General features: G+C 50.1%; 14 protein-coding genes and 1 long non-coding RNA gene across 35 annotated transcripts; 9 read left to right on the forward strand and 6 right to left on the reverse strand.

Moving 5' to 3' along the window:
• Positions 1–1,139: 1,139 nt before the first annotated feature.
• LOC107076475 (deleted in malignant brain tumors 1 protein-like) lies at positions 1,140–17,842 on the forward strand. The gene is made up of 15 exons (XM_069191663.1): positions 1,140–1,485; positions 2,988–3,299; positions 4,070–4,384; positions 5,265–5,582; positions 6,233–6,553; positions 8,524–8,838; positions 9,099–9,401; positions 10,664–10,978; positions 11,080–11,148; positions 11,410–11,718; positions 11,890–12,012; positions 12,979–13,077; positions 13,707–13,778; positions 14,517–14,603; positions 15,312–17,842. The coding sequence occupies exons 1-15, from the start codon at positions 1,419–1,421 to the stop codon at positions 15,443–15,445; spliced, it is 3,159 nt and encodes a 1,052-aa protein (XP_069047764.1). The 5' UTR covers positions 1,140–1,418; the 3' UTR covers positions 15,446–17,842.
• Positions 17,843–20,074: 2,232 nt separating this feature from the next.
• Positions 20,075–39,444, forward strand: LOC102686555 (scavenger receptor cysteine-rich type 1 protein M130-like). The gene is made up of 14 exons (XM_069191664.1): positions 20,075–20,176; positions 24,170–24,481; positions 25,398–25,712; positions 27,785–28,152; positions 28,342–28,717; positions 30,026–30,340; positions 31,458–31,760; positions 32,616–32,684; positions 33,394–33,705; positions 33,902–34,033; positions 34,518–34,616; positions 36,172–36,234; positions 37,276–37,344; positions 37,802–39,444. The coding sequence occupies exons 1-14, from the start codon at positions 20,110–20,112 to the stop codon at positions 37,918–37,920; spliced, it is 2,919 nt and encodes a 972-aa protein (XP_069047765.1). The 5' UTR covers positions 20,075–20,109; the 3' UTR covers positions 37,921–39,444.
• A 1,560-nt stretch (positions 39,445–41,004) lies between these two features.
• On the reverse strand, positions 41,005–43,374 carry LOC138239424 (uncharacterized). Of its 2 annotated transcripts, none has more exons than XR_011189904.1 (3): positions 43,306–43,374; positions 42,382–42,600; positions 41,005–41,877 (listed from the first exon to the last, which is right to left on the reverse strand). It is a non-coding gene; the product is annotated as an uncharacterized lncRNA (long non-coding RNA). The 2 variants fall into 2 exon arrangements; XR_011189903.1 differs by lacking the exon at positions 43,306–43,374 and adding an exon at positions 42,936–43,276.
• On the forward strand, positions 42,404–49,582 carry LOC138239423 (uncharacterized). 2 transcript variants are annotated; one of them, XM_069191286.1, is made up of 4 exons: positions 42,404–42,617; positions 44,754–44,857; positions 45,958–46,051; positions 47,899–49,582. In XM_069191286.1, exons 1-4 carry the CDS (start codon positions 42,404–42,406, stop codon positions 49,428–49,430), a joined length of 1,944 nt encoding a protein of 647 aa, XP_069047387.1. In that variant the 3' UTR covers positions 49,431–49,582. The 2 variants fall into 2 exon arrangements, with proteins under 2 accessions (XP_069047387.1, XP_069047388.1); XM_069191287.1 differs by having other exon boundaries at positions 45,958–46,045.
• Positions 49,583–58,859: 9,277 nt separating this feature from the next.
• Positions 58,860–63,725, forward strand: LOC102686763 (macrophage-expressed gene 1 protein). The gene is made up of 2 exons (XM_006634135.3): positions 58,860–59,659; positions 61,105–63,725. The coding sequence occupies exons 1-2, from the start codon at positions 59,189–59,191 to the stop codon at positions 62,815–62,817; spliced, it is 2,184 nt and encodes a 727-aa protein (XP_006634198.2). The 5' UTR covers positions 58,860–59,188; the 3' UTR covers positions 62,818–63,725.
• Positions 63,726–69,317: 5,592 nt separating this feature from the next.
• crybb1l2 (crystallin, beta B1, like 2) lies at positions 69,318–73,896 on the reverse strand. The gene is made up of 6 exons (XM_006634109.3): positions 73,813–73,896; positions 72,800–72,903; positions 71,703–71,821; positions 71,094–71,226; positions 70,526–70,668; positions 69,318–70,004 (listed from the first exon to the last, which is right to left on the reverse strand). The coding sequence occupies exons 2-6, from the start codon at positions 72,896–72,898 to the stop codon at positions 69,833–69,835; spliced, it is 666 nt and encodes a 221-aa protein (XP_006634172.1). The 5' UTR covers positions 72,899–72,903; positions 73,813–73,896; the 3' UTR covers positions 69,318–69,832.
• A 2,933-nt stretch (positions 73,897–76,829) lies between these two features.
• On the forward strand, positions 76,830–81,399 carry cryba1l2 (crystallin, beta A1, like 2). 2 transcript variants are annotated; one of them, XM_015353916.2, is made up of 6 exons: positions 76,830–76,930; positions 78,826–78,885; positions 79,081–79,199; positions 80,273–80,414; positions 80,551–80,693; positions 80,846–81,399. In XM_015353916.2, exons 2-6 carry the CDS (start codon positions 78,832–78,834, stop codon positions 80,991–80,993), a joined length of 606 nt encoding a protein of 201 aa, XP_015209402.1. In that variant the 5' UTR covers positions 76,830–76,930; positions 78,826–78,831; the 3' UTR covers positions 80,994–81,399. The 2 variants fall into 2 exon arrangements, with proteins under 2 accessions (XP_015209402.1, XP_015209403.1); XM_015353917.2 differs by having other exon boundaries at positions 76,873–76,926.
• A 1,442-nt stretch (positions 81,400–82,841) lies between these two features.
• Positions 82,842–98,609, reverse strand: unc93b1 (unc-93 homolog B1, TLR signaling regulator). Of its 3 annotated transcripts, XM_069191290.1 has the most exons (14): positions 98,362–98,609; positions 95,352–95,890; positions 95,143–95,272; positions 94,250–94,391; positions 93,709–93,916; positions 93,436–93,597; positions 92,155–92,284; positions 91,912–92,005; positions 91,144–91,268; positions 90,529–90,711; positions 87,701–87,974; positions 85,550–85,668; positions 84,931–85,053; positions 82,842–84,369 (listed from the first exon to the last, which is right to left on the reverse strand). In XM_069191290.1, exons 3-14 carry the CDS (start codon positions 95,251–95,253, stop codon positions 84,148–84,150), a joined length of 1,893 nt encoding a protein of 630 aa, XP_069047391.1. In that variant the 5' UTR covers positions 95,254–95,272; positions 95,352–95,890; positions 98,362–98,609; the 3' UTR covers positions 82,842–84,147. The 3 variants fall into 3 exon arrangements, with proteins under 3 accessions (XP_069047391.1, XP_069047390.1, XP_069047392.1); XM_069191289.1 differs by lacking the exon at positions 95,352–95,890 and having other exon boundaries at positions 98,362–98,608; XM_069191291.1 differs by lacking the exon at positions 95,352–95,890 and having other exon boundaries at positions 93,709–93,862; positions 98,362–98,606.
• A 2,577-nt stretch (positions 98,610–101,186) lies between these two features.
• timm10 (translocase of inner mitochondrial membrane 10 homolog (yeast)) lies at positions 101,187–102,867 on the reverse strand. The gene is made up of 2 exons (XM_006634138.3): positions 102,668–102,867; positions 101,187–101,805 (listed from the first exon to the last, which is right to left on the reverse strand). Exons 1-2 carry the CDS (start codon positions 102,736–102,738, stop codon positions 101,601–101,603), a joined length of 276 nt encoding a protein of 91 aa, XP_006634201.1. The 5' UTR covers positions 102,739–102,867; the 3' UTR covers positions 101,187–101,600.
• An 858-nt stretch (positions 102,868–103,725) lies between these two features.
• Positions 103,726–117,726, reverse strand: LOC107078172 (uncharacterized). 2 transcript variants are annotated; one of them, XM_015353922.2, is made up of 6 exons: positions 117,495–117,726; positions 113,885–113,996; positions 110,992–112,754; positions 108,902–109,247; positions 105,384–108,647; positions 103,726–104,082 (listed from the first exon to the last, which is right to left on the reverse strand). In XM_015353922.2, the coding sequence occupies exons 2-5, from the start codon at positions 113,985–113,987 to the stop codon at positions 105,424–105,426; spliced, it is 5,436 nt and encodes a 1,811-aa protein (XP_015209408.2). In that variant the 5' UTR covers positions 113,988–113,996; positions 117,495–117,726; the 3' UTR covers positions 103,726–104,082; positions 105,384–105,423. The 2 variants fall into 2 exon arrangements, with proteins under 2 accessions (XP_015209408.2, XP_015209404.2); XM_015353918.2 differs by lacking the exon at positions 103,726–104,082 and having other exon boundaries at positions 104,101–108,647.
• Positions 117,727–127,622: 9,896 nt separating this feature from the next.
• Positions 127,623–165,285, forward strand: ctnnd1 (catenin (cadherin-associated protein), delta 1). 12 transcript variants are annotated; one of them, XM_069191294.1, is made up of 23 exons: positions 128,184–128,638; positions 128,837–128,963; positions 141,091–141,199; positions 144,313–144,482; positions 147,369–147,440; positions 147,597–147,725; positions 147,867–148,192; positions 148,868–149,134; positions 149,504–149,753; positions 152,181–152,403; positions 152,829–153,021; positions 153,154–153,271; positions 153,408–153,567; positions 154,276–154,293; positions 154,605–154,673; positions 155,018–155,145; positions 155,430–155,580; positions 157,674–157,866; positions 158,899–159,092; positions 159,354–159,407; positions 159,504–159,586; positions 160,085–160,181; positions 161,573–165,285. In XM_069191294.1, the coding sequence occupies exons 1-22, from the start codon at positions 128,601–128,603 to the stop codon at positions 160,145–160,147; spliced, it is 3,135 nt and encodes a 1,044-aa protein (XP_069047395.1). In that variant the 5' UTR covers positions 128,184–128,600; the 3' UTR covers positions 160,148–160,181; positions 161,573–165,285. The 12 variants fall into 12 exon arrangements, with proteins under 12 accessions (XP_069047399.1, XP_069047398.1, XP_069047400.1 ...); XM_069191292.1 differs by having other exon boundaries at positions 160,085–160,142; XM_069191298.1 differs by lacking the exons at positions 128,184–128,638; positions 141,091–141,199 and adding an exon at positions 127,623–127,734 and having other exon boundaries at positions 128,837–128,968; positions 160,085–160,142.
• Positions 165,286–168,321: 3,036 nt separating this feature from the next.
• cabp2a (calcium binding protein 2a) lies at positions 168,322–195,089 on the reverse strand. Of its 3 annotated transcripts, none has more exons than XM_069191304.1 (7): positions 194,246–195,089; positions 190,476–190,748; positions 173,119–173,149; positions 172,456–172,590; positions 169,660–169,769; positions 169,177–169,324; positions 168,322–169,081 (listed from the first exon to the last, which is right to left on the reverse strand). In XM_069191304.1, the coding sequence occupies exons 1-7, from the start codon at positions 194,342–194,344 to the stop codon at positions 169,056–169,058; spliced, it is 822 nt and encodes a 273-aa protein (XP_069047405.1). In that variant the 5' UTR covers positions 194,345–195,089; the 3' UTR covers positions 168,322–169,055. The 3 variants fall into 3 exon arrangements, with proteins under 3 accessions (XP_069047405.1, XP_069047406.1, XP_069047407.1); XM_069191305.1 differs by lacking the exons at positions 190,476–190,748; positions 194,246–195,089 and adding exons at positions 177,024–177,254; positions 180,400–180,917; XM_069191306.1 differs by lacking the exons at positions 190,476–190,748; positions 194,246–195,089 and adding an exon at positions 180,400–180,905.
• A 15,215-nt stretch (positions 195,090–210,304) lies between these two features.
• LOC138239425 (macrophage mannose receptor 1-like) lies at positions 210,305–222,683 on the forward strand. Its single transcript, XM_069191308.1, has 8 exons — positions 210,305–210,777; positions 214,380–214,427; positions 215,634–215,972; positions 216,941–217,279; positions 218,183–218,491; positions 219,191–219,541; positions 220,363–220,710; positions 222,155–222,683. The coding sequence occupies exons 1-8, from the start codon at positions 210,669–210,671 to the stop codon at positions 222,157–222,159; spliced, it is 1,848 nt and encodes a 615-aa protein (XP_069047409.1). The 5' UTR covers positions 210,305–210,668; the 3' UTR covers positions 222,160–222,683.
• Positions 222,684–246,045: 23,362 nt separating this feature from the next.
• Positions 246,046–265,226, forward strand: slc43a3a (solute carrier family 43 member 3a). Of its 2 annotated transcripts, XM_069191309.1 has the most exons (13): positions 246,046–246,325; positions 247,080–247,264; positions 250,462–250,594; positions 256,842–256,888; positions 257,596–257,672; positions 258,384–258,476; positions 259,113–259,252; positions 260,385–260,509; positions 261,002–261,148; positions 261,298–261,411; positions 261,885–262,071; positions 263,412–263,535; positions 263,994–265,226. In XM_069191309.1, the coding sequence occupies exons 2-13, from the start codon at positions 247,084–247,086 to the stop codon at positions 264,102–264,104; spliced, it is 1,479 nt and encodes a 492-aa protein (XP_069047410.1). In that variant the 5' UTR covers positions 246,046–246,325; positions 247,080–247,083; the 3' UTR covers positions 264,105–265,226. The 2 variants fall into 2 exon arrangements, with proteins under 2 accessions (XP_069047410.1, XP_069047411.1); XM_069191310.1 differs by lacking the exon at positions 246,046–246,325 and having other exon boundaries at positions 246,886–247,264.
• Positions 265,227–270,774: 5,548 nt separating this feature from the next.
• On the forward strand, positions 270,775–282,497 carry aldh3b1 (aldehyde dehydrogenase 3 family, member B1). The gene is made up of 10 exons (XM_069191311.1): positions 270,775–271,000; positions 276,222–276,390; positions 276,875–276,985; positions 278,018–278,138; positions 278,686–278,771; positions 279,020–279,101; positions 279,747–280,139; positions 280,960–281,126; positions 281,692–281,791; positions 282,080–282,497. The coding sequence occupies exons 2-10, from the start codon at positions 276,229–276,231 to the stop codon at positions 282,277–282,279; spliced, it is 1,422 nt and encodes a 473-aa protein (XP_069047412.1). The 5' UTR covers positions 270,775–271,000; positions 276,222–276,228; the 3' UTR covers positions 282,280–282,497.
• The last annotated feature ends 592 nt before the right edge of the window (positions 282,498–283,089 follow it).

Below are 283,089 nucleotides of genomic sequence, written 5' to 3' on the forward strand. Positions count from 1 at the left end.
ACAGGCCCTGGGGGGACAAATTTAGTCTAATTATGTGTTAATAGAACTTTTCCTGCACAATACAAATGATGTTCCAGTCTTATATATTGTGGTCTCTGTTATCTAGTTTCATTGCTCAACTGGTGACTACTGAGGCCAGATGGCTTGAGCTTCACCTAAAGCAGGGGTCCCCAGTCCCAGTCCTGGAGGGGGCGCTGTGTCTACAGCAGGGTGTCCAGTCCTGGTCCTGGAGGGGGCGCTGTGTCTACAGCAGGGTGTCCAGTCCCAGTCCTGGAGGGGGCGCTGCGTCTACAGCAGGGTGTCCAGTCCTGGAGGGGGCGCTGTGTCTACAGGGTTTCTAGGTCTTGCTAAAACAGGTGCAGCTGCCGGCCTGGGTAGATTTGAAACTAGTAGAATTAAGTTAAGAGTTGTGTCAGGTCACCGTGAACCCAGCTTGACTGAACACCTGCAGACACAGCAGCTCCTCCAGTACCAGGACAGAAATGAACATAAACACTTGAGTGGAATTAAATAGCTTTCTTTATTCAGTATCACTCAATGGTGGCACAGATCATAGGGCCTGATGCCTTATAAAGCCTCTGTTGGCGATAATTCACAGAAGGGAAGATGAATTACATTAAGGGAGGGTAAAAATTATTTAGAAAAGAGAAAAATTAAATAGCAGAGGCTAAAATGAATTAGCAGAGTTAAACTAACTCCATAACATGGGCAGCAGCAACAGACTGACAATGGACTTGAAAGACAGACTTTCAGGATTTTCTTCTTCTTGGATATATATGCCTAGTGTTTTAACATATCCTGATGGGGACAAACCCCCATGTGCATATGGGAAACAGCAGATATGTGATTCCTTGCAAATTATTTCAACCGAGAGCTGAAGAGGGAATTTCTATGACAAACTACGTGTGGTCCCCAAAATGATTAGTTCGTTAAGATAAGATAAAACTGGATTGATCCCGAAGGGAAATTGAGGAAAATGTGCCGGCTGTGTAATAAAAACTATGCAGCCAGGTGCCGTGAGGTTTGGTTACCTGCTTGCCTGTGATTCTCTGCTTGCCTCTATGCCTGCCCTGTCTGTGAAATGAAGAGCTGTGTGACCTGATCCTTGCTCACTCTCTCTCTCTCCTGCAGCGCAGGGCTCGTCACTGCTGGGAGGGGTCTACCTGGGAGCAGGCTGTGTGTCTTTGATATATATGGACAAACGTGACACAGTCCGATGTGATTTGCCATCTGCCCTATTTGAAGGTTTCCTGCTGGCAGGCTGAAAAAGGCAAGGCAGAGTGTGATTGGTGATGGATGGGGGCCATGATATAGCTAAGAGGCTGGGAAGTGAGAGTCTCAGCTCAGTTGCCCTGTGGGCTCGGGTGTGAAGTCTGGGGTCTCGGCTGCAGTCAGGGGAGGGCTGGTCCGTCCTGACGATGATGGAGAGCCGCCTGTTCGTCTTCGTCTTCGCTCTCGCTGTCCTGGCGCTGCCCACCTCAGCCGGTAAGTACCATAGTCTTCCTCCTCTCCAGGCACAAAGGGACTTGGAGGGCAGAGGGTCAGGCGTGAGCTCAGGTGATTCATCTGCAATCTTTCCTGTCACTCGCTGGCGTGAGCCTGGGCTCACTGGACTTCTAAACACCATCACTGATTAATCGGTATTGTGTGATAAACCATTTTACTGGAAGAAACTAGTGAGAATTGTAGTTGTAGAAGAAGGACCCTTCTTTACCTACTGCTGTAGAGGTAAATATAAACGGGGTGAATCAGAGAAATATTCAGTGTTTCATGAGCAGCGCTGGTGTGCTGGGGCTCTAGCAGAGCATTAGGAGAGGGGCATCCTGCTCAAAGAGCTCTCTGAATTCCCAGGCAGGCTGTCCAGATTGTCTCTGCATTAGGATTTGTTGGGGCTCCGGCAGCTGGGTTCAGGAACAACCAAGTGTGATCACAGCAGTGTTCAAGAACAACCAAGTGTGAACACAGCAGTGTTCAAGAACAACCAAGTGTGATCACAGCAGTGTTCTGGAATAGCAAGATGTGCTCACAGAAGTGTTCAGGACCAGTCTGGAGTGCTTACAGCAGTGTCCAGGACCAGATGGATGTGCTTAGAGAAGTGTTTAGGAGCTTGTTCACAGGGGTGTGCTCACAGCAGTGTTCAGCGGCAGCAGAGGTGAGCTCACAGCAGTGTTCAGGAGATGGGGAGTTGTACTCACAGAAGTGTTCAGGAGCAGGGGGGGTGTACCCACAGCAGTGTTCAATGTTCAGGAGCAGTGGGGGTGTGCTCACAGCAGTGTTCAGGAGTAGTGGGGATGAGCTCACAGCAGTGTTCAGTGTTCAGGAGCAGCGGGGGTGTGCTCACAGCAGTGTTCAGCAGCAGCAGGGGTGAGCTTACAGCAGTATTCAGTGTTCAGACACAGCAGGGTGTGCTCACAGCAGTGGTTGGGAGCAGCGGGGGTGAGCTCACAGCAGTGTTCAGTGTTCAGGAGCAGCGGGGGTGTGCTCACAGCAGTGTTCAGTATACAGGCACAGCAGGGTGTACTAACAGCAGTGTTCAGGAGCAGTGGGGGTGTGCTCACAGCAGTGTTCAGCGTACAGGCACTGCAGGGTGTGCTTACAGCAGTGTTCAGGAGCAGCTGGGGTGTGCTCTTAGCAAAGGGAGTAAATAGACACCACAACCCTTCTTTTAATACTCCATCTAGCCACTCCAACAGTAATGCCTGAGCTCAGACAGGACTGCTGATAATAGCACTGACAGAGTTCCTGGCATTCATTAACTGCTAACAACCAAATGAGCAGGACGATCTGAAGGGCCAGCTCTCGTTTGTGACCTGCCTTGTGTCTTTGCGATCAACAGCTGAGAAAATTCAAGACCCACTGGCGATTGTGCCCGTTCAAATGTTTTCTGGCGAAAAGCATAGGCCCAGTGGAAAAAAAAAAGTTCTGAGCAATTCCATGTCGAACAGCGCTGGTGGTGAAAGAAACTCCCTCTCGCCCCTGTCCCCCAGGCCGTGACGTGAGGCTGGTGGGTGGTGCCCACGCCTGTGAGGGCAGGGTGGAGGTCCTGCACGCGGGACAGTGGGGGACAGTGTGTGACGATGGTTGGGAGCTGAACAACGCCGCCGTGGTGTGCAGGCAGCTGGGCTGCGGATCCGCCGTGTCGGCACCAGGGGGCGCCCGTTTCGGACCGGGGTCTGGACCGGTGTGGCTGGACGGGGTGTCCTGCGAGGGGACGGAGGTCACACTGAGCCGCTGTGTTTCAGAGGGATGGAGTAACATGAACTGCGATCACAGTGAAGATGCTGGAGTGATCTGTTCAGGTAGGGGATCGATGGCGGTCTCTCGAATCTCGTGTGGATCCAGTCCGCAATTTTACAAATTGAAAAAAACAATACATCAGTCTTTATTTGAATATCTGATATTTATGATGAAAATACTGGAAAAGCTTGATCTCTGAATTGATAGCAGAGCAGCAGTATCCTATGAAGTCGACCTTCTATACTATTTAATGTTGTCTTTAATTTATTTAGCTGATGTGTTTGTCCAAAGCAGCTTCCATTTGTATCTGCGAACACAATCGTATCTGGAGCGATCTTTCTCAGGCGTACACGAGCTGTGCCTCTCCTGGGATTTGAACCTCCCACCTCCTGAGTTCTGAGCCCATAGCCCTGGCAGCCCTTCCACAGTGGTGCTTTTCCAGCTCAGCTAAATATTAACCCTAAATAAATGTTTTGGATCAACCTCTGGAATCGATTCTCATCCACACTGTTGCAAGGTGGTTCTGTTTTTAGCCCAGTGGCATCTGATGGCATAAATGTAATCACTCAAGCTTTAAAAATCTCACATTTAAACTCAAGCTCAAAAAACTATCTTACTAGCAATAGCACAAAAGTTCAGAGCCCTAGGGCAGTTTCTACTCTTCGAGAATAAGGTGAAAGATCAAAAATTGCTTTGCTGGACAGTGACTGATGGATTTCTCCAGCATCGGGGAAGTTTCGTCCTAGTTACAGCTTCTCTCTTAGTTTGTACTCTGCCTCTTGACGTGCTGGTTGTTTTCCTAACCTGACCTTCTGCCCGACTGTCATTCCAGCTGAACAAGGAGTGCGTTTAGCGAGTGGAATCCATCTCTGCTTCGGGAGGGTGGAAGTCCTGTCTGAGCAGACCTGGGGCACTGTGTGCGAGACAGACCTGGACTGGCCGGGCGCAGAGGTCATCTGCCGGCAGGAGAGCTGTGGCCGCGCTAAAGAGGTCCTCGGGGGGGCCTATTTCGGAGAGGGGTGGGGCCTAATCCGGGCCGAAGTGAGGCGCTGCCGCGGTGACGAGACCCACCTGTCGTTCTGCCCGTTGTCCACCAGGGGGAACCAGAGCTGCACGCACAGAAGTGATGTGAGCGTGCTCTGTACAGGTGAGGCTCGGAATTCGCTCTGAAGCCTGTAACAGTCTTCTACATTACCGTGGTGCAGCGCTTGCCCAGGCATTTAAACTAACTTGCCTCTTAATTTACATCAGGGACTTCCTCGAACAGTTGAATGAAACAAAAAAACTCTTCACAGTGTATCCAGTTGTACAAATACAAAAAATAATAATCCGCTGGTACCCTCTTTTCTGACCACCCCATCATCTCATATCGCCGACCACCTAATCTGCGTGACCTTCTTGCTCACAGCTCCCTTGACCACCCTCAGCAGCCATCCACACCAGGCACTTTCCCCTGCAACAGAGCTCGCTGTATCACCTGCAAGTACACAGCCACCACTACACTCATTCAAGGCCCCTCAGGACAATTCCGGATCACCCAGATGGCATCTTGTACCTCCAGCAACCTTATTTACTGTATCTCTTGCAGTAAATGCCCGGCCATCTAGATTGGTGAGACAGGAAGGAGACTGGGAGACAGTTTCAGAGAACATGTTGGGGCTCATGTGAAGATCAAAGATCTCTCCAAGCTCATAGTTTCCCATTTCACCTCTGACGGCCATGATCACACTGATCTCTCCACCTGCGTTCTCACCAAGGGGTTTCTCAACTCCTATTGCAGAAAGACATCCCAACCAAAGTGACCCTGAAACTAGGATCACACCTTCCCCCTTCTCTGAGCGACAGACTCGTTTCCTTCTAATCCTCTCCCCTGTCCAAAACGTTGTGTTTCTTTTCTTCTCTTTCCAGCAGGGAATAAACCTTTGCTTGTTCCTCTGCCAACAGTAGCTGTTGCTCTTGTGCTCTTGCCGTACTGGAGGTGAAGTGTTGAGACCGGGCTGCCGAGAGCTGTGGTCCCTGTCTTTCAGGCTACACGGGGCTCAGGCTGGTGGGCGGCCCGGACCCCTGCTCTGGCCGCGTGGAGCTGCAGTGGCGGGGCGAAGAGTGGGCGGGCGTCTGCGGCCGCCACTGGGACCTGAGAGACGCCAGCGTCCTGTGCCGGCAGCTGGACTGCGGGGTCGCGGTGGCGGCTGCCGGACCGGGAGCGCTCGGCGTGGGGTCCGGCGCGGCGTGGAGAGATCACTTCGACTGCGAGGGCAGCGAGGATCGCTTGATGGCGTGCCGGGGGTTCGCCCTGGGGCAGGGAGAGTGCCCGCCCGGCGCCCGCGCGGAGGTCACCTGCTCCGGTGAGTGCGGTGGAGGAGGGGGGGTGAGGGGGGTTGCGCGGGTCCGCGGCAGTGGCCGACATCACCCCCCCCCCTCCGAGCTTCTACAGTGCGGAACAGCTCCTGGGCTCTCGGCGCGGTGGACTTGTTTAGGGGTCGAATACCAGCAGTGCCAGGGAGAGCTGCATGTAAACAACGATGTTGCGTCTGGAACACGCCTCTCTCTTCTAAGGCAGAGCCCGGGTTCTCTCAGCCTTAGCCAGGGTTCAAAAACCTGAGACGCTCGGGTCTGCTTTATCCTCGGCACTGAAATGACATCGCAGTCAAATAAAAACATATTCTCTTAATGTCAATATTAATATTTTTCTTTTGGATTATTATTATTATTCCTTACACTCATACAGTGCTTTTCTGGACATTCCACTCTAAGTGACGTGCAGCTGATGGATGATCCCTCTTTTCCTGAGGGAGGGTGACATCATTGGTGCCGAGCCCTGTACGTGCTGTACTGATACCGCGTGTTTCTCAGGCTTCTCTGACCGTGGCTGCTCTTCGACGCTGTCTAACACATCATTCCTCCTTACCTGTCAGCAGTAGAATCAGAACAGCAAGGGGCAGCTGTATTGTCAAGCCCCCGAGAGTTATCGGTTCCTCCGCCCTGCTGTCCTCAGGGTCGTCGTTCCCGTTGCGGGACGTCCGGCTGTCGGCGGGAGCCAGCCGCTGTGAGGGCCGGGTGGAGGTGCACCACGGCGGGACCTGGGGGAGGGTCGTCCAGGACTCCTGGGGCCCCGGAGAGGCCTCTGTGGTGTGCAGGCAGCTGGGCTGCGGCGCCGCCGTGGACGTCTTCGGCTCCTCTCAGTACGGGACAGGCGAGGGCAGCGTGTGTCTGACCGGCATCCGGTGCTCCGGGGGAGAGTCTCACCTGGGGAACTGCAGCTCCCCGCGGGCGCAGCGCTGCAGGACCGAGAGCAGCGTCGCCGTGGTGTGCTCACGTGAGTCTTTCCTGAGCACAGACTTTATTTAATGTTAAATTCAATGGTCTAATTGAATCGGAAGAAGTCTAATTCAACAGACGTGCCCAAAGTTGAAGAATCAGCCACTAGAGGCCGCCAAAAGCACCTTTTATCCCTGTAAATAGACTCACTGGGTGCCAAATATTGAATTTTTAGATTACTGGTGATGGGTGGAGAAGTGCATATTCTCACTTGGAATTTAATTTGTGTGTGTTTGGTATATAAAGGGCTTGCACGGTGCTTTGGAGCTGGGATTTTGTAGAAGAAGCAGATTGATGCGGTTTGCTCAAGCGAGTTGAGTTGTCACAGAAGCAGAAGACGGAAGCAATCCTAAGGACTGGACGCACGCAGTACAGTCTCTCTCCATCACTTACACCAAAAAACACTTCCAAAAGGGCGGCCCTTTCCAGAACTGGCCAAAAAAACAAAGACACTCAGGCCGGGATTTTCTTCCATGCTGTCTCAGCCCGTACTTTCCGTGACGTACAGTACTTCCTCCGCACAGTCCGGTGTCGTATCCGATTCAGTATCGACAGGAAATCTGATCCCACTCCGAAATGAGGGCGTTCCGCAAAACTTTCCACGATAGAGACGGGGGCTGAGTGTGTGTTTGTGCTTTTGCTTATTACAACAGGGTTGAAAGGAGCCCGTTGTTTGTGCGCTGATATCAGTCGCCTGGTGTATTTTATGCATTTGCAAGGAATAAGAGTTATGTAAACCTTTTACCACCACCACTTGAATGCAGATTGAAGTCATGTTTGAACAAGACAGGGAGACCGAAAGAAAGAACACAGAGTTCTGTATGTATCCCTTGTCCTCATGGATTACATAGTGATGGATGTGAGGTCAGCATCTAGCTACTGTCGTCATTTGCAGTTCTCTGGATTTGAAAGTGAGCAGCAACAATGGGTGAGGTGTTTGCTGAGCTGTAGTGGTTCTGAGATACACTGAGACACATTGATCAAATGGATTCATCTGATTTTTCTGAAGTAATTAAATCCTTGGTAAATCATCAAGAGTCTTGATCAGTGAGAAACCAAGAAGAGGCAGACGCAGGAGGGACACATGGAAAGAGAAGGGAGAGAGAGGACAAGGAAGTGCATGCCTTGCAAGAGGACCTTGTTCGCTAAGTACTGGAACCTTTTTTTAAGAGAGCTTGCTGTTCTGTTATTTAACAGGAAACTTGATTTCCCGTTTAAAGAATCCCAAGGTTAAAAACATTCTCTCCTGGATAGTGATGCAATTATAGACCATGGAACCAGATTCTGATTCATTTTGAAGTATCTGGATTTGTAGGAAGAGAGATTCAACTCTAGGTCACATTCTATTTCATTTAGAAGGCAGGTCTGTCTCTCCTGTTGGCCTGTTTAGGCGTTATGTAGGAATATTTTTTAATACTGGTTAGCAGTTTGGGTTTTTCTGTGTATTCAGGATGTAGGCCTCTGAGATGCCTGTTTATAAACAGAGTAAGTTGTATGTGTTATGTAGTTTGTGTTATTGTTAATAAATATTTGTTTATCCCAATTTGCCAAATGTATTAATCTTTCGCCAGAGCTTTGTCAGAGAATGAAAAACTCGGGTGCTTCTAACTACACCAATTTCTGTGGTATATTCCTGGCATTTTTCTGAAATTTGAGGGATCTGATTATTTCATTATTGATTATTCCACTTTCTGTTTTTTTAACCCCCATATTTGTGACAATATAAACATTAATCAACTTAAATCATTTTATACATGGATGGTGAGAAAAATCATTTGTGGAATGTGGAACATGCGTGGAACAACCCGAGAGTGGAAGAGATATCAGCAGCTCATGTGCATTTCAGAGGGGGATACAGATTTCCAGGGATTACTGAACTGGACAGGACACTGGTTCTCTTCCTGCTGCCACATAGAGGAAGCACACAACTCTTTCTGAAGTGTAATCGCTGGCTCTGTCTGCGCCCAGACCACAGGGCCCTGCGGCTGGCCGGGGGACCAGACGGCTGTGCCGGGAGGCTGGAGGTCTATCACCGCGGCTCCTGGGGGACGGTCTGCGATGACTCCTGGGGCCCGGCGGACTCCCAGGTGGTGTGCAGGCAGCTCCAGTGCGGGACGGCCCTCGGGGACCGGGCGCAGACCTCCTTCGGACCGGGGACCGGACAGATCTGGCTGGACGAGGTGGGCTGCGCGGGGAACGAGTCGTCTCTGTGGGAGTGTCCCTCGGCGGGCTGGGGACAGCACGACTGCGGACACAAGGAGGACGTGGCGGTCGTGTGCTCAGGTACCGAAACCTTAACTTAATCAAACTGCCGCTGTGCAGGTCTGTCCAGGGCGCGGTCACTCTGGTATGTGATTGTCAGGTACTGAGCGAACGATGAACATTATATGACTATATGACACGCCATTGAGTCCACATCTCAGAATGCCACGTCCGGTGATGTCAATGACTTTGAGAGAAACCGGCCTGGAGAAAATGGGAGGTGTAAAATGTCAGAGCGGGAGCTGTGTTTCTTCAGAAGGGCTGTCCTCTTGTGTTGGCAGAGCACAAGCAGCTGAGGCTGTCCGGGGGCTGCTCGGGGCAGGTGGAGCTTTTCTACAACGGCAGCTGGGGCAGCGTCTGTAGCAACAACATGACCGACCTCGCGGCCGCCGTGATCTGCCACCAGCTGGGGTGCGGAGACGGCGCGGGAGTCGGAGAGACGGCGTCCAGGCTGACCGGCGCCCCCCGGTGGCTGGACGACATTCAGTGTCGCCGGCAGGACTCCGCCCTGTGGCAGTGCCCGTCGTCGCCGTGGGGCCAGACCGCCTGCCGGGATAACGAGGTGGCTGAGATCACGTGCTCAGGTACTCGGCTCGTACTCCTGGACCGCTATGCTCGGCTGGTCCAGCCCCTCCTGTAGTCTGAAGTCTGAGTTCTGCTGGTTCTGTGGAATGTGGAGCAACATGTGCAGCAGTGTGACATGTGTCTTTTTTCTGTTGGATCTGTGATACGAAGTTAAGTGCCCCTCAGTATCCTTGTCCCCTCTTCCTGAATCGTGAGCTGTTCTGTTACCCATCACCCACCTTTATTATGATGCAAAACTGGTTCTCACAGCTGATTGGCTACACACCATGGCCACAGCCAATTAACTGCACCGATGAAGTCACAGTCAAGGGGCGAATTACTTTGCTGAGCTTTGTCTAGTAATTGGTTATAATATTTGAAGAAATAAGGTCTCCTCTCCAGCAGGATGGGTTTCATCACAGCCTGGCCGTAAATACTAAAGCTGCAAATTGTTTGAAATAGGTGTACATATATTCTTGTTAGATGTATCTGTAAGATGATGTGACTTTATTTTGAAGAAAAAAGGAAAGATTTTATTTGAACCTTGTTTAGGAGAGCTTGCCGTTCTGTTATTTTAGGGAACTGATTTTCTTTGCAAAGAATCCCCAGGTTGAAACATTTTCTTCCAGTTAATGTTGCCTTATTTGAATGGGAAATTAAATTCACTTGCTTTGGGGGATCCAGATTTTCATGAAGTGGGATTTAGCCCTGGGTTGGATTCTCTCTTATTGAGGAGGCAGGTTGATCTCTCTTGTTGGCCCATGTAGCTGTTATGTAGGATTTGTGAATACTGGGTAGCTGTCTGGCTGATTAAGACAGTCCTCAGTACCTTGTATGTTGTATCAGTAACTTGTATGTTGCGTTGTGTGTTACTTTGTGTTATTGTCATTGTTAATAAATATTGGTTTGTACCTGATTTATTACTCTTACACCAGAGGAACGAAGAGCTCAGGTGCCTCTAACTATGCCGAGACCTAGGGTATACTCTTGGCATTTGGGGTTTGTGATTATTTAATTATTGATTAGCCCACTCTGTATTTTGCTGGTTTCTTAACCTCCATATTTGTAACAATGTAAATCATTTTATACATAGATGGTGAGAAAAATCATGCATCCCCGAGCATGGAAGAGAGATTTTAGCAGCACATGTGCATTTCAGAGGGTGATACAGATTTCCAAAGGCTACTGAACTGGGCAGGACACTGGTTCTCTTCCTGCTGCCACATAGAGGAAGCACACAACTCTTTGTGAAGTTGTGATCGCTGGCTCTGTCTGCTCCCAGACCACAGGGCCCTGCGGCTGGCCGGGGGACCAGACGGCTGTGCCGGGAGGCTGGAGGTCTATCACCGCGGCTCCTGGGGGACGGTCTGCGATGACTCCTGGGGCCCGGCGGACTCCCAGGTGGTGTGCAGGCAGCTTCAGTGCGGGACGGCCCTCGGGGACCGGGCGCCGGCCTCCTTCGGACCGGGGACCGGACAGATCTGGCTGGACGAGGTGGGCTGCGCGGGGAACGAGTCGTCTCTGTGGGAGTGTCCCTCGGCGGGCTGGGGACAGCACGACTGCGGACACAAGGAGGACGTGGCAGTCGTGTGCTCAGGTACCCGAAACCACAAAGTGATCAAACTGCTGCTGCAGTTTTGAAATAGACACATATCCTCATGAGATGTAGCTGCAAGATGACATGGGTTTTCTTTAAAGGTGAAAGCAAAGATGTACCAAGATACAATACCTCACTGCCGGGAAACCAGACTCATGAACGCAACCCAGGTGAGTCCACTGAGCACTGTGTACATGCACTGCCCTATGTGAGATTCAAGATTATTTAGATATAAGAACATAAGAAGGCTTACATACAAGAAGAGGCCATTTGGATCTGCTAGCTTGTTTGATAGACAGTAGTTTACTTAAGTGAGGATCTCATCCAGCTAGCCAGGATATCGGCTTCAACAACATGGCCGGGCTTCTTGTTCCACACCCCTACCACCCTTTGTGTACAGAAGAGCCTCAGACTCTTTATTCGCCTTCCAGAGCTGGCGCTGCGCCTGGTGGGACCCAGTCACTGCTCTGGCCGGGTGGAGGTGCGGTTCGAGGGCTCCTGGGGGACGGTGTGTGACGACTCCTGGGACCTGCAGGACGCCCAGGTGGTCTGCAGACAGCTGGGCTGCGGGGCGGCCGTGAGGGCCGTGGGCAACGGCTCGTTCGGCAGGGGACACGGCGCCATCTGGCTGGACGAGGTGAAGTGCGCGGGCGATGAGCGCCACCTGTGGGACTGCCGCCGCTCTCCCCTGGGACAGGGCAACTGCGCACAGAAGGAGGACGCTGGGGTCGTCTGTACAGGTGAGCGGGGAGCGGGTGAGACGAAAGATGGCTCAAATCCAGTCCTGAAAGGCCCGAAGGTCTCTGGTTCTCTTTCCACTTGAGGCCTCAATTAGCTAATTTGACAAACAGCCTTTCCTTTTCCTTGAGACCCAGCGCCTCTGTTTATACCATGTCTTCCTGCCCACCCAGAGGTGCTGCCAGGGGGCGGCCTGTCCATGCCGCTGGCGGCGCTCCTGCCGCTGGGCCTGCTGCTCCTCGGCGCGCTCCTCGCCTTGGCCTGGCAGACGCAGCAGAACCGGCAGCTGAGGACAGGTCAGGCGGGGTCTCCTTCCGCCCGCGGGCAGATCTCGCACACACACAGACCTGCACATGCATTCACACACTTACATGTACTCACACGTGCACTCAGACATACACAGATTCACTCACACCCATGTGCACAAACTCATACACATGTATGCACACTCAAACTCAAACTTGCATACGCATGTGCTTAGCCTCGCTCTCGCACATGCACTCGTACGTGCACTCGCACTTTCACACTTACACGGTCACACGCACACGCACACGCACTCGCACTCGCTAGGTACACAGACTTGCATTTTCCGCATGCACTCACACACACACTGGCACTCGCACATGCTCGCTCACACGCATAGGCACACATGTACGCACACACACGCACACACATGCATGCACACCACGACTGTAGAAGTAAAGTGGGGGAGACTGTATCTCAATGTCCATGATTGATAACAACTCCCTTTGACTGCTACCAAACCCAACCACACCTATCACCATGCAAGGGCTTTTTGTACCCAACACACCACTGATTAAACCCATGTGAGAATGTGCACTTCACCCCTGGTACCAGTCATCTAATCCAGTGGCCCACAACTCTGCAGCTCTTCATTCCAGCTCAGTTTAACGATCTAATTGAGAAGAAATCAATTCATAGTATAATATTAATGCTTTTCCATCTGTTGGTGTTTTAAAGAGACCTAGAAAACCTTCTGGATTCTGCCCCCACAGGGACAGGAGTCATGCACTTCGTTTAGCTCCCACTGAGATTACATGCTCTTCAATAAAAGCCCTTTGGCGCCTCTAGTGGCACGCCAGCACATCTGCAACCACTTCATAGGCCTGCCTGCCACGGATCCAGTTAGCCCGCCAGCATGTCGCGCACAATCCAGAGAGGGACAGGACTGAGGAAGGACCGGCCAGTTGTTGCTGTACAGTTCAGACAGGAGGGCTGAACTGTTTCCCTTCCCCTCTCAGTTGTAGCCCGGAGAGAGATCGCTCTGTGGCAGGATGCCGTCTATGAGGAGCTGGACCACAAGCTGTACACGGTGAAAGCATTCGGACCCCCCCGCAGAGGTGAGGAGAGAGAGCGTCTCGGAAACTACCCCGGGCCTCCACCCGCGGCTCACGGCAGGGCAGAACTAGCAGCCACGCAGCCCGTTTGATTGTTTATAGATAATTGATAACAGGGTCTCATCCAGCTGTGTCGTGAAAGAAGCCAGGGTAACGGCCTCAAGAACATGGGCTGGCAGCTTGTTCAACACTCCCACCTCTCTCTGTGTAAAGACATGCTTCCTGTCCTGACTGGAGAATCTCAGCCAGCTATGTCTTTTAAGAAACCAGGGTTTAACGCCATGACTGCGGAGCTTGCTTCTCACTCTCACAACCCTGTACGTAAAGACGTGACCCCGGTTCCCGCTTTTAAATGCACTTCTGTGAGGTCTGCACTTGTGTGGGCTACAAAGTAGTTCCAGCTTGTAACTTCCACCTGGTTAGGTATGTCTGGTTACATAACTTCAGTGAAAGGCTTATGTTTTAAAGGTAAAGGTACTAATCTTTCATGAACTTGTAAAGTATTTTTGTTCTTTTGGAGCAAAAACAAAAGCTTTTTGCAGAACCTTGCAAATGTCTTAGAAACTCTCACCTAACACTCACTCCTCATGTTGAGTCATTGCCTGAGGTCTGGCCTGCTTTCCTGCTCACAGGGAGACTCCTGTTTGAAGAGCCGCCCTCCGACTATAATGATGTGGAGATCAGGGAGGGGCACCCCAACCCAGGTAGGGCTTCTGGTCCTCAGTTATCCCACAGTGCACCACACCAGCCCTCGCTCTACCCCAGGTAGGGCTTCTGGAGTCAGCAGAGGTCACTGGTCCTCAGCTATCCCACAGTGCACCACACCAGCACTTGCTCTACCCCAGGTAGGGCTTCTGGAGTCAGCAGAGGTCACTGGTCCTCAGCTATCCCACAGTGCACCACACCAGCACTCGCTCTACCCCAGGTAGGGCTTCTGGAGTCAGCAGAGGTCACTGGTCCTCAGGTATCCCACAGTGCAACAAACCAGCGCTCGCTCTACCCCAGGTAAATTAATTTCAAGATTTAATTTATTACTTTGCATAGTTACTAAACACATCTGACAATACAGCACAGCACCATAACTGCTGACTTCAAATTCAAAATTAATTTTCCTTCAAATTAACTGCTTGTTAACTTAAACCCTCACCCCATTTGTCAAGGGTGCTGGGAGGCTTTTCTTGTCCTCCTGAGACCTGACAGAAGCTGGTGACGTCATTCTGTAAGAACCGTTAGTTGGACTAACATTGGGGCTGTAACAGCAGCCAGACAGCCCTGCGATTGCAATTCTGAGACTGATGAGCAGCTCATAACAATGATCATTTCTGACCTCTGTCCCTACAGTATATGACTATCTGGTAGATGGAGAAATCTTCCCCTGTGTTATGAAAGACTATTCAAGGGCCCAGCAGGTTAATCATTCTGCATCTCGCTGTGTGGTTTAGGTAAGGCAACACCCCTCCTGAAGGAAGAGGCTCCAAATGACTATGATGACGTTTTCCCTTCCAGCCAGGGTCCAGATGTGGTGTCAGGTGAGACATTCCCAGCTAGAATTCCGGCAGATCCGTATGTGATCAGGCGTGACTGCCCTGCTCTGCCACTCACAGGGAGACTATATTGATCCGGTGCTCCTGTAGTGCCTGAGGTCTTAAAAGGCAGCACAGTGGTTGCTATCACAGCCACTGTCCACTACATTGATACAAATTAGGGTCTGTCAAAAAAATCGGGAGTGGGACATAAAATATTTTAAATAAATGAATGGTAAAAAATGATTTGGGATTTTTAAATGTATTTTATATCTTAGTCCAGCCATGTTGTTGAAGCCGATACCCTGGCTTCCATCAAGACACAGCTGGATGAGATCCTCCATTTAGGATAGGAGACTTCTTTACACAAAGGGTGGTGGGAGTGTGGAACAGGTTTGCCAGCCGTGTTGTTGAAGTCGTTATCTTGGCTTCTTTCAGGAAAGGGCTGGATCTGGGATCTAGGCATCACTTAGCTACTAATTACCAAAGTGGGCTGGATGGGCTCTCACGTGTAACTGTTCTTGAGCCATTAAATGTTCAAGCATGAACTCTTAGGGTTGGGTTTCCAAATGCTTTAAATCAATAGTCTACATGTTCTGTGTTCTGTACGTCTTCACACATGATCTGTAATTGTAGCTGGAAACTCTGACACTGTCACGTAAAGCAGTTATTGTACGTCTGTGCCCGAAATCAGAGCATGTGTATGTCCAGCAGGCACTGGCCTCACTGCCCCTGGCGTGGAGAGTGTCCGGACCGCAATGCTGTGGGACGAAGACATTCCGGCTCTTGACAGGACGGACTACGACGACGTCGGGGTGCAGGCCTCTGCCAGGGGCCGAGCGCCGTGAGAAACAGTCAGATACCTTCAAGCGTTCATGACGGGATTCCATCTAATCTGCTTTGCTATCCTGTGCGCACGCTTGCGTTGTCATGTCCTGCAGCCCGAGAAGCTTGATCCCACCCACGAGCGCATCTCAAGTATCAGCTCTTAGCAGTCATGGCAGAATTGCTATTATCTGTTTCTATATTCTAAACCCTGATGCTTTCCGGGAAGATTTGGAAGGTCTTGGCTCTCAAGCTGGCCTCAGGGAGACTCGCTCTGGAAAGTATGATCTCCCTTTTGTCACTCGTTCTTTTTTTAACCTCATGAAAACACGAACAGCTCCTTGCCCAAAGCTGTGCAGAGCAAAGTTTGAATGTTTGAAATGATCAGATATGTAAGAAAGATATCGCCCTGTCCACAGTAGACCCCCTGGGGGCAAAATCATGTTTCTCCCTCAAAATCTTTCAGATATTTCAACTAGGGAAGGGAGAATTCTTGTCAAAATCGACACTTGAGGAATGCAACACTCTTGTACACATTACATTATGACTCAGCGAATGTTTTTACATATAATTACAGGATGCAATACACTTAAACATACTGCTGGAGCTCAGATCCCCTTATTACAGGCTGCCAAACAGTGGTAGCGAAACCTCTGAGGGGACCAGATATAGGTGTTCAAATTCCCCATAGGAAAAGGCAAAGTTAGCCCAGTGAAATCAGTGAGACAGGAACCAGAAGACAGAATGTAAACTGCATGAAAGTGCATTTTAAATTTTTTTTTCAGCTGGATAAGATCTTCAGGTCAATTAACAACCTATCAAATGAACTAGATGGGCTGAACGGTTTACACCATTCAGTTGCACTTTTAAGCATATGTGGTTGCACCTCGTAGCTGGGCAATTTGTTATTTTCCATAAAGAATCTAAAAGACATGCCAGAATGTCTTCATTGAAATGTGGCTAAAACGTGAAGAAGATCTTTTGATCTTGGCCATCTGTTTTTCTGACGCAGTCAGCATTCTTGTACAGCAGGGTCTGAGATCACTGTTCCTAACGTTCCTAAGGTTGAGCTCTCACGAAGGTTTTGCTGTAAGGGAGAGCTCTTGACCTAGGTGTGATTGTACAAGGACACTACTGCCTAATACTAATACCTGGAAGGGCAGAATGTTTTTAATGCAGAATGTATCACATTGTATGTGTGAAAAAGAAAGAGGGGATGTAGATACAAAATAATAAGTCCTCTTCTCAGATTAAAGGAGGAGTGAGAGGGGTCTAATGGTGCTGATTACACTCAAACGTCTTTCTCAGACTAGGAAAAATCCCCCAAAAAAGAGATATTTAACATTTGAAATACAATTGGATATCCTTCAGATTCCTAGAAACATAATGGAGCTGTTTATTTATTTTTTAAATCAGCATTGCCATCAAAACAGCCTGTCGCTGGTTTAGTCTGGTCTAGGTTCATTTTCTTTTACACAGATTCATATCCTGATGTTTGAGTCCCTGTACCTCTGTTAGACTGACGCTTTTATTCCACACTGGGAAGGGTGGTAGGGCTCCACTTCTGAAAAGGAAAAATGACCAATATCAAAATCAGGGATCCCCAACCCTGGTCCTTATTCTTCTAAGTCACCCTAAATCACCTATTTATAGATCAGGAAGAGTTATTTCAGAAATTGATCAATAAAGTAATGTTTTGATGAAGGGAACACTGGTCCTTGAGACCTGAAGGATATTCTGATTTTTGTTCCAGATGATGTGTAAGCGAACTTCATTTAACCCCCCGGTAAAATTGTTGCAGATAATTAAACGCCATCTGTAAAACTGTAAAAGGGTTTGTTGTAAACTGATATAAAGCATCCATCACAAGTTTAATGTTGTTCTGATTCTAAACAGAACCCTTTACTCAGATGAATATTGTCAAATTGAAGTCACTTTGCGTCTGTGAAAGCAAACGATTTTATTGTCTACATTGAGAACGGTAATAGGTTTCCAGTTCTGGTAAAGAATTACAGATTTAGGAGTTACAGTGATTTACAGATTTAGGAGTTACAGATTTAGGAGTTACAGTGATAGGAACATTGGAGAGCTCCTGACTCCGGGTATATCGTGTCACAAGAAAATACATAATATATAGTCATCTCAGAGAATGACACAAAATTCAATTTCCTCTTGCTTTGCCTTATGGAACAGCTTTGATAATCCAATAACAAGGGGATCTATATTCATGTGTGATACATTTGCCACACTATCTGTAAACAATTTGTGACCAATTGATTGATTTCAGACAAGCACAGACACGTGTAAAAGATCTATGTGTGTCCTGAATGTACTCTGTCAGCTCGTGCATATTTTTAATTTTTAATTTTACTTGCAATTTTGCTGTTCTCCAAATAACACAATAAAATATGCTCATTGCATTCACTCTGTTGTACTCCCTTCACTTTTTGGCAAATAAGAGGAAAATAGAAATGATGAGGCACTGTTCTTAGTAAGGAAAAATATCAGAAAAATGATTTATGCAGTACCATTCAGAACTCTAAAACCTCCTACACAGACAAGTGAGAAAATACAGATACAGTACTTCACTTTAATCCCCAGATTCACTCAGCTTTTTCTATCCCTGAACAGATAACTATTTCCTCTTTGGCAGTATATTACAGATATGATGAGTGGATTATATACATCAATGGAGGGGACATGCATGTGAAATCCATCAGTTTCGCTACAAACACCCTTGTGCAGGCAGGTCGAATGTCAGTGCCAGACCACAGAGAGCAAGAATAAGATACTAACAGGAAGACAGTGCAGGTGTGAAACTTGACTGTTACCTCAGGAGCTGCAATTAGTTGCTAGTGCCTTCAGTGTCTGTGGGCATCCAGGTTCAGAGACCCTGCTCACAGCGAGGCACAAGAGCTGCCTTTAAAGCATGGAAACAAAGCCCTTAAAAACCTAGACTGAGTTTGAAGACAAACTCTCCTTTCTGAACCCGAGAGAATGAGTGCAATCATGTAAATAACCAGGCTAAGGCGAACAAGACCAATGGGCATCACAATCACACAACTCCAGTCCTCAAGGGTCACTGTCCAGCAGGTTTTAATCTCTGGTTTCTTAAGAACAAGGAAAGGCTGCAATTTTTCCCAATAAGCAGTTAAGGAGAATCCAGTTAGGTCATTAAAGGTTAGGGTGAAAGGAAAACCAAAAAACCTCCTAGCTCCCCAGGATTATGACTTCCCTGCAGGAAACCATAACAAAAGGTAACGAGGGTGCTAGGATATAGCATACAAATTGAAATCAAGGAATATTTGAATTGCATAATGCACTAGTAAAGTCTACTTTATACAATGCCACATTATTGCCACATTATACAAAATAATTTAATACTATGCAAGCAGTCCAGATGAGAGAAACCATATACATTACTGAATATACAGAACTGAGTCTCTTCAGTCTGAAGGGAGTGTCCTACACTGACAGGCTGAAGGAACTGAGTCTCTTTAGTTACAAGAGTGTGCCCTACACGTGCAACAGGCAGAAGGAACTGAATATTTGAACAGAGATAAATAAGAGAGGACCTGATACAAGTATTCGAGTTGACCCAGTGGATTTCTTTGAAATGAACATCCAACCATTTTCTAAACTTGTGTGTGTGGGGGGGTGGGGGGTGGAGTCTAACGTGGCAAGAAATGGGTGCAAGCTGGTGATGACTCTGGACAGGATGCCAGTGCATCACAGGTACAGGCACCCACTCACACTAGAGCCAATTTTACAAGACAGCTAAGCTATCAGTGTGTCATTGGACTGTGAGAAGAAACCTTAGAACACTGAAAGGCCATCCCAGGACCTGAGCCCAAGACCCCAGCGCTGTGAGGCAACAACACTAACCACTGTGCCGGTAAGTACCACCGGTACCACCCTCTGAATGAACAATGAAACACAAAACAAACTTTGTTTGGAACAAGTCACCCAACCATGTAGCTGAAACCGATCTTTACACATTTTCAGAAAAACAGCTGGATGAGATAAGCATTTGTTAACTACGATTTGGTAATTAGCTACTAAGTACTCAACTGGCTAGCTGGGCTGAATGGCCTCCCGTCATTTGTGAGCTGTCCTACAGTATGTTCTTAAAATCTGAGTATCTCTGAGACCTGCTGAAGCATGGGTTCAATATTTTGATTCATTTATTTTGTGTTATGGGATACACATATTTTATTTGCAAACTTTCTAAGGATTTTTTTATTTTAAAAAAATTAAATCTATTGAACCAGAAAGTTCAGGTCTGAAGCTTGTAGATGCCTCCGGTCCTTTCTTTAATTTTACAGATCGCAGCACGTCAGTGAAATAAAGATTTTCTTTCTGTTCTGTGTCTTCCGTATCGAGCGGGCTGTCTCTGCAGGGCGGACCCTGCAGGTGGAGGGAGGTGTCCTGAGAGGAAGCCATGATGCCGTTGCCGATATATATGGAGAAAATGGAAACGGGCCCGTTTGATTTGTCGGCGTGCTTGTCTGGGGGTTTCCTGCAGACGATCCGAAAAGGCAAGGCTGGGTGTGATTGGTGATGGATGGGAGAGGGCTGTGCTATAGTGGGGTCCTGGGCGCAGAGTCTCAGCTCAGTTGCCCCGTGGGCTCGGGTGTGAAGTCAGGGGTCTCGGCTGCAGTCAGGGGAGGGCTGGTCCGTCCTGACCATGATGGAGAGCCGCCTGTTCGTCTTCGTCTTCGCTCTCGCTGTCCTGGCGCTGCCCACCTCAGCCGGTAAGTACCATAGTCTTCCTCCTCTCCAGGCACTTAGGGACTTGGAGATACTTTATTAAATAATATATATAGTTGTAATATCGTCGCTCTGTTCTGCCACGAAGCTTGTCCTCACTCGTCATAATTACAATGCTGCCCTCATTCTCCACTTCTGCAAGGTCACAATATGTGCTACTTGAAGACATCCTTTCTTTTCAAATTATAAAAAATTCATAGGGTTTCCTCATCTTGGGTCTAGTAGGATAAGGACAACACCAATCAAGGAGAGGTTATGAACTCAGAGTCAGGCACCGAGACGTGTGCAGATGGGCTTTTGTAAGAAAATTGTAAGGTTTCCAGCAAATATTTGTACCCCAGATTTTATATACTGTATATTGCTGGGAATAGGGGTGCATTTTGTTCACAAAATAATTTAGAGACATGTGGGATACCTGCACTTGTGAGTTCATGCACAATAAACACACAAACAGTACAGGGGTTCTGGGAATATAAGAGTTGTGTTGGTTGATTTGGGAATTTTTAATGAAGTTAATTGACAGGGGAGGCGAGTGTTGTTAATTTATTAATTGCTGATGAATTATGAATTCTCCTGAACCCAGACTGGAAATGTAGCAGTGCTCTCTCACGTTCGGTGGCAGCTCTTGAAGCCTTTTAAGAATATTTCCCCATGAAACTACGAATTTCAGATATTGGATTGTCACTCAAAACGAGCCAAAAAGTATTAAAATGTTTTGGAATCTGCAGGAGTTCCAGCTGCTTGTGAGAAGATGTATACAGTTATCCCATTAGTCCCTGCTCATAGAAAAAACTGTGAAATTCAGATTTGTGACTTAAAATCACTACAGTAGCTGTTTGGAGTTTATTTTTTGCCATTAATGTGTTTTTTAGGTCATACAGATGTCAGGATTTTAGTGTTTTTGTGAGAGAAGTTTAATTTGTGGGCAAGATTTTATTTTTTAACCATTAATGTTTATGGACATTTTATGACTGAAATTAAAAATGGATTTCAATGTCAATTAAAGCCTTTAATTCATGTGATGTGGTGTGATAACAAAAAATTCCTACATTTAAAAAAGTAAATAATTATACAAATTAAACCATTTAAACATTAAGAAGAAATAATTACAACAAAATAATAATGTAGAGTGCTTGACCCGTTATAAATATACTCATTATTTCCCATTATGAATTACTCCAGTTATTGTGCTTTCAAGTACAAAAATCACTGTTTAATTTGATTTAATTAACTGATTAAAATGTATTTTGGTCTAAAGTATTGCCACGGTCCAGTAAAATACAGTAGTGAGGGCTATAAACAGTACTATTAGATATATATATCTAATATTATATATTATATATTACTGTGCTTTGCCTACTGTAATATAAAATAAAAATAAAAATAAAGTTTCTTCTTCTTCTTCTTCTTCTTCTTCTTCTTCTTCTTCTTCTTCTTCTTCTTCTTATTATTATTATTATTATTATTATTATTATTATTATTATTATTATTATTATATATTACAGTAGGCAAAGCACAGCTGGAGCTCTTCAGTAGTGAAACTACCCCAGCCGCAGTTTAAAACTAATTGCAGGTCACTTCTTGGGTAGCTTTTACAATTTTCACAAGAAGGATGTTTATAAAGGGCACTGTTGTTAGCATTGCTGCCTCACAGCACTAGGGAGCCAGGTTCAATTCTTGGGGTGTTTCTGCACGTGGAGTTTGCATGTTCTCTCCATGATCGTGTGGGAAATTGGCCCCGGTGTCTGTCTGTCTGTCTGTCTGTCTGTCTGTCTGTCTGCCATGCAGAGTGTACCCTGCCTTGTGCCTGTTGCTTGCTGGGATAAGTTCCTGCTCCCCTGCCAGCCTGTATTAGACAAAGCGACTAGAAAATGGATGGATATATCTAAACAGTACATTTTTCAGTTGACAATTCACTGGTGCACATTCAGGTGTCCGTTGTCTGCAGAAATAATGAATTATAGCAAATACTGTATGTGAAGATTGAATATATGAAGATATTCAGTTATTGGTCTGTAGCAAATTCTTAAATATTAATTTCAAGTACAGGGCTGGTACAATTCTAGTTCATGGCTCTATCAAATGAAATAGCAATCAGTAGCCCTCCAGGACTCCAGAGGAACAGTGACCTGCGCTTGATATATGATCTATTTAAGATTAAGGATGTTAAATATTAGCCCAGAGAACCCCTGGTCCCTGTCCTGGAGAAGGCGCTGTGTCTCCAGCAGGGTGTCCAGTACCAGCAGGGCTGAAGATTCCCGCTCTAACTCTACAGTCCCAGTCTAGGGCTGAAGATTCCCGCTCTAACTCTACAGTCCCAGTCTAGGGCTGAAGATTCCCGCTCTAACTCTACAGTCCCAGTCTAGGGCTGAAGATTCCCGCTCTAACTCTACAGTCCCAGTCTAGGGCTGAAGATTCCCACTCTAACTCTACAGTCCCAGTCTAGGGCTGAAGATACCCGCTCTAACTCTACAGTCCCAGTCTAGGGCTGAAGATACCAGCTCTAACTCTACAGTCCCAGTCTAGGGCTGAAGATTCCCGCTCTAACTCTACAGTCCCAGTCTAGGGCTGAAGATTCCCACTCTAACTCTACAGTCCCAGTCTAGGGCTGAAGATACCCGCTCTAACTCTACAGTCCCAGTCTCTGTGTTGAAAAGCATCTTTTCTACTAATAGCCACTTTGACAGAGCGCAGGCTGTCTGTTTTCCCACCACCAGCGCAGAGATGCTAAACCACATTCATGTGGCTGCTCTGCAAGCCTCCGTGCTGAAGAACAGCTGTGCTGTCACTGCGCCAGCCCCTCTAACGCAGCCTCTGGGCTGACAGCTCCAGCCCCACCAATACTGCACAAAGCCCAGGGCTGAAGACCGGCAGGGCTGCACCGCAGGCTGCTGGCTCACAGACACAGCCACAGGGATTTAGACTGCAGTCCCAGGGCTTCCTCCACACACCTCTGCTGCTCTCTCGGCTGCATTGGACAGGACCCCTATGGCAGAGCTGTGTTATACAAAGTTCCAGTCAATAATAATAATTAATAATAATGGCTTACACTTATATAGCGCTTTTCTGGACACTCCACTCAAAGCGCTTTACAGGTAATGGGGACTCCCCTCCACCACCACCAAGGTGCAGCATCCACCTGTAAATAAATAAATGATTTATTAAATGTATTTATTTATTATTTATTTAATAAATTTATTAAATTAATGTCCAATAAATAAATTATAGTTTAATAATAACTAATTCCTTAGACTTATATCACTTATACACTTACTCTTTCCTGGACACTCCACTCAAAGCGCTTTGCAGGTAATGGGGATCCCCTCCACCACCACCAGTGTGCAGCCCCGCCTGGATGATGCATCAGTACACTCACCACACACCAGTTGTCAGTGGGGAGGAGAGCAGAGTGATGAAGCCAGTTCAGAGATGGGGATTATTAGGAGACCATGACTGGTAAAGACCAGGGGAAAATTTGGCCAGGATGCCAGGGTAACACGCCTAATCTTTTCAAGAATCACCTTGGGATTTTTAATGACCACAGGGAGTCAGGACCTCAGTTTTATGTCTCATCCAAAGGATGGCACCTTTTTACAGTGTAGTGTCCCTGTCACTATCCTGGGGCATTAGGACCCACACAGACCGCAGGGTGAGCGCCCCCTGCTGGCCCCACTAACACCTCTTCCAGCAGCAGCCTTAGCTTTCCCAGGAGTCTCCCCTCCAGGTACTGACCAGGCTCCCTCCTGCTGAGCTTCAGGGGCTGCCAGTGAGCTGCAGGGTGATATGGCAGCTTCCTGAGTTAATCTTTGACTTGTGTGGGGTGTGTCTGTGACCAGGGCCTAACGCCCCATGTGGCATCACAGTGTCCATCGGGGAACAATGGACTCAGACTGAGGTCAAGGCCCAACACTTCTCTCAGCACCCCAGGAGTGGTGCCCTGTGTGCAGTGACTCCCCCTCTCCTCCCTGTCCCCCCAGGCAGTGACGTGAGGCTGGTGGGCGGCACCAGCCCCTGTGCGGGGAGGGTGGAGGTCCTGCACGCGGGACAGTGGGTGACCGTGGACGGGGAGGGCTGGGACGCGAGCGCCTCGGCGGTGGTGTGCAGGCAGCTGGGCTGCGGACCGGCCATGACGGCGCCTGGCGGGGCGCACTCCGGGAAAGGATCGGGGAAGGTGTGGCCGAGACGAGCCTCCTGCACCGGGACAGAGGCGGCCCTGAGGGACTGCAGGTTGCAGGAGGTCAAGTACTTCGTCTACAATCACGAGGCTGACGCTGGAGTGCTCTGTTCAGGTAGGGGCAGTGAGACGCCTGCGGTGCTCTTCCATCCTGAATCGCCCGCTAAGTGAGCAGATTTCTCTTGTTCAGTGATTCAGCTCAGCTCCCAGAGGGCCTAGAGTCCTCTTTGTTTTCTCTCAAGCATGTTCTCAGTTACATCGTTAACTGTCTCATTACCTTTGTAATACTACTAACCGGGCTCAGGGGAGATTTACAGTTTACTGTATTTTTAATTAAAAATCCTTATATGTCTAATTTAAAAAAGAATTAGGTTAGTTGTTTCATTGACTGCTCAGTTTGGAAGATAAACCAGAAGATGTTGGCCCTCCAGGAGTGGGGTCTGAGACCCCTGATTTAAAGCATGTGATTCCAGTCCTGGAGGGGGCGCAGTGTCTACAGCAGGAGGTCCAGTCCTGGAGGGGGCGCTGCGTCTACAGCAGGGTGTCCAGTCCCAGTCCTGTAGGGGGCGCTGTGTCTACAGCAGGGTGTCCAGTCCTGGTCCTGGAGGGGGTACTGTGTCTACAGCAGGGTGTCCAGTCCTGCAGGGGGCACTGTTTCTAAAACAGGGTTGCTCTATTCCAGCATGTCTGTGGGTTTTCATTCCTACTAAAGAACCATCAACGACAGTAAAGGATACACACATTTGTTAATTTTTCTCATCTTTCAACAACGTGCCTGGGCAACCCAATGTAACAAACAGCCTCCTGTCCTGGCTGGAGGATCTCATCCAGCTGTGTTTTCAAAGAAGCCAGGGTATCAGCTTCAACAACATGACCGGTAGCTTTCCTGATGTCAGCCCTGCTGGCCAGACTGAGCCTGTGTCTTTAACACAAGCGTGGTGCAGCTGTCAGGTCCTATACTCTCGAAGCAGTCTCGGACGGGGTCAATCACTGTGCCCACCCATCTCCGCCCCCTCTGTCCGGCTGTGCAGATCACCTGGGCGTCAGGCTGCGAGGAGGCGGGGGGCGCTGCTCGGGGAGGGTGGAGATCCAGCGGGCGGAGACCTGGGGCACCGTGTGCGATGCTGACTTCGACTGGCCGGATGCAGAGGTGGTCTGCCGGCAGCTGGACTGTGGGATCCCCTCGGAGGTGCTGGGGGCAGCTCGTTTCGGCGGGGGGCAGGGCCGGGTCTGGGCGGAGGAGTTTCTGTGCCAGGGAGATGAAGCCCTGCTCTACTCCTGCCCGAAAGCAGCAACTCAGAGCCTGAACTGCAGCCATGAAAACGACGTGGGACTGGTGTGTTCTGGTAAGATGGGCATGTTTGGGGCTTTTTAGGAGGCAGGACTTCTTGTCAAAGGTGAAGTCAGCATGTGAAGTCCTTAGTTATAGAGGTAGCGACAACATTGTCCTTAGTCAACAGATGAAGTTGTGAAGGTGGCGACATCATTGTCCTTAGTCAACAGGTGAAGGTGGTGACATCATTGTCCTTAGTCAACAGGTGAAGTTGTAGAGATGGTGACATCATTGTCCTTAGTCAACAGGTGAAGTTGTAGAGATGGTGACATCATTGTCCTTAGTCAACAGGTGAAGGTGGTGACATCATTGTCCTTAGTCAACAGGTGAAGTTGTAGAGATGGTGACATCATTGTCCTTAGTCAACAGGTGAAGTTGTAGAGATGGTGACATCATTGTCCTTAGTCAACAGGTGAAGTTATAGAGGTGGTGACATCATTGCCTTAGTCAATTAGTTTCCATTTAGCTTATAAGTCCTTGATTTGGTAGTATTTTTCCCAAATATTCCTTCAGTGACACTGTTTTTTTCAGCCTAAATCTACCATTGGGTACCTATAAGTAATCTAAAGTAATATGTTGCTTGACATGCTTTGTTTCACACAAGAAGGTAACTCTGAGGGTTCTTTTCAATGCCTAACAGCAGGAAAAAGCTCTCTAGCAGTGCCTAAAGGTTTTAATAGCAATTGCAATGTTTTTATTGTTATTGCTTACAATATTTCTATGATTTATTTATTACATGCGAGAAATTTCATTCCAGGTCCAGTCTTCACAAAACATTATGTAGAATGTTTTCAAATTGATCAATTTGTCCCAAATTTCTATCAAAGCTAGTAGGCACCTAGGACAAGGTTCATCTGCTGAGTGGACACATTAAGAAATAAAATAAATTTGACCTCGCGCTCAAAGCCGAAGGAGTTAGCTTCAATTTAAGACCTGAACCAGGCTCCTGCTATGTTCTGCTGCAGAGATATAACAAAATGTTTAAGAGGAGGAAATTCCAGGCAGACAGCCAGGGTCTCCAGGCAGGGTCTCTAGCTGTAAAGAGGCCTGGTTTGAAAGCAAGCTTACAATGTTAACATAGTGAAAGCCTGGAGCTTACTTCTAGCCCTCCTTTCTTTCCATTTAAAAACAAATCAAAATCAAAAGAGAAAAAGGCTGTGCTTGGTTACATCATGCCAGAAAAAAGCCCAGCAAATCCAGGGAAAGCCCCAGCTCAAAATTCTGATTTTGCTGAATGTCAGCAAAGCAAATCATTTCAGAAAACCAAGATCTGTTGTGTCCATAAATCCTCAAGTTAGATTTCAAGAGCAATGTGATGTACCTGGGATTTTGATATTTGAAAAATTCCATGCAATCCCTTTTTCATACTACTAGAAAAAAAAAAACATATGGAAGTTGAATGAAAAGTTAAATAATTTCTGACAAGACCTTGCCAGGAATCTATTTTTAAAGATGAGAGCAAAAAAATAAGACATCAACAGTGTCACTTGAATACACAGATTAAACATTTTGTTTTCATGTTACTTAATTGATTAATTGGATGATTGACTCAATGTAACTCTTTGTGGGTTCCCTTGCTTTAAACTCAAAGTATCTGCAGGGACAACACAGTGAAATACAATGAACTACATGGACACAATAAGAGTAATACACAATAAATTATATATTTCTTGTTCTCTGGAAGGAACAAGCACTTGCATCACCCAGGAATTGACACCTGGACATTATTTCCATTGTAATTTCCCCAGCGACACAGAAATCTAATAACACAGGAACAGTTGCATTCGAGAGGAGACCATCTGTCCTGTCCAGTCTGTTCAGCATTTCCTTGATCCCAGGATCTCATCCGGGATGTGGTAATTAAGGGTGAAAATTCCTAATATCACTCCAAAATAAGGTGCATTTCAAGTATTACCTCACTCTCTCAACCCCCCCCCCCGGTTGAATACTGGCCTTGTGTCCAGGCCAAGCCGCTGTCTTCCCTATCAAGGTCTAAGCTCACTGGAACCTTGGGTTTTCTTAAGACATTCGGCACTGAATGTCCTTGACGTTGGAAACCTGGGATCTCCCTTGTCATTGGCACAGGGTACTCGGATTATCGGCTGGTGAACGGCAGCGACTCCTGTTCCGGCCGGGTGGAGCTGCAGCTGCGCGGCGACTGGGGCACAGTCTGCGATCGGCACTGGGGCCTGAGGGACGCCAGCGCCCTCTGCTGGCAGCTGCGCTGCGGGGCGGCCGTCGCGGCCCCGGGAGGAGCCAGCTTTGGAGCGGGCAGTGGCCCGGTGTGGAAAGACCACTTCAACTGCGACGGCAGCGAAGCCCACTTGAGCAAGTGCCCCGTCTTTTCCCTGGGGGAGGGCGCGTGCTCTCACGCCAACGACGCGGGAGCTGTGTGCTCTGGTGAGGAAGAGAACGCACGCGCTCTCCTGCGTAATCAGCAGCGCTGGCTCCGAGTTTGAATGCCCACAGGTGTTTTCTGCTTTGATCTCACCAACCACTCTGCAGGAAGTGTGGTGTTTATACTTAGGCAGGCAGAAGCGGGTGAGATTAGGGTCTGACCTCCTCCTGCACTTTGCTTTGATCTCCATTTACCATTCCGTTTCCCTCAAAGAGGTTTTGCCTTCTGTTGCCTGTCCCCTGAGGGCCGTCTCTCCTGGCACACTCACACAGTCAGGGTTGTGATCGTTGTCGCTGTAGGGTCGTCGTTCCCGGTGCAGGACGTCCGGCTGTCGGCGGGAGCGAGCCGCTGTGAGGGCCGGGTGGAGGTGCACCACGGCGGGACCTGGGGGAGGGTCGTCCAGGACTCCTGGGGCCCCGGAGAGGCCTCTGTGGTGTGCAGGCAGCTGGGCTGCGGCGCCGCCGTGGACGTCTTCGGCTCCTCTCAGTACGGGACAGGCGAGGGCAGCGTGTGTCTGACCGGCATCCGGTGCTCCGGGGGAGAGTCTCACCTGGGGAACTGCAGCTCCCCGCGGACGCAGCGCTGCAGGACCGAGAGCAGCGTCGCCGTGGTGTGCTCACGTGAGTCTTTCCTGAGCACAGACTTTATTTATCTAATTGAATAGGTCGAAGTCTAATTCAGTGGGCGTTCCCAAAGTTCAGTAATTTGGTAACCCTTTGCCCTGTATGAAAAGGGTTTCACAGTGTGGAAGACCTGCCTAAGAACTGACCGCAATAACAGTCCATTTTCCACTAGAGGGCACCAAAAGCTCCTTTTATTCCTATAAATAGACTCACTGGGTGTCAAGTATTTAATTACTGGATTACTGGTCATGAACAGAGAAGTGCACCATCTATTCTGTAAAAAAGCAGACTGAAAAAGCAGGAAGAACTAAAACAGCCTACACTTTCAAGTGTCTGTCAGTTGTGCCACTACAAAAGATGAACTACTTATATTCCTAGATAACATTAAGAAACTTGAATATCACATATAATGGAACAAGTAATAGGTTTATTCCATGCTGAAAAAAAGAAGAAAGAGAACACAACGTTTCGGCCGTGGAGCCTTCTTCAGGTGTGAGAGAGACACAGGGCAGTGGACTGTGACTGCCCTGTGTCTCTCTCACACCTGAAGAAGGCTCCACGGCCGAAACGTTGTGTTCTCTTTCTTCTTTTTTTCAGCATGGAATAAACCTATTACTTGTTCCTTTGCAGCCTACGCATGCTACCCACCTGAACTACTATCACATATAATGTATATTATAGTGTAATGAACCCTGAGAATTTTCACGAATTTAATGTTATTTACAGTATAACAAATAAATTATTACCTACTTGTAAATAAAGAACATTGAGAGGAGATGGTTTCAGTGTTTTCGTTATCCTCTAAGAGTGCGGCCTAGAAACCCTTCCTCTGTTCACTCTCCTAACTATAAGCCTCCAGTCTTCTGCTGCACTGTAGCGCACGAATGGAAGATATAGACGCATTCAGCAAACATGAGTGCTGACAGGAGGAGAGGAGTGTCAGGGGGTCACAGTTCGAGTTCTGGCTGACTAATGCCAGGCTACCCTCAGTGGCAGCCAGCCGATCGCAAACCACTACTTGGTGATGACGTGAGCCAGACTCAAACACACGATCATAAAGCTCATCAAGAATAAGATCATAATAAGGAAATAAATAATATGTACAGATCATAATAATAAAGATCATAAATACTCTTAATGAGAGTCTGTTAATGTCTTGTGTAAGGGTTACTTCTCCAGGTTAATTAACAAGTAATTTAGAAATGGAATGGATTATATTTCTGAGGTGTCTTTCCACAATACTGCTCATTAAAGAGCGATCTGCCCTGATCGGACCTGTACTGATGAAAGTGTCTCTGCGCCCAGACCACAGGGCCCTGCGGCTGGCCGGGGGACCAGACGGCTGTGCCGGGAGGCTGGAGGTCTATCACCGCGGCTCCTGGGGGACGGTCTGCGATGACTCCTGGGGCCCGGCGGACTCCCAGGTGGTGTGCAGGCAGCTCCAGTGCGGGACGGCCCTCGGGGACCGGGGGCCGGCCTCCTTCGGACCAGGGACCGGACAGATCTGGCTGGACGAGGTGGGCTGCACGGGGAACGAGTCGTCTCTGTGGGAGTGTCCCTCGGCGGGCTGGGGACAGCACGACTGCGGACACAAGGAGGACGTGGCGGTCGTGTGCTCAGGTAGGAGAACCAGAATGACTTCTTACGTCTCTCAGCTGCAGGTCCTGTAGAGTCCCACTTTATGGAGAAGCAGCCCACTGAGATAGGAAACGCTTTAGTTATTTTTTAGTGGATATTTGAAAATACAGTATATCCCACTGGTGAAGACAACTGCACCACTTGACTGTTCTAAACAACAGAAACCAAGAAAGCAGAAATCTATTTTCAAAATGTCTCCTACTTGGATAAATGTAATCACCAGAGGGGCCCATATCTAGAGGTTGCAAGAGATTCTATCTGAATCTTCAGATTCCTGCACACGGGGATTCACAAACCCAGGTCCACAAAAGGACTTCTTCTCACACTCCAGAAGCTCAGCGATTCCTTGCCTGAATTGAGTGAACTCTGTACTGACTTCTTTCTAGTTCTAAAATGCAAGAGGTTTTGTCTGTGACAGCTCAGATTAACAGGGTTCTTGTCCAGAGTAGTGTTCATCACAGCCAGTTCCGTACTGCCTGGTGAACTACAGTACATTTTCCTTCCTGCGTCAGAAAAGGCATCTGGAGTAAACCACACCTGTTAACTGTGTTGAAAAGAATACTGTACATCAAGGGCCTTGGAAGGCCAGTGTGTCTGCAGGTTTTCATTCAAGCTTGGACTTACCAGTCCTGAATTACCTGAATCCTCTTGTTGTTGGCTTAATTGGATCAGTTTACCAGCTTCTTCCAGCTCTTATACTGACCAGCCCTCCTGTTGTCTCCTGGGGACAGGGGACTCCTGGTGTACAGCACATCACAAATCCTGTAGTCTCGACCGAGACAGGGAGATACTGTAGGTGGAGCCCTGAGCTCCTAGGAAAATTGGCAAAAGCGACAATAGTTATTTTAGAACACAAGAATGGTTGGGGAGCACATACCTGAGGATCTCATCCAGCTGTTCCAGGGTATCGGCTTCAACAACACGGCTGGGCAGCTTGTTCCACACTCCCACCACCCTTTGTGTAAAGAGGTGCCTTTTGTTCTCAGACAGAAGTTGCTAGAGGTGGAGGTAGCAGTGGAGGCTGAGCCCTGGAGTTATCAGGTTGATGTCAGAGCGGGAGCTGTGTTTCTTCAGAAGGGCTGTCCTGTTGTGTTGGCAGAGCACAAGCAGCTGAGGCTGTCCGGGGGCTGCTCGGGGCAGGTGGAGCTTTTCTACAATGGCAGCTGGGGCAGCGTCTGCTTCAATGATATGACCGACCTCGCGGCCACCGTGATCTGCCACCAGCTGGGCTGCGGAGACGGTGCGGGAATCAGAGAGACAGCGTCCAGGCTCACGGACGTCCCCCGGTGGCTGGACAGAGTTCAGTGTGAGGTGCAGGATTTCTCTCTGTGGCAGTGCCGCTCCTCGCCCTGGGACCCTGACCACTGCTGGAGCACCGAAGTGGCTGAGGTCACCTGCTCAGGTAACAGTGTCTCTTTCTCTGTCTGGAACTTAAACCCGAAGAAGGTCCATGTTCGTGATTGTGATCCCTGAGTTATTTGTTGTGGTCCACGATGCCATGTTGTCACATCCCCTCACTGGGATGACTGAGCGCACTTAGCGCGGACTTCACAGGGCAAAGGTCACGGGAGCTGGGCGGGGCGATGAGACAGGAGCACTGTTCTGGGGCAAAGCAAATAGGAGAAAAGCTCTCAAATCAAGACAACCTATTGTACAGCCCTGCTCTTTCTGCTGCACCACTCTGTGTGTTGAGCTGTGTGTGAGGCCTCACTAGACTTGCAACGTCTCAGTCTAAACCTGAGCACCAAAAGAAATATACCTGTGCTTATACATGTTGGTTTCTGTAAAAACGTAGATGTTTTTCGTACATTTTCATGAATGGATAGTTAAGATGTATTAACAAGGGCGTATTTTACAAGGAATGCATTTCAGGTTTATTAGGTGCTTGATCAGCATTGTTAAATCATAGGTTAAATAATGAATTAGTGTCTTATTTTTAATAGCACTAAGAGTCTAATAGATACCCCTTCCCTTCAGGGAATATAGAATAGACAATTAATTAATCAACCTTACAGTATATTAAATGTTATGAAAAGGGAAAACTATTCTATTAATTTAACACTGTCAGACAACAGACCATTACAATATAAAACAATGATGACGGTTCATTATGTCTGAACAATTTTAAAAACTGCTATTATTAACCTCAATGTTTAAAGCTTATGAATGAATTGAATGTAGGTGAGACCGTGTAAAATACATGAAGGCTTACAGTAGATATGTTAAAAGTGTATTCATTTGTTTTTTCCCTGAAAAGGTAAAAAGGATGAAGTTCCTGGAAGTGATGCATCACCTCAAATGAACCAAACTAAGGAGCACTGTCCTGGTGAGTTCACTCTGTAACAGTCTAGCTTTAGTCAATTCAGTCAATCTGTAACAGTCAATTCTTCAGTAGAGCAACTGAGCTGAGGGGATTCAGGAGCATCAGTGTTCGTCTCTAGAGCAACTGAGCTGAGGGGATTCAGGAGCAACAGTGTTCGTCTCTAGCGCAACTGAGCTGAGGGGATTCAGGAGCAACAGTGTTCGTCTCTAGAGCAACTGACCTGAGGGGATTCAGTAGCAACAGTGTTCTTCTCTAGAGCAACTGAGCTGAGGGGATTCAGGAGCACCAGTGTTCTTCTCTACAGAAACTGAGCTGATGGGATTCAGGAGCAATAGTTTTTTTCTCTGGAGCAACTGAGCTGAAGGGATTCAGGAGCAACAGCTTTCTTCTCTAGGGCAACTGAGCTAAGGGGATTCTGGAGCGCCAGTGTTCTCAAGAGCAACTGAGCTGAGGAGATTCAGGAGCAACAGTGTTCTTCTCTAGGGCAACTGAGCTGAGGGGATTCAGGAGCACCAGTGTTCGTCTCTAGAGCAACTGAGCTGAGGAGATTCAGGAGCAACAGTGTTCTTCTCTAGAGCAACTGAGCTGAGGGGATACAGCACCTGTGTTATTCTCTAGTGCAACTGAGCTGAGGGGATTATTTTCTCCTCGATAGTGATTAGGCCTCATTATCTAGAGGTTCTTACCTGATAACCTCAACTTTCTCAACTAGGTCTGCGGCTGGTGGGACCCAGTAACTGCTCTGGACGGGTGGAGGTTCGGTTCGAGGGATCCTGGGGGACGGTGTGTGACGACTCCTGGGACCTGCAGGACGCCCAGGTGGTCTGCAGACAGCTGGGCTGCGGGGCGGCCGTGAGGGCCGTGGGCAACGGCTCGTTCGGCAGGGGACACGGCGCCATCTGGCTGGACGAGGTGAAGTGCGCGGGCGATGAGCGCCACCTGTGGGACTGCTGCCGCTCTCCCCCGGGACAGAGCGACTGCGCACACAAGGAGGACGCTGGGGTCGTCTGTACAGGACTGAAGGGTAAGTGACTCTCACCGAGATCCTGCTTAGTGAGGTCAGCTTCTGTGGATTCTCAGTCTTTGGCAGCTGCTGGACCAGATTTCTGTAGCTGATGCGTAACAGATTTCACTGCTCCTGTCCAGAATGCACTCTGGGGAAGGCACGCGGAGCAGGACATTGTGTCTCTTTGCTAGCATGTTGGCCTTCTGCTCACCAGGTGTCGCTGTGAGCACGCCGCAGGCCCAGTCCACAATCCCCATGGTTTCCTTCCTGGTGCTGGGGGCTCTGCTCTTCGTGGTGCTGGTCCTGTGCGCCGGGCAGGTGTACCAGAACCGGGGACTGCGGAGAGGTAGGGAAGGAAGTCCCAGTATGGAGACCGGGTCTCACCAGTATGCAGATTTCAGTATAGGCCTGACTCCAGCACAACTGGCCCCAAGCCTTTACTTAATCCCTGGGCTGAAGAGCTTCTGGGCGCAAACTCCCAGAGCCTTTCTTCTTCCTGTTGGGTGGGTTCTGCTGGGAACAGAGAGCTGGCAGCACCTGCAGTTGTGTTTCTTGGTTATTTGAATTTGGATTACAAAGCTTTCTGCGCTTTGGGAAGTTGAAAGGGCTTTGACTTGCTTAAAAATCAAGGGTAGCTGAGGGCAACGTGCCCTGCATGGTGTGCACTGTCATTTTAACACAGTGTAAGAAGCACAGCTCTGCTCTGCATGAAAACAGCAGCCCAGGAATTATTCATCGAGCATTACAGTCACCACAGAGAACTGTAGAAACCTCAGTCAAGGTAACAGCTCCTTGATGTAGCTGTGTGTTTCTGTGCTGCCTGCTTCCAGTCATCGCAGAGAGAGATTTGACTGGGTCTCCTGATGCCGTATATGAGGAACTTGACTACAAATTTGGCAGAGAGGAAGTCCACAGTGACTACAGGAGAGGTGAGTGGGACCAATTTTCGATTCCTCACACTGCAGGACAGGCAGAGACGCTGAGATCTGACTTTGCGGCAGGGACTGGCTTGTGAGGAAGCATAAGAGCTAAAAACAATGTTTTTTATTTTCAGCTTAGTTGTTCTTTTAGGCCGGTGGTGAAGTTTATTATTTTAGTTTAATTTCACATGTTCATCTAAGTGGAGAAATATTTTTGTCAGTTATTTCCTGGGAATGTAAGCAAATTTCTGCTGCACAAAATAGATCTAGATTTTAGAGAATTAGAAAATGTGACCATTAAAAACCTTTTAAATTGAAAAGAACTCACTTCTATCATTAGGGTACATGTCTGGTATAAAACATAAAATATAATATTGATTTTCAATCATCAGCATTCATGATTGATTATTTAAGGTTGATTCCCTTTATAACACAAACAGCTGTTTAGCTCTAACTTCATACAGTAATTATCCCACTGTACTCCTTAGATGTGGAAGATTTGTAGGTTATGGGTGTAGACCAGGCTTTCAAAGATCTTCACTGCATTATCAGTTTTTAAAGACCTGGAACTATATACTGGTGATCAGTTGTTGTTGGGTTAAATGAAGAAGGAATTTATATTCAAATCCGTAGTCCAAGGGTCCCCAGCTCTGGCCCTCCAGCACTGCTGTCCAGCAAGTTTTACAAGTCTAAATTTCCAGCGTCCTAAGAACAAGGGAAATTTAACTTGTCCAATTCAGCAATTGATGAATCCAATTAAAGTAATTAAAGTCTCAAAGTGGAAGAAAAAACATAATCTACCCCAGATGCCCCTAAAGGGATTTGTCTTGCACATCAAAAGCTCAGAAACATGTGACATAAGAGACAATAACACAATACAACAACAGTACAATACCATCATGCACAACAACATTCAACAGCATCGAACAATCAGGACTCTTCCAGTTTAATAAGATTAAAAACAGAACATTCGCTTATAAAGAGCCTTAAAAATATTTTTTTCATTGTTCATTATTCAACCATTCCTTGCCTTTGGGTGGAAAGGCAGTAGATGCTCTCTTAGTCTTTCTGCAGGGGATCTGCTACCTCCTCCCAGAGGGTAGAAGAGTATAGTCTAATACGAGTGGATGACAGGGGTCTTCTCTTCTTATTATGTGCAAGATTAATAATAGGTCTCTCCATTAGACATGCTATTGACTCCAAGGACAGTCCAGTCCTGATCACTTTGTTCAACTTATTTTTGGCGAGCTCAGACTTCAGAAAGGACTGGCGAGCAGACGAGCGGCACGTTGGCGCGGGGTTTAGCCCTGCTGCCCCCCCAGCCCTTGGGTCCCGGGTTCGAGACAAGTGTGAGAAGGCAGGGTTTTGTGTGTGTGTGTGTGTGTGTGTGTGTGTGTGTGTGTGTGTGTGTGAAGCATGGGCGGGCGAAATCCTGTCGAATCGCTGAGTCAGACATGCAGAATGACCGGAGTCGTGGGCTGAAGTTCTGGTAACGGCTTCAGCGCGCCACACACCCAGCACTTGACCGGAAAGGCAGAGTAGTAACCTGCTCCTCCCTCCGCAGGGAAATTCCTTCTGGATGAGCTGGCGTCAGGATACGATGAGGTGGGGGACAGCAACAGGGCAGGTAAGACATCAGAGGAGCGCAGGAATAGTTGAAGGCAGAATTGCATTGTGGGGGAAGCACCGCAAGAGTGACACAAGAGTGACACAAGAGTGACACAAGAGTGTGCTGAGGGATTTAGAGGACATGGGCATGGGCATGAGGACATGGGCACAAAAAGGACGCACTTCCTTCTTACACTGCTCATGCAGAACTCCAGTCCACTGGTAAAATCTGTGTCACACTTAAGAACAGGGGTCTTAAAGTCAGACTTGAGCATCGTGTCTCTTGTAATGTAATGAGAGCTTCATATGTGAGGAGTGCAGCATCTGAAGGCTCTGCCCCAGCAGAATTAAGTCAGTGTCCGTGAACAACCAACAGCTCAGTCTTTTCTGATCTGAGGACAGGATCAGAGGCTGTTAGAGGGTGGTAGGATCGAATCGAGATGGCAGATCTTGTCTGAACTACATTTCCCAGAAAGCAGTGCGGAATGACTGGTCGCCATCTGTCACCTGACCAGTTGGAGGAATACAATTGGTCAGAACACAGTTCAAAAACAGGAGGCAGAAGCTAGGAACACAGCAGAGTTTATCAGAGGGAGGAGAGAGCAAGGAAGTGGTCAATGGACACTTTTGTTGGGAGAGTTGATTTCGTTATTTGAGACAAAATTTGATTTGATGCCAGATAACGCTTAGCTGCCTGGTTATTGATGACGAGGACAATTGAAGAAGTTCAGCGAGAGCTGGAAGAGGGTTTGGGGATTGAGTTTAAGCTCTGTGTTTTACCTCGCAGCTGTGTCTGTTACCAAGACTTATCATTTAAAAGATACCCGCTACCACACTGCCCCTGCGGTGTCAGAATATACAGGTCTACAAACTACGAAACAACATAGTTTGAGTTGTATCACATGTATAGTCAATGGAGGGACTTGACGTTGGGAAAACCTGCCAACATTAGCAATAAAAAGGCAAGCTGTGATTCAGGTAGAATCTGTCAATAGTGCTTTGTATACAATAGTAGGTCTGAAGGGAGAAACTACATACTGACCTGCTCTCTTCTTTACAGACAGTTTCCATGCTGAGGAGCCCTTAGGGTATGATGATGTGGAGGACATTGAGAGCAGCCCCAGCCAAGGTAAGGGGATCCTGTGTACAGTGTACTCAGCAGGGCAAGTGCCCAGGAGAGTGGCTTTAGAGTTGGGGTGTCCATCCCCAGTCCCAGCCCAGCCCTTTTCTAAAGAATAGCAACGCCTGTAAGATATTGATCAATTCAGCCAGTCATGTATTCAGGTAGGAGAAGTCTAATCCTGAGGAGTTAAGGGGCACTAAGACTTTGGTCCTTTATGATCTCCTATTTGGTAAATCACCTGCTTAACCGATCACAGTGAAATTGTTCCAGGCCTTTAAAATTGGTGAGTTAATGGCGACCTGCACAATCTGCTGGATTGGAGCTCACCAGCCTCAGAGACCCAAATGCAATGAATCGCAGTCCTGCGTCTTCTGGATTTTGCTCTGGACAGGTTCTTAATCTTGGACTGATCGTTCAGTTTTCTATTCGAGGCCGTTTTTTAATATAAAATAATTGGTTTCAGCTGGTACAATGCCGGTTTCCCTGGCGGTCTCTCTGGCGGCTGGCCCTCCCCCGGCCGCGGCAGACTACGATGACGTCGGTGTCCCGGCCTGCAGGAGAGACCGGGACTGGAGAGACTGACGGCGCATGATCGGAGAATCCCACTGGGTTCTCGGGAATTGACCACTTGGCAGCTGGAAGCTTTCATTAAATCTGAAAACAGTGTTTGCACGGAGGGCGGTGCAGACTCTGCAGTTGCTGTTGTGCAGAAACAAGAAGAGGGAAGAGAAGCCAATGTCTCAGAATGTTTATACCAGTCATCTTCATTTAGCCGTTTTGTCTGTTTTTTCTTCCACGTTTCAGAACCATAAAGGTTTAAATTTGTGAAAGGACAGGTATTACAGCGAGCTTGCGCTGTTTCCATTTTTCCTGAGGATAATCCCTCTCGCTCCCAAGTACTCAGATGTGAACAGTGAGACAAGGTGCACAGGCCGTCATTTTTATCCACCTGTACTGCTCTGCTCCAACTCAACTTGCCCCGACCTGATCTGTCCCACCCCACCCGACTCTTTCCTGCCCTTTGTCCCCAGCTCCGCCCACCCTTTCCTGCCCTGTGCCGCCCTTCTGTGCCCAGCTCCGCCCACTCTTTCCTGTCCTTCTGTGCCCAGCTCCGCCCATCCTGCCCCGCCCTTCTGTGCCCAGCTCTGCCCACCCTTTCCTGCCCTGTGATGCCCCACCCCACCCTGTCCCGCCCTTCTGTGCCCAGCTCCGCCCACTCTTCCCTGTCCTTCTGCGCCCAGTTCTGCCCATCCTGTGCCGCCCTATCCCACCCTTCCGTATCTAGCTCCGCCCACTCTTTCTTGTCCTTCTGTACCCAGCTCCGCCCACTCTTTCCTGTCCTTCTGTGCCCAGCTCTGCCCACCCTTTCCTACCCTGTTCCACCCCATCCCACCCTTCTGTGCCCAGCTCTGCCCACCCTTTCCTGCCCTGCCCCAGTGCCTTTATCCTGGCCACCAGGACTACCTACATTTATAAAGGACTGATGGATTTGTGTGTGTGTGATTCACATGAACCTAGTGGTTAAAAGGACCTGCACTTCTGTGGAAGGCTGATGTATGGCAGATCAATGTATTGTCAGAATTCAAGGTCTTGATGACATGAAATCCCCAAGACTAAGAGCAGCCCAGATTCACGAAGTGGAGGACAAGCTGGGGGTTGAAAAAAAGCACTCTGCACACCTTAGCTTTAATGTGGGGGAGTAGGCTGTGGAGCAGCAGCAGAAATTGGTTGTTAGAAACTTAAAACCGTGAGACAGTGAGGCAGAAACAGGTGGGAGCATGTCAGCACATGGAGAGAACATCCGTCTGCTGCTTCAGACATATACTGAACAAATGCAGACCGACACTGTGAAACGAAGGACTGACACCCGATCGATCAATCACATGAGTTTAGCCCAGCTGCCTGATCTTCTCTGCAACTTCAGATCTACTGTTCCCTCGGGTGCATCTTGGGACACCGAATGTCAGGTTCCAGCCAGTACTGTCACCCCAGAGCTGGCCACTTTCTTTTTGTTCCATTGAATGTTTCCAGAAGGCTTTTCTGTATGTTTGGCATTTCTGAGTTTTGCTTTTTGATGAAGGGATTTCTTACGCTTTGTGCTTTACCAATTTCTTAATAAAGGTATTACAGTCTTGCACTGTGGTTTGCCGATATTCTGTTGCCTGTACAGCTGCCCTGAACGAAAACCATTGTTTGTAAAGCGCCTGACCAGCCAGGGAAATTAAGAAAAAATAATTAGCACCTACTGTATGTCCTTTGTCTACCGGGGTGCTTTATTCATTTAAACCAAGCTGATATGGGAGTTACTATTAAAGCCCATATTAACAAAGTGACACAGAGTGCCCAGGGCGTTTGCTCTGGTGATGTGGACAATCGTGCAGTGGAGTAGAACTCTCCAGCACCTGCCCACACTTCTGCACATTGTTGCAGGCTACTCCAGTCACACGCTCTTTCTCACAGAGGCTCCTAGGGGGGCTGGATACAGGAAACTGCAGCTGCGGTGTCCGGCAGGTCAGAGAACCCGAAGCTGCAGGCGGGGCTAGGTGGATCCCCATACAACAAGCCCGGACTTCCTGGTCATCTGCTCAGAGTGGAAAATGAGGGGAGTTGGGTCTGAGATCAAGTCCAATCACACATTCTCATCACATCACATTTCGGGTGTCCAGTCACACGCCCCATTCCCGGGTGGCATGGTGGCGCAGTGGCTTCATTCTGGACCAGGGGTGCTGTCTGTGTTGAGTCTGCATGTTCTCCCTGTGTTTGCATGGGTTTCCTCCCACAGTCCACAGCCAAGCTGGTGGGTTCATTAGGTTCTGGGAGAATTGGCCCTAGGGTGAGTGTGTGTGCCCTGCAGTGGACTGGCTTCCCATCCAGGGCGTGCCCTGCCTCGTGCCTGTGACTCCCCGAGGCCCGGAATTGGAAGAAGTGGTTAGAAAATAGATTCCAATAACAGTCTTAGATGCTTCCTTAACTTTTACAAGTATTAATCCCTTTTTGGTACTGTCGTGAAAAACAAACTCACTCTCAAAAGCTATTTGGAAGGACCAGGTCCAACCAGACTGACCTATGCTGTTCGGGGAAAGATGTTCACTGCTTTGCTTGCTGCATGACAGATATGTATCAGCAGAGAAACCAATAAAGACAGATGTAAATATTCCCACAGCGAGCGATCCTGGGGCCAATATAATTTATCCCCACATGGAATTTTTTAATTAATTTATGAAACTCTTGTTTGAGAAAGTGCATTTAAAACTGAGAAAAGGCGGCACTCCTTCATCTGCTCGCACAAAGAGTGGTAGGAGTGTGAAACAACCTGTCTCGCCATGTTGTTGAAGCTGATACACTGGGTTCTTTCAAGAAGCACCTGGATGAGATACTGGGATCAACCAGCAACTAGCTTAATAAGCTAGCTGGACCAACAGGCCTCATTTCAAATGCAAATTCCCTTATGTTCCTGTAGAAAATATGGAGGGCTTATTTTATATTTTATATAACACAGTAAATAAAAATACTGTCCTCCCACCCTGAGCTCTGGCTCTGCCACTGTGTGAAGTCAGCAACACTTCCGGTGCTGTCCTGCAACAAGTGAAGAGCCAGGAAATCCCTGCTTCTGATTTTCTGCTTAGCAGTTATCTGCACATCTCCCAGTTAACACCAGGTGGGTTATACTACTGTGTCTGCTGAAATATTTGTGCAAGGGGAAGACACAATTTTGCAGTTGAAACAGCATTTTACTTTTCCTTAAGTGTCTGTGAACTGCCAGTCATTTTTCCAGAGACAGTTCAATAGAAATGATGTGACAGGTCAGCAACGTGACAGCAGTACTACTACACAGAACATCGCAGCTCGGTGATCAGTAGCAGGTAATAATTAATAATAATTAATAATAATAATTTCTTACACTTATATAGCGCTTTTCTGGACACTCCACTCAAAGCGCTTTACAGGTAATGGGGACTCCCCTCCACCACCACCAATGTGCAGCATCCATGCTCTGTGGGAGCTCTGATACTCTGTATACTAATATTGCGTTGTGCAAAAACAGTAAAGTCCAAACCAGAGCGGTTCTGCAGTGTTAGTGGACTGAGATCATGTCCACTTAACCACCTGGACAGGACAGTCAGTCCATTTCAGTAATAGCCCCCCCAGCAGTGCTGGTCTCCACTTATAGCAGCTGGGGTAAAAGTACCTGAGCGCTGCACTGTCTGCACTGCAGCAGGGAGTCAAACCTCAACACTGTCAGCTACAATCTGGTCACCCCCCCCACACACACACACCCGCTCTGTGCTGCATGGGACGCCATGATGTTCAGGTTGTGTGTCGGGCAGTCGTTCCCCGCACAGCGCTCGACCAGCGGGCGCTCCCTGCTGGCGGCTGAGGAACACTAACGCCGGTCCTGTTGGCCTCTGTCTGGCGCAAGAAGACCCACCGGACTGATCCGGAGCCCCACTTCCCCGCCAGGGCGCCAGGCCCCCGGAGGAGGTGCAGGTGACCGTGCCGAGCCCGTTTCCCATCCTGGAAAGACACAGATGTGTCCCGCTGGACACGGACCTTTTAAGAAATTAATTCCATATCAGCACGCTTTATACGTACTACACTGCCCACGGTGGCGTGAATTTGACACGAATGGGCGTGTTTTCTTGGTTAGGTTTGGTACAGTCCCCCCCATTTGGGGGGGCGTTTTCCAGACATGACCGTTACACAGGCTGAGAGATATCAATCTATATTAAGTACCCGCGGACAACTACACAGCAGCAACGCGCTGGTCTGTTTGGCTGTTAACAAGAGTTCAGCACCGATGCATCTCGTTTAACGCCAGTGACTTTCAGACCACAAAACCAGCGACGAGAGCCGCCCGCCCGCTCGCCCGCGTTGGGCGCTTTTATTTTGAACACGTCCCCTGTACAGCTCAGCCCCGGGGAGCGAAACTGTGTTGCGAGTGTGGCGAGGGGTGAGGCTGTGTGCCAGGAGAGAAACACGCCAGCGCGTCAGCCGCCGGTGCCTCTCTGGCTGTTTGGCAGGGCGACACCGCCAGACACTTACCTCCTCGGCAGGGGGCGAAAAGATGTCCGGGCCCGGCTCGTCTTTCCCGGCACGGCTCGCTTCCGTCCTGGAGACCCTGGTGCGAGCAGCGCTGTGCGAAATCACGCAGCTGGTGGAGGACGAGCTGTCCCAGGCCAGGAGGGAGAACGACACGCTGAGGAAGAGGCTGCAGGTGTCGGCGGGCGAGCCGGCAGCACGGCGGGATCACGACACCGACACCTGGGGAGGAAGAGCCGGTAACTGACGAGGCGTTGTATAGCCTCTCTCTCTCTGCCCGAGGCTGCATTTTCATTAGCTGTCAGTAACTTTTATTTTATGTAGCAATTGGCTCCTCAAAGCGCTTTACAGGAAGAAAAAACACACGACGAGAGGAGACGGCAGGATTACATTTATTACGTTGAGGGTTTGGGGTACAGTGGGAAAGCAAAGGGGCAGATACATACACCAGGGTAAAAAAACTGGAATAATTCCGCGTTAGAACAGGCTTTCATCCCGGTCCTGTGTCCTGCTTGAGCTCTGCCTCTCCAATATAATAACTGATGCTTTTGACTGACCTGCTTGTTTGTTCAAACGTCTGTCGGACTTGCGTGTGCACACTGTCCCCCAAGTTTCACAGAGTCACGCAGCTTCCAGCGCGTTGACTCCAACAGCGTGAGCACACAGCTTCTTCTCAAACCTGCTGGCCTTGATTTCGGACAGACCCGCTCCCGATGGGAGCCGAGCGGTCGGTGGGAATGGGGCTGTGTTACGTCCTGCCTCGCTGAGCTGTTTCTCTTTCTGCAGAGCTCGGGTGAGGGCGGTTTGAATCTCCGGCGCAAACTGGGAGGAGACGCATGACTGACTGTACAGACCCCGTTCGAAGCGTTAGGAGCTGAAAGCGTGTTTAAAAAGATGCCCCTCGCAGGGGGTTGAAGTGTGGCTAACCTGTGATCACTGCGTCAGCTGGAGTAGAAATCTCCCAGAATCAGGGTTGGGGACACACTGGAATAAAACATAATTCCTGCCCTGCCGAGATCTGAAAAACAAATTACAACCCAGCTCTTGCCTGAACTCCCAATCCAGTCACCCCTGAACCTTTTAATACTGCAGACAACAGCAAACTCACAACTGGCAACCCACTAAAGCTAAGAAGGTCTGAGCCTGGTCAATAACTGGATGTGAGACCTCCTGGGAAAAACTAAGGTTGCTGCTGGAAGAGGTGTTAGTGGGGCCAGCAGGGGGCGCTCACCCTGCGGTCCATGTGGGTCCTAATGCCCCAGTATAGTGATGGGGACACTATACTGTAAACAGGCGCTGTCCTTCGGATGAGACGTAAAACCGAGGTCCTGACTCTCTGTGGTCATTAAAAATCCCAGGGCGTTTCTCAATAAGAGTAGGGGTGTAACATTGGCACCCTGGACAAATTTCCCATTGGCCCTTACCAATCATGGCCTCCTAATAATCCCCATCTATGAATTGGCTACATTACTCTGCTCTCCTCCCCACTGATAGCTGATGGGTGGGCTGCGCTATGGCTGCCATCGCATCATCCAGGCGGGGCTGCACATTGGTGGTGGTGGAGGGGAGTCCCCATTACCTGTAAAGCGCTTTGAGTGGAGTGTCCAGAAAAGTGCTATATAAGTGTAAGCAATTATTATTATTACTGGAACTGACGCAGCGAGATGTACTGTATAACCCCAAAAAGTCTCATTTTTGATGGACACATACATTCTCATCTGTCATAAGAGTGCTATACGCTCGTTTGCAAGCAGCGTGCAGACAGAACAAAGAAATGGCTCAGCTAAACCTAACCGCACATTTCCGTTGAAAGGGCTACGGCGAAATTAAAGAGGACCGCGAAAATGAGCTTGTTCGTGAAATCAATGAGTGTTGGTCACCGGTGTTCAGCAAGTCCAGTAACTGAGGCAGCCCACGCATAATGTCAGCAGAGCAGAGAAATCGAAACCCATACTTTAAAGCTTGATCACTTTTTATCAGTCATACTGAAACCTGATTTTTAACCAGAACAGTTTCTAATCACAGGGGATGTGTCTGTCTGGCTTGCAAAACATTAACTAACAAGTTAGCAGTAGAAGTGTTTTTCAGGCCTATGAGCAGTATATTTTAGCGTGAGGCTATATTTAAAGACAAACACAGCAGTGTGCGGAGAACCAGTTTTAATGTCTGTGACTGTTCACATGGGGGTCTGAACAAGCCACAGTCTGAAGTTCAGGTCCAACTTGTAGGGTCCAGAGGAGTTGGGTTGAGAAAGCTTCTCTGGTTGCACCATGGGGGGGTCGGCACCCTGCAGTTACCAGGGAAACGAGCGGCTCCGCCCCCCGGCTGCCCCCCTCCCGGTGCAGGTCCAGGTGTTAACTTTTGTCTGCCTGCAGTTCCCAAAGAGGAAGCATCTCTTGTGGTAGAGAGAGTCTTTGGCAAAGAATGGTGCAGCTGTCTGTGGAGACCTGGGGAGCCAACATCCAGGGACACTGAGGAGGTAATAATGATAACTTCTTGCATATATATAGTGTTTTTCATGCCAAAAGATCTTGAAGCACTTTATATACTGGAGGGGATTCTCTTCCTCTCTGACTGAAGTACAGCCCCAACTGGGAGACACACAGCCCCCTCCTGCACCGGTGGCCCACCTGGGAGACACACAGCCCCCTCCTGCACCGGTGGCCCACCTGGGAGACACACAGCCCCCTCCTGCACCGGTGGCCCACCTGGGAGACACACAGCCCCCTCCTGCACCAGCAGCCCCACCTGGGAGACACACAGCCCCCTCCTGCACCAGCAGCCCCACCTGGGAGACACACAGCCCCCTCCTGCACCAGCAGCCCCACCTGGGAGACACACAGCCCCCTCCTGCACCCGCGGCCCCACCTGGGAGACACACAGCCCCCTCCTGCACCAGCAGCCCCACCTGGGAGACACACAGCCCCCTCCTGCACCAGCAGCCCCACCTGGGAGACACACAGCCCCCTCCTGCACCCGCGGCCCCACCTGGGAGTGAAAATGGAAAATCTGCCTAAAGCAGATACATTATTGAAGCAGATGCATTTACAATAGGTTTTCTCAATGGAATCGATGGCTTTAGGCTCATATTCTGTGTAGAGAGGAACATTTTCAAATCTGATGACTGGAGAACTTCATAGACAGATTGCAGAATTGCTCAGTTAAAACCCCAGCTGGCGTTAGGGTTAACATTCCCACAGTACTTAGACATTTTTAACCTCATGGGTGTATTTGGGGGCTCAAGTGAAATTTAGGAAGAGTGATACTTTTCTCCCAACTTATTTTTTTGCAGACAGATTTGACGGCTTACACTTAATTGCACATTTCAGGAAATGTAATTCCAAAAGAGAGTCAAAGTGTTAAAAAAAACATACCTTTGGGCAATCTCTCTCAATTGTGTCGTGACAAGTGGAAGCAGAAGTGTTCACAGAGTGAGAATTGGATGGTTCTTGTAACCCTAACCCTAGGCTGGCCTGAAATACATGGTCATTTAGCGTAGTTTTTGTATCGGTATACACAGTATTCTATACGAGGTCTTTCTGTTGCAGTATACAGTTTAACAGAGTTCCACTGTTCCAGTTCAGCTCCGCGGAGGTCGAGAGACGGAGACTGGAGGAGAGCCTGGCCAGCTGTGTCCAGCCGAGAGGAGAGGTGTTCTCGGAGAACAGTACGAGTATGTCTTCTGGCCAGAACCACTTACAAGGAGCTGCACATGACCAATAGGGCAAAAAATCACCCACTGTATTCACACGGTTTCTGTTTCCAGTTTACACATCTTTATCGCATGTTCAGCCCCGGCTGACTCGTTTATCGTCTTGATCGTTCTGTTTCGAGAGCTGCAGATCTGGGCGCGCCTGCAGATCGGTTGCAGGAAAAGCGCGGAGCCTGACATCTGCCGCGGTTTCTGAGCTGCCTCAGCCGGCCCTCGCTGAGGCAGGAAATGCAAACCACACCTGCAGGGAGGGTTTGTCCTGTCGGGCTCGACACCCACCTGCAGAGCAAGCTCTGTCGACAGCAACACAGCAAATCCGAGTAGCCACAGCGCACATGTAAACACTGAAGGGGCTGTAGTGTAGTGTAGCGATCCAGTCTCCGCGAAAACTGACTCAGAGCTATAAGGAGACGGGCAAGCCTCTTCCAAGGCTTATTCAAGTTAAGAATAATAGTCCTTTCATTTTAATTTTTTAAACTGTAGCTTAAGCAGAGAGAACACCATCTGGCCCGTTGAGCTCATCTCATCTCAACCAGCCGTTTCTTGAAAGGTGTCGGAATCGGCTGCCTTGTCTCCTGCCTGGAGGAGCTCATCCAGCTGTGTCTTGACAAAACCAGGGTATCGGCTTCAAAAACCACGTGCCTCCTGTTCTCTGTTTTAATCACACTTCTACATGCTTTTCCACTGGTGTCAGGGAAATGCAACAGAGAGATTTAGAGAGAAGTATTCTCCTCTCCTCCTTTGTAACATGAGAGGGTGAAAAACGTGTCTGTTAGATATAAGCATTGGATACGAAAACCTTTTTGCTTCCGTTTAGAGGATATTAAGGTAGGGAAAGGCATTTCAGTCACTGTAAAATCCAGCGCATGTAGAGCCAACATGATACTCGAGTTCTTTTACAGATGATTAAACCTTGTGTACATGATGCTATTTGTTTCTAACATAAGTGGCTCCTAATGAGTGGAATGTTTAAATGTCTTTACTTTTGCTACAATGCAACATAATCTGTATCCGTCCTTCTAAACTACATTTGTCTTATCTACATATCTATCCACACGCTTCACATTCATTATAATTCAAACTACCGTAAACCGATTTTACGGTTTAAAGAGCTGTTTAGAATCTGAATCCCAGGTTAGTCATGTGCACTCCAGGACTCTAGGTGGCAGCAAAGTTTCACGCCTGACTCGCTTTTCAATATTAAAAGCGGAGCCCAGAGTGGCTGTGAATGTCGTGTCTGTCACAACGTGGCAGAGCAATTGTCAATGAGGGTTTTGTTTTTGCTAGGCAGATACTGGTTTCTTGAGATTTGAGGAAGAGCACCAGGGGCTGTGTTTCAGCTGTGCAAGCCTGCGCTGGAGTCTTGTCTGTCAGAACCTCAGTGAAGTAGGTCAAAGCAGCAGCAGCACAGAAAAGAGCAAATGGAAGGCTCCTTCTATTCTGAACGAGCCAGTGGCAATAGGTGCTGTTGTGTCTCTGGAAAAGAGGCTGCTGGTTATACAGATTTTTAAGAATCTTCACCGAGGTTCCACAAGGGTAAAATACGTGGAAGTGTATTTAAAAGGGACAACAAGAGGCACTTGTTTCTACAAAGGAGGGTAGGGGTGGGGAACAAACTGCCCAGCCATGTTGTTGAAGCTGATAACCGGGCTTCTTTCAAGACACAGCTGGATGAGATCCTCCACTCAGGACAGGGGGCACTTCTTTACACGGAGGTTCGGAGAGGCTGGAATAAGCTGTCCAGCTGAAAGGCCTCCCGTTTGTAACGGTTCTTTGTCTAAATGGCGCTGCCACCCTTGGGTGCCCAGGCCTTATTTTTCCAGGAGCTGCTGATGCCAGTTCTGCGTCTGAGGAGTGCAGCCTGACGGAGCAGCAGCACATTGAGGACAGCAGCTTTACTCCGTGGCTGGATACAGAGCCCACAGCCGTGGGGAGCAAGGAGGAGAGAGGAGCCACGCAGAGTGGACAGGAAGACCCTGAGCTGGATGCCAAAAGGCTCAGTCCCCCGCAGACTGCGCACAGGACAGAGGCGCTCGAGGGCCCAGCCCCAGGCCTGGACAGCAGCGCGGAGAAGTCCCTCCTGGAGCAACCGTGGAAGAAGGTGGCCTCAGAAACCCGGACCAGCATGCACTGCACCGGATGGCTCCCCGAGCAACGCTCCGAGCTGCGTCCGCTGCCCGCGAAGGAGGAAGAGGCAGGAAACACCACGCGGGTGTCCCTTTCGGGAAATCCTGACATCGGCTCGGGCTCGGGCTCCGTCGTCGTTAAGGAGGAGGTGATGGTTTCGGGCAGCGGAGACTGGGTAACCGCGCTGGAGCGTTCCCCAGCGGGACGACGTGACACGGACCCACAAGGCGGGGACGCCGGCTCCCTGCCCCGGGAGCTCGGGAGCATCCTGAGATCGTGCTCGGTCAGGCTGGAGAGGCTGTGCCTGCCGCGGGAGCGCGGACCCTCCGGGAGCGAGAGCGCGGCGCCGCCCCCTGCTGGCGGAAAGGGCTTGGCGCGGTTATCGCGACGGCGCGGGCAAGGGGACGCGCACCGCTGCAGGAGATGCGGGAGGAGCTTCAGCCAGCCGAGAAAACTCCGATCGCACCAGCAAACCCACAGGGGGGAGGGGCCGTACTCCTGCGCGGAGTGCGGGAAGCATTTCAGCCGGTCCATGTACCTCAAAAGACACCAGCTGACCCACACGGGCAAGAGGCCGCACCGCTGCGCCCAGTGCGGGAAGAGCTTTACCTTCTCGAGCGACCTGACCAAGCACCGACGCATCCACACCGGAGAGAAGCCGTTCCGCTGCTCCCAGTGCGGGAAGGGCTTCTGCCTGCCGGTAAATCTGAAGACGCACCTGAGGACGCACACGGGCGAGCGGCCCTACGCCTGCGCGCAGTGCGGGAAGAGCTTCGGGCAGGCGGTGAACCTGAAGATTCACCAGCGGGTGCACACGGGCGAGCGGCCCTACCGCTGCGCGCAGTGCGGGAAGAGCTTCACGCAGGCGGTGGGGCTGAAGCTCCACCAGCGGGTGCACACGGGCGAGCGGCCCCACCGCTGCGCGCAGTGCGGGAGCCGCTTCGGCAGCCCCGGCGTCCTCGCGCGCCACCGGCGGACCCACACGGGCGAGCGGCCGCACGGCTGCGCGCAGTGCGGGAAGAGCTTCGGCAGCTCGTGGAGCCTGAGGAAACACCACAGGATCCACACGGGAGAGCGGCCGCACTGCTGCCCCCACTGCGGCAAGAGCTTCTCTCGCAAAGACAACTTCACGGTGCACCTGCGCATTCACGCTGCCAGGAAATCGGAACGTCTCCTTTTCGTTAAAGAGCCTACCCGTCCGCACAATATCTGAAATAACGCCGCCTATTCCCGGAGGTACAGCAATAGTCCGAGAATCCGTCCGCTTTGAATCAGTATTTATCACGTCAAGAAGGCAGAAACGGCTTTTTCCCGATTAACCCGATCCACGGTAAAGACACCCATGAGGTCGGTGTAAGGGCCTGAAACGATAAATAGAATGGGTCACGCACAGAAGGAATCGGAATAAACTTTCTGAAGACAGATGGGAGAAAATCAGAAGGATTAATATTGTAACGCAACGGGGACTCAGGCGGGCGCCCTTGCCGCATTAGGTCGGTCCCCCACCGTCCGGGGCTCGAACCCGGGACTCCCATGTCACTCAGCAGGGACCCAGCCCGGTGAGCCGAAGAGCGATCTCTCTACGGCCCAGTGGCTGTAGTCCTGCTATCACAGGGAAGGGCGGTGACGTCACCTGCTCTGGTACGCCGGCTCTTACACAGTGCCTGTCGGCCGTAAGCGTTACAATATTATGTGAAGTATGAAGGTAGTAATTGTTCGATTCAATGACTACTTTAGAAAATGTAAATTAAAATGATCAATATGAAAAGAATAAAAGGATATTCTCGCTCCATGAAATATAAATATGATATAATATGTAAATCCAAATACATTTTTTCATGTGTGTTGATTGTATATTATTCTATATGTAAACACTTCTTCTTTTTGGGTAAGGGGTGGGGAGGTGAGGGGGTGAGGAGCGATCTTTTTTACTTGTGTGTGTGTATATTTCCTATTTTATAACTTTATTGTTTCTTATTTATATGATTAAATGCGGGGAAATATTGGATGGCAATAAAAAAAACAGAAAGATCTGGCTCCAGCTGGGTGAGGAGCACTGGGGAGATGGTGCACAGCAGAACAGGGGCAGGACAGAGAGGACCTGCTGCCCCAGCTGAATTAAAGGCGAACCGTTAGGAACAGTGTCCTGCGACTCCTGATGACCCAGGTAGGCAGGGTCCCTGTTTGTCGCGTCACCCGAAGGGCGGCTCCTGCTTACAGCGCAGTGTCCCCAGTCACCATGCCGGCCTGCGTCCGAACCGGGCTGATTTCACTCCCGGCGTTGGCCTCGGGCTGTGGCTGCTGGGCTTATTCGCCCCGGTGGGGGGGCGGGCTGGTGAGAGCAGTGGCTGGAAGAGGAGGAGCAGAGACTGCGAGGGATCTGGCAGGGCAGGAGATGGAGCAGCATCGCTCACCAGTTCACCTTCCTGGACCAGAGTGTGGGGCTGAGAACGGATAAATTCACGTGGATGTTTCTGGCCACGCACACACGTTTGTTGATCTGACGTGGAACCAACCTCACACAATGTATAGCAATCGTCCGAGAATCGCTTGTTGAAGCGAAACCAAGCTATGCTTCTCAGTGCCCTTTGGGACAGTATTATTGTGGTTTTAGGTAGCTTATTATTTTTATGTTTATGTTCTGCTTTACAAGCTTTCAGCATTATTTAGGGTTTGGTACTTGAACAGGTGAGCCCATCTCTGGTTCAAACGGGCCGCTTTCCAGATTTTTTTAGGTCTCTCCAAATCTCCAGCTTTTCAAGAACAAGGAGAGGCTTCGACTTGTCCAATTAAGCAATTAATAAACCCAAGCTGCCAATGAAGGGCTCAGTTGGAAGGAACGCCACAAAGCTGCTGCCCCCACCCCGTTCTAGAACATGTGAGTTCCACATGGGCATTTACAAAAGAAAGGTCACAGTTCATAGGTCGCAGGTTACAGGTCAGTGTGGCCGAGTCCCTGGCGTTTCTGGGGAGGCTGCTCCAGAAAGGCACACGGGAGCTGTGTTTGGTGGGCAGCGGCGTGGAGCAGGGGTTAGGGCGAGACAACCTTTGAGCGAAGATGACTGTTGTAGTAAAACATCCCGCTGTAAAAATAAAGTTAAGATGAACTTAAGCTGCTTTGTACAGAAGTAAAACAGCATTAGAAATTGGAGACTGAAGGGAAACCAGCCAGTCGGGATGAAAAATGGGAAACACTGTCGAGCAGGGGCCACTGCTCCTGGAGAGCCGCAGTCCAGCTGGTCACCTGTTTTTAAAGAGTGGGCTAACACCTGTAAGCAAGCGATCTGTTGAATGACAAGAAATCTAGTCCTTGAGGGCTGAAGGTGGTGCAGTGGTAACATTGCTGCTTCACAGTGCTGGGGCCCTTGGGTGCTACCTACGGCTTACCACGGCATCCATACGGTATCCACAACAACATACAAAATGAACAATTAACTTATCAAAATAAAATTAAAATGAACAGTTGGGCTATGAAGCCTTCTTCAAACACCTGAAGAGGCTCGGCTGATGAAGCTCTGTCTTGTTCTTCTTTCTGCTTTTCAGTGTGGAAATAAGCTCCACGTGTTCCTCTGACACAGCCCCCTGCCTGGACCCTTAAAGAGCTGCAGGTCCTTCAGCCCAGGACAGTCAGATGATCTGTCTGAGTCAAGAAGCCGAGCAGGCGCCCTGCGTCAGTGCCCTGGAGGATTCTGTAGACTTGTATGAGGTCCCTTCGTAGTTTCAGTTCATTTCATTTTTGTTCAGTTTCCCTTCATAAGAGGTTCACTTCCTGTCAGTGCAGGACTTTCCCTCAAGTCTCAGAATGTCTCGTGTTGCTATTTCCTGGACTGTTCCCAGACCAGCAGCACCACTTCTATAACATAGTGGCCAAGTATTTACATGTAGTTTAAATGAAGTCATTCTAGTTTATGATACATTTTAGTTACCTGCACTTGTGTTCTTTAATACATCACTGCATTTATATGTGGAAAACATGCCCCGTTCACCAGTCACATTTCACTGAAGAGCCCCAGGTTTAGGGTCCTTCGTTGTGGGGCTATGTGGACTTTCACTGGGTGATCCAGTTTCCTTCCAAAGTCCAAAGACTGGCTTTGCATCTGGGATGTATCCCGCCACGTGCTCACTGATCAAATATTAAGAACATACGAACACTTAGAAATGAGAAGAGGCCCATCTAGCTCATTGGTAGCAGCTGATGGATCCAAGTCTCCCTTCAAGCTGTTTCTTCTCCTGTCCTCAGTTTTAACTGCACTTACACCCAGTTTCCCCTGGTGCCCCACATGAGTCCATGGTTGAGCCAGAATCCATCATTATACATTTGTAAGAGAACTTGCCTTGATGGCTTTTTTGCTGCTCCTCCTAACTTGGGATGATTTGCCAACTTGACTAGTTGAGTCAAGTTTGGTATTCGGGAATCTAAATAATTGATACATTTAGGAAGTAGCAGTGGTCCTAATGTGGATCCCTGTGGTACTCCAGTTTCACATATGAAGCCCTCGTCTGAACGCATCACTGGCCTGGGGTGAGTGAGTGTGTGTGAATTTATCACCAGGAGTGAGGGAGGGGGGTGTAAATTCATCGCTTATCTGAGCGGTGGGACTTTCAAACTTTAGTAGCTACCTTTTTTTTTAAAGAGAAAGCATTTCTTCACTTCCATTTAGAGAAGTAAAGATCAATCAGATTTGAAAGCACACTTATCCCCCTCCCCTGCCTCCCCCATTCAAGCCCTGCTTATTGGTCTCAAACCACGTGGTTCAGTTTTCTCACCTTATTTTGTAGGTGGGCGTTATATTAACATATTTCCAGTAAACAGGTTTACCCCAGTCTCGAATGACTGATGAAAGAGTGGTGTTAAATCTATTTTAAAAATCCCTCATTTCCTTTGACACACATGGTTGATACACGTGGGGCCCTGGTGATTTACTGTATGTTGAGTGCTTACAGTACCTGTGTCACTACTGCCTCTTCTGGGTTAATATTTAATACAGGACACTGTGATGCGCCTGAGGTACAATGTCAGCAAACAGTTGAAATTAAACAGTAAAGGAAAATCAACCGTTAGTACTATATCTCCAAGACACTTTAATTCATCATGTACTGTTCTTTCACTGTTCCACCAGCAAAAGAACACTTGATCAGTTTTAGCCTCTGTTTCTGTAGTCATTTTTGTGTCTCTTGGCCAGTCGAATGTCCTGTTTACCAGTGCTCACAATTACACTCCCCTTCATGAACTGAATTTTTAAATCATTTTTAAAAAGAAAGTGTTTTCATTCTGTACTACTATTCTCTTAAAGATTAATAGTAAAGTTTTGGACTAGATGGGCTAGACAAGCTCAACAACTGAAATGTTGTCTTTTTCTCTCATCCACCTTTGTAAACTGCAGTGATTGGACAGATCCACTTTAAAAAGATCTCCAACTTGCAATCTCACAGAATATTTTAGAAGCTGTAGTAAATCACAATCTTTTAATTCTAAATTACATCTTTTTAGTTTTTGAAATGGATTTTCTATCATTGTATTAGTATGCAAAGAAGAAAATACAACAATTTAGGGGATCTATGCACTGCAAAATATTATAAAGACAACATCAAACTAATCAACAAAAGACAGAACATTACTAACGTAATGAACATTGAGGTCACTTACTGCAAAATAGTTAGTTCAGGTGGGTAGCAGCATCAGCATGCATAGGCTGCAAAGGAACAAGTAATAGTTTTATTCCATGCTGCAAAGAGAAGAAAAAAACACGTTTTGGCTGTGGAGGCTTCGCAGGAAGGCTCCTGTGGAAGAAGGCTCCACAGCCGAAACGTTTCTTTCTTCTCTTTTCAGCACAAAATAATGAGTTTATATGCAACATTATTTGTGTAAACCAGTTTTCCAAGGGTATTTTTAGATTTTGTTAAAGAATTTGAGTACAAGGTGAATTAATTTAGAACTTTTTCAAAGCACATAGATTTTTTAATCACTCTGCATGTATGTATGTAAACGTTTGGGTAACCTTTTACATGATACGAATTGTAATCTATATTTAATATAGAAATTGGCCCGCAGTTATCAATATATTTCTCATTTTTAGCTGTTTTAGGAATTCATGTAATAATATATTGTTTCATTGTGGTAGAAGCGGTATTATTAGATATGCAATCCAAAAACGTTTGCTATAAAAATGTCTTAAATACTTCTAAAGGAATCCATAAAATGCTACAGTTAATCCAACTGTGCCTGAAGCTAGGTCACGTCTTAAATGCCAGATCAAAGTCTTCAGTTGTTAATTCTGATCACACAAGCTTCTAAACTGTGAGGTTATTTTTGGTATATCTGTATCAGTTTTATTAAAGAGCATCTGAGACTGTGCTTGTGAAAACTCTGATGTATACCATTTTGAAATGAAATTAGAACTGTGACTTAAATCTCATAGTCTCGCCATCTATGGCCAATTCTTTGATGCTATTTTTTTCTGCCTATCACATTCTGCCTATCTATCTTAAAGAAGTAACTTTAATTTTTGTCCCCTTCCTCGATCCATTTTGCTCGATTTTACCCAAGCTCCTTTTGCTATTCTAGTGTCAATACCATCCAAATGCTTGAGACATTTACTTAGATTTGAGCTTATCACTTCATGATAGTTTAACTTTAATTGTATGAAGGTTTATAACAGTATGAATTACTATCCTTAACAAGAAGGATTTTCCTGTCTAATTTTAGCTAATTGTTCATTGTACTTTATTGAAAATGCACTAATCTTCCATTTCCGATACTTCAGTTTTTCTGTAAGAATATCAAAATCCATACTTTTACTATTATTTTCAACGAATAATTGAACTAATCAACTGTATAGGCCAACAATACCTATCATTATTTAGCAAGTCATTGTTCAACTTCCAATATTTCCTTCTGTACAAGATCCAAATTGAATTGGAGAGTTTGAAAGAAGCCAATACTCGATTTTTGATTTAAGGGTAGGATTAGGTTTAAACCAGGCGTGTTGTTTAGTACAGTATACAAGGTTACTATCCTCCAAATATGACCCCAAATCACTTACAATTAGTGTTTTCAGTGGAATATCATCCTTGAATGTGTCTCTTTCAAGGTATTCATCAAGACACACCTCCTATAATGAGATGTACATGTAATTGTCTGTTATTTCTTACAACTAATTTCTGTTTTGGATTACTGTGGCATTACTGAATTGTCAACAAAAAGATACTTATTTTTAACTGTTCACATTATGGACCTTTAAATACAAGAAGCAGAATCGTCAGACATTTCCCCAAATCAGAAAGGGGACGTTATATTTAAAAAAATATTTTTCTGAACTTTCATCTCACACTGGCATTTATAACCACTGGTTCAGCAGGGACTTTCAGTTCCCTTTTTTGGTCTGAAATGAGGAAGAAGACAATTTGTTCAATTCAAGATGACGTCGAGAGGGAAGCACCAAGAGCAAACAGCCGCTAATCCAAGAACCCAGACTCAATGCTCAGATACAAGAGGAAATGCGTTTTAGTCATGGGGTTTTCAACCACCAGCATTTAAATAAACACATCAACACCCTATGGTAACTTGACCCAGCCCCTGCAGGAGTCCTTAATCTTCCTGCTTTTTCTCTATTTCTGTAGATGCTTTACCGAAACTTCACCTAATGAGAACAACAGCCCAACAGTAAATAACCTCTCGTTGCTTTCACACACCATGCAAGAGCTAAGCACTTTTTTGCACCACAGTAAACACAACTCTTTATAAAGGACGCAGTACTCAGCTGAGTAAATCAGGTCACTCCAGACTGAAACATTTGGTCACAGCCAATACAAATTCCTCCCATGACTGCAAACCTCTTCTGCACGATTGTTCAACTGGCAATCAGCCCTTGCTCAGGTATTACAAAGGGTCACTTCAGAACTGCTGTGTGCAAGATAGGACCAAGTAAGAGGCCGAGGGCAAGGACAGGGAAGAGGGAGAGATACAGGGGCCCGTAGAGGAAGAATGGTTTGAATGCATGGTGTAGCTCAAAGGGGGATAATAATAATAATAATAATAATAATAATAATAATAATAATAATAAAAAAGTTTATTTTATATAGCGCCTTTAAAGGTGGCTTCTCAAAGCCCTTTACAGGATGACAATAACAATAAATAAGAAGACTACAACAATAATTAAGAAGATTTCACAAGATAGGACACAATTATAATTACAACAATACAACAATAACAATAGAGGAGACCGTGGAAGGTGGTATTAAGAAGAGCAGAGGGGTGAAGAATGGAACCAGTTGAGTAAAGGCTTTTCTGAAGAAGAAGGTTTTGAGTCTGGATTTGAAGGAGTTTAGAGAATGTGACTCTCTAATATCCTTGGGCAAAGAGTTCCAGAGCTTGGGGGCATAACAGGAGAAGGCTCTGTCGCCCTGTCGGGTACAGACAGCTGTCCTCTACATATTCGTGCAGATTCGTTCCGCACTTATCAACCTTGCTGATCTGGCAAGAGACCCATGGGGATGAAACAACTTTACAAGGTCCAGTTCCAGAGAAACAGGGAAAGAGTGAAGGAGACTTGGCTCCAGTATTTACAGGTAAGAGTTTGTCTCTTTTTGCAGTTTTTTGCAGTGTACAGTATATACAGTAGATTCTGCTTTTATAGTATCCATTTCCTGGAGAATAACAGAGAATGAGGCAAACGCAGGACCCCATACATTCATTCGTGTGGACGAAGCTGGCTTCACTCTTATATAGGTGAGGAGACGAGGGAGGAACACCAGTGGTCAGAGGGGTGCAGACACCAGCCCGTGTGCCGCCATCTACAGCACCTGCCACGGGCCCCCTAGGTCAGCAAGTGGGACAGCGTTGCTCTCCACCCCTGAAGGGACTGCAGCCAAACCGCAAACACCGATACAGTTTCTCCCTCCAGTCCCTCCTTGTCCCCAGTCCAGTTGAGGGACTCCTCTCTGCGTGTGGGTGGAAAGTCTATGAGCACCACTTGGGCAGTCTGCGTTGGAGAGGGACAGCCAGCCACATGGACGAGCCCTGCCAGGAGATATCTTCCTCGCTGCTTTGCCAGGCAGGAAACCGCCCAGCAATGCTGATGCTATGTGGGGCCTGATCAATAAGAGCCAATGGCCTGAATGTGGTCTGTACTGTACCAGTGAGGCCTCTTTTGAAACTGCTTTGACTTGACAGTGATTTGTTAATCACGTGCTGTATATACGGCGTCACAGACTTGTACAGGACAAAATGGCAAAGGGTGAAATGAAGCCTTTGGCTTCTGGATATTCGGGGTCTCGAGTGACAGTCATTTTGCATCAGTCATCTGTGGTCAAATCATTTTAGGGAAAAAGAATAAAGCCCATGCTGCGATAATGTTTGCTTGCGTTCTATGGTACAGTACATACTAGAATTATAGTAGCAACAGATGGCACAGACATGTGCAGTAGGAGAAGGTAAAGGATGCTGGGGTACTATTGATGGCTGTAGGTAGTGTTTACTAGGCCACTGTGTAATAATGACTGAAATTACATAACTTCATTACATAACAAGCTGCATGTTTTAATGGAGGAATGGCATTGGTCAGAGGGCCACTGTAAATGTGCCCTTGTTGATTTTCTGCCATGTACTTCCTGTTTTGAGAGTCCAAATGCTTTCTGCTAATGCAATGTGTCATTTTGCCCGGCGTGTTTTGGTTGGGGCTGCGTGTTGTTTCGAAGAAACAGAGTGAAGAAAGACTGTCTGCTGATATTGGAACGGTCTCCGTTCCCCAGCACTGACATTGGACAGTCTTATCCAGTTCAGTGCCCCCTGGAAAGAGAAGCAGAAACTGCATGTTTTTGTGCCTTCACTTATGATAGGGATAAAAAAGGAGCCTGCTTTACTTCAACACTCAACAAGCATCATGAAGTAGGTACCTGGCACACACACAGGTACAAAGACCTCACACCTTAAGAAGGCTAAACAGCTGAAACATTATCTCTCCTTTCTTCTCAGCATGGCATAAACCTTCATCTGTTCTTCTGAACTAGGTACTGCACGAGGATACTGAAAGGAAGAAGCTCCTAGTTCAGCACAGCAGGGGGAGGCACAGCTCCAGTTCTGGGGGGTCCCGAAAGTTTCTGTTTTTCTTTCCACCTTCGATTCCAATTACTTTTAACCAGGAATTGATTCATTGGACAAGTCAAAGCCTTTTCATGTTCTGGAGACGCTGGGGAATGGAGAAGAGACCCTTTAGACCTGCTGGACAGACCCCCATTGAGAACCAGGGTCGGCCTCCCATAATCAACCGCTCCCAATACTTGTCCTCACCCTCGTCACTGAATCCAGAAAGGAGCGTGGTGAAAGAGAATCAAGTCCAGCTCCACGCACTTGAATTCACTGTCGGGGTCATGAGATCTCATGCAGAGAACACTGCTCATGCCTTTGGACATGTTTCAACCCTGGCTGATAGTGGTATCAGTAAATAAGGGATATACTAACCAACAACAGGGTAGTTAATACCTGACAGGACACAGTCAATAAGTGCCGCACCCTGTACATTCCAATATCTGCTCATGGTTACTTCTGCAAATCACAATCAGTAACACACCCCCTCCCCCAACACACACACACACACACACACACACTTGCACCCCCAGCTGACCTCTGCACCACAGCTGGGCAGGTTTCAGCCCGATCACATGAAAGCAGTCCTTCCTCTTTCGAACTAAACCCCCGTCTACAAGCTCCGCGGGGACACACACTGACACACTCAGTCACAAAGGGGCGTATTGGAACCCGTTCAACCTCACAGACTGAACTGCAACTGGAACCAAGAGGCGGGTTTTTCGACAGCCGGAGCCAGAAAAGAGAAGCAGAAATCGAAAGACTTCGTGTGGATCCCTCACCAGCGCCGAGGTTTGAAAAGCCAAATCTTCCCCGATGCTCAGAAACTGAACTGTGGCCGGCCGACTTCCACCGATTTGTAAAGAAGAGGCGTCTTCACTAATAGTATGGCTCCAACGTTTCGCGCGTGGCTCCAGTCGGCGTTGACCCTGCTCGCGATGACCTTCCCCAGGTCCTGCAGCTCCCTGCCGGTTTCCCAGAGATCCGGCAGCGGTATCCAGGAGTGCAGGAAGACTCTGGCCATGCCGGTGCTGGAGGTCCTGCCAGGCGGCGGCTGGGACAACCTGCGCAACCTGGACATGGGCCGGGTGATGAACGTCAGCTACGCCCTGTGCCAGACCACCGAGGACGGCGCCTACCTCATCCCGGACGAGGTGTTCGTGGTGCCGCAGAAGGTCAGCAACGTGGAGACGCACTCGGAGCTCATCGAGAGCTGGCTGCAGCAGAGCAGCTCGGTGGCCCGCTCTATCAACGCCGACGTGTCGTTCCTGGGCGTGCTGAACGGCAAGTTCTCCGCCGAGAGCCAGAGGATGAAGACGCACCAGGTGCGCGAGAGCTCCGTCACCACCCGCGTGCAGGTGAGAGATTTATTACAAAGAGTTCTCTCCAACACTTCCCTCTAAGATCAGATCACTTTATTGGCCAATTTCTTGCATTTCGTGAATTTGTCTTTTCACAGACCCCCAGCTTGCTCTCCGTGAGACACACAGACAGGGAAAGAGAAGCTGGGGGTCAGAGCGCAGGGTCAGCCATTTATATGGCACCCCTGGAGCAGCTGGGGTTAAGGGTCTTGCTCAGGGGCCCACCGGAGTAGGATTCCTCTGCCGGCCGTGGGATTTGAACCAGCAACCTTCCAGCCACAGACACAGATCCTTAGCCAAAGAGCCACCTCTCTGCCCCCAAAACACTGGCATTTCCGAGCGACTGCGTACCTCATTACTCAGACGCATCAGCACTGACAGGAGACATCCAGCTGCATGACAGCCATGTGGCACAGTGGGCAGATATTGGGACTTGTAAGTGGGAGGTTGTGGGTTCGAATCCCAGCTGAGACACTGTTGTAGCCTGGAGTGACCTATTCCAGTCAGTAGGCATGCATACAACATGAATGGAAGTGAACGTAAGTTATGTGGATACAATCTAATAAAAAATAAATCTAATCTAATGTTAGGAAAAAGGATGTGCTTGGACAGCCTTAATGCAGAAGACAAAATAAAGGCACAAGTGACAAGTACGCTTTAGGATCAGTTCAAATATATTGTATTTGTATAATCTGCACGTAAGTATTATATAATTTAACTAGTAATGGTAGTTTCATTAGTATTATTTAACTAATAACTTTAGTTTAACTTATTTAATTAATAATGAATTAATCTAATAGAATTTTATCCAACATGTTTTTAATTAATGCAAGTTGAAATGATAATTAAACTCAAACCTAGGTTTAAAAATTTCGACACTGTTGAAGAGGAATTTCGACGAATCATACATGCCTTTAGGCTTCATATTCATTAGAGAATGTCATGGCCTACAGAGCTTCGTCAGCACGCATCGGCTGCAAAGGAGCACGTAAAGGTTTATTTCATGCTAAAAGGAAAAGAAAAGAGACAACGGGTCAGCTGGGCAGAACAGGCCCTGGAGAGACCCGGTCCAGTTGGTACAGGGGTCTCCAGCCCTGGCCCTAGAGAGACCCGGTCCAGTTGATACAGGGGTCTCCAGCCCTGGCCCTGGACAGACCCGGTCCAGTTGGTACAGGGCACTTCAAACTGTCAGTGGAAGACTTTCCCTTCAGCCCAGGGTTGTGTTTTGTGTCTCTTCTCCATTTCCAGAGTGGCAGTATCTCTTTCGCAATGTGGAGACCACAAGTGTGCACAATTTGGAAAATGCAGTCTTGCCACTGCGCCATCCGGTTGTAACACAACTCCCCCCTGAGTTTAATGAACCGCTTTTCACTCTGGGAGTGAACGTACTGTACGCCCTGGCCTTTCTCTTGCTCTCATCGCTCTCTCTCTCTCTCCGGCAGGTGCGCAACTTCATGTACAGCGTCAAGGCCCACCCGGGCTTCTCCTTCGACTCGCGCTTCAGGCAGCAGGCGGGCGAGATCGCCGAGGCCCTGGAGAACAACCAGACGCGCCGCGCGGCCTTCCTGGCCGAGATGCTGGTGCTGCAGTACGGCACGCACGTCCTGACGGCGGTGGACGCCGGCGCCAGCCTGGTGCAGGAGGACTACCTGCGCTCCTCCTTCCTGTCCAGCAGCCAGTCCGAGGGCTTCTCCTTCAGCGCCGCCGTGGGCCTCAACTTCTTCAACAAGGTCAACGTGGGCCTGCACGGGGGGGGGAAGGATACGGACTCGCTGACCAAGGCCTACCAGGGCAACGTCACCTACTCCGTGACCCAGAGCCATGGCGGGGCGCCCTTCTACCCCGGCATCACGCTCCAGAAGTGGCAGGAGAGCACCGCCAACAACCTGGTGGCCATCGACCGCTCCGGCCTCCCGCTGCACTCCGTCCTGAACCCCGCCACCCTCCCGGATCTGCCGGCGCCGTCCGTCCGCAAGCTGGCCCGCGCGGTGCGGGACGCCGTCAGGCGCTACTACACCGTCAACACCCACCCGGGCTGCGTCAAGCCCGACTCCCCGAACTTCAACTTCCAGGCCAACGTGGACGACGACTCCTGCGAGGGCCCCGCCACCAACCTCAGTTTCGGGGGGGTGTACCAGCGGTGCGCCCCGCTGAGCCCGGACGCGGGGCCGCTCTGCCGGGTCCTGGAGCAGAAGAACCCGCAGACGGGCTCCCTCGGGTGCCAGCAGCCCTACAGCCCCACGCTCCTGCGCTCGGAGGTGCGCGAGGAAAGCTACAGCCGCCTGGAGTGCCGCAGGGAGTGCCAACGCTGCTGGCTCATCCTCTCCTGCTGCAAGCAGGTCTGCGGCGACACCTACCGCGTGCGCCGGGCCCAGATCGACACCTACTGGTGCGCCACAGAAGGGCCCGCGCCCCCCCTCTCGGGCTTCCTCTTCGGGGGGCTGTACGGGCCCTCCCAGCAGAACCCCTTCACCAACTCCCAGGCCTGCCCCCCGGGCTTCCTCGCGCTCACCCTGCTGTCCGACGGCCTGAAGATCTGCCAGAGCGCCGACTACGAGGTGGGAGCCCGCTTCGCCGTGGACTTCGGGGGGCTGTTCAGCTGCGAGGCGGGCAACCCCCTGGCGGCGGGGCGCCCCCGCTGCCCGGCGGGCTTCAGCCAGCACGTGGCGGCCGTGAGCGACGGGTGCCAGGTGCTGTACTGCGTGCGCTCGGGGGTGTTCAACGGCGGCGAGCTCCTGCCCGTCCGCCTGCCCCCCTTCACCCGCCCGCCCCTGGCCGGCCTGGGCGCCACCAACACGGTGGCGGTGATGATGGAGGGCGAGAGGTCCTGGATCAGGGACGGCCAGAGCCGCCTGTGGAAGGTCGCCTCGCCCGGCCAGCTGCAGAAGATGGCGGAGGTGTTCGACGGGTCCCCGCGGGGCCTGTCGGGCGGGGAGACGTTCGGCGTGGTCCTGGGGGCGGCGGTGGCGCTGGCGCTGGCCGCCGGCGCGGTCGCGTACGGGCTGAAGCGGCGGCGCAGGTGGGGCAGGGGGTCGCAGCGGGGGTACGACCAGATTCCGAGCGAGCAGGCCCATGGGGCAGCAGGGCCCGCCGAGGTGGCGGAGACAGAGATGGAGGGGGGCGGCAGCGGATCCACTCAGCCCCTGTTGGCTTGAGGGTGTCTGAACGGGACTTCCCAAGCACTTCCTGCAAAACCCTGGTTGACGTTTTTCCCCCATTAATGAGTTTGCTACAGAGCGGAACGGTGGCGCAGTGCTTTGCAGCGCTGGGGTCCTGGGTTCAATTCCTGAGGTGCTGTCTGTGTGGAGTTTGTATCTTCCCCCTGCGTACACTATGGTTTCTTCCAATAGTCCCAAGACATACTTTTAGGTTGATTGGCGTCTGGGAAAATCGCCCCTGGAGTCAGTGTGCCCCATGATGGACTGGCGTCCCATCCAGGGTGCACCCTGCCTGATGCCTGCTGCTGATCAGGGTTAGGCTCCAGCTGCCCTGCAGAGCCTCTACTGGACCTAAACTGGTTTAGTAAAATGAATGGGGGGATGGAAGGACTTCGCTGCGTCCCCCAACAGCAGAGAAAAGAAGTGCTCGGCGTTGATCTGACCAAACTGTGTTTTTGTACTGCACGGTAACATTCATTAGGATATACAAACAATTGCATGATATTAAATGCCAGATGTCTTCTATGCTACACATTTCGAAAGATTGGGAACACATGGGGAGTTTCTGATCCACTGAGCAAAGGACGCGCTCCCGTAGGACTCGATCCCTTCACCGATAACCCTCGGGGTCATGGGAACACAACCCGAGCTAGGTATATGCATAATGTTGAATATAAAAAAAATTTGATGATTTAAAAAAAATAATCTTATAGCTTATAGCTTTTAATAGCTTTTGTTTATGGTATCCTTAAGGGGTCGTCACTGATGAGAACGTGTACTCACTTGTCTTCTGTAATCGTATAATTCATTCTTCACTGTCTCTGAGCTCTTTTCTATCGTAATGATTACTAATAGTCTAACCATTATTAAATTTGGTGGCATTAAAATACCAGTTGGCAATAGCACCTTCTGTGTTCTTTGGATAGCTTTCTTCAGGCAGTTTAAATTCCACTGCAGGAAGATAAGTATCGCCTACTCACAATACTGAAAACATGCACACGATACAATAATAAAACAAATTAATAAGCTTTAACTCTGGGCTTTTCAGGGGTGGGATGACCGGAGAGTAACTTTAATGATGTTCCCGTGGAAAAGCCAGCGCTTTAATGATTAGAACACATTTAATGCACAGAAAAGATTACAAGTCTGATTCTGATTTTCTGAGAGAAAAGGAAACAATATCGGGCCTTTTCGATTGAGACAATGGGACTGGAACTCACAATGCCCATGGCACTATCCTGCATTCATAACGCAAGATCCTCTGTTACAGTACCTTATAAAAATAAAACAATCACGTAAATCACAGCACACGCAATTTCACTTATAGCGAGACGTTCCTTCTTCACAGCTAATGCGGTTTCAACCTATTAGTATCACCCTGTACAGAAGTGGACAGTCCCGGCTTCTGTCTTCCCTATTCCTGTCCATTTCATCGTTTTCACAAAATGAGTCAGTCGGTTCCGCGGTTCCGACTTGAATGAATCAGTCGGTTTTGCTTTGCTGCCTAAGCAAAACGCCTTTAAACATAACTGCAGTTTGCTCAGCCATTCGCTCGGTGTGGTACTAAAGAGACGCAGTCCTTCCGGGCTGTCAGTGGAGGTCTTTCCCTTCAGCCCAGGAGTGCACCTAGTTTCTGTCCTCTTGGCCGCTTCCAATATCTTTCCCATAGCGTAGCGCCTTATACGGTACAAAGTAATTAAATGTGGCCTTAGTAGTGCACGACACATTTTTAACGCAACATTCCTTAATTTCAGTTCTACGCTTTCAGCTATACGCCCTCGCTTTCTTCGTGTCTGATAATGATTGTGGAGAAGGGCTGCGTTTATTTCCCAGCTGGGAATCTCGGCACAGCCCGCCGTTTGGATCAATATCGTAATGGGTCGCCACAGGCCGCCCCGCTACCCGTTACTTCGCAAAGTGTGAACACAAAGCGTGCCGCTGCTGCAGAAAGCCGAAGTGAAATTTCGCTACAGTAATGGGGAAGAGGAACGAGTCGACACCGGCCGTTTCCTTATTCCGAGTCTGAAACAGGAACCAGCGACCTTGATTTTTACCTTCGCAGTATGTGGTTGTCTCCCAGGAGAGCAGAAATGGTGTGGTGCTGGACCGGCTTGTCCGGACATTGTCGTTCGTCTTTAGGAAGCGTCAACGTGTTTGAAGGAGCTTTATGACACTATTGCCCAAGCGGAATCAATTAACGGAACATTTCACAGACACGTTTGTGTGCTCCATCTGAGATGAAGCTGGCCCTCCGAGATTTGACATTTAACATTAAACAGAACCTAAAGTAATGGACACACACAACTAGAATATAAACATTATGAACCACAAACAGGAACAGAAATGCAGGGCACTCTCCCCGAGCAGGAGATGTAATACGTCTTCCCAGCCCGAGCACAACCGCAAGGTAAGAACACAAACACTACAATACATTTACAAAAATAACCAGGACAAATGAAACATAGTCTCACACACTGCCACGGGGAAAGCACTGGCTTGTCACACAATTACATTAAAATATGTTGTTGTACATTTTCATTCAACATAAAACATTATTGTGGAACAGTCTCACTGTTCCTCAGGCTGTGACAGGAGATCACACACTGTATTATTATTATTGAGAGACAGGTACACTGTCTGTTCCTCAGGCTGTGACAGGAGATCACACATTGTATTATTATTATTGAGAGACAGGTACACTGTCTGTTCCTCAGGCTACGACAGGAGATCACACACTGTGTTATTATTATTATTGAGAGACAGGCTCACTGTCTGTTCCTCAGGCTGTGACAGGAGATCACACACTGTATTATTATTATTGAGAGACAGGTACACTGTCTGTTCCTCAGGCTGTGACAGGAGATCACACACTGTATTATTATTATTGAGAGACAGGTACACTGTCTGTTCCTCAGGCTGTGACAGGAGATCACACACTGTGTTATTATTATTATTGAGAGACAGGCTCACTGTCTGCTCCTCAGGCTGTGACAGGAGGTCACACACTGATTTATTATAATTGAGAGACAGGCTCACTGCTCCTCAGGCTGTGACACTGACCCTGCGCTCTGACCCCAAGTCTTCTCTCCCTGTCTGTGTGTCTCAAGGAGAGCAAGCTGGGATATGCGAAAAGAACAATTCCTAATGCAAGAAATTGTATATGGCCAATAAAGTGATCTTATCTTATTATTATGATTGAGAGACATATGTCATCTCTGTTAATATGACAGAGATGACATATTGTGCTGCAACTCAATTGAATTCCCTCCCCCAGTAGGATCGGAAGCTGTGCTGATAATGGCAAGTTTAGGAATTAATTCTGAGATTCGATTTATCATTTTATGGAAGAATGTTTGTCTAGTCCCAGAGTATTTCTCACAGTACAGCAGAAAGTGCATCTCCGTCTCTGCCTCCCCCTGCTGGCAATGGGAGCACAGCCTCATGCTCCAGAATACTGATTATAATTAATAATTTCTTACACTTATTCAGGCACTTTTCTGGACACTCCACTCAAAGTGCTAAACAGGTGATGGGGACTCCCCTCCACTCACACTGTGGAGCATCCACCTGGATGATGCGACGCCAGCCATAGTGCACCAGTCTGCTCACACACACCAGCTCTCAGTGGGGAGGAGAGCAGAGTGATGAAGCCAGTTCAGAGATGGGGATTATTAGGAGGACATGACTGGTGAAGGCCAGAGGGGAAATTTGGCCAGGACACCAGAGTAACACCCCTACTCTTTTTGAGCAACACCCTGAGATTTTTAATGACCACAGAGAGTCAGAACCTGAGTTTTATGTCTCATCCGAAGGTGTGTCCCCGTCACTATAATGGAGCATTAGGAACCACACAAACTGCAGGGTTAGCGCCCCCTGCTGGCCCCTCTAATACAGTGGTTCTCAAAGTTCTATGGTCCGCGGACCACTTACCCCAAGTCACAGATGCGGTGGACCACCTATGTCCACTTCTTCCCCTGTAAAACTCATCACCTATTCATGTACTTAAAATAAATAATATTGAATTAAATCTTATAAAAAGTACTCATATTTTTACAAACAAAGCTGCATATTTTGCCAATGTTTTTATTACTTAAAAGGTTAATGTGAAGAATGGAGTTGCTTTTGTTGAGCAATCAGAGAAGTGATATCTGGAACCAACCTGGACAAGTCTCATGTGCGGACGAAGACATCACATCAAGCACACCTTCTGCTTCCTGGCACGTCACATTGATCAAGCTGTTGGAATCAGAATTACAGCACTGCTGGTATGGTGCACAAATCACCTCACTCGCATTTTCACTCCTATTCTGCATCTTACTCTCACTTGAGCTGTCACTATCCTCACTATATGTGCGTTTCAGAGTCCCAGATTTGAGCCAGTGCTCCATAATGACCCTTCTGCTTCGACCGCTGCTTTAAATTACACCCCGAACTTTCAACCTCAAAGTAAGATATTCAAAAGTGAGAACACAACGGTACGAACAATAATAAGTGCAACGGCCGAACCACACTCATGTCACAACGGAAACAGCGTAACCTTGAATCGTGACAACTAGTGAGGCACGGACTGACTCAGGTTAAAAAACAAGATTTTAGATCGGGTTGGGCGGGTGCGGGGTTGATCTTTGACCGAAAGCAAAATATTGCAGAAAACCGATCATTTGTATCTTAAATGAAAGTGATTCTGACGTTTTACCCTATTTAAGCCCCAGTTGGTTGTATCACCACAAGGCAAAACGGGAGAAAACAGACACCTGCTGAGCTCCAGGGGGCTGCCAGCTGGGGGCTGCAGGGTGACAGAGCTGCTAGCCTGTATACAGTACAGGCTTCTCAGTGTGGCAGAGGGACAGCAGTGGGAGTGCGCTGTGAGTACTTGATTCTCAATAACAAGTGTGTTTGGCTGGGTGTGCTATCTGCTCTTCTCTTTCTCTTTTAAGCCTACTTCCTCTCCATTTTCAAGCTCTTCCTGGCATTTTTGTGCAAACAGAGCAGGCCTCAGTCTTTGGGGTTCTGAGTGGCTTTGTGCGACTAGATGCCCAGTGTTAAAGGGGAGCTGCAGTCCCAGTTTCTCAGACCAGTTATTAAATCTCATGGCGTTGAAACACTAGCCCAGTCTGGGGTCCACTGAGGTCAGTGGCATTGAAACACTAGCCCAGTCTGGGGTCTACAGTGAGGTTAGTGGGGTTGTTACACTAGCCCAGTCTGGGGTCCACTGAGGTCAGTGGGGTTGTTACACTAGCCCAGTCTGGGGTCCACAGTGAGGTTAGTGGGGTTGATACACTAGCCCAGTCTGGGGTCTACAGTGAGGTTAGTGGGGTTGATACACTAGCCCAGTCTGGGGTCTACAGTGAGGTTAGTGGGGTTGTTATACTAGCCCAGTCTGGGGTCTACAGTGAGGTTGGTAGGGTTGATACACTAGCCCAGTCTGGGGTCCACAGTGAGGTCAGTGGCATTGAAACACTAGCCCAGTCTGGGGTCTACAGTCAGGTCAGTGGTGTTGATACACTAGCCCAGTCTGGGGTCTACAGTCAGGTCAGTGGTGTTAATAATAATAATAATAATTGCTTACACTTATATAGCGCTTTTCTGGACACTCCACTCAAAGCGCTTTACAGGTAATGGGGACTCCCCTCCACCACCACCAATGTGCAGCATCCACCTGGATGATGCGACGGCAGCCATAGTGCGCCAGAACGCTCACCACACATCAGCTATCAGTGGGGAGGAGAGCAGAGTAATGTAGCCAATTCATAGAGGGGGATTATTAGGAGGCCATGATTAGTAAGGGCCAATTGGAAATTTGGCCAGGACACCGGGGTTACACCCCTACTCTTTTCGAGAAGCGCCCTGGGATTTTTAATGACCACAGAGAGTCAGGACCTCGGTTTTACGTCTCATCTGAAGGACGGCGCCTGTTTACAGTATAGTGTCCCCGTCACTATACTGGGGCATTAGGACCCACATGGACTGCAGGGTGAGCGCCCCCTGCTGGCCCCACTAACACCTCTTCCAGCAGCAACCTTAGTTTTTCCCAGGAGGTCTCCCATCCAGGTACTGACCAGGCTCACACCTGCTTAGCTTCAGTGGGTTGCCAGTTGTGAGTTGCAGGGTGATATGGCTGCTGGTGTTGATACACTAGCCCAGTCTTGGGTCCACAGTGAGGTCAGTGGCGTTGATACACTAGCCCAGTCTGGGGTCCACAGTGAGGTTAGTGGGGTTGTTACACTAGCCCAGTCTGGGGTCTACAGTGAGGTTGGTGGGGTTGATACACTAGCCCAGTCTGGGGTCCACAGTGAGGTCTGTCAGTGTCAGTGGCCCCTGTCACACAGAGTGTAATGTTGTTGTAATATGGCAGCAGCTTACTTCTAAGCTAATGCGCAGTCAACACCTTAACATGGGTGTGAGTTATTTGCACCCAGCCAGCTTGCTAATTTGCAGGTGGATTCTCGAGTAACAATAAACTATAAAATGACACCACAGAAATCACTCAACAGAGCTCATCTTCAAATATTAGCATTTATTGAAAACAGGCCAGCATTCAGATCAATGTGCAGTAATCCTGTGTACATTTATATGTTGGTAGATATACAAAGTTTACACCATCTCCCAGCCCAAACAGCCATAAGCCTGGAGTGAAAGAGATTGGCTGCAGAGATAAGAGTAAGAGAGAGATGGAAGAGAGCAGAGGTCCTGAAAGGCAGGAAATCACCTTGGATGATTTTTAGGGCTCAAAAGGGCAAAGAAAAATCAATTGTCTAAGCAATGTTTAGATCACACAGTTTCCTCATTTTTCCTTTGTGAGCTGCAGTTGCCCCAGTGCGCCTGCACGATTTGAGGGGGCGCTCTCCCCTTCTCTTCTGTTCTGGGCACTACAGACGGACTGGACGTGGTGTCCGGAAACGCTGGTTTCTTTTACCGTCCAAAGGTGTGGCGCGGCGCCCAGTGCACTGTGTCTCCATCAGCTCTCCCCCTCTGCCCCCACCCCCCCCCCCCGGTGCTCTCCTGCCCCCCCTCACTTGCTGGCCATGGTGTAGCAGCCGTGGGGGTGCCACTGCATGTCGCGGATGCGCCTCATGGACTGGATCTGGGGAGTGCGGGCGCCCCACTCATTCCAGTGCCTGTAGTCTCCCTTCTCCAGGAGGTACTGGTAACCACGGTAACCGGGGAACTGGTATCCTACCCACCTAGAGAGAGAGGAGAAAGCAATTAAAATATTTTCACTAACTGACTGGACACTCCAGGACATTAACACTGCACTGAGAGAGAGGGGTTAATACAGTCCAGACACACTGACTGGACACTCCAGGACATTAACACTGCACTGAGAGAGAGGGGTTAATACAGTCCAGACACACTGACTGGACACTACAGGACATTAACACTGCACTGAGAGAGAGGGGTTAATACAGTCCAGACACACTGACTGGACACTACAGGACATTAACACTGCACTGAGAGAGAGGGGTTAATACAGTCCAGACACACTGACTGACACTACAGGACATTAACACTGCACTGAGAGAGAGGGGTTAATACAGTCCAGACACACTGACTGGACACTACAGTACATTAACACTGCACTGAGAGAGAGGGGTTAATACAGTCCAGACACACTGACTGGACACTACAGGACATTAACAATGCACAGAGAAAGAGGGTCAATGTGTCAGTGAATCTGTGTTACTAAGCTTCTGTCTGGACTCACGTTCCACAGCTGACCATGATGCTGCCCACTCTGTCAGTGAAGCCGTAGGAGAAGAGGCTGGGCACATCATCGTCCATGATCTCCATCTTCCTGCCCTTGAACTCCCCCACCTCGTACAGGCAGATCTTGTGCTTCTCTGGGTCCTGGGGGGGGGGGGGGGGGAGAAGGAGGGAGGAATTAGCTGAGTCAGTGCAATCTTCTTCAGGAGTAGCCCCAGCGATTACGTCTTTAAGAGAGCGGCAGGAAAGCTCAGCTCCACGCACCCACACCCCTTTATGTAAAGGAAGAGAAACTCATACCTGCCCTAAAAGATTTAGAAAGAGAAGTTAACAGAAGTGGATAATATTGACCTCGGAAGAGGAGGCTACCCCCCTTCTCAAAAGTGTGACTTCATCCAAGACCCCGAAAGTCACAGAATCAGGGGACGCTGCTACTTTGTGCACAAAACGCCAAGGCAGCCTGGGGGCACAGGCAAGGGACACAAGTGGCACAGCTCCTCACGGCGGGGGGGCGGGATCTCAGATACGGCTGTGGGCGACGCTGGCAGAAAGGCTGAGGGGAGGGTTACCATTCGGACAGGCCGGAAGGACATCATCCACTCGTTCCTGTAGCTGTTGCTCCAGCTGTCCCAGCGAGGGTACTCGCCCTTCTCCAGGATGTACATCTCGCCACAGAAGTTCATCTGCTCGTAGCCCACCCAGCTGCGCGGAGAGGGAGAGAGGAGAGAGCAGAGCTGAGGCTCAGCACTACAGCACAGACACGCCGACCCCTGCACTGAGCCGCACTGCGAGAGATGGGGATAGTGGCGATACGTGCCCAATCCGTGCAGTTTACAGTGTATTGAGATCGTCTTGGCAGATGATGCAGTGGATGTATTGTATTAATCAATCAATATGTCCTTCAAGACTACACTCAGGTGGTGCAATGCTTAGCATTGCTGGCTTGTAGCACTGGGGCCCAAGGTTCAATTCCTGGGGTGCTGTCTGCGTGGAGTTTGCGTGTTCCCCCTGTGCCCGTGGGGGTCTGCCCTGCGTGCTCTGGTAGTGCCGTCCACAGACGGCGAGGTCAGCCCGTGACCCTGTGTCGGATGGAGTGGATGACGCCCAGTGCCGTGCGGAAAGCGTGTGGGCGGCGTGTCTCGGTGGTCGGTGTCGCCCAGCAGCGGTCAGACACTCACGGTCCACATTCGACCCGGATGGAGCGGACTCTGTCGATGCCGCTGTCGCAGATGCTCATGCACTCTCCGGAGAACTCCACACAGCGACCCTGGAAGTTCTCCTGGTCGAAGACGTACATCTGCGGCGGGCAGGGAGGGACAGAGAGGTCAGGGGAGAGAGAGAGGGTCATGTCTGACCGTGCTCCGAGTGCCGGGCTGTGGCGGTCTGGCTTTATTGTGGATCCATGTATGTGACATTGCTTGGCTGTTTTTTTGTTGTACATCTGTAATGTTTTCTGGTTTGAGTCTGAATTGTCTCTCTGTGCAGGGAGGTGCTAAAAGTGTCTGAAGTATTCATACGCTGCCCCACAGTGGTTTCCTGTGTATTTCCAGAATATTACTACAGATTACTTTTTTACCACCTTTCCAGGCTGCGTTGCAGTGTTGTGTTGTGTTGTGTTGTGTTGCACAGTGTTCCTGTGTGTTGCAGGGTATAGGTGTGAGTCTCCAGGCTGTGTAGTTCAGTGTTGTGCTGTGTTGCACAGTGTTGTGTTGTGTTGTGTTGCACAGTGTTCCTGTGTGTTGCAGAGTGCAGGTGTGAGTCTCCAGGCTGTGTAGTTCAGTGTTGTGCTGTGTTGCACAGTGTTCCTGTGTGTTGCAGGGTCCAGGTGTGAGTCTCCAGGCTGTGTAGTTCAGTGTTGTGCTGTGTTGCACAGTGTTGTGTTGTGTTGTGTTGCACAGTGTTCCTGTGTGTTGCAGGGTATGGGTGTGAGTCTCCGGGCTGTGTAGTTCAGTGTTGTGCTGTGTTGCACAGTGTTGTGTTGTGTTGCAGGGTGCAGGTGTGAGTCTCCAGGCTGTGTAGTTCAGTGTTGTGCTGTGTTGCACAGTGTTGTGTTGTGTTACAGGGTTCAGGTGTGAGTCTCCAGGCTGTGTAGTTCAGTGTTGTGCTGTGTTGCACGGTGGTCCAGTTTGTTGCAGGGTGCAGGTGTGAGTCTCCAGGCTGTGTAGTTCAGTGTTGTGCTGTGTTGCACAGTGTTGCACAGTGTTGCACAGTGTTGTGCTGTGTTGCACGGTGGTCCAGTGTGTTGCAGGGTGCAGGTGCGGGGGCAGTACTGTACCTTGTAAGCCATCATGCCCATCTCGGTCTTCTTCGTCTGAGCGCTCTTCCCGTCAGTCTGGGAGGCGGCCTTGGAGGACTTCTCTCCGCTGGAAGACATGGTGACTGAGGAGGCCCAGGACAGAGGGCAGAGAGAAACAGCAGCACAGGCAGTGAGAGAGAACAGGAGTCAGGGGCAGAGGGCAGAGAGAAACAGCAGCACAGGCAGTGAGAGAGAACAGGAGTCAGGGGCAGAGGGCAGAGAGAAACAGCAGCACAGGCAGTGAGAGAGAACAGGAGTCAGGGGCAGAGGGGCAGAGAGAAACAGCAGCACAGGCAGTGAGAGAGAACAGGAGACAGGGGCAGAGGGCAGAGAGGCAGGAGAGGGGCAGAGAGACAGAGAAAGAAAAAAATCTCAATATATACACAAATGCACATTGAACCCACATCCATGTAGCCTTGGTTTTGTGCAATAACTGAGCAACACACTGCCCACTACAGCACAGAATAATGTACTAAACTACACAACAGTTTACCAAAACCGTAGCATACAGATTAGAGCAATATATCCTAACATCATATAGCTTCATCCATGCAGCATTACAAGTTAATTATACTGCACAGTGCAGTGTCCCAGAGTATAATATATAGTGCAAATCACTACAGAGCAATATAACACATTAGTAAAGTGTTAAAGTAAAGCACATTAAAGTACAGCACAGACCGCCATTTCTGAAATTATACTACAGCACACTGCCCCATCCCTGACATTACAGTACAGCATAGAGCCCCATCCCTGACATTACAGTACAGCATAGAGCCCCATTCCTGACATTACAGTACAGCATAGAGCCCCATTCCTGAGGTTACAGTACAGCACAGACTGCCATTCCTGAAGTTACAGTAAAGCACATTGTCCCAATCCTGAAATTATACTACAGCATTCTATTGCATTGCAAAGCCCCATTCCTACCATTAAGCCAGGCTGATACTGTATTGGGGAGTGCAGAGACCAGCCCCTCTCTGGGCTCTTACCTCTCTCTGTGTGAGGGGTTTGCTGTATGTCTCTCTGACGGTGTGTGTCGGTGTACCTCGCTCCCTGCCCTTTTATACCCTGGCGTGCTCCAGCGGGGGATTAAGGCCAGAGAAACAAACCCGCTGAGCCCACAGGAGGGAGAGAATAGAATCCCCCCATCATCATCCCTGCCAGAGAGAAGGGGGGCCGCTGAGCACACCGAAATGTGGAGAGTTACAAGTCAGCAGTTCAGTGAAAATGGCGTGTGCACTCACAATACAGCCATGACAGAAAGTGACCTGCTGCTACACACACTGAAGAAAAATCAGAATTGCTTGAAATGATATGGTGCATTTCATCTGAAGGGAACCCACAGTGCTTCCCGTGTAGAAGGGGACTCAGGTCCTCCTTCACTGACGTGCAGCCCCACCTGGGAGACACACAGCCCCCTCCTGCACCAGCAGCCCCACCTGGGAGACACACAGCCCCCTCCTGCACCTGTGGCCCCACCTGGGAGACACACAGCCCCCTCCTGCACCAGCGGCCCCACCTGGGAGACACACAGCCCCCTCCTGCACCTGTGGCCCCACCTGGGAGACACACAGCCCCCTCCTGCACCTGTGGCCCCACCTGGGAGACACACAGCCCCCTCCAGCACCAGCGGCCCCACCTGGGAGACACGCAGCCCCCTCCTGCACCTGTGGCCCCACTTGGGAGATACACAGCCCCCTCCTGCACCTGCGGCCCCTCCTGGGAGACACACAGCCCCCTCCTGCACCAGCAGCCCCACCTACAGACACACAGCCCCCTCCTGCACCAGCAGCTCCACCTGGGAGACACACAGCCCCCTCCTGCCTCCTGCACCCGCGGCCCCACCTGGGAGACACACAGCCCCCTCCTGCACCTGTGGCCCCACCTGGGAGACACACAGCCCCCTCCTGCACCTGTGGCCCCACCTGGGAGACACACAGCCCCCTCCTGCACCTGCAGCCCCACCTGGGAGACACACAGCCCCCTCCTGCACCAGCGGCCCCACCTGGGAGACACACAGCCCCCTCCTGCACCAGCGGCCCACCTGGGAGACACACAGCCCCCTCCTGCACCAGCGGCCCCACCTGGGAGACACACAGCCATTCAATGAGTCTAACGGGTTGTTAGAAGCTAATTGATCAGATCATCTCATCCAGCTGGTTCAAGAAAGGGTATCAGTTTCAACAACATGGCTGGACAGCTTGTTCCACACTCCCACCACCCTCTGTGTAAAAAAGTGCCTCCTGTTCTGACTGGAGGATCTCATCCAGCTGTGTCTTGAAATAAGCCAGGGTATAAAGTTCAACAACATGGCTGGAGAGCTTGTTCTACACTCCTACATACCCTTATGCTCCCATGCTCTTTTAAAAGTGATTTTAAACCACATTTTTTAAAACTGCGAATAATTCTTATAAATGATATATCAGGCTCAGGTTAGATAGCATGGTTCCACTTCAGTAGGGAACAGCTCTGATCCTGGAGCATCGCAGTGTCTGCGGGATTCTGTTCCACCTCTTCCATTAATTGCTCATCATCAATACAAATGCACCTGTGTGTCTACTCCAGAGATACTCACTCCTGCTGGACTCTGCTCTGGAGTATAAACTCTTATTGGAGACTCTGTATATACACACACACCTGGAGTACAGACTCTTATTGGAGACTCTGTATATATATACACACCCACACCACGAGTACAGACTCTTATTGGAGACTCTGTATATATATACACACACACACCTGGAGTACAGACTCTTATTGGAGACTCTGTATGTATACACACACACACCTGGAGTACAGACTCTTATTGGAGACTCTGTATATATATATACACACACACCTGGAGTACAGACTCTTATTGGAGACTCTGTATATATACACACACACACCTGGAGTACAGACTGTTATTGGAGACTCTGTATATATATACACACCCACACCACGAGTACAGACTCTTATTGGAGACTCTGTATATATATACACACACACCTGGAGTACAGACTCTTATTGGAGACTCTGTATACACACACACACACCTGGAGTACAGACTCTTATTGGAGACTCTGTATGTATACACACACACACCTGGAGTACAGACTCTTATTGGAGACTCTGTATATATATATACACACACACCTGGAGTACAGACTCTTATTGTAGACTCTGTATATACATACACACCTGGAGTACAGACTCTTATTGGAGACTCTGTATATACAGTACACACACACCTGGAGTACAGACTCTTATTGGAGACTCTGTATATATACACACACACACCTGGAGGACAGGCTCTTATCGGAGACTCTGTACTCCAGGTGTGTGTGTGTATATACAGACTCTTATTGGAGACTCTGTATATATATACACACACACCTGGAGTACAGACTCTTATTGGAGACTCTGTATATATATACACACACACCTGGAGTACAGACTCTTATTGGAGACTCTGTATATACCAGTATATACACACACCTGGAGTACAATCCCCTACCATCCCTACCACAGAATGAGCGTCTGGGTGACTAGCGCACATCTCTTTTTCGTTTTAAATTTTTATTTCTGAAGAAATATAAGTACGTGTTGCGTTTTAAATCAGCGTGCAACGGAAACAACCAGAGGGAAACCATGCTGAAATTGGGAAATCGCCACACAGCGAGTTTACCATCAGAACTGGCGTTTTCACACAATGCGGTACCGCTGACAGCTCATTCGCCCTCCCCGTGTCCCCGTCTCTCTCACACACAAACAGTTAATCCCACCAGTGAAGGGCTGTGCTGAATGTATAGCCAAGCTATTGTCTATAGAATACGGACTGCTGACCCATCCTAACTGCTCCAGTCCGCTGCGCAATGGAGTGGACAAGGCCTTTACATCCGAGTCTATACTATTTGCTGACACGAACAGGCTAGCAACCGCGTTGAAATAATACATGGAAAATTGGCTAGGTCACGCGGGTTGTGCGCTCACACACACTCAGAAAAAGGATACGCACACACAGAGGGAGTACTACCTGGACAATATAAAACCAGGCCGCCAGAAACACGACAGCTCTACGAAGTCAAACGGGTTTGCTCTGGGAACGCGATCCGACACATCCCGTAGGTAGGACTATTTATTTTATTGAGTAGAGGTGTTAAACTGACGTTTGCTTATAATCCCTAAGAAGACTCGCGCTAATATCCCGGCATTATATTTATTGTGGATTTGTGCCGACATTTAAAAAGCTGTTTTGCACAGAGAACCACTGAGAATTTAGCCTACACTGAGCGAAATTATGAGTTGATTTTTTGCAAAGTTTTTGCTGTACATCTCGGCAAGCAATTCGGGTGAAAGAGACCGCACGTGTTTTGTTGAAAACTGTTTATGTGAAGCTCACTCAGTACAAGTTAGCGTTATTATGTTGCTCTACTCGAGGAATAGACCATCAACATCAGGAGGGCACCAGTGGAAACTACAAGGAAGTGCTTTTAAAACTGAGAAAAGGAGGCGCTTCTTTACACAAAGGGTGGTGGGAGTGTGTAACAGGCTGTCCAGCCGTGTTGTTGAAATCAGTACCCTGGCTTCTGTCTAGAAACAGCTGGATGAGATCCCCGAGTCAGGACAGGAGGCGTTTCTTTACACAAAGGGTGGTGGGAGTGTGGAACAACCTATGCATCCATGTTGTGGAAGCCGATTCCCCGACTTTTTCAAGAAACCGTTGGATAAGATCCTCGGATCGATTAGTTACTAGCAACCAAGCGAGATGGTCTTTTGTTTATGACTTTTTTATGTTCTCGTGTTGCTCATCTTACCTTTCGGGATAAGGATGTCTACAGGGTTAACTTGATCAATTCAGCACCACAAAACAAACGACCCAGATGTCCCGAATGGTTTTCACTGACGTTTATGTTAAAATAATTTTAAAATGACAGCGGAATCATTACTCTCTTGTGCTCTAAAAAAGCCTCTGGGGATACAATTTGGGGTTTATGTTATGGGGTATATCAATACCGAACTAGCGCTCACTGCTTAAAACTCTGGAAGCTGAACGGTGTTGGTGGGAGGGACTTAAATGTGTTAATTATGCTCCGGCTGGATGTTATGTGTGAGTTAGAGAAGGAGCCTTAATACGAAAACCCACCCGAGTTTGTGCGATTTTCCCACGTGAGAGGGCGAGTTGCGATGAATGTCGGGATGTGCGAATACGATAATACTGTATATCCCAGCCTCGCAAAGCGTTGGCGAGGAAGGCGGTAGCTTGCGTTTTCTTTAACGAATGGTCAAGTGGACATGATGTCGCTTCAAGGGTACAAGGGGACTCGCCTCATCCCCTCAGGAAGTGCAGGCTCCTGTATCAGTCACTCACTGGGCGGTGTTCCTGTCTCGCTTCTGACAGTCCACGACTGGTGCGCTCAAGCCCAGAGCGCTTCAACGATCAACGAGTGTTTTTTTTCTTTCCTTTGCTGATTTATAATATTGCATAACAAAACGTCTTCAACATGTATCGTTTTCAAAAGAAATGAATAGTTGTCACATTTCCATGTACACATACACAGCACAAGAGAGTCTGCCAGACACACAGTGAAACGGCCAACGAGATAAAGTAAGTCTGATTGACACACAGTCACATCGGACAATCAGATACAGATAGTGAATCACACTGACAATCATATTCAGTCAGGTACACGGTGACTCACATTGACAATCAGATACAGTCAGATACACAGTGAGTCACATTGACGATCATATACAGTCAGATACACAGTGAATCAGTTCCACTGAGAGTCAGATACTGTTAGACTGATATGCAGTGAGTCAGTTCCACTGACAATCAGATACAGTCAGATCAGACACATAGTGAGCCCCAGTGAAAATGAGATACAATCAGACAGATACAAGCAGATAGATAAAGAGTCGACAGTCACACTGACAACTGGATACATCAGATAAAGAGATCCAAGAAACATTGTTCTCGGTTCACCTGTGCATGTCTCTCACCCTCTTTCTCTCTCCAACAGCTAAAGATGCAGAAAACTACAATGACACAGCAGGGAATGGGCTTCGCTCCTTTCTGGAAGGTACAACTCACTGTACATACTGACCCAGTATAGACACACACTCTGATACCCTGTATGTGCAGTGTTAATGTACTGGAGTGTCCAGTCAGTGTGTCTGGACTGTATTAACCCCTCTCTCTCAGTGCAGTGTTAATGTACTGGAGTGTCCAGTCAGTGTGTCTGGACTGTATTAACACCTCTCTCTCTCCTGGTCAGGTGACAGTGTGGGAGCAGGAGTATTTCCAGGGCAAATGTCAGGAGTTCACAGCTGAGTGCTGCAACATCCAGGACTGTGGATTCGACAACATCCGCTCCATCCGTGTGGAGAGTGGAGCGTGAGTCCACTGGTGCTCTACTGTGTCCTTGTCTCTGTGTCTGTTTCACTATCTGTGGGCTCATTTGTATATGCAGCTTCATTAGGCTGGAGAACTGCAGTCTGAAAACAGTCACTGGAAACTATAAGAAAAATGGCGATTTGACAACTTAGCCTAAAACTTAGGTCACTTACTTTAAGATCGGAGGTGCAATGAAACTCCCAAGGCCTGAAGCCTTCGAGGTTTATAGGTGTCCATTCCTGGACAGTGTCCTTCACTGTACATCTCTGACAGTCAGTAACTCTGGTTAATTTGTCTCTCATCTCCCGCACGAGCTCAGGAGTAAAAGAATCTTTTTCATTTTCTGCCTCCCCCCCATCAACTCTTTGTCTTTGTCCCTCATTACAGTGTCTGGACTGTATTAACCCCTCTTTCTCAGTGCAGTGTTAATGTACTGTAGTGTCCAGTCGGTGTGTCTGGACTGTATTAACCCCTCTCTCTCAGTGCAGTGTTAATGTCCTGGAGTGTCCAGTCAGTGTGTCTGGACTGTATTAACCCCTCTCTCTCAGTGCAGTGTTAATGTCCTGGAGTGTCCAGTCAGTGTGTCTGGACTGTATTAACCCCTCTTTCTCAGTGCAGTGTTAATGTACTGGAGTGTCCAGTCAGTGTGTCTGGACTGTATTAACCCCTCTTTCTCAGTGCAGTGTTAATGTACTGGAGTGTCCAGTCAGTGTGTCTGGACTATAGTAACCCCTCTCTCTCAGTGCAGTGTTAATGTCCTGTAGTGTCCAGTCAGTGTGTCTGGACTGTATTAACCCCTCTCTCTCAGTGCAGTGTTAATGTCCTGTAGTGTCCAGTCAGTGTGTCTGGACTGTATTAACCCCTCTCTCTCAATGCAGTGTTAATGTACTGTAGTGTCCAGTCGGTGTGTCTGGACTGTATTAACCCCTCTCTCTCAGTGCAGTGTTAATGTCCTGGAGTGTCCAGTCAGTGTGTCTGGACTGTATTAACCCCTCTCTCTCAGTGCAGTGTTAATGTACTGTAGTGTCCAGTCAGTGTGTCTGGACTGTATTAACCCATGTCTCTGCCTGTAGGTGGGTGGGATTTGAGCACCACGATTTCCAGGGGCAGCAGTTTGTCTTGGAAAGAGGAGAGTACCCCCGCTGGGACGGCTGGAGTGGCAGCCTGTCCTACCATGTGGAGAGACTGATGTCTTTTCGACCAATCTACTGCGCTGTGAGTGTTCAAGCCGAGTTTAGACCATGTGCAGTAGTGTAGTTACTAACCCCTCTGTCTCAGGGCCGTGTTAATGTACTACAGCGTGCCATCAGCGTCTCTGCTGTAGAACACTAACCCTTGCTCCCCTTTCCAGTCTCACCACAGCAGTCGCATGATGATCTTCGAGAAGGAGAACTTCATGGGCCGCAGTGTGGAGCTGTGCGATGACTACCCCTCCCTGCAGGCCATGGGCTGGTGCAACAATGAAGTAGGATCCATGCATGTGCAGTGCGGCGCGTGAGTATTCACTTTGAACCTTTAAACATGCATCACCTATAGAGCCAAAGGCTTTGTAAGCCCCATCTCTCAGAGTCACTCCTAATGGACTGAGTCAGTGTGTTCGTACTGAACTCTGAACTAACCTGCTTGATGTCCTGTTCTCTCTGTAGCTGGGTGTGTTACCAGTACCCAGGATACAGGGGCTACCAGTACATCATGGAGTGTGAGCGACACAGCGGGGACTACCAGCACTGGAAGAACTGGGGCTCCCACTCCCAGACCCCCCAGATCCAGTCCATCCGCCGGATCCAGCACTGAGCTCCATCCCACTGCTGACACCAGACACACACACACTGCAGCACTCACTTCTGTATTACCACACCGACACACTGATACACATTCACACAACCCTTCGCACACACCTGCCTCTGGCTTTTATTAGAATTGAAGATGGCGAAGCGTGCATGTACGCGCACACACACACTGGCAGTTCAAAACCAACGTGGAAACATGTATGCGTGTTCTGTGGCCAACACTACATAGCGTGCACAGGGCTGGAGACTGGTGGGCTGTGTGAGCTGATGCTCAGGGAGTGACCGTAACCACCAAATCTGGCACCTGACTAGTGCATTGTGGGCTGCCGCTGCAATGATGTCATCAGGACATACAGTGTGCCACATGTCTAGGAGTTTGAACCGACAATAATAAAGCTCCATTCAATGAATTGTTTTCTCCGTGTCTTAATTACGAAGCTTAATTATGTGCCTAAAGCAATTTCTCCAATTCCCTAATGCCTCCCTAAAATAACTAGGTATAATAAATATAGCAAAAGTAATATATAGCAGTACTTAGAACTACAAAACTCACTATATAGTCTTAAGTTGTATATTTCAGAGGGAATTTAAGTTTATTTAAAAATCGGCAGTTTTGGTATTGTAACGGTCAATCCTAAACTCTTTAACTTACCCTTAAATATCCTGCTCACAGGACAGGTATCATACTTGTAGAAGTGAGGTCAAAAGGGCTGATTGACAGCAAAAATAACCGAGAACCATCTAATGGACTCTAGATCGTAAACACCCCAACAAAACCAAAAGACGGAGAACACATCGGCGAAAACAAAATAAAGGACCAAAAAAAAAATCCCAATAATAAGACTGAAAAGATGGTTGCACCGATGTTATAAAATACATACATCAACACGGTTTGAAATAAAGGCACACTGAATAATAGCGTCAAATCCTTCGAAGTCTCGACAGTGATGGCCGGCGGGCGTATCGCAAAAACAAAACCCTCAGCCTGTACGGTGTGTCGAAGTCCAGCCACAGGGTATTAAGAACAAAACAGATCACCGGGTCCATAATGTTCCAACGCAGACAGTTACCCTAAAAAGCTCCCAAACCTAATCCAAAATACGAAGGTCTATAAACGGGGTTTACACCGTATCAAGGCTTTTAGCAGCAAGCAAAACACCGGAGGCACAAAAATAAAAATTACAAGAAAATTAACACCGTAAAACAACATAATACATCGGTCCTAGCTTATCTCAAAAATGTATTTTAAAAATCAATCTGCGAGACCCACAAATCCCCTCCTGAGAGGAAGTAAACCCCTACCCATGATGCTTCATAACCGGAAATGTGAAGGGGCGCCTTCCACGGTTTTTTTAAAGAGGCGGCAACACAACAGCTCAACAACGGGACCGTGGTGCATCACCGCGGATCACCCCTCAATCATGTAACACGTGTTGCAGCACAGATATATTTATAGGCAATACAGCTCACAGCAAATCTCCCTGCTGTTTTTACTGTAGATGCCCTGTTATAGACCATACAGAAAAGTGGAACTCTAACCACTAAAACCACCCGATGCAGACATGTCTGTAAGTAGCCAGTCCTACAGTGAGACCTGAAATGCAAGTCACAAACATGATGTGGTGATAGTGGAAGATTTCAACTTTTCACACATAAATTGGGACGCTGTAAAGGAGACTACCACAGCGGAAACAGTTCAAGCAGTAAGTGACTGACTTTAAAAAACACCAAATACAAATGATAATATTGGCAACCTTTTTTTGAGCACTAGGATAAGACTGAGGGAATAAAGATGACAATCAAAATTTTCACCGTAAGATTGTAATTTAAAAAAAAAATTAAAACATGAATCTAAAATGAGGGATTGTAATTTTAGGAGGAATGAGGCAAAGCTTTATCCGTGGTGACACAGTATCACAGGAACAAAGATACAGAGTCAGTAGAAGAAGGATGGTGTTAACCAGCAAAACAATATGAAAGGCGCTACACAAATTCATCTCTAAAACAAACCAAGGTAATGGTTTATAATGGTTCAATTGAGATATTCAGAAAACAATTCAGCGTAAGAGAACATGACTGTAAACAAGTTCTGAGATTCTGATACAGACAGTGAATCAGAGCTCCAGGCACAGCTGGAGAAGGACATGACAATCACCAAAGAGCAAAAATAATATAAAACAGTTCAATAATAATAATGGAGAAGAACAAAACGAAACAGTAAACAAGAATGAGCTGCAACAGCATGGGCAGTTTTTAACACAACTGACACCATGGGTCCACAGGCACTTGTCTGGCTTCTGACCTTTAACCCCCAGGGCATGATGGGTATTTCCCAGCCGTGCTTGAGGACAGGAGCTGGGTTACACGTGGAGCCCTCAGTCAGAATACGGGCAGCACCCACAGGTGGGAGAATTCATAAAGAGGGAGACAACTAAACGAGGAAACTCTAGACCAACCCAGCCCTGCGACAGTTGTGACTAGTTAAGCAGGCAATTTCATCAGATATCATTTGACCTCTCCAGCCCCCTGAGAGCCTGGGGGTTTCTTAATTGAACAGTGTATTTGGTGACCTGATCAAAAGCGTCCCTAGAAACAGCTGAACTGCAAGACTAACTGGCCTCCGGGTTCAGGGGCAGGGTGAGAGTCTATCTGGTGTAGACCAGGGAGTGTCCTGTTACTGGGTAAGATACGGGCCCTGAGCTCAGCCAGAAGAACATTCAGTCTAACACACAGGCAGTATGGGATTGACTGACTGGCTGGCTAGAGCTCTTTGATCAAGCAACAAGGACAGTAATAGCACTAAAGCACAGGATATTGTACAACGCTGGGTATCTTGTTCCACACTCCCTCAACCCATTCCTGGTTCCTGGTTTTCACCAAACAGCTGGAGCTCAGATGTCTTTTAAGAGTGGAAATTACACCTGACTGTACTGCTGCAAGCTCTATCACTGTTCAAAGCATTGCATATGAGAACAGGGGGTGAGCTCTTCAGACGTCCTGGGTTTGACCTTCAGTGTTTGTGTGGAGCTTCAACACAGGATTCCAGCAGGCACACTGGTGTCCTCCCACATCATAAAGACAGGCAGGTTAGGAAGACTCTCCTTCCTCTGTCCCTCACAGACTGTCCGTGCTCCTCTCTCCCTCCTCACTCCTCTCTCTCACAGAGAGGGCTGTACATACTCCTCTCTCCCTCCCGCCTGTTCGTAAGCATAATCCCGCCTCCTCCTCGCGCCGTTGCCCTCGCCCTCTTCCTGCTCCAGGGAGTGGACCCCATGCCCTTCACTGTCTTCACCCCTCTCCTCTCCTGGCTCCTCGCGCTCACTCTTCTCCGAATCGGACTCATCCGAATTCTCTTCCTCCAGATACCGATAACCCTTGACCTGATAAGAAAGGACAGAGGATTGTTTCGTTAGGCGGTTTGAGTTGAAGTGGTCTTCATTTGGGATTGTCATGGATGCTGAACACCACAGTCATTTTGCGTTTACTGCAGATGCTGACTGAACAGCTCACAAACATACAGCACTCTCCGCAAGTACGGGCACAGTGAAGTCAAAATGGCTATTTCTGCTGCATACTCGAGCATTTCGGATTTGAAGTGAAAATACTGTACAGAATGTCACCTTTTATGTCTGGGTATTTCTGTGTTTATATGTTGCACCATTTTAGGACAACAGCAATGATTGTGGAGGAAACTGGAGCACCTGGAGCAGACCCACACAAACATAAAGAGAACATACAAACTCCACACAGACAGCACCCCAGGAATTGAACCCAGGGCTCCAGGCAGCAATGGTGACGGCTGTGCCACCATACCACCTGCTGCTACACTCATCTTGTTAAATAATTATAACTTAAGGTAAGCTAACAGATGGTGATTAGTGTAAACCTGTGCAGCCTAAAGACAGTGATTCATTAATGAAGACAACTTGGAAATCAGTGACCTTGTGCCGTGGTCGTGGGATCCGAGGAAGGCGGTATTGATCCTTCCTGGCCAAACGACGTTCCATTATCCAATAGCAAAGAGAAGCCACCACGAGAGTGACCAAAAGGATCGAGAGCTTGGCCTGAGAAAGAAACAGAGAGGGGTTAATACAGTCCAGACACACTGACTGGACACTCCAGTACATTAACACTGCACTGAGAGAGAGGGGTTAATACAGTCCAGACACACTGACTGGACACTACAGTACATTAACACTGCACTGAGAGAGAGGGGTTAATACAGTGCAGACACACTGACTGGACACTACAGGACATTAACACTGCACTGAGAGAGAGGGGTTAATACAGTCCAGACACACTGACTGGACACTCCAGTACATTAACACTGCACTGAGAGAGAGGGGTTAATATAGTCCAGACACACTGACTGGACACTACAGTACATTAACACTGCACTGAGAGAGAGGGGTTAATACAGTCCAGACACACTGACTGGGCACTACAGGACATTAACACTGCACTGAGAGAGAGGGGGTAATACAGTCCAGACACACTGAGTGGAAGTTTAATAATATTAATAATACTTCATAAGGACAAACAGAAAGAGGAGAGAGGTACCTTCATGGGCAGCCACGCCCACAGATAGACGACGAAGATGGCCATGGCCTGCCACCAGTGATACACTGTGAACACGAAGTCCAGGCGCTCCTTGTCCTCATACAGCATCCCCAGCAGAGCTGAGACACAGATAGAGGGTGGTCAGTGCACACAGTCTCACAATCATACACACAGCAGCTGCAGCTAGGGCTAGCCACTCTGGTTCTGGGGACCCCCTGTGTTGCGCACAGCCCCCCCAAATACACTCTGATCAGCAATTGAAGAGACTGCAGCAGGTGAACCTCCAGACCCAGCCTGGGCACTCCAGATGGGGCTCACAACCCCAGTTCCGGGGACCCCCCTGCTCAGACAAACACAATACGTGTGTGACAGTGATTACTGATCAAAATGATTCCATAAACTCTGCTCTATATCCCTGCTACTTTTCTGTCTCTCAAGAAGCTCAACAGCCGAAATGCTTTTTCTGCTTTTCAGTGTGCAATTAAGCTCTGCTTGTTCCTCTGAAGCCAGCACATGCTGATGAAGCTCCCTGCTCGAAGCTCTTGGGATACAATATACTGCTTTATCTTCAATTGTTATATTTTGAAAAAAATATCCTCAGTCAGTTGTCACTCGAGAGGGGCGGGACCGGTCTGTACAGCCCCACACGAGCACAGAGATACCGGTCTGTACAGCCCCACACGAGCACAGAGATACCGGTCTGTACAGCCCCACTCGAGCACAGAGATACCGGTCTGTACAGCCCCACTCGAGCACAGAGATACCGGTCTGTACAGCCCCACAAGAGCACAGAGATACCGGTCTGTACAGCCCCACAAGAGCACAGAGATACCGGTCTGTACAGCCCCACAAGAGCACAGAGATACCGGTCTGTACAGCCCCACAAGAGCACAGAGATACCGGTCTGTACAGCCCCACAAGAGCACAGAGATACCGGTCTGTACAGCCCCACAAGAGCACAGAGATACCGGTCTGTACAGCCCCACTCGAGCACAGAGATACCGGTCTGTACAGCCCCACATGAGCACGGAGATACCGGTCTGTACAGCCCCACTCGAGCAAGGAGATACCGGTCTGTACAGCCCCACATGAGCACGGAGATACCGGTCTGTACAGCCCCACATGAGCACGGAGATACCGGTCTGTACAGCCCCACTCGAGCACAGAGATACCGGTCTGTACAGCCCCACTCGAGCACAGAGATACCGGTCTGTACAGCCCCACACGAGCACAGAGATACCGGTCTGTACAGCCCCACACGAGCACAGAGATATCGGTCTGTACAGCCCCACTCGAGAGGGGCGGGAACAGTCTGTACAGCCCCACACGAGCACAGAGATACCGGTCTGTACAGCCCCACTCGAGCACAGAGATACCGGTCTGTACAGCCCCACTCGAGCAAGGAGATACCGGTCTGTACAGCCCCACACGAGCACAGAGATACCGGTCTGTACAGCCCCACTCGAGCACGGAGATACCGGTCTGTACAGCCCCACACGAGCACAGAGATACCGGTCTGTACAGCCCCACTCGAGAGGGGCGGGAACAGTCTGTACAGCCCCACACGAGCACAGAGATACCGGTCTGTACAGCCCCACACGAGCACAGAGATACCGGTCTGTACAGCCCCACACGAGCACAGAGATACCGGTCTGTACAGCCCCACACGAGCACAGAGATACCGGTCTGTACAGCCCCACTCGAGCACAGAGATACCTGTCTGTACAGCCCCACTCGAGCACAGAGATACCGGTCTGTACAGCCCCACTCGAGCACAGAGATACCGGTCTGTACAGCCCCACAAGAGCACAGAGATACCGGTCTGTACAGCCCCACAAGAGCACAGAGATACCGGTCTGTACAGCCCCACAAGAGCACAGAGATACCGGTCTGTACAGCCCCACAAGAGCACAGAGATACCGGTCTGTACAGCCCCACAAGAGCACAGAGATACCGGTCTGTACAGCCCCACAAGAGCACAGAGATACCAGTCTGTACAGCCCCACTCGAGCACAGAGATACCGGTCTGTACAGCCCCACAAGAGCACAGAGATACCGGTCTGTACAGCCCCACTCGAGCACAGAGATACCGGTCTGTACAGCCCCACTCGAGCACGGAGATACCGGTCTGTACAGCCCCACTGTACTCACTGCTCATGCCGGTCTTGTTCAGAGCGGTCCCGACGGCCCACAGAGCGGTGAGGATGTAGATGGCGGGTTGAACCCTCGGGTTGCGGGGTTGCGGAGACCAGATGAAGAGCACCACGATCAGACAGAGGTGCAGGGCAGCGCCCCCCAGCAGCGGGACGGGGCGGGGCAGGCGCAGGAAAGACAGGGACAAGGTGGAGGAAATGGAGGAGACCAGGCCATACAACCCCACCACTTTCCACAACACCTCCAGCCCCAGGGAGCAGACACTGTAGCACTGAGAGAGAGGGGGGAATACTGTAATACAGTCCAGACACACTGACTGGAGACTACAGGACATTAACACTGCACTGAGAGAGAGGGGTTAATACAGTCCAGACACACTGACTGGACACTACAGGACATTAACACTGCACTGAGAGAGAGGGGTTAATACAGTCCAGACACACTGACTGGACACTCCAGTACATTAACACTGCACTGAGAGAGAGGGGTTAATACAGTCCAGACACACTGACTGGACACTACAGGACATTAACACTGCACTGAGAGAGAGGGGTTAATACAGTCCAGACACACTGACTGGACACTACAGGACATTAACACTGCACTGAGAGAGAGGGGTTAATACAGTCCAGACACACTGACTGGACACTACAGTACATTAACACTGCACTGAGAGAGAGGGGTTAATACAGTCCAGACACACTGACTGGACACTACAGGACATTAACACTGCACTGAGAGAGAGGGGTTAATACAGTCCAGACACACTGACTGGACACTACAGGACATTAACACTGCACTGAGAGAGAGGGGTTAATACAGTCCACACACCCTGACTGGACACTACAGGACATTAACACTGCACTGAGAGAGAGGGGTTAATACAGTACAGACACACTGACTGGACACTACAGGACATTAACACTGCACTGAGAGAGAGGGGTTAATACAGTCCAGACACCCTGACTGGACACTACAGGACATTAACACTGCACTGAGAGAGAGGGGTTAATACAGTCCAGACACACTGACTGGACACTACAGGACATTAACACTGCACTGAGAGAGAGGGGTTAATACAGTCCAGACACACTGACTGGACACTACAGGACATTAACACTGCACTGAGAGAGAGGGGTTAATACAGTCCAGACACACTGACTGGACACTACAGGACATTAACACTGCACTGAGAGAGAGGGGTTAATACAGTCCAGACACACTGACTGGACACTACAGTACATTAACACTGCACTGAGAGAGAGGGGTTAATACAGTCCAGACACACTGACTGGACACTACAGGACATTAACACTGCACTGAGAGAGAGGGGTTAATACAGTCCAGACACACTGACTGGACACTACAGGACATTAACACTGTGCTGAGAGAGAGGGGTTACTATAGTCCAGACACACTGACTGGACACTACAGGACATTAACACTGCACTGAGAGAGAGAGGGGTTAATACAGTCCAGACACACTGACTGGACACTCCAGTACATTAACACTGCACTGAGAGAGAGGGGTTAATACAGTCCAGACACACTGACTGGACACTACAGGACATTAACACTGCACTGAGAGAGAGAGGGTTAATACAGTCCAGACACACTGACTGGACACTACAGGACATTAACACTGCACTGAGAGAGAGAGGGTTAATACAGTACAGACACACTGACTGGACACTACAGGAGATTAACACTGCACTGAGAGAGAGAGGGTTAATACAGTACAGACACACTGACTGGACACTACAGGACATTAACACTGCACTGAGAGAGAGGGGTTAATACAGTCCAGACACACTGACTGGACACTACAGTACATTAACACTGCACTGAGAGAGAGGGGTTAATACAGTCCAGACACACTGACTGGACACTACAGGACATTAACACTGTGCTGAGAGAGAGGGGTTAATACAGTCCAGACACACTGACTGGACACTACAGGACATTAACACTGTGCTGAGAGAGAGGGGTTACTATAGTCCAGACACACTGACTGGACACTACAGGACATTAACACTGCACTGAGAGAGAGAGGGGTTAATACAGTCCAGACACACTGACTGGACACTCCAGTACATTAACACTGCACTGAGAGAGAGGGGTTAATACAGTCCAGACACACTGACTGGACACTACAGGACATTAACACTGCACTGAGAGAGAGGGGTTAATACAGTCCAGACACACTGACTGGACACTACAGTACATTAACACTGCACTGAGAGAGAGGGGTTAATACAGTCCAGACACACTGACTGGACACTACAGGACAGTAACACTGCACTGAGAGAGAGGGGTTAATACAGTCCAGACACACTGACTGGACACTACAGGACATTAACACTGCGCTGAGAGAGAGGGGTTACTATAGTCCAGACACACTGACTGGACACTACAGGACATTAACACTGCACTGAGAGAGAGAGGGGTTAATACAGTCCAGACACACTGACTGGACACTACAGGAAATTAACACTGCACTGAGAGAGAGGGGTTAATACAGTCCAGACAAACTGACTGGACACTCCAGTACATTAACACTGCACTGAGAGAGAAGGGTTAATACAGTCCAGACACACTGACTGGACACTCCAGTACATTAACACTGCACTGAGAGAGGGGTTAATACAGTCCAGACACACTGACTGGACACTACAGGACATTAACACTGCACTGAGAGAGAGGGGTTAATACAGTCCAGACACACTGACTGGACACTACAGGACATTAACACTGCAGTGAGAGAGAGGGGTTAATACAGTCCAGACACACTGACTGGACACTACAGTACATGAACACTTCCTCACCAGCGTCAGCCCAGTGATGGCAAACAGCACCTCGAAGCCGCTGTAAATGAAGAATGGACAGAGCAGCCGCAGCCGATAGTCCCTCATGTGTTTGAAGGGCAGCTGGAAGATGTTGCCCCAGCCGATGCTGCGCAGGTCGATCTCCTCCGTGGGCCGATAGGCGGATCCGCAGAGGGCCAGGAACTGGGCAGAGAGGAGCGCGGTTAACAGCCTGGGCAGAACAGTCGCTGACCAGAGGAGGCCATTCTGACTTTCTTGCCCGTTTGACAGCTAGTAGCTAATTAACCTGTGGGCCTCAAGCCATGTCTGTTATGAAGCCAGGGTTTTAAACAACATGGCTGGGCAGCTCGTTCCACACTCCCGCCACCCTTTGTGTAAAGAAGTGCCTCCTGACCTGACCGGAGGATTTCATCCAGCCAGGGTCTCAGCTTCACCAACATGGCTCAGTACCTTGTTGACTGCTTTAACTTTGTCAGTGCCCTTGAGGATTTTGAATACTCAGATCAGATCCCCTCATAAACTTGTCTGCTCAAGACTGAAGAGATTTAGTTCCTCCAGCCTGTCAGGGACAGAGAGGGGTGAGGAAGCCAGAGAGGGGGCAGGTGCACATCTCACCGTAATCATGGCGATGAAGGCCACCCCCATTAGAGCGCTCTCCACCTCGATCAGATTCACGCTGCGGGGCAGGCGAGACAGGACCGTCTTGTTTAGACCAGAAATAATCCCCACTCCGTCCGACCCTGGGGACGAGACAGGAGCTTGACACAGCACATTTCTAGGGGTCCGGGGCCGTGTGGTCACTGTGACCAGGACCGGGACAGTGACAGCTCCGAGTCGCCTGGGCACTGCCAGAGTTGGGACAGGCTACAGCGATTGCCAGGACCTGCCTGGTGCCCACAATCTGGCAAAGACCTCAGCAAGAGGCACTATCCTTCCCATAAGGCACTGCAGCAGGTCACATGACGAACGGCTCTGACAGAGGCTCCCCTGAGGAGCAGCTCGTTAGCCCGTTACTTGTGCCTCAATCAAGAATCCTGGCAGTAATTTTCATGTGACCTCTCGTGTATGTCCGCAGGCGGTTTAGGACAGGAGCGGCAGAAGGGAGAGAAGACAGACAGCTGGCACTCGGGTGTCCGGGGCTGGAAATCTGGGATTCTGCGGAGTCCCGCTCCCTCCTGGTCCCGGCAGCCTGTGGCTATCCCGGGAAGCAGTGACGTCAGTCACAGCAGCTGGGGGGCGAGCCGGCACGGGCGACTCCGAGGGCCCTGGGGAGCTCTCTCTCTCGGCCTCAGACTGCGTGGCTGCCCTGCCCTCTACCTCCTCCCCCTGTCCTGCTCCCCTCCCCTCCAGCTGGAGCCACACGGGGGCAGAGCCCTGTCTTACCACAGTGCCTGACGTTGTACAGCGTGTGGTTGTAGTCGTAGAGGTACTGGTTCAGGAAGAACACCATCGGGAACTCGGCAAACACGAAACTCAGCTGGAAACGACAGGATGTCACACAGAGTAAGCCCGCGGCCGATGGCTGAGCAGCTGAAACTCTGACTGACCGGCACGCGGACACACAGCTCATTCGCACGCCGCCCGACGGAGGAGAGCAGAGCTCAGGGGTGGGCTTGGCCAACTCACGTGGAAGATGCAGTAGAAGACAGAATGGAAAATGATGATGTAACGGTGAAACGCCCCCTTGGGCGGCTTCTTCTGCTCCTGGACATGTTCCTCCTTGTAATGGACAAACTCATAGTATTGCTGAGCCATCCTGAGAGAGACAGAGAGAGAGGGGTTAATACAGTCCAGACACAGGACTGGACACTACAGGACATTAACACTGCACTGAGAGAGAGGGGTTAATACAGTCCAGACACACTGACTGGACACTACAGGACATTAACACTGCACTGAGAGAGAGGGGTTAATACAGTCCAGACACACTGACTGGACACTACAGTACACTAATACTGCACTGAGAGAGAGGGGTTAATACAGTCCAGACACACTGACTGGACACTACAGGACATTAACACTGCACTGAGAGAGAGGGGTTAATACAGTCCAGACACACTGACTGGACACTCCAGTACATTAACACTGCACTGAGAGAGAGGGGTTAATACAGTCCAGACACAATGACTGGACACTACAGGACATTAACACTGCACTGAGAGAGAGGGGTTAATACAGTCCAGACACAATGACTGGACACTACAGGACATTAACACTGCACTGAGAGAGAGGGGTTAATACAGTCCAGACACACTGACTGGACACTACAGGACATTAACACTGCACTGAGAGAGAGGGGTTAATACAGTCCAGACACACTGACTGGACACTCCAGTACATTAACACTGCACTGAGAGAGAGGGGTTAATACAGTCCAGACACAATGACTGGACACTACAGGACATTAACACTGCACTGAGAGAGAGGGGTTAATACAGTCCAGACACAATGACTGGACACTACAGGACATTAACACTGCACTGAGAGAGAGGGGTTAATACAGTCCAGACACTGACTGGACACTCCAGTACATTAACACTGCAAGTCAGTTATTGAGATAACCAGTTGCAAATGCCAGGCTAACAGTTGTTCATACACTGCAGAAGCCAAGAATCTTCTGCCAGGAAAGTCCAAATAATTGTACTCTTGTTATATTTTATTAACTGTCTATGCATTATGATGAAAAAAACAGGTTTCTGCTGCTGGTGCTGGTGGATCTTCTCTTCTCCTTGCAGCAGAATTGAAGCAGTGCCCCAGTGTGAAGACCAGGGGTACTGTCCTGCTGTCCTTCAGGAAGATGTTAAACTGAGAGCAGATCATGACAGCAGGGGCATGGATCACAGTGTCCCGGCTCAGTCTTGCTCTGGTTCTGAAGAGTGCTGTGTGCACACACACTAACACACTAACCTGGTGATGTAGTTGCCCAGTGATGCCCACAGAGGGACGATGGCCACTCCAATGGCAACAGCAGAGGGTACCAGGGTGTAGTATCGCTCCCAGTAATTGGTGGACACAAACAGGGCGTAGATACCAGAGGCCAGAAACATCATCCATTTGGTACCCAGGAACCTGAGAGGGGAGGGCACAGACAAGGCTGAGCAGAGTGTGTGGATTGGACACACCCACACCTCACTCACTAGGCACCCCCCTGCTGCCCCCAGGGACCCCTGCCTTTCTCACCGGATCAGCACAGGGGTGTAGAGCAGAGCCACGATGGGAGTGACATTGATTCCCATCAACATCTTGTTGTCAATGTCCTCCAGACCCAGGTTCCCATACTTCACCTCCCGGTATGTCTCGTCATAGTGCAGGATCAGCTGCATCTGCAACAGCCCTGCAGCACAGCAATGATATTGACACTGTAGGGTCAGCTGCATCTGCAACAGCCCTGCAGCACAGCAATGATATTGACACTGTAGAGTCAGCTGCATCAGCAACAGTCCTGCAGCACAGCAATGATATTGACACTGTAGGATCAGCTGCATCTGCAACAGCTCTGCAGCACAGCAGTGATATTGACACTGTAGTGCAGGATCAGCTGCAACAGCCACAAAGCCTCCACTCACTACTATACAATGTTATCGAACTCTACAGCAGTAGTGATGCTGGCAGTTGGCATGGTGTTTCTACTGACAGTTCCATTAACACTGGTGTGGCTCTCAGTAATGAAACTGTTGCCAACACTCATATTGACTTTACTACAGCTGTTGGTGCTCATTACCCAGGTAGACGCTGTAGGTCAGCATGCCCCCCACGCTGGCTGCCACAACATTCTTAATTACACACAGACGCTTCCTCCGGTAGTACTTCCTCTCCTCCTCCTCCTCATTGTAATCTTGATTTGGGCCCAGGAAGTCATCCATCTGAGAGAGGGAGAGAGCAGTGTTCATGTACTGGAGTGTCCAGTCAGTGTGCCTGTACTGTATTAACCCCTCTCTCTCAGTGCAGTGTTAATGTCCTGTAGTGTCCAGTCAGTGTGTCTGGACTGTATTAACCCCTCTCTCTCAGTGCAGTGTTAATGTACTGTAGTGTCCAGTCAGTGTGTCTGTACTGTATTAACCCCTCTCTCTCAGTGCAGTGTTAATGTCCTGTAGTGTCCAGTCAGTGTGTCTGGACTGTATTAACCCCTCTCTCTCAGTGCAGTGTTAATGTACTGTAGTGTCCAGTCAGTGTGTCTGGACTGTATTAACCCCTCTCTCTCAGTGCTGTGTTAATGTACTGTAGTGTCCAGTCAGTGTGTCTGGACTGTATTAACCCCTCTCTCTCAGTGCAGTGTTAATGTACTGTAGTGTCCAGTCAGTGTGCCTGTACTGTATTAACCCCTCTCTCTCAGTGCAGTGTTAATGTCCTGTAGTGTCCAGTCAGTGTGTTTGGACTGTATTAACTCCTCTCTCTCAGTGCAGTGTTAATGTACTGGAGTGTCCAGTCAGTGTGTCTGGACTGTATTAACCCCTCTCTCTCAGTGCAGTGTTAATGTCCTGTAGTGTCCAGTCAGTGTGTCTGTACTGTATTAACCCCTCTCTCTCAGTGCAGTGTTAATGTACTGGAGTGTCCAGTCCGTGTCTGTACTGTATATGAATTCTGTCTTTACTGTAATGTGTACTTCTCTCTCACCTGCCCTTGTAAATCCTCTGCTCTTTGTCCAGACTGCTGCTCCGCAGTGTTGTCAGCAGGGGGAGCTGCGCTGTGCTCAGCCTCAGCGTACACATTGTCAGCGTCCTCCATCTACTGGACAGTCACAGAACTGCAACAGCCATCGACATCATGGTGATTGTGAAGTAATAATAATAATAATAATAATAATAATAATAATAATAACTTACACTTATATAGCGCTTTTCCGGCACTCCACTCAAAGCGCTTTTACTTTGTAGTGTTATCAACAGTTAATATGCAGAGTGAGCACTAAGGTCTCCAACCTTAGTAGCACAACTGTTCCTTTCTGGCAGCAATCACAGAACTACAGGTATAGCAGAGTGAACACCAAGCCTGAAGACAAACAAGCCCAAGTTCTTTACGACAACATATTATTCACATCTTCCAGACAATGTGGGAAAGCAATGATAAAGACAATCAGAGTGCGAGGATACAGCTTTAAGAGGGTAGAAATGAAAGTACAGGACGCAGTGTTAATACTGTCTGATGCCCTGGTAAGGCCTCATGGAGAATATTGTGTATATGGTTCACCGCCTTACAGAACAGACACTGCTGCTCAGAAAGGAGCCCAGAGCAGAGCAGGCGGGTACCGTCCCTGCAGAAGGAGCTCCTCCTCTCTCAGCGGAGCCATGATGATCTGGTGGACCTGGCAGTGCTGCAGGGCTCACAGACCACATGACGAAACAGAGGGAAGAGAAACTCGCAGCTGCACGGAACATGCAACAAGAGGAGTGAAAGTCATGTTGAAGAGCTGCAGGGGTTCTGTGGCGATTTCGCTAACTCTTACTCAAGACTTCAACCCTTCACCAAGGCACTAGTCTTGCCAGACTCCCAGGAAACTCGCACCAAGAATTTGTTGATTTAAACTGTTTGAAAACGGAACAATTGCAGTGAAACAGAACCGTGGGGGGAATGGCATCCACGGTACAATTATGGCTTGCCACAGGAAGAAGTCGCTTTGGTCTGGCCAGTGAGCAACAGGAGAAACATTTCCCTTCAGAGAAACAGCAGGCACAGGACTGAAGGGCTCAGCCTCAGACTAGAATCATCGCCATCTCAGCAGAAGAGATTTTAAGGGCATAAGATAAGATCACAAGAAGAGGCCCCTCTGTCCATCTAGTCTGTTTGGTCTTTAGAGGCTGAATGAGCTGGGGAGCTCATGTAATTTGTTCCACACCCCTACAACCCTTTGTGTAAAGCAATCTTTTTTTTTTCTATTTCTTGTTTCTTTCTTGCTTGCTGTTGGGAGGCTGTTCTCGGCTGTAAATGCATATCCCCATAGCTTCCACTTGTGTTACTGTGCTGATTTTTTTTTCCATTTGTATTAAGTTTATGAGAGAACATCCTATTTGCAGGATGCCTTCCAAAGTTTCCGAGATGCATCTGTATACACTTCTGAAGTATGGGGCAGGCAGATTTTCTGACAGGCTGAAACGCCTTTTCTGTTAGCCAGTTATTCTGTATCACTGAGATTGTGATTGAAATATTCCATATAATTTAGAAGTTAAAGAGTTCTGTGTCTCATTTCTGTCAACCCTGACCAACTCATCCCAGCCACCCCACCCTGCAAAAATATATTAACCACTTTCTTAGCTTAGATACCTGAATTTATTTAAGAACCTTTCGTTTTCTTTATGGTCACCATCACAGCTGAACTGTACCTGCAGAAACACGCAATCCCCTTCACAATCGAACCCAAGCAACACACACAGACACTCTCACCCTCTCCCTCTTACACCCACTCGCTCTCACACAATCTCACACCCACTCATGAAAACTGGGGAAGAAATCACCAAACTGCTTCATGAGTCAATGTGAGAGGAATAAGAACTGATTCAAAAAAAATCATTCAGTGTTATTTCTAAGTTTGGCATTTCTGCTTTCATGCACTCGCTTGGTTTCTGTCAGAGAAGGAACAGAAACACAACACAAGATGAACACAGGACACACTATTTCCTACTCAAGCTCTCGGTTCTCGCTCTTTGGTTAGCTCTCTACTGATTTATGCGTCCATTTCCTAATGGGTACTTCAGAACTGCATTGCCACAGGGGATCCAGAGCCTATCCCAGCAAGCAACAGGTGCTGGGCAGGGTACACCCCGGACAGGACATCAGTCCATCACAGGGCAGAGACATAAACACACAGACTCTCACACCTGGGGCAATTTTCCCAGAAGCCAATTAACCTACCAAACAGTTCAAACAGTGTCTGACTTTAAAAACGCCAAATACAAATTATAATATTGGCAACCTGTTTTGAGCACTAGGATAAGACTGAGGGGAAAATTATGACAATCAAAATTGTCACCACAAGATTGTAATTTAAAAAAATATATATATAGAGTAAATATAAATCCGTATATATAGAGTGTATACTAAGATACTAAGCATCAAAGAAACCACTTATAACTGCAACAGATTCAAAAATGTAGCAAGAAAATGACAAGCTTTTTTTTTTGCACCAGGTGCACTGACATATTAGTGAACAGATATGACAGAAGTAATTTCACTGTGCTGATTAACGTTGGTTATCAACAGGGCACAACGTTTCGGCCGTGGAGCCTTCTTCAGGTGTGAGCACCTCACCTCAATAAACCTCATTAAAAAATGATTGCGCTGATCGCTCGCTTCAGTTACTCAAAAACCCATGCTGTCTCACAGCGTCCTGGAGCTCGGTGGCCATGGGCGACCGCTGAAATTGTCGCACTGTTTCACAGCAGGGCTGTCGGCACCACATCGCGTCCGACACTTGAGTACCATCCACAGCCGAAACTCCACACGGCTTTAAAGCAGAAATCATTTTCGATTAAATAGCGACAGAAGCAATGTCGCGCCTCAAAATGAACCCCTAAGCATAATACCGTATTTGAACATCTACGTGTTCCCAAAACCAGCCATGTCGGGCAAGCGCCAACTCGAGGAAGCAATCTCATTAATGGAGTTGGTTCGTTTTTTTTTTAATCTACATGTTTTAGAAAACTCAAAAATCTTAGAATTCAGAAGCGACAAGGTAATGCAGAGACACGATTACAGCTGGAGAGCAGGAACGCACCGGTTCATTTAAAAGGCACCTAAAGTCGCAAAACTCTTTATAATTTACGGATTAATCCTAAAAAGACACAGATCGGAGGCTCATCATACGGAAAAAGAAAACATCACCTCGCAAGATAGACTCACCTTTCGGAAGGAAACAACTGTCAGTCAGAGTGGCAACTATCTTTTAATTATATTTTTGTTTGAAGAAAAAAAAGGCTGTGACTATATTTTGCTTCTTTTTCAGGGCGAGGGAAAAGTAAGCGGTCGTGTTTTTTTTTTTTCCACCAGGTTCCTGTTTTCGTTTGCGACAGTACATGTGAGGGACAGAAATAAAAACTCAAATCCTATCAGAGAGGGAAGCGAAACTGGCCCAGCCCGGTCAACATCCAGCCGTCCCCTCTCGCCCCGCTCCCGCCCATCTTTAAAGGCGCAGCTCCCGAACCGGCGCGCCACCTCCCTGACGCGGAGAAGAGACTCACAACACTGATATGATACTGTTATCAATATTATATGACTAATACAATATGAATATTATATGTTATGTTATCAGGTAACACCTGACTTGTGTCACCATTTCCAGTACCAAAGCAAAGGGATGTGTGGCTGAGATGTGGTGGTCCCAGATTCAGTGATCAAAGCTGATGTAAGGTTTACCTCGCTTAATTACGCTCGGGGTAAATGATTAAGTGTCAAATCGACAGTGAAACAGCAGATCATAGAACAGGCAGACCGGAAAGGAAAAAGGTGAAAGGGGAGTTAAAAGAAGACAAGAGGAAGACCAGAAAAGTGGGAGGGCAAGAGCTCCTTATCCTAATCCCCCATAAAGACCAGACTGGAGGAAGACTGAAGTGTTTGAGCCTTGTTGAGACAGCTTGCTGCTCTGTGGTTGTAAGGGAACTCTGATGTGTTCCCTGTGTAAAGAATGTGCTGGTTCTCCTGGTTAGTGAGTTTTATTATTTTTATTTGCTTTGGCAACACTGATTGTACCTATCGGTCATGCTAATAAAGCACCTTGAATTGAATTGAATTGAATTGAGTGCAGTTTTAGAATAGGCAGACGGGCTCCCTTTCATTTGGTGGCAAATGGGTTTACAGACAGATTTAACTGCAGGTTGTATTCTATTAGGTTTAGAAGACAGCTTTTCTCTTCTTTCGGCCTCTGTAGGCGTTACATATTAATAATTATAATAATCATTGCTTACACTTATATAGCGCTTTTCTGGACACTCCACTCAAAGTGCTTTACAGGTAATGGGAATCCCCTCCACCACCACCAGTGTGCAGCCCCACCTGGGGCTCACCAGTGTCCATGTCCAGGTTGTGGTCACTGAGCCTGTCCTCTCTTGTGAGTCTGTCTGTGTCCAGTGTCTGTGTGCAGGCTGTGGTCACTGAGCCTGTCCTCTCTGGACAGTCAGGTCTGTTTGTGTCCAGTTTCCATGTCCAGGCTGTAGTCACTGAGCCTGTCCCCTCTGGACAGTCAGGTCTGTCTGTGTCCAGTGTCCATGTACAGACTGTGGTCACTGAGCCTGTCCTCTCTGGACAGTCAGGTCTGTCTGTGTCCAGTGTCCATGTACAGGCTGTGGTCACTGAGCCTGTCCGCTCTGGAGACTAAAGTCTGTTTGTGTCCAGTTTCTATGTCCACTCTGGACAGGAGGCACATCTTTACACAAAGGTGGGAGTGTGGAACAAGTTGCCCAGCCATGTTGTTGAAGCCGGTACCTTGGCTTCTTTCAAGAAACATATTGATGAGATCCTGACATTTATTATCTACTAAGTACAAACTGGGTAACTATGTGGGCTGAATAGCCTCCTCTCTTTTGTGACCTGCATTGTGTGATCAGGTTCCCCATTTCCCTGTATGGTACAGTACTCACGGCTCAGAGCATTTGGTTTTGCTTTGAGAAGTTGTTACAATGTGTGAATTAAGGTCACATAAGTTCTAATTTAATGTGAATTGGTTCCAATGTTAGGCCACACTGTGTTGTTTTGGAAAGGATTGTAAACTTGCTAGCTCCAGGCACACAGTATATAAATATATACGAATCCCTGCTATCCGTAGATTACATTTCCCTAGCAAACTTCCTGTGTTCTCTTACAGGGTCAGAAATGTGAGTATGGCCCCACATTCTGCCATCCTGACAGCTCAGCATTTTCTGCCTACTGACCTGCACTTTTTAGGAGACAGGAAACACTCACTGATACCACTCTGATCTGTAGAACCAAATGACAGAGACAAACACTAAAGGTCTTTTTCAGAACAACTGCCACATCTTCATAATCCTGGACAGCACAGAACAAACAACACCATGAAAACACTTCACGGGAACACAGCAGAGAGTCCATCATGAGGTTATTCACACATTTCTAAAGATTAATAGTTTATTAAACTGTATCCTTGAAGTCTAGGTAACGGTGTCATCACACATACGCTGGCAAATAGTCTCCAGCCAGCAAAACTCAATTCAGACCTACAGACAAACCTGTAGACTGAAGTAACTGAGTCTCCTTCCACATGAAGAGAGAAGAACAAAAGGGGACCTGAGTAATTAACCTCTCAATGGAATCAAACAGTGAAACAGAGGACAGGAGTGGAAACTAAGAGGAAGTATATTTAAAACTAAAAACAGGCGCAATGTCTTTAAACATAAGGGTGCCGGGAGTCTGGAACAAGCTGCTCAGTCATGCTGTTGAAGCCGATACCCTGGCTTCTCTCAAGACACAGCTGGATGAGATCTTCCGGTCAGGACAGGAGACTTCTTTACACAAAGGGTGGTGGGAGCGTGGAACAAGCTACCCAGCCATGCTGTTGAAGCCGGCGCCCTGGTTTCTTTCAAGTCTCATGAGATCCTAAGATCAATGAACTACTAACAACCAAAATGGGTGGACAGACTGAATGGTCTTCTCTTGTGTGAAACCATGTCTTGTGGTCTTGTCTACACAACAAATCACTGTGCTCATGCAGAGGAAACAATTTAATAAAGGTTTTATTTACCCAAAAAAAATACCAAACTGTCCCAGTCAGGGACAAAGCAGCACAGATACACTAACAAATGCAAACAAGAAGTTGAAAAAAACATCCAACACCATACAGCATCAACTTCCATAATAACATGAAAACTGCACAAACTTCAGTCCTATTATAAACCATGAGGAACTGCGGCGTTAAGTCCGACACAGAGAGGGGTTAATACAGAACAGACAGACAAAAACTGGAAACTACAGCACACTAACATTGCAGTGAGAGAGAGGCATACGGATAGAGACTGTAACGTATTAGCCCAGCTCTCTTAGACATGAATGTTCTGAAATGTTCAGTCCCCTAGTGTAAAGTGTACTGTACTGACAAACCAGGCCCCCTGACCCCCTGTCCTTCCCCACAGCTACACGGTGGCTGGGGCTCCCTGCTGCACCCTCTTCATCAGCTCTTCGTCCTGCACAGACAGCTCGGTCAGCTTGCGGCCCATCCTCTCGTGGACGTCCAGGTACTTGGCCACACAGCGGTCCAGACACACCGCCTCGCCCTTGGACAGCTCTGCTTCCTTGTAGTGGGGGGGGACACACTTCCGGTGACACGCACTGGTCATCCTGGCAGAGAGAGAGGGGTTAATACAGGCCAGACACACTGACTGGACACTACAGGACATTAACACTGCACTGAGAGAGAGGGGTTAATACAGTCCAGACACACTGACTGGACACTACAGGACATTAACACTGCACTGAGAGAGAGGGGTTAATACAGTACAGACACACTGACTGGACACTACAGGACATTAACACTGCACTGAGAGAGAGGGGTTAATACAGTCCAGACACACTGACTGGACACTACAGGACATTAACACTGCACTGAGAGAGAGGGGTTCATACAGTACAGACACACTGACTGGACACTACAGGACATTAACACTGCACTGAGAGAGAGGGGTTAATACAGGCCAGACACACTGACTGGACACTACAGGACATTAACACTGCACTGAGAGAGAGGGGTTAATACAGTCCAGACACACTGACTGGACACTACAGGACATTAACACTGCACTGAGAGAGAAAGAGAGGGGTTAATAAACTTGTACCCACAGAGAGCCGTTAGCAGAAAACTGGTTGTTACAGATCTCTTTAAGTGTAAGGGATTACAAATACTGGCGTGGCGTCAGGACCAGATTAATAACATTACGTGTGGAAAAACAGAAGCCACACAAAAAAAGGACTCCTTTTGCCTATATTTCTCCAAACTCAGGCAAACGCTCTCGCGGAAAACGAACTGCACAGCTTGTTTTAACAGCGCAGTCTTGTTCTTGTTCCGCATGAAGCTCGAGAGCAGCTCTTGCTGGGTGTCTTAATGACAGTTTTCAGAAAAAGAAACATGCATGTACACAACAGACCCTCTCGCACACAGGTAGGCTTATTTCTCGATATAATATCACGACAAACATCACTGTACCGGTTGTACATGTCGGCCATCATCTCCACCTCCAGCTCTGCGGCGAGCTGCTGAGCTTTCATCGGGTCCATCTCTTCGGGACAGAATCGTTTACAACCACCGGCATCCGCTGCGTTTCACCTTCACTAAACGCACATGTATCCCCTCTAGTGAACCGCTTTCCTGTTTCCGCTGTCAAAAACAACCACTGGGCCATCGCCAAGAAAAACACCATAGACACATTAAGGGTCTCTTTGGGTGCATCTTACGGGAGCGGGTGACGCTTGGTGGCGATCGCCAGGAACTGCTGTTTGGGAGGAATATCACAACATGAATAAGTAGTCCCATACGAGATTGGACACCTCCGCCCATATACGAGAATACCATTCCCTAATTCAGCAAGCCTAACAAGCAGCGCTTCACGACACCCCGTGGAAATCTCTGAACTTGTAGAAATGAATATTTATTACGGCCTGCGTTAATTCAATCGAAATTCTAACTCCTGTTAGGATGAAAGTTTGGTCAGAAGACCAATTCAGAGTTAAAACAGTCTTTATCGTACATATTGTTTAAAGGAATAGTGCCAGCACGTCTCTACAACTTGATTTTGAAACCAGTGACTTTTTAAACTTTGCAAGAGAAATTTTACAACGTGTAAAGATGTTTTTTTAATGTAGCCTGGAGTAAAACACAGGGGCCTTATTTTTAATTTTAAACTAGTCTATGTGGCATGCCTGTTTTACACTCCACACTGACTTTGTAAAAGGAAAGATGCTGACCTGACAGATGTACAGACTGGTGGACTGCAGGTACAGAGGCAGGTAACAGGTTTTCAGGGTCAGTAGTATCAAAACAGGTGTAACAAGTCTCAGGTGTGCTGTGGACAGGTCTCAGAGGTGTATTGTTGTGGGTCTCAGGTGTGCTGTGGATGTGTATTGGGTGTGTTATAGACAGGTCTCAGGTGTGCTGTGTACATGTATGGGGTGTGTTATAGACATGTCTCAGGTGTGCTGTGGATGTGTATTGGGTGTGTTATAGGCATGTCTCAGGTGTGCTGTGTACATGTATGGGGTGTGTTATAGGCATGTCTCAGGTGTGCTGTGGATGTGTATTGGGTGTGTTATAGACATGTCTCAGGTGTGCTGTGGATGTGTATTGGGTGTGTTATAGACATGTCTCAGGTGTGCTGTGGATGTGTATTGGGTTGTGGAAAGGTCTCAGGTGTGTTGTCAGTCTCAGGTGTGCTGTGGCTCTCAGGTGTATTGTTGGTGGTCTCAGGAGTGTTGTGGATGGATCAGCCAAGGCTCTCCAGGTATTACAGTGCTCTCTTGTGACCACCTGAGTGATTGCAGGCATGCAGTGCCGGCAGTGAGCAGGACTCCTCTCCTCCAATCAGCGCTGATCCTCTCGTACGGGTTGGCACTCCCTGTGACATGCTGACAGGAAGACGGGCCAATCAGAGGAGTCTGATCTCCTCCTTCCTCAGTCTCCCCCGTGTGCGGTAACAGGGTTTGAAGCTGAACGCCGGGATGTGGAAAACACAGGACTGAATGCTCCAGATCAGGTGGGTTAAAGAAAATAAACAATTGTTTTTATTAAGAAAAATAAAGACAACAGACTTTGCTTGTGAAGCCTGCCTCCTTCGGAACACAAGAGTTAGTGTATCCACACACTAATAACAACAGAGCTCCACGCAGACAGAAAGCTGCAGGAGGGGGCAGGGAGACTGAAAACACAAGCCAGAAGTGAGGAGAGAGGGACGATATTACTTGTTGATCTAGTTCACTTTGTATGGAAATCTCTAAATGCCACATTAATGGGGGTTATGGGAAGGTTATCTTTAACTTAAGGTGATCACAAGCACTGCGATTCCTGAACAGGCTTCATGGGTGGGGGAGAAGCTGGAGCTGACAGAGGTATTTTCCACATGTCCAGGGCAGGCCTGTTACACTGGGCAAGAGGAAAATCCACTGCTACCCTGACATGGCCCTCTGTTCCACTGAAGGATGTAACGGACACTCTAGGGCAAAAACCCACGAAGAGACAATATGGCACAAGTGGCACTTACATCCTACTGCTGCATCTCCCAGTTCCAGCAGCAGTGTCCCAGTCGGGGAGAAGTCTAGCATGCGGGTAGCTGAAAGTCGCGTCTCACAGTTCACGTCAAAAACGTCATGCAAGGGGCGTGAATCTGACAGCCACGTTAGTTTATTCAGACTTGCCAAAGAGCACGCTTTACAACATAAGGGCCTGTCCAAAACACTAAATCCAACAGCTGGAGCTGAACGTCCTGGGAAAACTAAAGACGGACAAATGATTTTCTGGTTCTCTTGAGGATTTCCCTCTGCCACACAATTCTTTTCAAACACTAGAACCAAAAGGAACACAAGAACAGTGAAACATCACACTCTTCTTCATAGTGCTGGAAACAACCCCAGACTCTCATACAAGACGCCAGATCTGTTCTCAGCGCTGATCTGGCTTTAAACAGGATGTCTCTGCAATAATTAACAAAATACGTAGGAAATCAATTTCTTGATTGCAAAATCAACAAATAGGTAGGTGTTATAATAAATTTGCCCACGATTCCTTGTTCTGCTGAAGCTGTGCACACCTACAGAACTTGTTTGAAACATTACGTCAACTATAACGAGATTGAGCGTGCATGAACTAAGAGCACAACATAACATAACACAACACAACAACACATGGCTAAAGCTCTCGGACATTCACTCACCTGCCCAGGGACCTGGTAAAGGCAGGTTCTCCATCCCTCCCTACCCGACCACATCGATCTCCAGCTCCCTGTCCTCCTCTTCCTCCTCCTCCTCCTCCGACTGGTCTCGGGATCCAAGGTCACAGTTCTGCCTCAGCACTGCCAGCAGGAAGTGACACGGCAGGGGGGCTGGGCTGGAGCACTCAAGGATCTCCACTTCCTCTTCTTCTTCTTCGATGTCCAAGCTGCCACTTGAGCCCTCAGTGGCCCGGAAGTCCTGAAGGGGGGCGGGAGCAGGGAGCCGTTCTGTTGGCCAAACCTGAAGGGTGCTCTCGGACAAACTCGGCCTGCTCTTCGCCTTCCACGCAACCTCATGGCTCCCTTCTCTCTTCCTTCTCTCTGTCCTGATTCTGTCCTGCTTTGCTATCTCAGTCGGCCCCACCTTGCTTTCTGTGTCGAGACCCATCCTTGTTGCTGTCTCCATCTTTTCATCATCGCTCTCTTCAAAATACTTCTCCTCTCCTCGCTCTCCCTCCTTTCCTGGCTGAATCCTCCCTTGGGGCTCCTGACTGCCTTCTTCCCGACTCAGCCCTGCTCTGTGCATGACATCAAGAGAGGTATCAGACACCCCCCACCCTCTCCCAAACACACCCGATTCTCCTGTGCTGTTTCCGCAGGTGGGATGTTTCCTCTGCATATCCTGAAGTCCAGGGTCACTTCCTCCAAAACTGCTAACCGATGAATCGCGCTCCTCCTCACTCTTCTCCTGCTCTCTCTGTCCTTTGCCCCAGACACAGGCCCTCTCCTTGTTCAGCTCCGCCACCCCCTTCTTCCTCGCCCTCCTGTTAGCAATGCAGTTGCTAACAGGAGGTCCCCTGTTTTCCTGCACCCCATCCTCTGCGGCTAGCACCATGTGTTTGGAGCGCGCCGCGCTCCCCGTGTCTGACACGGTCTCTATGGCCGTCACACCGGAGCCATGATCTGCCCCACCTCCATTCCGGACCTTGAGATCCAGAGGCGGCACAAGTCCCTTCCCACACACAACTGGAGACGCACGGTTTTTCACACGCACCCCCTTTTCCCGTGGGCTGCTGACACCGCTTCTCGAAAGCTGCAGATCAGCTTCCTGTCCTGTCTCCACCTTGTCTATTGCACTCGGAATGCTATTTTGGTCTTTAATTTGAGGCTGATCCTTTCTTCTCCTTCCTGCATGGCTCGGTGTTCTCTTCAAGATATAGGCATCTCGTGCATCCCGCCCTCTCCTCTTGGGACCACATCCCACACACAGTGCGGCCCTGCTATCCCATCTCACTGGAAGACCTGCCCCAGGACTGAACACTTGCCCAGACGTCCTCGTCCTCAACTTCCTCGAGACGCCCTGTGCCCCACCCTTTTCTTCGCTTCTCTCCCTCCCTCGTGCTGACAGATCCATGGTCAGAGGGGGGCCTTCTACTTCTCCACTACAAACCTTGCCATTCCTCACCTGGGAACCTGGCATTCCTTCTCTCCGAGCGCTCTTTCTGTTCTCTATAGGCACTAGCTTTTGTACAGATACCGCCTCCAGCCCCTCCTGCTCCCTGGATGAAAGGTCTGGACAAGCATCGGCATTTAAGTGAGAATCTCTGGCCTTTTCTCCACCACCACTAGGCTCCGGGTTTGTTTCGGCCTGGGCCATGTCCTCCAGAGTCGTGGACATCTCTGGAGCATCCCGGCTGGGTCTGATCTTCCCAGTCTTCTTCAAGGGTACTCCTCTCCTTCTCTTCACGGGCCTGCCTGGGTCCCACGCTCTGCCTCCCATGCACCCCTTGACTCTCCTTTCCTCCTGCAGGCCATGGGTTTTGACATCCCCTCTTGTGACTTTCCCTGCATCCCTCTTCTCTGATTTCAGGTCTGCCGTGTACATACCGCCCTTCCTCGGTTGGCCTCTCCACGTTCTCTCTAATTTTACCTGGGTCTGTGAAGGCTCCGTCTCTCTCTTTCGCTTCCTGTGGCACCTTCTCAACTTTTCCATTTCTTCCTGCCTCTGCTCTTCCAGCTCCCTGGACCTCTTCCTGGTTAGGATGAAGGAACGACTGGGCGGCACTTCCTGGACAGCTGTGTCTCTCTCCGACACTGGTCCCAGCTCCCCTCCAGAGCTGGTTTTCTGCTCTCCCTCCGGGCACCGCCTCTCGGAGGACACAGGGGCTGCCGCAGGAGGCTCAGGCACCATTCCCACGGGAACGGCCTCCTCCGCCTCACAGCCGTGCCATTCTGAAGGTCCGCTGATGCCATCCCGGCCACTCTGCTCCAGCTGTCGAGGTTTGGGACTGGTACTGGTTTGCCCCGGCACATCACGAAGTTCTGAGACATGGGATCTCCTGTGAGAAGATGACAATTCTGGACAATCTGTCTCCCGGAGGGGAGAAAGGAACTCTGGGAGTCGTAGTTCCATCCAAGGGGACAGGAGAGAAGAAGAGCACTGTGGGCTTCTTAGATCTTGAGACACCATGGAAGGAGAAGGTGTGGGGAAAGCAGCAGAGTAGAATTCCGGGACACACTCTTCGCCCGCAAGAAGTGAACATTGGCATTCTGGGTGCTGCGGAATCTCAGAGTCAGCCCTGCCGGAGACTGAATCGGACAGAGACATGTCGACAGAACTGCACGGGTCAGGTTTTTCTCTGGCATCTAAGGGGTAAGGCAGCTGCCCACTGCTGCCATGAACCCCGTCATCCACGTGGGCCCAATCCGCAGTAAATTCAAATGGAGTCGGAAATGGGGTCTCCCTGTCTCTCACCGGCTCAGATGATTTTTGCAAATCCGGGAATGTCCTCTGTTGCCAGAGTCCATCTTCTCCGACTGCATTTTCCCTGCACAGCCCTGTCCCGTTTATCTGAGCGTGGTCCCCCGCAACACCATCCTGTGTCGGTGACCTCTGACCCTCCCTCCCAGCAGCCTCTCTCCTCCCTCCCTCTGTTCTAAACCACTCTCCATCCACACTCCCGACATCACCCAAACTCTCACGGCAATTCACTCTCTGGCCTGGGGGTGGCACTGCCTCTCCACCTCCCCAGCTCCCTGCCTCGGGGGAGGTCACAACACTTTGGAATGACAACAGGAAGTGACTGAGTATGTCCCGCAGTTTGGGAGGGGTCTCTCCCTGCCCAGTGCGAGCTGTGTTGTCCTCGGATGATCCAGGGAAGAGTGGTGCCCTAGCAGAAGCCGTCCCCTCTGAGGAATGGACGAGAACTCCGGGCTGTACTGTCCCTCCAGAACCGGTGTAAAGGGGCTCTGTGAGATGGGCCATGTCTAAGAAAGAGGAGACAAGGGACAGAGTCAAAGTGTGAGTGCAGGAAAAGGAGCAGGCTGTGAGGGGAGCAGTGCAGGAGTGCAGAAAACTCAGGGAGCTGCTGAAGTGGGAGTGGCTCTTTGAAACAACGCTATGGGTTCATTGTGCAGCGAGCGATTAACCTCAAGGTGGAAATCAGTACGTGAGTACACTGAGAGAATGAAAGACACTGAGAGAGAGAGGGGTTAATACAGTACAGACAGACGCCTCTCACCTATATCAGCTACCTGCACTGTTGGATCAGAAGACCCAAAACCAACAGCAGGATCCCCCTGCTGTCCCACGTCACTGCCGTTGACCGGAGTAGCCTGGACAGCATCCCCCTTCCCATAATTCCCCAGCGCTGCCACGACAGGGCTGAGCGGCGGCTGCAGGAAGTTGATCTGCATCAGCACGTCCTCCAGCAGGCGATCCATCTGCTCGTCGCCGTCTTCGGGGCGGGGGTTCGGGGCAGCCGCGGGCGCGGGGGTCTCCAGAGGGGCCGGCGCAAGGGGGAGGAGGGGGTACTTCCTGGGCCGTCCTCGACCTCCCCGACCTCGCTTCAGCCCCGGCACGGCACTCTGGGAAGACACCAAACGGACGCAAGCAGCTTTCAGTGACAGAAGCGCGGTGACACAGATCAGCACGGTCCACCCCCGGAGCCAAACAGATCCCCATGAAAATCAAGGAAACGGGGAGCCATCGGATGATCCTGCGTGTGGGACACCAGTCCCTGGGAACAGTCAGCCGGAATTCTGTATCACAGCTCCGAACAGAGACGGATGTGTCAGAGGGCGTTCTGAGTTCTGTGGGTGGACACATTTAGGTATAAATATCTTAAAAAATCAAAGTTATTCTTTTTAAATGGTAATGTATCAATCATCAGCAATGAATGATTGCAAAATAAAAATTAAAAGTGGATCAAAAGCACCACTTTGTCCTGAGCACAGCTTCATAGAAGGGGTCGCCTTGGCAGAAATGACAAATATCCTTGTGTGCTGCTTTAAGGTTTTCGATAACTCAAAACACTGTGCAAAACAGTCAAACAGAAGAGATAGTTCAATGACACCTATTATATGCTGTTCATTACAGGCTATTCATTGGCTGTTTGGCTAAAGAAGAGCCTCCTGTTGTTGGTTTTCAATCTGCTTCCCTATAGTTTCCACTTGGGTTGCCTGGTTTGTGTTCACAAGGGAATGATATCCATATGTATATATTAACCACAGAACTCAAAACGCCAGCTGGGAACGAACAGCACACAGGAACACAGGATGTTTGCTAGGGAAATGCAATATAGTGATAGCAGAGATTTGTATATATTTATATACCGTGTGCATGTAGCTAGCAAGTTTACACACCCTTTGCAAAATAAATAACACATTTTATGACCTAACAGCCTGAAATCAAGGTAAGGAAATTAGAATCTATTTTACCTTTATATTCACACTGTAACACACCCTCCAGGCGCAAAACAAATGCTCTGGCGTTCTGAAAAGTAGTAACAAATGAAAGCCTAGAATGCTTTGGATACAGTAAGGGTACACACCCCTTGGTAACAGCAATTGTAAATTCGCTCGGGTGAAGCCAACGGCCTTCTTACTCAAACAAGCTGCCAGATTTCAGAATAAAATGGGTTGTTGCTTGAAATCTCTGGTAGCGTATCTCAAGGTAATGCAGCTCTCGAAAGACCTCCAGGATACAGCGGAGGAAAGGCACGGAGCAGGAAATGGCTATAAAAAGATTGCAAAGGTCTTAAATTTCCCTCAGGGCACGGTCAAGACCAAGATGAAGAGGTGGAAGGCATCAGACATCGCCGAGACCATGCACGGATCAGAACGTCCCTCAAAACTGGATGGCCAAGCAGGACAGGGTACCAAACGGCCAGGCAGCACCTGAGAAAGAGCTACAGGCTTTCATGGCCGAGACTGGTCAAAGCGGGACTGTGACCGTAATATCCCAAGCAGTACACAGCATATTCCACTGCATGGCAGAATGCCCAGAAGGCAGGCAAGACAGAGCAAACAGCAACAGAGTGGTACTGCAAAAATGGGGAAAAACGTTTTGTGGTCTGACAAATCAAAAATGAATCTTGCCTGAATGTGTAAACCCAACACGGCACACCATCCAGAGAAGGCCATCCCTACTGTGGGGAATGGTAGTGGTAGCATCATGTGACTGGGATTTTTCCCACCGGCAGTAGCTGGGATACTTATTAGGACAGAAGGTCAAAAGAATGGAGCAAAGTACGTTATTGTCCACATAAACCACAGAACTCAAAATGCCTGGAACGGTCAGTACAGATATCATTAACAACGGGTTGCTTACCTGACTGGCAACCACACAGCGGCCTGCTGGCTGGGTTTGTGCCTGTGTCCTGCCCCTGAGTCTGATGCTCTTCCTCTGACCTCGCCCCCTGGGTGCGGACTCCTTAAGGATCACCCACCCCGAGGGCAGCTTCTTCAATCTGATCTTGGCGCAGGTCTTGTCGACAGCAGCCCTGGGGACTCCGGAGCTTGCACCACTACCCCTCACCCCTCCACTCCTCGCCATCCCTCTTCCTCTTCCTGTATGGCACACCGGTGTCCCCACCCTCCTTCCCACCTCGTCTACATCGGGGCGCTCGCCATCTCCTCCTGCACCTTTCCTCCTGCCTTGTGTTCCTTTTCTCAGCTTGCCTGGACTCCTGCCCTGGTTCCCTGTCCCCATCCCTCTACAGCGTGGCCTCCCTCTCCCTCTCCTTCCCACGTTCATCTCCGCGAATCCAGGGACAGCGTCCTCTATCCTCGCGGCTCTCCCGTCCCTCCTCCTGATCTCTCCTCCTTCACTGGTGGCAGCAGTGGGATGGCCTTGCCACCTGACCGGCCAGTCTGCGAAGTCGGGGCAGAGACTCCGAGATCCCGCGGTCCGCGGGTCTTCTCCTCTCCCTCCTCTCCTCTCTTTTCCGCTCAGCCTTTCGCCGTGGCACTCCGGCGGTCTCGTCCCCCCCTCCCGGCCAGACCCCGTGTCCAAGTCGTGGACAGGGTCCCCATGGGTGCCAGCGAACGGGTGGGCAGGGGCCGGGAGGAGATATAAACACGACACCCGCCCTGTCTCCACGGGTGGGGGAGCGTGCTGCCACCCCCCTTCCAAATTGCGCCCTGCCCACAACAGAGGGGGAGCAGGAGGAGGGGGGTAATTTTCATTATTCAGGGGTAAAACGGAGACAGGAAAGGGGAGACACAGGGCTTGTGCAGCGGATGGCACAACTACAGAGGCGCTGGTGCCCGTAAGCCGGGCAAAAGGATATACAGTCGTAGCAGGAGTGGGGGCAGGAACAGCGCAGACAGGATGACCAGGAGCACCAAGGCCTGGAAGACTGTCAGCGCTCTCCAAGATGGCCTCTACAGTGGGCGTGTCCGACATGCTGTGGGATGTCCTAGGGGGACCCTGGGGAGCTTGCTCTCCCTGGGCTGTGTCCCCTGTTTCGCGTGCAGCTACTACAGGCTGATGACCCTGCCGTGACCTCTCATGTGTGTCCAGTGTCTGCATTAGGACAGGAGCGGCAGAAGGGAGAGAAGACAGACAGCTGGCACTCGGGTGTCCGGGGCTGGAAATCTGGGATTCTGCCGGAGTCCCGCTCCCTCCTGGTCCCGGCAGCCTGTGGCTATCCCGGGAAGCAGTGAGGTCAGTCACAGCAGCTGGGGGGCGAGCCGGCACGGGCGACTCCGAGGGCCCTGGGGAGCTCTCTCTCTCGGCCTCAGACTGCGCGGCCGTCCTGCCCCCTACCTCCTCTGCGCTGGGAGTGCGTTCCCAGCTCTCCGTCTTCCCTCCCGGCGTGACTCCCCCTCCGGCCACCATCTCCTCCAGCGCCCGGATGCCCAGCGCCCGTGCCGCGCTCAGGACCTCCCGCAGCTCACTCTCGCCCTCGCACCGCACCTCCCCCGAGTACAGGAAGCTGACCACGGTCTGCAGCCCCCGGGGGGTGACCCCCTCCAGGTCGATCCTCCACTGCCTCCGGGGGGACGGGGCGCCGGGGGCCGCGCCGAGGTGCTGGAGCAGCACGGGGCTGTGTGCCGAGAGCAGGCAGCTGTGGACCATCACCAACATGTCTGCGCAGGGAGAAACGGGCCAGAGGAGAGGGCTCAGAACTGCCATTTCAACCTCCCTGAAAACCCACTCGGAAATATCTGGTCTTCTTTAATTCACAGTGATTGTAACCAAAGAGACTTCCATGTGCGCCCATTTACACGGCTGGCAATGGCAATCTGAGCGAAGTGCCTTGCTCAGGGGTACAACAGCTGTGACCCACCTTGGATTCAAACCTGCAACCTTCCAGTTGTGAGTCCAGGGCTCTGACCAATCTTTTTACATCAATAAAACTCCTTGATGGCTGATGGTATATTTCAAATAAAAGCGATAATGCAGAGGTATGGAGGGCAAACAGGACCGTGTTGCAAAAGATGCTTGCAATTATGAGTCATTTTACCTGGAGAACCCGTCTTCTCCTACAGCATGTATGAGGTGATCATTTTAATATTATGTACAAATTCATATCAAAAGTTGTGCTAAGGCATTCAGCGTTACTTTCTGGATTGTTAATTTTAGTTGAAAGTTACTACAGAATAATAAAGTTGCTTAACTTTTCCCTTAGATGTACTGTATATACACCCGTGATGAAACAGGAACAGTAAAAACAATTCTAAAAATGTTACACTATTATTGTTGACCGGAGTAACAACAGCATTGCACAGAATAAGTCATATTTGTCAGAAATAATTCAATTTCAGAATAAATGAAGGATTCACTCATTCACATCTCTAAGTATTAACCCCTCTCTCTCTCAGTGCAGTGTTAATGTACTGTAGTGTCCAGTCAGTGCGTCTGGACTGTATTAACCCCTCTCTCTCAGTGCAGTGTTAATGTACTGGAGTGTCCAGTCAGTGTGTCTGGACTGTATTAACCCCTCTCTCTCAGTGCAGTGTTAATGTACTGGAGTGTCCAGTCAGTGTGTCTGGACTGTATTAACCCCTCTCTCTCAGTGCAGTGTTAATGTACTGGAGTGTCCAGTCAGTGTGTCTGTACTGTATTAACCCCTCTCTCTCAGTGCAGTGTTAATGTACTGGAGTGTCCAGTCAGTGTGTCTGGACTGTATTAACCCCTCTCTCTCAGTGCAGTGTTAATGTCCTGTAGTGTCCAGTCAGTGCGTCTGGACTGTATTAAATTGCATCCTGTATCTCACCCTCAATTTGCAGGACGACATCACAGAACAGGCTGAGGTGCTGCTGTCTTTGCAACTCAACCAGGAGCTTCTTCTCAAAGTCAGGATCACAAAGGGTCAACATGGCGCTGCTCTGAGAGAGGCACAGAGGAGTTCAGAAGGAACTGCACAGCATGAACACTCATGTCCATGTGTCAAAGGCAACTTTACACCTGATACCTTACATAAATTACATAAAATTAACTATAACCAGCTACTACACATAACCTTTATTCCAGGACCTCATTTAACCACGGCATGTTTAAATAATTTAAGGTCACTTGAGGCATAGGAACATTCATGTAGCTGGGAAGCTTGTTCAATACTCCTACAACTCTTTATGTAAGGAAGTGTCTCCGGTCCTGACTGAAGCATCTTATCCACCTGCCTTGAGAGAATTTAGGGTTCAACAGCATGGCTGGGTATCTTTTTCCACAGTCCCACAACGTTTGTGTAAGGATGTGCCTCCTAAATGCAATGATTCTATCATACACATCAGGAACACTGATCTGTTCACTTGGTCTGATCAGTGTGCTATACCACTATCCAACAAGGAATCGTGACCTTTTCCATCAGTAGATTTGGGAATAGGCGTGGACAGTGTCCTCTGTCTCTCGTCCTTGCTCTTGATGTCTCCTCCTTCTGTGTGGCAGCTGTGTGATTGGCGAGCCACCCGTCTGGCGAATCTTCTGGTCTTCTCCTCTAACAAATCACAAACCTTTCCGACAGTGGGTGTGGAAAGAGGCACAGTGCTCCATATCCAACAAGGATTCATGACTGCTTCCAACAATGAATGTGGAAATATGCATGGTATCCCATATCCTGGAAAGAAACAGGACCTCTTCCAGCAGTATAGTTGCAAAGAGGCATAGTGTCCCATTTCTAGTAAGGAAACCTGCCCTTGACAAGACAGAGGTATCCTTGTATTGAAATCAGGCACCTGTTTAGAGAACGCAATGCTTCTGTTTTCACAGCACGTATTACATTCTGCAGCAAGATGGCTGCTTCTTTCCTTGGTACACCGGGCGGCACTGAACAAAACCGAGGACCACTCGCAGATAGCGAGACGGCTGCCCCTTTCCTCCGCACAAAAATGTTGGACAAGTCGGATTTTAGCAAGTTGGGGGAGTATCTGTACCTGCAGTGTGCGGTACTGGACTGATTCCATGGGAGACAAGAGGTCCTGTGGAATATCCCATTCATTGTGAAACTGTGGAGTTCCCACTGGAAATGACTCGGCAAGAGGCAACGTGCACTGTGCAAATGCACACCATGCCGTTAACACAAGTGGCCCAATTCACCTCCACGCCCATTAAAAGTACAATTAATATCACGCACCAGTGCAGCATAAATCCCCAACCTGCAGCAACTGCAGCCCTTTCTTTTTCACGAAAACCTACTGGACTGATGGACGGTCCCACACAGCTGAAGGACCTGAATCTCCTCAGTCTTGAACAGAGAGGAGTAAGTGGGGACCGGATGCAAGTATTCAGATTTCTCAAGGGTACCATCACTGTCAACCTAGTGAACTGCTTCAGAACAAGCAGTGGAATGCAAGCCATACAGTACAAGCGCATTGAGAACTGAGGGTTTTTCCCAGCTGAAACAAAGGGTGGTAGGAGTGTGGAACTAGAGGGCAGAGGGGAGGTGTATGTGGAGGTGGATTTACAAATGAGAACAGGAGGCACTTCTGTGCACAGAGGGAGGTGGGAGTGTGGAACAAACAGCTCAGCCAAGTTGATGAAGCCGATACCCTGGCTTCTTTCAAGACACAGCTGGATGAGATCCTCCAGTCAGGACAGGAGGCACTTCTGTGCACAGAGAGTGGTGGGAGTGTGGAACAAACAGCTCAGCCACGTTGTTAAAGCCGATACCCTGGCTTCTTTCAGGACACAGCTGGATGAGATACTGGGATCATCTATCAACTGCCATCTACTAGATGGGTCAGAAGAGCCAAGTGGACTAGTGATGAACCTACAAATGTCCAAGTTCACTTCCTTCGTTTTTAAAAGGACAATCATGTGCCTGTGAACAGACCACTCAGTTACAGATTATCTGCATTCTGTGAACTGCTCTCGGTGGCACAGGGCATTGCAAAATGTTTGAACAAATTCGAAGCAGATTTTAAAATCGCGAATGCCTGTGTTTTTGGTAATGCGAGTTACATGATCAAAGCATTCACTGACATACTTTCAGGACTGTTGTCGGATTAATTATATTTGAAATGTCCCTTCCAAAAAGAGACGAACCTGTTGCAAGGATGAAAAAAAAATGCAAACACTGTCGGAGGCGAAAATACTTTTTAAAGCACATTTTAGAAACATAAGCAAATAAGAAGACTGTATTTTGCAGATAAAACACAAGGTGGTGGGAGTGTGGAACAGGCTGCCCAGTCACGTTGTTGAATTCAATTCAATTTTTCAATTCTAAACACTTTATTCATCCCGGGGGGGGGGGCAATTTAAGCAGCAAGAGATGCAACATACAACAGAAGACAAAAACTGAGACAAAAAAAAACACATTGCCAAGAAAACGTTATACAGTACATAGGTATAACAGCACACAGACCATAGAAGCGATTGAAAGTAACATTGTGTAGTATTAGGACATTATTAGTACATGCACATATGTGTCTGGGTGGGGGTGGTGGGCTCTGGTTTCTTTCAAAAAACAGCTGGATGAAGCCCTCCAGCCAGGACAGGAGGCAATTCTTTACACAAAGGGTTGTGGGAGTGTGGAACAAGCTGTCCAGTCATGTTGTTAAAGCTGATACCCTGGCTTCTTTCAACAAACAGTTAGGTGAGATCCTGGGATCAGTGAGCTACTTACTACCAAGTGGCCTAAATTGGCTGAATGGCCTTGTGTCTCATTTGTCTTTATCAAACGCCATGGTGTCAAAGGAGCGGAAGAATATACAGTACACCCTAAAACTAAACACACACTGTACACACACACACAACACAGTCACAGTATACACACACTGCAACACGCAGTACACCAACACAGTAAACACACATTATACAGACATAAACACACACTGTGCACACACATTATACATGCATACAGTAAACACACTGTACACACACATTATACACACATAAACACACACTGTACACGCACATGGTAAATACACTGTACACACACACTGTACACAAATGCACTGTATAATACATGCGCACTGTACATACTGTACACTACACATGCACACACGGCATACAGAGTACGCACTCACTGTAGACACTACTGTACACTACAACTTTACACACACAGTACACAGACGCACATTGTACATGCACACTGTACACACGTCAACTGCAGACGCACACAGCACACAATGTACACAAAAACACGCTGTACAAACATACCGTACGCACACTCTGTAGACACACTGTACACACGGCCATGCCTTGACCACGCACGCATGGAAATCAACCAGCGAGTAACAGTGATCGTCACCGTTATCACCTGCTGCCGGAGTGATAATCCTTGTCTCTTAACTATCCCGTTAACTAACACCAATTAGCACCGACGCCCGAGTGTCCATGTAAACAAACATTTAGCACACTGCTCACCGCACGGCAATACCGCTCACCTCGACGTTTTTTCCAAAACCACGTTGTAAAAATCGTCAAATTCGCACTTTTACACTGGCCGAACTTCCGTTGGATGGAAAATAATGTAAATATGATTGTACGTGAAATTATATGGGAACTTTCTGCGTAATTACTTATTTGGTCTGCTCTTCTTTCCGTCTCTCGCGGTTCGACCGTCAGCCGAGTTCGGTGCGGAAGTTTCCGACGCCCGTAGCGTGCTCGAGAGCTCGGGACGGTATCGATCTCTCGTTAGAGCGTGCTACTGAAACACGTATGGTGGCCATTTTGGATCTGTTCCCAATGCAATGTCTATGCGCGTTATCTCATGTAACGGAGCCAAAATGGCGTGCACTCAACGATGCGGGTTTTGTCCCTGGAGACTTAAGGTGTTAACTGCAAATCTCGCATTCCTAATCAGCAAACACATTTAGTCAAAAATGCAAGGCTAGAAAACAACATCCCAAATGGTTTAACAAACCAAACTGGAATAATTCAGGGAAATAAAGAAAAGGAGTACAATGGACTTCAAATATAGGTGAAAATGAAAGGCTGAGAGAGAGCAGTATTAAAATGAAGCCTCTTTTAGCTTAGTTTTTCACTCATTGTACTCATAGTAGTTTAGATTTTTTGCTGACTGTGTGCAACACCTTGCACTTTTCTGCATTATTCATCATCTCCCATGTGTTTGCCCCATAGTGAATTTATTTTAAAACTTAATTTACTGCATTTTTGCTAGTTTTCCCATTTTGTTATCATGTAGAAAATTGATTAGTTTACTAAATATTTCAGCATCTAGGTTATTGGTATAAATTGAGAAGCCCACTGGTCCAGTACAGACCCCTGTGGTTCTCCACTAATTACATCATTGATATAATTAAGAAGACCAGTGGTCCCAGTACAGACCCCTGTGGTACTCCACTAATTACATCATGGATATAATTAAGAAGACCAGTGGTCCCAGTACAGACCCCTATGGTACTCCACTAATTACATCATTGATATAATTGAGAAGACCGCTTGTCCCAGTACAGACCCCTGTGGTACTCCAGTAATTACATCATGGATATAATTAAGAAGACCAGTGGTCCCAGTACAGACCCCTATGGTTCTCAACTAATTACATCATGGATATAATTAAGAAGACCAGTGATCCCAGTACAGACCCCTATGGTACTCCACTAATTACATCATTGATATAATTGAGAAGACCGCTTGTCCCAGTACAGACCCCTGTGGTACTCCAGTAATTACATCATGGATATAATTAAGAAGACCAGTGGTCCCAGTACAGACCCCTATGGTTCTCAACTAATTACATTCTTTCAGCCCTTATTAGTATGTTTTTGTCTATGTAATATCTAATACGCAGTCTAAAGACTTGAGGTTTCCCGAATGCCTCCCACCTGTAATTGAGGATTAGTTTACGGGGAACTTTATCAGAAGCTTTATGAAAATCTAAACACACCGTATAATCTGCCCTACACATATCCATTACTGTTGTTGCTTGTTTGAAGAACACTACAGAAATCGGTGAGACAACATTTTGCTTGAAAATGTCTTTCCTAAAAACAGCCTTTAAGTCAACTTGTTTTTTTCTGTCTTTTCTAAACACGTCGACTATTTAATGTAGGCAATCCTCTAGTTCGTTTCTAATAATTGTCTCCTTTACCTTACATCTACAAGAAATCAGCTTTACTGGGCTTTAATTGGGCTGCACAGAGGCCCAGTGGTGAGCATTGCTGCCTCGTAGAGCTGGGGCCCTGGGTTCAGTTCTGGACCTGGGCTGCTGTCTGTGTGGAGTTTGTATGTTCTGCCTGTGTTTGTGTGGGTTTCCACTGGGTGCTCCAGTTTTCTCCCTCAGGCCAAAGACGCACTGGTAGGTTAGTCAGCTTCTGGGAAAACTGGCCCTGGTGTGAGAGTGTGTGTATGTCTGTGTGCGTGCGTGTGTGTATGTGGGTGTGTGTCTGTGTGTGTCTGTGTGTGTGGGTGTGTGTATGTGTCTGTGTGTGTGTGCCCTGCCATGCACTTGCAGGTCCCATCCAGGGTGTATCCTGCTTTGTTCCCGTTGCCTGCTGGGATAGGCTCCAGTTCCCTATTGACCCAGAATCCTTTCTTTCGCTGATACGTCCTTATTTCCCGAAGTCCGCCTCTGTGTCCACCGCAGAGGGCTTGAACATGAGGAGAGGACTGTCACGTGGAGCAGGGTAGTAGCTGTACTTTTAAAGGGCAAAAATAGGGGGCCGACTGCACCACCAAGCTCAATAGAGGACCACGACCCCTCACTTCTATAGTCTGGGGTCTCCGAAGTCCCAGGTTCTTTAACTGGGTGGGCAGCAGTGATGTCAGTGACAGGAAGTGCACAGCACTCTAACCCACAAGCTTTATTCTCATACAGACTAGGAATGCTCAACAAACAATGCTACTGCTACCCTACTGCTGCTACAACTATAGCTCCTGCTACTCCTACTGCTACTGCTACTGCTGCTGCTACTGCTACTGTTACTACTGCTACACCTACTGCTACTAGTCCTACAGCTACTCCTACTGCTGCTACTGCTACTGCTACTGTTACTACAGCTACTCCTACAGCTACTCCTACCGCTGCTACTGCTACTACCTCTGCTACTCCTACTCTTCCCAGTTGCTGGTGCTTTAAAGAGACCTAGAAAACCTGAGGACACACCGGATCTCCTCCAGGAGCAGGACTGGGCGCGCCTGTTCCAGCCCAGGGGTATTGACTCCTGGTCCCGGAGAGCTGCCATTCGCCAGGCTTTACCTGCAGCTAAGACTCCTTCCCGAACAGTGACCCGGAAACCGCGGTGACTGGAGCGAGTGCTCCTGAGAAGACTGCAGTAGCCACAGCTGCCACTAGAGGTCACCCTGCAGACAGCCTTGAGGACTAACCTGGCGTATGCAGCGAAGTGAAGTTGCCCCCCCCTACAGACAGCACAAACGATTAAACCCACCTCTTTTTGGGAAGACCCGGACTGGTCTCAATCGTTAGTGCTGCGTTTGTGCCGGTTTGTGTCGCTGTAAGTAGCGTTTGTGCTGCTTTCGGTTCCGAGATACTGTATAGCGCCTTGGTTTTTCGGGTAATCACGTGACTATTTACAAGGCTGTTTACAGGTACACACAAACTCGGTACTTGAGCTCCTGATTGTGATGAAAACAATGGGGGCAATCTGTTTTCCGAGTCCGTCTGGTCAGGTGGGGTGGATGTTTCAATATATTTCATTATAGCGCGTTCTTCTCCTGGGTCTGGCGTCACTCTGTGACGTACAAAATAGGAAAGTCACGACCACCAGATCTTTCAGTTGTGATCTTTTGATCAGTTGACACCAGACTTTGGAGCCTTTACACGAATAAACAGTCTTACATTTAGGGAGGAGGTACTATGTTAGTTTATTGGGTTAGGTGTTTTCTTTTATGTTTTAACCATGTTCTCGAAAATGTATTGCTTGTGTACTCCTTTCATTGGTGAAGAGACCCCAGTTTCCAAATTACCGCTGGTACAACACGAGAGCCCATATTCACATTTTTAGGTAGTTTCCAGATCGATATAATTTAACAATAAAAAACAAAATTGAAAGCACGATTATAATAAAATAATAATCATACACTTTACATTTCTATTCATTTTTGAAGTACAAAGCAGAAGGTGTTTCTCCTACCTCAAATATACGATTAAAATTTTTCAAATACCATGTATTCATGACAGAAAGCAGCGGAGACAGTTGTATTGCAAATAAAAAAGGTATTTATTTCGAAGAGTACGAGATCATTGTGAACCAATAAAGACGTTATAAAAAACAAGCCGATGTAGTTATTTTGCAAATAAGTAAAGCATTTTAAAACTAGATTCTCACTGACACAGTAAACAAGCCGATCCACCTGGCGCAGCTAGCTCTCAGGTCTCAGACCCACGATTGGCTAAACCCCCGAGCAGTTCGGGCCGCGATTGGATGAAGAGTGAGAATCGACACTCCGATTGGGTAAAGCGCCACAGCGGAAGTTCTGTGGGTACCGTGTGTGCTGTTTGAGCTCGCTGGATATACAGCAACATATCCATTGGTTTCCAATTACTGATCAATCTAAGAGAAGTCGCACTGATGTAAAAACTGAATAGCAGACAAAGAATGTCATGGCATTTACAACGCGTTCACGACGCATGTCACGATAGGAGTGCGCGCATCACGATCACATCGCGATACCCATTCTGACTGGCGAATTACTGTCCATATATCGCAATATTACATACCCCGACATAACGCCCCCACCCCCATTTCGCGACACTGAGTCCACATATCGCGATATGACAGACGCCCCCGCGTCCATGTCGCGACATGAAGCCCATATATCGCGATATGAAATACCCCGACAAAAATGCCCCGCCCCCATGTCGCGACATGAATACCCTATATCGCGATATGAAATACCCCGATAAAAATGCCCCGCCCCCATGTCGCGATATGAAGCCCATATATCGCGATATGAAATACCCCGACAAAAATGCCCCACCCCATGTCGTGATATGAAGCCCTATATCGCGATATGAAATACCCCGACAAAAATGCCCCACCCCCATGTCGCGACATGAAGCCCATATATCGCAATATGAAGTTGCCCGACAAAAATGCCCGCCCCCATGTCGCGACATGAAGCCCATATATCGCGATATGAAATACCCCGACAAAAAATGCCCCGCCCCAATGTCGGACATGGAGTCCATATGTTGCAACACGTCCGATCTGGGTATATCCTGTCCTGATATGAGACCTTTTTTGCTACAGCGGTGCCAGGGTGGCATGGAAGCAAGGCGCCAGTCGCGATATATACTGCCGCGATATACAAGCGTTATACATTAGGTCCCTATCATGACATGCTGCGGAGGTCTTGTCGCGATGGTATCCCACAGTTACGCGTTTGGCAACAGCGTGTCACGGTAGGGAAAGAAAAGGAAAATGTGCCTTAGAAAATAAAAAAAACATAGATCTGACAATCACGGTGATTTTACATACATTACAACCACAGGTTTATGTCATAGATGGTTAACTTGTTGGCATGCGTCATGTCTTAGTATTATTTACATCTAAATAGGCTCATATGTTTATAGATATTGATTGTCTTTACAATGTTAAGGGTACGAGCTAAACTAACAGAGCGCTTGAACTCGGCAGACGGGGTCACTGGAGGTCAAAGTCACCGTGCATGGTCACGTGATCACCGGCAAAACAAGATGCTATATCTCGGGAACGAAAGCAGCACAAACGCTACTTTCAACGACACAAACGTAGCACTGACGAATGAGGTGGGTTTAGTCGTGTGTGCTGTTTGTAGGGGGGCCAACTTACCTTGGCTTTTACCTTGCCTTTAAATATTCAGCGGACTTCAGCGTAACATACCAGAAGAAGGTGCACGCACGTATGGGTTTCAGAGGCTGGAGTAAATGCATCGCCCCGAGGGTAATATCGAGTGAGGCGCCATGAGAATAAAAACTGCGAAGGTATTAAAATATTAAGTTCTGAAGATCTTGTTTGATCCTTCATGATGTTTTTAAACTTGTATGAAACCCACGAAATTAGTGTTCTATTTTCGTTGCCAAAAGACACCTTATTTGGAAATTCGTGACTTCCCACAAGACTTTACACTGAATTGTTATAGTCCATTTACAGTGCTAACCAATTAATCGTACCTTTAAGTGCAAGAATGGTCTGCTAATAAAAGCGTCAAATACATACTTTGGATGTATTTTAGCTCTGTAAACGTCGTTTACTTAAAAATACTGCAGGTCATTTAGAGGCGATATCGAATAGTTATCTGTAAAATGCACACTCGCATCTCTCCTTCAATATTTTATCTTAATGTTGTTCATGCATTTCAAACCTTGTAATTTGTTTACAGGAGAAATTTTAGAAGGTCTTCGTGCTTAACTCATACAGGTGGAGCATGTATCTGTACATGTTCTGGGAAGCTGGGAAGCAGCTGGGAAGTTACTTTCAACGGCACAAACCGGCACAAACGCAGCACTAACGATTGAGATCGGTCCGGTTCCCCTACGACATTGTAGGAGGGCTGAGTGACGTCACCCCCCCCAAAGAAGGCGCTATATCTCGGGAAAGAAAGAAGCTGGGAAGTTACTTTCAACGGCACAAACCGGCATAAACGTAGTACTAACGAATGGGACCGGTTTGGTTTCCCTACGACATTGTAGAGGGGCTGAGTGACGTCACGACCCCGAAGAAACAGGGCGCTATATCTCGGAAACGAAAGCAGCACAGACGCTGCTTTCTACTAGACGCTACTAACCGGCACAAACGAATGAGGTGGGTTTCACCGTTTGTGCTGTTTGGAGGGGGGGTCAACTTCACGGAGTTACCTCAGCGTGATTGCTGTTAAACGCCGAGTTGCCGTGCTATCTGTATAGGGTGTGTCACTATGAGTAGTGGTAGTGGGAGGAGGAAGTGGAGAATAAACTTCTCTGTCACACACACGTGTTCATTAATATCGGACTGTTGAGTATTTCAGCATTTTTTCGTATTCAGCTGCTGCCTTATGCCCTTGTCTGTAATTGTCCGGCTGCTGGGTGTGCCGAAGCCCTGGAGCGGAGCGGGCTGGACCGTGACCGGGTTCCCTGCTGCAGTGTGTTTTAGATTACCTCTGACATCACACAGGAGGAGCCTGTGCGGACAGGTGTCAATGAGCTCCGTGACTCATGTTGACTCGTTTTCCTGCAACATCGTGAGAGAATGATCTGTCATTTCTTCCGATACTTAAAATACAGTTGTTACAGACGTAAATAAACGGCCATCCGGTATGAGAAAAGTATCGGGAGTTGTTTTTAAATCACCTCTGCTCCGACAAATTGGTAGATGTCAGATGGCTACTAGTTAATTCCCTGGGGTGGAGCAGTGGCTCTGTGGCTGAGGATCTGTGCCTGTGGAAGGTTGCTGGCTCAAATCCCACAGCTGGCAGAGGACTCCTACTCTGTTGGGCCCCTGAGCAAGGCCCTTAACCCCAGCTACTCCAGGGGTGCTGTATAAATGGCTGACCCTGCGCTCTGACCCCCAGCTTCTCTCCCTGTCTGTGTGTCTCATGGAGAGCAAGCTGGGGTATGTGAAAAGCCAAATTCCTAATGCAATAAATTGTATATGGCCACTAAAGTGATCTTATTATTTTTCCAGCCGTGTATCAAACAAATCAACATTCCTCAGGGCTATGGCCCTGATTTCTTTTTAGTACTCATCAGGGATCCATTCCAGGACCTGTGGGAAAGTTCTACACTGACAGGCTGAAGGAACTCATACCCTGAGATCCTCCAGTCAGGACAGGAGGCACTGCTTTACACAAAGGGTGGTGGGAGTGTGGAGCGAGCTGGATGAGCTTCTCAGATCATTTAACTACTAACCCAACGCGCTGAAGGGCCTGGCCTTGCTAGTTAACAGTTCTTATGTTCTCACGGTCTGAGCCTGACCCCCCCCCCGCCCCTGCGGACACAGGGGGCCGGCGATGACCTCCGTATCGGTGCGGCGCTGCGGTCGGCGGCCAGTCCCTCGCGCTCCGAGCGGGTCGCCGTGATGTGCCGTGCGCGTCCAGGCCAGCGCGTGACGAGCGGTCACGGCGGTCTGCGGCTGGGCCTCGGGATTGTGGAATGTTAATAATTTCCGTTTCTAAACAATTCCACTTCCCCTTTCCTTTGTGTGCCTGTTCCATGAAGGATGACATCACCCTGGCCGACTTCTCCCCCGAGGGGGCTGAGCTCCGCACACAGAAACAATCCGGCCTCACACGGCGCCCGTGGCTGTAGCGCAGGACCTTCACAAGTCCACGCCAACACGCTCTGCTTACTTTTGCTCCTGTATCGCCAGGAACTTGTTGGACTTTCTGAAGAAGCTTAGGCCTCTGTGAGTAGGCCGCAGGATGAGGGACGAGAGGGAGACAGAGGGAGAGGGAGTGTCACTAAGCACTGGACCCCAGGAAAGATGGGCTCTCAGACTCATCACCTGTTGTCTCCTGGGTTTTGCTCTGAACCGCGGAGCCAATTAAACAGGTTGTGATTTGGCTTCCAAAGCCAACTACTAAAAGGTTTGCTCCATTGTTGTGGCATCTGATCTGCATTGGATATAGCACCTTTCATGACACATCATTGCTTTTTACCATGAAACGTGGTAAAAACAATCGAGACACTTGCACACAGATCAATGCAGTAAAATCATGCCTAATTAGGGGGATTAGCGGACACTGCAGAAGCTCCCAAATTCAATTAAAAAGGATTTAAATAGACGTCAGAACAGGGTAAACACCTGGCAGATGATATTCAATGTACGTGCAGATAGGGAAAAATATCAATCCAATTTCTTTGTTGTTCCAAATTGTGAGGACAATGAACTGAATCTCTTTAGTTTTGAATGGGGAAGACTATAAGGGAACTTGATTCAAGTAAATGAAAAAAATTAAAATATATTGACAAAGTCAGCCCAGCGGAGCTCGTCAGGATCTACAGGGAAACAGGAACCAGAGGACACAGGTGGAAACTACAGGGCAGACCATATAAACTGAGAAACAGAGGCACAGAGATTGTGACAGTGATGCTGTGGACTGGAGCCCCAGTGGACACCTGTCCTGAGAGAGCAGAGTGACAGTGAAGCTGTGGACTGGAGCCCCAGTGGACACCTGTCCTTAGAGAGCACTGTGACAGTGAAGCTGTGGACTGGAGCCCTAGTGGACACCTGTCCTGAGAGAGAGCAGTGTGACAGTGATGCTGTGCACTGGAGCCCCAGTGGACACCTGTCCTGAGAGAGCAGAGAGTGACAGAGATGCTGTGCACTGGAGCCCCAGTGGACACCTGTCCTGAGAGAGCAGAGAGTGACAGAGATGCTGTGCACTGGAGCCCCAGTGGACACCTGTCCTGAGAGAGCAGAGAGTGACAGAGATGCTGTGCACTGGAGCCCCAGTGGACACCTGTGGGATAATCTGGGACAACAGGTAGCACTGGGGCTCAGAGACCAGTGAACAGACACACGCTTGTCCAGACTGTAGGAAAGGAGACACAATCCCACAATCCGGCTTCTCACAGCAGAGCCTGTTGAACAAGCCTGTGCATGACCAACGCTAATCAGCACCATTCATTTATCTCTGTTACAGGTGATGATGAAAAGCCACAGACCAGAAGAGGACCCCACCTGATCACAGCTAAACTGCTCACCTGAGGGAGGGCTGCTGCTACAGCACAGTGCCTCACCTCCCTGAGACGCTGCAAGCTACACACACTCCTCCCGGGGCAGGCGTGAGCGCACACCCTGAAACTGGGGAGGTGAAAGCGCCGGCGGGTCGGGCTCCGGCGTGTTGACCGAGAACAAGGGGCCGAGGCGCTCATTTGCATATCGCCACACGCGCTCTTTGACCCCGCGCAGCCAGACTTCCGCCCGCCCGCCGTGTGGCGCTCGTGAACTCTCGCCGACTGCGCTCGACACGCCCCGGACCGCGGGCTGTAATTGTCTGCGCTTAATTAAAGGACCAGGGCGCAACTTCCTGACTGGAGCTCGCCGAGCCTGCTCGTGAGCAGGGCGAGGGAACGCAACACGTCGGATAAAAAAAAGCGCCTTAGCTATTGGTCGGCTCCACACCCCTCCCTTTTTTTTTTCGGGCTAATCTTCCTCCTCTCTTCCCGAAAGAATGATGGGAGGATCCCATTGGACTGGGAGCCGCTCCCAGCTGCCGCGCCCTGGGGGGTACCGTAGTACACGGGGTATGCGCACACCTCTAAACAATGAGCTCATGAGTCTGTTTTCTTATATTCCAAGCGTATGGAATAAAAGCAGAAACACAGATCCTGTACGTATTATTATTATTATGATAATGATGATTCTTATTCAGTCCTGGGAACTCGCAAACAATTCTGGTTCCACTTCCAACCTCTCTATTAAGATGAACATGTATGCAAGAAATACGTCATCAAAACTATCAAACAAAATGAACATCTGGGCTGCTGTTCTGTATTTCTAAATAGGGTATACGTTAATGACACTTGAGAGGAGGCCCAGGCGCTAGCGGGGGGGACAGACGAGCCTCCGGGCGCGCTCCGGTTTTAGGGTGTCCACCTACCCCGGTCGTTACGGTAACCCCTGTACACATCCCCCTCCCAGCCCTGCTGCGCGAGATTCACGGGCTCCAACTTTAACAGGGAGAGTCGACAGGGACACGGAGCAGCGGAAAGACGGGAACACGGACAGAGAAAGAGAGGTGGGGAAAAAGAGGGAGGGGATAGTCCTTTTTTTTTGTTTTCTTTCTTTCTTCCTCGCTTGCTTCCTTTTCTGGCTGGGGTGTCCACACCCATGTAGTCGCGGAGCGGAGTCGGTACAGTCAGACGCCCGAATTCGGCGGCGGGGAAAAACCGTGAGAGAGAGAGAGAGACAGACTCGGAGCAGCCCCGGCAGCGCTCAGGCCCGGGACACGCACTCACGCACGGCCCCGGGAGACACGGCCAAGCGTACACACACACACACAGGCACACTCGAGTCCTCCCCGGGATAGGATTTCGGCGTGCGGGAGAGGACGGCTCCTAGGTAGGTCTCAGCGGCGGCGGCGGCGGGTGGATGTCGGAAGTGCCTGGGAGTCGGGGCGCACGAGACTGAGCGGCTCGGGCTGGCTGGCTGGCTGGCTCGAGCCCCGTCCCGGCAGGCTCCGCTCGAGCGGCCGGGGCGAGTCGGGGCCGCGGGCGGCTCTCGCAGGCGCACGTCTCCTCTCGCACCGGGTCGGGGGGACGGGTTTATTTATTTTTTTAAAAAAAGGCAGACACAAAGGAAGAGACGCGCAGGAGGAACAGCTCCTGACGGTCCGAAGTTTCTCTGCCCCCCCCTTTTTTTCCCTAAAAGCAAATCTGCGCCGTCTCTCCGCTGTGGAGATTTTCGTCTTTTCTTTGCTAACTTGAACGCTGTTGCCCGCTGTCTAGTTATTTTTGTAACGAGCCCCAGCTTTCGTGTGGTTGCGGCGCCCGAGTCCTCTTTTCCAGAGGCCCACTTCCACACAGAAACTCGCTGCGCAACCGCGGAGCCCCAACTCCGGCGTTCTCGCGCGGCTGGGCGGCGTGTCCGGCCGTTTGAACACGTATGCCGAGAGGGAGACGGAGGATTATCGCGAACCGACGGTGAGGGTGGTGGGTGGGGGGGAGGAGGGAGAAAGCTACTGTTGGTAGTGCCCGAAGATGTCCGTCTGTCCCTGGGACACCTCGCCGCTTCAAAATAAAAGCGCTCTCCCTAGCTTGAGTGTGGGCTGTGGAAGGGACTGGGAGGTGCGGCTCCCGGGCGCCGGTCTCAGCCCTGCCGTCTCTCTGCCTCTCGCTCAGCGTGGCGGACTGGGGGACTCGTGCAGCGGGACGTCGCCGCGAGGGGAGAGACCGTGACGCCCAGCGCGAGCCAGTGACGACCGACGGTTCCGGCGCCGGACAGCAGCGACGCGCCCGGCGGGACCAGGTGAGGTAAGGGCTCGGCCCGTCCTGCCCCCGTGTGTGTGTGTGTCCAGGCTGCAGCCGGAGTACCGGGGACCTGGCGGCCCGCCGTGTGTGCGGTTACAGTTGGAGTTTCAGCGCTTCGCCGGAGTTTTCTTGTGGTTTTGACTGACGGCGTCAGGACGGTGTCGCGGGTGGCGGTGGAGCAGAAAGGTCTGCGGGGGTCCAGGGGTGTGGGGAGGCACCAGCGCCGGGGGGGTTCGGGCCCGGTCGCCAGGTGTGTCCTCGCCGGCGCCGCTCCCCCCTCGACTTGCTTGTTTTGAAATGCTGGAGCCGAAACTGCCGCCCGCCCCCCCCACACACACCGCCCAGCATGTCCCGACTCGCGAGTGTGACGCCACAGCTCGCCGCGGTCACCGGTGGCGCTGCGGGCGGCTCGCGAACCGGTTCGGTGGGTCTGTGAGGCGACGTGCTCGCGCACGCACCCCGCCGGAGCGCGAGTGGGTGAAGCGAAGCGCCGATGACCCGGCCAGGCCGCGCGGGTCCTCCGGGCTCGCGGCAGCCCGAGGGATCCCCAGCCCTCGCCACGGGCTCGCGCACGGTGCGCGCGATAGCTGGGAGTTCTCGACCTCTTACGTTCGCATTCTTCGGTGCGCGCGGTTCTTTGAGGGGGGGCAGCTGTGGATCTGGAGCGCTGGAGCTGTGCTGGGGAGGGCGGGAGCTAGCCTGGCCCGGTGCCGTTTGGGCCGGTTCGGGGCGGAGCTGCAGCAGGCAGCGGCCATTACAGCTCACCTGTACCTGCGCCGGGCCCGGCGGGGGCGCGCTCGCTGTCGAGATAAGAGTCCCTCGGCCTCTGCGCTCCCTGCGCAGCCTCGTTATTGAGGCCAGATGTTTGTAGTTCGCTCGTCATCTCGCCTAGGTTTCCGGGTTCAGAGTCCAATAACGCTATTTTGAAATCGTCTGCAGGAGAAAACTGAATCTTTGTGTCCCGCAGTAGAGTTGAGTTTTCATGTGAAACGTGCTGACTATTCATTAATACAGTACAGTCTGGATATTAACACTGCACTGAGAGAGAGGGGTTAATACAGTCCAGACACACTGACTGGACACTCCAGGACATTAACACTGCACTGAGAGAGAGGGGTTAATACAGTCCAGACACACTGACTGGACACTACAGGACATTAACACTGCACTGAGAGAGAGGGGTTAATACAGTCCAGACACACTGACTGGACACTACAGGACATTAACACTGCACTGAGAGAGAGGGGTTAATACAGTCCAGACACACTGACTGGACACTACAGGACATTAACACTGCACTGAGAGAGAGGGGTTAATACAGTCCAGACACACTGACTGGACACTACAGGACATTAACACTGCACTGAGAGAGAGGGGTTAATACAGTCCAGACACACTGAAGAGGAGCGATTATGGTGGTTGAAGTGTTTTTGAGGTCCAGGGGATAAGGGATGCCGGTGGAACCAGTCTGATGTGGTCTGGGGTTGTGGTGGAGGGCCCGGGTTCCCCGTTGAGGAGTTGTGTGTGTGTTGTGGGGGGGGGGGGGGGAGTCAGACTGATCACATTCTGGCTGGTGGGAGATGCTCCCTCTGTAGCTTCTCACTGCCGGAGTTCTGTGGCGTTGTGGTCTCATTGGCCCGGCCTGTATTCCTGCAGGTCAGGTCCCAGCGTGGATGACAGTCATTCCAGCAGCATCGTTGTGTGAAACGTGAGTGTCGCCAGGTTTCAGGAGGAGTGTTGGCAGTAGGAGTAGAGCCGTGTTCCAATGGGACAGGGAAGCCCCGAGTCCAGCAACGCTGGAGCATGAGACATCGGCACCGGGTGGCCTGTTCCCCACTCCCACAACCCTTTGTGTAGGACGTGCCTCCTGGTTTTGGTTTTAAATGCCTGTTGCTCGGGCCTTTGTAAATTGTGAAAGTTTGTGTTGTTTCCGCTTCTAGTCTGCACCGTTCAAGACCGTCTCGATCTGCTTCCTCCGGCCTGGCAGTGCAGGACTTTCCCTGCAGCCCGGGCGTGTCTCGGGTGTTCCTCTCCGGACGCGTTCCAGAGCAGCACTGCCTTCTCTGTAGTGTGGTGACAGAGGGGTTATGTCCCTGTTTGAGACTAAAAGAGGCTCGAGGCTCGGAGGTTATAATCTCAGGTGGGGCTCAGTCGGTCAGGGTAGCCCTGGCCTGACCCAGGACTCGGCGGGAGAGATGACCGCAGGCGGATCTGGCCTTCAGGGCCCCCGCTGGGCCTCGGCAAGGCTCTGAAAACACAGTGGGGCAGTGAGCACGCGCAGACGGGCTTCTTCCCGACTCGGCGTGGCCCAGGAGCGGTGGACGGGTCCGGCTCGTGAGCGAGCCTCTCCCAGCCCCTCGGCGGGGCCCGTGGGTCGGTCTTGCCGCGGCTCTGTGAGCGGCGTGGGGACTGCCGGGCAGCTCCCCGCGGGGCGCGCTAGTCAGCTGGCAGGTCCGTGGTGAGCCGGGGTGTTGCCCGTGCGTCGGTGCTGTGGCTGTCCCGTGAGGGAGGGCTTTCTCGTGCTCTTCAAGCGTGCGTCCTCTGTCCCGCGGGGCGCGATACTTTCCTTGGGGTGCTCCTTGGCTATTCGGGGTGCTGTTGTGCAGCTCCCCCCGGTGCACCTGCGTAGGCGCTGGTATACCCCATCCCTCGCGGTCATGGTTACCGTCTGTCCTCAGGCCGCGCCTGGTCCCCTGTTGCCCCGGAAACGCAGCGGCGGTAACCATGATCGTCGGCAGTGGCCCGTGTGGGGCTCGGCGGTGCTGTACGCCCAGGGGCCTCGTGAGCAGAGGGACCAGCGGGAGAGTCGCGCAGAGGGGGCCGCGCTGCTGCTGCTCCAGGGGTCTCGCACAGCCGCGGTGGGTCAGCGACTCTCTGGACCGCTGGACCTGTGGGACCCGAGCCGCTGCTGGATAGCCGGCCCCGAAGTACAGACCCCACGATGTTGAGTTCGGTCCGGTCTGTGAAAGCTCATCGGACGGCCGTGCCGGAGAGGACACGGGTTTTAATGTGACGGTTTTAGCGTTCGCCCCTGGGGGCTGCTTCCGAACGGTCGGCGAAACGCGAACCGGAGGACACGAGCGGCAAACTCCGGAGCGGTGCGCGTGAATCCGCGAACAGGAGCAGCTGCTTTGCACGAGGGTTGTGGGAGTGTGGAGCAGGTCTGAGCACCCATATTGCAGAAGCCGATACCCCGGTTTCTGTCAAGATCCTCAGGTCAATGATCAGCTAACTACCAGACAAAAAGAGGAGTCAAATGGCTGCCACTTGTTTGTTACCTAAACATTCTTTCAGTCTGCGAGCCGCTGTGCTCAATACTTTCCCCTCTTTCTCCGGTTCCAGTATCTCCCCTGCGTCTCTCTTTATCTGTGCATTCCCTCTCCCTGAGCGTGTCGGAGCTTGCCGGGCGGTGTGACTGCTCACAGGGTTTCCGCACGGTGCGCTGAGGTGGGGGTGGGGCTGTGTGCGCGCTCGTGATCGGGGCTTGTCCTGCCCGTTGAGAAACATACGGGGAAGGAGCCGTGGGCCTGGCTTGCTGGTACACCGCACTGGTGCGCGTCTTCCCTCAGAGAAGCCACTGTATGTACATGCGCACAGCTGGAGTAGAGACAGAGCAGTAGATAGTGCAGATCTGCAGCGATAAGCAGCCAAAATCTGGCCCACTGTGGTTTCCTGTGGTTGGTGAGGTTGCGGATCTTTTCATCGGCTTCGTGCAGCTACGGATGTGCGATTCTCTGCGAGTGCCCTCAAACACCTGCTGTTGGCCAGCACATCAGAGTACAAGTGGAAGAGCCTTAAAATTTAAGAGCTGGAGTAACTTCACACAAAGGGTGGTGGGAGTGTGGAACAAGCTGCCCAGTGGTGGTGTTGAAGCCGATATCTGGGCTCCTGTCAGTGTACAGCTGGATAAGATCCTCCAGTCAGGACAGGAGGCAGTTCTGTACACTGATGGTGGATCAAGCTGCACGGCCACGTTGTTGCTTTTCAGCAAGGAGCTGAAACAAGTCTTTGCACCAGTTGGCCATTAACTGCCCCGCAGGCTCGATGGGCTGAGTTTGTGAAAGTTTGCTCTTGGGAGCCTGCAGCTTCTGGGCCCTGGACTGGGGGAATGTGCTGTGGGAGTGTTTCCTTGCTGTGCTCCGCTGCGGCGCGCTGGTGTTGTTTTTAATTGGTCGATTATACGCCCCTCTTAGTTTCACCGCATGGGGTTTGTTCCCTGAGGTCTGAATGCAATGACACCGAAGGTTAAAGTAGAAGCTGTTGGGATGGAAGTATTTCTGAAACATAATTTGAAACAGCCCCTAGGACTTCCCCAGTGTCCCTGTTCAAGTTCATTACAGGCACTTGTACACCATAGATTCTAATTTTACACCCTACAGAGAGTGCTGACACTGCACTGAGAGAGAGAGGGGTTAATACAGTCCAGCCACTGACTGGACACTACAGGACATTAACACTGCACTGAGAGAGAGGGGTTAATACATCATTTCCTGTTATTCAGGAAGCTGTGAAATTGTTCTAGGGCGGGACGGGGGTTGTCTATTGTTCACTGGGCCTTGCTGCTGATTTCCCAGTGTCTCAAGGACGTGTCAGTGAGTGGCGTTCAACAGGGAGTGAGCAGGGGTTTAGGAAGCGTGGTGCTGCAAGTCCAAGTGTGGAAACGATTGCTTTTTATAAACGGGGTGGCCACCTCGAGGCAGAGCTGTGCGGGGAGCCGCTTTTCTTCTCTGGGGGGCTCCGTTTCCCTGTGACCCCGCGTGCCTCCTGGCCCTCCACCTCCCCGCTCTCCTCTCCGCTCTGTGTGAATCACATGGGCCCTCATGGGTTTCTCACTGTTGTCACACTTCTATTTTTGTGGGGGTGAGAAAATCAGCTGTGTGTCTCATGAACGTCACGCCGTCCCTCCCTCCCTCTTCCTGCCTCTCCGTGCAAAGGTGAGGGAGAGCTGTCTCCTCCGTGCTGCGGGGCCTGGGCCTCCTGTGATCCCGGTGCTGGGTGCTCTTCCCACATTGTGCTGCACTGCCCGGCCCGCCTGTGTGCTCTGGGCCGAGATCCGGGGGCTCGCGAGCGGCCCGACCCAGAGCCCAGACCCGCGAGGGGCTGCAGCGGCAGAGCCAGGCCTCCGGACGAGCGGCGGCGGCGGCGGCGGCGTCTCCCACCCCCGTTGTGGTCCGTGCGCGCAGACAGCTGGCTCTCCCCTCCCCGGACCTGCTCTGACAGACGTGCGCGGACGGCCGCGCAGTTGCTGCTCCCCGCTTGGGTCTCGAACAAACTTCTCATTGTCTGCCGTCTGGGAGCTGACAGCTGCGCGCGCCCCCCTTCTGTGGCCCGAGTGGCAGACAGCCTGACTCACTCGCTCACTCGCCCGCTGCAGGGACAGCTCCTGGCGTGACGCGCGCGGCGTCCAGCCGGGGGACGGGCCTGTGCCCGTCCGTCCCGTGACGCAGGCAGCCCGGGCAGCCCTGGTCCCGCCCGTGGGTCAGGCGGGGCGCTGGGGCGCGAAGGCCGCTCACCGCGCGCTGCGGCAGCCGTGTTGCAGGTGCAGGAGGAGGGAGGAGTTCTGCGCCGGAGTGTCCTGCCAGGTGGCTTGGGTGATCGGCGCTCGGCAGACTCTCCCTGTGCGGAGGGAGAGGCGCAGCAAGCCCACAGCTGGGTCCGGGCCCGCTCGGCGCTCCCGAGAGCTCAGGGGTCCCTGGTCCCGCTCTGTCAAACGATGGGCCTCACTTTCTTAGGCACTTTTAAGGATTTTATTAGCCGTCTCACAACTGATCACCTGGAGCGTTCACCTCGTTAAAGGTGCACTTCTCCGTGCCGCCCCACGGGGCCTGAGACGTGATGTAGCCCTCAGGCCGCCCGCCCCACCGGCCCTCGCGCGTCAACATCTTGAGCCCCTTGCCCGCTTGCCGCGGCGGCGCCCCGTCCCCCCCAGCTGCCTGGTTCAGTCAGGGTGCGAGTGGGTGACAGCTCTTCTCGGGCGCGACCCGTGCTCGGCGTTGGTGAGGGGATGCCTTGCCCTTCCGGTTTGGGCACCGCTGCGGTTCACCGCTCGTGTCGGTAGGGCCCGTCAGGGTGGAAATGGAGACCGGTGAGGTGCTGGGGTCCCGGGGGTCCCCCACCCCGTGTGCGGCAAGCGGGGCTCGAACTGGCGCTCGAGCTGCGCGTCGGGGCAGGTGTGGAATGTAGTCTCCTCCCCAGAGCCCTGTGGACAGCCTGGGTCCTTATCTGTCCCCCCCCCCCTCTCCCTCTCTCTTTCCTGCTCCTGCTCCAGCGCAAGATAAGGGCCCTGCAGGCTGCGACCTTGCCTTATAAGGGCGGGAGCCGCGGGCTGCCCGGGGGGAGGGAGAGGGGTGTGCCGCGCACAGTGGCATACCTGAGATAGGGATCGGGGCTCGGCTGCCCGCTGCAGCGCTCCGCCCTCGCCGCTCTCCGGGCTGGGGGGCTCGCACCTCCTTCCGAGCGGCCCCGGGTCGCCCCTGCGGCGTGTGGACTGTGCGGGAGCTGACCGCGCACGTTGGGGGAGGGGTGTTGATCAGCTGGTGGCCTCCCCGACCAGTCCTGCCCAGCTCAGGGTGGGCAGCCGCCCCGTGGAGTGCGCGGACCTCGCCGTGCGGTACTTGTGCTGCACTCCTCCCTCCTCGCCGTGCAGGCAGCCGTACCCCGCGACGGCGAGGGCCGGTGCGCAAACCACACTTGCCCGAGCGCCCTGTGGGGCCCAGACGGCACTGCCCCTTCCCAGCGCCTCGTTCGCCCGCTGTCTCTCGCCAGAGGTTTGTCTCTGCCTCGTGCCGGAGGTACTCGGAGGCCTCGGGTAGCCGCTGGGGTCTGGGGTGGCGAATGTTTGGGCCGGCCCGGCGGGGGAGTAGAGCCCGGCCGGGAGCCGTCCTCCAGGTGTGAGGTTTGCTCCCTTAGTAAGACTCGTTCACCAGCTTTGTCTCCTGCCTTTCCCAGAGGGCCCTTCTGGCGGGACGGCCACCGCAGTCCGTCTCCCCGCCCACTGCGCTCTCTCACACGGTCGTTCCCCGGCTCGCTCACCAGAGCGCTCCCACGCCCACAGCCCTTGCGTCACTGGTGAAGCAACACGGTAGAAAATGAGGAGCAAGATACAACCTGCTGGTTCCTCAGCTTGAAACTACAGGACATTAACACAGCACTGAGAGAGAGGGGTTAATACAGTCCAGACACACTGACTGGACACTACAGGACATTAACACTGCACTGAGAGAGAGGCTGGTTTTGGAGAGCTTTGGTTCAGTTAGAACAGGTTATTTTTCTAGATCACCCTAAATCCCCTGTATAAAAATTAGGAACATCATGACCACTTTTCAACTGATTGTTTAAAATAATTTTTCAGTGGATGGAACACTGATCTTTACAGGCTTAAGGATATTCTGATTGCCATGTGGTTGACTTGTTCGAGGGCTTTAGAAAGTGGTTTAAAGGCCGCCTGTAAAAATAACCAGCAGGACTGGGCTCCTCTAGCACCTTGACTGGGGTCGTCTGTAATCAGGAGTCCTGGGAATTAGGCTTAATGTGTTGACACAACCCTGGATTCTGCTTTTTTCAGCCTGTAGTACAAGTTAATATACAGGCTGTAGATAAGCGAGCTCTGTGACCCAGTCCCTTGCTGTGCTTTCTGAATCAAGGGCAGTGTGTAGCAGTTGTTAGTAGTGGGGGAGGGACTTTGAAGAGAATGAGGTAATCGCATTCCTTTTGCTCCTTTATCTGTGTGTGTACTCTGCAGGTGAAACTGTGAGTCACTGCCTCTCTGGTTTCTCTCCCTCTTTTCCTGTTCCATTCTTCCTCCTCTCTATCTCGCTGCAACTGGGTGACACACGAGTGCATCAGACCCAGCTGATGAGTAACCTGAGTGGACTGGCAGAGCACTCAGCTGTCCCTGCAGTCTGGAGTGTGATCTTGTGCCCCTCAGGGCCAGACTGGGACAGCGATCAGCTGTTCCTGCAGTCTGGAGTGTGATCTTGTGCCCCTCTCCACCAGACTGGCAGAGGTCAGCTGTCCCTGCAGTCTGGAGTGTGATCTTGTGCCCCTCAGGGCCAGACTGGGACAGCGATCAGCTGTTCCTGCAGTCTGGAGTGTGATCTTGTGCCCCTCTCCACCAGACTGGCAGAGGTCAGCTGTCCCTGCAGTCTGGAGTGTGATCTTGTGCCCCTCAGGGCCAGACTGGGACAGCGATCAGCTGTTCCTGCAGTCTGGAGTGTGATCTTGTGCCCCTCAGGGCCAGACTGGCAGAGCAGTCAGCTGTCCCTGCAGTCTGGAGTGTGATCTTGTGCCCCTCTCCACCAGACTGGCAGAGGTCAGCTGTCCCTGCAGTCTGGAGTGTGATCTTGTGCCCCTCTCCACCAGACTGGGACAGCGATCAGCTGTTCCTGCAGTCTGGAGTGTGATCTTGTGCCCCTCTCCACCAGATTGGCACAGCGATCAGCTGTCCCTGCAGTCTGGAGTGTGATCTTGTGCCCCTCTCCACCAGATTGGCACAGCGATCAGCTGTCCCTGCAGTCTGGAGTGTGATCTTGTGCCCCTCTCCACCAGACTGGCAGAGCAGTCAGCTGTCCCTGCAGTCTGGAGCGTGATCTTGTGCCCCTCAGGGCCAGACTGGTAGAACAGTCAGTTGTGGGCACTGCAGGCCAGATTGAGCTCAAGAGGTTCTGAAGGTCATGACAGGAATATTGTGGTTAAATGGATGAGCAGCACCTGTACAAACTGCTCTTCTGTCCCCTGAAGCAGCAGCAGCAGCTGTGCGGGGGTGGGGATGTCTGAGGTCTTGAACTCCGACGGCACAGCTGGGAATGGGCCTGCCCTACAGCTCCTACTGCTCCAGTGTTAACGAGTTTGATGCCTTTTCTGGCGTCGGTGGTTATTTCAAACATCAGTGCACCTTTCCCGAGTTAGCGTGCCGATCTCATGCAGGTGGCAAGTGTCCCGAGACGCTTGGCCCTGCGGAGGTGCTCTAGCCCCCCCGACTGGACGTACCTCTGAGAGTCGGGTTTAACCCCAGCTTGCTGCCGACACGACTGTGATTCCGTCAAAGGTGAAACGAACCTCCGAGCCTCAGCTGTGCGAGCCTGGTGACCGGCGCTTGATGAAAGGAGAGTCCCAGCTCTGGGGCCGGGGAAGCAGGCCGTGGGGCTGGAGGAATGTGTCTCGTCGAGTAGAAGAATACAGCGAGCTTCCCGAGAGCCCTGCCGGTCGAGGAATCAGGAAAGGGTCCGCCCCAGGCGGATTAGTGTCGCGTTACCCGTCTACAGCTGAACGAGCAGTTGGGCCTGAAGGCGGCAGAGCGGCCGAATTGTTTCAGCGCTTTCTTTTCCTGCCGGAACGAACGGCCTCGCGCGGCTCCGGGTTCACGTGCACGTTCGCCGCAAGACACTGCCGGGGCAGCGAGAGCGCGGGCATGGTCTCCCGAGACGGAGGAGGGCGTGGGGGGGTGATGGGAAACTGACGGGGCTCGGGCTGGGAGGGGGCCCCGCCCTGTCGTTCACAGCCCCGGGAGCTGACCCGCCCTTGACAAACTGGTTAGGCCACTGGGACGGGCTGCGAGGCCGCCGTAGTGCGCCTGTAGGGAGAGTTCACAGCTGCGGGCTCCACAGTTAGAGCAGCAGCTTCAGTCAGGAAAGCTCCAGTCCCCTGTCCTCTTACACTTCTCCGTTGTGAAGTTTTTTATTTTTAGTGTGCTGCATCTGAAGCTCAGTTCCCCTGAGACTATTACTGTTCCCCCTGTAAGAGATCTCTGCCTGTCCTTCTTTCCCAGAGAGAATGTACAAGTCTTGACAGCTTCTTCTCTCTGTGGGAAAGTGGTTACTGCCAGTAGATTCTTGCACAATCTTTTCTCTGCCTTTCTCTCTCATGCACTCAGTGCAGTGTTCATGTACTATAGTGTGCAGTCAGTGTGTCTGGACTGTATTAACCCCTCTCTCTCAGTGCAGTGTTAATGTACTGTAGTGTCCAGTCAGTGTGTCTGGACTGTATTAACCCCTCTCTCTCAGTGCAGTGTTAATGTCCTGTAGTGTCCAGTCAGTGTGTCTGTACTGTATTAACCCCTCTCTCTCAGTGCAGTGTTAATGTCCTGGAGTGTCCAGTCAGTGTGTCTGGACTGTATTAACCCCTCTCTCTCAGTGCAGTGTTAATGTCCTGGAGTGTCCAGTCAGTGTGTCTGGACTGTATTAACCCCTCTCTCTCAGTGCAGTGTTAATGTCCTGGAGTGTCCAGTCAGTGTGTCTGGACTGTATTAACCCCTCTCTCTCAGTGCAGTGTTAATGTCCTGGAGTGTCCAGTCAGTGTGTCTGGACTGTATTAACCCCTCTCTCTCAGTGCAGTGTTAATGTCCTGGAGTGTCCAGTCAGTGTGTCTGGACTGTATTAACCCCTCTCTCTCAGTGCAGTGTTAATGTACTGTAGAATTGGTTGTATTCTAGGCCTGGGCTCAATAACAGGAGCTTAATATGAGGGTCTTAGTCTCTACATGAATGCCAAATGATGTTTTTGATTTCCTTACTGGAAGTCTTGCTGTCTCCCCTTACTCCCTTCTCTGCACTCGTGCAGTCGGCAGTGTGTAACTGTGATCACAGCTCTATTTTAGGCTGGTGCCCTTACCTTTAATCACAGCTCTTAGGTGTTAATTAGAAAGTAGGCAGGGATGAAGAGGAGTGAGGATTGCTTTTTTTACTTCTGCACTTTGTTTGACTTTTTCCATCACTGTTCTTTCCTCTTTCCTTTCTCTTTTCTCAGTAGTCCAATATGGTGACTAGGGATAATGTGAAGTGTTCTGGATGAGACAAATTACAGACCCAGGACACTGTCAGTGAGAGTAGGGGTGCTGACCCCAGTGTCCTGACTGCTGGTCTTTACAGACCCAGGACACTGTCAGTGAGAGTAGAGGTGTTGACCCCAGTGTCCTGACTGCTGGTCATTACAGACCCAGGACACTGTCAGTGAGAGTAGAGGTGTTGACCCCAGTGTCCTGACTGCTGGTCATTACAGACCCAGGACACTGTCAGTGAGAGTAGGGGTGCTGACCCCAGTGTCCTGACTGCTGGTGCAGCAGCTTTTCTCCTGTCAGCAGTGGGGCAGCTGGTGCAGGGTGGGGCTACCCTTTCCCTCCCATGTGTGAACCCCACATGAATATGCAGTGCTGTACAGGCCCTGTTATCCCTCTTTGCTCTTGGCCCTCCTCCCTTCTTTCTGGCTGACCCCCCGAGATGTGGCAGTGTTGGTCCTGCCCTGGGGGAGGGGGAGTTTTGACAGTGACTGTGGCTCTGCGGCAGTGAGCTGCCCAGCATGAGCCCCTGGTTTTTGGTCACGCCTGCTCGTGCTTGAAAGGCTTCCCTCGTGTCCGTGCCATCTCCTGGTTCAACACCACCGCTCACAGCAGCAGCCTGGTTTTCCTTAGATCGAGCTTGCTGGTCCTGGCTCTGTCTGCTGGTGTCATTCCCAGGCTCTGCGGCTCCAGTGCAGATGGCCTCGGCGACATGCTGGCTTGTTCAGACCTTTATTGGACCCGTTTCTCCAGTCAGTCCCGAGTGTCCCAAACACCCCCCACTTCAAGGCTCCGGTTCCCAATGGCTCCAGCACACAGAGCCGGACCCTACCTGTCCCCAGCCTGCCGCCTGCGGATCAGTTCACCAGCGCCAGCACCATCGCTCTCGCTCACCAGAGATCTCGGCCCGCGGCAAGATTCGCGACTTCCCGCGGTGTTGTCACATGAGCGGAGCTGGCTGGCGTGTGTGTGCGTGTTAAATGGAGTTAAACATCTTACGAGTTAGCCCTGCGGTGTCCTGGGCCGTGACCGGCCACCGGTTTTACTGCCAGTTTCCTCGCGCTGCCTCCTGTCAGTCGAACACTGTCTGGGTGCGTCTGTGCGTGACTTTGGCCTTGGTGTGTGTGTGGTGTTTCCAGCTGTGCGAGATGAGTCGCGTGGCCTTGGTTCAGGGACTGGCGTGCTCTGGCAGTACCGCACCCACTCGGGCACCTGGGCTGCTTGAGCAAAGGGGAGAAGCCGAGCTGCCTGGCAGCTGTCCTGGGGCCCTGAATAGTTCGTTTCCCCAGGATGCCAGCTCCTCGAACCTCACTGGGGATCTCTGCCCATGACTTAGTTTTTCTCTCTTTTTGCAGTTTGTGTGCTGCCTCTTCCTCCCCCTCCTCCTCCTCTCTGTGTGGTCTTGGTGGTTTGGTGACTGCTGGCCCCCTACCCCGCAACCCTCTCTCCTCCTGTGGACTGAAGGTCTGTATGGCTTCCTCCTCGGGCCAGCGTGCGCCACTGAGACCGCCGAGCTTGTCAGTCACGGTTCTCGGACTGGTCCTGTGACAGACCCGGCGAGTCTGGGTGTAGGGCTAGGACCAGCTGATCTCCTGGGTGAGCCTCATCTGAGCTCAGTCTTGGTTTCCACAAATAGCCCAGTTAAAGCACATTATTTCCCCCAGTTCCACAGCTCAGAACTCCGTCTCTCCTCACTCGGATAGTTAACTTTACTCCCTTATACCTGGCTCAGCAGCTCTGACTGGGAGACCAGCTGATGAACAGACGGGTAGGGTGTTGGGAGTGCACCTTCGTCTAGTAGCAGTAGTAATAATTCCTGACGCACAGCGCTCTTCGCTTTTCTGGACACTCCACTCAGAGCAGCACTTTACAGACACTGGGGATCCCCTCCTCCACCCCCCCAGTGTGCAGCCCCACCTGGATGTGGCTCCCGTCTGCTCTCACACACAGCTCTCAGTGTGGAGGAGAGCAGACTGATGAAGCCAGTCAATCAAGTCCTGTCGGTTGTATTTCACACCTGAATGAGAGCAGCTGAAACTTTCATCACCACAGGTCTCACCCCAATTGCAGATCGCGTTCAGCCGTTCAAGTGCTAAAAGCAAAGTTTAAAAAGCCTCAAATGGCAAGTTTAAACTTTCAAGTGATCAAGACCCCAGCGAGAACAAAGCCCAGCAGGGATGGGGGTCCCCCCGGAACTAGGACTGGACCCCCCTGCTGGCGCTGGAGAGAGAATGTGTCTCTTGCCCCTCTTCCTCTGGTGGATTTTGGAATCCCTGGGAAGAGATGTGAAATCCTTCTGAAAGGGAGAGCTGGAGAGCGTGGTCCTTTACTGCCGTATCAAAACGAGCCCTGAGCCTGTGGGCTCCCACGGGAGCGTCTGCGTCAGTCCCTGCAGGTGCCGCGGGGGGGATATCCTGAGCCGTGGAGCCTGGCGTTGGTTACGGTACGGATGCGCCTGAATATTTTCAGGAGCCCCGTTTGGAAGACGGTGGGGCTCGGTTCTGGTTGTGTAGGGTGTTGACCGTTCCCCCAGCAGTTTGAGCTTGTGTCTCGGGGGGGCCCCCTGCCCCCCACCACAGGGCCAGCCTGTCGGTCAGCCTTGCTTCCGGCCCTGCTGTCTCTCTCTGGCGGCAAGCGCTCCTGGCTCTCTGTACGCGCTCTGTACGCAGGGGGGCGTTCCTCATGTGACGGCTCTTGTAAACGTTGTGTGCCGTCTGGATCCCTTTCCCGGCTTTAAAAGGTCAGGGTAGCCCACGCGATAGACTCAGTCATACTTATCTACGTCCGCTCGCCCGTTAACATTAGGTTGTGCTGCATACAAAGAGATGTTCGAAATGCTGCACTGTGCCCACACTGTGCCAAGTCAGTAGCAGCGCTGCAGGCTGACATCAGTCACAGTCTTGCTTGGTCTGCATTTCTGTTGACTGAGAGGTGCCCACCCACCTCCCTCCCTTCCCACGGGATACTTGTGCACAGGCAGGATCCGGCCCCCTCTCCAGTCTCGGGATTGTAGCCGAATTACCACGTGCAGCAGGCCTGAGTCACAGCAGTCAGCGGCTCGCCCCCGGCACTTCACAGAGTGCAACCTTGAGGCTTTTCTGGCCACTCCACTCAAAGCGCTTTACAGGTAATGGGGACTCCCCTCCACCACCACCAATGTGCAGCCCCACCTGGAAGAATTTGCAGAGGCTGGCGCCCTGCTGCGTGCGGTGATGAAGTCACAGTATTCGGTGAATAAAGGTGTCCGATCCTGAGAATGGGGTTTGGGACTAAGGGGCTCCTGGTCCTGGGGGGGCCCCTGGGCCGTCGCCGCCAGGGATAATGGGTGCCAGTCGCTTTCTCGTGCAGCCAGAGAGCATTGTTTCCAGCGACTCCAGGATGGAACTTCCTGCCGTCTCTCCCCAGCTTGCCAGCGAAGGGTTTGCGCGTGCCGTCAAGAACGCGGGTGAAAGGAGCACGGGAACGCAGCCTGTCGCCTGCTGGGGGCGCCAGGGCCCACCGCCTGCGCTGCGATGAGGTCTTGAACGTCCAGGCCGGGCCGAGGCAGGGTGGTCTGTAACGGGCAGGAGGGGGCTCTGCCCGGTCTCCACACACCCCCCCCGCGTGAGAGACCAAGGCTGATGGTCTTGTCGGAGCTGGAGAGTTTGCTCCTGGGACTGGCTGAATGGCAGGGGGTGGGGGTATTTGGTGCGTCTCTCTTGCTTGGCTGCAGTAACCTGTATCCTGGAGCGGCGTCTCCAGCTCGGCAGCCCCTGGACTCGGGGGTCAGGCGGGGGAGTCTCCTGCTCCTGTTCCCAGTCCTGTTCGTGCCCCCTCTTCAGTTCCACACAGCGCAAGTCCAGCTGCTCGGATTTCATTCCTGCGGATTTTTTTTAAATGGGCACTGTGGCAGTCGGCGTTGGGTGGAGGCGAGGGGTTGGACAGACCGCGGATGAGGAACGGGAGGCCGCGTGGGGAATGCGCCCAGCCCCGGGGGGCGGAAACGGGCTCCGGCACCCAGCTCTTAACAAACACATCCTGCAGGAGCTCCTGTTGGGGTTTTTTCGAGACGCGGACACGTTTGGTTTAAGTGCTGTGCTTCGGCATGATCCGCTCGGATGAATGCCTGCTGTTCGCCGCTCCGGGAGGGGTCCCGAGTTGTGTCCTGAGTTGTCCCACTCCCCCCCGACTCCAGTCCTGTTTGCCTGCTGATTGGAGATGTGGGCTTCGGGCCCTCGGTCGGCAGTCACCCATCCCGGCCCCCCGAGACCGTTTCCCCCGTTCCCTTGTCCTCTCACCTCCCTTTCATCTCCCCTTCGCCTCAAGACTCTTCTCTCACCGCGCAGTCTGCGATTACTGACGGGTCGCGGTTTAAATAACTTTCTCTTTTTGCTGGGCTTGTGGGTTTTTAAAGATTTAAATGAATACCCCTCTGTCCCTGAATCTGTCAGTCCTGGGGTTTTAGAGGTTCGGTGATTTTTCTCCTCTTTGTGTGATTTGGCTTCCTGGGGACTTTGGGTTTAATCAAGTGCCTTTCTCTCCCTCTCCCTCCTCCTCCTCCTCCTCCCCCCTGTCTCTCCCCGCCTCCTCTCTCCCAGTGTGCATGGAGCAGTGTGAGAGTGCCGCCTCTCTCCTGGCCTCGGTGCGGGAGCAGGAGGCCCAGTTTGAGCGGCTGACCCGCGCTCTGGAGGAGGAGAGGAGGAGGGTCAGCCAGCAGCTCACCGCCGTCGCCAACGGCAGCAGCCCCCGGCCCCCTCCCGCACAGCAGGTACAGCCCGCCCCCCCCCCACTTCGTCACCATCATCCCATCTCCACCTCCACCTCCCTCTCTCTCTCACTCTCTCACTCCCCGTCATCTCCCATCAGCACCTTTCCCTCAGACCCGGGGCCTCCTGGTGTCCACCTCCAGCACCGCCCCTGCTAGCCCCCTGACCCGTCCATCACCTCTTCCTGCCTCCTCCCCCTCTCTCCCCCGTCCGGGATGAGCCTAGCGGAGCAGGCGGGGGGCGGGGGGGGGCAGCCGATGCTATAGATTCTGCTGCTTTCGCTCCATCCCTGCTTCAGTTTGTGTCCGTTTATGCAGCGGGGTGTTAAACTGGAACAGTTCAGGTGAAGTGCCCTGCTCGAGGGCACGAACAGCAGCTCGGGACTCAAACCCGCAACCTCCCGTTAACGAGTCCGGCGCCCTGACCACCGCCCCACACCGCTGCCCCCTGTGCGGGCGGTGTGGGGCGTCGCAGAGGCTCCTCATGCGTCTGCTTGAGCAGTGTTTCCTCCTTCTTGAGGAAGAAGCCATGCACATCGATGGCCTGTACTTTCTGTTCCTTTGGGGTAAGGAGCTGTCTGCGTCGGCAGTATCCCTCGTGTCAAAGCGGGGTCTCTCTCACTCTTGACACTGCTCGGCGGTCTGTTTCCCTGCCTGTAGTGCAGCAGCGAGAGGTGTGTAGCTGTACTGTTGTGGGACTTGAAGGGCCAGGGCGTGTCTAGCTGGCCCCAGGCTCTTAATTCTGAGAGGGAAAGGAACATGAAACACTCCTCCCATCCTTGTAGTAGTAGGGATATTGTGATAACCCCCCCGAGTGGAGACTGGAGGTGCTGTGAATGGCACCAGCAGTTATGCAGCTCTGAGAAGCGACCCCTGACCTTTCTGCCCACGAGTCAGGCCTCAGGGAGGGAGCCTGCTACCGGTTCGACAGTGGCTGGGGAATTGCCGCCGAGGGGCAGGGTAGGGGTGGGGCACGTTTAGCCTCGTCGGTGGTGGTGGAGAGGATCTGATTCAGCTGTTGCTTGAGAGGAATAAGGGTATCGGTTTCAACAACGTGGCTGGGCAGCTTGTTCCACGCTCCCACCACCCTTTGTGTAAGGAATTGCCTACTGTTCCTGGTTTTAAATGCTCTCCTCTGTATTTACAACTTCTGTCAGGTGGTTCTTGTTTCACTGTTCATTCGAAATCCACATCAAGGTAGTGCAGATCCAACATTCTCATGAGAAAGCGTTTTTAATGATTAGCTCCAGTGAGTCAGTGGAGGAGGGTGTGCCGCACGGTCTCTTGGCTCGGCAGGCCGAGTTTGTGAGCAGCGTGAGCGCAGGCTCTGTGGACAGGTGCGCGTGTTTTTTCTATTATCTGTTCTGTGGGGGTACAGAGAGAGCGGTCTCTGTGTGTCGTTCCGTATGCAGCTCGTGAACGGCTTGGGGTTTTTGGATTCATTCTGCTACTGAGCATCTTCGAACAAGTAACTGGTTTTCGTGTCTTTGGTTAATAGGTGACTGTTTAACAGAGCGCGAAAGGGAAAGTTACTCTGAAGGCTGCGTGTTGACAGAACGGTCAGAGTTCAGATGGCTGGTTTTATTACACTGGGGCTCAGCACTGCGCATTGCTGTACAGTGCTCACGCGCTGCAGTTTCATTACGGTCCTGTATTGTACCTGTCTTCCTCCCTCAGTACAGAACTGTGCTGCAGATTGCTTTAGAAGGGGGGTGCCCTGCGTACCCCAGTTTGGGGAGGTGTAAAGGATTGTGATGATGGGAATGGAGAGCGAAGGAGTAGGAAGTGGATGCGGAGCTGTGGACAGAAATGGGATCAGTTCCCTGCCTTGCACGGCGGCTCTTTCCGAACACCGTGCAAGGCGCTGTGCCCCTCTGCTAGCTCGACAGGCCTGCAGGGGGGGTCTGGGAAAGAGAGGCATTGTGGGACTGCGGTCAAGAGTGCGAGCTGGAGCCCAGGCGACTGACGTGTGGCCGAGGGCCCTGCCCTCAAGCAGGAGCGTGATGGGGTCGTGCCGTCAGGGTTATCCGCGAGTGCTGCCTTGCTCAAGTGAAGCAGGCTTGTGACCGTCTCCACGCGCCTGAGCGTCTTTCCTCCATTGACTGTAGAGACTAGATAATGGCACTGTGTGTTGGATCTAAGTGAGCTTAGACTGAGGGTCTCCAGTCCCGGTCCGATTTGTCTTGTGGGTCATCCCATATGACTTGTTTAAGCAATCAGTCGGCTTGATTAAGGTCCTAGGGTTCTTGAGGGTCAGTGTTTTTTGTGTTGATTCTTTAAATTGTCTTAGACATCAACTGTTGAACAGTAAACTCTTTGATATCTTTGTAAAGGTCAGCATTAAATCGCCACTTTCGAATCTGCACAGTCAGGGCTCCCCAGGAGCGAGGCTGGTCGGAGATCCGTTGTTAGGTCATTTCATTCTTACTGTTCTCTTAAAATCCGGCATGCCAGTTTCAGTGTTGCTCGTCTGGCTCACTTGGTAGTATCTTGGTCCAGTGTTTGTTGGAATACTTGGATCAGCAAAACTGTTCTGTCAGTAAGCTCTCTGGAATGCATTTGATACTGTAAACTGTTGAATCAATAGACAGTCTGCCGATGCTGCCACCTATTGGGCACTCTGAAGTAATAAAGTGGGTAGCAGGGTTAATGGTGTCTGATCATCCTCCAGTCCTGGTCCTGGAGGGGGTTCTGTGTCTACAGCAGGACTTTTGGGGTCTTTCTAAACTCCCATGAATATCCCATGATTCAAGCTGCATTTGAAGGCTGCAGACACACAGGTCCAGGACTGGACTTCCCTGTCCTTGCATCAGGAGACGTGTCCTTGCTCCGGTGGTGCCTCTGTGTTCTGCTCTTGACTTCCTGTCCCTCTCTCTTTCCTCGGTGCAGAACGGCTGTGTGCCTGGCGATGCGGACATAGACAGACTGAAACTGAGCGAGGGATACGTTAACGGCACGCAGGTGACTGGCTCTTTTACAGACATGTTGGCCTGACGCGTTTCTCTGGTTTCTGTAGGGTGCATATCTCGACTGTCTTCTGTGTCTCTCTCCTTCTCTGGCGCGTATGACGCCTGCCTCTGGTTGCCCCGTCTCACTGAAGGCATGCTGTCATTACAGTACAGGATGCTGGACCCTGGTCACATCGTCGAGGAGACGGTTACAGTAGAGGAGGATCCAGAGCAGCCTGCCTCTGTGGTCTCCGTGGAAACCAGTGAGGATGGGACAACACGACGCACTGAGACCACGGTACTGGCCCAGATGTGACCCCCTTGCTTTAATAAGTCGAACCGTTTCCAATTGTAATACCCTCATGGTTACGTACTGTAGTGCCCGGTCAGTGTCTGTACTGTATTAACTCCCCTCTTTCTCTCTCTCTCTCTCTCTCAGGTAAAGAAGGTTGTAAAGACTGTCACTACTCGGACAGTGATCCCCTCAATCTCAGACAACCTGTCCCTGGATGGTTCTGTACAGGGAGGGATGGTTGGAGGAGTGAACAACTACTCCACTCTTGACCGTGTCTACAGACAGGGTGGGCCACAGGGTGTGGTTCCCCAGCATGGGGAAATGTATACCGGCACTGCCACAGTCCCCCGAAACTACCACTACGCCACTATTGGAGGAGGGGGGTATGAGGATTCTGGGTATCGGACAGGACCCCCATCGGACACCTACGCCAGTCTGAGCCGAGGGACCCGCATGGAAGACCGATACAGGTAAGGATGGAGTGGGGTTCATTAGTACAGACGCACTGCCTGGACACTACAGGACATTAACACTGCACTGAGAGAGAGGGGTTAATACAGTCCAGACACACTGACTGGACACTACAGGACATTAACACTGCACTGAGAGAGAGGGGTTAATACAGTCCAGACACACTGACTGGACACTACAGGACATTAACACTGCACTGAGAGAGAGGGGTTAATACAGTCCAGACACACTGACTGGACACTACAGGACATTAACACTGCACTGAGAGAGAGGGGTTAATACAGTCCAGACACACTGACTGGACACTACAGGACATTAACACTGCATTGAGAGAGAGGGGTTAATACAGTCCAGACACACTGACTGGACACTACAGGACATTAACACTGCACTGAGAGAGAGGGGTTAATACAGTCCAGACACACTGACTGGACACTACAGGACATTAACACTGCACTGAGAGAGAGGGGTTAATACAGTCCAGACACACTGACTGGACACTACAGGACATTAACACTGCACTGAGAGAGAGGGGTTAATACAGTCCAGACACACTGACTGGACACTACAGGACATTAACACTGCACTGAGAGAGAGGGGTTAATACAGTCCAGACACACTGACTGGACATGAAAAACCGTGCTGATCTTCTCTCGTTTGCTGCTGGTTCTCAGACCGGTGGATGGCTACAGGACTCTGGACAGCGGCTATCGCGCCCCCAGCCGGCAGGCCGACCCGTATGGCGCTCAGCCCCAGGTGCGGATGGGCAGTGCCCTGGAGCTGTCGGCGCCCCAGCGCTTCGTGCCCGAGCCCTACGGGCTGGAAGATGACCAGCGCAGTATCGGCTACGACGATGTGGACTACGGGATGGGCCCCCCGAACTACGGCACCGTGCCCCGCGCCGGAGGGGGGATGGGGCTGGACCCACGGCGAAGGCTCAGGTACTGTTGTCCAGCCTCTCTCTCTCTCTGACCCGCTCTGTTTCCCGTCTCCCTTCTGGGCTCCCTGGGGATCTGCATGACTCGTTGGGGAGTTTAAGATTTTTACAGCTCAGTCACCAATTGCTAGCAAGTTCTGCAGATATTTTCAAACTGTGCACACATCCAAGTAAAAACTGTGTAGCTCTGAACTCATGCGGCACTTTTCAAAGCAATATGTTTTTCAGCATTCATTTCTCTGAGATTTCATACTTTGCAATTTCCTCCAGACCTGCACCGTTGGGATCTGTGAGCCCGTGCTCACCCCTTGCTCTCGCACTCCTCACCCCGTATGTCCCACAAACTCTCAAACTCATGCCTGTATCCCTTCAGGAGCTATGAGGACACCTTGGATGGTGACATGGGGGGTACAGCGGGTGACGGCTATTTCTGGGGCGCCCCCTTGGCGCAGGCAGAGCGGGGCAGCATGGCCAGCTTGGACAGCACCTTGAGGAAGGGGCCACCCCCTTCCTGGAGACAGCCCGAGCTGCCGGAAGTTATCGCCATGCTCAACTACCGCCTGGATCCGGTCAAGTCGAATGCTGCAGCCTACCTGCAGCACCTCACCTACAAGAACGACAAGGTGAGAATAGCTCAGGTCACTGGGGGGCGCAGGGACAGGTCCGTACAGAACCTTACCTGCAGCAGTGATCAGGTGAGAGCAGCCAAGGTCACTGGGGGACACAGGGACAGGTCCGTACAGAGCCTTACCTGCAGCAGCGGACAGTGGACAGGTGAGAACAGTCAAGGTCACTGGGGGACACAGGGACAGGTCCGTACAGAGCCTTACCTGCAGCAGTGATCAGGTGAGAGCAGCCAAGGTCACTGGGGGACACAGGGACAGGTCCGTACAGAGCCTTACCTGCAGCAGTGACCAGGTGAGAACAGTCAAGGTCACTGGGGGGCGCAGGGACAGGTCCGTACAGAGCCTTACCTGCAGCAGTGACCAGGTGAGAACAGTCAAGGTCACTGGGGGCGCAGGGACAGGTCCGTACAGAACCTTACCTGCAGCAGTGATCAGGTGAGAGCAGCCAAGGTCACTGGGGGACACAGGGACAGGTCCGTACAGAGCCTTACCTGCAGCAGTGGACAGGTGAGAACAGTCAAGGTCACTGGGGGACACAGGGACAGGTCCGTACAGAACCTTACCTGCAGCAGTGATCAGGTGAGAGCAGCCAAGGTCACTGGGGGGCACAGGGACAGGTCCGTACAGAGCCTTACCTGCTGCAGTGATCAGGTGAGAACAGTGAAGGTCACTGGGGGACACAGGGACAGGTCCGTACAGAGCCTTACCTGCAGCAGTGACCAGGTGAGAACAGTCAAGGTCACTGGGGGGCGCAGGGACAGGTCCGTACAGAGCCTTACCTGCAGCAGTGATCAGGTGAGAGCAGCCAAGGTCACTGGGGGGCACAGGGACAGGTCCGTACAGAGCCTTACCTGCTGCAGTGATCAGGTGAGAACAGCCAAGCTCACTGGGGGACACAGGGACAGGTCCGTACAGAGCCTTACCTACAGCAGTGGACAGTGGGCAGGTGAGAACAGTCAAGGTCACTAGGGGACACAGGGACAGGTCCGTACAGAGCCTTACCTGCAGCAGTGGACAGTGGACAGGTGAGAACAGTCAAGGTCACTAGGGGACACAGGGACAGGTCCGTACAGAGCCTTACCTGCAACAGTGGACAGGTGAGAACAGTCAAGGTCACTAGGGGACACAGGGACAGGTCCGTACAGAGCCTTACCTGCAGCAGTGGACAGGTGAGAGCAGCCAAGGTCACTGGGGGACACAGGGACAGGTCCGTACAGAGCCTTACCTGCAGCAGCGGACAGTGGACAGGTGAGAACAGTGAAGGTCACTAGGGGACACAGGGACAGGTCCGTACAGAGCCTTACCTGCAGCAGTGGACAGTGGACAGGTGAGAACAGTCAAGGTCACTAGGGGACACAGGGACAGGTCCGTACAGAGCCTTACCTGCAGCAGTGGACAGTGGACAGGTGAGAACAGTCAAGGTCACTAGGGGACACAGGGACAGGTCCGTACAGAGCCTTACCTGCAGCAGTGACCAGGTGAGAGCAGCCAAGGTCACTGGGGGACACAGGGACAGGTCTGTACAGAGCCTTACCTGCAGCAGTGGACAGTGGACAGGTGAGAACAGTCAAGGTCACTAGGGGACACAGGGACAGGTCCGTACAGAGCCTTACCTGCAGCAGTGGACAGTGGACAGGTGAGAACAGTCAAGGTCACTAGGGGACACAGGGACAGGTCCGTACAGAGCCTTACCTGCAGCAGTGACCAGGTGAGAGCAGCCAAGGTCACTGGGGGACACAGGGACAGGTCCGTACAGAGCCTTACCTGCAGCAGCGGACAGTGGACAGGTGAGAACAGTGAAGGTCACTAGGGGACACAGGGACAGGTCCGTACAGAGCCTTACCTGCAGCAGCGGACAGTGGACAGGTGAGAACAGTCAAGGTCACCGGGGGACACAGGGACAGGTCCGTACAGAGCCTTACCTGCAGCAGTGATCAGGTGAGAGCAGCCAAGGTCACTGGGGGACACAGGGACAGGTCCGTACAGAGCCTTACCTGCAGCAGTGACCAGGTGAGAACAGTCAAAGTCACTGGGGGGCGCAGGGACAGGTCCGTACAGAGCCTTACCTGCAGCAGTGACCAGGTGAGAGCAGCCAAGGTCAAGAAGACACAGGGACAGGTGTGTACACAGCCTCACCTGCAAGAATGTGAGCTGAGAACAGCCAAGGTCACTGACGGACACAGAGACAGGTCTGTACAGAGAATGAGTAATGGACGGATGACAATAGCATTGTGCTGGCACACACAGAAGGGGAGAAGGTGCTGCTTGGAGAGACACGCCTCCTGAATTCAATGTGCTGGGGTGGCTGTCCAGTGTGAGGGACTGTATGACACTTGGACACATCACGGTGTCCGTCCCAGCCTCTTCCTTAGCTGGGAGGAATATAGCACGTCGCCGCGGCTGACACGTCCTCCCCCCCTGCAGGTGAAATCAGAGGTGCGGCGGCTGAAGGGGATCCCAGCTCTGGTCAGCCTCCTGGACCACCCCAAGAAGGAGGTGCACCAGGCCGCCTGCGGGGCGCTGAAGAACATCTCCTTCGGCCGGGACGGGGAGAACAAGATCGCGGTCAAAAACTGCGACGGGGTGCCTGCCCTCATCCGGCTCCTGAGGAAGACGCATGACCAGGACCTCACTGACACCATCACAGGTAACTGTTGCGACTGTGGGCCAGCGCCGCCGCCGCCGGCCAGGTCTGTGGGCCAGGGGTGTCTGAAGCCATGGGTCTTGGCCGCCGGACCAGGTTGTTTCGGGGGCGGCAGTGGCTCAAAGGTGGAGCCCCAGGCTGATGGCGGTGCTGTGAGACACCTAAGTCTCCTGAGTGGAGCCTGTTGGTACCGATTCTTATTGATCTGTGCAGGTAGAAAACAGAGGGTGCACTGTTGAGTCCCCGATATGCTCCCTGTTCTTATCGGTGTGGCCGTAAGGGCAAGCGCTGTTCCACTTCGTGGCCGCGGTGACCCCAGGACACGCCCCCCCCCCCCCCCCCACACTGGAGCATACCCCCCAGGTGTGCCCAGCGGGCTGCTCAGAGGACAGCAGCCCCCTGACCTCCCGGCGCGCTTTCCTGTCCAGGCACTCTGTGGAACCTGTCCTCCCACGACTCGGTGAAGATGGAGATCGTGGACCACGCGCTGCACGCCCTGTCGGACGAGGTGATGGTGCCGCACTCCGGCTGGGAGCGGGAGCGGGAGAGGGAGGAGGAAAGCTGCAAGCCGCGCCACCTGGAGTGGGAGACCGCGCTCACCAACACCGCCGGCTGCCTGAGGTACGACAGAGGGGCCGCAGGAGGAGAGGTAGTGGGATGGGGGGGGTAGTTGCCGTAGGCCGTTTTCCTAAGCGCCTGCGTGTGAATCATGCGGCCGAGGGTCACGGTCCTCTCCTCGTCTCCCGATCTCAGGAACGTGAGCTCGGAGCGCAGCGAGGCCCGGCGGAAGCTCCGAGAGTGCACCGGGCTGGTGGACTCGCTGATGTACATCGTCCAGTCGCAGATCGACCGCAAGGAGGTGGACAACAAGGTACGGCGGACTGCAGCCCCGCTCGGTGGCCGCTCCTCCGCTCCCGGAGCCTGCCGCCCTCCTCCTCCTCCTCCTCTGGTGTGAGGAAGGCAGGGCTGTGCTGACGTGGTCCCCCCTCCCCCTCTCGCTCCCGCAGCTCATCGAGAACTGCGTGTGCCTGCTGAGGAACCTGTCCTACCACGTGCACCGGGAGGTGCCGGGCTCCGAGCGCTTCCAGGAGAACAGCGCCCCGGGCCAGAGCCCCGCCTCCGGCTCCGCCCCCAAGGGCAGCTGCTTCGGGTCCCGAAAGGGCAAAGGTACTAGCGATGGGACCGCCCTGATCTCCTGTGTTCCTCTGGACTGCACCCCTGTGTCTGTTACACAGTTTCAGGTCATAGTGATGATGTCCATATCCCAGTTCCCTCTGTGTGAAATTTGTCTCCTGCGTCCTGTACTCCTTAAACTTCTCATACTCGGAGACCAGTCTCTGTGAGGTTTAGTTAAAAAAAATTCAAGTGCTTTCTTGTCTGGAGTTAATCCAGCCTTACAGTAGCAAGTGAATCCATTCATCATAAACTGGGCCAGGGAGCGAATTGGAAGATAACGGGATTAAAGGAGGAGTTATGGCACAGGATGGGCGGGAGAGAGAGGGTGATAATTTAACAGGATAGGCGATGCAGCGAGAGGCAGTAACAGAGCAGGTGATACAGATGGTTACAGTACGGGGCAGGAGATGCAGTGAGAGCAGATGACAGGAATAGAGCAGGCGATACAGAAGGGTACTGGGTTTGTCAAGTGCGATTGCATCCACTGAGTGTGGCCTGACCGCAGCTGTGCCGTCTGTAATAGTGTTCTCCCTGGAGTGGGTCGTTGTCGTGTCTTGTCCTGTGTGATATCTCTGCTCTAGCTGCTTGGGTGTGGCTTGTAAGGGGAGCTTTGGTGGCTGTAAACTGCTGTTTCTCACGCTGAAATCTCTTTCCCTCCACCCTCCCCTTCTCTCTCTGTCTCCTGCTCCTGTTCAAAAGACGAGTGGTTTTCCAAAGGTAAGAGCCTCTTATAAACTCTGCTTGGCTGCCTTTCAGGCCTTAACGATTAAACAATAATTAACATGAATACTAACACTGGTGCTGGACTGGATCCAGCCGGGCCTGCCTGACGCGTTTGAGCTCGACCAGGTAAATTGTGTTCCAGACCCTGAAGCTGTCCTGTGCCAGGCGGACTGCACTGGTCTCGTGGGCCCAGTTTGTTCATGTTTAATGGGACCTCGTCCGGCCGGGGCACTGCGGGACTTCTGGTTTCTGTTAGCATCTGGCCGCCGTGCGTGTTTTGCTGACGCGTTGTCTGTTGTGTCCAGGAAAGAAAGACCTGGACGACCCCACAGCCGACGTTGTCGATATTCCAAAGAGGACCGTTCCCGCCAAAGGTGAGTGGGCTCCGCCAAGCCGGAGGCCATGCAGGAGCCTGGTGAGCCTAAAGGAAAAGCTGCAGGGGAGGGGTTTTTGGGAAAACCCTTCTGTTTGGCAACGTTAAAAGCTAGCTTTTTAAAAATTGTAAAAAGTCATAAACTACCACACACCTCAGCCCTGGTGGGAGGAGTGGTACTGCTGTGCTCTGCTCACCGCTGCCAGCAGGTGTCCGTGTTGAGCTCCTGGAACGTGACGGGCCTCACACGGATCACCCTATAACTGCACGGGGAGCGTGGTAATAGCGTAGTCTTTCTCGCTGTGGGCGTGCTCCTGTAACCCCTCCGTGCTCTCTCGCTGCCAGGGTACGAGCTGCTGTACCAGCCAGAAGTGGTGCGAGTGTACACCTCCCTGCTGAAGGAGAGCAAGAACCCCTCGGTCCTGGAGGCGGCAGCTGGAGCCATCCAGAACCTGTGTGCGGGCCGCTGGACTGTGAGTGGATCTGTCCAGTGTCTGGACTGTATTAACCCCTCTCTCTCAGTGCAGTGTTAATGTCCTGTAGTGTCCAGTCAGTGTGTCTGGACTGTATTAACCCCTCTCTCTCAGTGCAGTGTTAATGTCCTGTAGTGTCCAGTCAGTGTGTCTGGACTGTATTAACCCCTCTCTCAGTGCAGTGTTAATGTACTGTAGTGTCCAGTCAGTGTGTCTGGACTGTATTAACCCCTCTCTCAGTGCAGTGTTAATGTACTATATAAACCTCTCTTTTTCTTCCACAGTATGGGCGGTATATCCGGTCCATGGTGCGCCAGGAGAAGGGTCTGTCTTTGATTGCAGAGCTTCTTTCTCACAACAATGACCGTGTAGTCAGAGCGATGTCTGGCGCCATGAGGAACCTATCCATCGATACCCGCAACCGCGAACTCATCGGTAAGTCTACCGGCAATCCTAGACTGTCAGTGGCATCCCTGTGCTTTGGCTTACTGAACACTGTGCTCAGAATTGGCTTGAAGTTGGACAGTTTTGTCGACACGCGGAGGCTAGTAAGAACCGGATTTGTAGCTGCTGAGGAAAGTTACGCGAGTGATTTTTTGTGTGGTTTACAGGAATGTAGTTTTCCGAGCAGGATTTCTGTTCTTTGGACAGTGCAACGGTTGCTCATTGGAGTTCCCCTGGATCCCAGATAGTTGCAGTCATCTGCCTTCAGTTCTGGAGAAGACAGATCCCTTGGGTCTGTGACTCTGGGGTCTTCATACATGCAGTTCAGTCCCACACCTGCTAGATTTCTGGTGCCCACTGGTGTCTTTCTCTCAAAGTGCCACCTTTGCAGACTAGAGGGTTAACCTGTCTCCCTCTCCCAGTGTGTACCCAGCAGTGTCCGCTCTCTGGATTAGGGGGTTAACCTGTCTCTCTCTCCCAGTGTGTACCCAGCAGTGTCTGCTCTCTGGATTAGGGGGTTAACCTGTGTAAATTTCAGTTCATTTCAACGTGCTTTATTAGCATGACCGATGGGTACAGTCAGTGTTGCCAAAGCAAATAAAATTAACATGAAACAAAAAATTAAATAAAATCTACAGACATTTACAACAAAGACGCATCATAAAATATTTGTGTACTGTAAACATATTGAACATTATTGGGAGACAGACTCACTGTTCCTCAGGCTGTGACAGGGGATCACATACTGGGCTGCCAGTTCAACTGAGTTCCCTCCTCCTTCTCCCAGTAGGATTGGGATTTGTTGTGATTCTGGCAGGTTTGGGAACTCGGGGATTAGATTTCTGAATTTGTGGAATAATGATTCTCTAATCCCAGAGTATCTGTCACAGTGCAGTGGGAAGTGCACCTCTGTCTCTGTTTCTCCCCGCTGGCAGTGGGAGCACAGCCTGTCCTCTCTGGTCAGCCAGGTCTGCCTGTGTCGCCCAGTTTCTATGGCCAGGCTGTGGTCACTGAGCCTGTTCTTCGTCAGGGTCTGTTTCTTTTTGCTGTTTCTTATCTTGGTCAAATATTCGGCTAGTGTGTATTGTCTGTTTAGGGTTCTGTAGCATTCCAGTTTGTGTGTCCCAGTGTGTGAGATATTGCTCTTTGATCTGTGATGTGGTCGAGTCTGAGTTGTGGTGCTCTAGCACTGCTGTCCTGATGCTGGCTGGTGTCGGTGTTTCTTGGGTCATTGAGCCTCAGGACCAGCTGGCTCGGGGCTCTGTTTTGGGCTCACCTCTTGGCTCAGCAGGGCTTTGTGGTGGTAGGAATTTTGGTTGCTGTTTTTAAGGTGTAGCTAATACTTTAATACTCTTTTCTGTATGTTTATCAATAGTGGGTACTGGCCTAATTCAGCCCTGCACCCATTGTTAGGCGTTTTTCTCTGCACATGGAGGATGTTCCTACAGATCTCCATGTGCAGAGTTTCTGTGGGGTTTTTGTCCCATTAAGTGTAATCCTGGTCCATGAGGGCACCCCACACTTCACTGCCATATAGGGCAATGGGTTGGATTACACTCTCAAATATTTGGAGCCAGATTCTTGTTGGTGGGTTGATGTTGAAGAGCCTCCTTCTTATTGGGTAGAGTGCCCTGAGTGCCTTCTCCCTCAGTTCCTTCACTGCGAGGTCAAAACTCCCAGATGAGCTGATGGTGAGACCGAGATATGTGTGCTCCAATGTGTTGTTAAGTGTGAATTTGTACCTGTTTCCTTGAGGTCTGGCTTTCTTGTGGAAAACCATAACTCTGGTCTTGTCCAGATTGACTGTCAGCGCCGAGGTCTGACAGTACTGCTCCAGCAGTGCCAGGTTCTGTGGGCAACAGCAGGACCAGGTCATCTGCATAGCGCAGGAACTTCACTTCTGTGTCGTGTAGTGTGAGACCAGGAGCTGCAGACTGCTCCAACATTCCTTCTAATTCGTTGATATAGATATTGAACAGTGTTGGGCTCAGGCTGCAGCCCTGTCTCACCCCACGGCCTTGGTCCGCTCTCTCCCAGTGTGCTCTCTGGATTAGAGGGTTAACCCCCCTCTCTCTCTCTTTCAGGGAGGCACGCTGTTCCCAACCTCGTTTCTAACCTCCCGGGCGGCCAGCAGCAGCCGGCCAAGGCTCTCTCCGAGGAGACCATCGTGTCCATCCTCAGCACGCTCAACGAGGTGCTAGTCAGGAACCTGGAGGGCGCCAAGACGCTGCGACAGGCCGGGGGCATCGAGAAGCTGGTGCTGATCAACAAGGACGGGTGAGGGGGTGGGGCAGGGCGACCTGGGGCGAGGGGGGTGGGTGAGCTCAGGATGAGGTGTTGGGAACGTTGTGGGGCTCACTGGGGTGAGGTTCAGCAGGATGGGATCAGAACTGTGGGTTCAACACAGTGGTTTGGCAGCTTGTTCCACACTCCCACCACTGCCTGTGTAAAGTGCCTCCTATTGTCAGGTTTAAATGCTCTTCTGCGTGGCTTCCAGTTGTATCCTCAGGTTCTAGTTTCACTTTTGGTTCTGAAGAAGTCTGTGGGCTAGACTTTGAGACAGAAATCATGGAGGGGACAGGATACAAGAATCCAAGCCTCAAAGTTATAATTAGTGATGCCTTATAAGTTTATAATGTTTTTCTGGACACTCCACTCAGCGCTTTACAGACACTGGAGATCCCCTCCACCACCCCCAGTGTGCAGCCCCACCTGGATGATGCTCCAGTCTGCTCATACACACGAGCTCTCAGTGTGGAGGAGAGCAGAGTGATGAAGCCAGTTCAGAGAGGGGGATTATTAGGAGGCCATGATGGGTGAAGGCCAGGGGGATATTTGGCCAGGACACCAGGGTCACGCCCTTACTCTTTGGGGAAACACCCTGAGATTTTTACTGACCCCAGGGAGTCAGGACTACGGTTTTACTTATCAGAATGACAGTGCCTTCTTACAGTATAGTGTCCCCGTCACTATACTGGGGCATGAGGACTCACACAGACCGCAGGGTGAGCGCCCCCCCTAGTGGCCCCACTAACACCTCTTCCAGCAGCAGCCTTAGCTTTCCCAGGAGTCTCCCCTCCAGGTACTGACCAGGCTCCCTCCTGCTGGGCTCCAGGGGGCTGCCAGCTGGGAGCTGCAGGCTGATGGAGCTGCTGGCAAGTTAGCAAAAGTGAACGAGATTCAGCTGTTTAGTTGGAGGCTGTGGGACTGCAGTGAACTGGGACAGGCGTGACGGGCTGCGTCCTTCACTGCGGCCCCTCTGTCCAGTTTGCTCCTGGTGACGAGGCCGGGCCTGCCCTCTCGTTGCAGTAACCGGTCCGACCGAGAGGTGAGAGGGGCGGGGCAGGTCCTGCAGACGGTGTGGGGCTATAAGGAGCTGCGGCGCCCCCTGGAGAAGGACGGCTGGAAGAAGACCGACTTCATGGTGACCCTGACCCCCCAGGCGACCCGGAACAACAACGCAGGATACGAGGACAGCACCCTGCCCCTCATCGACAGAGGAGGTAACGTCGGGCACCGTGGCGCTGCGGTCCTGTCATTGAGAGGGGAAGCTGTGGGATTTTGGTGCAGATTGCCACCTGACCATTTGCTGGACTCCTCTGTTTCCCCGTCGGGGGGGCTCCACACAGCGTCTGTCCTGCGCGAGGTGACGGGTATCTCCTTCTGTCGCGCGTTTCTGCTGCCCCATTGAATAAAAGCTTGTCAGTTTGCGAATAGCTGAGCAGATATAGGTGTGTGTGACACTTGTGTTGGGTCATCCACAGGAGAGAAGAGGGACAGGGACAGAGACATGATCCCCTTGAACGATATGGGACCAGGTGAGTCAGAAAGACTAATTCCCTCGTTCTCCATTATTTCTCTCACTTCCTCCCTCTGTTGATATGTGTGCCCCATTCCTTCTTTCTCTCTCTCAGATGCCTATTCCACACTGGACCAGAGAGACCGGACCCATACTCTGGAGCGCTCCATTGACCTGTCTGACCGGGACACTATACAGGTACAGGCATGATCACGCTGGACACAGTCCAGTCCAGTCCTGATAGCCCAAAGAGTGACCACAGCCTGGACATAGACACTGGACTCAGGCAGACCTGACCTGAAACTCAATAGAGCTGCAGCCCAGTATGTGATCTCTGTCACAGCCTGAGGAACAGAGGGAGCCTCTAATGTTCCCATTAGTGAATGTCTTGCTAATTATTGCTTTCACAATCCTGTAATTTATTGTTCAAGCCAATAAAGCTTTGACTTTGAGAGGTGCACACAGTCATAATTAACGTACTTTGCATACTGAATGCACACAGCCAGTCAGAGCCAAATGTACATATACTTTCATATAACATTCTTGCAAGTGTGGGGCTTGCACAGAGCTCAGGTACTGACTGTCTTGCAGGGACTGTGGCAAACGCAGTTTTATTTTCAGGACCTGGACTAACTTGCTGATCTTTCTTTCTCTGTTTGCTGACCCTTCCCTCTCTCTCCCCTGTCTCACTCTCAGGGTGGTGTGTATGGTGGGGGCAGTAAGGGCTCTCTCCCTCTGGTTGACTCCTATGATGGTTAGACTAACCTTTCCTTGCACTGCATGTGTCAGCATGGTATGTCATCAGTACGCCAGCACATTGCTCACTCATGGTCACCCTCTGTCATGTCAGTGTCTGTACATTCTCTCTCAGTGCTGTGTTAATGCACTGTAGTGTCCAGTCAGTGTGTCTGGACTGTATTAACCCCTCTCTCTCAGTGCTGTGTTAATGTACTGTAGTGTCCAGTCAGTGTCTGTACTGTATTAACCTCTTTCTCTCTCTGTGCAGTGTTAATGTACTTTAGTGTCCAGTCAGTGTCTGTACTGTATTAACCCCTCTCTCTCTCTGTGCAGTGTTAATGTACTGTAGTGTTCAGTCAGTGTCTGTACTGTATTAACCTCTTTCTCTCTGTGTTGTGTTAATGTACTGTAGTGTCCAGTCAGTGTCTGTATAAACCTCTTTCTCTCTCTGTGCAGTGTTAATGTACTGTAGTGTCCAGTCAGTGTGTCTGGACTATATTAACCCCTCTCTCTCAGTGCAGTGTTAATGTACTGTAGTGTCCAGTCAGTGTCTGGACTGTATTAACCCCTCTCTCTCAGTGATAGACTAATACTTGGTCATATCTAACTTCATGTAACTGTTGACTCATTTACTAACACATCTTTAACTTGTGTGTTTGGGTGCGTGCAGTCGTGGTGTTTGGCTATCCAGTGCCAGGTACTTTTCCTCTTAAGCCCCCAGATTTGGGAAATTTCCAGTTAAGTCAGCTGGTACACTTTTGTAGTCCTATACAGGCTTGATCCAGCAGGGAGGCCTATTGACTTGTTCGCCCATGTCCCACAGCTCAGTTGAGGTGTCAGGCACACAGACAACATGACAAGTTCACAGCCCAGCCACACGGCGGCACTGTTAACAGTGAGGTACACCTGACCAAGTGCATGCCCATCAAGCCCTGGCGTTGCTTGGTGTATTGCCTCTCTATAGAGACCCAGTTCCACTTGGCTTAGATGTGACCCTCTGCACTTAATATGCTGTAGTGTCCTAGGTGATCTGCTAGATTCCTATTTGTTAGTACTAGAATCTCATCCATCTGTTTTTTTTTAATGCATTTTAATGTTTCAGTGTCCTCCTGCAGAAGTTCACAAGTGTTGCCTGTATCAGCATCCTCGTGAACACTTGTATCGGGTCTCCTCCTAGTCTTCCCTGCTCAAGACAGGTCCAGATCATGGACTGCCTATCTAATTTTATTATTCTCGACATTAAGAATGTGCCTAATTGTACCCCCTTTTAAAATATTTGTCGCTGCTCTTGCACGACCTACCTCTTCATTTAGTTTTCCAAGGGCAGTCGCTTGAGTCTGTTGGAAGTCTGTTATAAGCCCCAGAAAGATTTCTTGTTTGAACACGTCATTATCCTGACTTGGTTTGCTAACAAAGCTTTTTTTTTTCCCCTCTTCCCCCTGACAGAAAAACTGATCATTTGTCTGGCCAGGAGAGACCCATTAATCCCCTCTCATTGCCGGTAACGGAGGGATACAGAATAGCAATGTGGACGACTGGAAATCACCCCTCCCTCTCTTTTGCTGTCTCCTTCTCTTTCTGAACGAAGTGACCCGGAGTTGACCGTGGCAGACTCGCATCATCGCAGGGGGGCCGGAGACTGTGCTGCTTAGTGTCAATGATAAGTGAGCATGTGAGTGCTCATCCTATCGGTTCAGTTTTAGACTTGACATTAGTCATTCTTTTGGGGGGGGGGGCGGGGAGAACACCCAGAATGCACCATCGTTGCCGCAGCCAGTTTCGTCAAATATCCAGTCCCAGATGAGTTTGTTTGCTCCCTGCCTGGAGATCAGCAACGCGCTGCTATGTAAAAATATCCCGGATTCGTACAGGAGAGAGGACACTCACTTTCGAATTCTCAATCTTCAGCTTCAATTTTATTAGGCTATTTAGAGTAATTCTCTTGAGACAATCATTTATTTCTGTAGCTGGACCTGCTAGTATCCTGTTGTCAGTCATCGAATGAGGGCAAACGCACAGCAGTGTCCATTACTTTATAATTGTTGAAGGTAGTAGCAATGGCAGGGATGGTCCATTCTCATGAGTTTTGGTTCTAGTTGTCTGTACCTTCATACCTCAGTATGAACAGAGTTTCCCTTTCTTCCATGATGATTTCTGCTCTTTGATCTGTTTGTTCTGTTTTGGGGACCACAATGTTTCTCTCTTGAGTCGGTGCATTAGTCAGGTCTGCTGTTGCCTTCAGTAACACATCTATGGGCGCATGACAGCTGCACCTCTTGTAAAGTCAGTAGTGTCAGTCTCTAGTAGCAAAGCACACTGAAGGGCAAGGCCATGTCTGCTACTGCTTTAGCCCTCCATTGAAATCTCTTTGATTATCGTGTCTGTCAGTTGGAGTTCTGGGGGGCTGCAGTTCAGTTCCCTTTTTTATTGCACGATCAGTTTTCTCCTCTTGGAGGTTTCTCCCTTTCCGCTGTTTCCCAGAAAGGACTCGACAGCGCTCTGTTTGCCCTCTGAAAGCTGCAGTTCCCACTGAACACTAGAGCCCGCTGTTGTTCATACCAGTGCAGGGCAGACTTTTAATTCAGATTATTTTTTTAAGCAAAAATGTTTTTTAATTTCTCTTGTTGTTGATGGCTTTTGTTTTCCATTGAAAGATAAATACAGATTTGAAATAACTTCCTCCCCAAGTTCTAGTGTGTTTAATTTTATATATATATTGGTTAATCTTCTAATTATTGACTTTTATATATGTACAGGAGGCAGGAGCTGGTTTAGTATTGTTAGTCTGTAGGTTTGGGATGGGAGGGGTGAGAAGGGGGGTAGTGTACAATTTCAGTGATTCCAGACTTTGTTTGTTGGGGGTTAATCGCCCATCTTCTGCTTTATAAATCGTGGGCAGTGGCCGTCACGCTGGGAGTGGGGTTTGGATCAGCAAGCAGGCCGGAGTCCGGTTTAATTCCGGGTCGGAGCTCCGATCTCACATTTCCCAGTCGGGGCTGGAGGCGCTGGCGGGGTCGGTCCCAGGGTGGCGTTTCCATGCTCCGAGCCCGTCCCCGAGGAAAGCAGGCGTTTTTCAGCTCTCCGAAACCACCACCCCCACCTTCCGTGCCTCCGTGTTCCCGGCGTGAAGTTCTCTCTCTGCCGGTGTTTTTACCGGGACAAAACCCCGCGGGCCGGGGGCATTGGCCAGTGCCTTGAGAAGCCCTCCCAGTACAATGTGAAGCTTGAGGCCCGGTGAGAGCCCCAAGCCCAGTTTGTGCCCTGCGGGCTGTGTGTGTGTGTGGGGGGTTCGGCTGGGGGGCTGCCCCGGTGCGGAGCGATCCGGTCTCGGGACCCCGAGGACAACGGGAGGAAGGCGGACCCGACCCCCTCACTCTTCCCGAGGGAATGAGAGAGGGCCTGGTGATTTCCGGGACTGGAGGGCGGCGCGGCACAGTTTCTCTGGGGGTGCCCCCCTCACACCTGTGGGGCTTTGTTCCAACTGAGCGCCCTGTTGTGTGGCTCAACCCACAAATAGCAGTGGGGTTTCATTTTAACTCTTGTCTTCAGCTCTTTTGGAAGTCCAGTTTGGAGGTCACCTCTGTAACTAACGCACCTTGAAAGAGATCTCAAATGGGAGGGCGCAGGGGAATATAGCACCAATTTAAGTAAGAAGCTCAGCCAGAGCAAAGCCCAGCAGGCGTGGGGCTCCCCAGGACACGGACTGGGAACCCCTGTCTCGATGCAGTGGAGCAAACCTGTGATTGTGAGAGACTCTTGAGCTCGTTAGAGAAGTTAATTTTTGTTTTCTTAAAAGGCCTTACAATCGTGATCTCGCTTCCTGTCTATAATTGTCACAAAAAACTCATCTGTGGTGCTTTTGAACTCTGATTAATCCAATATTACTTCTTAACATGATTCTGTTTAAAGCCAGCACTGCTGTTAAATTGAGTAATTCAGTAGAAATTAAACTGAGATGCACCAGACGTGGTTTCTGTGAAGCCCCTGTCAGAGATCTGGAAATAAAGCATTGCAGAGTTTTAAAAAGGAAAGGTACTGTGATGAGCAGGATGAGACAGGCCACGCTGGACTGCAGAGTGGGTGATTGTGTGTGAGAGAGAGACAGGCCACGTTGGACTGCAGGGTGGGTGATTGTGTGTGTGAGAGAGAGACAGGCCACGTTGGACTGCAGGGTGGGTGATTGTGTGTGTGAGAGAGACAGGCCACGCTGGACTGCAGGGTGGGTGTTTGTGTGTGTGTGTGAGAGAGACAGGCCACGCTGGACTGCAGGGTGGGTGTTTGTGTGTGTGTGTGAGAGAGACAGGCCACGCTGGACTGCAGGGTGGGTGTTTGTGTGTGTGTGAGAGAGACAGGCCACGCTGGACTGCAGGGTGGGTGTTTGTGTGTGTGTGTGTGAGAGAGACAGGCCACGCTGGACTGCAGGGTGGGTGTTTGTGTGTGTGTGAGAGAGACAGGCCACGCTGGACTGCAGGGTGGGTGTTTGTGTGTGTGAGAGAGAGACAGGCCACGCTGGACTGCAGGGTGGGTGTTTGTTTGTGTGTGTGAGAGAGAGACGGGCCACGCTGGACTGCAGGGTGGGTGTTTGTGTGTGTGAGAGAGAGACGGGCCACGCTGGACTGCAGGGTGGGTGTTTGTGTGTGAGAGAGAGAGACAGGCCACGCTGGACTGCAGGGTGGGTGTTTGTGTGCGAGAGAGAGAGACAGGCCACGCTGGGCTGCAGGGTGACTGTCGGAGAGAAACAGGCCATTCATCTTGGTGTGCTCATATCAGGAACTCCTTGTCCACACCAGATAGAGACGAGCTAGGTCTTGGAAATAGTTGAAGAAAAAGCACATTTTAACTATAAATATTCCATTATGTTTTAATTTTTGTATCTTCTGATGTATTTTGTTTCTGTGGGAAAATTCTTAGTGGGGAGGTGTTGGTTAAAATCTACACTACATTTTTTTAAATAAAACATTTACCACTAATTTCTTTTAAATAAGACAAATCACATCTCTTAATTGCATTTTTAATTAAGACTGCAATCAGTTTTCTGTTTCTTGGTTGTTGCAATACTAATTAAACTGTCTGCCTACACTCATGTAAGTTGGATAATTTCAGTGGCATATGTAACAGGCAATACAATTTTTTATAAATAAAGATGTTTTTACAGCCTAGGTTCATGGCTCCGTTTTCCAAATGTCCTAAGTCTGCTTTTATGGGTTTAAAAACATTTTAGGGGATTAGAAGGGAATTTGTTTAAATCCTGCATCTCTTAAGGGAATTAGTTGCAGTTTAAAGATTTTGTAAGGGAATTTAGGGTGCCTGTCTACCTAAACATTGAACAATTACCAGGCTTCCAGAAAAAAGCAAGGGGTTTCAAATAAGATGGGTTCATCTGCGTGTCCTTCCTTTACATTTCTATAGCTTCTTTGACTGTTAAGGATACAAAAGCCCTTCACATATAGGAGGGGACACATCCACCCCTAATTGAGTGCAGCTCCACCTGGGAGACACACAGCCCCCTCCTGCACCAGCAGCCCCACCTGGGAGACACACAGCCCCCTCCTGCACCAGCGGCCCCACCTACAGACACACAGCCCCCTCCTGCACCAGCGGCCCCACCTACAGACACACAGCCCCCTCCTGCACCAGCGGCCCCACCTAGGAGACACACAGCCCCCTCCTGCACCAGCGGCCCCACCTACAGACACACAGCCCCCTCCTGCACCAGCGGCCCCACCTACAGACACACAGCCCCCTCCTGCACCAGCGGCCCCACCTAGGAGACACACAGCCCCCTCCTGCACCAGCAGCCCCACCTAGGAGACACACAGCCCCCCTCCTGCACCAGCGGCCCCACCTACAGACACACAGCCCCCTCCTGCACCAGCGGCCCCACCTGGGAGACACACAGCCCCCTCCTGCACCAGCGGCCCCACCTACAGACACACAGCCCCCTCCTGCACCAGCGGCCCCACCTACAGACACACAGCCCCCTCCTGCACCAGCGGCCCCACCTACAGACACACAGCCCCCTCCTGCACCAGCGGCCCCACCTGGGAGACACACAGCCCCCTCCTGCACCAGCGGCCCCACCTACAGACACACAGCCCCCTCCTGCACCAGCAGCCCCACCTACAGACACACAGCCCCCTCCTGCACCAGCGGCCCCACCTGGGAGACACACAGCCCCCTCCTGCACCAGCGGCCCCACCTACAGACACACAGCCCCCTCCTGCACCAGCGGCCCCACCTACAGACACACAGCCCCCTCCTGCACCAGCGGCCCCACCTGGGAGACACACAGCCCCCTCCTGCACCAGCGGCCCCACCTACAGACACACAGCCCCCTCCTGCACCAGCAGCCCCACCTACAGACACACAGCCCCCTCCTGCACCAGCAGCCCCACCTACAGACACACAGCCCCCTCCTGCACCAGCGGCCACACCTACAGACACACAGCCCCCTCCTGCACCAGCGGCCCCTCCTGGGAGACACAGGTTTGCTCAGTCATAAATGGTTTGCTCAGTCTCGACATATTTTCCACGTTTGCTAATAGTCTTAGTTTGGTATGATCTGCAAACTGGACTTGCCGACTGTTCTAGGATCTAAAGGTCAATTATATAAATCGGTGACCCTAGTACAGGTCTCTCTGGTTCTCCATTAATAATATTATCGCAGGTGCAGCATTTACCCATTATCTTTACTGTTTTCTATTTAAAGTCCAATTCTCTGTTATGGGGAACCTGGTATTTTTAGAAAGCTTTTGATGATGCCTTGTGTGTATCCATTGTTTATTTAGGTGAGACCTACCTTTTCTTAATCCATGATGAGTTTTTCCTAGGACATCAGCCATATACTGTAGGGGATCCTCTAGTTCAGTTTAATAGTTTCCATTACATTGAATAAACATCTGACTTATTGCTCTATAATCTACTGCTCACCCTTTCTAGGAACAGCTTCCAAGCGTCGTAGATTCTACCCCTGCCTTAAGCGCTTTTCTGAAATGTTTTTCCTGTTTTCGGTTTTGAAATACAGGCGGCAGGGCAGCCCAGGGGTTAGCGTTGCTGCCTCACAGCGCTGGGGCCCTGGGGTGCTGTCTGCGTGGGGTTTGTATGTGGTCCCCATGTCCTCCCTGTGATGGGGCCCATCCCACGGCCCGCAGTGTCACTGGGATACTGGGTACTTGCTTCCTGCGTTCGTGGCGTCCCTGTTGATCATGGTTTCTGACTCAAAGCCACACTCAGGACAGAGTCCAGTACGAGTTGAGAGCCTGGGAAACAGTTGTGCCTGTTTGCACAGTGCCCTCTTGTGGGCAGCAGTCAGTCTCCCCAGCCATTTACACACACTGTAAACAGTCATCCAAAACCTGCAATATATGTACAGGACTATATATTTTTTAAAGGAAAATCTAAAATGCATAAATTGTTAATAGTGGTGTAGGAATCATGTTTGGTTTTTGTGTAATGCGACATTGTGTAAAATGTCTGTCGGGGAGCAGGGTGCCTTTAAGGTAATGGTGGAGGTTCCAGACGATGAGCTCGGGTGAGTTAGTCCCATTGCAGGATTCAAGGAGGAAGGTTCTGACTATTGTTGATAATTTGAGAAAGTTATTGTTTGGTTCCTGCGGTTTCCTTGCCTGCTGCCATGTAAAAAAATGACTTTTTTAAGTCTCCTTCGTGGTTCAGGTTAGCTTCTACTGTGAACTGAGCCGAGGTGACCGCACAGGGAGGAGAGGGCCCTGTGACACTCCCTCAGCCCAGGGGCACGCTGGGAGGTTCACTGGTTCAACTGAACACCAGCCAGTGTTCGAAACACTCCTGCCCTTCGTTTCGGCGACTGTAGGCCATCGGCAGGCACCGAGTTTGCCTTCAATCTGCTTCAGCAGAGGGAGTGGTCGAGTCAAACTCCAGTGCCGTCGCCTCTGAGGACTGAAGAGATTCAGTTCCTTTGCCCCGTTAGCGTGTGGCACAGCGAGTGTGGGTGTCCAGTGCAGTTCTCATTCTGATCCGGGTGGGGTTCTGTAGTGCTGTTTTTTCATTTTCTATCTGGGACACCAACGAACTAATTGAACCGAACGAGTGGCTAACGAGTTCCCTCAGTTGTTTTCCAGATCAGCATCACACCCAGGGCTCCGGCTGCCGTCACCGAGAGACTCGGGTGCGACTCTACGCTCGGTTCACAGGTGTGTTTTGACTCAACAGCCCACTCCTATCATACAGGCAGTTTATTGCTGGAGCTGACATTGTTGTACAGAGTCAGGAACAGAGTGACACAAGGGCCGGACTGAAAGACACGGGTGTTCAACAGAGAAACCACGCACAACAGAGCAATCGGCACGAGGCCACGTTTCACAGCGTCACAGTCAATTCACATCCTAATTAGCCAGCAGGTCGATAACGGAGCGGGAAGCTAATTGCCAGTGGTGGATTCCCGGGATACAGGACAACAGCAACGTTACAGATCTGCCGGGAGTAGCGCAGTAAAAACGCCACGTTTCTGTTCACGGCAAAGGACTGGTAGACAACGGGCATGTGTTACAGCAAACATCAACACCACCACATACAGTACATCACATGTACCCTTCGTGTCGGAAGAGAGGGACTGCTACCTTGTACTATCACAAGTGTGGTCAGTTTTAGGGTGCCTGGTATTGTTATTGGTGTACCCCTCCTGGTAAAACGGGGGTACAGTTGCTCACCCGATTTGATTTCGGTAGTTGGTCTGGCCTTGACATGATTTATCCATTATCAAACTGCAAAATACAAAAAATTCAAATACACAAGAAGAAGAAAAATGTATTCAGGTGGTGAGATCACAGGGGGAGCCCCTCTCTCTCTCTCTCCTTCTCCTGTCTCCGTCTTCTCCTCTTCCCTGTGATCCGCTCCTGTCCGAGTGTGTCTCCTGTCCCCCTCCTGCTCCCGTCCCTCCCGCGGGCTCTGCTCAGCGTGACATCATCCGGACGAACTCTGGGGGGAGAGAGAGCAGGGTGACTCTTCCTCTCCGGGTCAGGACCACGAACACTTCTTGTGTCCCACCGCCTCCCACACCCCCGCCATCTCACCCTCGAAGTCGACCAGCCCGTCGCCGTTTAGGTCCACGTCTCTCAGGATCTCGTCGATCTCTCGGGGGTTCAGCTGCTGCCCGAGGAGCTTCTTCATGGCTTCACGCAGCTCCGCCGTGCTGATCTGGCCATCACCGTTCGAGTCAAACTGACAGAGAGGAGACAGCCAGGACATTAACACTGCACTGAGAGAGAGGGGTTAATACAGTCCAGACACACTGACTGGACACCACAGGACATTAACACTGCACTGAGAGAGAGGGGTTAATACAGTCCAGACACACTGACTGGACACTCCAGGACATTAACACTGCACTGAGAGAGAGGGGTTAATACAGTCCAGACACACTGACTGGACACTACAGGACATTAACACTGCACTGAGAGAGAGGGGTTAATACAGTCCAGACACACTGACTGGACACTACAGGACATTAACACTGCCCTGAGAGAGAGGGGTTATAACAGCACACCTGTACTGACCTCTCGGAAGGCATCTCTCAGCTCTTTCACCCCGATCATGTCTGCTGTCTCTGCCAGCATCTTTGGACCCATCAGCTCCACAAAATCCTCAAAATCCACTTTGCCGCCACCTATGGGAGAGGAAGACACAGCACACGGAATTTGAATCAGATCAAAACAATCTTTGACGACAAGCTGTTGTTTTCATGGGTTTGTTCTTGTGTGAGGGAAGTCAATTCTGGTGAAGCTGTAGTGGTGAACCCCTTATTGAGGGTAGGGTATAGTGTAAGACTGCCTGGAGTGTCACCACAGAAAGCCTGAACTGCAACATATCAGCAGTATTACTTCCTCGGGGTTTATATGTCATTCTGTTAGACTTTGTCGCAGTGTATCAGCATGCCAGCCTGTTAGACTGCATGGTAATGTGCTCAGACTCTATTTCAGCTCATCCAGGTTCTATTGATATCAAGCAGTCCATCTGTCCTTGTTTGCTATAGTATGCCTCCGCAGTCAGACTCAAAGCGCCTTACAGAATTACACAGTAGTTGATATTGTACCAAACAGTGGGATCTTTAAATGATAAAAGTGCAGCATTAGCAAGCTGGTGTCAGTATTGGGTCCTGACATCAGCTTGCTGTTCAAGCGCATTATAAAGTTTAAAGAGAATTTCACTCCTACAGGCAGGGAAGACAGAGCTCACGGTATCTCGATCTCCGCACTGAAAACAGAGTAGGAAATAGCCGGTAAACTTAAACTATTAATACATGTAATCTAAAATAAAAAAAAAGTATTTATTGCCTGTAAGTCACACAGCGTTTCAAGGCTAGAATCATTCTGCGAGTGACAGTCTCCTGTCTTCTGAAGACAAGGAAAAGACATCAGCAGCATCAAGGCGAGGGGTGGACCTGTGTCCTCTTACACAAAGATTATGATCAGGACTGAACCACACCCTACAGAGAAAGTATTAACCAAATGGGAGTCTATTTCCCTATTCAAGCCCATGCACCACTAGGACAGATGTCTTCTAGCCTATAGGTCCATCCATGATGAAGTCTGTTTTTCCACAGATAATCAAGACAAGTACTCTGCCTATAGGGCTCAGAGTCCAGTGCTCTTCCAGGGCTCGGATTAGCTGGACGGCTTCTGGCTTCACAGTTTGTACAAACAGGCTCCTGTCTTTCATCCTCTCTGTGACTCTTCCCCCTTGTCCCCAGTCTTGACAGGAGGCCTGTTCTGTGCTGGGTCCTGTCAAACCTCACTGAGAACGGGCCAGTCACTGTTAAATACCGATCTTCTGAGACCATGGCTCAGGGAGAATTGGCATGAGTTTCCGATGAGTACCGCCATTGGGACTGTTTGGATCTTTGGCCATACAAGATAAGATCAGATCACTTTATTGGCCATATACAATTTCTTGTATTAGGAATTCGTCTTTTCACAGACCCCAGCTTGCTCTCCATGAGACACACAGACAGGGAGAGAAGCTTGGGGTCAGTGCGCAGGGTCATCCATTTATACAGCACCCCTGGAGCAGCTGGGGTTAAGGGCCTTGCTCAGGGGCCCAACAGAGTAGGATTCCTCTGCCAGCCATGGGATTCGAACCAGCAACCTTAAAGCCACAGACGTAGATCCTTAGCCACAGAGCCACTGCTCCGCCCTGACTCCTTTCCTGACTCCTGGACACTGCCTAGTGTCCTAAACGTGGAGGAGACAATAAATTTGATAGGATTCAGCTCCCCCCCAATAGCACCACAAAGTCATATAATCTGTCAGCGTATATCGGTGTGGGTGACAGTGCACTGATTGCGACCCTGTGTCCCTGTTTCACTTCTGAGTGTGGAAGAGTCCCCTGGGATAACAGCAGCTATTGCCCTGAGGGTTTCAGATTCAGGGATCAAATCTCCTCTAAATCTCCTTTATTCTAGACCGCAGAGATGTAGTTCCCCTGCCCTGTGCGTATCTGTCAGTGCCCAGACCTGGAGCTCTCATCTGAGCTCTGTGAAGATAGTAATGTCGCTCCTGGCTTGGGTGAGCAGGACTGGCCACAGAATTCATACACACAGTATAACAGATGACATCCTACTGGGGTGTTAGAACACCTGATCGCCTGTCCTCTAGAGTACTCAAGCACTCTGCTTCTGTATATTGTTTCCCCACAGTGTCCGGAAACCATGTCTCTTTCCTCTTCCATTATTATTGTTGTGGTGATTAAAAGGTTATGTATTATTCTTCCTGCTGGGTGATTCTAATGTCTTTCTCCAGCTGTGCCTGGAGCTCCTGATTCACTTTCTCTCTTCTAAAATCTGGGCCTGTACTTCTGGCAAATATCACCCTGCAGATCCCAGCTGGCAGCCCCCTGGAGCCCCCTGGAGCTCAGCAGGAGGGAGCCTGGTCAGTACCTGGAGGGGAGACTCCTGGGAAAGCTAAGGCTGCTGCTGGAAGAGGTGTTAGTGGGGCCAGAAGGGGGCGCTCACCCTGCGGTCTGTGTGGGTCCTAATGCCCCATTATAGTGATGGGGACACTATTTTGTAAGAAGGTGCCGTCCTTTAGATAAGACATAAAACTGTGGTCCTGACTCCTTGTGGTCATTAAAAATCTCATTAAAAAGTCTCTCTCAAAGAGAGTAGGGGTGTCACCCCAGTATCCTGGTCCAGGTTTCATCACTCTGCTCTCCTCCACACACAGCTGGTGAGCTGAACGAAACTGTTCAGTTTGTGTTCTGCTGGGCCTCGGTGTTATTGTTCTGGGGATGAATTTGCCTGGCCCCTTTGACATCGTGTGTTTGCTCTAGTCTGTGTTTCAGGGTGCGTGACTCACAGATCTGCTGGCTGAGCTCAATCAGCTCCATCTCGGTGGGCATGTATCCCATCGTCCTCATGCACTCCCCCAGGTCCTTACAGCTGATGTAGCCATCCTTGTTCTTGTCAAACTCCTTAAACGCCTCCTTCAGCTCTGAGCACAGGAGAGGTGAGAGAGAGGGGTTAATACAGTCCAGACACACTGACTGGACACTCCAGGACATTAACACTGCACTGAGAGAGAGGGGTTAATACAGTCCAGACACACTGACTGGACACTACAGGACATTAACACTGCACTGAGAGAGAGGGGTTAATACAGTCCACACACACTGACTGGACACTACAGGACATTAACACTGCACTGGGAGAGAGGGGTTAATACAGTCCAGACACACTGACTGGACACTACAGGACATTAACACTGCACTGAGAGAGAGGGGTTAATACAGTCCAGACACACTGACTGGACACTACAGGACATGAACACTGCACTGAGAGAGAGGGGTTAATACAGTCCAGACACACTGACTGGACACTACAGGACATTAACACTGCACTGAGAGAGAGGGGTTAATACAGTCCAGACACACTGACTGGACACTACAGGACATTAACACTGCACTGAGAGAGAGGGGCAGTTAAATTCTCGAAATGGTCGCTGTTAAAATGATTGTCATACCTTCTATTTCCTCAGGTCGAAGGTCCCTATCCTGTGGTAGTTTTTGTTCCAGTGAGTTGCAGAGACACACAGGAGACACAAGGAGAGAATCAGTGTGCAGCTCCAGCAGACTGACTCATGTCACAGAGCGAGCTGTGAGCACACTGCTCCAGGTCATACTGCCCTTCCCCGTAGCTCACTACTGATAAGCACTGACACACGCACATGGTCTCCCCAAGATCTGCTGCGCTGTACTGTGCTCTGTACCCCCACTCAGACACACGCGCTCACACTGTCGTGTGTGTGTTTTGTAAACATGCAGAGACAGCACTGGGTCCAACACACACTCCCCCTGCTGGTCCAGACGTGTGTCTTATGGACTTGCACACAGCTGTCAGGCCATGACATGTAAATACAGTAACTGGCAGGATAATGCATCGATGGGCTCATATTGCTCTGCTGTCTCTCCTGCAGGAGTTCAGCATAGGAGCAGGGAGCAGGGGCTCCATGGGCAACAGCCGCTTCAGCCCGGGGCGGTCTGTTGTCCCTGCGTTCCTCTTGCTCCCATTCGGTGTCCCAGCATGCTTCCCGGCTCCGGGGTCCTGTTTCTCCATGCAGTGAACACAAGCAGTAGAAACAGTGAGAGAACACAGCTTTCCCACAGACACACTGGGGGAGGGGGGAGAGACAGCAGAGCACAGGCAACCTGCTGAGCATAGCAGCACACACGTTTGTGTTTTCATCCTCATCACGGACTATGACACAGCGAAAGGTCATGGGTCATCAGGAGGACCGGGATTATTCCTCAGGCCTGTCAGGCGACAGCAGGATTCAGGAAGATTCAGGCTTGAATAGGACAGACTGCCAAACACACACACAGAGAACAGACCTTAGACATTCTGTGTACACGTGTTGTGTAGAGGGGCACATGGTGACACACACGACACCTCTCAGAACAGTGTCTGCACACTGGACCAGACTCGGCAGAAGAATGTAAAGACTCAGGAGTGACAGAAGCCCTGCTCAGACTGGACACCCGTGAGACACTGAACATGAGAGTGCAGGATGGGGCACAAATGAGACCAGGCCATCTAGCTCACCCAAGCCGTTTGGGCCTTAGTAGTTAATGGAGCTGAGGCTCCAACAACATGGCTGGGCAGCTTGTTCCACACTACCGCCACCCTTTGAGTAAAAACATGCTTATACAGTCCTTACTGGAAGATCTCATCCAGCTTTTTCTTGAAAAATATCAGAGTATCAGTTTTGAACACCTTGGCTGAGTAGCTTGTTCCACACTCCTACCACCCTTTGTGTAAAGAAGTGCCTCTTGTTCTCTGTTTCACCTGTTCTTTCCTCCATGTTTGTTTCAGAGGAGGTCCTGGTGACCAGCTCGCATCCTCTCATGCACATCAGCAGGCTGGGCCTGGCGGGGACGCTAATCTCACGGCAGGAGGAACAGAGTCACGATTAGTGTAACAACAGGCCCTGCTTTTCCAGATGAGGAGATTATGAAAAATAACACGACAGATTTCCCCTGGCCCGGACAGCACTCTGCACACTAAGCGCATTTAAATCCTGGCCGGAAAGCCCAAAGAAGGGAACCCTGCGCCATCTGTGCCAAAGCGAGGGCAGAGAAAAGACGCTGTTTGTACGTCTGGGCGTCCATCTGTCTGCCTGGCACCAGCGGCAGCAGGGGTGGCTTTTTACAACACGGGAACAGCGGGAGAGAGCAGGGCTCGCCGGTGCAGAGAGACGCTTCTTCAGGTGGGACAGACCGAGCGGCCCAGGGGCTGGAGCAGGACAGGCTGGGGTCCCGAAAACACACTTATTCTTAATCTCGGAAACTCAGTAACGCCCGTTACAATAAAAAACGTGCCTCCACCGGCCGGGTTTTAAACTGAGGCTTAGAAGCCCTGAGACTCTGCCCCCTCAGTTTTGGAGCAGAGGAAGAGGAGGTTGTATCTCCCATTGTGGGCAGGCTGGTCCTGGGGGACAAGCTGTAAGACAGCACGAGTTGAGCACAGAGTAGGCACCAGGGAAAAAAGCCGACAGCAGATTGCATAGCCATGACTGCTCTGTCACGTTTTACCTCAGACACCCGGTAGGTGTGCCCCTTTGTGACGTGCAGATGTGTCTGCAGTGTTTCTTCTAAAATTACTACTGTTAACTGCTGGAGACAGTTGGGTGTTTGTTTTCTCACCCGCTGAAGCCAATGGATTAGACCTGTTGTGAACACGGAAGACTGTCAGAATATTGCATGCAGAAAATTGTGGAATTAACCGTCAGAAGGGAGTCAGAAGTTAAAAGGAGAAAGTTATAAGGACTAGTTTACGTCATGTGTCTCTGCTGTTTTGACGAAGGAAAGGAATGTAAGTTTATGGCCATTGTTTTAATTGAAAACCCTGTAATATTGGCAACACACAGATAATTCGGAACAAGTAATAGATTTATTCCATGCTGAAAACAGAAGATAGAAAACACAAAGTTTCGGCTGTGGAGCCTTCTTCAGCTCACACCTGAAGCAGGCTCCACAGCTGAAACATTATGTTTTTTTTCTTCTCTTTTCAGCGTAGAATAAACCTATTACTTGGTCCTTTGCAGCCTACGCATGCTGACGCAGCTACCCACCTGAACTAATACACCACAGATAATTATTTCACTTAATACATTCCCACCCTCCACACTCAGCCCATCCTTGATGGCAATTAACATCCGCCAACCAGTTTAAACTGGACGAAGACAGGTGACACATCACAGTGCCTGTTGCCTGTCATGGCAACCCTGTTGCCTTGTTCACCTTCCGAAAGAGTGAACCTTGAACCACACGAGGACACCAGTGGAAACTACAGAGAATAGTATTTAAAACTGAGAAGTGGGGGGGGGGGTGCTTCTCTACACAAAGGGTAGTGGGAGTGTGGAACAAGTCATCCAGGCATGTTTTTGAAGCCGATACCCGGACTTCAAGAAACAGCTGGATGAGAGCCCGAGATCAGTTGGCTACCGACTACAAAAATGGTCTGGATTGGCCAAATGACTCCCCTCTGGTTTCTGGGGGTGTCCTGTGCTCTTGTATGTGAGAACACATGGTTTGGCCAGCGTGGCTCAGCGAGAGCTTGGGTTGCCTGACTGCACATCTCAGGGTTAGTCATGACGCAGGAGATAGACTGTGGCAGCCGGGGCTTTTAGAGAAAAGCACGTCCTTTGTGTTGTTCCTGGAGTGTTGACATATCCCATTCCCTTGATCATAAGGACACAGATGTTAGGAAGGGAGCGAAAGATATTCTTCCTGTATCAGTGGATGGGTGAAAAGCAGGTGTGGACACATCGGTGCTAGTCTATCTTGCAGAAATAGAGAGAGTGAGACAAGTTTCTCCATCTTCATCTTCCATTGAGAGCATGCTAAGAGCTGATTGCCACCTGTCCCAGGTTCTAGAGTTCAGGTCCTGCCCCAGGTGCAACTCAAATCATCCATTTCAACATGGAGCAGCACCTTACAGACCCCGACCTGGGGAATGGAGAGTGCCTATAAATGAGTATTTATCCATGTCTTTACAGGTCCCTTAAGCAGAGGACACACTTCAAACAACAGCGTTACTTTTTAAAGAGACAGTTACTCCAAGAATCATTCACAATTGAGCTACTTTGTTGACAACATGAGATTTCAGAATGAAAAGCAGGAGGTGAGTTTTGCAGGGCTTTGGCTAACTTATCATGTCAGCCTGCCTGCTACAAGGCGATGATGCGATGACTGCAGTGCTATGATGTGATGATGCAATAACATCACATGTAATGATGTGATGATGCAATTACTTCACATACTATGAGGCGATGATGCAATAACTTGACGTGCCATGACGCGATGACTGCACGTGCCACGATGGTCCGATGGTGCACGTTCCACCGTGCTGTGCTTTGTTTGTACGTACGAGCTGGGACTGCGCAAAGCCCTGTCTCAGGAAGATGCAGGCGGGCCCCACGATGTTGTGCAGCATGGTGCAGTTCTGGACCAGCGCGCACAGCGGCTCCGTGAACTCCCGCTCGCTGCCAGAATCCTCCGGAGCTGCCCCCTCGGCCGGCTCGGCCCTCTCCCGGCCTACCGCCACTCCGCCCAGCACAGCAGCGGCCAGGGCTCCGCCCGCCTCCAGAGTGACCGCCCCCTTTGCCAGCAGGGAACCAGCCAATTACCCGGCAGCACAGGACCAGAGACATGTCCCCCCGCCACCCCCACTCCCCGAAACCCAACACACACTCCACCTTCATACGGCCAATAGTGTCACATGCAGGCCTCTTCTCGCAGCGCAAACGCCGCTCTGATCCCATAACCCCTAACCAACACAACCAATCCTTCCCCGACCTGTCTGATTTTCGCACAGCACTCAAAACTACACACACACCTGCAGACACACTCTTCTCAGGTCCTTTCCATCCCAGAGCAGTCAATCTAACACAGCCTCCCTCACAAGGCCAGCCAATCAGCTACCTCAGGCGTCCAAACTAGCAAACCAAGCACAGCCCCCCTCACAAGACCAGCCAATCAGCTACATCAGGCGTCCAAACTAGCAAACCAAGCACAGCTCCCCTCACAAGGCCAGCCAATCAGCTACATCAGGCGTCCAAACTAGCAAACCAAGCACAGCCCCCCTCAAAAGGCCAGCCAATCAGCTACATCAGGCATCCAAACTAGCAAACCAAGCACAGCCCCCCTCACAAGGCCAGCCAATCAGTTACATCAGGTGTCCAAACTAGAAAACCAAGCACAGCCCCCCTCACAAGGCCAGCCAATCAGCTACATCAGGCGTCCAAACTAGCAAACCAAGCACAGCCCCCCTCAAAAGGCCAGCCAATCAGCTACATCAGGCATCCAAACTAGCAAACCAAGCACAGCCCCCCTCACAAGGCCAGCCAATCAGCTACATAAGGCGTCCAAACTAGCAATCCAAGCACAGCCCCCCTCACAAGACCAGCCAATCAGCTACATCAGGTGTCCAAACTAGAAAACCAAGCACAGCCCCCCTCACAAGGCCAGCCAATCAGCTACATCAGGCGTCCAAACTAGCAAACCAAGCACAGCCCCCCTCACAAGACCAGCCAATCAGCTACATCAGGTGTCCAAACTAGCAAACCAAGCACAGCCCCCCTCACAAGACTGGTCAACCAAATAAATCTAACCTGGAAATTAGCCAATCAGACACTGTCAGTTTAACTAGAAACCAATAAGACCCTGACTACATACTGTAAGATATGCTGTACTGCTTTCCCAGAGCTACAGGGCTCACTGCATCTGACTGCCTGCATTCAGCGAACAGTACGTATTCAGAACATGAGCACATAGAAAAGGTGAGAAACGCAAGGAGGTAATTCCATCCATCTGGTCTGTTTGGTCGTTAGCAGTTAATTGAGCTGAGGGTCTCATCCAGCCGTGTCTCGAAAGAAGCCAGGGTATCGGTTTCAACAACATGGCTGGGCAGTTTGTTGCATGAGTTTTAGTTAGTTTAGATGACCTTGGTCATATGAAATGAGCCCAATGTGATTTTGTAGTGCTGTCTGTGCAAGAGCCCATCATGATATCTATATCTATAGTATGTCATCTGCAATAGGTGCAAGCTTTCCTATATTGCTACAGAAACTGCACATGGCTCTGATGCTTGTGGCTTGTCAGAGAGAAGCTGGCATGACAGGTACGGCTATGCTGCTCAGATTATGCTGCAGCACAGATATCCCTTATGTCAAAGGGCCAGGCCTCCTGCCAAGGGGATGACATCACCTTCCACAGCAGGCTCAGTGCTGAATGAGCCATGTTGCATTCTCTCCTCTTTTACAAACTCCTTACCGTCCTCTGCAGTAAAAGGCAGGCATGTCACGTGGCCGTCTAACCACATGTGCAAGAGTGGCATCGGTGAGCCAAGCAGATTTGGTGATTACAAGCCTTACAAGAAATACTAACATTTTCTGACTGACAAGTACAATAACAACACAACCAATGAATTTAAGAGGCTTCTCTTCGAAAGCTGGGGGAGATTATCTGGCCATCTCCTCTCAGGGATCAGTGGAATAGGGGGTCTGCTCTCTCTGATAGACCTCAGTGTGTCACAATCTGGACGCACTGTTCAGTGGCACAGAGAGCAGAAAATATTGTGACAGCAACAGAAATTCAGTGGCATTGGAGAAACACTGTGTTACTGTCACACTCCCTCAAAGGAAGGTCATTACTGGCTATTGATCATACTCGTCGGAAACTGTTTTTCAATTACTCACACACTGACTGACTAATGGATTTACTGAATTATTGATTGTGTTGCTGCCTAAAATATTGAGTAAATGAGTAAAAAAAAGTACTAATAAATGCTGACAACAATACTGACACTAATAGAGATACTGACACCAATAATGATACTGTCACCTCCACTGACACTGATACTGATTACGATACTAATAATGTCTCCTCCAATCACACTGCTACTTATTACAATACTAATACAGTCACCTCTACTGACACTAATAGAGATACTGACACCGATACTAATACTGGCACCTCCACTGACACTCATACTGATTACAATACTGATACTGTCACCTCCACCAACACTTATTCAGTACTGATACTGTCACCTCCACTGACACTGATACTTATTCAGTACTGATACTGTCACCTCCACTGCCACTGATACTTATTACAATACTGTCACCTCCACAAACACTGATACTGATTACAATACTAATACTGACACCTCTACTGACACTGATAGATATACTGACACCAATACTGATACTGTCACCTCCACTGACACTGATACTTATTCAGTACTGATACTGTCACCTCCACTGCCACTGATACTTATTACAATACTGTCACCTCCACAAACACTGATACTGATTACAATACTAATACTGACACCTCTACTGACACTGATAGATATACTGACACCAATACTGATACTGTCACCTCCATTGACACTGATACTGATTTCAATATTGATACTGTTCCCTGACACTGATACAGATCCTGATTACAATACTGATACAGAAGAAGGGACAGAGGATGGGAGACGGAAGAAGGAATGGAGGAAGAGAGATGGACAGAGGGATGGAGGGTGGGAGTCAGAGGAAGCGAGGGATGGAGAGAGAGAGAGAGAGAGAGAGACAGAGGGAGGGATGGGAGGAGAGAGGCTCTTGCTGGACGAGGGGTCTACAGCAGACAGTCCATGAGCAGTCACACACACCCTCTCACCCCCATTCTGAGGGGGAAGGCAGGGCCCAGCTGTTCAACAGCACCCACAGCCAGCACCCAGAGCCAGGCCTTACCTTCTTGATCCTGCTCCTCATGGAGGGCTTTGTGCAGTTCCCCATACCTCCCCTGCGCACTCGCTCCAGCTGGGATTACAGCGACTCCCAGACGTCACGCTCGGAGCGCATCTTCCCAGCTAACCGCGGTTCTGGTTCTAGTGAGGGTGGCAGCAGAAATGACACCAAGAACAGCACCAGCAAGGCAACTGGAAAACTCCAGTTCCCAGTCTGAAGTTGAGGATCAGTCGCGAAACGGAAGCTATCTCTGAACAGAAAAATGGAAAATCCCGAAGACGGAAGAATGAGAGCCGTGAGTCAGTCTATCCTGAAGCCATCCTACTCAGGGACAGAAAAATAATCTTAGTAAATGTAATAATCACTTCAACGATTATTCTACATGGGGTGGTATTCCTTCAGGAAGATAGTGCTGTGCTGTTTTGCAGATGCAGTGTGTTGTCAGCATCTCTCTCTCTCTCTCTTTCTCTCTCTCTCTATCCCCAATTTTTCTCCTGACTTTAATCTCATCCCTCTCGCTCACTCTCACTCTCTCTCCATCAAACTGAGCAAATGACTAGTCTGAGAGGGAGAGAGAGAGAATTAGTGTGGAGAATAACCAGAGGCCTTTTTAATCCCTTGCCTTTCGGATTAAATGGAGACAGGGAGATGGAGAGAAAGAGTGAGGAAGCAGGGAGGGGAGGAGAGAGAGAAGGATGCAGGGAAAGTGGGAATGGGATGGAGGGAGAGAGGCAGAGAGTGAAGGGTGGGAAAAAAGCTGGAAGGGAGTGAAGGATAAGAATATAAGAACACAAGACAGGTTACAGATGAAAGGGGGCCGTTCAAGTAATTAATTGATTTTTTAAATCTCATCCAGCTGTTTCGAAGCCAGGCTATCAGCTTCAACAATATGGCTGTGCAGCTTGTTCCACACCCCCACCACACTTTGTGTAAATTAGTGCCTCCCGTTCTCAATTTTAAAAGTACTTCCTGATATAAGCAAGTAATTTTGGAGATGTGATGTGAGAGAGGCAGAGAAGAGGCAGAGGAAGAACTTCAGAATATCTTTAACATGAAGAAACATAGAAGGACATTCAGGAAACCTGGCTCTTTCACACATTGGCAACTAATTCATCTGCACATCTGTTTCTGCAAGATCTTCAGAGAAACACGACCCGAAAGAAGATTATAAGTCAGGGAAACAGGGAGCCAGAAAAGAGAGAGAAATAGAGATAAGAAGAGGGCAGAAATGTGGAGTGCTGAGAGAACTTCACTGTAACGTAGAGAACAATTATACTGTACTACTGTTGTGACAAACAAATAGCAAAATTAAACCTAAACTAACCAGTCAGTCAAACAGCACCAATACCATTGAACAGAGACACAGCCAAATAGCACCAATAGGGTGTGTTGTTCAGTGTCTGTGGTTCACTCAGTGTGAAGCAGTGTGTGTGTTTCAGTGTGTGTGTTCAGTCAGTGTGGAGCAGTGTGTGTGTGTTCAGTCAGTGTGGAGCCTGGTTCAGTGTGTGTGAAGCAGTCAGAGTGGAGCCTGGTTCAGTGTGTTTGGTTCAGTTAGAGTGGAGCCTGGTTCAGTGTGTGTGGTTCAGTCAGAGTGGAGCCTTGTTCAGTGTGTGTGGTTCAGTCAAAGTGGAGCTTGGTTCAGTGTGTGTGGTCCAGTTAGAGTGGAGCTTGGTTCAGTGTGTGTGGAGGAGTCAGAATGGAGCCTGGTTAAGTGTGTGTGGTTCAGTCAGAGTGGAGCCTGGTTCAGTGTGTGTGGTTCAGTCAGAGTGAAACCTGGTTCAGTGTGCGTGGTTCAGTCAGTGTGGAGCCTGGTTCACTGTGCATGGTTCAGTCAGAGTGGAGCCTGGTTCAGTGTGTGTGGTTCAGTCAGTGTGGAGCCTGGTTCAGTCTGTGTGGTTCAGTCAGAGTGGAGCCTGGTTCAGTGTGTGTGGTTCAGTAAGTGTGGAGCCTGGTTCAGTGTGTGTGGTTCAGTTAGGGTAGAGCCTGGTTCATTGTGTTTGTTTCAGTCAGTGTGGAGCCTGGTTCAGTGTGTGGTTCAGGAAGTGTGGAGCCTGGTTCAGTGTTTGTGGACCAGTCAGAGTGGAGCCTGGTTCAGTGTGTGTGGAGCAGTCACAGTAGAGCTTGGTTCAGTCTGTGTGGTCCAGTCAGTGTGGAGCCTGGTTCAGTGTGTGTGGTCCAGTCAGAGTGGAGTCTGGTTCAGTGTGTGGTTCAGGAAGTGTGGAGCCTGGTTCAGTGTGTGTGGTCCAGTCAGAGAGGAGCCTGGTTCAGTGTGTGTGGAGCGGTCAGAGTAGAGCCTGGTTCAGTGTGTGTGATCCAGTTAGAGTGGAGCCTGGTTCAGTGTGTGTGGTTCAGTCAGAGTTGAGCCTGGTTCAGTGTGTGGTTCAGTCAGTGTGGAGCCTGGATCAGTGTGTGCATGTGGTCCAGTCAGAGTGGAGCCTGGTTCAGTGTGTGTGGTTCAGTCAGAGTAGAGCTTGGTTCAGTGTGTGTGATCCAGTCAGAGTGGAGCCTGGTTCTGTGTGTGGTTCAGTCAGAGTGGATCCTGGTTCAGTGTGTGTGGTTCAGTCAGTGTGGAGCCTGGTTCAGTGTGTGCATGTGGTCCAGTCAGAGTGAAGCCTGGTTCAGTGTGTGTGGTTCAGTCAGTGTGGAGCCTGGTTCAGTGTGTGCATGTGGTCCAGTCAGAGTGGAGCCTGGTTCAGTGTGTGTGGTCCAGTTAGAGTAGAGCCTGGTTCATTGTGTGTGGTTCAGTCAGAGTGGGGCCTGGATCAGTGTGTGTGGTCCAGTAAGAGTGGGGCCTGGTTCAGTGTGTGTGGTTCAGTCAGAGTGGAGCCTGGTTCAGTGTGTGTGGTTCAGTCAGAGTGGGGCCTGGTTCATTGTGTGTGGTTCAGTCAGAGTGGAGCTTGGTTCAGTGTGTGTGTGGTCCAGTTAGAGTGGAGCCTGGTTCAGTGTGTGTGGTCCAGTTAGAGTGGGGCCTGGTTCAGTGTGTGTGGTTCAGTCAGAGTGGAGCCTGGTTAAGTGTGTGTGGTCCAGTTAGAGTGGGGCCTGGTTCACTGTGTGTGGTTCAGTCAGTGTGGAGCCTGGTTCAGTGTGTGCATGTGGTCCAGTCAGAGTGGAGCCTGGTTCAGTGTGTGTGGTCCAGTTAGAGTGGGGCCTGGATCAGTGTGTGTGGTCCAGTAAGAGTGGGGCCTGGTTCAGTGTGTGTGGTTCAGTCAGAGTGGAGCCTGGTTCAGTGTGTGGTCCAGTTAGAGTGGGGCCTGGTTCAGTGTGTGTGGTTCAGTCAGAGTGGAGCCTGGTTCAGTGTGTGTGGTCCAGTTAGAGTGGGGCCTGGTTCAGTGTGTGTGGTTCAGTCAGAGTGGAGCCTGGTTCAGTGTGTGTGTAGTGCTGAGTGTCCACACTGTGCTGATCAGAGAATCTTCAGGGATTACTGTTACATGCAGCTTTAATAGAACACTGCTGCAGAGCCCAGTGAAATGTATTAGTATACAGAAACAGGGAAATGACAACACAATCTTTTTTTTCTCTCTCATTCTCCACATTCCCATTATCCTGTCTCATTCTGCTCTCTCACCTCGGTCGGTATTTTTCTTCAATCTCAGTGTCCCTGAATTAATCACTCAGAATCATGTTCAATCAGTGTGTTTTAATCATCTCATCGTCTGTGTCTCCTGCTTAGCATTCTCAAAAGCTTCTCTCTCAGTGCAGTTTAGTGTGTCTGTACTGTATTAACCCCCCTCTGTCAGTGCGGGGTTAATGTCCTGTAGTGTCCAGTCAGTGTGTCTGGACTGTATTAACCCCTCTCTCTCAGGGCAGTGTTAATGTACTGTAGTGTCCAGTCAGTGTGTCTGGACTGTATTAACCCCTCTCTCTCAGTGCAGTGTTAATGTCCTGTAGTGTCCAGTCAGTGTGTCTGGACTGTATTAATTTTTCTTCTCTCAGTACGCTGTTGGTTATCATTGCACAGTATTGTCACCTCTGCATTGCCGTGAAATGCATTAAGTGTTTTATTAGTGTTTTAATATTTTTTCAGAAGTAAGTTTTCTGCATGTGCCTTTCTGATGTTTAATTACATTTCTTCACTGGACTCTCTTGTTTTATGCATATCTTTGATGTTTCCAAATTCATCCATCGGAAACCTAATGAGTCTCCTGCCCTCTTCCTTTGGCCTCTTCTGAATTGGAAACCAGCTGAGTTTCTCTCTTGGACGTTTCTCTCCTGCTGCACACTGGATGAAGTGAACGTTTATGGCCAGTAGAGGGAGACAGTTCTCTGCTGTCTGTAAAGCTCTCCGACTTCGCTGCTGGTGGTCATTTTTACTGTTCCCCAAAATGGTCAGCAGAGGCAGATACAACCCTAGGAATCTCCAAAGACCCTGGAGACCCGCCTGCGTCACAGCTGTATCTTTTCTAAACACACTTTTGAAGTATAATCTACTGCAAACCCATCGCCTCAGTATTGCTATTCAGGGGTGGCTGGAAACTACTGAAAATTGCACGTACAGCTGAGAGCAGGACCTTTAAGTTTTAAAAGCATTTCTGTCTAGTTTGTACACCTGTAGTGTGATTCATGTTTTACTGTTTAGTCTGAAGAAGCCTACTGGCACGCAGCCCCAAGACACGCAGCATTTGAAACGTGAAGGTGACAACACTTAACTTTACGTTCAGAGGGAGAATCTGACAAACTACTCCCGCTGCTGTGATGACAGCTGGCTGGACGCCACCCAAAGAGGAAACACAGTCTTTCAGTCATCAACGCAGAAGAGCTCCTGGGGACCTCTTTACACAGAGAGTTGTGGGTGTCTGGAACACCAGCTGTGCAGTTAGGATCCAGGTGCTGCTAGCAATTCAGTGAGCAGAGTGAAGGGCCCAAAGCCCTCCTACCATTTGCAAGCCTCGTTCTTTAATGACATCCTCAGCGTCGTGAATAATTCAGGCTCGTTAAAAATGCATCACATCTGGAGCAATTAAGAGATCAGCAATGGCAGTAGAGAGCCGTCTTCTCACAATATCGCTAACGCTGTGCGGTAACTATATACGAGAGGAGTCATGCACCACAGTAAAAGTTTCATTACTGTAGAGAAGAATAGGATGGCAGTGTACTGTGTCCATTGTAATGATGTATAGAGTCAGTGTGTACCAACAATACCAGTGTTAGACAACGTTGGTGTAAGACTCTAGGTTACAACTGTACACCGTAAGGCCACAGTAGGACACTGGATTATACCTACACACAGGTAATAACAGTACAATACACTAGATTATACCTACACACAGGTAATACCAGTACAAAACACTGGATTATACCTGTATACAGGTAATACCAGTATAAGATACTGGATTATACCTCTACACAGGTTATACCAATATAAAACATTAGATTATACCTGTACACAGGTACTACCAGTATAAAACACTGGATTATACTTGTACACAAGTAGTAGCACTACAAAACACTAGATTATACTTCAACACGCATAAAGCCACAGCAGGACACTAGATTATATCTGTACACAGGTAATACCAGTATAAAACACTGAATTAGACCTGTACACAGGTACAGTAGTAGCAGTACAAGACACATCTGGTGTAGCTACAGTGTCTCTTCAATCACTACGCACAAGCTTCTATAAAGGAGTCTGGTGTAGCTACAGTGTCTCTTCAATCACTGTGCACAGGTTTTCATAAGCAAATAAGCTGTTGTACTTAATGTTTTCATTTTTGCCCTTGACTTTAAGAGTCACTCCAAAATGAGAGCAAATTACAAAAGAGATTTGTTATGGTGACTGCACAAAGACTTTAAACTGATTACAGAGCATCAAAAAAATAAATTGAAAGAAAAATTCAATTTCAAAAAGTGTTTTTTGTAAGTCATTATAAAACGTCCTGTGTACAGTGATAATTGAATGGAAATATTTGGAGTTCCTAGTCTGAAGTTATAAGTGTTATAAGCCCACACTGCACCCTCACACTGCTCACACTGTCCACACTGTCCACACTGCACCCTCACCCTGTCCACACTGCTCACACTGCCCACACTGTCCACACTGCACCCTCACACTGTCCACACTGCACCCTCGCCCTGTCCACACTGCTCACACTGTCCACACTGCACCCTCACACTGTCCACACTGCACCCTCACCCTGTCCACACTGCTCACACTGTCCACACTGCACCCTCACACTGCCCACACTGCTCACACTGCCCACACTGTCCACACTGCACCCTCACACTGTCCACACTGCACCCTCACCCTGTCCACACTGCTCACACTGTCCACACTGCACCCTCACACTGCTCACACTGCTCACACTGCCCACACTGTCCACACTGCACCCTCACACTGCCCACACTGCCCACACTGCACCCTCACACTGCCCACACTGCTCACACTGCACCCTCACACTGTCCACACTGCACCCTCACACTGCTCACACTGTCCACACTGCACCCTCACCCTGTCCACACTGCTCACACTGCCCACACTGTCAACACTGCACCCTCACACTGCCCACACTGTCCACACTGCACCCTCACACTGTCCACACTGCACCCTCACACTGCCCACACTGCTCACACTGCACCCTCACACTGCCACACTGCACCCTCACACTGCCCACACTGTCCACACTGTCCACACTGCACCCTCACACTGTCCACGCTGCTCACACTGCCCACACTGTCCACACTGCAGCCCCACACTGCAGCCTCACACTGCCCACACTGTCCACGCTGCAGCCTCACACTGCAGCCTCACACTGCCCACACTGCAGCCTCTCACTGTCCACACTGTCCACACTGCTCACACTGCTCACACTGCACCCTCACACTGCTCACACTGCCCACACTGTCCACACTGCACCCTCACACTGCTCACACTGTCCACACTGCACCCTCACACTGCCCACACTGTCCACACTGCAGCCCCACACTGCAGCCTCACACTGCCCACACTGTCCATGCTGCAGCCTCACACTGCCCATACTGTCCACACTGCACCCTCACACTGGCCACACTGTCCACACTGCACCCTCATACTGGCCACACTGCACCCTCTCACTGGCCACACTGCACCCTCTCACTGTCCACACTGCACCCTCACACTGCCCACACTGCCCACACTGCACCCTCACACAGCCCTCTCTGCACACTCACACTGCCACACTGCACCCTCACACTGTCCACACTGCAGCCTCACACTGCCCACACTGCAGCCTCACACTGTCCACACTGCACCCTCACACTGTCCACACTGCAGCCTCACACTGTCCACACTGCACCCTCACACTGTCCACACTGCAGCCTCACACTGTCCACACTGCACCCTCACACTGCCCACACTGCTCACACTGCACCCTCACACTGTCCACACTGCACCCTCACACTGCTCACACTGTCCACACTGTCCACACTGCACCCTCACCCTGTCCACACTGCTCACACTGCCCACACTGTCCACACTGCACCCTCACACTGTCCACACTGCACCCTCACCCTGTCCACACTGCTCACACTGTCCACACTGCACCCTCACACTGCCCACACTGCTCACACTGCACCCTCACACTGCCACACTGCACCCTCACACTGCCCACACTGTCCACACTGCACCCTCACACTGTCCACGCTGCTCACACTGCCCACACTGTCCACACTGCAGCCCCACACTGCAGCCTCACACTGCCCACACTGTCCACGCTGCAGCCTCACACTGCAGCCTCACACTGCCCACACTGTAGCCTCTCACTGTCCACACTGTCCACACTGCTCACACTGCTCACACTGCTCACACTGCACCCTCACACTGCTCACACTGCCCACACTGTCCACACTGCACCCTCACACTGCCCACACTGCTCACACTGCCCACACTGTCCACACTGCACCCTCACACTGTCCACACTGCACCCTAACACTGCTCACACTGCCCACACTGTCCACACTGCACCCTCACACTGCTCACACTGTCCACACTGCACCCTCACACTGCTCACACTGTCCACACTGCAGCCCCACACTGCAGCCTCACACTGCCCACACTGTCCATGCTGCAGCCTCACACTGCCCATACTGTCCACACTGCACCCTCACACTGGCCACACTGTCCACACTGCACCCTCATACTGGCCACACTGCACCCTCTCACTGGCCACACTGCACCCTCTCACTGGCCACACTGCAGCCTCACACTGCCCACACTGTCCACACTGCACCCTCTCACTGTCCACACTGCACCCTCACACTACCCACACTGTGCCCTCACACTGCCCACACTGCCCACACTGCACCCTCACACAGCCCTCTCTGCACACTCACACTGCCACACTGCACACTCACACTGCCACACTGCACACTCACACTGCCACACTGCACCCTCACACTGTCCACACTGCAGCCTCACACTGCCCACACTGCAGCCTCACACTGTCCACACTGCACCCTCACACTGTCCACACTGCCCACACTGCACCCTCACACTGCCCACACTGCACCCTCACACTGTCCACACTGCACCCTCACACTGCCCACAATGCACCCTCACACTGCCCACACTGTCCACACTGTCCACACTGTCCACACTGCACCCTCACACTGCCCACACTGTCCACCCTGCCCACACTGTCCACACTGCAGCCTCACACTGCACCCTCACACTGCCCTCTCTGCACCCCTCACACTCAGCCTGAGGAATCAGGGTCACGTCATCACTGAGCACTTGACAGGTAACACTGCTGCAAAACCAATGCAGCCAGGTGCACTCCGCGACTTAAAGGAATTTCTGTCTCTCTCAGGTTGGAGGAACTGAATCTCTTCTGTCGGGAGCAGTGCAGACTATGGAAACAAGTGTTCACAATCCTCAAAGGCACTGACATAGGCAACCCAAAGAATTTCTGCAGAATGAACAGTGAACCAGAGGACACAGGTGGAAGCTGCATTTAACACAGAGGTTTTAAAAGGGTTGCTTCATTCAAGAAACAGGTAGATGAAATCCTTGAATCAATTAGCAACTAATTACCAAATCAGCAAGATGAGCCGAATTGCTTCCTGTCATTTGTGACCTGTCTGGTGTTCTTAACTGGCTCTTAGGTAGTTTCCAGTTATGGCCTTCCCAGTGAACATGATATGAAATCAATACCACTAGTGTTGTGCCTGGTGTTGTATCCACCCTCTGTGTTTCCTGTTGTCGATTCTCTGCATTCCTCTTGCACACCCACTCAAGGCACGCATCACAGCATAGCCACACAGAGACTGTAGCAAACACGGGATACTATAATATGCTTTACAATAATGTAGTGTGGCACAAACACTCATTAAACACATACCTCATTCCTTTTTTTAAAACTTAATTTCACCTAGGGGGTTAATTCAGCTGCACTTAAAGGACCTCTTGAACCATCACGGATGCTAGGCTTAATGTCATTGCTCTGTCCGAACAAAACTGTGTCTCCTAGGAAATGCCTGGTTCCAGGCCACGCCTGATATCCTGAAACAGCGCTGAACTCCTCTAAGCCAAAGGGCCAGGCCTCCCGCTGATGGAGGTTTGGCGCCGCTCGGTTTCCCAGAGGGCTGCCTCACAGCGTGGCGGGACACAACGAGCTTTGTTACACTGGCTGATGTGACTGGGGCAGCTCTCCTCTTGCTCCGCGCGGTCTCTGAGCACCCACAGAGCCACCCGCTCCTCCTCTGCGACACAGTGCTTACACTGTCCAGATCCCAGAGGCGTCACGCCCCTGCTGTGTCTCGCTGAGTGCCCTGAGCCCAGGTACACTTGGCGTGATGCTCACAGGACTGACACACCGCGACCCGCACAAAGGCACAGACTGGCAAGGGCAGGGCAGCAGAGCACAGAGCACAGCCCGCGGGGCAGCAGAGCACAGTACAGTCCGCAGCAGGTCTGCACAGCCGCACAGACCTCAGCACGACACAGGACAGGAATCAGGAAGAGGCCAGTTCCACGCAGAGAGGTAACTGCTGGGATGCAGCCAGGAAATTGCTCAGGGGTCAGAAGATAACTCATCCATGGGACACTGGGCTCTTCCTGTTCCTGTGCAGACCCCCCCCCCCCTGCAGACGAGCGACACTCTCACCTGTCCGAACACGGAGTCCACGATGGGCCGCAGTTCTGCCCTCACTCTCTCGACCTCCTCCTCGCACTCCCGGGCACAGCCCTCCTCCTCCTCCTCCTCCTCACCCTCGCTGTCCTCGCGCTCGCTGTCCTTCTCATTGTCCGGCAGGGACAGACTATGAGACTTGGCCTGGGGAAGCCGGGCGCTCCCCCCCACCTCTCCAGCCCCCCCAGAACCCCCTTCACTGCCCTGTCGCCTCTGCTTCTCCACCTTCCTCCTGATTGAAGCCTGGACCTGAGAGAGAGACAAAGGAATTAAAACACTAAACACACACTGACTGGACACTACAGGACATTAACACTGCACTGAGAGAGAGGGGTTAATACAGTCCAGACACACTGACTGGACACTCCAGGACATTAACACTGCACTGAGAGAGAGGGGTTAATACAGTACAGACACACTGACTGGACACTACAGGACATTAACACTGCACTGAGAGAGAGGGGTTAATACAGTCCAGACACACTGACTGGACACTACAGGACATTAACACTGCACTGAGAGAGAGGGGTTAATACAGTCCAGACACACTGACTGGACACTACAGGACATTAACACTGCACTGAGAGAGAGGGGTTAATACAGTCCAGACACACTGACTGGACACTACAGGACATTAACACTGCACTGAGAGAGAGGGGTTAATACAGTCCAGGCACACTGACTGGACACTCCAGGACATTAACACTGCACTCAGAGACACACTGACTGGACACTACAGGACATTAACACTGCACTGAGAGAGAGGGGTTAATACAGTCCAGACACACTGACTGGACACTACAGGACATCAACACTGCACTGAGAGAGAGGGGTTAATACAGTCCAGGCACACTGACTGGACACTACAGGACATTAACACTGCACTGAGAGAGAGGGGTTAATAAAGTCCAGACAGACTGACTGGACACTACAGGACATCAACACTGCACTGAGAGAGAATGTGTAAGCAATGATACTCTATGAGTATTCAGTTGATATACTGTCAATAGAATTACTCAACATGCAACTGAATATGCACCAGTTCCTGGCTGTGTCTATATTATAATATTTGTATATGATAACATGCATATTTTGGAGTCCACTTCTGACAGCCACGTGTGTTTTTACACAAGCAGGCTGGGCTGTAGTTTAGTTCCATTACTGAGCAGGCAATTCACTGATTGTTGGTGTCAGTTTTAAGACAACATTTTACCCTCTGTGATAGACTGACTGAATGATGCACTGACACACTGTCTGATACACAGACTCACAGACTGGCACACTGTCTTACTGACTGATACACTGACACTAACTTACACACTGATTGACTCACTGCATGACATATACTGAGCACTGTCTACCTGATACTCTGATGTTTTGTCTGAATGATGCAATGTCTGTCCGATACACTGACCCACTGACTGACCAATGCACGGATTGACTGATACACTGACAAGTGACTGATATACTGACTGTCTGGTACATGGACACACTGACTTACTGACTGATACAGTACACACCGACTTACCGATTGATAAACTGATTGTCTGGTAAACGGACACACTGACGTACTGACTGATATACTGACTGTCTGGTACACTGACACACTGACTTACTGACTGATACAGTGATTGACTGATTCACTGACACACTGTCTTACTGACAGATACAGTGATTGACTGATACACTGACTCTCTGACTAACTGACCGATACACTGACTTATAAACTGATTGACTGACACTGAGTGACTGATACACAGAAACTGTGACTTTACTGACTGATACACTGATTGACTGACGCTGACTGACTGATACATTGACACACTGATAGATAAACTTACTGATACACTGCCACATTAATTTACAGACTGGTGCACTGACTGATACACTGACACATTAACTTACAGACTGGTGCACTGACTGACTGATAATTGACACACTTACATATGCACTGACTGGCACACTGACAGGTAAGCTGACCAACTGATACTCTAACACACTGACTGACTGATACACTGACACACTAACATACGCACTGACTGACACATTGTCTGATAAGGTGACAGAGTGATACACTGACTCGCTGACAGACACACTCACTGAGACACTGACACACTGACTTACATACTGACACATTGCTTGACTGATAAAGTGACACAGTAACTTAGACACTGTCTGACACAGACTAATATACTGCCTGACAAACTTTCTCACTGCCACTGGCACACTGACTGGCAGCCACACTGACTGAGTGATATACAGTACTGTACGTCACTTAGTCAGTGTGTCAGTGTCAGGCAGTGTATCAGACAGGCAGTGTGTCAGTGTCTGGCAGTGTATAAAACAGGCAGTGTGTCAGTGTCAGGCAGTGTATCAGACAGGCAGTGTGTCAGTGTCAGGCAGTGTATCAGACAGGCAGTGTGTCAGTGTCTGGCAGTGTGTCAGTGTCAGGCAGTGTATCAGACAGGCAGTGTGTCAGTGTCAGGCAGTGTATCAGACAGGCAGTGTGTCAGTGTCTGGCAGTGTATCAGACAGGCAGTGTGTCAGTGTCAGGCAGTGTATCAGACAGGCAGTGTGTCAGTGTCAGGCAGTGTATAAAACAGGCAGTGTGTCAGTGTCAGGCTGTGTATCAGACAGGCAGTGTGTCAATGTCAGTCAGTGTATCAGACAGGCAGTGTGTCAATGTCACACAGTGTGTCAGTGTCTGTCAGTACTGTACGTCACTCAGTCAGTGTGTCAGTGTCACTCAGTGTATCAGTGTCTGTCAGTACTGTACGTCACTCAGTCAGTATTGCCTGACACTGACACACCGACAGCCCGACTGACCCACTGAATAACACACTGACTGACGTACAGATTGAATCATACTGATTGACTGACTCTGACACACTGACTGACGCTGATGCACTGACTAACACACTGGCTGACACTCGTATTGACTGGCTCTGATTGACACAGACACGCTGACGGACAAACTATTACAGAATATTAGACCGTGAGGAAACGTGTAAAACTTTCATACACCAAAAACCAGGTCAAAGTTGACGCTGACGCTGTCAGAGACGGGCCCCGGGCATGTTCTTTGCAGCCGGGTGAGCCGTGTGCTGTGCACTCCCGAAAAAACCTGTGGGTCCCTGCCCGTTCAACGCACACATGCTGCATGCTTGCTGCACACTCTCTGCCCACACTGCGCACTCGCTGCACACTCTCTGCCCACGCTGCACACTCGCTGCACACTCGCTGCACACTCGCTGCACACTCGCTGCCCACACTGCACACTCGCTGCACACTCGCTGCCCACACTGCACACTCGCTGCGCACTCGCTGCACACTTGCTGCACACTTGCTGCACACACTGCACACACGCTGCACACTCGCTGCACACGCTGCACACACGCTGCACACAAGCTGCACACTCGCTGCACACTCGCTGCACACACTGCACACAAGCTGCACACTCGCTGCCCACACTGCACACACGCTGCACACTCGCTGCACACGCTGCACACGCTGCACACACGCTGCACACACGCTGCACACTCGCTGCACACTCGCTGCACACGCTGCACACACGCTGCACACTCGCTGCACACGCTGCACACACGCTGCACACACGCTGCACACTCGCTGCACACACGCTGCACACACGCTGCACACTCGCTGCACACTCGCTGCACACACTGCACACTCGCTGCACACTCGCTACTCTCCTTGTGTTCAAACCACGCCGGTTTCGCTGCTCCTACCCGTTTGGCGGATTTCTTGGGGTCTTCGGGCACGTTCATCGTCACTACAGAAGGTGCTGCACCACTGCTGGACGCCCCGTCCCGAATGAGCATGAACATCGCTTTCTCTCCTCCCTCTCCCTCCTCTCCCCCTCTCTCTCCGGGATGAGCAGGCTCGTGGAAGGCGGACAGCTCCCTGCCTCCTCCCCCTCTCCCACTCCCTCCCTCCCTCTCAGTGACGCTGCTCTCTCCGGTTTCCTTCCTCTCGCTGGCCGGACACTCCTGTGTGATCGTCTCCTCCTCTTCACCTCACTACAGTATATATCCTCTCCTCTCTACAGTACAACCTCCTGTCCCCTGTACTGTACACCCTCTTCTCCTCTCTACTGTACTACTGTACAGCCTCCTCTCCTCTCTACAGTACCCTCCTCTCCTCTCTACAGCACCCCTCCTCTCCTGTCTTCTGTGTGTCTCCTCTCCTCTCTACAGTACCCTCCTCTCCTGTCCTCTGTGTGTCTCCTCTCTTCTCCACAGTACCCTCCTCTCCTATCCTCTGTTCAATCTGCTCTCCTCTCTATAGTATATGTCCTCTCCTCTCTACTGTACAGCCTCCTCTCCTCTCTACAGTACCCCTCCTCTCCTGTCCTCTGTGTGTCTCCTCTCCTCTCTCCGGTCCTCTGTGTGTCTCTCTTTCCCTGCTGGCCCCGGTGCTGCACTGTTCAGCCCTGTCGCCCCACACCCTTCCTCTCCTCCTTCCCCAGTCTGGTGAAGTTTGACAGCCCGCTGGCTGGCTCTGCAGTCTCTCCTCTGTCTCTCTCTCTCTACCCTCCCGTCTCTCCCAGGTGCTGCTTTTTAATCGCGCCGCATGGAGACAGGGGATTGGGTTTCCTCAAAATCACCCTCCCTCCCGCCCTCTGCCCTCTGCGCTCTTGGAGTTGACACCCAATCCCCCTTTCTCTCTCTCAATCAGCGCCCCACATCTCCCTCCTCTCTCTCTCGGGCCACAGGAATGCTGCTGTGAATCCCTCCCTCCCTTCCCAGGGAACGCTGATATTCCTCCATTAATCCCTTGTTCTCTCCCCGTCTCTGTCCCTTTGTTCCCAATCCTCTTATTGTTTCACATTTCATTGCACTTTCCCCTGTGACTTACTAGGTGCAGTATACGGTACGTGTCTGCACGTAGACACACACACTCGCTGCATGGGGGAGTTGATAGAGCAGACACACAGACACACACACCTATACACACGCTCACTGCATGGGGGAGTTGATAGAGCAGACACACAGACACACACACCTATACACACGCTCACTGCATGGGGGAGTTGATAGAGCAGACACACAGACACACACACCTATACACACGCTCACTGCATGGGGGAGTTGATAGAGCACACACACACCTATACACATGCTCACTGCATGGGTGAGCTCATAGAGCACACACACACAAACACACACAGAGAGTCACTACATGGGGGAGTTCATATAGCACACACACATACACACACAAACAGTCACTGCATGGTGAGTTCATATAACACACACACAGAGATACTCACAGGGTGGGGGGTTCATATAGCACAGACAGACACACATAGATACTCACTGCATGAACTTTATACACACGGAATATACACAGACAGTGCATTCACACACTGGTTCACTACATGAAATATATACACACAGACACAGTGCATTCACACACTGACTCACTACATGAAATATATACACACGGAATATACACAGACAGTGCATTCACACACTGACTCACTACATGAACTATATACACACGGAATATACGCAGACAGTGCATTCACACACTGGTTCACTACATGAACTATATACACACAGATATACACAGACACAGTGCATTCACACACTGACTCACTACATGAACTATATACACACAGATATACACAGACACAGTGCATTCACACACTGACTCACTACATGAACTATATACACACAGATATACACAGACACAGTGCATTCACACACTGACTCACTACATGAACTATATACACACGGAATATACACAGACAGTGCATTCACACACTGACTCACTACATAAACTATACACACACAGATATACACACAGTGCATTCACACACTGACTCACTACATAAACTATATACACTGTATACACGCAGTGCATTCACACACTGACTCACTACATAAACTATATACACTGTATACACGCAGTGCATTCACACACTGACTCACTACATGAACTATATACACAGACACAGTGCATTCACACACTGACTCACTACATGAACTATATACACAGACACAGTGCATTCACGCACTGACTCACTACATGAACTATATACACAGACACAGTGCATTCACACACTGACTCACTACATGAACTATATACACAGTACATACACAGACACAGTGCTTTCACGCGAGAAACAGAACACACACAGAGACTCTGTGTCGCAGAAACAGTCACTGATAGTTCTATTGTTGGTAAAAGTCATAACGCGCTTCCATAACCTGATTTGGCTGCAACGTGTTGGAAGGGAACGCGTTTCCTGTCACAGGGGTGCATGCTGGCCATAAGGAGACTCAAGTATACAGGAACCAGTCACACGCGTGGAGAAAAGCCAGCTGCGTGACAGCCCCAGTGCCACAACACGCGCCCGGCATGCTGGCGTGGTCTGTCCGGCAGCCCCGCTCCCGCTTGCAGACGCTGGAAAGCTGCGGGCCTGCGCTCAGCTGCCGTGTGTTCACGCTCTGGGAACGTCGACAGACGCGTTGCTGGTACAGTGAAACATTCTGCTCGTGAAAGGGTAAGGAAAGCTGCTTCTCTGGACCAAAACCCTGATGTTACGAAGCAATACGAGAGAAACGAAGGGACAGCTGATACTATTCGCACTGCTGGGCTTAGTGGTTTGTACCGTTCAAAAAGTTTCTTGCGTCGTCTCGCCCTCCTAGACTGCAGAATTTCTCATCGCTTATCGATGTAAATACAAATGTAGGCTCTGTCTTATTTTATTTATTTTTCACTGTTTTCTGTTGAAAAGGATCACAAAAACATATTATTTAGAAGTAATGCATGCAAACTTACAATATGACTAGTTATTATAAATAAAAAAAAATATCTTCTTTAATGGGAAGCCGAACTCTGTACCCCCTCACTCCCGAATTCCAGTGATTTCTATGACACGGTTTCTATAAGGCGGTGTCTTCCAGGAGCACAGCTATGGCGCTATCGCAGAAGTGCCCCAACAGTGTTTGTTCTCGTCATTCAGAGCCCGCAGTGATGATCTCACCACCCCCACATTCTCCCTGGGCTACCCCACTCTCTGTCACCCCAGCCTTTTCCACTTCAGACTGCAATGGCAAATTAACCATAACAGCTGCTTTCATGACAGAGCTGTAGGGGAACAATGAGTTTGAACAAAAATATACCCAGATGTCACGAAATGGGTCACCACATTATAGAGGAGATATTGCTGCTCTGGAGTCAGCACTGCTGCCTCACACTGCTGGACACTGGGTTCAGTCCTTGAGCTGGTGCTGTCTGTGTGGAGTTTGCATTGTCTGTGTGGGTTTCCCCTGGGTGCTCCAGTTTCCTCCCACGGTCCAAAGACATGCTGGTGGGTTGCAGGGGGTGCTCACCCTGTGGTCCATGTGGGTCCTAATGCCCCAGTATAGTGACGGGGACACTATACTGTAAACAGGCGCCGTCCTTCGGATGAGACGTAAAACCGAGGTCCTGACTCTCTGTGGTCATTAAAAATCCCAGGGCGTTTCTCGAAAAGAGTAGGGGTCCTGGCCAAATTCCCCATTGGCCCTTACCAATCATGGCCTCCTAATAATCCCCATCTATGAATTGGCTTCATTACTCTGCTCTCTTCCCCACTGAGAGCTGATGTGTGGTGAACGTTCTGGCGCACTATGGCTGCCGTCGCATCATCCAGGTGGGGCTGCACACTGGTGGTGGTATAGGGGTGTGCCCATTACCTGTAAAGCGCTTTGAGTGGAGTGTCCAGAAAAGCGCTATATAAGTGTAAGCAATTATTATTATTATTATTATTATTATTATTATTATTATTATTATTAACTGGCTTCTGGGAGAGTTGGCCTTTGTGTCTGTGTGTTTATGTCTCTGCCCTGTGATGGACTGGCGTCCTGTCCGGGGTGTATCCTGCCCAGTGCCTGTTGCTTGCTGGGATAGGCTCTGGCTCCACAGTGACTCTGAACTGGATAAAGCAGATAGAAAAAGGATGGATGGATTCAATCCAGAGAAAAGCAACCAGATACTTTCTTGTACTGAAGGGAAAGTCCTGCACTGCCAGGCGGAAGAAAGTGATTCTCTTTGGTCTTGAACAGACAAGACAGTGAGACAACCTGGTACAAGAATGATCAAACGCATCAGCAAAGCCAAGACGGTCAACAAGCTGCCCAACCATGCTGCTGAAGCCGTATACTCTGGCTTCTTGCAAAACGCAGCTGGATGTTCTGCCAGGCAGAACAAGAGGCACTTTTCTACACAAAGGGTGGTGGGAGTGTGGGACAAGCTGTCCAAACAAGTACAGTAGTTGAAGCTGATACTCTGGCTTCTTTCAAGAAAGAGCAGGGTGAGATCCTGGGTTCAATGAGCTACTAACTACCGAGAGCATTCTGGTAACTAGCCCTTCATCTCCCACACTGGAGCACAGAGCCATCAGGGTTCACTAATTAGTAAATTATTTCCTCAGTAATTAACACTGAGGCTCCCCACGTCCTTGTGAGAATAGCCCCAGCAGACAGGAGGTTACCTGGCCCTTCACGCTGACTTGGCAATGGTTTAATCACATCACCAGTGCTGTCCATGTAGGGGATGAACCCTCTTGGTTATACTGATAATGATCCGTGATGCTTTTTGCACTAGGAATGCCCCAAAATAAGGGGTTCATCAAACCTAACCTGCGTGTCTTGATGGGGAAAACTCCAAAGCCAGCTTTACGGGGAGCGTGCAAACTCCACACAGACTGGTGTCCAAGCCAGGGGAAGAAGGAAAGGAACTTTGAGGTATCCCCTGGCCGAATATATTTACAAATGAAAGTGCCTCTTCTATTTTCTGCCCACCTGTCCCATCTGCAGGGGCAGTGTTAAGTCTCAGTCTGCTGTCACACCCGCAGGGCAGTGTACAGTCTCAGTCTCAGTCTGCTGTCACACCTGCAGTGGCAGTGTACAGTCTCAGTCTCAGTCTGCTGTCACACCTGCAGTGGCAGTGTACAGTCTCAGTCTCAGTCTGCTGTCACACCCACAGGGCAGTGTTCAGTCTCAGTCTCAGTCTGCTGTCACAGCCGCAGGGCAGTGTACAGTCTCAGTCTCAGTCTGCTGTCACACCCACAGGGCAGTGTACAGTCTCAGTCTCAGTCTCAGCCTACTGTCACAGCCGCAGTTTATTACCGAGTAGTGATCTTCTCTGTCTCCTGTCTTATTGTGTGCTTATTACTGAAGGATTGTCTGTGATCTCCTCTTTTTCACTGTGTCTCCTGTCCTGTTGTGTGTTTTGTACCTCATTCCCTCTGTCCCGTGTGCTGGCACAGCTTTTGGAAAGTGTCATTCACATTAGAAACGGTACACTCCTCCTCGATCTCACACTGTGTCTCCTGTCCTGCTGTGTGTTTATGAGATAAGGGATCCTCTGGCTGGACTGTAGTTATATAAACATACTGTGACGTAGTGACTCAATGCGTCCTGGGTGCTGGCAAAGCTTTTGGAAAGGGTGAGTATCATTCACATTAGAAACGGTACACTCTTCCTCGCTCTCACTCTCTTCCTCCCCCTGCCTCTCCAGGGCAGAAATGTGATCGACTTGACTCTTACCATTGATTATTGATGGAGGCCAGATTAAGTGACAGAGGCCATACTTAAGCAAATAGCAAGACAAAACACAATAAGGATGAACACAATTGGTAGTACTTTGTTAAGTATTTATTGTGTTTTTATTTCATTTCAGCTACTTTGGCACCTCTGTAAACGATACAAGAAAATTGTTTAACCACTGCGGTAGGGGAAACATTGTGGGGTTAATATACAATACACACACTACAATACTTTTCTACAGAACTGTGAGTGATTGGTTAGTACAGATTTTGACATTGACACTGCACTGAGAGAGAGGGGTTAATACAGTCCAGACACTGTGACTGGACACTCCAGTACATTAACACTGCACTGAGAGAGAGGGGTTAATACAGTCCAGACACACTGACTGGACACTACAGTACATTAACACTGCACTGAGAGAGAGGGGTTAATACAGTCCGGACACACTGACTGGACACTACAGTACATTAACACTGCACTGAGAGAGAGGGGTTAATACAGTCCAGACACTGTGACTGGACACTCCAGTACATTAACACTGCACTGAGAGAGAGGGGTTAATACAGTCCAGACACACTGACTGGACACTGCAGTACATTAACACTGCACTGAGAGAGAGGGGTTAATACAGTCCGGACACACTGACTGGACACTACAGGACATTAACACTGCACTGAGAGAGAGGGGTTAATACAGTCCAGACACACTGACTGGACACTACAGTACATTAACACTGCACTGAGAGAGAGGGGTTAATACAGTCCAGACACACTGACTGGACACTACAGGACATTAACACTGCACTGAGAGAGAGGGGTTAATACAGTACATTAAAACACTATACTGTGTTTGAACTCTGGAATCTCTGACGATCATGCTTGCAGTACACACAATATGGAAGCACCCCTGAACTCATGGGGAAAGCCAGGGACAGACAGCCCTCCTCTGAGATCACAGGTCTCTCCCTGAGCCCTGATTTTAATATACATGCCGCCCCCCCTCCTCTGAGCTCTGCCACAGCTCTGCCCAGATCACAGACACAGGAATAATGGAGGAAGGGTGCTCTTTGCGTTATAAAGGGTGCTTCAGAGTGCAAGTGGGTCTTTCATTCCCTGTGCTCTTTGGCCAATTGAGCAGGAGGAGAACGTGAGAGGTGCCATCAGCATGACAGGGACCTCCTGTGAGCAGACGCACTCCAGCGGAACAAGAGAGGACACCACTGGAGGAGAAGGGAAAAGCTGAGCTGTGAGTAATGAATAAATCAGTCCATGCACAGGCTGTGCGTCACAGACACGGCAGGCAAGGGACAGTCACACCCCTTAATCTCCCTTACACCTTCTGTTGATCAGAACCCTAGCGAAGAAATGAAATAAAATAGGTGGCTGCCGATGGCTTCTTCACTACTAGATACGGCAGGGAGGAGGTCACAGCTATCAAACACTCAGGGGTCTCTCACAGATACAGCCTGTAGGACCTGACCTGAACTCTCTGACCTGACCTGGGCTCACTCCTGACCTGACCTGAACTCTCTGACCTGACCTGGGCTCACTCCTGACCTGACCTGAACTCACTCCTGACCTGACCTGGGCTCACTCCTGATCTGACCTGGACTCTCTGACCTGACCTGGGCTCACTCCTGACCTGACCTGAACTCACTCCTGACCTGACCTGGGCTCACTCCTGATCTGACCTGGACTCTCTGACCTGACCTGGGCTCACTCCTGACCTGACCTGAACTCTCTGACCTGACCTGGGCTCACTCCTGACCTGACCTGAACTCACTCCTGACCTGACCTGGGCTCACTCCTGATCTGACCTGGACTCTCTGACCTGACCTGGGCTCACTCCTGACCTGACCTGAACTCACTCCTGACCTGACCTGGGCTCACTCCTGATCTGACCTGGACTCTCTGACCTGACCTGGGCTCACTCCTGACCTGACCTGAACTCTCTGACCTGATCTGGGCTCACTCCTGACCTGACCTGAACTCTCTGACCTGACCTGGGCTCACTCCTGACCTGACCTGAACTCACTCCTGACCTGACCTGGGCTCACTCCTGATCTGACCTGGACTCTCTGACCTGACCTGGGCTCACTCCTGACCTGACCTGAACTCACTCCTGACCTGACCTGGGCTCACTCCTGATCTGACCTGGACTCTCTGACCTGACCTGGGCTCACTCCTGACCTGACCTGGTCTCTCTGACCTGACCTGGGCTCAATCCTGACCTGACCTGGACTCTCTGACCTGACCTGGGCTCCCTCCTGACCTGACCTGGACTCTCTGACCTGACCTGGGCTCAATCCTGACCTGACCTGGGCTCACTCCTGACCTGACCTGAACTCTCTGACCTGACCTGGGCTCACTCCTGACCTGACCTGAACTCTCTGACCTGACCTGGGCTCACTCCTGACCTGACCTGGTCTCTCTGACCTGACCTGGGCTCAATCCTGACCTGACCTGGACTCTCTGACCTAACCTGGGCTCACTCCTGACCTGACCTGGACTCTCTGACCTGACCTGGGCTCCCTCCTGACCTGACCTGGACTCTCTGACCTGACCTGGGCTCACTCCTGACCTGACCTGGACTCTCTGACCTGACCTGGGCTCAATCCTGACCTGTCCTGGGCTCACTCCTGACCTGACCTGAACTCTCTGACCTGACCTGGGCTCACTCCTGACCTGACCTGAACTCTCTGACCTGACCTGGGCTCACTCCTGACCTGACCTGGTCTCTCTGACCTGACCTGGGCTCAATCCTGACCTGACCTGGACTCTCTGACCTGACCTGGGCTCACTCCTGACCTGACCTGAACTCTCTGACCTGACCTGGGCTCACTCCTGACCTGACCTGGACTCTCTGACCTGACCTGGGCTCAATCCTGACCTCACCTGGACTCTCTGACCTGACCTGGGCTCACTCCTGACCTGACCTGGACTCTCTGACCTGACCTGGGCTCCCTCCTGACCTGACCTGGACTCTCTGACCTGACCTGGGCTCAATCCTGACCTGACCTGGGCTCACTCCTGACCTGACCTGAACTCTCTGACCTGACCTGGGCTCACTCCTGACCTGACCTGGACTCTCTGACCTGACCTGGGCTCACTCCTGACCTGACCTGGACTCTCTGACCTGACCTGGGCTCAATCCTGACCTGTCCTGGGCTTACTCCTGACCTGACCTGAACTCTCTGACCTGACCTGGGCTCAATCCTGACCTGACCTGGGTTTACTCCTGACCTGGGCTCACTCCTGACTTAACCTGGGTTCACTCCTGAGCTGGGCTCACTCCTGACCTGACCTGGGCTCACTTCTGACCTGACCTGAACTCTCTGACCTGACCTGGGCTCACTCCTGACCTGACCTGAACTCACTCCTGACCTGACCTGGGCTCACTCCTGATCTGACCTGGACTCTCTGACCTGACCTGGGCTCACTCCTGACCTGACCTGAACTCTCTGACCTGATCTGGGCTCACTCCTGACCTGACCTGAACTCTCTGACCTGACCTGGGCTCACTCCTGACCTGACCTGAACTCACTCCTGACCTGACCTGGGCTCACTCCTGATCTGACCTGGACTCTCTGACCTGACCTGGGCTCACTCCTGACCTGACCTGAACTCACTCCTGACCTGACCTGGGCTCAATCCTGACCTGACCTGGACTCTCTGACCTGACCTGGGCTCCCTCCTGACCTGACCTGGACTCTCTGACCTGACCTGGGCTCAATCCTGACCTGACCTGGGCTCACTCCTGACCTGACCTGAACTCTCTGACCTGACCTGGGCTCACTCCTGACCTGACCTGAACTCTCTGACCTGACCTGGGCTCACTCCTGACCTGACCTGAACTCTCTGACCTGACCTGGGCTCACTCCTGACCTGACCTGGTCTCTCTGACCTGACCTGGGCTCAATCCTGACCTGACCTGGACTCTCTGACCTAACCTGGGCTCACTCCTGACCTGACCTGGACTCTCTGACCTGACCTGGGCTCCCTCCTGACCTGACCTGGACTCTCTGACCTGACCTGGGCTCACTCCTGACCTGACCTGGACTCTCTGACCTGACCTGGGCTCAATCCTGACCTGTCCTGGGCTCACTCCTGACCTGACCTGAACTCTCTGACCTGACCTGGGCTCACTCCTGACCTGACCTGAACTCTCTGACCTGACCTGGGCTCACTCCTGACCTGACCTGGTCTCTCTGACCTGACCTGGACTCTCTGACCTGACCTGGGCTCACTCCTGACCTGACCTGAACTCTCTGACCTGACCTGGGCTCACTCCTGACCTGACCTGGACTCTCTGACCTGACCTGGGCTCAATCCTGACCTCACCTGGACTCTCTGACCTGACCTGGGCTCACTCCTGACCTGACCTGGACTCTCTGACCTGACCTGGGCTCCCTCCTGACCTGACCTGGACTCTCTGACCTGACCTGGGCTCAATCCTGACCTGACCTGGGCTCACTCCTGACCTGACCTGAACTCTCTGACCTGACCTGGGCTCACTCCTGACCTGACCTGGACTCTCTGACCTGACCTGGGCTCACTCCTGACCTGACCTGCACTCTCTGACCTGACCTGGGTTTACTCCTGACCTGGGCTCACTCCTGACTTAACCTGGGTTCACTCCTGACCTGGGTTTACTCCTGATCTGATCTGGGCTCACTCCTGACCTGGACTCACTCTTTTCCTGAAATGGCTTCACTCCTGACCTGACCTGATCTGAGTGATTTCTAAATTTACAGACACTGGTTGTGTGTGACATTTCGGGAACAACCGAAAGGCAGGGATAACCTGATCCGAAATGACCATTGTGCTGTGTGTGGAAAGATTTCCCCATTTGTGTTAATCACCGTGTGTGATCAGTGCTGAACTCAACCCATTAAACCTCCTGCTTGGATTCACGGCCCCATGGGAGATACACGTGTATCTTCTTGGGTGGGGAAATGACCTTTCTGTTCACAGATTAAATCTCATTTCAACCCTTCTCTGAACTGCGCTGTGACTCCCTGCTTGCTCCACAGCCCCCTGCTCTACTCCGGACCACCAGGGCTTTTTAACCCCACTGCTTCCCCTGGCTCCAGAAATCCTGGGATTTGGTCGTTGCGGTAGGAACGCCGGGAGGCGGGGTCCTTCTGGACAAGCTGCAGTAGCTGGCTGCCCAACACAACCTCACGCAAAAACCTCCCACAAGCAGAAACTCACATGCTGTGTGTCAGAACACACTCTTCCGCTGCGTGTCTGTGCGTACAACCTTATTCTGACTACGTGACACTCCTTTCACAGCACTGGGGTGCGTCCCCAGCCGTGACTAAGAGGGCAACGTTGTCAAGACGGGGGGGGGGGGAGAATCCAGACCCCGCGCATGCAGGAGGGGAAACGGGACAAGAGCGAGGACTCATAGACAGCAAGATGGCCGCCTCTTAACCCTGCACGCAAAGCCATGTGCCATCAGCAAGGATAAACGATCAAGTTGGCTTTGAAGAAGTCAGGACCATCTGCATGTCCTGTCGCTCATCTGCACCTGCCTCGCGGGTCACTACCCGTCTCCGAAAAGAACTTTCCAGGGAGATGGATGTCCCTCTGGCCTCCCGATTCCCTGCAGGGCTGTCTGTCAGACAGTGGACTCTGGCTCCTTCTTCAGCAGCCAGCAGGGATCAATTAAACAGAGAGGGCAGTGTGTAACGCAAGACCCAGGAGTCCCGTTACTCTCTGTTACTTACCTCTGCGCACTGATATTCCATCACATCAGTAAGCACACACCACACAGGAGAGCAAGAAACAGGACCACAGTTCACAACAAGCCCTTTCGTAAAGCACCATCATTTATTAACAACATTGTTTACAAGAGAAAACAGAGGGACTGACTGGACACTCCAGTACATTAACACTGCACTGAGAGAGAGGGGTTAATACAGTCCAGACACACTGACTGGACACTACAGTACATTAACACTGCACTGAGAGAGAGGGGTTAATACAGTCCAGACACACTGACTGGACACTACAGTACATTAACACTGCACTGAGAGAGAGGGGTTAATACAGTCCAGACACACTGACTGGACACTACAGTACATTAACACTGCACTGAGAGAGAGGGGTTAATACAGTCCAGACACACTGACTGGACACTCCAGTACATTAACACTGCACTGAGAGAGAGGGGTTAATACAGTCCAGACACACTGACTGGACACTCCAGGACATTAACACTGCACTGAGAGAGAGGGGTTAATACAGTCCAGACACACTGACTGGACACTACAGTACATTAACACTGCACTGAGAGAGAGGGGTTAATACAGTCCAGACACACTGACTGGACACTCCAGGACATTAACACTGCACTGAGAGAGAGGGGTTAATACAGTCCAGACACACTGACTGGACACTCCAGGACATTAACACTGCACTGAGAGAGAGGGGTTAATACAGTCCAGACACACTGACTGGACACTCCAGGACATTAACACTGCACTGAGAGAGAGGGGTTAATACAGTCCAGACACACTGACTGGACACTACAGGACATTAACACTGCACTGAGAGAGAGGGGTTAATACAGTCCAGACACACTGACTGGACACAACAGGACATTAACACTGCACTGAGAGAGAGGGGTTAATACAGTCCAGACACACTGACTGGACACTCCAGGACATTAACACTGCACTGAGAGAGAGGGGTTAATACAGTCCAGACACACTGACTGGACACTCCAGGACATTAACACTGCACTGAGAGAGAGGGGTTAATACAGTCCAGACACACTGACTGGACACTACAGGACATTAACAATGCACTGAGCTTTAACATTAACAGACTCGCTGGAGGCTCAGAAACAGAAAAAGTGGTTTATTATATTATACTCTAATGAATAAACTTTTTCTGAAACTTACTATTATGATGAATAGCTCAGGGAATAAAATATGTTAGTCAGAGTTGAGAGTGGTGAGATTTAGCACATTACATAAATTCGACAATTTTGAGAGGTATTGAATGCTGAGACACCAGCCTGCTTCCTTTCTACACACAGTTATCTGATCTCTATTTAAAGAAAAAGAGAGTTTGACAAAAACCCTGATCTTCTTCATCTTTCCCAATCACACAGCACTTGGGCTCAAGACTGTGTAGCACTGACAGGACGAACTGTCACCACATGGGGGCGCTCATCCCCTCCCTGCCTGGACCATCGCCAGAGCAGCCATCAGGCCCACCCCTCGTCTTCTCTCAAATACCCTGGCAGCGACGGGCAAAACCACACCGACTCCCCAGACACACACTCCCGGCACAGGGGGAACACACTGGGCCGGAGGGACACGCCCACCCCCCCCTAGAAACACACACACACACACACACACACCTGGCGTGCAGGGTCTTAATCCAGCCTGTGTGTTAATGCAGCACTGGGAAGTGGGCTTGTATTGTCTATGTGGGATTAGGACTCCGGATCTTCTCTATTTAATATTATGAAAAACACCACCAACCGCTAATCCTGTACTGGACTGGCCTCAATTACACCTCTCTGCCTGCTGCTCACTGAGGCAGAGGGAGGAGGGGAAGTGATTAATACAGTCCAGACACACTGACTGGACACTACAGGACATTAACACTGCACTGAGAGAGAGGGGTTAATACAGTCCAGACACACTGACTGGACACTACAGTACATTAACACTGCACTGAGAGAGAGGGGTTAATACAGTCCAGACACACTGACTGGACACTACAGTACATTAACACTGCACTGAGAGAGAGGGGTTAATACAGTACAGACACACTGACTGGACACTCCAGGACATTAACACTGCACTGAGAGAGAGGGGTTAATACAGTACAGACACACTGACTGGACACTACAGGACATTAACACTGCACTGAGAGAGAGGGGTTAATACAGTCCAGACACACTGACTGGACACTCCAGTACATTAACACTGCACTGAGAGAGAGGGGTTAATACAGTACAGACACACTGACTGGACACTACAGGACATTAACACTGCACTGAGAGAGAGGGGTTAATACAGTCCAGACACACTGACTGGACACTCCAGTACATTAACACTGCACTGAGAGAGAGGGGTTAATACAGTCCAGACACACTGACTGGACACTACAGGACATTAACACTGCACTGAGAGAGAGGGGTTAATACAGTCCAGACACACTGACTGGACACTACAGGACATTAACACTGCACTGAGAGAGAGGGGTTAATACAGTACAGACACACTGACTGGACACTCCAGTACATTAACACTGCACTGAGAGAGAGGGGTTAATACAGTCCAGACACACTGACTGGACACTACAGGACATTAACACTGCACTGAGAGAGAGGGGTTAATACAGTCCAGACACACTGACTGGACACTACAGGACATTAACACTGCACTGAGAGAGAGGGGTTAATACAGTCCAGACACACTGGACACTACAGGACATTCACACTGCACTGAGAGAGAGGGGTTAATACAGTCCAGACACACTGACTGGACACTACAGTACATTAACACTGCAGTGAGAGAGAGGGGTTAATACAGTCCAGACACACTGGACACTACAGGACATTAACACTGCACTGAGAGAGAGGGGTTAATACAGTCCAGACACACTGACTGGACACTACAGGACATTAACACTGCACTGAGAGAGAGGGGTTAATACAGTCCAGACACACTGACTGGACACTACAGTACATTAACACTGCACTGAGAGAGAGGGGTTAATGCAGTCCAGACACACTGACTGGACACTACAGTACATTAACACTGCAGTGAGAGAGAGGGGTTAATACAGTCCAGACACACTGGACACTCCAGTACATTAACACTGCACTGAGAGAGAGGGGTTAATGCAGTCCAGACACACTGACTGGACACTACAGTACATTAACACTGCAGTGAGAGAGAGGGGTTAATACAGTCCAGACACACTGGACACTACAGGACATTAACACTGCACTGAGAGAGAGGGGTTAATACAGTCCAGACACACTGGACACTACAGGACATTCACACTGCACTGAGAGAGAGGGGTTAATACAGTCCAGACACACTGACTGGACACTACAGTACATTAACACTGCAGTGAGAGAGAGGGGTTAATACAGTCCAGACACACTGGACACTACAGTACATTAACACTGCAGTGAGAGAGAGGGGTTAATACAGTCCAGACACACTGGACACTCCAGTACATTAACACTGCACTGAGAGAGAGGGGTTAATGCAGTACAGACACACTGACTGGACACTCCAGTACATTAACACTGCACTGAGAGAGAGGGGTTTATACAGTCCAAACACACTGACTGGACACTACAGGACATTAACACTGCACTGAGAGAGAGGGGTTAATACAGTACAGACACACTGGACACTACAGGACATTAACACTGCACTGAGAGAGAAGGGTTAATACAGTCCAGACACACTGACTGGACACTACAGGACATTAACACTGCACTGAGAGAGAGGGGTTAATACAGTACAGACACACTGACTGGACACTACAGTACATTAACACTGCACTGAGAGAGAGGGGTTAATACAGTACAGACACACTGACTGGACACTACAGTACATTAACACTGCACTGAGAGAGAGGGGTTAATACAGTACAGACACACTGACTGGACACTCCAGGACATTAACACTGCACTGAGAGAGAGGGGTTAATACAGTCCAGACACACTGACTGGATTTAGTTTTCAATCAACAGAAGCCGCGAAACCAACTCAAGAAGTGCTAGACAGTTGTTAAGAAGCGTGTAGGGTGACGCGGTAATATTGACTTATTCAAAATACAAGTGTTTGCATTCAGGAACTGTCTCCCGAGCTTTTGACTTGAACGGTTGAACAGTTTCGGGGAAGTGATTTTGAAAAATCACATCTTTGTACTGAATATTTCAGTATTTCATGTCGCTCACAACAAGCACCTTTCAGACTTTTCTTTTTGGGAAACGATCGACAGAAATATAGTCAAATTAAAAAAGACACCACAAAACCGGAAGGAGTCCTTTTATATATTTTATTATATTTAAAAATAAATATAAAAAGTCCCAAAGTTCACTATGCCCAATTGATGCGCTCTATTGTTCAGTTTTGCAATAGATACACGTATTTTAATGTAATAAATTAATTGTAAAGATTTACAGAGAAAGAGTTTTATATCAGCATGAAGCAAAAGTCCCCTGCGTGAGATGAAAAATCAAGGAAAGGCGGGGAGATTATAAACGCGCCGAGTCTCCCTCTGGCCGCTTCTGGCTGAAGTCGAAGTGGGGGTGTCTCTGATGAGGAGGCGCTGTCCCCCTCCCCCGTGTTTTAACTCACCGACACGCCGGACTGAGCTCCTCCGGCGCGTGAGGCGCGATTTCCATCCTCCCGCTCGCGCTCGGGCGGCTCGTGCCGCCGCCGGGTGGGTATTTGCGTGCGACCCCGAGCCGATGCGCATGGCCGCCGCTCTCCGCTCGAGCGTGGGGGGAACAGAGCGCCTTGTGACCCTCTGGCTGAGCCACCTGCGAGCCGCTTTCACGGCTGGACTGGCGCCCCGCGGCACACTGTCGGACCCCGGTGTGTCCGGTGTGAAATTTGCATGTTTCTCTTCCTTCAGACAGGCTCATGTCAGTCCAGCACAGAGCACCGGGACACAGCAGCACTGCCGACGAGCGCCGAGCAGAGGAACCACATCCACTGTCGAAAAGGTGGGCAGTGTATTTGTCTTGGGGCAATTAAAATATGGAAGTGCAGAAAATTGCCTGCTGGACCGGTGGGAACTAAGATATCACTGCAGGCACATCGCTTCACTGAGAGCTAAGATACAGTATCACTGCAGACACATCGCTTCACTGAGAGCTAAGATACAGTATCACTACAGGCACATCGCTTCACTGAGAGCTAAGATACAGTATCACTACAGGCACATCGCTTCACTGAGAGCTAAGATACAGTACAGTATCACTGCAGGCATATCGCTTCACTGAGAGCTAAGATACAGTATCACTGCAGACACATCGCTTCACTGAGAGCTAAGATACAGTATCACTACAGGCACATCGCTTCACTGAGAGCTAAGATACAGTATCACTACAGACACATCGCTTCACTGAGAGCTAAGATACAGTATCACTGCAGGCACATCGCTTCACTGAGAGCTAAGATATCACTACAGACACATCGCTTCACTGAGAGCTAAGATACAGTATCACTACAGGCACAACGTCTTATTGTGTTAAGGCGTTTTGTGTTAATGCTTGTTAACATTTTATTCCCCGCAAATAAAATACAGAAATTCAACAGCGTTTTCGAATGTAAAAGTAATCTCAGTGGAGATTTTAGTTGAGTCATACGAATCTTGGGTCTGTTTTTTCATCCACTGTTCATTTCCACGTTCATTGTATTTATTTCTATTTGTAACGCAACAGCTTAAATCGCCGTCCCCGGCGAAGGGTTATCCCACCCCGCTTCTGACACAAATCTAACACAACGGGAGTTCAAGGGGCCCTGGCCGCATTAGGTCGGCCCCCCACCGTCGGGGGCTTGAACCCGTGACTCCCGTATCACTCAGGAGGGACCCAGCCCGGTGAGCCGAAGAGAGATCCCTCTATATCCCAGTAGCTGTAGTCCTGCTATCACAGGGAAGGACGGCGACGTCACCTGCTCTGGTACGCCGGCTCTTACACAGTGCCTGTCGGCCGTAAGCGTTACATATTTCATATTTTATGGAGAAATCCGCAATTTCCTCAAGTCGTTTTTCTTCTCCCCCGTACGAGTTAAATTTACTTTCAACAGTTCCCGCTGTGGGGCTACAGCGCACGTCTTCGCCATTAGTAATCCAGGACGTCAGCGGTGAGAGCAACTGCATCTTGACGGGATCAAGTAAGACAACTATCCGGACGAGGACTTGCGCTTTGAAACGGACAGAACGAACAGTGAAATCACGGTGTCGTGTCAAATCCAGAGGCCTGTCAATCGAAATTTAAACCCCTTTTCCAAAAAGCGCGCGTTCTGCTGACCTTTCCAGGACACCTAGTAAGATCGAGGCGCGGGCTGTGTGTCTGTCCTCGCTTATTACGACAGGCATACAAGGAGCCCGTTGTTTGTGCGTGTTTATATCAGTCCCCCACGGTGCCCGGGAGGGGCCATCAGTAGGAGAAAAAAAAAGTTAAATCGACGGAACGATTTGGGTATTTCGTGCGCACGAACTGTAAATTGTAGGAACGAATTCATTATCTCGTGGGCACGAATTGTAGATCGTTCCCTCGATACAACTTTTTTTCTTTCTTACCGACGGCCCCTCCCGGTGTCCGTAGTCTCCCGGTGTATTTAATGCGCTTTTTAGAGACAGCAGTGATGTAAACTTTTATCGCCACCACGTGAATGAATGAACGAATGAATGCATGCTTACTGTACCTTCACACAAGGCAGGGGAGCCTGAAAGAGCGCACACTAGGGCTCTGTGCGTCTTTAGTCCTTATGTGTCACATATAAATCATTTTATATGCGCATGAACAAATAAACACGGGTCCCCAGGAGTGGAAGGGGGAAGATTTTAACGGCGGGCTCGCCTTTCGGAGCGGAGAGAGCACAGATTTCCAGGGGATACTGAACCGGACACGACCCGTCCGAGAGGTGCCGGACCGACAACCGCTGCGGCCGAACTGATTCTGTCTGATGAGGATGAATCGCGCAAACGGGACAAGTTCAGAGAGATCTTCTTCCTAATCGTCTTCCTCCACGCGTGTGGGGTCGTCACTATGTCGCCTGACTGCATTGCGTGTGCCTGTGCGTGTGCGATGTGAATCGAGTGCTAATCAGCCACTGAAAAAAGCAAGCTGGATAAATCTAACACACCGATGATACTGATGCCTGAAAAAAACACAGTGTTCTACCCAGTTCGGTAGAAATCCGAACTGGGAAGAACATGGGTGCTCCACACAGAGGGATCCCAGTTGGGATCTGAACCCGGGACCACAGAGCTGTACAGCTCGTCATTTGCATGTTGCTGAGGACCAGTGATCTTGGCCTCTCAGTCCCAGTTTTGCATGTGCAAATGCGTACTGATGCTGTGTAGCTGTGTAGCAGCACAACTCTGCATCTCAGGTGTCCCACTGTAGTCTCTCTAGTAAAAAGACATGGAAATCAGGCTGAGGTGCATCTGCCTATACAGCAGGAAGGCCCTCCTGGTCTGGGGATGATATATTTCAGTCTTGTTCTGTTGTACTAGAGCGGTGCTAGGACCAGGGGAGGAGATGTGAGCGTGGTCTGGCAGCAGCAGTGCCGCACCTGTGCAGTCTCCACAATAACACGCCCTGCTGCTGCGTTTCATACGCGGCAAAACTTTGCATCGGGAATCTAAACAAAGGCAAACAGCCAGCGGATGGGCCGAACTTGAGGAAAGCCCTTCTGCTCTGTGACCGAGAGATTTAGGGTTTTTTTTCTTCTTATGCCATCGGGTCTTGAGCAGCACAGAATCTACAGCCTGCAGTCCGAGCTCCGCCATGCTTCAGCTGCATTGTGCCTCTCCAACCTGGGTCCCAGAGCGAACTAGGACTAGAACACATAGTGCTGGAATCCTGCAAATACATCCATTCTGGGGATTACAGAAATGTCCTATGACAGGCTGAAGGCACTGAGTCTCTTCAGTCTGAAGGGAGTGTCCCACACTGACAGGCTGAAGGAACTGAGTCTCTTTAGTCTGAAGGAACTGAGTCTTTAGTCTGAAGGGAGTGTCCCACGCTGACAGGCTGAAGGAACTGAGTCACTTCAGCCTGAAGGGAATGTCCCACACTGACAGGCTGGAGTCTCTTTAGTCTGAATGGAGTGTCCTACACTGACAGATTGAAGGAACTGAGTCTCTTCAGTCTTGAACAGAGGGGACTATGAGGTGACCTGATAAAAGTATTCAGAATCCTCAGAAACACTGACACAGTCAAGTTGATCAGTTCAGAATAAACAGTGAAACACCAGCCAGTGGACACCTGTGGAAACTAAATGGAAAATGGAGAATAGGAGGTAGTTCTTTACACAAAGGGTGATGGGAGTTTGGAACAAGCTGACCTGCCATGTTATTGAAGCCTATGCACTGGATTGATTGTTTGATTTGCTATCAAACAAGCGATTTAGGCCAAATAGACTCCTTTCCTTTGTAATCTTTCTCATGTTCCGTGTGGAATGTAGGGTACTGCGATCTACACACAGATCCTGCGATTGCAACTGCTATTTCAATTTCACTGAGGCCTGGGCAGGATACTGAAACAGGTTGTCAAGGACACTCCTAACCAATCCCCTCTCTCTCTCTCAACAGAGTCTGCGGTGATGGAAAAGTCCAGCCTGCCTGTTCTTCTGCTGACCGGTGAGAAGGATCTCCAGCCCTGAGACGCTGACCGCCTGCTGTGTGTCTCTCAATGCGCCCCAAATCTCGAATCCCCCTGTCGCAAATCAAACCGTTCCATCCGAGCTCAATCAGCTGACACGGGCAATAAGAATGACCAAGCTTGGTGTGTGATTTGTTCAGTGGCCCAGACGGGCAAAACACAAAACTAAAAAATTATTTACAAACAGCAAAATGACAAAACAAGTGCAAGCCAAAAAGACTGCATGAAAAAAATCCTACACCACACAACAGATATATAGAACGTGCACTAGTACATATCTGTTAAAAAGATATAACGAACACGACATCTGTTTTAAGGTGAGGGGAGGGCACGTGTTGAGCTCTTGATAAAACGTTGTGGTGAACTTTTGTCCACAAAGGTCAAAGCAATATGTTGTCAAGTGCTCCTTTCCAGAGAAACTCATATATACTGCTTCTTGCGTGAGTTATCACTCTAAAATCTTTAGCATTTTAATTTAGAAATGTGAACATGAAGTCTATAGTATTTTAAATTAAATCCGTGTTTTACTACTTGTGAAAATAATATTCAAATAAATATTTATTTTCATTAACGTTTAATATGGCCTAGATAAAATATACTGGTCTGTAGCTTCCACTCTCACCTCACAATGGATACTATGTTGGTTATGAGAACCTACTTCCATTTTAAACACATTTTTACTTGTTGACTTACTTTTGTCTGTGTTGTGTAGGTTTATTGTGCAGTCTTTTTTGTTTACTTTGTGTCGGTTTTTTGTTGGTGTACTCATTTTTGGGTGTGCTCTCCTGGTTGTTTTTGTGTTTTGCTCTTCTGGGCCACCATAGACTTGAGCCCTTGATTAAGAGTTTAAATTTGAGTCAGTGATAAAAGTTGATGAAGAGGTGAGAGGAAACAAGGTACAGTATTAGAAGCAGTAGTAGTGTAAGACAAACCACCCGAATGAGGGCATTTTAGTTTCAAAAACTACCCGCCGTGTAGTTCCAGCTGATACCCTGGCTTCTTTCAAGAACCAGCTGGATGAGATCCTCCAGTCAAGACAAGAGGCACTACTGTACGCAAAGGGTGGTGGGAGTGTGGAACAAGCTGGGTAAGCTCCTCGGATCCATTAACTGCTGACAACCAATTGGGCTGGAGGGGCAGAATGGGCTCTGTGACCGGCCTCACACTCTGATCCTTTGCCTCAGGGCTCTGCGGAGCGGTCTTCAGCCTCACCAGACAGCACTTCTACGTGGGGATTCAGACATCATGGCCAGAGGCACAGAGGTTCTGCAGGACCAACTTCAAGGACCTGTCCACCGTGAACAGCCAGGCGGAGCTGGAGCAGCTGATGAGCATGGCGGAGCCTGGCTCTCTGGAGCCCTGGATCGGCCTGTACAGGGACACGCAGGAGTGGCGGTGGGCGGCCGGTCAGGAAGTGACCTTCTGCAACTGGAGGAGGAGACTGTTCTGCGCGACGGCCGGCCCGGATGGGCTCTGGGTGGACGGAGTCTGTGACGACACGTTCCCCTTCATGTGCTACACCAGTACGTGAGGAGGGACTTCCTCCTGTCCCAGCAGCTCAGTTGCAGGGCCTCTGTGTGTCAACCCCAACTAGTCCGCTGGGGTGACAGGTCACAAATGAGAGAAGGCCGATTAGCCCGTCCAGCCTTTGTGGCAGGAGATAATCGCTGTTGCTATTGCTGAGGAGCTCACCCATCTTGTACGAAGCCATCGTATTGGCTTCAACAACATGGCTGGGCTGCTTGTTCCACACTCCCACCACCCTTTGTGTAAACCCGTGCCTGCCTGTTTGCTCTGGTTTGTGTTTCACTGTTGATTCTCATGGCTTGACCTTGTCAATGCCTTTAAGGATTTTGAACACTTGTGTCCACCGTCTCTTGTCTGTTCAAGACTACAGAGATCCAGTTCCTCCAGCCTGTCAGAAGAGGACTCTCCTCTCAGGCTTGAAATTGCTGCTTGTTCTAATGGGCTGATTCCAGAGCAGCTACTATATATCTTCTTCACAACATGTTGACTGACTTATACACAGTATTGTAAATGCAGCCTTCGTAGTGCATTGTCCAATGTTAATGCACAGCTCTCGACTTCAGTGCTACTCTTGTACCTCTGTGTCCTGCTACTCTGTCTGCCTTCCTCCGCCTGTCCACACACTGTCCAGAGGGTGAGTGAAGAGCAAGAGCAGACAGGCTCTCTCTGTCCAAGCTCACTTCCCCAGATCTTCTCCCCCGCAGCCTGTCAGGGTTGGACACTCCCCTCAGACTGAAGAGACTCAGTTCCTTCAGCCTGTCAGTGTGGGACACTCCCTTCAGAGTAAAGAGACTCAGTTCCTTCAGCCTGTCAGTGTGGGACACTCCCTTCAGACTGAAGAGACTCAGTTCCTTCAGCCTGTCAGTGTGGGACACTCCTTTCAGACTGAAGAGACTCAGTTCCTTCAGCCCAGGCATGTCTCTGCTTGCTCCAAGCTCACTTCCCGAGATCTTCTCCCCCGCAGACACCAGTGACATCTCCCAGAGGTACACGCTGGTCCTGCAGCCGATGTCCTGGTCCGCGGCCCGGGAGTACTGCAGGCAGAACCACACGGACCTGGTCAGCGTGCAGGACCGGAGCGAGAACGCCGCGGTGAGCGCGAGGGCCCAGGGCCGCGTCTTCTGGATCGGGCTGTTCAACGAGCCCTGGAAGTGGGCCGACGGCGCCAACGCGACCTATCGGAACTGGTACTACAGACAACCAGACGACTGGGCTTATGCTGAGAGATGTGTGGTAATGAGCTGGAACGGATTCTGGTTTGATTTCAACTGCAGTCTTGCGCTGACTTTCTACTGCTGCTCAGGTGAGTGGTGCTGCAGCCCCTGTGTCTCTTGCCCTCTGCTCCCCCTTCCACATCTGTGTGCAGGGAGTGAGTTGGTCCAGGGAGTGAGTAGATCCCCAGGCCAATCACTGGACTGATCCCGAAATAGATCCCCAGGCCGGTCTCTTGACTGATCCCTGAGTGGATCCCCAGGTCAATCTCAGGGTTGATCCCTGAGTGGATCTCCAGGTCAATCTCTGGGTGGATCCCTGAGTGGATCACCATGTCGATCTCTGGGCTGATCCCCGAGTGGATCCCCACGCCAATATCTGGGCTGATCCCAGAGTGGATCCCACTCTGTCAAACATGTACTGATCTTTTAGTAGACCCCCAGGTCATTCTCTAGACTGATCCAGAGTAGACATCCAGTCTAATATTTAAGCTGATCCCTGAAGAGATCCCTGGCAGAGGGTCTGACACCCTTACAGAATTGGTCCTTTAGTTCTGTGCCACTGTGGGAGAATCTTTACCCAGAATGCAGTGTGCATTGTCCCGTGTTCACCTGGGGTTCATAAAAGATTCTCCTTCCCTTGTGGAGCTCACCTGCAAGATCGTTTATGTGAAAAACAATTGACGGTGCTTCACCTTTGCTCTAAATTTAAATCAGGTAATCTATACATTCAATTAAGATTGTTGACTCTTGGAAAGATGAACTCATTTCATAGAAAAGCTGCTCTTTGTGACAACTGGTGACCTGAAGATTAACACAACTATAGCACATTTAGAGTGTAATCAGTTTTTAATGAAGGGGGATGTTAGATGAGGCCTGTAGGTTCCGGGGGCGAGATTTGTGAGGTTTAGGTTGAATTTTCATACAGAAAGTCAAAAGAACCACCAAAGCACCACACTGTCCCATCTAAGAGGAATTTCCCTGTCTTTACCTAGCTGATCCTTCTCTAAGATGTCAATTGAATTCCGATTGGAAGACATGGGATGAAGCCAGGAGTTTCTGCAGATCCCAGAATGCAGACCTGGCAGTGGTGCGCAGTCAGGAGGAGAACGAGCAGCTCCAGCAGCCGCCATACCTGGCCTGGATCGGGCTGCTGCATGACCAGGAGAACTGGCAGTGGGTCAGCGGAGCGGATCTCGGCTACTCCAACTGGAAGACCCAGCTCTTCTGTGCCGCGGCCAATCCAGAGGGATACTGGTGGGACTTTGTGTGCGACCTGGAGCTGCCTTTCATGTGTTACACAGGTACAGGGCAGATCTTTCAGTTTGTACAGCCTCTGATTCTTTTGCACTCGCCCAGTGTGACACAGGCCACTGACAAGACAAGGACATTCTGCCCATCCGTCCCTTTGGTTGTTAATAGTAGACAGCTTGTTCCACACTCCCACCACCCTTTGTGTATAAAGGGTGTCTCCAGTCCTGACTGCAGGTTCTCATCCAGCTGTGTCTTGAAAGAAGACAGGGTATCAGCTTCAACCACATGGCTGGACCGCTTGTTCCACACTCCCACCACCCTTTGTGTAAAGAAGTTACTCCTGTTCCAAGTTTCAAATACTCTTTAGTTTCCACTTCGTCTTTCACAGTCAGTTCTTAACAAATCTACTGGGTTGAGGAGTTTGATTACTTGGATCAAGTCCCCTCATAGACTTCTCTACTGAAAACTACAGAGACTCAGTTCCTTCAGCCTGCCAGTGTGGGACACTCCCTTCAGAGTAAAGAGACTCAGTTCCTTCAGCTTGTCAGGGTGGGTCACTCCCTTCAGACTGAAGAGACTCAGTTCCTTCAGCCTGTCAGTGTGGGACACTCCCTTCAGACTGAAGAGACTCAGTTCCTTCAGCCTGTCAGTGTGGGACACTCCCTTCAGACTGAAGAGACTCAGTTCCTTCAGCCCAGGCATGTCTCTGCTTGCTCCAAGCTCACTTCCCGAGATCTTCTCCCCCGCAGACACCAGTGACGTCTCCCAGAGGTACACGCTGGTCCTGCAGCCGATGTCCTGGTCCGCGGCCCGGGAGCACTGCAGGCAGAACCACACGGACCTGGTCAGCGTGCAGGACCGGAGCGAGAACGCCGCGGTGAGCGCGAGGGCCCAGGGCAGCGTCTTCTGGATCGGGCTGTTCAACGAGCCCTGGAAGTGGGCCGACGGCGCCAACGCGACCTATCGGAACTGGAGGAGGTACAGTCCGGACAACAACGACGGCAAGCAGAAGTGCACGGTGCTGAACCTGGCCGGTGCGGACAACGGCACGTGGAACGACAAGACGTGCAGCGAGCAGAGGCCCTTCTTCTGCCAAGATGGTGAGGCCGCTGATCAAGCGCAGTCGCGCACACGGCTGCAGAGGATGTCTGTGTAACAGGGTTTACTGGACACAAGACGGGTCTCAAACCAGAAGCTATGTCTTGAAATAACCCTGTTTATCGGCTTCCACAACATGGCTGGGCGTCTCCACGCTCCTGCCACTCTTTGTGTAAAGATGTGCCTCCTGTTACCAATATAAAGTGCAATTTCATATACTATAGTTTCCTGTTTTAATCTCTGCTTCATGACTCACTATTGATTCTGAAGACGCCTGGGTTGACTTTTGACTTTTGGACCTTTACAGTCTTCTCTTCAAGTCTTCCAGATTAGACTTGGTTCCTCTAGGCGGTCAGTGGAGGACTTTCCCTTCAGCCCAGGAATAATAATAATATAAATAATAATAATAATAATAATAATAATAATAATTGCTTACACTTATATAGCGCTTTTCTGGACACTCCACTCAAAGCGCTTTACAGGTAATGGGGACTCCCCTCCACCACCATCAATGTGCAGCATCCACCTGGATGATGCGACGGCAGCCATAGTGCGCCAGAACGCTCACCTCACATCAGCTCTCAGTGGGGAGGAAATGGGGAGAATGGGGAGAATGTCTCTGCCTGCTCTTCTCTGGCCTGATTCCACAGCAGCAGTGTCTCTGCTGCCCTGTGGTGTTCTAGTCTTCCAGCTGTGTTCCACTAGGAACACAAACTGACCATCTCCGACAGTCGCTGCCTCTTTACACGGCTCCTCTCGGGCCAGTCTGAAACCCCGATCTCTGAAGCCGTGCAGAATCACTAAGCCTGCCCCTTCCCTGTAGACGTGCGCGACCTGATCCTCGTGCGGGAGAACAGGAGCTGGGAGGAAGCTCTGGACTTCTGCCGGTCTCACTACTCGGACCTCACCAGCATCGTCTCGGCCAAGGAGCAGGTCGCGGCCCTGAGGGCGGCTGGCACCCAGTCTGAGTACGTGTGGCTGGGCCTGCGGCAGAGCCTCGTCTCCGGCGCCTGGTTCTGGGTGAACAGGGAGCCCCTGGGGTACGAAGCGTGGGGGCAGGGAGGGCAGCCCCAGTGCCCCCTGTCCAGTCACTGCGGAGCCATGTCTGCCAGGACGCAGCTGTGGACGGACCTGCCCTGTGACCTGAGGCTCAGCTTCATCTGCTACAGAGGTACAGCTGCTGGAGGGTCAGGGTCCTCTCTCCTCTTCCTGCTGTGTGTCATGGCCCCGGTGTGTCTCCTCTTTCCTCTTCCTGCTGTGTGTCACAGCCCCAGTGTGTCTCCTCTCTCCTCTTCCTGCTGTGTGTCACAGCCCTGTTGTGTCTCCACTTTCCTCTTCCTGCTGTGTGTCATGGCCCCGGTGTGTCTCCTCTTTCCTCTTCCTGCTGTGTGTCACAGCCCCAGTGTGTCTCCTCTCTCCTCTTCCTGCTGTGTGTCACAGCCCTGTTGTGTCTCCACTTTCCTCTTCCTGCTGTGTGTCACAGCCCCAGTGTGTCTCCTCTCTCCTATTCCTGCTGTGTGTCACAGCCTCCGTGTGTCTCCTCTCTCCTCTTCCTGCTGTGTGTCACAGCCCCAGTGTGTCTCCTCTCTCTTCTTCCTGCTGTGTGTCACGGCCCCGGTGTGTCTCCTCTCTCCTCTTACTGCTGTGTGTCACAGCCCCGGTGTGTCTCCTCTCTCCTCTTCCTGCTGTGTGTCATGGCCCCGGTGTGTCTCCTCTTTCCTCTTCCTGCTGTGTGTCACAGCCCCAGTGTGTCTCCTCTCTCCTCTTCCTGCTGTGTGTCACGGCCCCGGTGTGTCTCCTCTCTCCTCTTACTGCTGTGTGTCACAGCCCCGGTGTGTCTCCTCTCTCCTCTTCCTGCTGTGTGTCACAGCCCCGGTGTGTCTTCTCTCTCCTCTTACTGCTGTGTGTCATGGCCCCGGTGTGTCTCCTCTCTCCTCTTACTGCTGTGTGTCACAGCCCCGGTGTGTCTCCTCTCTCCTCTTCCTGCTGTGTGTCACAGCCCCGGTGTGTCTCCTCTCTCCTCTTCCTGCTGTGTGTCACAGCCCCGGTGTGTCTCCTCTCTCTTCTTCCTGCTGTGTGTCACGGCCCCGGTGTGTCTCCTCTCTCCTCTTACTGCTGTGTGTCACAGCCCCGGTGTGTCTCCTCTCTCCTCTTCCTGCTGTGTGTCATGGCCCCGGTGTGTCTCCTCTTTCCTCTTCCTGCTGTGTGTCACAGCCCCAGTGTGTCTCCTCTCTCCTCTTCCTGCTGTGTGTCACGGCCCCGGTGTGTCTCCTCTCTCCTCTTACTGCTGTGTGTCACAGCCCCGGTGTGTCTCCTCTCTCCTCTTCCTGCTGTGTGTCACAGCCCCGGTGTGTCTTCTCTCTCCTCTTACTGCTGTGTGTCATGGCCCCGGTGTGTCTCCTCTCTCCTCTTACTGCTGTGTGTCACAGCCCCGGTGTGTCTCCTCTCTCCTCTTCCTGCTGTGTGTCACAGCCCCGGTGTGTCTCCTCTCTCCTCTTCCTGCTGTGTGTCACAGCCCCGGTGTGTCTCCTCTCTCCTCTTCCTGCTGTGTGTCACAGTCAGCTGGAGCAGTGCAGTTTCTTCCTTAAGTCTGCAGCTCTGTGTCTCCTCCACAGATTAGCATGGCCCTAGAAAACTCCCTCCCAGAGCTGCCAGCGAGGCTGTGCTCCTCTCTCTCACTGGACAAACTCCTTTCAGGACTGACTCCTGATCTCAGGATTAGCTGCCCTGACTCCTGATCTTGGGATGAGCGGCCCTGAATCCAGCTCTCGGAATGAGCAACGCTGACTCTGGCCCTGGCTCTGGAGCTTGAGGACACCTCTGGACATACTGGACATTAGAAAGAAGCACAGCCTGGGAATCAGGACCTCTTGGAGACGACTGTCTACACTGCAGAAGTAGAATAATTTCTATGAGCTATTTTCAAATTAATATATGTTGGTGAGAGAAATGATTATTTCTTGACTAGAATTCTGTGACTGTGGTGTTTTCAGTGTCTTGGCTTCACTGCGATGTAAAGGTGGGGGAAAAACACATTTTAGCAGCATGTGTGAAGTTTTAGGCAAAATGTGAGAAATTATTATCTGCTTAATAGAAGGGTTTTCTAATATTAAAGGTAGTCTAATATTTTTTGTAAACATCGAACATGGAACCTCCGGTTCTATGTTTTTCATGCCTACAAACTCCTGAGACCGCACACGGGGGAGGAAGTGCAGGCAGACTCCTCCCACTTGCCCACCTTCTAGCCAATCAGCTTTTGACACATCACAGGCCGACCCGCCCCATATTGCATGGTCAGTGCTGATTGGAATGGATGCTCATCCCTCACTTACAGCACCACATGCCTGCAAGTGTCCAGGAGGCCACAAGGGGGCACTGTGTCACTGAAAGCCGACACATTCCTAGTTGGTTGGACTCACCCTACTCTCAGCAGTACCCAGTGAAATTCCATGCCAGTTCTTGGGAAATCCTAATCACAGTCCATTCATGGCATGACTCAGGCTCAAGCCCCTGATCTCAGAACTTAGCCTGCACCCAGGCTAGTTCCTTTACCCCTCAGAAATCGAATGAAAACAGCTCTTATGTTGATGTGAACACGTAAAACTGATGTATCATTCCCAGACAGAATGGCGATCTTCAGGTACTCTTCTTGCAGGACCTGGACACGATGTCCTTGCTGGAGGGACTCAGGCACCAGGCTCACCCACAGCAGACAAGAGGGAAGGTTATATAGACAGATGTCAGCATCTCAGATGTCTTTTTACTAGAGAGACACCTGAGATGCAGAGTTGTGCTGCTACACGGCTACACAGCATCAGTACACATTTGCACATGCAAAACTGGGACTGAGAGGCCAAGATCACTGGTCCTCAGCAACATGCAAATGACGAGCTGTACAGCTCTGGGGTCTGAGGCTCAGTTCCTGAACTGGATCCTTATGTGTGGAGTTTGTATGGCCTCCTGGTGGGCTGTCTCCTGCTGCTCCAGGATCTCCGAGCAGCAAGTGTTGTCTCTAAACAACATCAGAATGTGCCTGCTCTGCCCACAAGGCGCTAGAGACACAGGGTGTTACTCTGGTGTCCTGGCCAAATTTCTCCCTGGCCTTTACCCATCATGGCCTCCTAATAACCCCCATCTCTGAACCGGCTTCATCAGGAAGCACCCCAGCTTCCTGGCCAAATTTCCCATTGGCCCTTACCAATCATGGCCTCCTAATAATCCCCCTCTATGAATTGGCTACATTACTCTGCTCTCCTCCCCACCGATAGCTGATGTGTGGTGAGCGTTCTGGCGCACTATGGCTGCCGTCGCATCATCCAGGTGGGGCTGCACATTGGTGGTGGTGGAGGGGATCCCCATTACCTGTAAAGCGCTTTGAGTGCAATTATTATTATTATTATTATTATTATTATCACTCTTCTCTCCTCCACACTGAGAGCTGGTGTGTGTGAGCAGACTGGAGCATCATCCAGGTGGGCCTGCACACTGGGGGTGGTGGAGGGGATCCCCATTACCTGGAATCAGTGAGACTGAGCTGCACTCGGGTCGTCAGATCAGGCAGTTGGGAGTAAGACGAGCTAAGTGGGCCAAACCAGTTGTAAACCTTCCTGTATTCTCCCCTTTGACCAGCAGAGGGCAGCGCAGGCTGGCAGCTGCTTCAGTGTTGACATCCCCCGCCCCGTGTGCGCTGGTCATCGCTCGGCTGACGGGCTGGACCGCCCGCTGCAGGAGCCCGGGCCCCCAGGGGTGCAGACACCCCGGCAGCCTCAGTCACGGGCCTTGAAAGGAGAGCGCAGGTTCACGCACGCTCAGGGTATTTCCTGCGCAGGCGATCTCCAGGAGGAGTTTTCTGTTCACGTTATTTTCAACCTCACACGTCGTGCGGCGCAGGGTTTACCCGAACTAGACATCTTCCCCCGGTCCCCCCTCTCCATCCTTCCAACATCTGGAGCGCATCACGCTCTCCGAGACAAACACAGCAGGCCGGCAGGGCGAGGGGGAGAGAGGCCGTGCTCGAAAACACGCAGCTGCGGAGGGCGGGGGGCGGTGCTGTCCCCGCCAGCCGGGGAAAGGGTGGATTAGGCACGGATTCGGCGTGGCGGTCGGGGCTGTTTCCCGCTAGCTGAAGGGTCGCGGGTCCGAATTTTAGCGCTGCTGTGGCACTCCTGCGCTGGGATGGCTCCAGGAAGATGTCCAGCTAGCCCCCGTGGGGGTCTCCCGCTATCAGCTTCCCGCGGTTAAAAGTCCTGCCCCCAAGCCACGTGTGTCACCAGCACAGTGACACGACCTGTCACAAGGGAGTGACGCTTGAGCACGCATTTCGTGTTAAATAATACCGTGAGCACTCACACACACTTACACCGCCAAAAACAACACGGGGACTATACACCAGTGCAAATACGTGGAGGATCTTTTATAACAGAACCAGAGGCACTTCTATACACAAAGGGTTGTGGGAGTGTGGAACAAGCTGGCCAGCCAGGTTGTTGAAGCCGGTACCCTGGCTTCTTTCAAGACGCAGCTGGATGAGGTCCTCCAGGCAGGACAGGAGGCACTTCTTTACACTAAGGGTGGTGGGGGTGTGGAACAAGCTGCCCAGCCATGCTGTTGAATCCGATACCCGAGCTGGAGGGGCTGAATGGCTCCTCTCGTTTGAGAACCCTCTTGTGTTCTTATGGGCGTGAGCGCTTCTTTCTGGATCACCATGGAGGGGCTCCTATAAGACATACTCCAGGGTCTTACAATAGTTAATCATAGGCTAAAACCACTAAACTGGAGTTTTCTCTGTCAGACTGGTCTGGGTCAGCACGCTGAGAGTGTCATAAATAAGAGAGTAGCAAACAAACGCCTGCTGCAGTTTCCGACGCCGATAATTATTCTGCGTCTGAAAGCCTGAAGCGAGAAAAGAGCCCTTTCCCAAATAAAGAGCGTAGTGTTGGACGGTGCAGTCTTATAATGCACAAATGCGGTCTCATAGACAAGTCCCTCTGCACTGCGAAAGCGCCTTGAAGAAATTCGCCGGATTTACGGTTTAAACCGGGCGCCCGCTACATTATTACCATGGTTTTAATAATGTGAGTTTTTCCGCAAGTGATGCGGAGAAATCCTACGTCTCTGCCCGCTGAACTCTTATTTAGTCGAAGGGCGGTGGCCGTTCACAGTGAATACACCGGCGCTGCGGCGTCTCTGTCAGGACTGGAAGATGGATACGAACAGAATTCGAGAGCCGATGTGCAGTTCACGGTCTTCAGTTTCAGAGAAGGGCAGCCCTGAGCTTTTAAACCCGCCATGTTTAAAGACCCTGCTACCCTGAATCGGATGGAGCGGTCAGAAAAAAAATAGTTAAAGCCTCTGGCGCATCGGAGTGGGAGAGAGCTGGCGGAGGAGGGACGACCCAGCGGGAGAGACTGTAAGGCAAACAACCGGGTGTGTCCTGTTGGGGGCTGTCGGTGAAAGGCGAGCGGGAGGTGAGGACGCGGCCGGGACAGCGGCGGGGACACGCACAGAGGTATTGACACCAGCGCCAACTTCCCCTGCCCCCTTCCCCCGTGTGAACGCCCCGTTTCACCCGAGACAGGACAGGGACTGGGGCTGTCCGTCCTGCAGTCAGGTACAGGTACCCGCAGGACTGGACGCCTGCGGTTTTAAAAGCCTGTGCCCGTGACTTGTAATGTCACGAAGGGGATTCTCAAACGCCACAAACGAGTGTCGGAACCGAACCGATAGCTGGTTTGCCCCTGTGGCGCCTCCGAGTTGAAATGTTACCACAATTCAGACGCTGCGTTGACCGGCGTCTCAGAACGGTAGACCCAGACCCTGCTGGAGCTGTTAATTGAAGTTAACGGCTGTCAGCTCGCACAGTGTCGAGTCCCCGTGTCCAGGACAGTAACGGGAGAGGACGCTACTAGCCACGGGTGAGTGCGCGTTTGCGTGTTGGCGCAGGGGTTAAATCCGCGACCGCGGTTACAGTTAGCTCTGCAGTCCCTAAACAGATCCAGTCCTTCTGTAGCCAGTTTTAACTCGGGCTGTCCGGCCTCGCAAAAAACAGGTCTTCCTCTCACAGACTGTGAATCCAGGACATGACAGACGGTGCTTGAGGAAAGCTCTAAGCATCACCAAAGACCCCACACACCCCAGCTACAGACTGTTTGACCCTCTACCATCTGGAAAACGGTACCGGAGCATTCGGGCCCGGACTACCAGACTCAGAGAGAGTTTTTACCCCTGCACTATCACGCTATTAAACTCCCAGCCTCTCTCACCTACGATCTGAACCCTCACAGTGCCTTCTCTCTTTACCAAAACTCAAACACACAATGAAATCTACCTCTACCTCTCATGTCAAGAAGCCCACTCCCCATCATTTCTGTCCTTTATTTCATTCTCTTGATGTATGATTTTGCACATCTGATGTTGTTTTGCACATTACCTGTTACCTGTTGTTGTTATTTTGCACACTGCCTGTTGTCTCTGTCTTGCTTTTCTTATACAATTGTATTGTTGTTTTTTGTACTACTTATCGTCCAAGAGCTAGCTAAACAGCATTTCGTTATACCATACACCTGTATATGAGTATAATGACAATAAACTTGATCTTGAACTCGAAGAGAGAGAGAAAAGCACAGCCGGGTTTTGACTGTGGGTCCCTGTTTGACCACAAACATGTCTATCGACAGTACTGTACCGTATCATCGGTAACTCGCTCCGAATTAAAATCGGTTTCCGTCTCATTTCTGCACCGTGTCGAGAGATATGGGAGACCTGTATTCTTGGCGTTTGCTCGACGTTCACCATTGGCGACGAATGTACAGTATAGTGGCGAGATAGTGCGTTAACCTGTCGTGCAGATCCGAGGCACAACGGGGTGGTAGGTTGTGAAATGTAGGTTACAATCTGGATCACAGACAGACGGCCAGGAAGCAGTGGGACCGTCAGGAAATCTCGGAGGAATTACCACACCCGGTCAGACCACGAATCGTTCTGCACGATTTCTGTTTCCTTAGAAAGGTTAGGTGTCGACTGCGCTCCCCGCCTGGCTGAAGGCCAGCCCCCCCGGCCGTGGGACAGGAGTGACCCGGGGACGGAAACAGAGGCGTTGGAGGGGTGCGAAAGGAGACGTGCGCGAGGAAGAGGCTCGCGGTGATTTCTAGTTTAGAGCATTTCGGGAAATGACGTCATGGAGGGTCACAAAAACAGCAGAGATGCGGGGTGGCCGCTTTCATTCCCCTCCCAACGTGCCTTAGACACTCCCATTAATTAACGGATCTTCACAGTTAAACCAGGCGTGTATCAGTTAACTATCGAAGATAAATACTCCCAGATCATAAGCATGCTTGTAATACTTGGGTGCAGACAGCCAGAACGAGATACTGTACACATCCCGCCACATCAAAGTCAGAAATGTGGTAATGGAAACACGAAATCAGATTTCGTGTATGAGCAACATTATTGCTTTATCACGAGATAATGTATTTCTTTTATTCTTTTTACTGAAATGCTCCATTGCGCTCTCTGTCCTTGCTTTATGAATGTACTATTGTGTCCAGTCAGTGTGTCTGGACTGTATTAACCCCTCTCTCTCAGTGCAGTGTTAATGTCCTGTAGTGTCCAGTCAGTCAGTGTCTGATCTGTACTATTTTAAGACTTCCTCTCCCTCCCTCATCCCTCTGTGTGTTTAGTGATTGGTTCTGTATCCTAAAATCTGGCTTACTCTAAGCGGCTCTGTGCACTCCAGGTCTGTGCATGCACTGATTACCTTGGGGTATTAGTGCTTTAGCTGATACTTGGCCAGTTGTTTAGTAAAACAAAGTGACTCTTGCACAAAGCAGTGACATTTCTTCTGCTTCCCAAATCCTGTCCTCATTCTCATTTTCCCAAGAATCCCCTTTACCACTGTGGAAACACCACTATGCTTGCTTCACACCCTGTCACATTAAGTGCATCACATACTCCAATATTCAATCATCCTATGCGCATTTTGAATACGAATTGAATGGACCATTCATGCGTGCATTGTAATCCCATATTTGCTTATAGTCTTAGTCAGTAACATGTTACAGTATTCTCAGAGAGGAAATGTTAAAAATGATGATAAAAGAAATACATAATAAAGTCAACATGGCTGCCGGGTTTACTTCAGAATCTGCAGTGACACATGAATGAGAGGACACACGTGGAAACAACAGGAAAGTGCTTTGAAAAACAAGAAAAACAGGTCAGGACAGGAGGCACTTCTTTGCACCAAGATCGGTGGGAGTGTGGAACAATCTGCCGAGCCATGTTGTTGCGCCAATTCCTTGGCTTCATCCAAAAAGGCAGCTAGATGAGATCGGTTAATATTTAATCCTGAGAACAGAACATCTGTGCACAAAGGGTGGTGGGAGTGTGGAACTTGCTGCCCAGTCTTGTTGTTGAAGCTGATACCCTGACTTCCTTCATGTAAAGGGGTAGATCAGATACCTGGTCTAACTACTAACTACCCCCATTCGTTTGTGACCTGTCTTGTGCTCTTTTTTAAGTTGTTTGTGATTTAGCTTGTTGTTGCTGCTGCTGTTCTGTGTTTATGTTTTTGGTGATTCCTTAATGTCTTTGTAACAAAGCATACATGCAAATGAGTAGTTCATTGCACTTGTGCACATGACAAATAAACTGAACTGAGCTAATTCTCTTACGAGCTAGCGTGGGCAGTGAGAGTGGGCATGAAAGTTCTGAGTCTTTGCATGTCAGCATCTTTTGGCTCATCATAAGACCCTCACCCTCCTTCCTGCCGTTTGCTGGCACGTGGCAAAGATATTAATACCACACCATCGTCGTCACGTCACTTCTGCATTGCAACACACGGGGGGGTGGGCTCGTGCCAGCCCAGAGACCGCAGCCCAGAGACCGCAGCCCTGCTCTGTTCCAGCTGAGGGCAGGCTGCCTCGGGGCAGGGGCTGAAATTCAGCCATACCCCACTGGCACAGTACCCCACTGACACAGTACCCCACTGACACAGTACACCACTGACACAGTACCCCACTGGCACAGTACCCCCACTGACACAGTACACCACTGACACAGTACCCCCATCGGCACAGTACCTCACTGACACAGTACCCCATTGACACAGTACCCCCACTGACACAGTACCCCCACTGGACCAGTACCTCACTGACACAGTACCCCCACTGACACAGTACTCCCACTGGCACATTACCCCCATCGGCACAGTACCCCCACTGACACAGTACCTCACTGACACAGTACCCCCACTGGACCAGTACCTCACTGACACAGTACCTCACTGACACTGTACCCCCACTGGACCAGTACCTCACTGACACAGTACCTCACTGACACTGTACCCCCACTGGACCAGTACCTCACTGACACAGTACCCCACTGGCACAGTACCCCCACTGGAACAGTACCCCACTGACACAGTACCCCACTGGACCAGTACCCCACTGACACAGTACCCCACTGACACAGTACACCACTGACACAGTACCCCACTGGCACAGTACCCCCACTGGAACAGTACCCCACTGACACAGTACCCCACTGACACAGTACCCCACTGGCACAGTACCCCCACTGGACCAGTACCCCCACTGGACCAGTACCTCACTGACACAGTACCCCACTGGCACAGTACCCCCACTGGACCAGTACCTCACTGACACAGTACCTCACTGGCACAGTACCCCCTCTGCCCTGTCTGATTTTGGACGAGCCGCAGCTGTGGAAGCTCTTTAAGACACACTGAGCTCTTCCCCGGAGGTGTGAGCAAGCAGGACTTCAGCCCGAACAGCCCCGCAAGGGGAGAGCCTTCCAGCCACTGTCCCATTGTGGACAGAGCGTTAAGGCTGCGTCTTGTTTCTTTTTCTTTCCCCTTGTCCCACTGTGAGGATTCACCGCAGCAGCTTGAGTTTTCTGTTGTTCCAGACGGGACCCCGGTAAATAGGGACAGCCCAGTCCGGCTGCAACTGTTCCAAACGTTTTCTCCGCCAGGCTGGATCCTGTCAGATAGGCATAGTCCAGCCTGGACGCTGCTGTGTGTGTTTTCGCTGGCCTCACACCGGTGTCCACTGTGGCTCCTCCCACTCTCGCACCGTTACACTGTCTAAACACAAAACTGGTCACGTAAGATGCCTACCAGCATCATCAGATAAGGACTGATTTTGTCCAAAGCATGCCCTCTACTCCAGTGGCTTCTGTCTCGCTACTTGCTGGTTTTTAAATTGTCACCTGACCAATTATCGTCTTCTGTTGAGTCATGTGACACGGGGCAGCAGGTCTTTCCCCCCGCAGCATTCTGGGGAATGTAGTTTATACCAGATCTGCCACAATCTTGTCCTAATCCACTGCCTTTTTAAAATGAATGTAATCCATTGTGCTGCTGCATGGTACATGTATAGTGGAATCAAAGATTTGATTTTTGTGATGTTACCAGAGGCACGATCTCTCCTTCTGAAAGCGGCCAACTCTTAAAAAACCTTTGTCCAGTGTTTTTGTCACTCTGTGATTCTCTACACTCCTAGCTTCATGGCTGGCCCCACCTCTGCCTTGTTCCTGTCACATCAGTCCACTGCCCCGTCTCCTGCTGAATCCCGTGTCACTCCCCAGAGCAATGGAGAAGCTCACCCCAGCCCAGTCAGCAACAGTGCCACAGGTCCGTCCCGTGCCGCAGTCTCGTGCTGACGAGACCCAGTCCCAGAACTCTGTCCTCTGTTTCTTCTGAGAAGGTGCTTTTCCTCCCAGACAGTCTGCCTGTAATTGACCCAGTGAGCCAACGCAGAAGACCCCAGTGAGGTGGAGCCAACCGTTAGGCAGCTAACAACAGAGTTAAGGCTTCCACAGTAAATTATCAGGAGCCCAGAGACATGGCATGAATCCATGAAGTGGACCAGAGCTGGAGAACACGGTTCAGGCCCACAGGAAACCTCCAGGGTCTTCATGCGTTTAAGTACAGTGTTGAATATAGCTCTGGCCTCAGTACTATGTACTAAAGGGCTGTACGTTATTTTGGTCAATGACGAGACTCTGTGGTCCTATTGTTCGTTGCCACCTTGTAATCTGACCTGGTCACACCACCAGGAGCAGAGCACGGCTGGTTCTGGTCAGTACTGGGGTGCGAGAACTCAGAGGACAACCTGGTTGCTGCTATAAGTGATATTGGGTTTACCATTAGGGGGTGCCTTCACCCCAGGGCTTGAATTTTCAACCTACAGCTGAATCTCTCCTCCTGTTTATTTGGATGCCCCAAAGTGAATGGGACACCTATTACTGATATGGCCAGGGCAAAGAGGAGCTGACAGCCTTGGAAACTGGGTGCATTCCCACCTGGAGCAATTAGGACTCACTCTGGCCGATTAGCTCTGCCTCCCTTATGCAATGAAAAGGTGCTTCACTAATCATCCTCCTTACTCAAACCCTATTACGCCACTGGTTCGGTGCTCTGTCATTGAGCTGCTTTCAGGAATACAGCAGTGGGCTCTCGGTACTGGCCAGTGTCTCTGAAAGTGACTCTGATCTGCTTGATTATATCTGCCTCCTATTGAGCACCTGGCCAGTGGCTCCTGTTCCACAACCAGTTTTTGCTCCCAGCAGTGCAGTCTCCCGAGGATTGCCTTCTCCTTCCGCCCAGTCCCGGTTTCTGCGCCGTATCCCACCCACCACCTCTGCCCTTCCCTGGGCAGCTCTGGCTGTTCCCGAGCTCCACCACCTGGGCTTTCCCCTCCTGAGCCCAGGGAGCACCGAGCTCTGGCCTCTGGTGTTCCAGGCCATCAGTAAGATGCAGTCCTCCTTTCCAGTTGCGTGACGTAAGAGTTTCCCTCTTGTAAAAACGCATCCACCGACCAGGAGAGACCATTGTGGCTTGGACTCCCTACAGCTCAGCAAACGCCTCATCTTCCCTCCATTGTTTTTCACCCTGAGGACTCTGGATGGAGAAGATCAGAGGTTCCTCAAACACCCCAAGGGCAAGTGCTCTGAACCAGGTTCCGATTCTTCACTCGAATCTTGGTCTTTAAGGTTGGTTTGCACAGGGTGTCCTAGCCTTGCACAGTTCTTCTCCTCTCATGCTGTAGTTCTCCTTGTCACTTGCATGCTGTCCTGTCTCCCTCTCTGCCTACCAAGATGACTCTTGATGATTTGCCCAGAACTTAAGGTAAACCAGGCGATTCTCTTGGATCAACGTGTCTCGGACGCCCTACAGCTCAGCAAACACCCCCTCTTCCATGCATTGTTTCTGCTCGCTTTGACTGCAAATGTTGACAGTAGCTAGATGTTGATGTTGACCATTGTCTGTAGATCCTGAGGCACCTCACCAGCCACTTCCAGAGCTATCACCATATTATTTCCTGTCATTGTTCCTGGTGTGACTGGGGGAGGGTAGCTGAGTTTCAGCCAAGCTCGCACTGCTCAGATTAATTGCCTTATTCAGAAGGGCCGGCACAGGGTGAATTGTGGTGCTTCAGATATCTAGCCGTTCTTGGGCCACGTGGGACAGAAGCATGTAGTAAGATGCATCTAATATCTAACATCACTTTATTAGCCCTCTACAATTCGTCTTTTTGCATACCCCAGCTTGCTCTCCATGAGACACAGACACACAGACAGGGAGAGAAGCTTGGGTTCAGAGCGCAGGGTCAGCCATTGTACGGCGCCCCTGGAGCAGTTGGGGTTAAGAACCTTGCTCAGGAGCCCACCGGAGTAGGATTCCTCTGCCAGCTGCGGGACTTGAACCAGCAACCTTCCAGCCACAGGCACAGATCCTTAGCCACAGAGCCACTGCTCCGCAGAGGATCAGATTTAGTTTCTAATAACTTAGTTGGGTTCATTCGGCGGAGCAGTGGCTCTGTGGCTAAGGATCTGTCCCTTTAGCTGGAAGGTTGCCAGTTCAAATCGCGCAGCCAGCAGAAGAATCCTACTCCTGTGGGCTCCTGAGCAAGGCCCTGAACCCCAAGTGCTCCAGGGGCGCCGTATAAATGGCTGACCCTGTGCTCTGACCCCAAGTCTTCTCTCTCCCCATCTGTGTGTCTCATGGAGAACAAGCTGGGGTCTGTGAAAAGACAAATTCCTAATGCAAGAAATTGTATATGGCCAATAAAGTGATCTGATCTTAACCACCCTATTAAAGAACAAACACTGAATAGTGACTGGGCCTTCTAGTGAGGTCATTAAGCCAGCCCCCCACAGGAATGGATGACAATGTAAGAACTCGAACAGAGATTTAGAGACGAGAAAGAGAACAGGAAACACCAACGAGTGTGCTAGGCCGTGGAAGAATTTCTTCTTCCCAGCTAGTGATTTTATCCAGGTAACCCCGGCACTATGTGGAGTACTACATTCAAAGCATTTTCTGTAAGAGAGCTTGCCGTCTTATCTGTGTTTCCTGTGTTGTGGAATCTCCCGTGCTAGTGACGCCTGGATGGAATGGGGAAATTGGCTCTTGTTCACTTCAGATGCATGTGGATGCATGTACTTCAGATATTCACACAGTGAATATCCACTGGTGGTCACCGTTGTGGGCACACTCAGACAGGCTCTCCACTTCCCCAGGGTGTCTAACTCTTGACCAGGGGGTGTACTTCCAGTCCACTGCGGTCCTTTAATACAGGCATCTCCTTAATCGATCATAAAAAGATGTAAATGACCTATAGAATACTGTCGAAACAAAATTGTGTAATGGAGAGGTACCACGTCCGGTTGCCCTGCAATAGGGGATATGTTTTGCTCGCATTTCACCGCAAACTTTCCTCATCACCGCATTCTCCACATTCATGCAATCACAGCTCCCCCACACAGGAGATCTCTGCCTCCAAGCTGACGCGCTCCATCACCGTCCGAGTGTTACCCTCCCAGAGCAGGGTGGTGCTACAGTACGTGAGGCTGCTCCCACATTGTTCCCAGGGCCTGCTGGGGGCTGCGTTTGCGCTGGGGAGTCCGGTTCATCTTCCGGCCGATGTTGATGGCAATCCTGACAAGTGAACTCATCACCTTCCTGGCGGAGGCTTGCGTTGTGCACTAGTGCTTCAGAGACTGTGTACACAATGCCTCTTCTGCTTCCTGGGGACCAGTTGCTCAAGGCTCAGCAGCTAGCAAACCCAGCACAGGCTCAGAATATTGTGCAACAGGAGTCTTACTGTGGCAACTGCACGGAAATAGCGTTAGGAGAGATGTGCCCTTGTACTGTAAACGTGTACTGTAGTGTCCAGTCAGTGTGTCTTTACTGTATTATAGCCTCTCTCTCAGTGCAGTGTTAATGAACTGTAGTGTCCATTCAGTGTGTCTGGACTGTATTAACCCCTCTCTCTCAGTGCAGTGTTAATGTCCTGTAGTGTCCAGTCAGTGTGTCTGGACTGTATTAACCCCTCTCTCTCAGTGAAGTGTTAATGTCCTGTAGTGTCCAGTCAGTGTGTCTGGACTGTATTAACCACCCTACATAATATTTTCTCTCACTGTCAGAATAGAGAAGTGACTTTCTGTATGCCTTCATAACCTTGGACACAAATATTTGCACTGGCACACAGGAAGGAAAAGGCAGTAGTACTGCCTGTAGTCTTGTGATCGAGCACTATTCCTCTCACTATGACAGTGGCTAATTTTGTCCACATGCTTACTTTGCAGAATGAGCAGAAAAGGTCCCATTTCCGTACATGATGTCATAACTATTTAAAAATGTAAGAAAATTACAGTCTAGGTTATCAAGCCCATTTGGTAGTAAGTAATTGATCGGAAGATCTCATCCATCTGTTTCATGGAAGACACCAGGGTAAAGGCTTCAACAACACAGCTGGGCAGCTTGTTCCTCACTCCCACCACCCACTGTGTAAAGAACAGAAGTGTAACATGCCTCTTTTTCAATGCACTTAGGCGTAGTTTCCCCACTTTTCCTTTGGTTTGTGTTTCACTGTTGATTCTTAATTCTCAAGAATATTGTAAATGTTTTGCTCTGTGGACCCTCCGTAAATTCTCGCGATGAATAACTGGTGAACACGAGATGAAGGCAGTCTACATACCGTCCTTGCGTGATAAAAAAACAGGACGCAGACAGGTGAGGTGCATTATGGGACAGGCTGAAGACTCCCCACTGTGTTTCCTTCCACAAACCTGCACGGCGGATCGAGAGCATTTAACCACACAGCCTGTGGCAGCACTAGTGTGTCAAAGATGCTCTTTACACAGGCTGTGCTGTTGAGCTGTCTCCTGGCACAGAGAACACAGCCTGCTCTTTCAGCTGCTGTCTAACGACCTGTACCTGTTAACGAAGTGTTTTACTAAGGAGTGTCAATAGCTTTGGGCTGAATCTCTGGGCTCTGTTTCATAGTTCCAAAGGCCAGACACATTCACAGCAGTGTGAGGAGTGGGACCCCTGACCCTTCCACTGAGGTGGGCCAAGACAGGGGTCCTCTTCAGGCCTTCATGCTGGGTGCTGTGAGGATTGGGACACCTGATCCTGTGTCACACATATCGTTGGAGAAACAAGTCCAATAGACGGAATTGATAGGAGTCCATTAAGGTGAATAGCGCTGAAGACCTGATCCTAAAAGATACAGTGTCACACATCCAGATCGCTGCTCCTCAGAGATCAAGTGTCTCAGATCTAGATAGCTGATTCCCACAGAACTAGTGTCAAGGATCTGGAGACCTGATCCTCAGAGATCCATGCACCAGTTACATACATATGTCTGTACACACACTGGAGTCCTGCACACACACACAGCAGTTACATACAGATGTCTGTACACACACTGGAGTCCTGCACACACACACAGCAGTTACATACAGATGTCTGTACACACACTGGAGTCCTGCACACACACACAGCAGTTACATAGAGATGTCTGTACACACACTGGAGTCCTGCACACACAGCAGCTACATACAGATGTCTGTATACACACTGGAGTCCTGAACACACAGCAGCTACATACAGATGTCTGTATACACACTGGAGTCCTGAACACACAGCAGCTACATACAGTTGTCTGTACCCACACTGGATTCCTGTACGCGCACCAGTTGCACAGATGAGTTGAAAATCCAGCACATACTACTGGAAATTTCCTTCCCCTTTCGTTTAATTCTCGTTATGGATATGAATTTAACTTTCTGATGCAAAACATTTGGGGTGTGTCCCAAATATGACAACATTGATATTTTTGAAGATAACATATGATGTAATAAAAGCATGTAATATGCAGCAGTTGCTAGGAGCTCCAGACCTGTATGGTTGCGGGTTCAAAGCCCAGGTGAGGCACAGCTGGTGGAGCCTTGAGCAAGGTGCTTCCTCGAAATTAATGTATTATAAGCGTACACACACTGGATTCCTGTACGCGCACCAGTTGCACAGTTGAGCTGAAAATCCAGCACATACTACTGGTAATTTCCTTCCTCTTTCAAACATAAGACAATATCCTCTTTCCCTTTTTTTGCCACAAGAGGGGGGGGTGGGCAGACGGAGTGGGAGGAGCAGTCCACGAATATTTCACACCACAGACAGAGTGAGCGGAGTCTGTTTCGGCTGCTGAATTCAGACTGAGAGCACTCAGGACCACTCTACCGAGCAGGCGCACAGGTCTGTACTGGGCATTTCTTCATGGTTACTAGCAGTAGCAGCAGTTGAATTTGGCACAGCAGCAGTGAATATGTATTGTCGTGTCAGAACTGTCAATTTCAGCTTTACTTTGTTTTGAAGTGCCCGCACTTGAATTAAAATCTGGATTGTATGCTTCCAGTGAGGTGTTTCAGTTCTAAACTACGGGTGTCTCTTAGTACATCCTGGGATTTTGGTTGCGATCATATATTAGAAAAATATGGTCGATAGGCCACCAAAGCATGGCTTTTTTATTTTGCAACAATGCTTTAAATTCTCGTTATGGAAATGAATTTAACTTTCTGATGCAAAACATTTGGGATCTGTTCCAAATGCGACAACATTGATGTTTTTGAAGATTACATATGATGTAATAAGAGCATGTACTATGCAGCAGTGGCTAAGAGCTCAAGACCTGTATGGTTGCGGGTTCAAAGCCCAGGTGAGACACAGCTGTTGGAGCCTTGAGCAAGGTGCTTCCTTGAAATTGCTGTATTATAAGTGGGTCTCCAGGTAACTGTTGGGGATCTGTTCTCCATTCACTGACCTGGCTAAATCAAGTAAAGGAATATGAGAAATACAATAGAAAGGAGTGGCCACGCAGCCTCTCCCTGTTGGACCCATTTGCTCACAGCTCGCAGGTGACAAGGGGGGCCGAGGCAGGATCAGGGTTCGAACCAGGAACCTCAGGTCTTTCAGAACTTGAACCACACGGCCTGGTGAGCTCATTTCTTCCTGTATCTGAAAGCAACAGCCATGCCTTAAAGAAACTGCAGGCATTTGATGTTTCCAGGTCTGTTTCTTCTGCAAAGGAATAAGAAACAATAATGGTCGAGGGCCATCAGGGTCATTTCGACAGCAACTTATCAATCTGGTTGAGATCTGCAGGACAGGAGTCACTTCTGAAACTGATACTCTGGCTTCTGTCAAGAGACAGCTGGATGAGATCCTCCAGGCAGGACAGGAGGCATTTCTTTGCATAAAGGGTGGTAGGAGTGTGAAACAAGCTGTCCAGCCATGTTGTTGAAGCCGATTCCCTGGCTTCTTAAACAAACAGCTGGATGAGAACCTCCAGTCATGGGCGTAGACACTTCTTTACACAAAGAGTAGTAGGAGCATGGGACAAGCTGCACAGCCATGGTACTGAAGCTGATAACTTGGCTTCTTTAAAGAAACAGCTGGATGAGATCCACCAGTCAGGACAATAGGCACTTCTTACACAAAGAGTGGTGGAAGTGTGGAACAAGCTGCACACCCATGGTATTGAAGCTCATTCCCAGGAATCCTTCAAGAAACAGAGGACAAAAATTACAAACAAAAGGAGGCTCTTCAGCTCATCTAGCCTGCTTGCGATCTTTCTTAGGTACAGTAAAGATCTGGTTATGGCAACACAGGAAGGGTATGTAGTGGAAATTGCACATTACAAATTAACAACTTTTGCGTAAGAATAAAATGTTACCCAACACTTACAACTCCCAGTGTTGGCAAACAAAGGCGCTTCCTATCGACATACTGCATCCTGATGGACACCTAGGGGCGTTTGTGAAACTGGTGCTGTTAGCAGGGACATAGGAGAGTCGTGATCTCCGCTGGATCATCCCCTTTCACATGGAGAATTCAAGTTGAGGCACTTGACACCTGTTTTAATACGTCTAGTGGGTTTTCTGTCAGGACTGTCGCTCGTTAGTTAAGCCTTGATTTCCATGTTCCTGTCCAGTTTGATTTCCTTCCCAGCAGGCATAACATTCACCCCGCATATTGAAGCCTCTGCGGGCAGAAAGATTACAAAGATGCAACTAAAAAAATGTATAAGATGCAACTTTACTGTCCATCAAAAAGGGTGGAAATTGGTCTTTGGCATCACAATACAAAACCACAAAAAACAAATACCACAACAGAAAATAAAAACACTTAAAAAAAACAATAGTCACAGACATGCAGCAACGCACAAACACACATCACACTCTGCCCATATTACACTACCATTACACACAATCCGCTAGCTCCATACAGGAAACAGTCACTTAGCTGTGTTTAATATACCGATTACGCAGGGAATAAAGGATTTCTTTAAGACATTTTTCTTGGCCACAGGCATTGTAAAGCACCTTCCTGAAGGTACTGTAGCAGCTGGAATTGCGAATGAAGAGGGTGGGAGGAGTCATCAAGGAGACCAGGAGGCCTTTCGGTAGTCAGCAGTTAACATATCTGTGAGTATCAGCTTCAACACAATGGCTGGGCAGCTTGTTCCACACTACCACCACCCTTTGTGTAAAGAAGTGCCTCCTGTCCTGACTGGAGGGTCTCATCCAGCTGTGACTTGAAAGAAGCCCGGGTATCGGCTTCAACAACATGACTGGACAGCTTGTTCCACACTCCCACCACCCTTTGTGTGAAGAAGTGCCTTCTGTTCTTGCTCTTCCACATAAAACAATGTCACTTGCGACCTCCTCTTATAATACTGACTTGTGTGGACAGTCCCTGCTAGGGTGGTTGAGTGACCTCAAGGCTGTTTGGAAATAAACCTCTCCACGCTCTGCTGGAATGTACAAGTCCAGGAAGTGGCTTTAGCGCATATACCGCTATACAGAATAAAACCCCTTGTACTCACCTGTCCTTCCCTCAACAGCTTACCTTGCTCTCCCAGTGCAATCTCTTAGTCTCTGTCATCTACATGCCTGAAACACCGTTTTAACACACCCTCTCTCTAGCACCCATATATACTAATAGTTCAGGTGCTATGGCTGCTGTCACATCATCCAGGTGAGGCTGCACACCGGTGGTGGCGGAGGAGAATCTCCATCACCTGTAAAGTGCTTTAAGTGGAGTGCCAAGAAAAGCGCTAAATAAGTGTAAGCAATTAATTATTATTATCATTATTAATATATATACCAAACTCAGTAATGCACACCAAACCATTAATCAAACAGTAGTGCACATACAGTGTAAGTGACGCTATGCTAGCTCTGTGAAGTTGGCCCCCCTACAGATAGGACAAACGATGAAGCCCACCTCATTCGTGAGTGCTACGTTTGTGCCGGTTTGTGCCATTGAATGTGGCGTTTGTGCTGCTTTCGTTTTCCGAGATATAGCGCCCTGTTTTTTCCAAGGTTGTGACGTCACTCAGCCCCCCTACAACATCGTAGGGCAACCGGGCCGGTCTCATTCTTCACAGATTTCTTTTACCCAGTCTCTCAGTGCTGTCGGGCGTGCACCAAGGGTACAGCTTGGCTCTTGGTCCCCCGCTACACCTCTTTCTTCTAGAAATTCATCAGAAGAAAAAGCAACGTATCCTTCTGCGATTTTTTTTCTGCAGAAATAGTTTGCTTTTCTCCAAAATGACAGGCCTTCCCAATGCGTCTCTCCCTTCTGCCTCACTTAAAGCTACATTAATAAGTCCCCTGATGAGCTGTTTTGCATCATCCAGTGACACAGACTGAATCAGCTGGGCTATGCTCCAAACGTAAAATTCTCTGTCTTCGTCCCTGTCAATCCCACCTGCTTACCAATTTGATGCAGTGTGCTACATCCACTCGGATAAAACAAGGTGGTAATTGTGAAGACTCATTCCCCAAGAACACACAAAAACTCTCATTTATGTAGCACTAACAATTGCAGTGGGTTTCATCGTTTGTGCTGTTTCTTGGGTAGGGTGGGGACTTCATGGAGCTGGACAAGCAAACATGTCCTGGGTCATTACATTGCATTCTGCAAAAGACACGATTTCACCTGGGAGACATTTAACTATCTAACAAAGGCAGTCATATCTGTGTCTTCAGAAGTCAAGGTGTGTCACTCAGCCCCCCTACAATGTTGTAGGAAAACCAAAGCGGTCTTATTTGTTAGTGCTGCGTTTGTGCCGGTTTTTGGGCGTTGAAAGTAATGTTTGTGCTGCTTTCATTCTCGAGATATAGCCTTGTTTTGCAGGTGATCACGTGACCATGCACGGTGCCTTTGACCTCCAGTGACCCCGTCTGCCGAGTTCAAGCGCTCTGTTACCGTTTGGCTCGTACCCTTAATATTGTAAATACAATCAATATCTTAAAACATATGAGCCTATTTAGATGTGAATAATACTAAGACATGACACATGCCAACAAGTTAACCATCTATGACATAAACCTGTGGTTGTAATGTATGTAAAATCACTGTGATTGTAAGAGCTATGGTTTTTTCTAAGGCTCGTTTTCCTTTGATTTCCCTACCGTGACACGCTGTTGCCAAACGCGTAACTGTGGGATACCATCACGACAAGACCTCTGTAGCATGTCATGATAGGGACCTAATGTATAACACATGTATATCACGGCAGTATATATCGCGACTGGCGCCTTGCTTCCATGCCACCCTGGCACCACTGTCGCAAAAAAGGTCTCATATCAGGACATGATATACCCAGATCAGACGTGTCGCAACATATGGGCTCCATGTCGCAACATGGCGGGGGGGGAGGCATTTTGTCGGGCAATTTCATATCTCGATATACGGGCTTCATGTCGCGACATGGGGGCGGGCATTTTTGTCGGGGTATTTCATATCGCGATATAGGGGCTTCATGTCGCGACATGGGGGCGGGGCATTTTTTGTCTGGGTATTTCATGTCGCGATATACAGGTTTCATGTCGCGACATGGGGGCGGCTATTTTTGTCAGGGTATTTCATATCGCGATATACAGGTTTCATGTCGCGACATGGGGGCGGGGCATTTTTTGTCGGTAATTTCATATCGCGATATATGGGCTTCATGTCGCGACATGGGCGCAGGGGCCTCTGTTATATCACGATATGTGGACTCCATGTCCTCCACATGGAGGTGGAGGCGTTTTGTCGGGTATGTCATATTGCGATATATGGACAGTGATGCGCCAGTCGCAATGGGTATCGCGATGTGATCGTGATGCGATCTTGATGCGCGCACTCCTATCGTGACATGCTATCGGAGTCGTGAACGCGCTGTGGATGCCACGACATTCTTTGTCTGCTATTCAGTTTTGACCTCAGTGCGACTTCTCTTAGATTGATCAGTAATTGGAAACCAATGGATGTGTTACTATGTGTCCAGCGTGCTCATACAGCACACAGGGTACACACGGAACTTCCGCTGTGGAGCTTTACCCAATCAGAGTGTCGATTCTCACTCTTCACCCAATCGCGGTCCGAACTGCTCGGGGGTTTAGCCAATCGCGGGTCTGAGAGCTGAGAGCTAGCAGCACCAGGTGGATCGGCTTGTTTACTGTCAGTGAGAATCTAGTTTTAAAATTCTTTACTTATTTGCAAAAAACGACATCGGCTTGGTTTTTATAACGTCTTTAGTGATTCACAAGGTTCCGTACTCTTCGTAATAAATACATTTTTATTTGCAATATAACGGTCTCCGCTGCTTTCTGTAATGAATACATGGTATTTGAACATTTTTATATATTATATAATTATTATCGTATATTTAAGGGAAACACCTTCTGCTCTGTACTTTAAAAATGAATAGAAATGTAAAGTCTATGATCTATTAAAATGTAACGCAACGGGGATTCTGGCGGGCGCCCTTGTCGCATCTGGTCGGCCCCATCCCGACTGGAGGCTCGAACCCGGGACTTCCGCGTCTCTCTGCAGCGACCTAGCCCCGTGAGCCAAAGAGAGATCTCTCTACAGCCCAGTGGCTGTAGTCCTGCTATCACAGGGAAGGGCGGTGACATCACCTGCTCTGGTACGCCGGCTCTTACACAGTGCCTGTCGGCCGTAAGCGTTACAATAATGTTCGTGCTTTCAATTTTGTTTTTTATTGTTAAATTATATCGATCTGGAAACTTATTCCTAAAAATGTGAATATGGGCTCTCGTGTTGTACCAGCGGTAATTTGGAAACTGGGGTCTCTTCACTAATTGAAAGGAGTACACAATCAATACATTTTCGAGAACATGGTTAAAACATAAACACCTAACCCAATAAACTAACATAGTACCTCCTCCCTAAATGTAAGACTGTTTATTCGTGTAAAGGCTCCAAAGTCTGGGGTCAACTGATCAAAAGATCACAACTGAAAGATCTGGTGGTCGTGACTTTCCTATTTTGTACGTCACAGAGTGACGCCAGACCCAGGAAAAGAACGCGCTATATTGAAATATATTGAAACATCCATCCCACCCGACCAGACAGACTCGAAAAACAAATTGCCCCCATTGTTTTCATCACAATCAGGAACTCAAGTACCGAGTTTGTGTGTACCTGTAAACAGCCTTGTAAATAGTCACGTGATTACCCGAAAAACCAAGGCGCTATATCTCGGAAATGAAAGTAGCACAAACGCTACTTACAGCTACACAAACCGGCACAAACTCAGCACTAACGGTTGCGGTGAGTTTCGTCGTTTGTGCTGTTCGACGGGCGGGTGGGCAACTTCATGGAGCAGGACGTGCAAACATGTCTGGGTCATTACATTGGAGACTGCAGAAGACTCGACTTCACCTGAGGATCTAACACAGGCGCCCATACCTGTGTCTTCAGAGGGCAGGTGTGCCCTCACACTGTATTCTACACCAAGGACTGACCAGATACACAAAGATAAAAGGACTGTGAGCTTCATGTTTGCGCGTAAGACCCCTGTAAATACAGACACGCGGATAATGCCAGTTCTTCGAAGAACCTAGACATATGTTCACTTCTGTTCTGTGAAAATAAAAATATTTTCCAATATTGCCGCGGTCTGCATGTGTGAGATGGTAGACTCTTGTTTCTCGGATGAGTTATAAACTGTGTAAACTTTTTACATAGTGCCCCTTTAAAAAAAAAGTTCTGAAGTCCTGGTTCCTTTTCAATGTGCTTTGCATAAAAAAGAGCAACAGTGGTTCAGAAAGTTGCAAATTCAAGTCTTTTTAAATATGTGGCTCGACAGACAGGTCGGATCTTCACACGTCCCTGGATGCCTATGTTTATTTAAGGAGACAATGCAAAACTGAGTACTTCTTCAGATTTCTTAAAAAAGGACACTGCTAAGAGGTATTAAGACGTGTTCGTTAAAGCCTCTTTGTAAGAATTGTTTGCTAATGTTCGCTTTTTAAGGCTACACCCGCAACTCTTCTGATTAGGGTATGATATTGGAGAGAAATTTAATTTTCCTGCTCACACAAACGCACAGAAGACACTGATATTAAATGCAAAATCCACCGCCGCCCCCCACCCGGACACACAGAGGAACACAGTTCAGAACTGTTACTCTCGCACCGGTAACAGACGCTTGAACTCGGCAGACGGGGTCACTGGAGGTCAAAGGCACTGTGCAAACAAAGCGCTATATCTCGGGAACGAAAGCAGCACAAACGCTACTTTCAACGGCACAAACCGGCACAAATGTTGCATTAACGAATGAGGTGGGTTTCATCGTTTGTGCTGTCTGTCCAACCGCATGGAGCGCACGGAGTTCATTAAGCTAGTGACAAGACAAACTCTTATGGCCATTGTGGCGCCCTCTGATGGCAGTCACTGTCATTACAGCCCTCACATGGGCCAACCTGTCACACCTACAGTATATACAGTACATATATCCATCCATCCATTTTCCAACTGCTTTACGCATTACAGGTTTACAGGGGAGCTGGTGCCTGTCTCAGTAACCAACAGGTGCTGGGCAGGATACACCCTGGACAGGACACCAGTCCATCACAGGGCAAACAGACACAAACACACACACACTCTCACACCAGGGACAATATTCCCAGAAACCAGTTAACCTACCACTATGTCTTTGGACCGAAGGAGGTAATTGGAACACCCAGAGGAAACCCACACAGGGAGAACATACAAACTCCACACAGATAGCACCCCAGGTCTGGAACTGAACCCGGGGTCCCAGTGCTGCAAGACAGCCCTGCTCTACACTGCGCCATCGTGCCACCCTATGATACAGTATACTGTATATATCCTTTATTAAATCAGACACTTCAACTGAGCAGAAATTCCCATTTGCAAGGACGATCTGAGTAACAGGCTAACATCAACCTCCCGTGACAGAAGACAAAACAGAGAGCTGAAGAAAAGGGCCACATAAAACACGTAACTACATGGCCAAGGCAGACATGAGGTGCGTGCACAGAGCGAACAAGCTCTCTGATAGGCAGGTGGAGGTTTTCCGATCCCCTGCTGCTCGTCCGGCACGCTGGCCACTGCTACTGGGAAGGACTTGTGCCCAGAGTCAGGAGCTGCTTCAGGGATGCCCAAGCCTCTGTAACACAGCTTCAGACCTCTTGCCTTGCTGTCATGCCATGTCAAATGTCCATCCATTTGTTTAGCACGAACGTTGAGGAGTACAGAGGACCAGGGTAGTACAGAACGCTGCGTACCATTCCTGGCCGATCGCCTGGAAACGCCTGGGCGAGGGTGCAGGCACGCGGACAGGAGAGTCGGATCGCAGGGGGGAGGGTGGGGAGCGGCGGCTCTGTGGGTAAGGATCTGCGGCTGTGGCTGGAGGCTTACCGGTTCAAATCCCGCGACTGGCAGGAGGATCTTACTCTATTGGGCCTCTGAGCAAGGCCCTTAACCCCAGCTGCTCCAGGGGTGCTGTATAAATGGCTGTCCCTGTGCTCTGACCCCCAGCTTCTTTCTCCCTGTCTGTGTGTCTCATGGAGAGCAAGCTGGGGTATGTGAAAAGACAAATTCCTAAGTGCGAGAAATTGTATAGGGCTAATAAAGTGATGTTGTGTTATGTTAGGGAGTGAAACGTTTGTTGTTTCTTCAGGACGGGAAAGGGAGTGGCAGGAGGGGCCTCCTTCCCCGCTGGAACAAAACCCAGCCTCAGCCGCCGGGACCTGCTGGGAGCCAAGGAAGTAGAAGAAAGAGAACACTGTCTCTTCTGCGCCTGGCCCCCGCCGGGCAACACTGTTCTAGAGCTGAGCAGACCTTCTGGAACTCTCCACTTCAACAGCTCCGGACCTTCTAGAACTCTCTCCTTCCACAGCTCGGGGCCTTCTAGAACTCTCTCCTTCCACAGCTCGGGACCTTCTAGAACTCACCCCTTCCACAGCTTGGGACCTTCTAGAAACAACCAGCAGGAAAGAACTCTGAAGCCCAAAACGTACCCCGTCCAGGATACAAGCTTGCTCATCCCCTGAGGGAAAACCGTCTTGCCACACAGTCCAGGACGACAATACAGCAAGGAAGACAAAGATTACCCCCCCGGAGAAAACAACACAACAGCACTCCAGGAGATCAGAGGGTTAGTTTACATTGTCAGCATTGTTTTCCAGAAAGAGCGCACCTGAGACTCTGAGAATCTAACCCCAGGGTTCCCACACCTGCCAGATTCACAACAAGTCCCAATCCTACTGGGAGAGGGAGGAGGAAACTCAGTTGAACTGGGAGCCCAGTGTGTGATCTACTGTCCCAGTCCGAGGAACAGACAGTGAACCTGTCTCTTAATAATAATATTAGAGTGTGTGATCTCCTGTCCCAGCCTGAGGAGCAGACAGTGAACCTGTCTCTCAATAATAATATTAGAGTGTGTGATCTCCTGTCACAGCCTGAGGAGCAGACAGTGAGCCTGTCTCTCAATAATAATAATACAGTGTGTGATCTCCTGTCCCAGCCTGAGGAACAGACAGTGAGCCTGTCTCTCAATAATAATATTAGAGTGTGTGATCTCCTGTCACAGCCTGAGGAGCAGACAGTGAGCCTGTCTCTCAATAATTCTCTGTATATTGTATGTTAATGTATTATAAGTGTCTATAGATGTTGTGTTACTTGTGTTTTCTATGGCAACACCCTGTAATTCATCAGTCATGCCTGAGGCAGACAGCTGGGCAGGCCGTGCAGGGGCGCAGAGATAGCAGAGGGAGTGGGCGGGGCGGCTGTGGAGAGAGAGATAAGGAGAGGCAGAGGGGAGCAGGAGCCCAGGGACAGGCAGGCACGGGGAAGAGGCGGGCGGGAGGAGCCACAGACGTGCGGACCACTCACCTGCAGCTCTCTCGCAGCGGGATGGGGGCCTGGGGGCAGCCTCTGCAGCGGGCCCTGACCTTCCTCACCGGCCTGGTGGAGTGCATGTGCTTCGCGGGCCTGGTCTTCGGCTGGGCCTCCCTGGTCTTCGTTCTCAAGAGCGACGGCTACTTCTCCTCCCTCTGCTCCAACCACACCGGCAGCAACGGCACGCGGCACACAGGTGAGGGACCGGCCCCTCTGTCCACCTCCTGCCACCGGAGCACTCACGGCTAACCCTGACCTCCTGTCCTGTAACGTGCAGCTTGTCTCGTTTCCAGAATAGTGCTGAGTAATACTGCAGTGTTAATGTCCTGTCAGTGTGTCTGGACTGTATTAACCCCTCTCTCTCAGTGCAGTGTTAATGTACTGGAGTGTCCAGTCAGTGTGTCTGGACTGTATTAACCCCTCTCTCTCAGTGCAGTGTTAATGTCCTGGAGTGTCAGTCAGTGTGTCTGGACTGTATTAACCCCTCTCTCTCAGTGCAGTGTTAATGTCCTGTAGTGTCCAGTCAGTGTGTCTGGACTGTATTAACCCCTCTCTCTCAGTGCAGTGTTAATGTCCTGTAGTGTCAGTCAGTGTGTCTGGACTGTATTAACCCCTCTCTCTCAGTGCAGTGTTAATGTCCTGGAGTGTCCAGTCAGTGTGTCTGGACTATATTAACCCCTCTCTCTCAGTGCAGTGTTAATGTCCTGGAGTGTCCAGTCAGTGTGTCTGGACTGTATTAACCCCTCTCTCTCAGTGCAGTGTTCATGTCCTGTAGTGTCCAGTCAGTGTGTCTGGACTGTATTAACCCCTCTCTCTCAGTGCAGTGTTAATGTCCTGGAGTGTCCAGTCAGTGTGTCTGGACTGTATTAACCCCTCTCTCTCAGTGCAGTGTTAATGTCCTGTAGTGTCCAGTCAGTGTGTCTGGACTGTATTAACCCCTCTCTCTCAGTGCAGTGTTAATGTCCTGTAGTGTCCAGTCAGTGTGTCTGGACTGTATTAACCCCTCTCTCTCAGTGCAGTGTTAATGTCCTGTAGTGTCCAGTCAGTGTGTCTTTACTGTATTAACCCCTCTCTCTCAGTGCAGTGTTAATGTCCTGTAGTGTCCAGTCAGTGTGTCTGGACTGTATTAACCCCTCTCTCTCAGTGCAGTGTTAATGTACTGGAGTGTCCAGTCAGTGTGTCTGGACTGTATTAACCCCTCTCTCTCAGTGCAGTGTTAATGTCCTGGAGTGTCAAGTCAGTGTGTCTGGACTGTATTAACCCCTCTCTCTCAGTGCAGTGTTAATGTCCTGTAGTGTCCAGTCAGTGTGTCTTTACTGTATTAACCCCTCTCTCTCAGTGCAGTGTTAATGTCCTGTAGTGTCCAGTCAGTGTGTCTGGACTGTATTAACCCCTCTCTCTCAGTGCAGTGTTAATGTAGTGGAGTGTCCAGTCAGTGTGTCTGGACTGTATTAACCCCTCTCTCTCAGTGCAGTGTTAATGTACTGGAGTGTCCAGTCAGTGTGTCTGGACTGTATTAACCCCTCTCTCTCAGTGCAGTGTTAATGTCCTGTAGTGTCCAGTCAGTGTGTCTTTAATGTATTAACCCCTCTCTCTCAGTGCAGTGTTAATGTCCTGTAGTGTCCTGTCAGTGTGTCTGTACTGTATTAACCCCTCTCTCTCAGTGCAGTGTTAATGTCCTGGAGTGTCCAGTCAGTGTGTCTGTACTGTATTAACTCCTCTCTCTCAGTGCAGTGTTAATGTCCTGGAGTGTCCAGTCAGTGTGTCTGGACTGTATTAACCCCTCTCTCTCAGTGCAGTGTTAATGTCCTGTAGTGTCCAGTCAGTGTGTCTGGACTGTATTAACCCCTCTCTCTCAGTGCAGTGTTAATGTCCTGTAGTGTCCAGTCAGTGTGTCTGGACTGTATTAACCCCTCTCTCTCAGTGCAGTGTTAATGTACTGGAGTGTCCAGTCAGTGTGTCTGGACTGTATTAACCCCTCTCTCTCAGTGCAGTGTTAATGTCCTGTAGAGTCCAGTCAGTGTGTCTGGACTGTATTAACCCCTCTCTCTCAGTGCAGTGTTAATGTACTGGAGTGTCCAGTCAGTGTGTCTGGACTGTAATAACCCCTCTCTCTCAGTGCAGTGTTAATGTCCTGTAGTGTCCAGTCAGTGTGTCTGGACTGTATTAACCCCTCTCTCTCAGTGCAGTGTTAATGTCCTGTAGTGTCCAGTCAGTGTGTCTTTACTGTATTAACCCCTCTCTCTCAGTGCAGTGTTAATGTCCTGTAGTGTCCTGTCAGTGTGTCTGTACTGTATTAACCCCTCTCTCTCAGTGCAGTGTTAATGTCCTGGAGTGTCCAGTCAGTGTGTCTGGACTGTATTAACCCCTCTCTCTCAGTGCAGTGTTAATGTCCTGTAGTGTCCAGTCAGTGTGTCTGGACTGTATTAACCCCTCTCTCTCAGTGCAGTGTTAATGTCCTGTAGTGTCCAGTCAGTGTGTCTGGACTGTATTAACCCCTCTCTCTCAGTGCAGTGTTAATGTACTGGAGTGTCCAGTCAGTGTGTCTGTACTGTATTAACCCCTCTCTCTCAGTGCAGTGTTAATGTCCTGGAGTGTCCAGTCAGTGTGTCTGTACTGTATTAACCCCTCTCTCTCAGTGCAGTGTTAATGTCCTGTAGTGTCCAGTCAGTGTGTCTGGACTGTATTAACCCCTCTCTCTCAGTGCAGTGTTAATGTCCTGTAGTGTCCAGTCAGTGTGTCTGGACTGTATTAACCCCTCTCTCTCAGTGCAGTGTTAATGTCCTGTAGTGTCCAGTCAGTGTGTCTGGACTGTATTAACCCCTCTCTCTCAGTGCAGTGTTAATGTACTGGAGTGTCCAGTCAGTGTGTCTGGACTGTATTAACCCCTCTCTCTCAGTGCAGTGTTAATGTCCTGTAGAGTCCAGTCAGTGTGTCTGGACTGTATTAACCCCTCTCTCTCAGTGCAGTGTTAATGTCCTGTAGTGTCCAGTCAGTGTGTCTTTACTGTATTAACCCCTCTCTCTCAGTGCAGTGTTAATGTACTGTAGTGTCCTGTCAGTGTGTCTGGACTGTATTAACCCCTCTCTCTCAGTGCAGTGTTAATGTCCTGGAGTGTCCAGTCAGTGTGTCTGGACTGTATTAACCCCTCTCTCTCAGTGCAGTGTTAATGTCCTGTAGTGTCCAGTCAGTGTTTCTGGACTGTATTAACCCCTCTCTCTCAGTGCAGTGTTAATGTCCTGTAGTGTCCAGTCAGTGTGTCTGGACTGTATTAACTCCTCTCTCAGTGCAGTGTAAATGTACTGTAGTATTTCAATCAGTGGGTGAGTCTATACTGTATTAAGTGAAATTATATTTCAGTACACTGTATTGACTCCTGTTCTCTTTTATCAGTTGACTGCAGTGCCCAGGATGAGCAGCTCTCTCTGGTCTTCACCATCGCCTCCTTCATGAACAACTTCATGACCCTGCCCAATGGCTTCATCTTCGATCGCTTTGGGACAGCGGTGGCCAGACTGCTGGCAATGTGAGTACCAAACAGATGAGACAGATCACGCTCCTGTCGCTGCTGGGCATGTGAGACTCCGGGAAATCTGAAATTAAAAATAAGGTGTTTAGAGCATTGGAAAGTAATGCTACTCAAACATGAATAACTCCTGCTCCCGGTGTATTGGGATATATATAAGCCAGCAGCCATATCACCCTGCAACTCACAACTGGCAACCCACTGAAGCTAAGCAGGTGTGAGCCTGGTCAGTACCTGGATGGGAGACCTCCTGGGAAAAACTAAGGTTGCTGCTGGAAGAGGTGTTAGTGGGGCCAACAGGGGGCGCTCACCCTGCAGCTCATGTGGGTTAATGTCCCAGTGTTGTGTACTGTAAACGGGCAGTATAGGATGAGATGTAAAACCGAGGTCCTGACTCTCTGTGGTCATTACAAATCCCAGGGCGTTTCTCAATAAGAGTAGGGGTGTACCCTGGCATCCTGGCCAAATTTCCCCATCGGCCTTTATCAATCATGGCCTCCTAATAACCCCCATCTATGAATTGGCTTCACTACTCTGCTCTCCTCCCCACTGATTGCTGATGTGTGGTGAACGTTCTGGCGCACTATGGCTGCTGTCGCATCATCCAGGTGGATGCTGCACATTGGTGGTGGTGGAGGGGAGTCCCCATTACTTGTAAAGCGCTTTGAGTGGAGTGTCCAGAAAAAGCGCTATATAAGTGTAAGCAATTATTATTATATAGAGAGTCATGGCAGAATCTTGGCACAGCCGTGCGGATTTGATCTGTGGTGTGAAGATCTTGTTCCTCAAGGACTGGGCAACAGGAAGGCATCTGGGGATGAAAGCAGGATGAGGTTAGGCACCCTGGACGGGGCGGTCAGTGTGAGCACAGAGAAGTGAGACACACAGAAGGAAAAGACCACATTATTCCAAACACGTGGATCGGACAAAGGACAAGCACATTTCCCATGGGGAATCAAGAAAGCGCAACAGCGCCTGTACTTCCTAAGACGGTTGAAGAAGGCTAAGATATGTCCCCAGATCCTCACTAACTTTTACAGATGCACTACAGAAAGCACACTGACAGGTTGCATCACAGTGTGGTATGGCAACTGCAGTACTGCAGACCGCAAAGCCCTACAGTGGGTGGTGAAAACTGCCCAGTCCATCACTGGGGTTGCCCTCCCATCCATACAGGACATTTATGACAGACGGTGCTTGAGGAAAGCTCTAAGCATCATCAAAGACCCCACACATCCCAGCTACAGACTGTTTGACCCTCTACCATCTGGAAAACGGTACCGGAGCATTCGGGCCCGGACTACCAGACTCAGAGACAGTTTTTACCCCCGCACTATCACGCTATTAAACTCCCAGCCTCTCTCACCCACGATCTGAACCCTCACAGTGCCTTCTCTCTTTACCAAAACTCAAACACACAATGAAATCTACCTCTACCTCTCATGTCAAGAAGCCCACTCCCCATCATTTCTGTCCTTTATTTCATTCTCTTGATGTATGATTTTGCACATCTGATGTTGTTTTTGCACATTACCTGTTACCTGTTGTTGTTATTTTGCACACTGCCTGTTGTCTCTGTCTTTCTTTTGTTATACAATTGTATTGTTGTTGTTTTATTTCTTTGTACTACTTATCGTCCAAGAGCTAGCTAAATAGCATTTCCACACACCTGTATATGAGTATAATGACAATAAACTTGAACTTGAACTTGAACTTGAATATGAATCTACAAGTGAATAGAAGGGAGGCGAAGGCAACATTTTCCTAAAGGTGGTGGGAAATCATTGTGCCAAAGACGGTGGAAACCTTTGAAAAGAAAAAAAATTCTTGCTGCTCAGCATTCACCTATATCTTGATGTCTCAGGAATCTGACTGAAGAAACAAAACCCCTGGAAAGCTTTCAGAAAACACTGAATTCAGTGAGTTTTTACAATAGATGGTGGGTTCAGTCTGGTTGGAGTGCCTGTCACACTAAAACATAAGACAGGTCACAAACGAGAGGCGGCCATTCCTCCCATGCAGCCCATCTGGTCATTCGGCAGTCTATTGACCTAAGCATCTCATCCAGCTGTTTCAAGAAAGGATATTGGGTTCAACAACCTGGCTGTGCAGCTTGTTCCACACTCCCACTACCTTTTGTGTAAAGAAGTGCCTCCTGTCCTGACTGGAAGATCTCATCCAGCTGTTTCTTGAAAGAGGCCACAGTATAAACTTCAACAACCTGGCTGGGCAGCTTGTTCTACACTCTCACCACCCTTAGTGTAAATTAGTGCCTCCTGTCCTGACTGGAGGATCTCATCCAGCTGTTTCTTGAAAGAGGCCACAGTATAAACTTCAACAACATGGGTGGGCAGCTTGTTCCACACTCCCAGTCCAGCCCTTCCTCCCAGATTCTGAGCTTTTCACACGTTTGCTGTCCGTGATGCAAGTGAACAGCTGGAGTCAGGCCACAGGGCTGTGAACAGAGCCCTCTCTGTCTGTCTAGCACTCAGCCTCATTGACAGCCTTTGTCTTTCCCAGCACTGACTCCAGCAGATCCCACAAATCTCTTCCCTTCCGCTTCAGCTTGTCTCTGTCGGTTCCAGGGAGCTTCAGCCCTGTGAGGTGCATGCTAATGCACACAGTCGAATCGCAGAGGCAGGCAGGCGCTTGGCCACCTGGCAGAAGTCAGAACACGACTCGAAGGACCCCTGTGGGTTACCAGGGGTTGGAATTTGAAACCTGTGTCTCTAGGGCAGCAGACTGGCCTGATCTTTTAGGAAATGAGTTGGATCGGAGGCAACCTGCCTTCTGTACTCATTGAAGAAACATTTTCATTCCTCATTGTGCTCGAGGGCCACAAAGATTGCTCCTTTGATTCACTGTCTTCTTTCGGTACATTTTTCAATAACCAACACTAAGTGCACAGAAACCTCCGCAGGCAGAGGGTGCAAGGTCACAGCACTGTCGATGGAGAACCCAGGACAGCCTAACGGATTGATTTTCGCTCAGCTCAGTTTGCGTCAGAAGCCCAATCTGCTGACACTGCTGAAACAACAACGTACTGTTTGTGCCAAAACTCGGTTTGCTCACTTATCACTTGTATATGGAAGTTGTAATGTGTAATGTAATGTGTTAAAAACATAAGAGATATGTTTTTATTTCAGGACGGCACAGTGGCAGTAGCCACTTCCTTAATCTGCTCCACGTGCAGTCATACAGTCGGTTCACAGGTGCAAGCACAGGTGTGTAAAAGCACACAAATGCCTATTTCAGTAAAAATTATCGATTTCTGGGTCAGGCCATGTGAGGTGCACCTTGTCGGGCTAAACCAGATACTCCTGTTTTGTGTCGGGTTGTGACACCTACCTGATCAACTCCCTCTCTCAGGACCGCGCTCATTATCATGAACAAAGCCTCCTTTTCCATATTCCCTAAAACCTCAGGACGAGAGCTTGCGATGAGGAATACCAGAGAGATCAGTTTATTAGCCATAAACAGTTGCAGTTTCTTGCTTTAGGAATTTGTCTTTTCGCATACCCCAGCTTTCTCTCCATGAGACACACAGACAGGGAGAGAAGCTTGTGGTCAGAAGACAGGGTCAGCCATTTATATGGCACCCCTGGAGCAGTTGGGGTTAAGGGCCTTGCTCAGGGGCCCAACAGAGTAGGAGTCCTCCGCCGGCCGCGGGATACAAACCGGCAACCTTCCAGCCACAGGCGCAGATCCTTAGCCACAGAACCACCTCACTGCCTGGACTCAGTCTGCTCATTATTCATTGCGTTCCAGGAGAATGCACCTGGCTGTGGGAGAGCTAACAGAGGCCATGTTATCTAATGGCGCAGTGTGTTGATGAGACTTCCAGACAGACCCAGTCTGGAGGCTAATCTAATTTGCCACGCTTGTTTATCACTTACTGCATGAATAACTGCTCTGTGCAGCTAAACACCACCGGGCATCAATGTTTGCTTTAGCTAGCTGTCAGTCCTCGGGGAGAAGAGAGAGAGAGAGGGGAAACTCAATTGAGCTCCAGCCCAGCACGTGATCTCTCGTCACAGCCTGAAGAGCACAGAGGGAGCCTCTCATAAAATATTGTTGTTTTAAAATGGTTGGCAAGTTGGCATCACTGGAATTCTTTGCGAATGCATGCCAGGCAATAGATAAAAAATGTTCCGAAAGAGGACGAGAGGAGGGAGAGAAGGAAGAGCCTGTAGAGGGAGGGAGAAAGGGAGAGGAATGGAGAAGAGTCCCTCCTTCCTTCTCTCTCCTGATCCTTCCAGCTGCAGGCCATCTCCTCGGCCAGCAGCTCTTAGCATGAGTCCCCAGAGGCTCTTTCAAATTGGACACAGCTTCCTTTGGCTGAATCTCCTGACACTGTGCCAAGAGGCAGCTTCACAATAACCCCGAAGTGGATCACACGGAAGCCTTTCAAAGTTTTTCTCTTTCAGTGCCTTAAAATTACAGTTTTGCAAATCTTCCTGACCTACATGCAAGGAGCAATGGAATACAAATTTCTGCCTGTCCTTCTGCTGATCCAGCAGGCTGGAGTATGGTCAAATAGTGCTGGTGACCTCTAGTGGCAGGAAAGGAAGGCGCCGATTCCATGCACTTCCAAAGTACTGCAATTCTTATCTTCAAATATTTTATTTAACCAGATCGAAGAAGCTAAGCTGGGCTGGGCCTGGGATGGAAGACCTAGGAGGAAAAGCAGGCTGCTGCTGTAGGAGTGGCTCTAGTGGACCAGTAGGGGGCACTCTCCTATTTGGGCCATAATCTCCAATCTAATGCTTCAGTATGGTGACCTGGGAAAATGTGCTGTGAAAAGGAGGTGTCGCTTTTCAGACAAGATGTTAAACCAAGACCTTGGCTATTTGTGTCTCCCACCTGGGGCTGCATTTCAGTGGGATATGAAACAAATGGACCATTTCAATGTGTAAAAGAATTCTGGCCTTCCTTTGCATGAAAATCACTACATAAATTAACCTGAAATGAGTGGAATTCAGTACTGACAAACCCTAAAACAGAGGTTTCGGGGTGAGGGGGTATAACCGATATTTTATGCCACATTGCTTTCTGCAGATGCATGGACTTTTAAAGGGGAGAAAACATGCAAGAATACATCTGCTAGCATCATAAGCTGTGTCTGCTCCTAACCTGAAGCCGCTCACGTTAAACAAACAAGTCACTGAATGACAGAGCATTTATGTAATCATCTTCTCCTTCATTATCAGAAAACCACTGACTGCTGTGGGCTTGATGTAACCTGAAGCCTGTGCTGTATTCACAGAGTGGAAGGCAGGACTCTAACCTGGGCAGGACCCCCGACCATTAATAGGGCACAGTCAAACCTGGTACTCCAGAGCCATGAGGCACTAGCGCTAAGCCCAAGGCTGATGTGCCACCTGCATATCTTGAGTGGACGAGCTGAAGGCAGACAGGGGGAGGAGTGAGACACACAGAAGAAATGATCAGTTGCCAGGCGTCCAGCAGAGAGAAAAGTGTGCTGCTCTCCGAGAACATCTCATTCAGCAGAGGGTGAACTACTGACCCATCTCCATAATTCCACCATCCATCTCTCAGACTCAGCAGGACACTCCCCGAGCTGAAAAGACTCCCCGTGTGGATGGAGCTGTGTGTGAGAGTGGGAAGGATGGGACTGAGCGTGCACACTTGTGCTGTACCTGTGCACGATTTGCTAGCTGTAAAGACCCAGTACATGTTCAGCAGTAGACTGATCTATCCACGGTGCGACAGGGAGCGCTACAGGAGGTCATTCTTGCCTTCTGCCATAAGACTGTGCAAAGCATCCACCTTGCGTCTGGGCAGAGGCAACATTGACAGTGACCTGTTTCTGGACTGAACAGTAAACTGATACATCTGTTCTTTTTCTTTTTCCCATTTACTACCGTTTTTATGCAATATATGCCAGGGACCTGTGCAATACATTTATATTTATATGTATATTGTGCAATACAACTTTTTTTGGTGTACTGTTCTGTTCTGTTTTGTTCTTTGTGTGTTCTGGACTGTGAGTAACTCTTCTTAGTGCACTTCTCACTGTACTGATTGTATTGTTGTATTGTATTATTATTATTGTTGTGTCATTCGTTACACTGTTGCTGCTGTTGCACTGCAATTTCCCTCACGGGACCAATAAAGTATCTATCTATGTGCCTTTACAGGTAACAAATTCTGTCTCTACAGGATGAAGTGCCCAGTGAGTAACTGGGACTCAGACTAACCAGATGTCATGCCATTTTATTTTCAGATCATTTCATACCTCAGCCACACTCATGGTTGCCTTTTCATCTGCAGGTAAATATTTTCCAGTTGTGTACATTTTCTCAGCTAATTCTTCCGCTGCCTCTATAGTTGGAATCTGGAGTCTCACACTTCCAATGCCTGTGTGCAGTGTAAGACAGTGTTACACTGGTATTAACTCCAAACAGTTACACTCCACACTCCCATAATCTAAGGTAGGTAACTAGGCTAATTGATAACCAAATATATAAATCTGGTTATACATGGGTAGGTTATAAAGGCCCATGGGGATTAGGGACACCATTTTTCTTGACCATCCAATGCTGGAGGTGGAGGTGATGTGGTCAACATCACACTCCAGCCAGCCTATCGCTCCCAGAAGGATTAACCCCCTGGTACTCACTTGGAAAGCAGGCTGGGGGGACCCAGGAGCCATCTGGAAGGAATTAGAACAAGCTACATCACTTGCCCCTACCTGGGATTGAACCCAGGACCTCCAGTCCAGAGCTGGACACCCTTACCATCTGAGCTACCACGGACCCCTGTTTATACATAAGATAAATATAATCTAATATAAATTTAATGTATAGTTTATATATATATCATATATACTCTGATATACCGCTAACACCTTTAAGAGCAATCATCTCAAAGTGCTTTGTGTATCAATTTCTGTTTTGTTTCTCTGACAGCGGTCTTGAAACCGAAAGGCACTGAGATTCATGTTCCTATGTGCTCTTTCTCTCTGGTCTCTCCCGCAGTCTCCTCGGTGATTCTGTTCCCAGCCCTTTCTCTTCTCGCAGTCGGAGGGATATTATTGCTGCTCACCAATATGCAGGTGGGTACCTGTTCTCTCATCTGAATCCGTTCCTAATGCCTGCCGCGTTGGGAAAGCCGAGATGGATGACGGATGAGACGAGCCTCGTCAGGAGCACTATGCCGAGCTCTGTGGAAGACGGGAAACGTCTCAGATGCCAGCCTGACAGATGTCATTTTGCGATGGATTACCATTTCGAGCCGCGTTATCATATTCTGATGCTTACCCAAATCCTCCAGCTTTCTGGGAAAGAATATTCTGCTGTCCTTCCCTTGACCATCCCACGAACACTGGAATCCCTCTCAAGATTCCTAGAAACCCGTAGGAGTCAACTGATTCCTCAGTCCTCCCAGCAGCACTGGGGAAGTTTTCTCCTCCTGCTAGCGGTCATGTTTTCGTTTGGTTTTTCAGCGGTGAGCGTTACGTTGTTTTTAGCCCAACGCCTGCTGACCAGAGCTGTCAGCTCAAAGCAGGACTTGGGTGGGAGGAGACAGCGACATCATCGCCTCATTGGAGCATCTTCACAGAGGGGCTTCAAATGGGAGGTCACATCCCAGCACACAAACTCACGTGATATTGAGGTCGAATGCACTCAATCAGTCAGTGCTGTGTGATTAATGACCAGGAATGAAGCCATTGTCCTTCTTTATCACCCAGTAGGTAGTGTCCACCTGTGTGCCTGTGAGTCTTCTGCATTAAACCCCCCAACCCCGGTCTTCTTCTCTCTCTCAGGTGGGGAATCTGTTCGGGTCTCGGCGCTCCACTATCATCACCCTCTACAACGGCGCTTTCGATTCTTCGTCCGCAGTCTTCCTCATCGTCAAGGTAATCATTCACTCATCGGTTCACTGCGTTTCTGTAGTGTTTTTCATGCCAAAGGATCCCAAAACACTGTTAGACATTGGACGGCCCCACTTAGTTTCAGCATTAGTTTCCTCACCTGCTATGTGAAAGTGAGGTTTTCCAGTACTCTGTGGACTGTTGCATGCACTGCTGGACTTCAGTGACAGCAGACTGGTGAGTTTCCTGAATTCCCAGAGACCTCGCACTGCAACTCCCCTGTTCTCTTGCACTGAAGGACAGTACCCCTGCTGCTTCATTAATGCTGGAGAGCCTGAGTCTGTGTCTGTGGATGCTCACACAAATACTATAAAATGCTGTGGATCTCCAGTGTTTCATGCACAGGCCTCTTGGTAGCACAAGAGCTGAAACTGAAATGGCTGAAATTATGGCCGACTGCTTTCTGGCTCAGCCTGTCAGACACAGGCAGGAGTAACGTTCTTCTGCTCGAGTGCCGACTGTGGGCTGTGCACAGCGTGGTGCTGCTATGGGGTGTCTCTCAGTAACAGCAAACGTGTCTCGAGTGTTTCTCCGGGTGCTGTTCAAGACGGGAGCTGGAGAGTAAGATACTTGGACAGCACTGTGAACAACAATGGTGCACCTCTCTCACTCTCTCGCCAGGTGCTATATGAGAAGGGAGTGTCCCTCAGATCTTCCTTCCTCTTCCTGTCCTGCTGCAGTGTCCTTCACTTCCTCCGTACCTTCCTGCTCATGCCCCGGAAGCACATCCCTTACCCCCTTCCAGAGGACTACACTTATGGGTAAGAACTACAACTCCCACACTGCACTGGGGGGGGAGGGGGTACAGTCAGCACCCACTGCTATGAGGCAGTGAAAATGCAACAGGTGAATATTTAGAAAGAATTCACAGCCTTGTGAATTATGTGAATTTCAGTTTTGACTTTTAAAAACAAGTGTTTGGCGGCACCTTGTGGCAAGAACTCCCCATTCTGTTTATTCTGTTACATTCTGTTACCTGTGGGACAGTTATTCCAATCCAAAACTGTCTAATATTACTGGTTAACAAACTGGTTGATATCAGAGGTGGTCTAAAATAAAATGATGACATAAAACCTGTTTGGACTACATAAATGTCTAATGGTTGAATTCAACTCTACCACTACCACTGGCTCACACTGATGTGTCTTTTTTCTAAGATGTATGTTATTTAAATTGTTGTTGCTGCTGCTGTTCTGTGTTTATGTTTTTGGTGTTTCCTTTATTCCTTTGTATTGGAGTATACGTGCAAGTACGCATTTCAGTGCACTGGTGCACATGACAAAAAACCAAACTGAACTGGTGGTGCAATGGTAAGCATTAAAGCATTGTAGAGCTGGGGCCCTAGGTTCAATTCCTGGGGTGATGTCTGCGTGGAGTTTGTATGTTCTCCTTGTGTTCAAGTGGGTTTCTTCCAGGAGCTCGGTTTCCTCCCATAGACCAAAGACATGCTGGTGGGTTAACTGGTTTCTGGGAAGTATGGCCCTAGGTGTGTGTGTGTGTGTGTGTGTGTGTGTGTGTGTGTGTGTGTGTGTGTGTGTGTGTGTGTGTGTGTGTGTGTGTGTGTGTGTGTGTGTGTGTGTGTGTGTGTGTGTGTGTCTGTGTGGCCCTGCACTGGATTGGCATCCCATCAGTCCCCTGCTCCCACTGCATGATAGGATATGGTCTGGCTCCCCTGCAGCCCTGAATTGGATGACACCATTTGAAAACGGATGAATGATTTAGCATAATAAAATCCTAACACATTACAGATGTGTAAGGCTTGACACACACATACAGCAACAACAACTGAGTTTTATACCATTGCTCACGTCTGTGCCTAAGGTCATAGCAGAAGCAGCGCACCTGTAGCGTCCATTTGTGTGGTACTAATACTCACATGATCACCACCGGCAGAGCATCCTGTGGGAGGTCCAGCAGCTACAGAGTGGAGAAGACAGAAAAAGGGAACGTACAGGAAGAGGGCGCCACCTGCCAGCCGGAGGCAAAATTACAGGAGCAGGACTCCGAGCCAAAGAAAGGTCATTTATCAAAATGATTATGATGTACCAAGCATCAGAAGAAACCAGTCAGTCTGTTTCTGCATATATGGCACTAAGAAAACAAGGCATATAGAGATGGGATACTGACTATTTATTTGTGTCACCCCTATTGCCTCACCCTGACTCAACGCGATGCGCCAGAGTGATTCTGAGGGGTGTACTACTACTAAATGGCTTCATGAGTGAGAGGGTGGATTAGGTAAAGGTGATGAGGTGATGTAACCTGTTGAGGATCAAGCCTGGTCAAAATCAAGACAATCAGCTCCATTCGCTTGTTAAGAGAGGAAAGTGCCATCAGTATGCTGTGATGCCTGGACTAGCTCAGGGCATTTTTAAACGGCTAAGATAATACAGAAAAATTACAGTCTATGAACACTTAAACTCTTCCTCAGTGCAGTGTTCATGTACTATAGTGTCCAGTCAGTGTGTCTGGACTGTATTAACCCCTCTCTCTCTCTGCCCTATCTCTAGACGAGCCCAGTTTCAAGAGCTGTGTTTTCTCTTTCTTCTTCCTGTGGCACCTGACCTGGATCTCTGTGATGCAGCTGCGACACTATCTCTTCATCGGCACCCTCAACCCCATGCTGACCCGTCTGACCCAGAATGATCCTACACTGGGTAACTACACACACACTGTGTTTGTCTGAAATCTTTAAAAAATCTTTTAGATTTTAGGCAAGACGTCATCTGGTTCAATGCTTCACTTGTCACTAGTTCACTAGTTTCCTCACTGTTACTAACGGCATTAATCCCTCTCTCTTTGTCAGTGAGTCGCTACACCAACGCCTTTGCCTTCACCCAGCTCTGCGGGGTGCTGTGCGCTCCCTGGAACGGCATGATCATGGACCGCCACAAGAGGGCGCCAAAGTCCGGCACTCAGGGTGAGCGACAGCCGGCAGACAGCCCTGCCCCGGGTCGGGCCGTCTGGTAACACGTTTCTTGAAGGGCCGTCTTGTAGCAAGGTGACCTCGGGACTCCATAATCGTCAAGACGGTCTGGGACCGGACCGCTTTTTAAAAACCTCCCCAAAAGGACTGTCAGAAGTCAGGAAAATTAGTTCAGGGCAGGTTTCGCACTCGAAAGCGGTGTTTAGATAGATACTTTATTGATCCCGTGAGGGAAATTGCAGTGCAACAGCAGCTTAACACAGCCACAGTGTAACAAATTAGTTAGTTTAGTTAGCATCTTGGTAAAAAAAAAACTGTCTTCAAAAAACAGTTTTTAACTTATGAGTTTGCACTAAGCACAGTAACATGTAAACTACAAAGGAAGAGACAAATTAGAGTCACTCCACTGTTCACAGAGATGCCTCGCAAGCTTTTTTCGCAGTTCCCCTGAGGTGGTTTTTTCCCAGGCCGGCCGGAGCGGGAGGCTGACCTGCACTCGGCCGTCCTGTCGCTGGCCCTGACGGCGCTGCAGTGCCTGCTGTTCTCCCTGTGCGCCTCCATCCCCCTGCTGCCCCTGCAGTACCTCACCTTCATCCTGCAGGTCGTCAACCGCTCCTTCCTGTACGGCGGGAACGCCGCCTTCATCGCCGTCGCGTGAGTGAACGGGCCGCGCCGCTTCTCCGTCGGGCTCGGCGGTCCTGTGCGGTGTGGAAACGTCGGACCGCTATTATTCAAATCGGGGGCAGAGCGCGGGCAGTGCCCGTTCTCAAGTGAGAGTGACACTGTTTCAGATATGCCTACAGTGAGAGTGACACTGCATCAGACACGCCCACAAGGGGTGAGTGACAATGTATCAGACACGCCCACAGTGAGAGTGACACTGTTTCAGATACGCCCACAGTGAGAGTGACACTGTATCAGACACGCCCACAAGGGGTGAGAGACAATGTATCAGACACGCCCACAGTGAGAGTGACACTGTTTCAGATACGCCCACAGTGAGAGTGACACTGTATCAGACACGCCCACAAGGGGTGAGAGACAATGTATCAGACACGCCCACAAGGGGTGAGTGACAATGTATCAGACACGCCCACAAGGGGTGAGTGACACTGTATCAGACACGCCCACAAGGGGTGAGTGACACTGTATCAGACACGCCCACAAGGGGTGAGTGACACTGTATCAGACACGCCCACAGTGAGAGTGACACTGTTTCAGATACGCCTTCAGTGAGAGTGACACTGTATCAGACACGCCCACAAGGGATGAGTGACAATGTATCAGACACGCCCACAAGGGGTGAGTGACACTGTACAGCCACGCCCACAAGGGGTGAGTGACACTGTACAGACATGCCCACAAGGGATGAGTGACAATGTATCAGACACACCCACAAGGGGTGAGTGACGCTGTATCAGACACACCCACAGTGGGAGTGACACTGTATCAGACACGCCCCCACACCCATAGTGGGAATGGCACTATATCTAACATGCCCACATTGGGACTGACACTATCAGACACACCCACAGTGGGAGTGAGTTAGTGTTCTTTTACATTTTTGTAAAATAAGCAGTCAGAGCCATTAAATGGGGCAGCTAAAATATGTAAATACAATTCACAAAGGCTTTCTTTGGGGGGGGCGGGGGGAGAGATACTTCACAAGTCCTCATACGTGGAAGTGCACAGAGTCAGAGGACAGGCTTATCAGGCCCTGTGCACGGGTGCAGTCAGACCTACTCGCACACCCAGAGGTACCTTACTGCATTTCAAATGCAAATCCCGGAGGGAATGTGGCATCTGAAGAAGATCTGTCACTGAGTTTGCTCGAAGTCGAGAGATATTCCCTGGTTGAGTTTCAGAGATACCTGGGCTGGCTCGTTGTCAGGAGGTCTGGAAGGGTCCTGTTGTGTAACAAGGGCCTGGCCGTCTGGATACGTCCAGCATCCCACATGTGGTAACTGAGTAACCTCTCACCTCTCTCTTTCCAGTTTCCCCCCGGCACATTTCGGGAAGCTGTACGGTCTGGTGATGTCACTGTCGGCGATCGTCTCTCTGTTGCAGTACCCTTGCTTTGCCCTGGTGAAGGGGTACCTTCAGGGGGACCCTCTTTATGTGAGTGGAGTAGACCACACTGACTACACTGCTCTGTACTCTACTACACTGTGCACACAGAGGGCTGTTTCCTCTGGGATGGATGGTACTGGACTACACTAGTCTGTACTACACTACAGTGGCCTCCTAATAATCCCCATCTCTGAACCGGCTTCATCACTCTGCTAAACTCCACACTTGGAGCTGGTGTGTGGGGAGCAGACTGGAGAACCATCCAGGAGGGGATAGCATACAGCGCTGTTTTCTCTGCGCTGGAGGGTACTAGACTACACTGCTCTGTAGTCTACTACACTGTGCTTCAGTGCACACTGTTCTGTACCATATACTACTGAACTAAACAGTACAAACAAGTACTCACTGTGCTCTTCACTGTATTGTGCAGTACTACTGCGTGTTATACTGTAATGTATAATATTTTACAGTAGCTCTTCCATTTCCCTCTCACTCTGTGGTTCCAGGTCAATGTGGCTCTGATCGGCCTGAGCATGCTGGCTTTCATTCATCCCATCAACGTGTACCTGCACTGCCGCAGAGAGGCCAGGCAGAGGAAGCAACACCAGGCGAAGTGACTCAGCGCCTCCTAGTGGAGGCAGGGACAAACTGCATGACACCAGTACAACCTAAAACCACCCAATGCAGTATTAAACTAACAAGGGAAAGTTGCACTGCTCACACATACACACATACGATCCTGCTGAAAGTACCAGGACACAAGCACCATCACCCCTTTCACTCAGACACCTTTGAAACGAAGAAGAGAACTCCTGGAACTCAAAATCACACATAGATTACTCGCTGTTTCGAAACTCTTTTCCCCCTTAAGTTGTGTTGGTGTGAGATATAATATTTTGGTGAAGAAAAACCACAGTAGAGAAATAATGTCAACCCTACCAGTGAGCAGTTATTCCAGGTTATTATTAGAATAGAAACAGTTAAAATAAAAAACAAGAGACCAAGATCCCAGCCTGTTAACCCTCCCAGTCTGACAAAGGAAGCCAAGGTATCGGCCTCAACCTTGAACGAGCAAGCACTTCTCTACACAAAAGGTGGTGGGAGTGTGGAACAGGCTGCCCAGCCTTGTTGTTAAAGCCAATACCCTGGCATCTTTCAACAAACAGCTGGATGAGATATTCCAGTCAGGACAAGAGGTACTTCTTTACACAAAGGGTGGTGGGAGTGTGGAACAAGCTGCCCAGCCATGGTTGAAGCCGATACCCCAGCTTTGTAAAGATAGATGAGATCCTTTCCTTAATTAACAAAACAGACTGGATGAACTGAATGGCCTCCTCTTGTTTCTAACAGTTCTTATGATTTCCTGAGCTCTTTCACCCATTTTGATGGTGCGTCACAGCCTAGCAGCAGTCAAAAGGTGATGCCACATAACCAGACACCCCTAACTCTTTGCTCACATGCAGTGACAGGCATTTGTGTACCATTCATACATATATCTTTTATAGTTTTATTTGAACAAAAACCATTAGGGAGCCATAAGAGAATTTAATATTATGTTTTTACTATATACTATGAACTATTGCTTTACTAGTTTTGTTTTTTAAATCATGGAAATAAAGTTCAATGTGAAATATTGTAACGATGCAAAATGTTTTATTTTACTGTAACAATTAGAAATTGGAACAATAAATTGCGAGAGTGCTTTGATGACTTAGGAAATAAAATTTTACAGTCTTGAACATAGAGTCTAAATATACTGTACTACATACAATTTATTGATATTAAACCAAAACATGCATAACAAACAACAAACTTCTTATGTTTAAGAGGAAACTTGTGAAACGATCTTCTGTGATATGAAAGGCTGATCATTCAGAGTTAGTAGCTTCAGAGTTTAATATAACTGTAACATATTAGTTTTATCAGTCTCATATAGTTAAATCACGCTTCTGTTTTTGCAAGCGTGAATTAAACAATCAAACCTGTTGGGAATAATAGTTCAACTCAACGAGGATTATAATGAGAATAAAGAAGTTTTCTACTCAAAGTTCCGTTGGCCAAACATCCTAGATGAGTTCAGACTTCCCACTGAGAAGACGGTGCTTGGCAGCTGCTTTCTCTGTGTCCCGGGAGTCTCCCAGTGCAGAAAGACGGGAGGAGAGCAGTGCCTAGCGTTTCTGCGCAGCCCTGCCAGAAGTTAGCACCGCTGAACTTCAGTCTTTGAAACAGTCTGTGCGCAGTTGTCTGCTGCGTGGATCTGGCTGCAAATGAGACAGGGGAATGGAGGCTCATCCAGGCTATAGCTTTTACTGACTATACCTGGATATTCAGGATGTCGACAAAAGGAGTCTTAATAAGGACTGTTATTACTTCAATCAGGAGAAAATCATGAATACAAGATTTCGTCTGTTGCAGAAAGAATATCTTGGGCAGGATTCTGCACTTTACTGACTCACTCTCTCAGTGTGGAGACTTGGGGAAACGTTGAAGTACCGACTCGGGCTGCTCGCAGTCACATGGTTAATAAAGTCAGAGGGCCAGGTCAGTCGGAGAGAGAAGATGAGTGAGGTAACCGATGAAATGTATTGGGTGCTCGCTTTGAAAATACACCATCACTACGTACTGGTAGACTGGCTGGGATGTTATGAGGTATTGTCCTGTTACCCAACCTGCGGGATCCCCACTGGAAGATCATCCACTGCATAATGGGCAGTGACCTCTGACCCCTGTCTCGGGCAGAAGGGGGTCGCAGGTTCAATGGAGTCCAACTGCGTCGCATACTCTAAGATAAGATAAGATCACTTCATTAGCCATATACAATTTCTTGCATTAGGAATTTGTCTTTTCGCATACCCCAGCTTGCTCTGCAGAGTCATGCAGGTTTCTGGGTTTGAGAACCAATCCTCTTTCAGGAATGTAGTTCCACTGTGACCTGGCAGCATGAACTCCAGCACAGAGCTGAGGTAGCTCTTCTATTTTCTAATTCAGCTCTCCCCCTCAGGCTCCCTGGGTGACTCCTGTGGGGGTAGGGCTGGGATGGAACAGGCAAAATACAGTGAAAATAAAAAAAACAATCATCATTAATCAGAAATAAACGTAGCATATCTCTCTATATTTATCGTTTGTCTGATCTGGCCCAATTCTCCTTTGTTTGACTCTCCTGCATTGTGAATGAAACAGCGCCTTCCCTCATACAGTATGCCACAGTGGCAGTGCTCATACACTATGTTCAGTTGTTATACATGAGTGTACCAGGGTAGCCATTCTGCCTCTACACCAGACTTCAGAATCAGTGTCAACATGGCTGAAGGACACCAGTTTCTCTCTTGCGGGGGGGCTGTCTTCCCTGCCCCCATGTTTCTGAACTGCTATAATTGCAGTAACGTTATAGTAAGTAATGCCTTCACACAGTACTTGATGTATTGAAATTCCCACTTGTGACTTGATTAATTTAGATAAAAATACCATGCACAGACAACCTACTGAACAAGCTGCAAACAGACCGAGCCGAGATGCTGGTTTGCTACAGTCTTAAACAGTACTTATGCATCCATAAAGTACTTCTGATCCCCAGGACCAAGAGAGAAGAAAATAGTTTTCAACAAATTAACTAAAACTAATTGAAGTGGGGGAAATGAGTCTTTGGACGCAGGAATATAGAAGATCTTCTTATGTACGAAGCAAAGCTCTTGCAAAGGCAGTTTAACTGGCTTTCAGCCCCCCTAGGCTGATGTCGGATGCATTACTGCCCCGAACACATTCTCCAGACTGACAGATCTCCAGCACGCTGGAGCTGCTGCAGGGCTCAAGATTTCTGCTAGTTCTGCACTTTACCTCTGTAGCTGAATCTCTGCACACACCTGAATTAGGAGGTCAGACTTGCGTCAAGCGGCTCTGGCCTGACCTCTGACCTTCTCTGGCTAATCCGTGTCCACCCAGAAACACCTGCACCCTGCTATCTCACAGCCTGGGTCTCCTAGTACTATCTCACTCTTTCCCAGGCACAGGACTGAACTCCCTGCTTGAAGTCAACCCTCAGAGATCCCTCCCTCCTGCATTACCTTACGTTAAATAACTCTCCACTAGCTCTCCTGCACCTGCGCCCCCACATACAGACACACAGCCTGCACCAGCTGCCCCACCTGGGAGACACACAGCCCCCTCCTGCACCAGCTGCCCCACCTGGGAGACACACAGCCCCCTCCTGCACCAGCGGCCCCACCTGGGAGACACACAGCCCCCTCCTGCACCAGCGGCCCCACCTGGGAGACACACAGCCCCCTCCTGCACCAGCGGCCCCACCTACAGACACACAGCCCCCTCCTGCACCAGCAGCCCCACCTGGGAGACACACAGCCCCCTCCTGCACCAGCTGCCCCACCTGGGAGACACACAGCCCCCTCCTGCCCCAGCGGCCCCACCTGGGAGACACACAGCCCCCTCCTGCCCCAGCGGCCCCACCTACAGACACACAGCCCCCTCCTGCACCAGCGGCCCCACCTGGGAGTCACACAGCCCCCTCCTGCACCAGTGGCCCCACCTACACACAGCCCCCTCCTGCACCAGCAGCCCCACCTACAGACACACAGCCCCCTCCTGCACCAGCGGCCCCACCTACACACAGCCCCCTCCTGCACCAGCAGCCCCACCTACAGACACACAGCCCCCTCCTGCACCAGCTGCCCCACCTGGGAGTCACACAGCCCCCCTCCTGCACTAGCGGCCCCACCTGGGAGACACACAGCCCCCTCCTGCACCAGCGACCCCACCTACAGACACACAGCCCCTCCTGCACCAGCAGCCCCACCTACAGACACACAGCCCCCTCCTGCACCAGCGGCCCCACCTGGGAGACACACAGCCCCCTCCTGCACCAGCAGCTCCACCTGGGAGACACACAGCCCCCTCCTGCACCAGCAGCCCCACCTACAGACACACAGCCCCCTCCTGCACCAGCGGCCCCACCTACAGACACACAGCCCCCTCCTGCACCAGCGGCCCCACCTACAGACACACAGCCCCCTCCTGCACCAGCGGCCCCACCTGGGAGACACACAGCCCCCTCCTGCACCAGCGGCCCCACCTACAGACACACAGCCCCTCCTGCACCAGCAGCTCCACTGCAGAGATTTGTTAACTCCCTGCTCTTTCGGAGTGTCCTGTGTCTGTAATGACTAGCAGTCAGAACCCTGGGGTCAACATTTGAACGACACCATCTACTACACACCCCTATAGTCTCCTTGCCTGGGGACGGTACTGGCTGCTTGCTCCAGTTCTTTGGAACTTACGCTCTTGATGATAACACAGGCATGTCTGAAAAAATGTCAGGAATTCAGACCTGAACCTCTGAAGCTATTTGTTAGAGCTGACTCGAACTCTACCAACAACGTTTGCTGTCTGTGCTGTTGCTGTAAGTAAATGGCTCTGTGTTTTTGTTACTGTATCTGTATACAGAGCCAGCCCTAGTTTTTGGGGGCTCCTCTAGATCATGGTTTTCACAAACACTATTATCAGCTCTCAACACAACAGTATTGCACTACTCAGAACCATTAAATAAATGAATGATATAACTAGAACACTTTTATTAACCAGCTTTAAAGAACACGTAATGACTTATAAACAAGAAGATAAGGAACACATTTTAAAAAGAAGCATTAATAGCAATAAAAAGTAATGATACAAAACAACAAAATAAATTAGTGATAAACAGGCTCTGTGTTACTTCAAAGGTATAGCTTTAAAAGTACAGCACTGAAATCTCTGTAGAAAGGAACTACAGAAATAAATGCGAAATTAAGTCAGAAATAAAAAAAAACAAGGGCACTTAATACAAGGCCGGTGAGAGCAGTGGGGCTGAGCTGATGGGAACGTTTTTTTTAAAAAAAACGTACAAATGATTTTTTCGACCTCAGGGGTGTTTTAATCCACTCGAGCTCTGAAAAGCTCCTCTCTGCTCCTGTCGCTGTCACTGGCAGAGAGACTGGGTCCCAATCCTACTGGGAGAGGGAGGAGGGAACTCAGTTGAACTGGCAGCCCAGTATGTGACCTCCTGCCACAGCCTGAGGAACAGTGAGCCTGTCTCCCCATAATGCTCCACCCGTTTACAGTATATGTAAATATTTTATGATATGTCCTTGTTGTAAATGTCTGTAGATTTTATTTTATTTTTTGTTTCATGTTAATTTTATTATTTTTATCCGCTTTGGCAACACTGATTGTACCCAGCGGTCATGCTAATGGGCGGAGCGGTGGCTCTGTGCTTGTGGCTAGAAGGTTGCAGGTTCAAATCCTGTAGCTGGCAGAAGAATCCTACTCCCTTAGGCCCCTGAGCAAGGCCCTTAACCCCAGCTGCTCCAGGGGGACCCTGCGCTCTGACCCCCAGCTTCTCTCCCTGTCTGTGTGTCTCATGGAGAGCAAGCTGGGGTATGCGAAAAGAAAATTCCTAATGCAAGAAATTGTAAAGGGTTAATAAAGTGATGTTATAATGTTATAATAAAGCACCTTGAATTGACTGCAACTCCAAGGGCTACAGGCTGAGTTCACAATGACCCCATGAACAGGAGAAACCGCGAGGAATACAAAGCGTTTTAATGGCGATTCGGTACACTCTGTCTTGGTAACTGTCTTTGTTTTGTACGGTTGCTTTCAGGCTTTGGTTTGATTTTTAGCCAGGCGAGCCACATGGCATTTGTACAATTGCGGGAAAAACTCCCCTCCCTCCATGAAACGTCTGGTAGAAACTATTTATATGTCTAGTTTGGAAAATGTGTTACCGTTCTACATTTCGCGAGTTAACTGGATCTGACTCGAAGCCAAATGAAATCCAAATGATTCTGCAGACTCAAAACCAAATCAAATACAAATCATTATGCATATTGTGCATTATTGCAATGGCTTGATTTGGCGCGCCTCTGTTTTGAGATCGCTTCTTCTCCTGCGCTTCAGGAACACGGTTATGATTTGGTTTTCTGTTCTGTTTTGACCGGGCTTCCTTTAGGATGATCCCCAGCAGCAACAGAAAGAAAAAATGTTTTCGCTCACATTGGAACAGATTAAAATAAATCTGTTGTGTTGCACATTGAGGGGGAGGGGCCCCTATACCCAGGGCCGGCCTTATCGGTAAAGATCCTGTGGCAAAAAGACCAGAAGGGCCGCTTACCGGACTGCAGAAACAGTAAGAGCCCGGGCCCTGGCGTCCCTCCTCTGTCCACTCGCAGCGCTAGAGAGACACCCGGAAACTCCGGCGCCGCGTCTCGCTCTTCCTGCTGAGCCAGGGCTGGGCTACTGGCTGGGACGTCAGCGCTGGCTCACGGCTGCTCGGTGGGGCTGGAGTCCGGGAGAGCGGGTCACGGGTTTCTCGGTGTTTCCGCGGGCAGCTCGGCGAGGAGTCCCGCTTATCGCAGGCCGGCGGCATCGCCCCTAGACAACCAGGTCCGGTTCTCCATAGCAACGCCGAGCAGTGCACCTGCCGAAGTTCTGCCCGAGCGTTACTGAAGCGGAGGAGCGCTAACAGGTTAGTTAGCCAAAACAGTACCGTGATTACGTGTTGTTTGTAAGTGTATCCATGTATTTAAACAATTTGGTTCCTATTTTACAGTTTTTAAGTTCAAGCCGGACGGTAAATAAAGTGAAGTCCCACCTCTGCCTGCGTACTTTTACAACGTCCACAGCTTGCTGAGTTTGAGATGTGCCCAGACTTGATGTCATGCGGCAGATGCGCTCCGTGAATGTGGCAATACTTTGGGAGAAGTACTGGATTTCACTGTGTTGCAACAGCAGCCGGACCGCCCGCACAGACAGTGCTTCGTTCCCAGTGCAGCAGCTCAGCTTGGGCGGCTCTGGGTTGGCTGTTGCCTTCGTTTGCGCCGGGAGCACCAGAGCTGTGCTGATCGGTTGAAAGCGAGACAGAGGACCGCAGTACAGTTAGGATACACAATAATAATAATAATAATAATAATAATAATAATAATAATAATAATAATAATAACTTGCACATAGAGGGCGCTTTTCTGGATACTCCACTCAAAGCTCTGTGGTCCTACGCTGTCCTGGTTGTCTGGTGACCTTTCTCCCTGCGCTCCGGCGCTGTCTGTCTCTCCTGTCTCCGGCACTCTGTGTGTGCGTCTCCTATCCTGACTGGAGAATCTCATCCAGACTTTGCTTTAAAGAATCTGAGGTGTTAGCTTTAAAAAACATGGCTGCACAATTTGTTCCATACTCCCACTACCCTTTGTGTAAAGAAGTGCCTTCTACCCTTGATTCCGGTTGAGAGGGAACGCTGGCACGTTTGGCTGCCGCTCCTCTCACCAGTTTTTCATTTGTATCTACTTATCTATGTTTTTTTTCCTTTTTCTTCTCGATGACACTGATTTCTAACTTGTCTATTTTCATCCGCTTCACGTTATCCGCTCCACGTTACAAATTCACAAATGCGACTTCCACTTGCATCGTGAATTTGCTCAACTGAAGACCTTCACCACTTGCTCCCGCCTTCTCTGGATTTCCTTCCCGTCTCGATTCATCGATCATGTCACTGAGGTACACTGCACTGCAACTTCTTCAACTAAAACAAAGCTACCACCTGGTGAAAGACACATTCGATTACTGCCGTTTTACTGGGATTTTACCACCGAGTCGCTACATCCATCGCAGCACAGTACGCCGTTTTTTTTTCCGTTCGCCTGCCAGTGGAGTCTCTATCCCTGCCTTTCGGCGCACGTCTGTAAGTACACTCTATGAATTGGCTTCATCACTCTGCTCTCCTCCCCACTGATAGCTGATGTGTGGTGAGCGTTCTGGCGCACTATGGCTGCTGTCGCATCATCCAGGTGGATGCTGCACATTTGTGGTGGTGGAGGGGAGTCCCCATTACCTGTAAAGCGCTTTGAGTGGAGTGTCCAGCGCTATATAAGTGTAAGCAATTATTATTATTATTATTATTATTATTATTATTATTATTATTATTACTATTATTATTACATCACGTACCGGCGCCGATCTAAAAAATCTCCACTCACTACTGCACCTGGAGCGCACTCCGCTTCCCCCTGAATCCCTGAGACTGGCCAGATCAGCGTTTACTCAACACCCGCTCCAAAAACAACAAGGCTCTTTTCTTATGTGACATCATCAATGAAAAACAATTGGACCTTCTGTGCTTAACTGAAACCTGGCACAAACAAAACGATGGACTCCTGTTCAGCCAACTAGTTCCTCCTGGATATGGTTTCTTTGACCTTCTGCGTCTTTCAGGCAGAGGTGGGGGCATTATTGTTATTTACACCCTTTTTACAGTCTAAGTCCTATTACTATACCTCCTCCCTCTTCTTTTGATTGTCTTGTTTTTAATGTTTCTATCCCCCAGTCTACTATTATTGCCACAGTTTATAGACCACCCAAACCCAGTGAAGCCGTCTTAGGTGAGTTTGCCGATTTTCTCTCATTCTTATGCCTTAAGTTTAAAAGGATCCTTATTCTAGGGGACTTTAATATACACATCGATTCAAGGTCTTCCAGTTTGGCTAAAGACTTACAGTACTTTCTCTATTGGGATGCTTTGATCTTACTCAGTTTGTTTGTACCCCTACACATAACAAAGGACACACCTTAGATTTAATTATTGCAAATGGCTCCTTTGTCTCCCACTGCTCTCCCCTTGATCTAGGCCTCTCTGACTACTTAGCCATTCTCTTCAATCTGGAATTACCTGTTTCTAACACCTCCCCCTCGCGCTCTGTAAATTTCTGCAACTGGCGATCAGTTGATCACCCAAGGTTTGCAAATTCTAATCTGTCCTCCTTATCCTGTTTCTCTTCCTCTGACCCTCTAGAGGACAAAATACAGTTACTTGACCGTGCTCTTTTATCTACCCTCAACACGTTTGCTCCTATAAAAACTCAAACCATCTCCTTCTCTCGCCCTGCCCCCTGGAACAATGACCATCTGCGATCCATGAAGGTAGCCTCTCGCAAACTTGAGCGTAGGTGGCGTCTTTCCGGCCTAAATGTACATTATCAGGCCTGGAGAGATTACTTATCTGATTATAAGGTTACTACAGGGTCTGCTAGATCCACCTACTTCTCTCACATCATTGAAAATCACCAAAACAACCCCAGACATCTTTTCTCCACCATCAACAGACTGCTCAAGCCAAACTGCCCCACCACATTACCTGCCTCATCACAACTTTGCAACACATTCTTAGATTTCTTTAGTTCTAAGATTGACAACATCCGGCATCACATTCTCTCCACTACGCATATCATTTCCATACCTCCTCCCTCCTCATCCAACTTCTCTGGTTCCCTTCTCTCCAGCTTCTCTCTTCTTGACTCAGCATCCCTCAATAAACTAGTTACACGCATGAAACCCACCACATCTATTTTAGATCCTATTCCCACCACTTCATTTCAGTCCTGTTTCTCTTCTCTCTGTCCCATTGTCCTCAATATTATACATGAATCCTTGGAGCACCGGCATTGTACCAACAGTCCTCAAAACTGCTGCCATTACTCCTGTGCCAAAGAAGCCTAACATGGCTCTTGACGATCTTAACAACTTTCGCCCCATCTCCAACTTACCCTTTCTCTCTAAAATTCTAGAACGTGCTGTCACACTTCAGTTACATAACCACCTCATGACATACAACCTTTTCGAACCCCTCCAATCTGGCTTCTGTCAACTTCACAGCACAGAAACTGCCCTGGTCAAAGTCGCCAACGATTTTCTAATACCTTCTGATTCTGGTTCTCTTTCTATACTCATCCTTCTTGATCTCAGTGCTGCCTTTGACACTGTTGACCATGACATCTTACTTTCTCGTCTTGAGACTGTGTTTGGAGTTTCTGACACTGCTCTCAAATGGTGCAAGTCTTACCTCACTGATCGCTGTCACTTTGTCTCTCTCAATGGGTACAGGTCTGAAATTGGTCTTGTTAAGTCTGGTGTCCATCAGGGCTGAATACTGGCCCCCTTGCTCTTTAGCATTTACATGTTCCCACTTGGTCAGCTTTTAAGACCACATGGCCTCAGCTTTTATTTTTACGCTGACGATACTCAAATATACATCCATACCAAACCTGACACTGATGTGGCTGTCTCTATTCTATCTAATTGCATCTCTGACATAAAAATTTGGATGACTCAAAACTTCCTTCATCTTAACTGCGACAAGACTGAAGTCATGCTTATTGGCAGCCCCCATCAACTTCGTAAAGCCAGTCCTGTAACCCTATCTGTAGATGGCTCTGTACTTGAGCTTCAATCAAAATTTAAAAACCTTGGGGTTCTATTCTATTCTGGCTTAACATTCGACCCACATGTGCAGCATATTGTCAAAACATGTTTTTTCACCTCAGAAATATCACCACACTACGCCGTATGCTATCATTAACTGTGGCTGAAAAGCTGATTTAACACATTTGTATTCTCTCGAATTGACTACTGTAGTGCTCTACTCGCTGGGGTATCTAAATCTACTCTGAACAAACTGCAGTATGTCCAAAATTCATCAGCCAGAATCCTGACCAGATCTAGTGCAAGTGTTCACATTACTCCTGTCTTGGAGTCCTTGCACTGGCTTCTGGTCAAGTTCCGTGTAGACTTTAAAATCCTCATGCTCACCTATGAGGCTCTGCATGGCTTGGCACCTCCGTACCTGTCTGAACTATTATCGCTCTACTCCCCACCTCGCAACCTCCGCTCTTCAAATTCTGCCCTCCTTACTGTCCCCCAAGCCCGTCTACATTGTATGGGCGACAGGGCCTTCTCCTGCTATGCCCCCAAGCTCTGGAACTCTTTGCCCAAGGATATCAGAGAGTCACCTTCTCTAAACTCCTTCAAATCCAGACTCAAAACCCTCTTCTTCAGAAAAGCCTTTACTCAACTGGTTCCATTCTTCACCCCTCTGCTCTTCTTAATACCACCTTCCACGGTCTCCTCTATTGTTATTGTTGTATTGTTGTAATTGTAATTGTGTCTTATCTTGTGTATTCTTCTTATTTATTGTTGTATTCTTCTTATTTATTGTTATTGTCATCCTGTAAAGCGCTTTGAGAAGCCACCTTTAAAGGGGCTATATAAAATAAAGTTTATTATTATTATTATTATTATTATTATTATTATTATTATTATTATTATTATTATTATTACCCTTAATTGTACATGCCAGAGTGCTGGGCCAGAACAAATTATCTGGCAGGGCTGGGTGGGATTGTGCTGTAATGAGGGATGGGAGGCAGTGAGGTGTGTTTTTGAGACCTGCAGTGTAAATTGTTTGCCATTTGATGTTTCTTGGTTCTATGATGATGAACATGGACTGTATTAACCCCTCTCTCTCAGTGCAGTGTTAATGTCCTGTAGTGTCCAGTCAGTGTGTCTGGACTGTATTAACCCCTCTCTCTCAGTGCAGTGTTAATGTCCTGTAGTGTCCAGTCAGTGTGTCTGGACTGTATTAACCCCTCTCTCTCAGTGCAGTGTTAATGTCCTGTAGTGTCCAGTCAGTGTGTCTGGACTGTATTAACCCCTCTCTCTCAGTGCAGTGTTAATGTCCTGTAGTGTCCAGTCAGTGTGTCTGGACTGTATTAACCCCTCTCTCTCAGTGCAGTGTTAATGTCCTGTAGTGTCCAGTCAGTGTGTCTGGACTGTATTAACCCCTCTCTCTCAGTGCAGTGTTGATGTCCTGGAGTGTCCAGTCAGTGTGTCTGGACTGTATTAACCCCTCTCTCTCTGGCCAGGGTGATCATGGACAGTCATCAGGAAGTGTTAGAACGATTGCGTTCCTCGTTCCTGTCGGGGAAGACTCGTCCGGAAGAGTTCCGGCTGTCTCAGCTGATGGCCTTGGCCCAGCTCATTACTGATAATGAGAAGGCCATCCTGGAGGCCCTGCACCAGGACCTCAGCAAGGTAGTGGACACTGCGGCCACTGCCGCCGGCCGGAACGTCCGTCTCTGAAGTGAACTGACAAAGATCATGCAGTTTTATGTCATTTACAGCACACATAGGGTCAGTCACTGCAGGGCACTTCGATGATTATGAAAAGCTGTGATGATGTAAAGGGGTTCAGGCATTTTTCTATACAGAAATGGGAAGTTCTGAAAGTTTTTTTAAATGTCAGAACTTAGACATTGAACTGTTCCCATAATCCTTCTGAGAGATTGTTTACTTGCCTATTAGTGTAAGGTGATGTAATCATTTAGTAAAAGGTACTGCATGTATTGTCTGTACTGTATTAACCCCTCTCTCTCAGTGCAGTGTTAATGTCCTGTAGTGTCCAGTCAGTGTGTCTGGACTGCATTAACCCCTCTCTCTCAGTGCAGTGTTAATGTCCTGTAGTGTCTAGTCAGTATGTCTGTAGTATATTAATACTCATCAATCTTTCTGTCTCCAGCCCAAGTTTGAGGCCGTGCTGTCAGAGTTAGACATGGTTCTGAATGAAGCGAACTACACAATCAATAACTTTCGAACTTGGATGCAGCCAGAGTACGTGGATAAAAACCTGGTGAGCTGAGACGATTCTCTCTGTTGTGTACAGTCCAGCAGGAGTGAGTATCTGTGGAGTAGACACACAGGTGTACAGCTCCAGTCCCTGAGGACCAGAGTCCAGCAGGAGTGAGTATCCCTGGAGTAGACACACAGGTGCACAGCTCCAGAGTCCAGCAGGAGTGAGTATCCCTGGAGTAGACACACAGGTGTACAGCTCCAGTCCCTGAGGACCAGAGTCCAGCAGGAGTGAGTATCCCTGGAGTAGACACACAGGTGCACAGCTCCAGTCCCTGAGGACCAGAGTCCAGCAGGAGTGAGTATCCCTGGAGTAGATACACAGGTGCACAGCTCCAGTCCCTGAGGACCAGAGTCCAGCAGGAGTGAGTATCCGTGGAGTAGAAACACAGGTGCACAGCTCCAGAGTCCAGCAGGAGTGAGTATCCCTGGAGTAGACACACAGGTGCACAGCTCCAGAGTCCAGCAGGAGTGAGTATCCCTGGAGTAGACACACAGGTGCACAACTCCAGTCCCTGAGGACCAGAGTCCAGCAGGAGTGAGTATCTCTGGAGTAGAAACACAGGTGTACAGCTCCAGAGTCCAGCAGGAGTGAGTATCCCTGGAGTAGACACACAGGTGCACAGCTCCAGTCCCTGAGGACCAGAGTCCAGCAGGAGTGAGTATCTCTGCAGTAGACACACAGGTGTACAGCTCCAGTCCATTATATCAAGGATATGAAGTGAGGGTTTTGGAGGCTAAGCTTGTTATTGACTTAATTGGATCAGTTTGTTTTTCCCAGCTTTTCAGGTACGATTCTGTGCAGAAGCCAAGCCCCGTAGGCCCTGTGTTAGCTGTCCTCACCAGCTGCAGAATCAGGCCCTGCAGAAAGGGCTCCTGTGGTGTCTAGTTTCAGACCAACAGAGCTGTGTGACCTGTATCTGCTGTGGCGCCCCCTGGTGTTTCCAGCTGGAACCAGACGCTGCGGGTTCCTGTCTGTCTTCATACTGCTTTAACTCCTGCACCATCTCCCCCCTTTCTTTTCTCGTTTCAGGCCACCAAGTTCGACGATTGTTTCATTCGCAAGGAGCCCCTCGGGGTGGTTCTGATCATCGGGGCCTGGAATTACCCCCTCCAGCTCATTCTGTTGCCCCTGGTGTCTGCCATCGCTGCAGGTATGGTGCCTCAGGAGCTCCCCCTAGTGTCTGTGCTGCATGCATGCATGAGACTGGGGCCAGACCGAGACCCCCCAGGTATAGGAGGACTCCTCTTCATCGCTGCGATTATACTTATTACCATCATCATCACTGTCAGCTTCATCAGGACCTCTCATGATCACCATCATTATAATTATCACTTTGATCTTCATCATCAGCTTCATCAGGATCATCATAATCGCTGTCAGCTTCATCAGGGCCTCTTGTGATCACCATCATTATAATCACTACCATCTTCATTATCATCACCACCATCTCTTCATAACTAATATCACTATCTTCATCTTCATCCTTATTAGCAGTTTCATTGTCGTTGTTGTGATCTTCATCACCATCTTCATTGTCTTCGTCAACATTACTGATATCACCATCATCATCATTAATCACTTGATCATTATTAAGAAGAATATTGTGCATTGTAGTTCCCCAGATGGAGTCAAGGGGGCGCACTTGGACACTATATAATTGTCATCATCACCAAGATGAGTTCATTTTATTCTCTCAGGGAACTGTGCTGTCCTCAAGCCCTCAGAAGTCAGTCAAGCCACCGAGAAAATTCTGGCTGATCTCATCCCTAAATATCTGGATCAGGTACCTTGTGTAGTTGTGTCATCTGGGTCTGTCTGTCTTTCTTAGTCCTGTTTGTGTGGTTTGAGTTCTGTCTGTCTCTGCAGTCTGAGTCTTGTCTGTCTGTGTGGCCGGGGTCCTGGCTGTGTTTGCGTATCAGTGTGTGTCTCTTGTCTGTCTTGAGTTTGTGTTTGCTCCCTGTTTGTCACCTCTCTTACATTTCGGCAGCTCCACCAGATGGAGCAGTTGAGCTGAGTGTGTTTTCCTGGTAGGACTGCTATGCCGTGGTGTGTGGAGGAGCAGAGGAAACTAAGACCTTGCTGGAGAACAGATTCAACCACATCTTCTATACAGGTGAACCTCCCCTGAGCCTGGCAGCAGGCTGTTATCTGCTGTCATGAATAACTGGGCATTTTGGAAGATCACTGCCCCTCCTCCATGCCAGCAGCTCCCAGCTGGCAGCCCCCTGGAGCTCAGCAGGAGGGAGCTTGGTCAGTACCTGGAGGGGAGACTCCTGGGAAAGCTAAGGCTGCTGCTGGAAGAGGTGTTAGTGGGGCCAGCAGGGGGCGCTCACCCTGCAGTCTATGTGGGGCTGGGGCTGTCCTAATGCCCCAGTATAGTGACTGGGACACTATACTGTAAAAAGATGCCATCTTTCAGATGAGACATTAAACTGTGGTCCTGACTCCCTGTGGTCAGTAAAAATCCCAGGGTGTTTGGATAAAACAGTAGGGGTGTTACCACAGTGTCCTGGCCAAATTTTCCCCTGGTCTTTACCCATCATGGCCTCCTAATAATCCCCATCTCTGAACTGGCTTCATCACTCTGCTCTCCTCCCCACTGAGAGCTGGTGTGTGGGGACAGTACTGGAGCATCATCTAGGTGGGGCTGCACACTTGGGGTGGTGGAGGGGATCCCTATTACCTGTAAAGCACTCTGAGTGGAGTGAGCAGAACAGTGCTATACAGGTGTCAGGATTATTATTCCTACGTCTCTCAGGGTCCCAGGCGGTAGCCAGGCTGATCCTGCAGGCGGCCTCAGTGCACCTCACCCCCGTCACGCTGGAGCTGGGCGGGAAGAGCCCCTGTCTGATCTTCGGCCAGGTGGACGTCCCCGCGGCCGCCAGGCGCCTGGCCTGGGCCAAGTTCTTCAACGCTGGGCAGAGCTGCGTGGCTCCCGATTACGTCCTCTGCACCCCGCAGATGAAGGACGCCCTCCTGCCGGCCCTCCGGAAAGCCCTGGAGCTGTTCTACAGCCCCCAGCCGCAGGACTCCCAGGATTACGGGCGGATCGTGACGGACAGACACTGGACCAGACTGACCCGGCTGCTGAGGCAGAGCCAGGGCAAGGTGGAGATCGGAGGGGGGAGCCAGCAGGAGGAGAGATACATGGGTAAGAGACGGGAGGAGAGGGAGAGAGGTCAGAGACGGGAGGAGAGGGAGAGAGGTCAGAGACGGGAGGAGAGGGAGAGAGGTCAGAGACAGGAGGAGAGGTACATAGGTAAGAGATGGGAGGAGAGGGAGAGGGTAGAGAGGTACAGAGGTCAGAGACGGGAGGAGAGGGAGAGAGGTCAGAGACGGGAGGAGAGGGAGAGAGGTCAGAGACAGGAGGAGAGGTACATAGGTAAGAGACGGGAGGAGAGGGAGAGGGTAGAGAGGTACAGAGGTCAGAGACGGGAGGAGAGGTAGAGGGTAGAGAGGTACAGAGGTCAGAGACGGGAGGAGAGGGAGAGGGTAGAGAGGTACAGAGGTCAGAGACGGGAGGAGAGGGAGAGAGGTCAGAGACAGGAGGAGAGGTACATAGGTAAGAGACGGGAGGAGAGGGAGACGGTAGAGAGGTACAGAGGTAAGAGACGGGAGGAGAGGGAGAGGGTAGAGAGGTACAGAGGTCAGAGACGGGAGGAGAGGGAGACGGTAGGAGAGGTACAGAGGTCAGAGACGGGAGGAAAGGGAGATGGGAGGAGAGCTACAGAGGTAAGAGACAGGTGGAGGGAGAGGCAGGAGAAGAGGTACATAAGTGGGAGACAGGAGGTAAGAGACGGGAGGAGAGGTACAGAGGTAAGAGACAGGAGGAGAGGGAGAGAGGTAAGAGACAGGAGGTCTCTCTAACCTATTTCTCTCCACTGGGTACAGGAGAGGAAGGGTGGAGTTTCTGTGTGGATTGCCTTACCAGCCTTGCATGATGTGTTAAAGTCACTCCCATCCCTCTCCAGCCCCCACAGTGGTTGTTGATGTGAAGGAGACGGATCCCCTGATGGAAGAGGAGATATTTGGCCCCATCTTGCCTATCCTCACTATCGACACTCTGGAAGAAGGCATTTCCTTCGTCAATCGCAGAGAGGCACCCCTGGCTCTCTATGTCTTCTCTGATGACAACAAGGTTAGAGACAGTAGTGAACACATTAACACTGTACTCTATTACAATACTGTATTACAGTGTTACAGTGAAAGAGAGGGGTTAATACAGTACAGACACACTGACTGGACACTACAGGACATTAACACTGCACTGAGAGAGAGGGGTTAATACAGTCCAGACACACTGACTGGACACTCCAGTACATTAACACTGCACTGAGAGAGAGGGGTTAATACAGTACAGACACACTGACTGGACACTACAGGACATTAACACTGCACTGAGAGAGAGGGGTTAATACAGTCCAGACACACTGACTGGACACTCCAGTACATTAACACTGCACTGAGAGAGAGGGGTTAATACAGTCCAGACACACTGACTGGACACTACAGTACATTAACACTGCACTGAGAGAGAGGGGTTAATACAGTCCAGACACACTGACTGGACACTACAGGACATTAACACTGCACTGAGAGAGAGGGGTTAAAACAGTACATTAAATATTTCTGTTACTGCTACTGTTACAGTTGTCTAGCTGTTTATATAATTGCTTTGAATCTTCTGTCCCCTCTTCTCTAAGGTGGTTAATACAGTGCTGGAGCATACCACTAGTGGGGGGTTCTGCTCCAACGATGGAATGGTCCACATGTCCCTGCCTAGCCTGCCCTTCGGCGGAATCGGTAAGCCTGCTTCTGCATTCGCCTGTCTGTCTCAGGGGAGGTTAGACAAGCTGCATTGCATTGCAGGTTTCAGCTGCTGTCCACTTCTGTATTAACCCCTCTCTCTCAGTGCAGTGTTAATGTACTGTAGTGTCCAGTCAGTGTGTCTGGACTGTATTAACCCCTCTCTCTCAGTGCAGTGTTAATGTCCTGTAGTGTCCAGTCAGTGTGTCTGGACTGTATTAACCCCTCTCTCTCAGTGCAGTGTGTAGTGTCATGTACTATAGCAGTCCTCTCCCTGTGTGTTAGGCTCCAGTGGGATGGGCCGGTATCATGGCCGCTGGGGGTTCGAGACCTTCTCCCACAGCCGGGGCTGCATGCTGCGGGGCTGGGGGCTGGAGAGGATCAACACTCTGCGGTACCCCCCCTACACCGAGGAGCGGCTGGGCTGGCTGCGCTGGGCCACCACTGTCAAGAAGAAGAGCTCGTGGGGGTGCGCCCTCATGTGAGGCTCCTGCAGAGAGGCCGGCGCGGCCCGTCTCTGGGGCCCAGGCCTCCTGCCGCCTGCGCGCTGCCTCTCTCGGCTCCCCCTGCGCCAGCGCTGTCATCATTACTGCCTCAACCCGCTGTCCTGCAGGCGCATTTTTAGCATTGCTGTCTTGTTGTTTTTACACTTAGCTGGAATCATTCCTTAATGCCAGCTGTGAATACACAACGTTGCCAACAAGAGATGTGTCTGTGTGTGTGTATACAGAGTCTGCAATAAGAGTCTGTACTCCAGGTGTGTGTGTATATATACAGAGTCTCCAATAAGAGTCTGTACTCCAGGTGTGTGTATATATACAGAGTCTCCAATAAGAGTCTGTACTCCAAGTGTGTGTGTGTATATACAGAGTCTCCAATAAGAGTCTGTACTCCAGGTGTGTGTGTGTATACAGAGTCTCCAATAAGAGTCTGTACTCCAGGTGTGTGTGTATATATATACAGAGTCTCCAATAAGAGTCTGTACTCCAGGTGTGTGTATATATATATACAGAGTCTCCAGTAAGAGTCTGTACTCCAGGTGTGTGTGTGTATACAGAGTCTCCAATAAGAGTCTGTACTCCAGGTGTGTGTGTGTGTATACAGAGTCTCCAATAAGAGTCTGTACTCCAGGTGTGTGTGTGTGTATACAGAGTCTCTAATAAGAGTCTGTACTCCAGGTGTGTGTGTGTATACAGAGTCTCCAATAAGAGTCTGTACTCCAGGTGTGTATATATATATACAGAGTCTCCAATAAGAGTCTGTACTCCAGGTGTGTGTGTATATATATACAGAGT

Source organism: Lepisosteus oculatus, chromosome 6, assembly GCF_040954835.1.
Source record: "Lepisosteus oculatus isolate fLepOcu1 chromosome 6, fLepOcu1.hap2, whole genome shotgun sequence".
In the NCBI taxonomy this organism is placed as follows: domain Eukaryota; kingdom Metazoa; phylum Chordata; class Actinopteri; order Semionotiformes; family Lepisosteidae; genus Lepisosteus; species Lepisosteus oculatus.

Coding starts and splice junctions, on each gene's coding strand:
- LOC107076475 (XM_069191663.1), top strand. CDS start 1,419: ATGATGGAGAGCCGCCTGTTCGTCTTCGTCTTCGCTCTCGCTGTCCTG. Junction 3,300..4,069: donor TGCTGGAGTGATCTGTTCAG/GTAGGGGATCGA, acceptor CTGTCATTCCAG/CTGAACAAGGAGTGCGTTTA. Junction 13,078..13,706: donor ATTCGGACCCCCCCGCAGAG/GTGAGGAGAGAG, acceptor TCCTGCTCACAG/GGAGACTCCTGTTTGAAGAG.
- LOC102686555 (XM_069191664.1), top strand. CDS start 20,110: ATGATGGAGAGCCGCCTGTTCGTCTTCGTCTTCGCTCTCGCTGTCCTG. Junction 33,706..33,901: donor CGTCTGTACAGGACTGAAGG/GTAAGTGACTCT, acceptor TCTGCTCACCAG/GTGTCGCTGTGAGCACGCCG. Junction 37,345..37,801: donor TGAGAGCAGCCCCAGCCAAG/GTAAGGGGATCC, acceptor AATTGGTTTCAG/CTGGTACAATGCCGGTTTCC.
- LOC138239423 (XM_069191286.1), top strand. CDS start 42,404: ATGTCCGGGCCCGGCTCGTCTTTCCCGGCACGGCTCGCTTCCGTCCTG. Junction 44,858..45,957: donor CATCCAGGGACACTGAGGAG/GTAATAATGATA, acceptor CCACTGTTCCAG/TTCAGCTCCGCGGAGGTCGA. Junction 46,052..47,898: donor GTTCTCGGAGAACAGTACGA/GTATGTCTTCTG, acceptor TTGGGTGCCCAG/GCCTTATTTTTCCAGGAGCT.
- LOC102686763 (XM_006634135.3), top strand. CDS start 59,189: ATGGCTCCAACGTTTCGCGCGTGGCTCCAGTCGGCGTTGACCCTGCTC. Junction 59,660..61,104: donor CCGTCACCACCCGCGTGCAG/GTGAGAGATTTA, acceptor TCTCTCCGGCAG/GTGCGCAACTTCATGTACAG.
- crybb1l2 (XM_006634109.3), bottom strand. CDS start 72,898: ATGTCTTCCAGCGGAGAGAAGTCCTCCAAGGCCGCCTCCCAGACTGAC. Junction 71,822..72,799: donor TGGGCATGATGGCTTACAAG/GTACAGTACTGC, acceptor TGCCCGCCGCAG/ATGTACGTCTTCGACCAGGA. Junction 71,227..71,702: donor ATCCGGGTCGAATGTGGACC/GTGAGTGTCTGA, acceptor CTCTCCGCGCAG/CTGGGTGGGCTACGAGCAGA.
- cryba1l2 (XM_015353916.2), top strand. CDS start 78,832: ATGCAGAAAACTACAATGACACAGCAGGGAATGGGCTTCGCTCCTTTC. Junction 78,886..79,080: donor GCTTCGCTCCTTTCTGGAAG/GTACAACTCACT, acceptor TCTCCTGGTCAG/GTGACAGTGTGGGAGCAGGA. Junction 79,200..80,272: donor ATCCGTGTGGAGAGTGGAGC/GTGAGTCCACTG, acceptor CTCTGCCTGTAG/GTGGGTGGGATTTGAGCACC.
- unc93b1 (XM_069191290.1), bottom strand. CDS start 95,253: ATGGAGGACGCTGACAATGTGTACGCTGAGGCTGAGCACAGCGCAGCT. Junction 94,392..95,142: donor CAGAGGATTTACAAGGGCAG/GTGAGAGAGAAG, acceptor TCCCTCTCTCAG/ATGGATGACTTCCTGGGCCC. Junction 91,269..91,911: donor GTACAACGTCAGGCACTGTG/GTAAGACAGGGC, acceptor TCTCGTCCCCAG/GGTCGGACGGAGTGGGGATT.
- timm10 (XM_006634138.3), bottom strand. CDS start 102,738: ATGGACCCGATGAAAGCTCAGCAGCTCGCCGCAGAGCTGGAGGTGGAG. Junction 101,806..102,667: donor ATGGCCGACATGTACAACCG/GTACAGTGATGT, acceptor TCTCTCTGCCAG/GATGACCAGTGCGTGTCACC.
- LOC107078172 (XM_015353922.2), bottom strand. CDS start 113,987: ATGTTGACCCTTTGTGATCCTGACTTTGAGAAGAAGCTCCTGGTTGAG. Junction 112,755..113,884: donor TGTCGTCCTGCAAATTGAGG/GTGAGATACAGG, acceptor CTCCCTGCGCAG/ACATGTTGGTGATGGTCCAC. Junction 109,248..110,991: donor GCTGTGTGGTTGCCAGTCAG/GTAAGCAACCCG, acceptor GTGTCTTCCCAG/AGTGCCGTGCCGGGGCTGAA.
- ctnnd1 (XM_069191292.1), top strand. CDS start 128,601: ATGCCGAGAGGGAGACGGAGGATTATCGCGAACCGACG. Junction 154,674..155,017: donor GAGGACCGTTCCCGCCAAAG/GTGAGTGGGCTC, acceptor TCTCGCTGCCAG/GGTACGAGCTGCTGTACCAG. Junction 159,093..159,353: donor GCCCCTCATCGACAGAGGAG/GTAACGTCGGGC, acceptor GGTCATCCACAG/GAGAGAAGAGGGACAGGGAC.
- cabp2a (XM_069191304.1), bottom strand. CDS start 194,344: ATGTTCATGCTCATTCGGGACGGGGCGTCCAGCAGTGGTGCAGCACCT. Junction 173,150..190,475: donor TGGACTCCGTGTTCGGACAG/GTGAGAGTGTCG, acceptor AAACTACCACAG/GATAGGGACCTTCGACCTGA. Junction 169,325..169,659: donor TGAGAGATGCCTTCCGAGAG/GTCAGTACAGGT, acceptor CCTCTCTGTCAG/TTTGACTCGAACGGTGATGG.
- LOC138239425 (XM_069191308.1), top strand. CDS start 210,669: ATGTTTCTCTTCCTTCAGACAGGCTCATGTCAGTCCAGCACAGAGCAC. Junction 210,778..214,379: donor CCACATCCACTGTCGAAAAG/GTGGGCAGTGTA, acceptor CTCTCTCAACAG/AGTCTGCGGTGATGGAAAAG. Junction 215,973..216,940: donor CCCCTTCATGTGCTACACCA/GTACGTGAGGAG, acceptor TCTCCCCCGCAG/ACACCAGTGACATCTCCCAG.
- slc43a3a (XM_069191309.1), top strand. CDS start 247,084: ATGGGGGCCTGGGGGCAGCCTCTGCAGCGGGCCCTGACCTTCCTCACC. Junction 257,673..258,383: donor TGCTGCTCACCAATATGCAG/GTGGGTACCTGT, acceptor TCTCTCTCTCAG/GTGGGGAATCTGTTCGGGTC. Junction 259,253..260,384: donor CCAGAGGACTACACTTATGG/GTAAGAACTACA, acceptor CACCACCGGCAG/AGCATCCTGTGGGAGGTCCA.
- aldh3b1 (XM_069191311.1), top strand. CDS start 276,229: ATGGACAGTCATCAGGAAGTGTTAGAACGATTGCGTTCCTCGTTCCTG. Junction 280,140..280,959: donor GCAGGAGGAGAGATACATGG/GTAAGAGACGGG, acceptor ATCCCTCTCCAG/CCCCCACAGTGGTTGTTGAT. Junction 281,792..282,079: donor CCTGCCCTTCGGCGGAATCG/GTAAGCCTGCTT, acceptor CCTGTGTGTTAG/GCTCCAGTGGGATGGGCCGG.